This window comes from Mus musculus, chromosome 16, assembly GCF_000001635.26.
Source record: "Mus musculus strain C57BL/6J chromosome 16, GRCm38.p6 C57BL/6J".
Classification (NCBI taxonomy): Eukaryota; Metazoa; Chordata; class Mammalia; order Rodentia; family Muridae; genus Mus; species Mus musculus.
Window position 1 is genome coordinate 52766890 of NC_000082.6, and position 288358 is coordinate 53055247.

At 36.7% G+C, this 288358-nt stretch overlaps 2 long non-coding RNA genes and 1 other non-coding gene across 6 annotated transcripts; 1 reads left to right on the forward strand and 2 right to left on the reverse strand.

The window, feature by feature from the left end:
• Positions 1-32618: 32618 nt before the first annotated feature.
• 4930404A05Rik (RIKEN cDNA 4930404A05 gene) lies at positions 32619-48855 on the reverse strand. The gene is made up of 3 exons (NR_040495.1): positions 48763-48855; positions 42531-42670; positions 32619-33097 (listed from the first exon to the last, which is right to left on the reverse strand). It is a non-coding gene; the product is annotated as an RIKEN cDNA 4930404A05 gene (long non-coding RNA).
• Positions 48856-61923: 13068 nt separating this feature from the next.
• 4930405D01Rik lies at positions 61924-187058 on the forward strand. Of its 4 annotated transcripts, XR_876111.2 has the most exons (6): positions 95059-95115; positions 96578-96724; positions 111262-111367; positions 114319-114396; positions 133773-133895; positions 187020-187058. It is a non-coding gene; the product is annotated as an RIKEN cDNA 4930405D01 gene (long non-coding RNA). The 4 variants fall into 4 exon arrangements; XR_001781883.1 differs by lacking the exons at positions 95059-95115; positions 96578-96724 and adding an exon at positions 61924-62498 and having other exon boundaries at positions 114319-114390; XR_876112.2 differs by lacking the exons at positions 95059-95115; positions 96578-96724 and adding an exon at positions 61930-62498.
• Gm25723 lies at positions 179915-180040 on the reverse strand. Its single transcript, XR_003952018.1, has one exon. It is a non-coding gene; the product is annotated as a small nucleolar RNA SNORA17 (small nucleolar RNA).
• Positions 187059-288358: the final 101300 nt, after the last annotated feature.

Genomic DNA, 288358 nt, shown 5'->3' on the forward strand with positions numbered 1-288358 from the left:
CCTAGAAAGTCCTTGAGCAGACCATGGGCTTGGAATTCAGTAAGAATGTTGCCTATTCAGTGACATTCAGAATTGCCTCTGGTACTACACTATCACTTTGAATAAAAGCTAAGTCACTGCCCTACACAAGAATTTACCATCATCTAGGAAGAAGGAAGTTTCAGACCTAAGGAGAAACCAGAATAGATACTTAGAACTATAGATAGCTGAGTTACACCCATACACACTTATTTAAAATGGCCTAAGGTGAAGGTGGACTATACAATAGACTAAAATAAGAACTATGGCAAGGGCATGAAACCCTTGACCCTGGCTTCTAAGATTAAGTGAATCTTAGGTGGAGCCCTTGTTGATCCCAGTTGTTAACAACGAATTCTATCCCAGGTGGTTCCCGTTAGACCTTTTGTGTTTGCATTCCTCTGTTTTATGTAAGAACCCAGTAACCTTGTTGTACCTTGTGGGTATGTCACCCAACTTCCTTATTGTCTTCTGCATAAATAGTTTGATGCTAGATTTGACAAATTACATTCAGATTCTACACAACCTCTTCTGTGTGCATCTGTCTGTCAATCCATCCGACGCTTTGCCCACCCGTGACAAAGGGGCCCAGAGGGTCTGCAGCAGCTATGTATGTGAGCATGACCTTGACTTACATGCATATCAGGCTGGCCTCTAACTCTGTATGTAAGGATAACCTTAAAGTTGTGATCCTCTGCCTTCAAATCGCAGGACAAGAGCTGTGATAGCTGTCGGGCTTCTCCATTCCAGCTCCATCAGAGTTCTTACATATTCATGGTCAGTAGATTGTTATGCCTTTGTTTCTAAATACTGTAGAATTTATTTTCTTATTTTACTGCGATGGACTACTGTTTTTTGTTCGTTTGTTTGTTTGTTTGTTTGTAGTAAACTTCTTTCTTGCTGGTATCCTTAACAAATCCTTTTTTAATTGGACATTTTTTTTTATTTACATTTCAAATGTTTTCTGCTTTCTTGGTTTCCTCTCCAGAAACCCATTATTCCATCCTTCCATCCCCTGCTTCTATGAGGGTGTTCCCCTACCCACCCATCCACCCACAACTGCCTCCCAACCCTGGAATTCCTCTACTCTGAAGCATGGAGCCTTCCTACCATTCAAGGGCCTCTCTTACCACTGATGTCCAACAAGGCCATCCTTTCTACGTAGGTGGTTGGAGCCATGCATCCCTCCATGTGCACTCCTTGGTTGGTGGATTAGAGCCTGGGAGCTCTCAGGGATCTGGTTGATAGATATTGTTGTTCTTCCTATGGGCTGCAAAGCCCTTCAGGTCCTTCAAAACTTTCTTTAACTCCTCCACTGGGGACCCTGTGCTCTGTCCAATGGTTGGCTGTGAGTATGCAACTCTGTATTTTTCAGGCTGTGGCAGATCCTCTCAGGATACAGCTATATCAGGCACCTGTCAGCATGCATTTCTTGGTATCCACAATAGTGTCTGGTTTGGTGACTGTATATGGGATCAATCCCAGGTGGAGCAGTCTCTGGATGGCCTTTCCTTCAGTTTCTGCTCCACACTTTGTCTCCATCTTTCCTCCGTTGAGTATTTCATTTCACCTTCTAGGACCGAAGCACCCACACTTTGGTATTCCTTCTTCTTGACCTCATGTGGTCTGTGAATTGCCTTGGGTATTCCGTGCTTTTGTACTAATATCTACTTATCAGTGAATGCATACTGTGTGTGTTCTTTTGTGATTGGGGTACCTCACTCAAGATGATATTTTCTCGTTCCATCCATTTGTCTAAGAATTTCATAAATTCACAGTTTTTAATAGCTGCATAGTACTCCATTGTGTAAATGTACCACATTTTCTCTACCCATTCCTCTGTTGAGGGACATCTGGGTTCTTTCCAGCTTCTAGCTATTATAAATAAGGCTGCTATGAACATAGTGGAGCATGTGCCCTTATTACATTTTGGAGCATCTTCTGGGTATATGCCCAAGAGTGGTACCTAGGTGGTACTCAGGTAATACTATGTCAAGTTTTCTGAGAAACCACCAGATTGATTTCCAGAGTGGCTGTACCAGCTTGCATTCCCACCAACAACACACTTTCAATTAGTCAAAATTCTCCTAAAAGTTTCAAGCATTGATTGAAGTCCACACCTGTCCTGGACAGTTGGGTGCATTTGAAAAAGGCAACAGAAGTAGACTTTACCTTTGTGAAGCTTAAGTTCTGTGAAAGAATAATTCAATGGTCTGTCAACATTTTTATTAAGGACATTATGAGATACAGAAGAAAATGAGCAAACATTTAAAAAGAAGTAAATGTTTAGGAAGTGATCAATTGAATGTTGAAAATAAGCCTTCAAATCGACTTTGGGATAAAGAACTCACAAACTCATTGCCAACTCTGACAAAGCAGTGTTTTAAAAAATAATATTTTTAGTGATTATTTGAGAATTTCACATAATGCACCCCTGATTACATTCACTTCTCAGTCTGCTCAGGTCTACTTCCACTCTTGTTTGATGAATTTAAGAAAATCATTTCTTGACTTTGATTGAAATGATAATGAAACGTGATATTTTGGTGACATTATTATAATGTTTCTATCCATGTTCTGACAGAGACTTTCAGGACATAGAGTGATGCTGGTTGGGGTGAAGAGATCAACGTGCATATACATATTCAGTTGCAAACAGTTCTGCAGGAATCACTCAAAGCAAAAGGGAGTGGGGCAATGTTGGAGTAGAATTTTTATGTAGTAGGGAAGGCGTGATCTAAAACACACTACTGAGAGCCTCAAAGTATTATTTGTGCTCTACTTGAGACAACTGGCTTTGCTAAAAGAAATCTGATAATATTATGTAACCACTTAATTCATCCAAGGTCACTGCCAGTTAGTGTGAGGCTGGGTTTGAACCCAGGTGTGATGTCCTCAGTGGAGCCATGTTTGAATATACTTGGCCCATAGGTAGTGATACTATTGGGAGGTGTGGCCTTGTTGGAGGGAGTTTGTCACTGTGAGGGTGGGCTTTGAGACCCTCCTCCTAGCTGTTTGCAAGACAGTCTTTTCCAATTTGCCTTCAGGACAAGTTGTAGCTCCTCTAGTGCCATGCCTACCTGGGCACTGCCATGCTTTCTGCCTTGATAATAATGGACTGAATCTCTGAACCTGTAAGTCAGCCCAATTAAATGTTGTTCTTATGAGAGGTGAACAGCAATTGAAAGCGTAACTAAGATAAGTCACTGAACCTGATAAGTCTCTGGTCTGATGAAGGACTTCATTGTTTATGTTCTACCAAGGGTTCATGCTATCTCTACTTGCCTTTGCTTGTCTAAAGCCAAACCCAAAAAGCTTATGCCAAAAGCAATTGCACAGAGCATTGTATAGATTAGTTTGAATTCTCATAACAAAAGTAAGTTTCTTAGATTTGAGCAGTATATTCTCTAGGATTTCAATTCTCATGCATTATTTATCAAGTGCATTGTCCTGCAGTGTAAGGGTGAATCAATGCATTGACTCTGTGCTCCAAAGCTACACAAAGCAAATCTTGATATTTACTAAACACATTTTAAGAGGCATTGGTTACTTGAAACTCCAATTTTATATACATAGATTTATTGTTAAATTCTCTCATCTCCATATATATGTATATATGTATACACACACACACACACACACACACACACACACACACATATATATATATATATATATATATATATATATATATATATATATTCAACATTTATCTTTTGCAAATTTCATGTTTTCTTCTTCGATTCTTACTACTAATATTTAACCCAACTCTAACAAATTCTCATTAAAATTTTCTATGTTCAGTGTCAGTGTTTAATCTGTAGAGAATGTCCTCTCTTGCCTGATATGAATACACCTTTCAACACTTTATTGCATATTTGATTCAAAGATTGCTTGTATCTCTAGGCAACCTTCCTGAACTCACTTTCCACGCTTCCCCCTAGATTTTTTTTTTTACTTTTATAGTAGATTATTATCTACTGACAAAATGATTTATAGTTGTTCTTTGGATATGTTCAGTTTAAAAAAATATTCTATAAATAAGCTTTAGTTTATTTGGAAGGCAGAATGTTTATTGATTTAAAACCTAACAGGTAAACAAAGAATAAGCATTATTTTCAGAAATTATAGTTGCATAAGGGATATTAATTTTACCTTAAAATATATGGCAATTAGTTAATCATAATTGATGTATATCTCAGTATATGAGAATAAAGATGTTAGGAAAAATCGCAAAATAATTTCCTTGCAAAAGAAGTGACATTAATGTGGTTTTGCAAAAGATGTTTTTTTTCAAAATAGATCTTACTTTTTATTATATACTGCACTTTTTTCTCCCCTTGTCCCTTGTTTCTGAGGAGTTATTTGCAGTTCATAATTGTTGGAGGAAACAGGATTATTTTTTTCTGAGGTGTAGCCTTTTGCATATTCCTCATCTTCATTGTCTATTGATTGACTCAACACACACACACACACACACACACACACACACACACACACACACACACACACACAAACATCAACAGTACTCATTGAGCTTAGAAGGCTATAAAATCATGAAATGAACCTGGCTAGGGCATATTTTGGAAGGGATATGGGGGTATTTGAAGGGGAAATGTGATAATTTTATCATATTTCATTGCATACTTGTATGAGTTACTCTAGAATGAAGAAAACTCTGAACTGCCTCCTGGTGAAGATGCAATTGGAAGTAGTGAGCAACACTGGATGGTAAAGTAGCAGAAAGGGTCTGTAGCAAATGTAACACACGTCAAAATAACTTTAATGAGTCAAGTTGAAACCTGACATTTTAGTGAAGTTTTAAATTACCTACCTCAAAGTGGTGACGGCTGGAATGATTCCATGAAGGCAGGACCCAAAATGAAAAACTACATGTTCAGATAGAGATGTTGTCACGCCTTCACTCATTCAAAGAACCTTCATGTCATCATGCAGACAGTGCTGCAGTTGACACGGGAACTTGTAGAACTTTGTTCCTAATGAACTATGAAAGAATGTTTACTTATCCCTAATAAAAAAAACTGAGTCCAGACAAAAAGGAGGCCCTAAACATCTAACTTAACCAACCAATGAACTTTTATGGGTTTACTTGTAGGAATATGGCTAATGGGTCAAATACAGGAATAGAAATGACTCAGGGAGAACTGCATCACCAAAAGTCCATCCCTGCATTGTCATAGCACATGAAAACAGGAGACCTGGGGTGCATAGTCAGCAGGAAGATCAACTGATTTCATATTGCCCTTGCCAGAAAACTCCTCTGGTCTTCACTTCTTCTAGGCAGCTTGACTCATCCTTCTTTCCTTCTGGGATTTTAGGTGGTCTGAAACATAATGGAGACAACTTAGCTTCTCTGAGAATGTTCTCATCAGTCCTTATTATTTATGTACACTTGGGAAAGGAGGGGCCTAGTGAATCTCCTTAGTTTCAGAGAGTTCCTGAACTTAAAGGAGCTTCCCTGAAGGATGCAATGTTCTATGTTCCTTGAGAACTTCCCGAATCTTCAGGGGGAATATGATGTGGGACAGGAGGGTGGAAATATAACGTTTTACAGACAGGTTGCAGAAAGATGCTAGACATGGGTGAAGACAGAATGAGCCAAGAATGAGAAGGAACCAGAAGATTACGACAGATTACTAGAGATAGTTTGAGGCCCTGCAGAGCAGTTCAGGAGAAGCTGAGAAAAACAGATTGAATCAGTTAGTGTTTAGAGGAGTTTGAGCCACAAGAGCTGAGTTGAGACAGCCAGGCAGAGTTCAGAAAGAACTAGAAAAGATAAGCTTACTCAACAATAAGCTTTTGAGATGATAATGATATCAGGTGAATAAAAGTTACATTTCAACATTCTTATATAGATGTCTTATATAAGCTATGTAACTATAAGATTTTCCCACTTTTTATGATACATGCAATTACTACAACAAGCCTACTTATTTATTACATAATATTAGTCAATATTTTGTTTTGGAGTACCCATCAAATAAATAATAGTAGAATTTTTAGATAAAACACATATGTGTACAACATTGTGATATTGGTTTATTGCTTTCTTAAAGGTTGTGTATTTTTTTTCTCTTTTGATTATTTATGAGAGAATGCCTGGGTTGCTGAGTGGCTCATTTCACCTCTTGCATCATACAGTCCTTGCTTCATTGGAAAAAAACGCTTTCACATATCCTTCTTATAGTTTGGATGGATTTACATCCATGTGACAATGAATTGCATACATTTATGACTGTTAAGTAGTGTGTGTTTGTGTATGCGTGCATGTGTGTGTGTGTGTAATATTTCTGTTAGCATTTCATGGAAGACTGACCTGTAATATTGAGGGTTTTTTTTTTTTTTGGTATCCTTCTGATGACAAGATGGAAAATACAGAACTTGCAAGCACATTTCAAACTTATTTTCTATACTTAGAATCATGTAATATATTGTACATAATAAATTACAGATGATAAAAGCTTGGCTCAGTGGCGCTTTGTTTAGTATTATAATAACTCTAATATCTGACTGAAATCATTCTCTTGTAGTTATCAGAATTGCTGGATAATGTCATTGATTTGAATTACTTCTGTGTTCTTAAAGTATTAACAAAAATGAGCAACATTTTTTAAAAACAACTCCGAGAATGAAAGTTCTGAGTCAGGGTGTTTTGATAAAGAATTTGATAATCAAGTATGTATTTTAAAGTGATCTTTCCAGTGATTGTTTTCAGCACATTAATAACAACAAATAATTGAACCTGGTCTCATTGACAACATATTTTGTGTAAGTTTTCTTTATAAATACTGTTGGCCATAATGATAAATAGCCATAATGTTCTTCTGTCTCCAGGCCTAAGTACTTCTGTATAGCTCTGCCTATTTAGTTATTATATATCACCCTGCATCTCTGCTCTGAAGCACTTTGTGGATGGACCACACTCAATCAAATGAAGGCTAGACAAAGCAGCTCTGTCGAATAAGCTGATTCTGGAATTTCCCTCTAGGGCACACAGCCTTCAAACATAACCTGAAACAACATTCTGCTACTTAATTCATCAGCAGAAAAGTAGTTACGCTGAGATGACAGAAAGGTAGAGCTGCTTAAGTTAACATGGCTATGCTGTGCTGTTTCTAGTGAAGAGTTTGAGATGCTCAAATGTCTTCCAAATGAGGAAACAAAGAGCTAGTGTTGCAAATAAAAATGATGTTTAGATCTGATGCCCAACCAATCATTTGTGAAAACAAAGAGAGCAATACAGGAAGCTAGACCTAGGTTCTAATAACTTCCATAATATTTTAAAAATTCTGGAAGCTTCTCAGGATAGCTCAGGTAATTTGTTAGTTATGCCATCTATTCCCAAGTGATTGGTGCTTAATTTAGTTATATAGAGAAGGTAGTTTAATAATTAGTATCAACTGAATCAGTACTGTACTTCAAACACATTTTTCTTAATTTTTCTGACTATATTATTATTAAGCTTTATACTTTACAATCAAGTTGTTTGTTTTGTTTCCACTTTAGTAGTATGGAGTAGAGAGAGAGAGAGAGAGAGAGAGACATCCTGTGTTCTAAATTTCAAGACATAGATTTTTAATCATTTAAGGTACTATCAGTATCTGGGGATAGAAAGGGCCCTACAGTTTAATAGATAGAATTTCTTTACCCTGCCTTTCTATTTTGCTATAAATAAGTGTTTTAAGAAATAGTATTCTTTATTCTAGACTTTCATGCTTGAACAAAGTAGGTTACAGAATATAGAGTTGGAAACTTGATAGAGAATATTTTACTGCTCCCACAAAGATGATTACTATATACACAGATGAATACCTATATGCATATAGGTCTGTGTTTATGAAAAAGAAATCATTAATAAAATGGTAGAATTAAAACATCTGGAGTTTTTCCAAGTATAATAGAAACTTCTTGACTCCTTATGCAAGCCCATTCAGTTACAAAAAATGAGGTCACTCTCTAATTTTGGTTCTGGTTGCTTTGTTGCTTATTCATTTTGCAGTTCAAGAATGATTAGGGAATAATATTTGAAATGTAAATAAAGAAAATAGCCAATAAAAAAGAATGACTATAAATTAAGGGATCCCATGTAAGCCCTCTTAATACTGTTGGTCGCAAGGCAGACGTTTGAAATCTATTAAGAGAAGTTACTATGGGTAATTTCAATGGGAATCTCACCTTCTTTTCATGGCTGAGTGGTTTTCTTGCTCCTATACATTCTCTGACTCCGATGATTAGTTGATGTCATTACTAGAACTCTAAAACTGTGTCCCACCTATGGCACATGACACAATTCTGGGGATCTTACTCCTGGACCTGCAGTTTTTATTCTATTCCCACTGTTTGCCTTTCTATCAATTTGAGAATAAACAAATTATGACATGTGATGTAATCTTGAAGTTTGATAATTAGATCAGAAAGAAACACATTTTAAGCTCAAGAGAATCTAAAATCCCATTAGGAAACTTTATTTTGTCTGACTAATGATGTATATAAGAACAGTGAGAGTTATGGGTGAAGGCTCCTCTTGGATAAAATCAATTACTGTATCTTGCATTCTTACCCTCTGAGAACAGGTTGGATAGCAACAAAATTCCTATTGGCATAACACCTTGAAATTTTCCTCCTGGTTTGGATAACATTTAAAAATGTTTCACATTTGAGAAAGATCTCCTGTTTATAGATTTCCTTTCCTATTTCCTTTAATGGCTTACAAAAGCAAAATAAATTATGCTGGATTAATATGATTCTTTTGTACACTCTGCATTGATTGATTGACTGTAAAACAAATACCTTTGCTGATTCTGTTTTACAATATAATATAATGATTGGTACTAACTTAAAATTTTGTTTCTGTTGAATTTCACGAATGGTTGACGAAGAAAAGGTGACAATGCATTAGTGCTTCTGATTCTTTGTTGTTTCAGGAGACAGATCATTGTTCCTCTGTAGACTAGACTGTACTCAGAAGTTATAATTCTTTTGAATTGGAAAATCATAAGTAATGTAATGATAATTTTGTCATAAGAAATCCTAAACCAATATTGGAATGCTCTTTCAAGGTTTTCTTACTGTGTATAACCATTGGATGCATGTCCAATTCAAGCAAGCTATCAAGTGATCAATGAAGCTTAACCCTGACCTTAAATATATGTCAGTTCACAAAAACTTATGTTTCTCTAAGTCCATGTTAGTTCTAAGTTTTACATTTTATGCTAATGAAGAAAGAAATTTTGTACTGTTCAAAAGATTTCTGGAGATTAAGTAAACTGGGAACTACTTTGCTGAATAAAGCCATGCAAGTTCAGTCACCATAAATGTTGATTCTCGTTTTGTTTTGTTTTGTTTTGTTTTGTTTTGTTTTGTTTTGTTTTGTTTTGTTTTGTTTTGTTTTGTTGTGTTGTGTTGTGTTGTGTTTTGTTTTCTTTTGTTTTTCAAGACAGGGTTTCTCTGTATAGCCCTGGCTGTCCTGGAACTCACTTTGTAGACCAGTCCGGCCTCAAATTCAGAAATCCACCTGCCTCTGCCTCCTGAGTGCTGGGATTAAAGGAGTGCGTCACCATGCCTGGCTGTGGATTCTCTTGAAAACCAGTTTAAAACATTTATGAAATAGAAAGATACTTGTTTAATATGTTCAGACTGCTACTGTAGAATGTTTTAGACTGAGTGATTTGTAAACAATAGAATTTTTTGTCTCATGGTTATAAGGATTGAGCAGTTCAACTTGTTATCAATATTTAAGTATGATTAGGGTCCCCTTTCTAATTCAAGCCATGTTTTTGATGAATCCTCACACATGGGAAGAAGTAAGGGAGCTCTCTCTGTTTTACTTTCTATCCCATCTATTTATCCATTTACCATTCTTGCTTTCTACTCTATGTCTTTATCTATCTATCTATCTATCTATCTATCTATCTATCTATCTATCTAACTATCTGTCTATCATCTATCTATCTATCTATCTATCTATCTATCTATCTATCTATCTATCTACCTTTGCTTATCTTCCTGTAATCAGACTGTTGGCACATATTTTCTGAGAAAGAATCCTGTTACAGATTCTCTTGGGGAACTAATCTTTCATGGATTCACTTGTTCTGGAGAAACTGCATACCCATAATCTCTTTGTGAATTCGTAATATACATCAATACATTGAAGAAGTAGGTCATTATTTCTTTATTTCATAGATGATTAAGGAACATATAGTGAACAAAGAGGAGAAAAATTGTTGCTATATATTTTTAAATGTTATTACATTATATATTTTACAACACATAGCATTAATGTAGCAGCTCACTTATTTGCTTTTACATGACCACATCTAAATCAATTAGAGGCATGTTCTCAGAGTTTTTATTGATGAAATGTGTGAAGAGGAAAAAAAATTGACTTTTCATTAAAGGATCTTAGAAGTTTTCCAGTAAGGCATTACTTTGAACTTGTTTCAGCATGGGTGAGTCTCTGTGTATGTATGTATCATCAATTATGATCCAATAAAACACTTTGTGAAATACTCTTTGAGAAGCCAGAGACTTACTTTCCAGACAATCTGCTTTCATTTACTGGATGTGCTACAGGAGGATGGTAATGACTTAAAATGTAGATCATGATTTGAAAATTTAGTTATTCCTGGAAAGTTTTGACCAAAGATTATAGATATAAAGCAAATGATCAAGAAGGGACATGTGCCTTATTTTCAAATTAAGAAATTAGGCATCTTTGCTTTGATGGATGCTGATCTGTTGGAACATAAAAATTTCTGGGATATAAATGGATGACGGTCTGGGTGGCAGCCAGATATCAGCCTTCATTGGCAGTTCCATAGACTTAGTTCCTACAGAGAAACATTTAAGAAAGATTTGCGACCAAAAGACACTGAGAACTGTATCAAAATGATCTTTGAGAGTCTGCATTCTTAAAAAAAAAAAAAAACAAAACAAAACATGGAGCATGCTCTTCTTTTGACTCTGAGAACACTGTTAAGTCAGTCCAAAAGGAACACTACCTCTGCTACAGTCTAGATATAGATCTCTTACAAAAATCAATTCACAAACTGTGCCTTCACCATCAAATTAAATACTATATCCTGTAGTACATTTGGTAGCATTCTTTACAGTTGACACATCATATAGTTTTTTTTTTCAAAAACAATTTTTATTAGATACTTTCTTCATTTCTATTTGAAATGCTACCCCAAAAGTCCCTTATATCCCCTCCCTGCCCTGTTCCCCAACCCACCTATTCCCAGTTCTTGGCCCTGGATTTCCCCTTTACTGGGGCATATAATCTTTGCAAGACCATGGGGCCTCTCTTCCCATTGATGGCCAAGTAGGCCATCTTCTGCTACATATGCATCTAGAGACAAGAGCTCTGGGGGTACTGGTTAGTTCATATTGTTGTTCCTACTATACAGTTGCAGACCCCTTCAGCTCCTTGGGCACTTTCTCTAGCTCCTCCATTGGGGGCCCTGTGTTCCATCCAATATATGATTATGAGCATCCACTTCTGTATTTGCCATTCTGGTCATCTTTCACATACTGTTTATGAACTAGTATTATTGGTCTAAATGGTACATGTAGGTAAATCTTTTCTCCATCCCAACTCACATGGTCTAACACAAGCTAAAGCACCCAAACTTCTTGCTAGCAAACGACTCTTGGCTGTTCTTTCTTGTTGTTACACTTCTACACTATGAAAACACTTGGAGGAAACAACACACATATGCACACATACTCACACACCCACTCACACACACATATACACACACACCCCACATATACATAATAAAGGAGCTCCACTAATAAAATACATATCATGATATATAAATATATAAGAGAACACATTACTTGAAATATGCCTGTGAGTTTCCAAACTTATCCCATATTACTCTCAGAATGTTTCAGACACACTAGCTTTCTTCCTGTTCTTTCAAGCCATTTTATGGAGAAAGCTCACTTAGAAAACTGCCTTATAGTTAAAATTTTATATAAAATATAGAATACAATAAAAGTTAAATATGTTATTCACTCGTCTTTCTTTTAGATATGTTTTGTTTCTAGTACCAGCACATTAAATTCCTACCATGCTATTATTTGAGAATTATACTATCTTCCTTTTGAAAAATACCACAAATTTCTATGACACACATACTTTAGTATTTAATAGACTATTTTAAGTTGTTTATCTCATTCCCTTTGGAGAAACACTTGTTACTTTAATGTTGTGGTTTTGTTGTTTCCATTAGACTATTAGTGTAATTGATTAGCAGAATCATGGCTGTGAGGAACCATATAGCTTAATGGAACTTGTGAGGGCCAGGAATTAAAAATTGTCCTGACTTTACATTTCCACTATTTTCAGTCTTGTACACTTATTCCTTTGTGAAATAGTGTAGGTACAATCTCTGTTATTGGGAATGTGAACTTTTATGAAACTGGGAATGTATGGATTTATCTTCTAGGTGAAGCAAAGATACAGCGTCAAAGTTGGATTCAAATGTCAACTTGACACATCTGGGAAGAAAGAACCCCAGTTAAAGGATTGCCTTCATTTGGCTGGCGAAGTGAAATCCATCAAGAACATATATATATATATATATATATATATATATTCTTCAATGTTGTAGTAGTGCTCAGTCAACTGTGACTGGCATATCCATAGGCAGGTGGGTCAAGCTGTGTTACAAAGTGAGCTGACTCAACCAGAGAAGGCAAGTCAGTAAACATCATTCTTTTGTGGTCCCTACTTCCAGGTTTCTTTTTGTTTGCCATTGAGGGTAGACTGTAAGCTAAACATGACGTGAATGATTTCTCGTCCCAAGTTGCCATAGTTTATTTTCCCGCACACCAACAGAAAATGACTAGGGTAGAGAGTGAATAGGAAAAAGTCAAAGCTCCCAAATTGTCACAGTTACAACAATTCCTTTACATTTGTGAGATTCTATTGTGAAAACATTTTTGGTCCCCGTGAAAATGCAAAAGAGGTTTGTGCATGCAGCCCTGGGTTTTAAATATTCCTACAAGGTGAAGTAGGGATGTGATTCCTGAGAGTTGTACTTTGAACATACATGTTCTATGTGACATACTTGTATCTAAAGAGATAGAAAGACAGAGACAGACAGAGAATGAGAGAGGGAGGAGGAGAGAAAGGAATGAAGGAAAGAAGAAAGGAAGGAAGGGAGGAAGGGAGGGAGGGAGGGAGGGAGGAAGGAAGGAAGGAAGGAAGGAAGGAGACTTATTTCTGATATATAGATTAGAATGTCATTTGAAGGACCATTCAGTTATGTCAACAAAAATCATCAAATTCTGCACTGACTTATTGTTGCTTTTGAGCACCAAAACACTAATGAACTTTAAAGCATGGATAGAAAGCAGAATAGTGAATTTTAGAGCATGAAACATTTCTGAAGTTGGTGGAGCCTGTTACACTTAACAGGAACGCATGGTGCATAACGGGATTTTTATTTTTCCATCTATTCTACTTGGTTTCTTCTAAGATACAGAAGAAATCCATTCAAGTTCAAATGACATGCACCTTGTAGAACATTTCAAAATTGCTCAGCTTTGAAGTTACATGAATAGAGTGTTCTTTTACTGTCTAATTCTTAACTTGCCCATTGTTTCCAAAATCGTACAAATTTAAAGATGGTAAATTTGTCAGTATACTGATTATGTTTTCATATCAAGCTAAAAATATGAATGGAAGGATTCATGTAGGAAATTTAGTTAAAGAATTTAAAATTGCATATAATAATTTATTCTCTTCTTGAATAATGTTAAGAAAGTTAAGAATCTATAAAAGAGTTTATATTTAACTTCTCTTAACTTGAACACAAAAAAGCAAATAAAAGAAATCTGGAGAAAATTTCTTTTGTAATGTGAATATCTTTAAAGAAGTAGGTAGTGATGGTTAAATATATAGAGGGTTATACAGTGTGTAAAAAGAGGTAACAAGACAATGCCTTGTGATCACTTCATCATATGATTTGTTTATTATTGTTTATTATTACCAATAGGGAAAATAACACTTAAATATAACAACATGGTAACTTATGTCATAAAAAAAATTCTAGACTCAACTAATAGTATGTAGTATTTTTTTACTCTATGCTTTAGCGATTATTTACTCCTTTTTCCAGAATTTAAAACTCAGAACAATGATATTTAGATCAATTGCTGTAGCTAATGAGCAAACATTTGTTTACCCAGATATCTTATACTTTGGCAGGTCTTGAGATTAGAATGATCAGTGGCAGACATAGACTAAGTCTTGGCACTCACTCATATTTTCACTTACTTAATTTTGAATGCAGAATAAGATAGTATGACTCATTTTAAAGATTATAAAACTAGCTGAGTATGACGAACGATACCTTCAGTCTAAGCTCTTGCGGAGGCACAGGCAGAATGTCACTCAAAATTGGGGCCATGCTGTTCTCCATAGTTCATTCCAAAGAAACTTGATGAGATATTGTTAAACAATAAGAAGAAGCAGTAAATATATACTGTTAAAATTAATAACAAAATAAAATAAAGATAAGAAACTGTGAAGTGTCAAAATACTCAACATTAGTAAACACTGTCACATTTTAATACTTTTCATCACCTTTGACTATGTGTATAATAATCATATCTGCAATATTTATTCCATGCTTTTTCTAGTCTCATTTTTGATATATCCTTAATATGTAATTGAAAATTGTGATTCATGAGGCAATTTTTTTGAAAACAAAATCCTGTTGACACATAGGCCAGAATACTACTCCTCTGAATTAGACCTTTTATACCTAGCTGAAGTAATTTTACATATGGGAAAATTTTTAGTTGGACAATATGGCTGCTCTGGTAAGAGATCATATCCAAAGACCTTCTAGGTCCGTGTGATCCTGTTGGCATGCAGACCCACCACATACCTTTAATCCCTCTGGCTAGAATACACACAGACACTTAGAAAACACTTTTTTTAAATTGGGTATTTTCTTTATTTACATTTCAAATGTATCCCCATTCCTAGTTCCCCCCCACCCCCACCTAGGAAATCCAGATCCACTCCCCACTCACTCTGCTTCTATGGAGGTGTTCTCCCACCCACCCAACAACTCCCACATCCCTGCCCTCACATTTCCCTACACTGGGGCAACTAGCTTTCACAGGACCAAGGGCCTCTCCTACTATTGATGCCCAACAAGTCCATCCTCTGATACATATGCAGCTGAAGGCATGGCTCCCTCTATGTGTACTCTTTGGTTAGTAGTTTAGTCCCTAGGAACTCTGAGGAGTCTGGATGGTTGACATTGTTCTTCCTATGGGTTGCAAAGAACTTCAGCTCCTTCGTCTTTTTTCTAATTCTTTCATTGGGGACCCCATGCTTAGTCAAATGGTTGGCATCTGCCTCTGTATTTGTCAAGCTCTGGCAGAGCATCTTAGGAGACAGCTATATCAGGCTCCTGTTACTATGCACTTCTTGGCATCCACAATAGTGTCTGGGTTTGATAACTGTATCTAGTATAGATTCCCAGGTGGCCTGTCTCTGCCTTTCCTTCAGTTTCTGTTCCACACTTTGTCTCCATATTTCCTTCTGTGAATATTTTGTTCCTCCTTCTAAGAAGGGTCAAAGCACACACACACTTTGGTCTTCCTCCTTCTTGAGATTCTGTGGTCTGTGCATTGTATCTTGGGTATTCTGAGCTTTTGGGCTAATATCCACTTATCAGTGATTACATACTGTGTGTGTTCTTTTGCAATTGGGTTATCTCACTCAGGATGATATTTTCTAGTTCCATCTACTTGCCTAAGAATTTCATGAAGTCATTGTTTTTAATTGGTGAGTAGTACTCTATTGGGTAAATGCACCACATTTTCTGTATGCACTCCTCTGTTGGAGGACATCTGGGTTCTTTCCATCTTCTGGCTATTATAAATAAGACTGCTATGAACATAGTGGAACATATGTCCTTGTTATCTGTTGGAGTATCTTCTGGGTATATGCCAGGGGTGGTATAGCTGGGTCCTCAGGTAATACTATCCCCAATTTTCTGAGAAACCACCAGACTGATTTACAGAGTGGTTGTACCAGCTTGCAATCCCACCAGCAATAGAAGAATGTTCCTCTTTATCCACATCCTTGCCAGCATCTGCTGTCACCTGAGGTTTTGATTTTAGCCATACTGACTTGTGTGAGGTGGAATCTCAGGGTTGTTTTGATTTGCCTTTCCTTGATAACTAAGGATGTTGAAGATTTCTTTAGGTGCTTCTCAGCCCTTCAATATTCCTCAGTTGAAAATTCTTTGTTTAATTCTGTACCCCATTTTATTAGGGTTATTTTATTCTCTGGAGTCTAATTTCTTGAGTTGTGTTTATATATTGGATATTAGCCATCCACTCAGTGTAGGACTGGTAAAGATCTTTTCCCAATCTGTTGGTTTGTCACTTGATATTTGACAAATGTGCCAAAACCATCTAGTGGAAAAAAAGACAGTATTTTCAACAATTGGTGCTGGTTCAACTGGAGGTCAGCATGTAGAAGAATGCAAATAGATCCATTCTTATCTCCCTATACAAAGCTCAAGTTGAAGTGGATCAAGGAACTTCACATAAAACCAGTTACACTGAAAATAACAGAGGATAAAGTGGGGGATAAACTTGAACACATGGGCACAGGGGAAAATTTTCCTGAACAGAACATCAGTGGCTTATGCTCTAAGATCTAGAATCGACAAATGGGACCTCATAAAATTGAAAAGCTTCTGTGGGGCAAAGGACACTGTCAATTGTACACACTTTTAATCCCAAATAATGAAGGTTAAGTGAGTTTGTAAATGGAGCACCCATGTTTGAAAGTGATGAATCAGAGAAGCAGTTGACAGGATGAGTCAGAGATAGGATATACCGAACTCTCATGAGAACAGACAAGAAATGGAGGTTACTTAAGAGCAGAACAGGGAGAGTCAGTCAGTTTGGTTGAGTGGATTTGACTTTGGTGCAGTTCAGCTGAGTGAGTGTAGTTTATTGGAGTCGAGTTTGCTCATGAGTTCATTCACAGGCAGGTGAAGCCAGAGATTAAGAAGGAGCCAGAAGATTAGAACAAATTGGCAGAGGCAATTTGAGGGCAAGCAGAACAATTCAGTGAGAAACTAATAGAAGCCAGATTAAATCAGTTATCTTGGAGAGGAGTTTGAGCCAGAACAGCAGAGCTGAACTAGCCAGCCAGAGGTTAGAAAGTGTTACAAAGGGCGAGCTTATTCAGGAGAAAGTCTCAGAAGCTGAAGTATTCCAGGTTTAAGTTAACAGGCACAGTTTGGAAGATAGTACAGGCACTAGAAGCTTCAGGCCTAGGGATAGTTAGAACAATATGTAGCCCAAGCTACATATTCACAAAGCTTGGTTATGGCTATCATCTCATCCCATACTGAGGAAATAAAAGTAATATTTACATTTACATACTTATGTCGTGCAAATAGCATATTTTAAGAGATGAAACCAATACCACTTATAAATAAGGACATACCATGTTTGTCCTTTCTTGTCTGGGTTACCTCACTAAGGATGATATTTTCTAGTTCCATCCATTTGCCTGCAAAATTCATGGTGTCCTCATTTTTAATAGTTGAATAGTATTCCATTGTGTAAATGAACCACATTTTCTGTATTCATTCTTGTGTTGTGGGACATCTGGGTTGTATCTAGATTCTGGTTATTATGAATGAGGCTGCTATGAACATAGTGGAACATGTGTCCTTGTGATATGGTAAAGTGTCTTTGGGGTATGTGCCCTGGAGTGGTATAGGAAATTTCCTCCCATGTCAATGCATTCAAGGCTCTTTTCCACTTTCTCTTCTATTAGATTCAGTGTGTCTGATTTTGTGTTGAGGTCCTTGATCCACTTGGGCTTGAGCTTTGTACAAGATGATAAATATGGATTTGCATTCTTCTACAAGCACACTGCCAGGTAGACTAGTATCATTTATTGAATAGCTTTCCTTTTCCCACTTTCTATTTTGGCTTCTTTGTTAAAGATCAAGTACATAGGTGTGTGGGTTTATTTCTGGGTCTTTAATTCTATTCCATTGATCAACCTGTCTGTCTCTGTACCAAATTCCTTGTGTGTGTGTGTGTGTGTGTGTGTGTGTGTGTGTGTGTATGTGTGTGTGTGTGTGTGTGTGTGTGTTGATCTTTATTGTTCTGTAGTACACTTTGAGGTTTAGGATGGTGATTTTTCCAGGAGTTCTTTTACTGTTGAGAATTGTTTTTACTATCCTGTTTTTTGTTTGTTTGTTTGTTTTTGTTTTTGTTATTTAATATGGAGTTGAGAATTAATGTTTCCATGTCTGTGAAGAATTGTGTTCAGAGGTGGAGGGGAAAGGTGGGGTAGGATAAGGTATTGGGGAAGACAAGAATGAAGTCAAGAGGGCCAGGAGAATCAATGGAAATATCCAGCTTCAGGTGGGGTAAACATCTAGAAAGTACCAGAGGCTCCCAGGACTCAGTGGGGATGACCCTACCCAAAATACCCAACAGTGTGGAGTTGGGACCTGAAGGGACCACCTCCAGTAGATAGACATGGATCACAGTGGAGGGATGGCGGTCACCAAATTGCCTTCAAAATTTTTGACCCAGAATTTTTCCTGGTGAAACAACATAATGGGACCAAAAAGGAGTAGAGTTTGAAGGAAAGGTCATCCAGTGACTAGGCGAACTTGAGATCCATCCCATGGTGTCTTTTACTGAATCTATTACTGATGTCATGTCGTGCTTGCAGACAGGGGCCTAGCATGGTTGTCCTCTGAGAGGTTCTGTCAGTAGCTGACTGAGACAGATGCAGATATTTACAGCCAACCATTGGCCTGAGGTAGAGCACTCCTATGGAAGAGTTAGGGGAAAGATTGAAGGAGCTAAAGGGAATAGTGACCCCATAGGAAGAACAACAGTATCAACTAACCCAGAACCCTGGAAGCTCCCAGAGACTAAGCCACCAACCAAACAACAAGCAGAGGACTGCCTTGTCTGCCCTCAGTTGGAGAGTATATGCCTAATCCTGTAGAGGCTTGCTCCCCAGGAAAAGGGGATGTGAAGGGGTTGAAGTGGGGTTAGGTGGGTAAGGGGAGTGGGTAAGTGAATGAGGTGGGTGTGGGAGTACCCTCTCAGAGGAAAAGGGGACAAGACAAGTGGTGAAGAACTCTTGGAGGAGGGACCTGGAAGGGAGGCAACATTTGGAATGTAAATAAATAAAAGAATGAGGCCAATATATTTCATAAAATGTAAATGGTCAGCATTGTTTTTCAAAACCTTTCATAAATAAGCCAACGTTTCAAATCTAGGGTGACTTAGACATAAACAAAAGTTACCATGCTCTGAAAATTAAGTGGTGATGTTTATTTAATTCCTAGAATTTGATCAACTTCAATTATTTTTAATTTTTTATGATGAGGGAGCCTTTGAAGAAAGTCACTCATTGAAGTACACTTGAAAAAAAAAAAACATTTTTCCCTACTCTTTTGGTAGAAAACCATCCCATTTTATCCTTTTAAATTCTGCTGCAAAATGAATAAAAATCGGCGAACATTACCAAGTATGTTTTAATAGGTTGGTGTGTTTGCTTTACTTTTAAGGTGCTATTATAATGGAGTCTGCATGTGCGGATCATATTTAAGTCAATTCTTTCCCAGGCGGTGAGTCATGTTATCAGAAATTAGACGTGGGAGATTTTATTTTAGTTGGGCCCTGGATGACAATGATGATTCTTAAAATCAGACAAGATCCAGGTTTTCTATGATCAATAACTATTTGTTTTTGTTAACAGAATATTCAATGAGCACAATGTGCCTATATTCTCAGTGGAATATTGTTGAAACATTTAACATCTGAGCTGGATAGTTTTATTTTAAGTTGACACAAGTTAGAGTCATTTGAGATGAGGGAACTTCAACTGAGAAAAATGCCCTCATACGACTGAGCTTTAGGTAGCCTGTGAGGCACTCTCTTAAGTAATCACCAAGATAGGAGGACTCAGTCTTTTGTGGGTAGTAAAAATCCTGGGAAGTTGGTTCTGGGTTCTATAAGAAAGCAGGCTGAGAAATCTATGAGGAGCAAGCCAGTAAGAAGCACTCCTCTGTAGACTGCATTGGCTCCTGCCTCCAGGTTCCTAGCCTGATTGACTTCAATGATGAACTGTGATGTGGAACTCTAAGAAAAATAAGCTCTTTCTCCTCCAGCTGTTTCTCATATGCTGTTTAATCACAGCAGTAGAAGAACCCTAAGGCCATAGCTTTACTGAAGTTTTCCTGCCCCCTTTTATAGCCATTTAAATATCAGATCAGTGTTCAATCCTTTCTGTGTCTCAAGGATTCATAATGCATGACACTGGTGTGGGTGTTTGCACACATATGCATGTGCACACATGTTCAAATTTCAATCTTGGCAGATTGTATTGCATGATTAGGTAAGGGTAGCTCCCTCTGTCTGTCCAGGTTATATATGTTTTGTATTCCCTCAGTGGTTCAGAATAAAATGTTCCTTTACCCTTAGCTTACTGAACACATTGGAAATATCTATGTCTACTTTTACATATGTCTCCTCATGCTGTTGTTTTATACTTTCTCACACTTACTAATTTTTTATCAGATATTTGTATTCAAATTGGCATGACAATCCCTAATTGAGACTTTTCTTTTCCATTCTTTTTATGTGTCGGATATTTTACCAAAATTGGTGAAAACCTCACCAGTGAAGTAAATTGTTACAGTACTGCTAAGGAGGTTTGCACTGCAAAAGAAATGGTTTGTTGATAGTTTTGCCTTTCCTTGTTCCCTTCTCTCTCCCCTCTTTGTTTGCCTTGTCTCCCCTCTCTCCTTCAGAAAAATGAATTTCAAATAAATGCACTTGATATTTGTGCACAAAATTGGAATAAGCATATACATAATTTCATGTTTCCCACTTATAATTCTATACCACTGAACCTTCCAAATGCTGGGAATATTTTTGACGTAAACTGAAATGTGTTAATTGTAGAGGCAAAGCAGCCATGGGCAAATAGGACCTCAGCAGTCCTACTACCCATAGGACTTTGTTACTATTGACATTTTTTTTCATTTTCTTTTTGATTTTTGCATATATACAAAGAATGCCTAAATGTTAATTGTGGCACCATACTGTGTAAACTACTCTGTAACCAATCTTTTAAATTTTCTATATCTTAAATTGTTTTCTTGTCATTATATGTAAATATCAATTTAAATGTGGGCATGATATCCAATTATTCATTTTTAAGCTTCTTTATCAAAAAAGCCAAGGCACCCAAAAGAACTCTTCCATTCACCCCCTTGCATAGCCCCTTGCAGTTCTCTGCTGTTTGGTTTGCATTGAACGATTTATAAAGTGCAGAAGAAATAAAAGCAAAACTGTGAATAAATCTACATCCTTGTTCCTTTATATGTTCATTGCTCAGTATTTTATCTGAAATTATTATTGTCATGATTTGTATTGAAATACCTATTGAGCCACAAAGATAATTAATTATTGAGTAACTGCTTATATAGATTATCTCTTCGGCTATAAATAGGACTCTTGTACACAGAAGATTGGAGACATTGTGCATATATTCTCTGAGTTGTAAGGGGTATAGAGAGTTTTGTCTTCACAGACCTACAAAAAGCAACATTTGTTCATTAGAAACCAAGCTTTACATTTTGGGTTTATGTTATTTTTCAGGACAACATCATTGAGAATGACTCTCTTGGAGCACTGGTATAGTGAGAAACTTCTCCCTGTCACCTGCCAATCATGAGGCTAAATACCCTCTACTCTACTGAGTATCATGCTGCCACTGCTTTGGGATAAGATATACAATAAATTACATAAAATACTTAAGGCTTTAGCATAAAACAGGCTGTCTCTTAAATCATTTTGCTTATGTATACTCTAATGTAACATCCAACCACAGGCTGATGTGGTCTTAGCACAGTTAAGATAGGGTAGGCTAAGGTATGCTGTGTGTTATGTTAGATGCATTCAATGCAGTTCTCTTCAAGACGTTTTCAGTTTATCCAATAGTAACATTTTGTAAGAAGAGGAGAACTAGAATAAAGGGTGTGAGATTTTATAGACAAAGTGGAACAAATTATAATTCCGTTTGAGTATCTGTGTTGAGTGTAGCTAGAAAGAGTTCTACAATGTCATTCCTGAGCTTTGGATTCAAATGTTTATAATGGTATGAATACGTTAAGGCCATAGGAAGGACATAAATGATAAGAAATACGAAGGGGTGGATTTAGGAGCAGGAGGGGATGAGGTGAGAGGTGGGAAGGGCACAGTACAAACCCAGAGCAGTGCTTCAGGGGTGCAGTGTGAGTTGTTCTAGACCTTAAGGCTGACCTTGGACAGTGCTGTTCCAAGGCTAGCTCTGGATCTTGGGAAGATTGGGCCATTTAATTCTATGTGCCTTCATTAAGAAAAAAATATTATGAAGTTATTATTTTACAATTGGGTAGGAAAATGAACACTTATTTAATCTGCAAAACCATAACAAGTTACAAATTATAAAATGCTAAAATATACAACAATCATAACAACACACAGCATAATCACCTAATACATTCTTTAATTAAAGGCCTGACAGACATCTATAATCATTTTGTCCAACATTTTTGGCAGCATATTCTTTGATTGCTTCTTCCTATGATAAACAATTTTTGCATATCATCTTCTAAAGGGAATATAATGATAATTAAAGTTTTCCTTTAGCAAGGTTGATCTGAGATAGTTCCTTAATATTTATGATTTACAGGAATGTATTTTTGCCACATGATTTATTAGAGATAACATCATGCAATTCTTAAAGATTATGTCAAATTTTAGATGACCTCTTTGAGTTATATTTCAAGTGTGAATAGGCCTTTCAGTATTTCTTTGTGCCAAGACTGAAGTTAGTCACTTCTTGGGTTAATGATCTTTCTGAATGTCCCTACCATTCATGTCATCAATGCCCTCCCATAGACTATCACTGCTGACTTCACTGATGCAAGTGTTCATGTTAAATTTGCTAAAATATTGAAGTCATTTGCATTAGTTTATATTCATAACTTAAATTCATTGGAACAGTCTTAAAGTATATTTATTATTTCTACTTGAATACATAATAAAAGCCAGTCTGGTTTTCCCTACTGACTTTGCCAGTTAGCAATCTGGTAGGCAGTATACTCTGCAACTTTTTGGCATTCATTCCTCGAATTAATCCTTCTTCTTTTCTCTGTGTGTGCATGCAGTTATCCTGCTGGGTTTGGGTCTTTGGAAGACATTGACAAGTATATGTATGCTGATTAGTACACATTGGCTAATCTAGTTTCCTTTGTTAAAAAAGTCTTCCTGACATACTATGACTAGGTGTGAACAAAATTACATTTAGAAGGAATTATCAGCTTAGTAATTCTCTTAATAAAACATGATTTATTTGAATGAATGTATATTATGTCTTGTTGGAGACATCTATACATATTGCATAGATAGATTAAATAAAAGAATTTATTTTGTATCTTTTATTAAGTAATACACAATTAATATTTATAGTTTTGTTACATGACTGCTTTAAATTGTTTATTTAAATTTTGTCAGCATTTTATCCAAAAAATGAAATTTGAATTTTTTGTTTTGTTTTTGTTTTTTGTTTGTTTGTTTTTGTTTTTTTGTTTGTTTGTTTGTTTTTTGAGACAGGGTTTCTCTGTATAGCCCTGGCTGTCCTGGAACTCACTTTGTAGACCAGACTGGCCTCGAACTCAGAAATCCACCTGCCTCTGCCTCCTGAGTGCTGGGATCAAAGGCGTGCACCACCATGCCCGGCTTGAATTTATTTCTTATAAATTTGTTATGTTACTTTTTAGTATGGGGGTATTTTTCACATCTCTTATAATTTTTCAACAGAAATAAAGTTTCACAAGGTACTGATGAGACATTTCCTTCATTCCTTTCCCCATAATGCTGAAATCAAGTTAAGAATATTTTTATCTGGCTCTCTATTATAGAAAACAGTAGTCAGCACTTCATACTTAAGAATGCTCATCATGAGTTTTTTCTCTATGCCATTAATTAAGTCGAAGAAATTTCCTTCTGTTTTTAGATCAGAAGCCATTTTTGACGTTATATCAACACACTGGTTGCCCAAAACAATGAGTTTATGCTATACTTTTTATCGATGTCAATACTGATCTTGGTAGGATGACATTTCTATTCTCATACCTTTTCTTATGTTCCCTCCTCTTTCCCTCTGAATCTCTTCCTCTTCCCAGCTAGCCTCCAGTATAATTCCAGGTCTTTAAAATCAGTCTAGATTCATTCTATCTACAAGAGAAAATAGGTAAAGGTTTTCTTTCTAATTCTGGTTTATTTCAGTTATTATGATGGGTGTTATTTCCATCCATCTTTCTACAAATAAAAGTTTTGTTCCTTCTCACTATGATTAGATGCTGAATGTATCAAGTATCTTACACATTGGATGTAGTTATCATATAGTTTCCTTTTCATGTTTTCTGACACACATTAGTGGGCTAAATGTTCTCTTGGTACATGTGTGACTACTTGGAACCATTGACTACAACCCTATGAACTTAGCTAGAAATTTCATGGTTTAATCAACCCATTTCTATGAGGTCATTTTGGATTATGGTTGATCCCCATCCAGACACTCCTGTCTTCACAACAGCAGATAAATTGTAATCTAAGAGCACATAAAGGAAAGTGTCATGCATAAATGGACGCACAGATGGAGTGATGCTTCTGTGATCTACCAGGTGCCAAGAATCATCAGAAATCATCAGAAATTAGGAGAGAATCATGGCACAGGTGCGTTCTTAGGACCTTTCACTGTTACTAATAATTCCTTTAATTTAAACTTGAAGGAAATACCTACCATACAACCACTGTACCATGTATGAGTTGACCTTTGCCAATGCCATAATGCATGATCTGTGTATAGCACTTCTGAGACCACGGCTTCGACTATCTCAGACACCTAGAGACCCCAGCTTCACTAAGAGGAACAAGTACATGGTGAAGAAATGGAACAGAAGAGAAAGAAAAGGATGAGATCACAATGAAGAGAGGCAGAACTGAAAACTACAGGCTAGTGAGGAATGCTGCCTGATATGAGTAGCTGGTCATGCCACTTGGGACCACAGTGGTGGCCTGGCCTGTGCTGCCAATGGGGCTACATCTTGGTGTATGACCCTGCAGCAGCAGCCAGGCAGGTGGTCCTAGTCTGGGCTGCCCACTAGGGACATGTTGATGTCTCAGGGATGTGCAGAATTTGCCCTACGTTTCACCTGGGCATCATGAGAGAGTTGTCCTGGGGGTCATGAAAGCAGGAGAGGTGACCCTGCCACTCATCAGTTGTAGCAGAGTAGAAATGGCTTTGGTAGCTGTGGGTAATGGTGAGCTGGCCCTGAGGACATGAGAGCAGGAGAGTCAACAGCTTGACCAGTTCAGATACTTCTCAAGCTCAGGTCCAGGACTTTGAATTGGCCCACCCCAACACATACCCTATCGATGAACTGCTAGAGAACATGAAAGGACTTGTTCTACAGATCTAAAACTACAGAATCTTCATAACACAAGGCAACTATATATTATCCTATCCAAGAGTCCCAGTAAATTTCTAGTGTCAGTAGGGTAACATAAGGCAGAAATCTTGTGCAAAACCAAACTAGTCATTGCAGTGAAAGGGGCATGGACAGAGGGTATATTGTTGGACACACTGTGACACACTATAGCTTCCAAAGTATAATTATTTTTTCCTCTGTTGAGGGGGAGGTTGCAGGGGTTGAAGGTAGGTATGAGGGGAGAGGGAGATGAGTGGGATTGGTGTGCATGATATTAAATTCACAAAGAACCAATAAAAAGTTTTTAAAAGAAGAAGAAAAAATTATGTCTCTTGGAAATGTAGGGTTACTCTTTGCTTTAATCATTTTCTGGCAAAAATTATATCAGCTATAGGAAATTAAGACATAATTAGAGCAGTATAAGATTTGAACTAAAACAGATATCTAGTGGTCCAAATATGAGTATAGTAATAAGTCTATTTGTGATTCCACATTTGGTTCACTAGACATCTGTTTTAGTTCAAGTCTTATATTGCTCAAATTATGTCTTAATTTGAACACTGAGGTGATCATTTTTCACATCCAATACATTTTGTATTCTGAATACTTTTGCATGATTATTGGAAGATAGATGTGTAAAGGAGGTTAGATTTTGGTATAAGCAATGTAAAATTAAGAACTTGCTACAAAGTGTTCTTTGGAGTAGTTCACCTTGAGAATTTTTCATGATGCAAAAAGAAATCTGGAATTTTATAATTCTTCATGAAGTTTTTATAACTAACAGCTGAAGGGGTTAGTTGTTCAATGATGATGGGTTGTGGGATTTTTAAAATTGCACTATTACATTCAATGGCATTCCATCCTTGCACTATTTGGCCTTAGCTCTGTGCATTATTTCTGGGAGTGGTTCTCTCAGGATTCTACGGACCCGTTTTCCTAGGAGAATTTCACAAGAACCTTTGAGTGAAATTAATGGGATCCTCTGCAGATGGAGCGTGTGTTCAGACTGCACTTGATACTCGTGGTCCATGGTTTAGTTATTCTTCATCCTGAGTTTCCTTCACTTACATTTTCACATCTGGGACAGAACAATGCAACCCCTATTTCACAAGATTTCCTAGCTCGTTCTTACTGTGCACCTATCAAGTTCCAGGTTTTGCACATGCCATGTATTACTTAAGGTGGTCACAGGAATAAAGATGGAGTGTTTTCTTTGACAACTTAGGTATTGTATATATGACTAATTTCTACCAATGTATAAGAATACTATAATTCATAGAATTGATTGTACTTGTTATTTAGATTTTTTTCATAATGTATACTTATACCAATCTCAGTTGTTCTCTAAGTTTTTTGGCATTCTCTGTACTTCTCTCTCCTGTACCCACTAGCACAATCACTTATTAACAATTTTTTACACCATTTTAGGCTTTATCTAAAATACAAACCACCAATCCTGCTGGCCTCCCCTCTTTCTACTTTCTAAATCCCTACCCCCCACCTCCCTACCCCCCTGATCTATTCATCCTCCACTTCACTACAAAGTAAAGCAAGTCTCCTTGGGATATCAACCAAATGGGGCATAACAACTCTTCAGAGACCCACAGGAAAACATAAGGCAGATCCTATGGAAGAGGAAGAAGAAAAGCAAGAATTGGAGGAGCCAGAGGGTTTGAGGACACCACAAGAACATGGCCCACAGAATCAGCTAAGCATGCCTCATAGGAGATCATTGTGATTGAACAATCAGGTAGCTGATGTGGTTCTGAGCTAGGTCTTTTGTACATATATTATGGTTATTATCTTGATGTTTTTAATCATACTCCTAACAGTAGATGTTGGTGGTGTCTCTCAATCTTTTGCCTGCCTTTGGGGCCCTTTTCCTGCAGCCGAGTTGCCTTGTCCAGCCTTGACATTAGGGGACATGTATTAAAATTTTAACTCCATTCAGCCAACTAAATTCATGGTCAAGGTAGCTTATGAATAACAAAATGTTCAAGTGGTAGGTACATATTTTAGGGCATATTTCTTGATTTTTATGTAGGATTTTTTTTACCAAGTCTTTACATGTACAAATTCTTAGATATGAGGTTTACATATGATGAATGTCAAATTGTGCATATGGTACCAACATTCCTAACAAAATAGTTTCCATTTTTACCTGCTGGAAAAAGAAGGAGTATGTTTAAGGTAATATTTTTTTCTGTTCTTGGGTCTAAAACTGAATATGCTTAATATATAGTGTGATTTTTGTTATCCATTTCCTATCTTATCAGAAATAATCATTACATAAAAGGAAATAAAATGCTATGGGATTTCAAACTTGCTTTTATTCTTTTGAGTTTTAAGAATAGTGTCAAACTGATCTTTATTCCAATTAAGAAGTACTAGTGATAGAATGGGGATCCTGTAGGCTTGTCAACTGGGGAGCAATTATCACTACATGTAGCTAGAAATTTATAAATACTGTAAATTCACCCTAAAGCCACTTTCGATAAAAGGGGTGCACATAGATGTGAATCTATGTGTGCACATCTTCTATGAGCTAAGAGCTGAAAGTTTCATTTTTCTATATGTGAAGAGATAGCAACTGTAACTGACCTTGCTGCTGGACTCACATCCTGTGAATCTCAAAGATTGAGATACTTCATGAATATGCTGAGAAAGTAGGCAGAGGAGACCTATTTACATAAGTACTGCTTGAACAAAAGTACTGCTTTAGTCAAATGGCAAGTGATCACCTCACTCTCAATCAAGCTCTGATCTGTAGGAAATCTGTTTTGATTCCTGTGTGAGCAAGCCAGTGGTGGCTCTTCTCAGGCTGAGCCTCAGGTATGATATACTGTGCTAAATCTGGTCCCCCTTTACAGTGTTATTATCTCCCCTACTGCTTTAATTTATGTATTTAATTTTAGTTTCCAGGGTGCAATATGGATAATTACTGGAGAACTGCAGAACCTTGCAAGAGAAATTTTTGCTTTTATAATTTATGCCCCATCAAGTATAATAATGCACCTTTAATTTCTTCAAAAAGACGATTATATGCTAATAGAATATCTGAATAAAAATTAGTACCTTGCACTGGATTATGTTTTCTGACTACTAATTTGTATTAATACAAGTCAGTGAGGAATTTTTAATGAATCTTTAAGCCACGGGCTGGCAAGTCTGAGTACATCTTCCTGGAGCCATACCATTATTTAACACTGTAGGGAGAAAAGAATATCAGACAGTACTATAGTGCCAGAAATCCTATCAGATAAAATAGCAAAAATTACCTTCTATATATAATGTAAGAAATGGAAAATATGAAAATATGGACATTGATGTAAAGAACAAACTGATTTGAAGGAAATTGTCGTAAAATTTTTATTTTTATAATAGATTTTGTTATGCATGGTGGCCAAATAAGGGTATATGGTTGAGCACTTGTAGCAAGAAGTTTCTTTTTTCTTTTTGTCAATCGCATAGTTTTAAAGGCAAAATCAGCCTGATGATAGATTGCAGATAGCTGTGCTGTGGTTAGGGATACTACAAACAGTGAAGCCAAAGTGTCTTGATATTACTGTTTTCTTTTTAATTCTCTTATTCTACATGATATATTCTATGGTTACCTGTTGTAACCTTTTAGCAAATATATCTAACCACTTAAGGACTTATGAACTAGAATGTGACTTTCAGTGGCAGAACATGTAATTAACACACTTGTGTGGGGAGAGGCAGTATCGGTCACTAGTCATTGCACCATACATCAACACTGTGCACTGTCTTAATTAGACTCCATTGCTGTGTTAATAAGATGATTTGGTTTCTGTTATATGGCTATGTTTGCCTTTCCTTACAGGGCATGGATATCGTAGGATAGAAAGAAATGTTTATTGTACTTTCCTTTCCTGTTTGTCTTTTTCATTTGGAAATGGTGAATGATATTTATCCATGTTGAGTTTACTATGGGCTATGTGTTGTCTATGTGTGGAATCACATGATGGTGGCAGAACTTAAGTATTATCTTCAGAGTTATATATGCATGCATTATCACAGATTTAAGTTATTTATACTATAAACTAATACAACAAACACCGTGATATTGAAAGAATAATAAAATGAATGAATAAGTAAATGAATGAATGAATGAATGAATGAATGAATCCTATTAGTACCACACCTCAGAATTGTAGAGTTGGTTAGGTGTAGACATTTGAGATGTAGAATTAAAGAGACTAAGGTTTCAAGTTATGAGATGTTTCATAAAAATAAAAACTGTGTGGATCCATCTTTAAAGCACATGATCAAGACCATTGCTCTGTCCTGAGACATTTGGAATGTTAAGTTAGCAGAGGTGGTCTCCCATCCAGTGAATTCAGTGCCCTTTTCCTTAAAATTGGCTTATGTGCTCAAGGACTCACTTAAAATTTACATTATAATCTTAATGTGAAACACACTCCAAAGAAACTTTCTCTAGGCTTCAGGCTCACTTGGACTTCAATAAAAATTCTGCATGCTAGAACTGTCAGGAAATTCTGGAACCTTTAGTTCAGTCCTTGTCAGTTAAGCTCACGGGATATCAATTGCTCAGAAGAAAATACACGAATGATTCTCAAATATTGTTTTGAATTTAACCTATGTAAGGATACTATGTCCTTTGAGAGGTAATTGTTCCTTTCTTTGTGTTCTCCTGATACTCTGTTCATGTGTAGAAAAGAGGGGATTAATTAATTTTTTTTTACTTAAACAATTTTTTATTACATATTTTCTTCATTTACAATTCAAATGCTATCCTGAAAGTCCCCTATACCCTCCTCCAGCCCTGCTCCCCAACTCACCCACTCCCGCTTCCTGGCCCTGGCATTCCCCTGTACTGGGGAATATAATCTTAGCTAGACCAAGGGCCTCTCTTCCTAATGAGGCCATCTTCTGCTACATATACAGCTAGAGGCACGAGCTCCAGGGGTACTGGTTAGTTCATATTGCTGTTCCTCCTAAAGGTTACAGACCCCTTCAGCTCCTTGGGTACTTTCTCTAGCTAACTCCAATGGGGGCCCTGTGCTCCATCCAATAGATGACTGTGAGCATCCACTTCTGTATTTGCCAGGCACTGACATAGCCTCACAAGGGAAAGCTATGTCAGGGTCCTGTCAGCAAACTCTTGCTGGCATATGCAATAGTGTCTGTATTTGGCGGTTGATTATAGTATGGATCCCCGAATGGGGCAGTCTCTGCATTTCCTTCCTTCTGTCTCAGCTCCAAACTTTGTCTGTAACTTCTCACTTGGGTATTTTGTCCTCATTCTAAGGAGGGATGAAGTATCCACACTTTGGGAACTGGACTCCAAAATATCAAATAACCCCATTCAAAAAATGGGGCACAGAGCTAAACAAAGAATTCTCAACTGAGGAAAAACGAATGGCTGAGAAACACCTGAAAAATTGTTCAACTTCCTTAATCATAAGGGAAATGCAAGTCATAACAACACTGAGATTCCACCTCACGCCAGTCAAAATGGCTAAGTTCAAAAATTCAGGTGACAGCAGATGCTGGTGAGGATGTGGAGAAAGAGGAACACTGCTCCATTGTTGGTGGGATTGCAAGCTGGTACAAACACTCTGGAAATCAGTCTGGTGATTCCTCAGAAAATTGGACATAGTACTACCAGAAGATCCAGCAATACCTTTCCTGGGCATATATCCAGAAGATGTTCCAACTGGTAATAAGAACACATGCTCCACTATGTTCATGGCAGCCTTATTTATAATAGCCAGAAGCTGGAAATAACCCAGATGTCCCTCAACAGAGAAATGGATATATAAAATGTGGTACATTTACACAATGGAGTACTACTCAGCTATTAAAATCAATAAATTTATGAGATTCTTAGGCAAATGGATGGATCTGGAGGATATCTAGTGAGGTAACCCAGTCACAAAAGAACTCACATGATATGTACTCACTGATAAGTGGATAGAAGCCCAGAAACAAAACACATGAAACTCAAGAAGAAGGAAGGGGATTAACTTCTAATAATCTATTTGTATCATCTGAGTTCCCCTCTTAGATTTGAAACTATGGTGAGCAAATACCTCTATCATTTACAGATTTTATACTAACAGGCACGTGGTGTTATCTCCTGGACTAGAAATGTTTCATGGCAGTAGTTCACATCTGTTGTTTTATAAATGAATATATTATTTCAAATAACTAGGGGGTTTTGAATGTCCTATGCTTGTAGTATTTTTTGTAGTAGGCAATTATTAAAATAAAATTTGCATCTAGACACATCTTTGTACATACAAGAAATTCTTCATGCAGTATGTTAACTGGTCACTTTCAATGAAGTCCTGAATCAATATTTAAGATAAAAAAGTATACCTTTGATCTAGAATCATAATTCTATTATATAGGATTGTGGCTGTATATGAAAGTTTATGCCAATATTAGAAAGAGAGGTGGTTAAAAAAGAATCAGAGCCTCAAGAAAAGGTCAAGAAATATGGCCACAATGAAGCAAAGTTTCTCTATACTACAGAAGAATTTTAAAAAGGATTTTATCTTTTAGGTTCCTGACGATCATTCTCTTAGTGATTTGTACTGCTTTAAAAAAAAAGACTGAGTGAATAGTTAATAGGAGTGTGGTTTTTCTTAGCTTGAAGTAATAGGTAAATACATTTAAACAAACAACAAACAAATAGACAAATAAGTAAATGAATAAATAAATAGTAGAATTATTCTCTTACTGGGAGAAAAATAGCACACACTGAATTTGTACATGTTCAAAGAGGCTAATCTCATTCTTTAAAAAGAATAAGAATGAATGTGAAAACTTCTTATTTCACACAGCCAAACTTCATCTCTATGCATTTAGCTTGAGATTTACAAAATAGTGAAATACGTTTTCAATTTGCCCATTTGCAGTTGAAATACCTTACCTGTACAAATTGGGTAAAATTGCCACTTTTAGCAAGCAAATATTACTCAGCAGAACATTTTGCTCAATTGTGTTTTTGTTTGCTTGCTTGTTTTATTTTTACAGAGGACATCAGAGAATGAAAAACATGTTACACAGGAGAATGGATTTTGATTAGGGATCCAGTCATAGTATTGAAGCGAGGTGGTATTAGGCTGTATCTTCAAAAACTACAGTGTACAGAGCAATAGGCATGGTTTCCAATCATGCTTGCTTTTATCTTCTTTTGTCCAATCCTAATGCATGCCCTCTTATAAGGAGCAACCATTCTAAGCTGTAATTTCCAAAGGCACTGAAGATCAGAAATGCAATTTATTTAACAAATAAATGTTTGCAATTCTGTTTTAGAAGTCACAGTGCTTATTTACAGTAAGACTGTATAGATGTGTCTTCCCTCTGTGAATCTCAGTCCCCTGGGGTGGCGGCTGCCATCTCTGACCTCTCCTAGGATGTGCACGGTAAGATCCATTCATGAACTTCCTGTGGGAGTTAATCCAACTGTGCAGGTGTTCAAAGAACTAAAAGAAAAAAGAAAGAAAGAAAAAATGTTTTGCCCCTAAATGTAAGTTCAAAGTCCCTATTATTTAGCTCTAGGGCACTGATCTCTTTTCTAACGTTCTCAGAGATTGTGAATAGCTTCTTTACTCCATCTGTATTGTTCAGTTGGAGTTATAGATGTGATCTTGTATGTGGCAGTCCTAGCTTTCCTGTGGCTTCCTACAGAGATCTGTTGCCCACTCAGTCTTCCCTTACACTTTGTCACTTACCCTTCCTACTCACATTCCTCTTTTCATTAAACCATACGAACTTGCCAACCACACAGTTTCTTTTGATAGTCATGGCAGGACTAGGTGGCCCCTGACATTCATCAGTCACAAAGTTCTCTTATGTAGTCCTTACATTATGCCTGTGAGCTGTGTGGTTTTCTTTCTCCGATGCTAGTGGTATTTGCAAGATAGTTAAAGTGCCCAAAATCATATTCTAAAGCCACTCTGATTGTGGCTTTTCATAAATTAAACCTCATTGATTTCTGCCTTTCCATGCCAAGTATCGGCAGGGCCTGGATACCGCATGAAGTACAGGAAAAGAGTCGTCAATTAAGGAAAAATTCATGCATCCCAGCACTGTCTCTTTTACACTATTATGCATTCTGAATTCAAAGAAAATATTTGTGAAATCGATTGTAAATAGTTTGGTATGTGTGGTATTGGCTGAAATACTGTAACAAATTATTAACAGAAATGTTGTTTTTCACTATTTCCAGGAGTCAAAATTTATTTTGGATAATTGACGCATATCTGTCCCTCTTGTGAACTATGAAGCATGGAATTTCTTTGTTTTGAGGATAATGGACTTGATGGACAAAAGCCCACTAAACTATTAGAGCTTATCAAATCTTGAAGTCACCACACAATTGATAGATATAAACAAATTACATGTTTTTGTTTTTGTTTTTCAGGTCTATAAAGCTGAATATGCGAGCAGGATACATTTCACAATGGTGTTGCATGGCTTTAATAAGATCACCAAAATGAATGCTTCCAAACATATGTGTTTTCTGTATTTATTATGTGGTTATGCAAACAACACTATTTTGGTTGGCCTGTACTTATGGATCCTTTTGATGTGGTAAAGATATGAAAGCAAGTTACTATTAATATATTTGATCAAGTGAATAAAATATTTGAAGTTCTTTGAAATATATGTTACTTGAAAAAATGGTGACTATAACCACAATACACTTTAATGGTATAACCACAATACACTTTAATGGGAGCATTAACCTTAGGTCTAATTTGCTACAAAGGCCCAAAATCTTGGGGGGAAAGAATGGAGAAATAATTGTGTTGCTCATCTTTGGAAGTTACCTCACTGTTTAATGGTACTAACTCAGTGAACATTTCTATTTCAAAAGTTAGTATAGTAACAATAGGACGATGGCCCAGCATAATTTAATATACAATCCTAACAGAAAAGTTGAATGGAGCTTGGATTCTTGCCTTAATCTATCTCTTCTCTGCCTTAGCATTCATCAAATTCAAAAAGAAATCACATCATACTAGAGAATACACATAAATAAATGAAGTGATTATTAAAATTCAAAACATCTCATTCATTCCCAAAACCAACCCAAGAATAAAGGAGTGTCACCCAACATTTTAAAGCACACTATATGCCCAGTGATAGCTATGAATGTGTTTCAACACATTTGTATTTTTTAGTGTTAGTTTTAAATATCAAATATGTTGACACTTCATATTGGATAGAGTGGTAAATAAAATTGATAATGTCAATCATATGTATATGATTTTAGGGATTACCATTTGATATTGAATGCTAATATGTGGAGCATATCTTACTGGCCTATAGTTTTTCTTATAGGAGTTAGTCCTCAACAGTATAAAGATTTTGGGACTATGGGATGTGGTGTGATGTGATGTGGTGTGTGTGTGTGTGTGTGTGTGTGTGTGTGTGTGTGTGTGTGTGTGTGTGTAGCAACAATTAAAAAAAGAGGTGAGCAGTTTGAGAGAGAAGGGTTGAATGGGGAAATGAAAACAGAGAAATGATGTAATTATGCTTATTTAAAATAGACAAAATTAAAAAAAAAAAAAAATTTAAAAAGGTAGATAAAATGGATATTGATGTCTATAGGAATACTGAACAGTTCTTGGAGTCAAATTTTGTGGGTATCAGCACAGGCATGCAGCTAAGAAATACAATACTTGAATACATCCTCATTTAATAAAATATTAAGTGGGAAGTGGGGTGTTTTGTTTTGTTTTGCTTTGTTTTCTTGGAATTTTTCATCCTTGAACAGGAACAAATGACAACTGAGTTTTAAATTTTCTCCTATGACTGTTTTGACTGTGTTAAATTTTAGTATAATTACACTTTTAAATTATAAAAAAGAAACAAAACCTACAACAAAATGTCATAAATAAACTGATAAGCATTTATACATCATTAATATGAATATTTGAAATGTATTATTATTATTTTTTTGTTTTGTTTTTTTGAGAAAGGGTTTCTCTGTATAGCCCTGGGTGTCTTGGAACTCACTTTGTAGACCAGGCTGGCGAACTCAAAAATCCGCCTAACTCTGCCTTCCTAGTATGGTGATTAAAGGCGTGTGCCACCATGCCCAGCTTGAAATGTATTCTTTTAGAAATTTTCAACCCTTATTTTGGAAGCTCTGAAATTGATCCTCCAGTTGCATAAATTGGCAAATTCTAAGGTTCACCACATCCATTGGTTGATGAGGCCAAAGGAGATTGCCCTATTTAGCCCAAGACAGTACAACTCTGATGCTATAGTGCAACTACAGAGTTTTTGATAAATATGGCTGAGGTTCAAAGCTTGACTGCTTTGAAGCTTGGCAGACTTATCATGCTCCCTGCACCACAATTTTACAAGAGCTCATCTAAAAGGTGCTTGCTAAAATACCTCATCACTAACATCAGTGTGATATTTGCTTGCTGGAAAAGCCAACTTCTAATAGCATGATTTTACTATAGAATATGCTTTCCCCCATTTGGACCCTCTCTTTGTTCACTAACTGATTATAAGAGGTGATATATAATAGAACGTAAAAAGGCAGTTATTTAGCTTTTGGGCTTACATTTCCATAAGTTAATTTTGAATTAACAGGTGATCTAATAAATTTTACATCTTTTAAATTTATAGTTGAGTGTGAACACTCAATAGGTATTTTACTTTAAAAGCATATATGGACCTGAAGAGGCAAACTTTTATAGTTAGACAGGTCTGCCAGTGGAGGCATAAGGACATCAACCCATCCACAAAAATGTCAACCCAAAATTGTCCTGCCTTAAAGAAATTTAGGGAAAAAGATAGAACAGAGACTGAGGAAATAGCTACCCAGTAACCAGCTCAGCGTGACATTCCATGGACAAGCACCAATCCCTGACACTATTAATTATCTCTGTTATGCTTGCAGACAGGAACCTAGACAACTGTCCTCTGAGGGGCTCTGCACAGAATCTGACCCTAACAGATACAGATAGTCATAGCCAAACTTTGGATGGAGGTTAGGCACTCTTATGGAAGAGCTGGGGAAAGAATTGAAGGCCCGAAGGGGATGTGAATGCCATAGGAATATCCATAGTGTCAACTAACCCTTAGGAACTCTCAGAGACTCAGCCAACACCTAAAGAGCATACATGGGCTGGACAGAGTTCTCCCCCCATCCCCCAGTTCTAGCACATATGAGGCAGATGTGCAACTCAGTATCCAAGTGGGTCCCCCCAACTGGAGTAGGGACTGTCTCTACTGTCTCTAAAGCAATTTCCCGATTGTGGAATCCATTCCCCAACAGGACTGCTTCAAAGGGAGAGGATATGCCTAATCCTGCAGAAAGGTGATATGCCACAGTTGGGTGATATCTCAGGGAAACTCACTCAATCAGAGGAGAAGCGTAGGGGGTTGAGGGGAACCTTGTTTGGAGAGAAGAGGGGACAGTGATTAGGAGGTAAAAATAAATTAACAAATAAATAAATTAATTTTAAAAAGTTTCAGTGTGACCAGATTTTCCCCATGTAAATGTAACCATATTTAGATGGTTTGGTATGATTCATGGATATTTTAACTCATTTTATTTGTGTGTATGAGTGTCTATAATGTATATAAGGCTGTGTTGCAAGTGCCTGCTTGGTGCCTATGTGTGGAAAAAAAGAGAACATCAGATCTCCTTGGAACTGGAGTTTCAGACTACTGGGAATTGAACTTGAGTCCTCTATGAAGAGAAGCCATGGCTTTTAATTATGGAGCCATCTGTGTTACTTTGATTTACAAACACTTTGACAGTAGGTCTACAAAGCTCTTTTTCTTTGCTGTAAGACACACATACATTTACATTCTCTTAGCTCCTTGGTTCCCGAAATAGCATACTTCATATCTTGTCCTTTAGGGCTTTTGCAATTTACTGACTATTTTATTCTTTATTTCTAATTGGTCCTTAGGAATTTGTTTTTAGCATTAAAGCATTTTTATTCCACCTAGCCCTTGTATGCAGGAGTTACTGAAATGTAAACAATTAAAATAGCTAGTAGGTATTTACAGCAACCCTGCAGTGAACCATTTGTACTGTGGATAATCACTTCCTAATTTATGTGTTTTTTTAAACTCAGATTTATCCATTGGAATGTAGTTCTTATGCCAGGAGTAAGTGACTTTTTATAATATGTCACTTTTAAAAATATAAGTTCAAAGGTAAAATGTGGTACCATATTGTCACTCTGTGATATATTAACATCCCTAAACAATAAAATTTCTCCTTTTCCGATAAGGTGATGAGCTTTGTGCCTAAGAATAGTTTTTATTTGGCTAGAATCATTGGGAGTTCAGAGTTGTCTTCTAAGACAGTTAGTGTCAGATGATTTTAAGAAGACATAAGGCATTTTAATACCCTCCAAGAACACAGAGGAACATAGAGGTCTTATTTTATTGCTCTGAGGAAAATGTACATTGCACTTTGTTTTTCCAAATGAAACGATGTAAAATTATTTCTTTTTCCATCTTATATTGCAAATATTTATTCTATCTACTAACGGTAGGCTCAAGATAAATATCAGAAGTGATGATGCATTTCAAAATAAGGAAATTTTAAAAATTACTTTTATTTTTTTATAGTTCAGCTATTGCCCCCCTCCCAGTTCCCTCTCCCACAGTTCCTCAACCCATTCCTTTTCCCACTGTCTCCAAGAGGTTGTTCCCCACTCCCCTCTCTGCCAGGCCTCTCTAATCACTGGGGCCTCAAGAATAAGGTGCCCCTTCCTCAACTGAGGCCAGACAAGGCAGTCATCTATGGATGTGTCAGTGCCTCAGACAATGTTCTGTATGCTGTCTGGTTCATGACTCAGTGTCTGAGAGATCTCAGAGGTCCAGATAAGTTGAGACTGCTGGTCTTCCTATGGGGTGGCCCTCCTCCTCAGCTTCTTCCAACCTTTCCCTTATTCAACCCTAAGAGTCCCTGACTTCAGTCCAGTGGTTGGGTCTAAGTATCTGCATCTGTCTCAGTCAGCTGCTTGTTTGGCTTCTCAGAGGACAATCATGCTAGTCTCTGTAAGCACACCATAGCCTCAGTAATAGTGTCAAAACTCAGAGCCTCCCCTTGAGATGGATCCCATGTAGGGCCAGTCACTACATGGACTTCCTTTCCCTCAGTCTCCTCTCCATTTTTGTCCCTGCAGTTCTTTTAGACAGAAACAATTCTGGGTCAGAGTTTTTGAATATGGGATGGCTGTTCATGAGTTCGCTTGATGCCCTGTCTTTTTACTGGAGATGGACTCCACCAGTTCCCTCACCCCAATGTTGGGCATTTCCTCTGAGGTCCCTTTCTTTGAGTACTGACACAGTCTCTCACCTCCCAGGACTCTGGTGTTTTCTAGAGGATCACCTAACCTCCTCTCCCCTGCCCCCCCCACCCCCCCGAAGTTGCATATTTCCATTCATTCTTCTGGCCCTCAGGGTTTCTCTACTGTCTCCCCTCACCCAATAACTGATCATGTCCCCTCTCCTCCTCCCCCTCCCATCTCCCACCCAGATCCCTCTATCCCTCTGCATCCCTGGATTATTTTCTTCTCCTTCCCAAACAGGATTGAGGCATCCTCACTTGGGCCTTTATACATGTTAACCTTGAGTTCTGTGGATGGTATCCTAGGTATTTTGTACTCTTTGGCTACTATCCACTTATTAGTGAGGACATACCATATATTGTATGTCTTTTGGGGTCTGAGTTACTTCACAGGGGATATTTTCCAGTTCCATCCATTTGCCTGCAAAAATCATGATGTCCTTGTTCTTAATTACTGAATAATATTCTATTGTGTAAATGAAGCACATTTTCTGTGTATATTCTTCATTTGTGGGACATCTGGGTTGTTTCCAGTTTCTGGCTATTACAAATAAGGCCACTAATAACATAATAGAGAACGTGTCCCTGTGGCATGGTGTGGCATCTTTTGGGTATATAAGCACAGGAGTAGAATAGCTGAATTTTCAGGTAGATTTATTTCCAATGTTTTGAGGAAACTCCATGTTCACTTCCAGCATGGTTGCTCCAGTTTGAAATCCCACCAACAATGGAGAAGTATTCCTCATTCTCCACATCCTTGCCAACATGTGCTGTCATCTAAGATTTTGATCTTAGCCATTTGGATTGGTGTAAGGTAGAATCTCAGAGTCATTTAAATTTGCATTTTCCTGATGACTAAGTACTTTGAACGTTTCTTTGAGTGATCTTGGCCATTCAAGATTTCTTTCTTGAGAATTCTGTTTAGTTCTCTACCTTATTTTTTTCATTGGGATGTTTGGTTTTCTGGATGTTAGCTTGCTTCTTGAGTTCTTTATATATTTTGGATATTACCCCTCTATAGAATGTGGGGTTAGTGAGGATTTCTTTCCAAACCTGAAGGCTGCTGATTTGTCCTATTAACTGTCTTTTGCCTTACAGACGCTTTTCAGTTTCTTGAGGTCCCATTTATCAATTCTTGATCTTAGAGTCTGATCCATTGGAGTTCTCTTTAGGAAATTCTCCTGTGCCAATAAGATTGAGCCTAGTTCCCACTTTTTCTTCTACTAGATTCAGTGCATCTGGTTTTAGGTTGAGGTTCTTGATCCACTTGGACTTGAGCTTGTGCAAGGTGACAACTATGGATCTATTTTCATTTTTCTACATAGAAACTGCCACTTAGACCAGCATGATTTATTGAAGATGCTTTCTTTTACCCATTGTATATTTTTGGCTTCTTTGTCAAAGATCAAGTATCTATAACTGTGTGGGTTTATTTCTGGGTCTTCAGTTCTATTCCAGCCTAACTGTCATGTACCAGTACTATGCAGTTTTTACTGCTATTGCTTTGTAGTGCAGCTTGAGGTCAAGGATGGTGATTCCCCCAGAAGTTCTTTTATTATTAAGAATTATTTTTGCTATCCTTGGTTTGTTGCTTTTCCCTATGAATGTGCAAATTGCTCTTTCCATTCTGTGAAAATTTGTGTTGGAATTTTGATGGCGATTTTGTTAAATTTGTAGATTGCTTTCGGTAGGATGGCCATTTTTACTATGTTATTCCTACCAATTTACAAGTATGGGAGATCTTTCCATTTTCTGAGGTCTTCTTTGATTTCTTTCTTGAGAGACTTGAAGTTCTTGTCATATAGATCTTTCACTTGTTTGATTGGAGTTGCACCAGGATATTTTACATTATTTGTGACTACTATGAATGGTGTTGTTTCCCTATTTTCTTTCTCAGCCCATTTATTTATCCTTTGAGTAGAGGAGGGGTATTGATTTGTTTGAGTTAATTTTATATTATATTCACTGAAGTTGTTTATCAGGTTTAGGAGTACCCTGGTGGAATTTGGGGGGGGTTCACTTGTGTATACTGTTATATCATCTGCAGCCATGATACCTTGACTTGGTATTTGCCAATTTATATCTCCTTGATCTCCATTTGTTGCCTTATTGCTCTACCTGGATCTTTGAGAAATATACTGAACAGATATGGGAAGAATGGGTATTCTTGTTTTGTTCCCGATTTTATTGGGATTGCTTCAAGGTTTTTTCCTTTTAATTTGATATTGGCTGTTGGTATATTGATTTTATTGTATTTAGGTATGGGCCTTGAATTCCTGATCTCTCTAATACCTTTAACATGAAGGGGTGTTATAGTCAAAAGCTTTTTCAGCATCTAACGAAAAGAAATATATAGCAATGGAAGATGGGGAACTTGGGGTAGCAACTAGAAAGTCCCAGATGCCAGGGAAGCATGAGGTTCCCAGGACTCATTGGGTATGAAATTAGCCTAAATATCTGGGAGATAGAACTTGTCAAGACCATCTCCAGTACATAGGCACGGCCCAAGATGAGACATGGGGCCACCCACTCATCTCAAAAAACTTTACCCAGAATTGTTCCTATCTAAAGGAAATGCAAAGACAAAAAACTGGAGCAGAGATGAAAGGAAAGGCCATCCAGAGACCGGCCCACCTATGGATCCATCTCACCTGTAGACATCAAACCCTATTGCTGATACCAAGAAGTACATGCTGACAGGAGCCTGATATAGCTGTTTCCTGAGAGGCTCTGCCAACATGTGACCAATACAGATGCAGATACTCACAGCCAACCATTGTACTGAGCCCTGGGAACTCAATGGAAGAGTGAAGGGAAGGACTGAAGGTGCTGGAGGAGATTGCAATCCCATAGGAAGAACAATGATCCCCCCGAGTTCCCAGGGACTAAACCACCAGCCAAAGAGTACACACTGAGACACCCATGGCTTCAGCTATATATGTAGCAGAAGATTGTCTTATCTGGCATCAGTGGCAGCTTGATATCCCCGCATAAAGGGGTGCTAGAATGGTAAGGTGGGAATGGGGGGGTGGGTAGGGGAGCACCCTACTAGAGACAAAGGGGAGGAGTGATGGGATGGGGAGTTGCAGAGGGGAAACCGGGAGGGGGACAACATTTGAAATGTAAATAAATAAAATAACAGAGAGAGAGAGAGAGAGACAGAGACAGAGACAGAGAGACAGAGAGAGATACAGAGAGAGACAGAGACACAGAGACAGAGAGACACAGATAAATGTAGAGACAGAGACACAGAGAGATATGGAGACAGAGATACAGAGACACAGAGAGAGACAGAGAGAGAGAGAGAGAGAGAGAGAGAGAGAGAGAGAGAGAGAGAGAGAAGAAAAACTTGAAGCACATATGGACTCAGAGGGAAAGGCCAGACAGGAGGACTGTTAAAAGTTTCTGGCCAGCCTGGACAACATAGTGAGTTCTGGATTAGCCTAAACTACAGAGTGAGAATCTATCTAAAACAACAATATGCAGCCCCCGTGAAAGTGCTTTTCAACCCCAAAGTAGTCGTGACCCAGAAAGAACTGCTACTCTAGAAGACCCAATCTCTGATGGTAGGAACTTACCTATTTGAACTATGAGGGAATAAATCTCTTCAACTTTTACCCAATACTTCGGAAAAGCCCAGGACCTCATCCATCTGAGTCAAACTTCAGCATCACTGTTGTTTCAACTTGAAGGTCTGTGACACAGTAGTGTTGCAGCCCTAAGAAATGGGTAAAACCTTACAAGATCAGTATTTTCTCTGTATTTAATACTTTACAATATTCCAAGATATGAATACTATATAAAATATGATGTACAAATGAGAGGGAATTACAGAAAGGGCTTCTTCTATTACCCTTGTACTGCATATGCCTATGAGTCTAAAACTCAAATGATGCTTTAAGCTAACTCCTTTTAGCTCTTCCTATACCCTTACATGTGGGACTGTAAATATCATGGATGGACTAGAGGACTAACAGGATTCAAATTTAGGTTTTTTTGTTCTCACAGAAATGACATATTTTATTTTTCTTAAATCTAAAATGAATGTATATTAAATGCTCCATAAGAATGGAAATTGGCATCTATATAAAATATTTAAACCAAGGAGGCGCCTTTACAAACTCTGCCACTTACCACAACTCCAACTGAGAAATAGGGTGGTAGCTGGCATCTGTGGCTTTATAGTGCTTCAGTGTACTGAGAGGGATAACAAATAAAAGCTACATCTGATTTTGTTTATAAGAAAAGGATTCGATTTCTACATCCTTGGCCTGGGAAGTAATTCAAAATGATTTTTGGAACCTTTTATAGTAGGGCACAGTGAGCAATCAAGGAAGCCAGGCTTAATGCACAGCATAACTAGAGAGTTCTTAAGCTTGAGACCGGCTTTGCAGGGAAAAGCGTGTGAAGAATTAGGTAATATTTATATATACCATTTTTTTTCTCTACTCATTTTTTACCCTACTTTTGTTGCCCAACCTTAACACCCTGGAACTTAAATGTTGGGCTTGTTAAGCTTCCTTAAATCATTAAAATTTCATAAATCCTGCTCAACAGAAATAAAAAAAAAGCCATATACGTCAACTTAAATGTGCTTATGCTTTTTGAGATCTAATATGTCATGCACTTTATTATTGTTGTTATTATTACAATATAACCAATACTATTTATTTTTAAAGAGAGAGTATTTTAAGTTTTCATTACACATATTTTTGTGCTACTTTTCTAATTACTTTGTACATGCTCTGACAAGGTGGACACCATATTGTGAAGTTTTATAAAATTGATGGTATGTTTGGAGGATAACTGGGGTATTATTTGCTAGTGAGATAGCTCAGTGGGTAAAGGTAATTTGGCACCAAGCACAATGACCAGATCCAATGTAATGGAAGCAATTAACTTACTTCTGCCAGTTTTTCTCAGACTTCCCCACACATCCCACACACAAATAAATACAAGTATCAAAAGTTATAAACACTCACTTTCTTATCTTGCTATGGATCATTGATAAGATCATTACATTGAAATTTTATGCTCAATTCTGGTGTGTACATGCTAGGTATTCCATGAAGTAGCTCTATACCTGTGAACCTTTCCTCACAGAAATAGTCAGCTAAGTGGTCTTAAGAACTACTATATGAAAATAAGAAAGATCAGTATCTTCAGTCAATGTCTTAGAGCATTAAATTTATCTTTTCAAATCCTAAAAACCAAAAATAAAACTAACAAAAGCATAAGACACATGGAAATATATGTAACATAGTACAGGAGTTTAATTTCATTTGCAAAGACTTTTTCCATATTCTGAGATTCAAGGTAAAAATGTCATATGGCTGGTTCTACAAGAAGTGTAACATAATTTAATTTACAAATATCTTTGACAGCAGGATTTCAAAAGATTTAGAGTATTTTAAGCTGATGTTTCTGGTGAAAAAGAATGAAAAGTAAGCTGAAGGCACAGCTCAGTGTCTTAACTGTGAAAGCATAACTGTGGGTGAAATAAAGAAATACAGACCAGATGTAATAATACAGGCATGGAGTTTGGGCCTAGAGTAATCGAAATTCACCATATGTGTTAGATGAATTCTCTCAAATTTCAGAGAGAACATATGGTACACGTCAATCAACTGCCTGCTGAATTTTTTGGCATTGGTCTACAGTGAATTGGTTAAGAGACAGATCATTTATTCAGAGAGGTAGATTTTAGAAGGACAACATTACCGTGCTACAAAATCTGCAGAGATGTGAGCAATATATGTACCCAAACAGAAAGAAACTTTTCAAAAATAAATGCTATTTTTTTACTTAGACATTTAAAAAGTCATTCAGTGTGTGTGTAAGATCCAAATTCAGGGATTTTAAACTGCCTTAAATTATTAAGAATTCATCACTCCAAAAGTATGAAATATTTAATTTTTATGAAAGAAGATAGGTGTGAGTCTGTCAATATATTTTAGTCACTATATTATCTAGTTAGCAAGTACCAAATAGTTAATATAGATAATGCAGGTTTATCAAGATGTTTTGTGTCAGTAATCATTTTGTGAGGGCCATATTTAGTTAATTATAAGATGATGTCCTTTCAACATGAACTTCTGTCTTTTTTCTCTTGAAGTTAAATGTGTATTCAATTGATCTAGTAGCCTAACCAGCTACCACATCCAGGAATCTATTCACTTCATGTTCTATTCTGAGATTTGGATGTGGTATCATTGCTTTTCCTATGTCACTCACAACCACAGCAAAAGAAGCTGTATTGCTTGGAATCAGGCTCCCACCTGAATATGCCTTGAATAGAATGTTTCAAAATTCCATAAATAGCATCATTTTTATATTTAGCTTATCTTCAAAATTTTATAAAATATTTTCATTAAAATATTTATTGAATGGGTTTGTGTCTGTAAAAATATTCTATCTGAATAACACCTGAATATAAATGAAACTTTATATATATTAAATCTTTTTTGAAAGAGCATTGTTAGAATATACCTTTTAAAAGACCTATAAAGCTGTATTATTATAACTATCAAAGACCCCTGCAACAATGGTAATCAAAAAACTATCACACTGTAAATTCTGATAATTATAATGTGTACAAATATCATTAGATAATGTTTAGTCAGTATATTATCTCTGTAAAATTCAAATAAATATGAGTGTACAATGGTTAGAAGATGTAAAGTTAGATTAAAGTAAGTTATATGAACCTTGCAAAACCCACTTGAGAATATATAATACTTGTGAAGTAACATATATTAGTTACATATATAGAGTAAGAAAGATTGGATGTGTTTTTTTGTAAAATGAAAATATGAATATTTTTCTGAAAAAATTTATGTATCAGAGAGGTAAATGAAACAAAAGTATTGACAAATTACTACTTCCCAAATATTCATAAAAATTAATCTTTTCTATCGCTGTCTGGAGCAATACATCCTGAGCGTATGTGACATTCTAATACCTTAATTTTCAAAACATGTAAGGGCTCATTTATGTTGGAATCTTACGTGAGTGTCAATAACCCAAACTCAAGGATATATGGTGTCCTTAATTTTGTAATTTTGTGTCTTAACATGGTAATAGTTTCATGAATTTTCCATAGAAACAAAAGAAAAAACTCACAAATCTATACAATGCTACTTCCAAAAATTCTCATTTATTACTCTCTGCTGTGTGGATGGTACCAGATAGAGGACACCACTTGGATTTTCACCCAGGTGCACAGATACACTCCGTCCTCAAAACAGAGGCAAAAGCTGCTTGGTAGATCAAGCAACAGTCTGAAAGCTGTTGATTTACACAGTAAGAAATACCTTGGGGCTGGCTCCCATCCATTTTTCTCAAAGATAAGCAAATTTGAGTGAATGAAGGAGTCATTCAGCTTCTATAGTTGAAAGTGTCTTTGGGAAAAACTTCAAGCAATTCCACTAAAATCAGGAACAAGGCAAGGCTATACACTCTCTTCATATCACTTCAATATAACACTTGAAATTCTAGCCAGAGCAATAAGACAACTAAAAGGGATCACATTCATACAAATTGGAAAGGAAGAATTAAAAGCATCACTATCACCAGATAAGATAGTATACATAAGTGACCCCCAAAACTCTACTAATGAAATCTTACAGCTGATAAATACTTTTATCAAAGTAGCTGAATATAAAATTAACTTAAAAATAAGTAGCTCTCCTTTATACAAACAATAAATGGACTGATAAAGTAATCAGGAAAACAACACCCTTCACAAGAGCCACAAATAATATACAATATCATGCTGTAACTCTAACCAAGCAAGTGAAAGACCTGTATGAAAAGTTCTTTACCTCTCTAAAGAAAGAAATTGAAGAAGATATTAGAAGATGGAAAGATCTCTCATGTGTATGGATTGGGGGAATAACCACCATAAAAATGGCCATCTTACCAAAGGCAATCTCTAGATTCAATGCAATTCACATCAAAATTCCAACACAATACTTTACAAACCTTGACAGAGCAGTTCTTAATTTCATATGAAAAACCAAGAAATCCCAGGAGAGCTGAAACAATTCTGTACAATGAATGCACTTCTGGATGTATTACCATCCTTGATTTAAAGCTGTACTACAGAGCATCACTAATAAAAACTGCATGATATTAGTATAGAAACAGACAGGTTAAACAATGGAATTTAATCAAAGACTCAGAAATAAACACACACACCTATGAAGAGTTGATTTTTGAAAAAGAAGCCTAAACCATCCAGTGAAAAAAACAAAGCATCTTCAATGAAAATAGATCCATATTTATCAGTCAGCGCAAAACTCAACTCCAAGTGGATAAAGACCACAACATAAAATCAGATAAACTAGATATAATGGAATAGAAGGTGAAAAATAGATTTGATCTCATTGGTTTAGGTGACAACTTCCTGACCAATGGCTCAGACACTGAGATCAACAGTAATAAAGGAATGAATTGAAACTGAAAAGTCTCTGTACACTGTCAACAGAACAACATTGCATCCTACAGATTGGGAAAAAGATCTTCCCAAATCCCACGTCTGACAGAGGGCTAATATCCAAAACTTATAAGGATCTCAATAAGTTAGACACTAACACCACCATCCAATTAAAAAATTGGATACACAGTTAAACAGAATTTTCAACAGATAAATCTCAAATGGCTGAGAAACACTTAATGATATGTTCAATGTCCTTAGTCGTTATAGAAACGCAAATCAAAATGACCCTGAGATTTCATTTTGTACTCATAGAATTGATACGATCAAAAACTCAAGCAATAGCACATGCTGGCAAGATGTGGAACACGGGAGACACTCTTCCATTGTTATTGAGAGTGCAAACTTGTACAACCACTCTGTAAATCAAGCTGGCAGTTTCTCAGAAATTTGGAAACAGTTCTCCTTGAAGACCCAACTATACCACTCCTGTGCATATACTCAAAATATGTTCCACCATACCACAAGGACACACACTCCACAATGTTCATAGCAGCTTTATTCATAACAGCTAGAAACTGGGGGGGGGGAACAGATATCCATCACCTTCAGAATGGATAAAAGAAATGAGGTTCATTTATACAATAGAATACTACTCAGCTATTAAAATCAAGGGCATCAAGAAATTTTCAGGCAAATGGATGACACCAGGAAATACCATTCTCAGTGAGGTAATTGAGACCCAAAAGGACATGAATGGTATGCACTCACTTATAAATAAATATTAGCCATAATGTACATAAAGGATAACCAAGCTACACTCCACACACTCAAAGAAGCTGAACAATAAAACCCACAGACCATAGGAAGAAAGACCTTGGATGGAGTATGGAAGGAGTATGGTTGCTTCAGTCCTGCATTGAGGGGAGACCAGGATGGTCTCGAGAGATAGAGTGAGGAGGGGTCTGGGAGGGAGAGAGAAAGGGAGGAAATAAGGGGGTCAGTATTAGGCACTGAAGGGGTGGGGAGATAGGTATAGAAGGTCAGAAAATCAAAAAAAAATATGTAGCAGTGGTGCATGAGGAATGGGGGGCAGCCACTGGAGGGTCCCAGATGCCAGGAAAATGAGAGGCTCCCAGGACACTACAGAGATAACTTTAGCCAAAATGTGCAGCGAAGGGGAGAAAGAACCTGTAAAGACTACCTCCAGTAAATAGACATGGTCCACAGTTGAGGGATGGGGCCACCTACCCATCTCAAAATTTTTAACCTATAAATGTTCCTGTCCAAAGGATAGACGGACAAATACATGGAGCAGAGACTGTAGGAAGGGAGCAGAGACTGTAGGAAGGGCTATCCAGGGACTGCCCGACCTGGGGATCCATCCTGTCTGTAGACACCAAACCTGATACTACTGCCTTTGCCAAGAGGAGCTTGCTAACAGGAACCGGGTGTGGCTGTTTGTTAGGAGGTTCGGTCAGCAACTGCCTGATGCAGATGTGGATTCTTAGAACCAACCATTAGAGTGAGCTCGAGGGTGGGTGAGCTAGTAGAAGGACTGGAGCAGAAGAGGGGGTTTGCAACCCCATAGGAAGAACAACATCTGCTGGCAGGACCACCCAATGCTCCCAGGGACTAGACAACCAAGAAGTGCATAAGGAGGGGAAAATGGCTCTAGATTCATATGTTGCAGAGGATGACCTTGTCTGACATCAATGGGAGGGTCGGCCCTTGGTCCTGTGGAAATTTGATGACCCAGTGGAGGGAAATGCTAGAGCTGTAGATTGGAAAGTGAGAGAGCAACCTCATAGAGGAAAAGGGGAGGGAAGAGAGGGAGGATGTGGCATGGGGGTTTTGTGGAGGGGTAACCAGGAAGTGAGATATCATTTGAACTCTAAATGGGCAGAACTATTAATGAAAGAAGGAGGAGGAGGAGGAGGAGGAGGAGGAGGAGGAGGAGGAGGAGGAGGAGGAAGGCCCAAAGGCCCAAGTGATGATGCTTGAATCTCACTAGTCATAAGAGGCAGACAGAGGGAAAGATCTGGGTGGCAGAGGGGAAGTGGAGAGGAGTGAGTGTAGTTTAGGTCAGGTGTAGGAAGAGACAGGAGAGAGGGCCAGAGGAGCAGGAGATTGAATCAGAATTTGCAGCAGGTGGGGGTGCAAGGTCAGGTAGGCATCTCTAGGAAGTTTCAGAGACCTGGGATAGGGGAGGCTCTCAGGAGTCTATGGGGGTTACTTAATGTGAGACTCCTAGCAGTGGGGATGTGGACCATGATGTGGCCATCTCCTGTAGCCAGGAAAGACCCACTGGGGGAGGGATAAAGACATCAATCTATCCACAAAGTTTTTCACCCAAAATTTGTCCTATCTAAAAGAAATGCAGGGACAAAAATGATTCAGAGACCTAGGGAATGGCCAACCAATAACCGGCCCAACTTGAAATCCATTCCATGGGCAAGCACCAATACCTGACACTATTAATCATACTCTATTATGCTTGCAGCCAAGAGTCTTGAATAACTGCCCTCTAAAAAGCTCCACCCAGAAGCTGACCAAAACAGATGCAGAGACCCAAAGCCAAATAGTAGACAGAGCTTGTGGCATCCTGTGAAGAGTTGGGGGAAGGATTGAGGGCCCCTGGTGGAGATAGACTCCACAGGAAAATGAACAGAGTAAACCCTTGGAAGAAGGTATTCTTTTTTTTTTTTCATGTGTTAAGAAGTTATCAACTGGAGATTATTATTGGATTAAGGAGGAGGCCACGTATCCACTATTCCTTTAGCTCTAGGATCCATTTGGTGTAGACCTGTGCATGTCCTGTGCATGCAGGTTCAGTGTCTGTGAGTTCATTTATACATTGACCTCCAGTGCATGAGCCCATGGTGTCCTCACTCCTCTCTGGCTCTTAAACTGTTTAGACATCCTCTTCTTTTGGGATTCTTGAGTCCCAAGGAGAGAGATTTGATGAAGACTTTATTTTAGGGATGAATGATGCAAAGTCTCTGACTATAAAATATCTGTCTCAGGGTGTCTGAATTTTTCCCACCTGCTGCAGGAGGAAGCTTTTCTGATGATGCCTGAACAAGACACTGTTAGAGTGAGTATAGTAGAATATCATTACAAGTCATTCTGTGGCTCATTTTTTTCTTATTGTTATTGTTGGTTTTTAGACCTGTTGTATTTGGTTTTATGCTAGGTCTAACTAGTCTCCAGGTCTTGGTCACCCAAGCAATCTCACGGAATTGGCGTTAAGTCAAATCATATTGGGTAGTAACCCCCACAAGTTTTGTGCCATCATTGCCCTAGAATATCTTGTAGGCAGTACACAATTGTAGATAGAAAAGTTTGTTTTTTACATTTCTCTTTTAGTAGCTTGCAGAGTACGTGCCTATACCCGAAAATGGTGAAGGCTCTATGTAGATACCAGTTCAACATCACCATATTCAATAAATTGTGTTAGTGTTGCCTTCAACATATGGTTCTGATGTAAATTTGTGGAGAACAAACTATAAGGGGACCAAACCCTTTGGCCAATAATTCAGTTAAATGTACTCTAATCTTCATACTGGCAGCTTCATTTGGTGACAAGAGATGGCCATGTGGGACTCAGTCTGCCCTAATACTTGGCAATTGCATTCAGATTGCCTTTATAGATCTATATATTTTAGGAAGCATCTATTGCATCAGGTTTTCATACTAACCCTCAAATAACTTTTAATTTTATCTGCCATACATTACATTTCTTTCCTTGTTCCATCTTTCATCTTCCCTTCTCCACTTGATTTTCCTGTGTCAGCCTCTTCTTCAGTGCTCCATGATTCCATAATTATTCTATTTCTCTTTCATAGAAAGCCTATTTGTTCCTGTACTTAATCTCTTTGGTTCTAGAGACTGCAGCTTGGTTATCTTGACTTCAAGGCTAATCACCATATATAAGCAAACTACAGACCATATTTGTCTTTCTGATTTGAGACACCTCACTCATTATGTTCTAATTCTATATATTTGCCTGCAAATTTCATTAAATATTTTTTAACAGCTAAGAAATTCTCCATTGTGTAAATGTACCACGTTTTCTTTATCAATCCTTTCATTGAGGGATACCTAGGCTGTTTCCAATGTCTGGCTATTATGAAAAGAGTAGCCATGAACATGGCTGAGTATGCATCTCTGTATATCCTTTGGATATATACTCAAGAATGGTACCGACAAACTTTGAGGTAGATTGATTCCCATCTCTCAGAGGAAGCAGAACACTATTTCTATTGTAGGTTATTGCGCTTTCACGCTCCCCAGCAATATATGAATGCATATCTTACTCCAGACCCTTTGCTGCATGAGCTATGACTTCTTTTGTTGATCCTGGGAATTCTAACACGTGTCAGATAAAAACTCAGAGTAATTTTTTGATTTTCATATTCCTAGTAGCTATGGGTGTTGATCATTTCATTAAGTGTTTCTCAGCCACTTGAGTTTACTTTATTTAAAATTTTCTGTTTAGGTCTGTATCCCATTTGCCTGAGTAACACACCATTGCGCAATTGTACCAAATTTTCATTATTCATCTTATTTCTGTGGAGGGGCATCTAGATTGTTTCCAATTTATGTCTATTAGGAATAGAGGAACAGTGAAGATAGGGACCCTTAATAGTTGTCAGTGGTATTTGGAAAACAGTGTTTGCATCTCTTATTTGGCAGTTGTGAAAGTGCACAGAAGTTCCAACACTTATGATATGGTCTTAATGAAGACTTCATTGTCTGGTTACTGTAACATCAGAAGCTTCATGTCTGCATGCACTTGGTCTTCAGAGCACTGCACAGGAATGAATAGACCTTATGTGGACCCTGTTAGGGCAGAGGTTAAAATTCCATTCCAAACACATGCCCCTGCTGATTCACTAACAAGAGCGAAGGCACCAGCAGGAGCTCTGTGGTACAGTGCTGATGAGCCTAATTGGCAGCAGATGCTCTAGTCCCTGAAAACAAAGAATGGAAGGAAATGAAAGAGAGGAAAATGAAGACTTCAAAGTATATCACATTCCCAATGTACCTTAGTGTTGGAGAAAATCCAAGTATGTGCTATTAAAAGATCAAATTGATAGTAAAGATTTGTGAGGACTCCATAACCACTAACATTTAGATAGTTCTCCAAGGAAAACAATTTGTAATAGATTCTCTATGTGTTTTCTACTAATTTCATCAATTACTCTTGAAAATTGGGTGGAAGTTTAAATTCTCCAGTTGGACAATGCTTGTTTATTACTTTTTTTTTTGAAGAAAGGATGACATAATTGTCATACAGTTAGAGGGATCAACGAGGTAAGGAATTGACTCCATATATGTCTTGATTATAGTGCTCCATTTTCTTCATTTATTTAGTTAATGCATTCAACTTTCAAGAAAGTTGTGCAATCATTTAATGCTTGTCATATTCTATACAACACTATTACCTTGCAGTTACAATAGAAAATGTTAGAAAATATATTTACATGTTATATAAATGAACATTCTTTACAGAGGAGATGCAAAATATTATAATAATTTCTTTAAATATACCTTCCATGTTGACATCTTTAAGGTATATAGTCTTTTATGTTCATGCTTTAATTCTACTCCATTGATCTATACTTAAATTCACATCTGAAAATCTTATAAATGTTTTCTACATTGGTGACTTTCCTATTGAACATGTCTATTGATGACAGCCATTATCTCATCTGTCCTAAGTATAAAATAGTGTTCATTACTAACTTGAACACATTCATGTAAGTCATAGAAGCTGGAAACACAATATTGCCTCTTATCAATCCTCTTTTTCGTTTCCAAAATCTAGAAGAGAAAACACTATTGCTGAAAATACTGCCCACATTGGTTATAAAATACAGAGAAAACCATCTGGTATTAAACTGAAACTTCCTTCCTGTTCAATAGTTGTCAAAGGGACAGAAAAGAGTGATGGAGACAGATAGCAAGAAAAGGCAATAAGGGTCTTTTACCAAGCATAAGCCCTAAAAAGCAAATATGGGTCAATGTGTGCCTATGTGTATAAAATAGTGCTAGAGTGGTTGTTGGCTAATCAACTGTCTTGTGTTTCATTTTGTGGTCCATCTATCCATAGCAAGAAATGTATACCAGGCTCTGAAAACCTGATTAACAAGCTATGACTAGAGACATTATAGGCATATTTGAAATACGTGCTATTATTGCTTGGCTAAATTTATATACTCAAATTACTTTATACAATATATATTACACACACACACACACAAACAAAGTGTGTGTATATATGAAACTATCAAAAAATGAACTCATTTATTAAAAACTGGAGACTAAAAGGATGGCAAAACCTGAAATAAATGAATTCTGAATGTAGAAGATACGAGAGTGAGGTGTTACTCAAAAAGTATGGCAGCTTTGGAAACAGACCTTTTGCAGATTCATAATATATTTAAGTTCCATTGATAACAGTGGTTTTCAATTTCTTTTGTTTTAATTAGACATTTTCTATATTTACATTTCAAATGTTATCTCTTTTCCTAATTTCTCCTCTGAAAATCTCCACCTGCTTCTCCCTCCCCCTGCTCCCCAACCCACCCACTCCTATTTCCTGGCCCAGGCATTCTCCTATACTGGGGCATAGAACCTTCACAGGACCAAGGGCCTCTCCTGCCATTGATGACAGAGTAGGCCATCCTCAGCTACAAATGCAGCTAGTGCATGAGTCTCCCTGTGTTTTTTTTTGAGTAGTGGTTTAGTCCCAGGGAGCTCTGAGGTTACAGGTTAGTTCTTATTGTTGTTCCTCCTATGGGACTGCAAATCCCTTCAGATCCTTGGGTCATTTCTGTAGTTCCTTTGTAGTCAGTCTCCTGGATGACTGTGAGCCTCCACTTCCGTATTAGTCAGGCACTGGCAGAGCCTCTCAGGAGACAGCTATATCAGTTTCCTGTTTGCAAGCTCTTGTTGGCATCTGCAATAGTGTTTGGGTTTGGTGGTTGTTTCTGGGATGGATCCCCAGGTAGGGCAGTCTCTGGATGGCCTTTCCTTCAGTCTCTGCTCCACACTTTGTCTCCATATTTCCTCCCTTGAGTATTTTGTTCCCCCTCCTAAGAAGGACTGAAACATCCCACTTTGGTCTTTCTTCTTGAGCTTAATATGGTCTGATAATTGTATCTTAGGTATTCTGAGCTTCTAGTCTAATATCCACTTATCACTGAGTGCATATCCTGTGTGTTCTTTTGTGACTGGGTTACCTCACTTAGGATGATATCAATTTCTTATTTGGCAAGTTTCAAATAAAATTGAAATAGTTTACTTTTACAAATATTTTTCTAGGATGCTAGTACTTTGTAACTAATAAAGTTATGGAAGGCATAGTATGTATTTACCTATTTCCTTTGCTTTGAAGTAAACATCAAAATCCTTCAAGCAAACTTCTTGTATTTAATATATAGATGAAGAGATGACTCCTGCAACATTATTTATTATTTATGTTATGTGTTTTCAATTTAGAAATAACAATTAAAACAAGACATCCATGAAAGTAGACAAGTAATTTAGAGATATCTACCATTAATATTTTGATGTTTTTTCTTACTGGTTTAATAATTTTTCTTGGTAATCATGTGCTGTTGTTGGGAAAAGTATATGGCTAAGATAGTATCACATTTATGGATAAACACAGTATATACATTGATAGTGAATTACTCTTAAGCTCTGCTGAAGAAATGTGGAGAGCCATGCTGCGAGCAATCGCCATTATAAGATGGTGCTGGCCTCCGCTGTGCCTAACTAGTAAACAAGCCTTGTACGCAGGAGCGAGAGTGAACTCACGCCTAGTCACTGCCCATCTTGGGGCGTAGTAATGGGGTGATGGGCGAGCAACGAATCAGGAGCTGACACGCCACATCAGGTGCTGAAACGCCATGGCTGAGGGCTATATAAGCAACGCCATTTTCCGGGGTCGGGGTCTTCCCTCCTAAAGAAGCAATAAATCTTGCCGCAGAAGAACTGGTGGTTGCGTCTTTCTTGGCGGTCGAGTGGGACGCGACAAAGAAAGGCTGTCAAATCCCCTTGGAGAACAGGTATAACCCCACATGAAATGCTAGTGGAAATGAAGCAATACTTGTGAAAGAAATCCCCAAAGAAAATAATGCTTTCACCCATTTCCTTTGTCATTTCTGCTTTCTGACCTCTGTGCTCATTACAAGAACAATTGCATACATAGACAAAAACATTCTAAAACTTCATATTTTAAAAAGTTGCTGACACATGGTATACCTTGGTAGTACCCATTCAGGTGGTAAATTTGTAATTTTTTGTTAACTCTTAAAATAAAATCAAACACATCAGATAGGAATTAGACTGAAATAAAATCAGCTATATACAAGCAAAGTTAAATATTAAGATGGTAAGAAATAGACACCACAATATTCTGTGAATAAACATGCCATATAATGTAGGATTTAGACAAGCTAATGTAAATTATTTCAGAATCATAGAGATTGCAATACTTTAAGAAGATACTTTGTTGGTCGTAAGTGTGTAAATTAGCAAGACATTCATTGTCATTTTATCAATTCAAACCATAAAATTAGTTTTGATGTTTGAGATACAGTTTTATCATCACTAATCATTAGGATTTTGAAACAAAGAGCTTCAGGGTTGAAAAGGCAACTGCCATGCCTTCCTGTGAGTCTATTTTGTATTCATTGCTTCATATTTCTGTGAGAGGCTGGGATGAAAGCAGCAATCTAACCAGGATGAAGGCAGCTTTCTGACCTCCTGAGGCTCTCTGGTCTCCTGCACTCATCATATGGAGCTTAAACCACAGGGAAGGGCTAATGTCACATTAAAGTGCCAACTAAAGTACTCATAAGGGATGGCATGTGATGACTTGTAATGTTAGCTCTACTTCCCTTGCCCTATTCTTAAAGGATTGCGTGAACTGTAAATAATTACTGACATTTGCAAAGTCCGCTTTTCCTTTCTCCATAGGTGTGATAACATTTTTGTACTCTAAATGGACTTCAAGGTGGTAAAACTAAAACCTCAGGAAAGAAGATGTTAAATAAGTCTTGTGCTTAACTTAGTATTTATCTGAAACATGTTTATATTTATATTTGACCTGAACAGAGCTGTTATTTTAGCCTCTTCATAGTATAATTCTTCAGGCAAAAAATATTAGTTATTTGGTAGAAAAATAATTCCCTACATAATTTTGAACGATGAGCAAATTACAATATTTTTAATACCTTAAAATATCTCATTTCAATTGTTTTTAATTCTCAGTATTTTATTTATTTTGAATTGTATTAGAATTACGTATGTGGGGAGACAGAACCAAGAAGAGACTGAATGCAAGGCCATCATCCTCCACTATATGGCAAGTTTGAAGCCTACTTGGGCTACATGAAGCCATTTTCAACAAAGAAAGTAGTATGCTTATATTGTACTGTATAAAATTTGGTGCACATAAACATTGTGTGATAATCAAATATGGCTAATTAGTATTTTGCATTCTTGAATACTGACCATTTCTTGATACTGGAAAACTTTGAACTGTTTTATTCTATTCACAGTGAACCAAATAAACCACAGTTACCTTGTTAAGCCCCAGAATGGGAACTCACTCCTTCTACTTGAATATATATTTGAAGCTTTCTCTCCAGTACCCATCTGTCTGCCCTAGCAACTATCGTAACTAATACTCTGCTCTTTACTAACATGAAAACCCACATTCTTGGCTTCATATATGTATAAAAACAAGTTACCATTAAGAAATGAATTCCAATTTTGAGACATAATATTTTGGTTTAAACACATTTTAACTAGTGGATTACTTATAGATTGTTCATACATACTAAATATATTATAGGCTATGCCATTTTCATACATGCATATTAAGTTCTTTGTAAAGAATTTTGATTATCTTCACCCTCATAACTCATTTATCTAGGTTTTCACTTCTCTTGGTCCTTGTCCTGAATAATTTAACACCTTGGTTTGTGATTTATTTTATAGATTATAGGCATGAGAGAAAACACATGGTGCTTGTCTTTCTTCTTATTCAGTTAACATGATGATCTCCACTTCTTTGTATGGGGCACATTTTGGATTCTGCATGTTGACTACAGTGACTAGGACTATACTCCACAGTAACTATAGATATCTGATTGATTCAGTGGTTTCCTTTTTTATTAATCATTTTATTCACTTCTACTTCAAATAATACCCCTTTTCTAGTTACACTTCCACAAACACCCTATCCCATTCCTTCCTGTCTCTCCTCTGATTTGCCTCTATGAGGGTGATCCTTCACTCACTCACCCACTCCTGCCTCTCTGCTCTAGCATCCCCCTATGCTGGAGCTTCAAGCCTCCATAGGACCAAGGGCCTCCCCTCCCATTGATGTCAGATAAGGCCACCCTCTGCTACATATGCATTTGGATCCATGACTCCTTCCATGCATACTCTTTGGTCAGTGGTTTAGTCCCTGGGAAAGTCCAGTTAGTTCATTTTGTTCTGTCTGTGGGGTTGCAATTCCCTTCAGCTCCTTCAGTCCTTCCCCTTGCTCTCCCATTGGGGTACCTGAGCTCAGTCTGATGGTTGGCTGTTAGTGTCTGCATCTGTTTTGGTCAGGTGCTGGTAGAACCTCTCAGGGAACAGCCATACCAGGATCCTGTAATAAAGTGCTTCTTGGCATCAGCAATAGTGTCTGGGATTGATGTCTGCAGATGGGATGGATCCATAGGTTGGGCAGTCCTTAGGTGGCCCTTCCTTTAGTCTCTGTTCCGTTTTTTTGGTCCCTGTCTATCTTTGGACAGGAATATTTCTGGGTTAAAAATTTTGAGATGGGTTGGTGGCCCCATCCCTCAACTGGGGCCCATGCCTATCTGCTGGATGTGGTCTCTATAGTTCTTATCTCCCATTTCTTGTTTATTTTGGCTGAAGTCGTCCCCATTGGGTCCTGGGAGCCTCTCACTTCCCTGGCGTCTAGGCATTTCCTCTCTATATAACCAGGAGAATAACTGGATCATGGGCTATTTCCAGCTTTAGATTTTTGAGAAGAACTCATGTTGTTTGTTATGACTTTCCTAACCACCATTTCCACTAAGAGTTTGTAAAATCTTCTCTAGTCTCTGCTTCTGCATTTAATGAAGCTCATTGTTGGTTTCTGGTTTTCACTTTTGCCTTTTTAGTTCTAGCCATAATAGAAACAAAATTATATTTCATTATGATTTGGGTTTGCATTTCTTTGGTCATCAGTGACATATCTATTAGACATCTGTTTATCCTTTCTTAAGAAATATCTATTTAGGAGCTAGAGAATTGACTCAGTGGTTAAGAGCACTGGTTGATGTTCAAAAAGACTTAATTCAATTCTCAGTTCTTACATAGTGGCTCAATCTGCTTGTAGCTACAGATTCAGCAGGCCTTACATCCTTTTCTGGCTTCCCTGGGTACCAGGCCTTCTTGTGATTCAGACATTTATAGAGACAAACATACTTACATGTGGAATAATAAAATAAAGTTTAAAAAGTCATTTGAAAAGTGTATATTTTGAGTTAAGAATTTTTTTTTCTGTTTTATGCTTTTTAAAATATTTTTTAATATTACATATTTTCCTCAATTACATTTAGAATGCTACCCAAAAAGTCCCCCATACCGTCCCCCACACTCCCCTACCCACCCATTCCCATTTTCTGGCCCTGGCATTCCCCTGTACTGGGGCATATAAAGTATGCATGTCCAATGGGCCTCTCTTTCCAGTGATGGCCGACTAGGCCATCTTTTGATACATATGCAGCTAGAGCCAAGAGCTCTGGGGTACTGGTTAGTTCATAATGTTGTTGCACCTACAGGGTTGCAGATCTCTTTAGCTCCTTGGATACTTTCTCTAGCTCCCCTCCATTGTGGGCCCTGTGTTCAGAATGTTTTAACTACATTTTTGAGTACCTTGCACATTTTGGGATTTTATCTTTTACCTGATGAATAGCTTATCTACAAGCAATTTATGTCCTTATACTGGAGGCCTTGCTTTCATTCTGACATTGTTTCCTTTTCTGTTCAGAACCTCCCTATTTTCATGCAACCTAATTTTATAATTTTTAAAACTTTTATTTTATTATAAAATGTTTTACTACATCTATCTATTGTGATGGAATGTTTTCCTGGGTATCAAAGTCTTGGCTAACGTGTGGTCCATGAGAGTCCGTAGAACATCTGTTTAGGCCATTCTACCTTTAGAATCAGTGATATTCTAATAGGACTGTGTTTATGTGTTACTTTGTATTTTCCCCTTGCAGTTTTTGATATTCTTTCTTTGTTCTGGATGTATAATGTTTTGATTATTATCTGCCAAGGGGACTTTTTCTCCTACCAATTCAGTCTATTTGGTGTTCTGTATGCTTCTTATAACTTGACACTTTCATTTTCATCTTAGAAAAATTATCTTCTATGATTTTGTTGAAAATATATTCTGTGCCTTCAAGCTGAGTTTATTCTTCTTCATCTATTCACATTTTTTTATAGATTTGGTCTTTTCATAGTGTCCAGATACTGGTACCCAGAGAAGCCAGAAGAGAATATAAGGCCTCCTGAATCTGTAGTTACAAGCAGATTGAGCATGCAAGAACTGAGAATTGTCTTGTGGAATATTAACTAGTGCTCTTAAACATTGAAGCAATTCTCTAACTTCTAAATATATATTTCTTTTTTTTAATTAGGTATTTTCATCATTTACATTTCCAATGCTATCCCAAAAAGTCACCCATACCCTCCCCTCCAACTCCCCTACCCAGCCACTCCCACTTCTTGGCCCTGGTGTTACCCTGTATTGAGGCATGTAAAGTTTGCAAGACCAATGGGCCTCTCTTTCCAATGATGGCCGACTAGGCCATCTTCTGCTACATATGCAGCTAGAGACACAAGCTCTGGGGGTACTGGTTAGTTCATATTGTTGTTCCACCTATAGGGTTGCAAATCCCTTTAGCTCCTTGGGTACTTTCTCTAGCTCCTCCATTGGGGGCCCTGTGATCCATCCAATAGCTGACTGTTTGCTAGGCCCCGGCTTAGCCTCACAAGAGACAGCTATATTAGGGTCCTTTCAGCAAAATCTTACTAGTGTATTGTACTGGCTAGTTTTGTGTCAACTTGACACAGCTGGAGTTATCACAGAGAAAGGAGCTTCAGTTGAGGAAATGCCTCCATGAGATCCAACTGCATTTTCTCAATTAGTGATCAAGGGGGAAAGACCCGTGTGGGTGGGATCATCTCAGGGCTGGTAGTCTTGGTTCTATAAGAAAGCAGGCTGAGCAAGCCAGGGGAAGCAAGCCAGTAAAGAACATCCCTCCATGGCCTCTGTATCAGCTCCTGCTTCCTGACCTGTTTGAGTTCCAGTCCTGACTTCCTTTGGTGATAAACAGCAGCATGGAAGTGTAAGCCGAATAAACCCTTTCCTCCCCAACTTGCATCTTGGTCATGATGTTTGTGCAGGAATAGAAACCCTGACTAAGACATGTATGCAATGGTGTCAGCGTTTGGAGGCTGATTATGGGATAGATCCCTGGGTATGGCTGTCTCTAGATGCTCCATCCTTTCATCTCAGCTCCAAACTTTGTCTCTGTAACTACTTCCATGGGTGTTTTGTTCCCAATTCTAAGAAGGGGCAAAGTGTCCACACTTTGGTCTTCGTTCTTCTTGGGTTTCATGTATTTTGCAAATTGTATCTTGTATCTTGGGTATTCTAAGTTTCTGGGCTAATATCCACTTATCAGTGAGTACATATCATATGAGTTCCTTTGTGCCTGGGTTACCTCACTCAGGATGATGCCCTCCAGGTCTATCCATTTGCCTAGGAATTTCATAAATTCATTGTTTTTAATAGCTGAGTAGTACTCCATTGTGTAAATGTACCACATTTTCTGTATCCATTCCTCTGTTGAGGGGCATCTGGGTTCTTTCCAGCTTCTGGCTATTATAAATAAGGCTGCTATGAACATAGTGAAGCTTAAGAAAGGATACTTAGCTGTATAATCTGGATTCGACAGATTTCCTGGATATTTTGTGTCAGTTTTCTAGAGTTAATATTTTCTTTGACAAGAATATTAATTTCTTCTTTTGTGTCTTTAGTTCCTTAGATTCTCTCTTGCATCTTTTGTATTCTGTTGGTATCTTGCTACTGATGTTCCTGTTCAAGTTCCTAAACTTTTCATTTTCAGGTTTCTCTTGGTTTGGATTCTATTTTCCTTATGGATTCTATGTTCTTTATGGAGTCTATTTTCATTTTCTGGTCTTTGCCAATTTTCATTCATTTCATGCCACTGTTTGATTGTCTTTTCATAGATTTCTTTAAGGGACTTCTTCATTTCCCTTTAAGGACATCTATCATATTCATAAAGGGCATTTTATGGTCTTCGTCTTGAGCTTCAGAAATGTTGTAGTTCTCAGGGCCTGTTGTTAAAGGAATGCTGAGTGCTAGTGGAGACATATTATCCTGGGTGTTGTTAATTGTGCTTTTATGCTGTTGTCTAAGTATCTGGGATTGGGAAGACTGTAATTTTAGGTGCTGATATTGGTCTTGACATTGTTGGGAGGGTGTTTTTGTTTTTGTTTTTCAGTTGCTTTGTAATGCTCGCTCTGGTTCTTAGTGGGGTGTGGTTGCTGTGTGTTTTCTGAAAGGAAATTTTTCTGGGATCTTTATCAGTTTGGTCTGTAAGGTTTCCAGATGAAATATGTTTCTAAGTATTGGAAACTGGCACTTGGGAGTAGGATGGATTCGACTTGGGGTCTGAATGATCCAAGGAGTGAGGAAATCAAGGTGTTCCACTGTGATCTCATCACCTGGAATGTTGGCCAATAGAGAGAGGAGATGCCACAATGGATAGCCTGCTGCAGTGCTGGGGATGGGACTAGAGGACTGGATTTGGAGGAGAAGAGGGAGAATCAAGCTCTGAAGTTCACCTATTTGCTTGCCTAGCCTACTTGCTTCTTCGACAGGCTTGCCTGGAGGGTTTCTAAAGAATATCTGCTGGAGTCAGAGAACTGGATAATAGAATGTGTGAGGAGGCTGGTTGGAGGAGAATATCTTCTTGATCTGTTGGAGATGCAGGTATTGAAGAGGGGCATTCAATATGAGGAGGTCTACTACACATATGGGATTGAGACTGAGGGGTTTGACTTTGAAGAGAGAAAAGGAGGTGAGGATCTGTAATTAGACTACATGCTTTCTTGGCCTGACTGTTTAGCATGATCCCAGGAAATACCTGGTGGATTTATTATAAAGTAAAGATCTGAAAAAGGAATGTTGGAGAGAAATGTCTAAATGATCCATCCATTGATATCTGCAGTTAGCAAAGATCTGCAGTTAGTCTATCTGCCTCTTTGTCTGGAATGTCCTGCACATTCCATGCGGGTATTGGCATCCTTGTTTGTTTGTTTGTTTGTTTGTTTGTTTGAATAATTTTATATTACTTTGAAAACTATTGTCTATATCCTGATTCAGATTATATTAATCCGCTGGTTTCCTTTAGGTAGCATGGCCACCTTAACTAAACTGATTCTCACAATCAATGAATCTAGAGTACCTTTCTATTTTTTAAATATTTTCATTAGTTTCTTTCATTAGTTTTTTTTTCCATTTTTTATTAGGTATTTAGCTCATTTACATTTCCAATGCTATACCAAAAGTCCCCCATACCCCCCACCCCCACTCCCCTACCCACCCACTCCCCCTTTTTGGCCCTGGCGTTACCCTGTACTGGGGCATATAAAGTTTGCGTGTCCAATGGGCCTCTCTTTCCAGTGATGGCCGACTAGGCCATCTTTTGATACATATGCAGCTAGAGTCAAGAGCTCCAGGCATTAGTTTTTTTAAACCTTGTTTAGAGAGGTCAACCATTCTCTTGCATGACAAAATGCATTTCTAGCTTTTCTCCCTTCTTTGTCCTTGTTTCTTTTCTTTTTTAATGAATACCAATTTCTTTCCCAGATTATTTAAATAAAATGTAAATAAACTGTTAAATAAAATGTTACTGGTTTTTATGCTGGCTTAGCATCCTACAATTTACTGAATTTACTTTTCAGTTTTAAGACTCTTGTGGGAACTTATTAATTAAAATGGACTAAATTTATGAGGTAGAGATATGGTTCTCTGCATAAGACCATCTTCTGCTCTTACATTATTGTTGGAATGATTACTAGATTATGAGAGTACTACTATCATCAAAGAACCAGTCCACTGATCAATTCATAGTTGAATGGGATATAAAGATGCATGCCATATTTGGAGGAAATGTAGGACTGAAACTCACAAGTACCTCTTAATCTATTTTTTCCTCTCTTCTGTTTCATTTTTCTTTTCTTTTTGGCGCAATATCATAAACATCTTTTTCATTAACTTTGCTTTTCTGTAATAATGTTTCAGATTTCACAAAGGCCTAGAAGCAATGGAGGTAGATGACCTTGTACTGAACTTGTAAAACTGTGAGCCAAAATAGGTCTTTCTTTCACTGAAGCTATTTCCTAGGGTGTTTTGTGACAACAACAACAACAACAACAACAACAACAACAAAAAAAAAAAAAACACAGACAGTTCTACATGGACAATGTTTTACATACTGAAAAGAGAACTTTTCTATTCTGTAGTTGATAGATGAAATCTATCATTTTTGTATTTGGATTCTTCATCTCATACAATCTTTTATTTTGTGTGTGTATGCATATGTGTGTTTGTGTGTTTGTGTGTGTATGTTATCTATTAATGAAAGTGAGTTGTTGAGTTTTATATTATTGATTTGGATTCTAACTTCTTTCTCTTTATACCTGATAAGATTTACCAAGTTGAATGTTCTAATTTTAGTTTGATATAAACATGTATATTAGCAATAACTTTCTTTTCTTGAGCTGTTCTCGTTATAAAATAATCTCCTTTCTTTGCCTTCCTAATTTTGGGCATAACATCTAGTTGAGTTTCATTAAAATAATAATTTTAATACTTTTGAATACTTTGCTTTGAACCTATTTATCTGTTTGCCTTTGTGTTTCTGCTGCTGAGATAATTATGTTCCTTTGAAGTTATCATTGAAAATCCTTTTTCATGATTCTTGTATCCCTGCATTGAAACTTGTACAACTGGTAGTTGAGTGTCCAGAATAACTTTCTCAGTAACTTACTCAGTAAATCCATTTCTTGTGAGGATGTGTCTTAGAATCTTTATGCTTATTGGATTCTGGACTCCTTGTCTCCAAGTGGGTAAAATAATGTAGTGTATGTGCATCTTATTTAGGTATCATAACTATCATGCCAGAGGTCTAGCTGGGGTCGAAGTTTCTGGGGCTTCCAGGATTGCTCTTCTACTTCACCCTTCCCATTTGTTGGGACAATTTTTTTCACCAATTCTTCACATGGTATACCTATGTAAGGACATGACAAACCTGCCAGGTTCTGTTTGCCTTATTCAAGCCATTTTTCTGCTTGTTTGCTAACAAAGATAGTGTGTCCTATCAGTTTCAAAAAATTCATGCCTGGCCAAGGTCACACTACTGTGTGCCAATAGACATGGCACAGAATGTAATCTTTGTCTTCTAAGGATTATACATAGGCCTTTGGGAGAATTGGGAGCTAATCTGCTCTGTGTGGCCTGTTTATCTTTTTCATGTAGTGGAGATAGGGGAACTGGCATATTTCTGGGTAGCTTCTGCCAGGCTATTTTTATTTCCACAGAGGTTTTATTCATGAGAGAGATTGGAAGGGCCATGCCACTAATTTGTGAGAGTGGGCTCTCAAACGCAGGCAGGTCATGTCTCAGCTAGACGATACTAAGTGTGCAGTGGCTCAACATAATACTTGGGCCCTGGGATCCTGGCAAGGATAAGTGGGACATAGAGCAGCTCCTTTGTCAGGAGTAGTCTTGCTTTCCCAGCAGGATCTCAAATGGGCTGAGTCATAATATTTGGATGGATCCTATGCAGCAAATACTTCAGAGTTCTGGTGGGGACTCTTACCAACTTATTGTTTTGGATCTTGACCAAGATAATAGGTGCACATTTAGTTCATTGTTTTTTATAAGGGCATTTCATGCTTATGCATTCCTCATGGTCATGGTCATATCTCTAATGTAATTTTATACTCTGTTACAAATACACCATAGCAACAGCAACTGATTTCCCTTCCTTTCTATATTATGTTTCAGAGGAAAATATGTCAAACATCTCTAGTCAACTATGTTGTTGATATTGTTCCCCTTGTAAAATTAATTTATAAAATTATGTTTGAAGAAAGAGTTTTATAAAGGAATTTTAACAAAGCATGAGCTATACATATTTCTTAACACATCTTTCTCTTATCATAGTCTAGTGTCTACAAATATTAATGTATATTCTGTGATATTTTTAAAGATTGTGGTTACATTTTTCTTCTTTAAATTGTCTGCAGTACAATCATAGTTCATGCCAGTAATATCTTACTCACACCAGTAATCCAGACTGTATGAAATCAAATTGGAAGAGCAGCTCCTAAAAATGGAAATATATCTATACTCCTTAGTTGAGTTACTTGAAAAACTATATAATTTACTTGTTTCTGTCCATAAGGATTAGTCAGATTTGATGAATATAATATTGCTCTCCTTTTGACAACTGACCCAAATTTATTATCATAATTAGCATCATATTTATTTAATAATTTGAATTCTAGCTTTTGCATAGCCAAAATTTAATGTGATAAAACTCCATCTTTCCCCCTAACATCAGTGTCATGCTGGAGCTTATACATAGGCATGGGATAAAGAGAAGAAAATAATCCATGTTTCACCGAAATAATAACAGTTGTGTGGTAAAAGTTAACTCTAGGTAGAATGCTCATTTAAGGCAAACTATTCTGACTGTACTTCCCTCTTAACTGCCAGAGTTGCTAAGAGTTGTTGTGGAATTTTCAACAGCAATATGATTCGAGCTGAGAGTTGAGATAGATAATAATAGTAGTGGTATGTCTCATGTGATAGTCTATGTTAAACATTAGCCAGGAAAAAAAAAAAAACAACTGGGCACCTTGAAATCCAGCAGCATTATAAATAGAATGTGATGAGGAAGCCGTTACAGCAGTAATTTCCAATCAGGGACAAATGCTGGAAAGTTTTAACTTTATAAACAAAAAGTAGCATTAAGAAAAAACCTTGATTATGTCACACTTACATTAAGACATGAAAGACTATAGCCATTCTTGCCAATAAAAAATTGTTTATATCTTTTCTAGAAGAAAAGAGCAAATTTCTTTATTGTTTTTGTTGTGTGTATGTATTTAAAACTTAGCACTGACATATCCAATTAATAGGAATACAGTAAATAAAACTTTATTTTATAAAATATCTATAAATAGATAATTGAATAATAGATTCATGATGTTCTATGATTTCTTTATATTCAAATGTTTATTTCTTGAATAGTTATTGCCAACATTTTTATAAATTTTAAGAGTTCTTTGGCATTACCTTTGTGATTAAATAATGCTGTTTATTATTTGATACCTCTGCCTCAGAGTAGTTTCAAAAATTTAAAACACATTCTTTTTCTCTGATAGCTGTCTGTTGATACTGGGCATGGATACCAGATGTCTCTAAAATTTCAAAACTGAAACTCTCTCAGTGCCAATGATGTTTCTATAATGAATAACTCCAATATTGCCACCTATACTGCTGCCTTGTAGATATGGAAGTACCTTGCTTGACTCAAGTATCCTCAGTGCCAGGGGAACTAAATGCTGACTCTTGGACTTCAACCACCTATGTTTTACGGTCACTGCTGAGATATGGGAAGCAGAACAAGCTTTATTTTTACTGCTCAGTGGGAGCTTGGACAGCATGATCAAATGGGCTTCTGTTTCTCAGAGCACCATGCTGTATTTTTCTCAGTCGCTTTCACAGTCAGTCAGGTATATACACTATAATCTCAATTTTACACTAATGCACCTCTAAGACACAATGTTTTTGTCTTTATGATCCAACATCCTAACAATGATACGGTGCAATTTTGCAGAATCCCTGTAGAGTTAGTTCTGGTAAAGGATGAATTCAGGTACTTTTCGCTGACAGTAGAATACACTTCCATTTGACCAGTGGCTCTGAACTTGTGGGTCATAAGCCCTTTCAAGTTTGCATGTTACATATCCTTCATATCAGATATTTACATTATGCTTTATAACAGAAGCAAAATTACAGTTAAAAAGTAACAACAAAGCTAGGCATGGTGGCGCACGCCTTTAATCCCAGCACTTGGGAGGCAGAGGCAGGCGGATTTCTGAGTTCGAGGCCAGCCTGGTCTACAAAGTGAGTTCCGGGACATCTAGGGCTATATAGAGAAACCCTGTCTCAAAAAAAAAAAAAAAAAAAGTAACAACAAAAATAATTCTATGGTTGGGGTCACCACAATGTGAACAACTGTATTAAAGGGGTCTCAGCATCAGTAAGCTTGACTCACTGCCTTAGATGGACATGGAATGTTAGCAAATAGGCCATGCATTAAAGGCCTAGAATCTGTAAGATACTCATAGGAAATGCTGGATACTATTTGGGAAGTACCTAGGGAAAAATCTTGTCATATGATTGCATCTTTGAAGTAGATTACAGGACTATTTCTTCTTCCTCCTCTCCATCCCGACTTTCAGATCATGGGAATCTTCATTCAAGTGTGTGCTCACTGGCTCCCTTCCATGCTGTGCTGACCTGTCCTAGGCACAGTGGCGATGTGGCCAATTTGTCATGGATCAAAAATGACGAAATCCTGAGCTAAAATAAGCCATACTCCTCTAGGCGATCATCATGGTTAATATTTTACATTGAAAAATCATCACAGCATGTCTGGGACTGAAGGTTTGACCTCTTTGAACTGCATTTATAATATAAAGGCATGCTTTGGTTCTCCTTTCCTTTTCTTTTTCTCTCCTGTTTATTCTTCTCTCATAAATAATCCTGACTGTTGTTCCCCATCCCTCACTTCCTCCAATCTTTCCCTCCCCTCTTTCCTCCCCAGATCTATTGCTTCTCTATTAGCCTTCAGAAAATAGCAGGGCTCCCAGGGATAACAAATGAGCTCAACATAGAAAGATACATAAGACTAGAAATATACCCCCATATCAAGGCTGGGTAACACAGCCCAATATAAAGAAAATGGTCCTCAGAACTGGCAAAAGAGGTTGAGGTAACCCCTACTCCAACTCTTAGGGGCCCAGTAAAAACCACAAGCTACATAACCACAGAATGTATGCAGATGAACCCATATAGGCCCCAATGGTTGCTACTTCATTTTCTGTCTGCCTTATAAGCCCTGTTTAGTGGATTGTATGGGCTGTGTTTTGTTGGTGTCTTCAACCCCTCTGGCTCCTATAGTCTTTCCTCCCCTTCTCCTGAATACCCTCCTCCCCACGGAATCTCAGCCTAATGTTTAGCTGTGTGTCTTTGTTACTGCTTCCATCAGTTCCAGAAGGAAGCCTCTCTGATGACAATTGGGCTAGACACCGATCCTAGGAATATATCCATATATCATTAGGAATCATTTCACATTTTATAGACATTTTACCAGTATTTTTTGGTCCTATCCTATGTATTAGACCTAACCAGGCTTCCGGATCCTGTCTAAAGAGACATTTGTGGGCCTGGGATTCCTTTCATGATATGAGACTCAGGTTAGACCAGTCATTGGTTGTCCACTCCCACATACTCTGAGGCACCCATTGCTCCAGTGCATCTTGTAGGCAGGAGAAGTTATAGGTCATAGATTTTGTGGCTATGACTCTGTGTCTCATTCTCTCTACTGTGTGTCTATCAGAAGATGGTTGTTTCTGTCTTCATATATTTTATTACTGGGAGTTCTCACTAGGGGTCCCAGGAAGTTTGCAGTGCATAGATTTCCACATTGCACCTTAAATATCTAACTATTTCATATATCTCTCCCTGTGTTCTCTCCCTCCATCTCTCCTACATTACCCCTCCTGTTCCCATCCCGGTCCATCTCTGTCCAACCTCAAAATAGAATCTTTGTCTCAAAACCAAGATTTCCCAAGGGTTGCAAATCATACAGTGTGAATTTCCACAAGGGTGGTTTGATGTTGGTGTAGAACTCTTGTTTGCAGGCTTAAGTGTTACATAGTGGTCTCAGTCATCATCGGTGTATTCTTTTAAAGTGTCTTTCCCAAGAATTGGGATTATCTTCATATAAATAACACATTTAAGCCAACATTTAAGTAAATTCAGGAGGTAATATAATACAGTGGGGAGGTAGAGTTCTTGTGGAGTCAGCCAAGAATGGGTATCATCTGGAAGCAGCCTCCTCAGTGATAATGGAAAGAATTGTTACTGACCTGAAAAATTAACTCCACAAAACTGCATACTGCATCCATGCCGTAGCCTAGTCAAGATATTCATTTATAATGAAAGGAAGGAAGGAACAATGAATGATGGATCTATCACTTATTAGCATGGTGGCACCAAATGAGATCAGCAGACCATGAAGAGCCAACATTAAGAGAAAAATGCTATGATATCAAAATAAAATAATGTACCCTGCAATATCTAAATGAGTGAAAGGTGATAGAAGATAATGCAGGCATAATTTGTTTGCTAATTACATTTGCAAGCACGGATTCAATGTCTCTACTTAACAAGCACAGTAAAATTGTATAATTTTCAATTGATTCAGTATTTTATTTATGTTTTTAAGATAGGAACTTTTATCAAAAGAAATTCAATTATAACCACATACAAATGCTGTTGTTTGTTCTGAACAGCAAGAAAAACGTAAAACCAGACAGCATTCGCAGAAGTTGTTTTAAACAATATGTTATATTTGACATGCCCAATTTAGCACACGTCTTTTTATGTGGGGCCACATTCCCCATCCAATAAATATTTCACAAGTACTTGTTTTGTGTAGAGCTTTGTTCTAGAAGCTATAGATAGAGCCATGAATCAAGCTGCATCCCCCTTTCACAGAGTTTATGTGCTAGTGAGCAAGGCATGTCAAGTACTAAGTGCTATAAAGAATAATAAAGCTATGTAAGAGGAAGCAGAATTTCCATGGGAAAGTTCTTGGGGAAAGCATATCAATCAGAGTATGCTATCGCAGCAAACAAACCTTCAGAATTTACTGGCTTTAAAGAAAGCTTGCTACTACCCAAGCAGTGTATGCACTATGGGCTGGCACTAAGCTCTGCTTATGTCTCTGGGGAATCAGAATAAAGGAATAGGCACCTTTTTTTTTTTTTTTGATGTTGGTGGACTTTGTTCATAAGGGATAAAGTGATTTGCAGGTTCTTAGATATTTCTGGATTTGTGTGTGTGTGCGTGTGTGCGTGTGTGTGTGTGTGTGTGTGTGTGTGTGTGTGGTGTGCTGAAGGGACAAAAGAATATTTAGGGAATTAATACATCCCACTTCCACTCATAACACACTGGACACCACAATTACACAGGAGCTAGGAAGAGGGAGATTTAGAATATGCGCCCAGGCATGTCTAACATGTACACTGAAGGCTACATGCAGCCAAAGATAGCTACAAACATGACTCCAAACAAGATTAAAGTTTACAAAGAATAATAGGAGATTTTTTTTTAAAAAAACACTACTTTTTACAAGTAACAAGCATGAACTTCACAGATGACAATGTCATTCGACAATGTCAAAAGGTTGGGCATACCTGAATACTCCTAACCTCTAAAGAAAGCATTGCCAGTACTGTTTAGAGTCATGCAAATTGAGAGATGAAGGCAATGATTATACAACAGCTGAGACATGCAGTATGTTTGATAAAAGAGTAAGAAATTAAAGTATGATAGATTTGTTTGAAAGTAGAAGCACATTTTAAAATAAAAAGTAATTGCTAAAAGCCAATTATATAAATATTGATGTTGAAGTAGACATAAATAACTGTAAATATGTATCTAATTAAAAGAAATGTGCATATGATATACAATGCAAGAATGTGAATAATAAGATAAACAGTGTAATTTTCAAAAATATGATGGCATATTTGAGACATTTAAAATACACGAAGAATAACCAAAAAGTATAAACGTTTTAATGTGCCTAATCATTAGAGAAGTACAACATCAATAATTGCAAGAAAGCAGGCAAAAATCATGAGAATAGCTATGATAAAAGTAATTGGCGATTGAAGGATGTGAAAAATTGGACCCTTAACATTGGGTGAAATTCTTTTTTCTTTTCTTTTCCTTTAATTAAAAATGGATTTTTTCATATAATACATCTTGGTTATGGTTTCCCCTTTCTTTTTTCCCCCAGGTTCTCCTCCACCTCCCCTCCCATCCAGATCCACTTTCTTTCTGACTCTGATTGGTCAGAGCTTTAACCCCAGCACTTGGGAGGGAGATGCAGGCAGATTTCTGAGTTCAAGGCCATCCTGGTCTACAGAGTCAGTTCCAGGACAGCCAGGGCTACACAGAGAAAGCCTGTCTCAAAAACCAAAAAAAAAAAAAAGGCAAACAGGAGTGCCTTAAGAGTAAATAGTATGGAGGTTTGCAAAATGGTATAAATTCACAAAAGTACAATAAAATTAACAACAAAATAAAATGTACATTTGTAATAATTGTAGTTTGTGGTATGTGACCTATGCTTCAACAAAGGAGCCTTGAAAAGTCAAAATAAAATAAAAGAAGAATATACCTATGTCGTTCTTGCATACTAAATATGGGGCCACTGTGGGTGTTCAGCAGTGTACCAATGCCTTCACCACACTTTTGTGGATGGCATGGACTTGTCTATGTTTAGGGAATGTCAGAGAACCCTTTTGATTATTGGCAAAATGGTGTTAATTAAGGCATTCAACACTTATTCTATGTCGACTTGATATGGGACATAGTTTAAACTAAGAATGTATTAAAGTGTTTCAGACAAGAAAATATGTCTAGTAACAGTCTCTGAGTGGGGTTGAAAGTAGATAATGCATTATTGTCTATGAGCTATTAGGGTCACTATCATTCTGACATTCCATTGAAAAACAAAAGTAATCGAAGACTGTGTTTTTCCCACTCTTATGCTCTGGCTCAACACTTCACAAGTTGTGGTGCCAGTGTTTCAGTCTGACTTAAGGCTCATGGTTCAAACAACACATGAAAACAACACTGTGGATCAAAAGGAGCTTGACTGAAAACAAAGGCAAAAGCACTTTTTGGTTTTCACATGTTTATCTTTAAAAATATCAGTCAATGCTGTATTTAAATGACTGCGTAAATCTACTATTCATCCACAGTGTACTCTTTGGAAAGCCTCCCTGATAACCACACAAAAGTGCTAAGCAGAATTAGGCCAATGGGCTCTGATTTTTATCATCTGTCTTGTCTAATTTGGATTACTGGTTTGATTCTCAAATAAATCAATTATAAGCTGTATATACTTCAGAGTTCAATTTTCTCTTTCTCAAAATTGAAGTGTGATTTTCTATTATAATAATGCATTTTATTTTTGAAGAATGATTTCAGAGTAATTTTAAGTAATTAAATATACTGAACAGTAATTTTGAAAATTGCCCATGTGAAGGAAATAGGTATAGCAATTTATTGTTTCTTTTTATAGGCTGAATTTAAAGAACTCAGCATAAAATGTTTAAAATTTGAAGGTACAAAGAATTTGGTGAGAAATTATAAATCTAACCTCAAGTATTTTTGCATCACAGTTTTACAACTTCTTCTATTAGACATTTAAAATTCTAGTAGAGCTCATATTATATGTAAAGAATTTCTTAATTTTTGATGTTTTACAAACAGTTTAAATTAAAATCTCTGAGCAGTTGTTTAGAGGCTAACAAACCAACACTGCCTGGAAGCTTAAACTTTACGACTATTCAAAGGCTCCCTCTCATTTTTCCTTCTGAAACTCTGTACTAACTGAAACAAAGTCATTTTTCTTGTATCATATTTGTAATTATTTTGATTTTCTATAGGCATTTTACTAATTATAATTTCTCTCTAGCAAATACAGTTTTATATTAATACAAAACAAATAGTTAAACCACCCACTCTCTGAAGGAACAGGTAAATTATAACATATTACTGACAGGAGTTAATGAAAGTCTGTTTATAACTTAAATGTAAGTGCCATGGTAGATATTAACAATGGCTTAAGAGGCTCTTCCTTCTATCTATAACATACTCCACATATAACTTTCTCTGTACTTCTCTGGAATAAACTGGTGAATGGGAAAGATCTTGAAGGTCAATAAGAAAGTTTACTGGGTCAGACTGGGAATGCATACACATCGTTATGTTTCTTTCTTGTCCATTTGGTTGTGATTTTACTCTTTAAAAAGATGACCCATCTCTCTGTCTTTTTTTTTAACTATTTATTTATTCAGTAAATGGTATGAACTCACTCAGAACGCCAGAAACAATAACAAAACAACAGCAATGTTAACATTTTTCTCCATTATCAGAATGGAGGGTTCTATTACTGAAAAGCTGACAGTCTCTGTCACAAGCATAAAGGAACATTGAAATCTTCAACTGTCTAAAGAAGGAACCCACACTATTTGTTTGACACATAAGACAGGATGGGATGTTTGCATCATATAACTTCTTTCTATTGTGTTTTTTGGTCTGTAAAGTCTTTTTGTTGTATGCCTCATATCCAACGAAGCTTACTCTTCTATCGTATTCATTCCTCTAGAACATTTGTATTTTCATAAGGCTACAAACTCACTACTATTATCTAATTTTAAAAAGTTACATGAGTCTTTAGGAAACTCATGTCAAGAGTTCAAGAACAGCTGTGATTTCATCTTCTAGATTGTTATCAACTGCTGGAAATCACCAACTCAAGTTCTGTCATAGAGTAGTGTGTGATTTCTGTTTTTGGACATACCATACTACCTGTGGTTTTTTGATGTGAGATTCCTTTTATTACCTTTGAATACTTAATTTACTTGACCCCATTTTTCAATTTGAGATATAATTTCCCATATATTTCTATAGGTAATAACTTTCACTAGTCAAAACTCATTTTGTTACAAATAGCAAATTTATTTCTATGTTAAAAAAATAAATTTATTGGTTCATGTAATTGTGATATTGGTAGCATGACCATGACTTTGCCAGACAGTAAAAAATAAAATTAAATGATAAGAAGCTATTTTTAAATTCATATGATCATAGGTAAACTATTTCCAAGCTTCAACAGTAAGTTGTTATTTTTCAGAATAAGTGTTTCCCTACCCCTCCTAGTTGTTAAAGTTTGGGTTATCTGCCAATCTCTTAATCAATGAGTATAGCCAGAGGATTAGTGAAATTTAATTGGCCAAGTTTGAACCATATCATTTTAATTATTTTTACAAAGTATGTTCAGTTTTTATTTAGGACCTGAAGGCATAATTCTTCCTAGAAAAACTCTATAACCAAGAAAACAGAAAGACAAAAAAATGGGTGATTATAGTGCATTGGAAATAAAGCATTGGGTTTTAAGTTTTATTTTTCAGTCGTGTGTGTGTGTGTGTGTGTGTGTGTGTGTGTGTGTGTGTTTGTGGTATGTATCACAAATCATCACTATTATTGCTGATATTGTCTAGAAAATCTAACAGAATAATGACGAATAATGAAGTCCAACTTCCTGGAAGGATAGACTGTGACTGTATCAGATCGTTTGAAGAAAACAAGGAGCAAACAAGACAAATGCGACACAGCACACAAGCAATAGTAAACACCAAGGTTCAACAAAAGTAGCCACATTCTGTTGGGAGCTCACGACCTTGGAGACGTGGAGGCTGGGAGCATTATATGTAAGAAAAGAAAGAAACCCACCTCCAGTCAATTCTTCACAATAAAGGAAAAGGTTGCTCAATGAGAAAATTAATTCACCCAAAAGTGGGAAAACAATGAGTGTGGTAAATCCCTGAGTTATGCCACACTCACCAAACTGTAACTCTTTTTTCACCACTCTCCTTCCACACAGTCAAAAATGAGAAGCATTGAAAGCTTAATAATCTTGGCTTAATTATCATCTTGACATTTATACTAATTTTATGGATAAATATTTTATCCGAGTTTAACATATTTTTTGGCCTCCCTTTGAATCAATGTCCAATTTCCATTGGTCCTATTAAATTTAGCTTGGGTCTCAATTATCTACCTCCACGTCTACATTGGGACAACTACTCTGTTCTACTCCAGGACTTGAGAGAGCCCTGGTGTGAGTCAAGCTCCTGAGAGCTATGCACTGACATGAATGGGGCCTCTTCCATTTTTAAAAGGAGAATATTCCTATGCCAAAGGGAGCCCAACATCATGTGAAAAACAAAATGCATGATGACAATTTGCCAAAAAAATATTTATAATAAAGGAACATTTTGTTCTGCCATTTGCCTGAAGGGCTCCCACATTCTCACTTTTCTTTGAGGCTCTGTCTATATAATATGAACATGAATCAAATCTAAGTAACACAAAAAATGTGATATTTTCTTTTTAGTCTTTATTAAAAATAAAAAAGTGCCTATTAAAAAACTAAAATTAGAATGTTGTTCTATGTTTAGTACTGAAAAACAAAGTAACTTGCATACTGAGGAAATTGATACAAATATTCCCAGAGTGACTGCCCTGTGTATGCGCATGAACAAAGGTGAGCCAGAGTTATGTTTATTTTCCAGGAAGACATGTGTTCCTGGAAGATTGCAAACGTAATTTCTTAAACCTAAATTTTTGATAAGACATAACTTCAAGCTTTGCAGTTCCATAGGTAGAAGGTTGAGGAGGAGGGTCATACTTAGTGAGAAACTCCTATATTCTTCTCTGAAGTTTAGAGAAGCAAGGCCAAGAAAGCTTGTGTGTGAATGGGGTGTGGGTATCCTGGAACAAAAAGACTATAAGAATTCACACGGTCTTAACTCATTCTATCCATATGTGACCGAAAACTAAAATGTTCATGTCTAGTCAAAAAAAGTCTCCACTTCTCCAAACCAGTGATCTCCCACCAGAATGTGGCTACTTCTTTTGACCCTTGATGTTTACCATTTCTTGTAGACTGTCTTGTTTGCTCCTTGTTTTCTTCAAACTATCTGATACAGGAAAGCCTATCCTTCCAGGAAGGTGGACTTCATTATTCTTCATTATAGCTAAAGCCTGTAAAATGGCTCAGGTGAAGATGGCACTTGTCAGAGAGCACTGGTTGTTCCTCCAGAGGACCCAGGTTTAATTCCCAACAACCACTAAAAAAATAGTTTAATACATTGATTCGTTGGTTGGATGATTTATGGTGTGTGTGTGTGTGTGTGTGTGTGTGTGTGTGTGAGAGAGAGACAGAGAGAGAGAGACAGAGACAGAGAGAGAGACAGAGACAGAGAGACAGAGAGACAGAGAGGGAATGAGAGCAACACAGAATATAAGTTACTTCAGTTCTTGCAACAGATGTTGGGGAAAGGAGAACCATTCCAGCAAGTTCTTATTGTTCTTTGACATTCATAGAGTGCTGTGTTCTCTCTCTCTCTCTCTCTCTCTCTCTCTCTCTCTCTCTCTCTCTCTCTCAAACACACACACACACACACACACACACACACACACACACACACACACACACACCATAAATCAACCAACCAACCAATGAATCAATATATTAAACTACCTTTTAGTGGTTGCTGGGAGTTGACCCTGGGTCCTCTAGAGGAACAACCAGTACTCATAACCTCTGAGCAATCCTCTCCAGCCGCAACGTCATAAACTTGATAGGGCCAGCTAAAAACATTGCCAGATCTAAGTAAGAATTTTATACAACTAAAGAATTTAATTAAATCTTGAGTTAAAAGAATTATCAGTAACTCCAAAAGTAATAAAATGTATTTATTGTAGTAAAAAACCAAAATCTTGGATTTTAGTAATTTTCCATTGGCCATGTTTAGGATAAAGTTCAAAATGGTCTGGTTTAAATACAAAATCATAAAATACAAAGACAAAAATGAACAAACAAATGGTATGCATTTCAAAATCAAGGACATGAAAAAATATTAAGCAATGTAAAATAAATATCTGAAATGTCTGAAGTAGAAGATAAAAATTTCAAAGAAGTCATTATCATCAGCACATAAGTCCCTCATAAAACAAAAAGCAAAATGGTAAACCTATAATCAACTCAAGCAATTGCTCTATAATTGATTGCACAGTGCAATTGACAGAGAGTTTCTGAGTGAAAAATGAGTACACAAACAACAGAGGTTAAAACACCTTTACACCTAAAGACAACATAGGATGAACTGAATAGAAGGGGAAGACAGGTTATGCAGAATAATCATGCAAAGGCTGAAAGGACTATATTACTGTCAAGTATAAGACACTTCAACCTATAATTTATTCAGACATAAAAGAAAATATTGTATGATGAGAAAAGTAAATACAATAAGAAAATACCTATTTTCAGTAAGAGTTTCAGACCACGTGAAACTATTTTTGACAAATTAAGGAGAAAAATAAGCAGTTAGACAACAACTGTTGTTTTTCCTAATATTAACCACACTAGGAGGATACGATATTAAATAGGGTATATCTCACTCATACTTGCTTTTCTTTTAAAATCTTCATATGTTATTAAGAGGATCAAACATGCATTCAACATATTTAGAACACATTTATTCCCTACTCCTCTCTCAAATTCTCCCAGATCACATCCAAACCCTTTCCAACTTCATACTCTCCTTTTGCTTTCATTAAGCCACTGACTTCAATTTGAGCTGTCTATCTAATGAGCCAGAGATCATTCACGTCACTAACGAAAACTGACTTTATTCCCCTTAGCAGCCACAAGGGCTTATTACATTTTCAGCTAGGGTTAGCGAGATGTGAAATTCTCTACTCCAGTCAAGATAGTTGGGTGGCTTGCTCTTGTGCAGGTCTTCTGAAGGCAGCCACAGCTGCTTTGCAATTTGGTTTCTGTCCAGAAATTATTGTTTCTTTCCGGTCATCCCTCAACCTTTATCTCTTAGTCTTTCTGCCCCTTGTTTTGTTACGTTCCCTGAGTATGTAGGGCAGAAGTATGATGTGGATTCTGTATTGATGGCTCAGCATGACAAAAACACTTATTTTTTGTAACTTGGCCAGTTCTGAGTATCTGCATTGGCTGCTATTCACTTGACAAAGAAACTTCTCTGGTGTGCTCTAGGAGCATCACTCATCTATGGCAATAGAGATACATAGAGGAGAGTGTAATTTTTTTCAAACATTTAGATAAACGATAGTAGCAACTTTACTCTGGGTCCTATGAAACCCCCAGCTACTGACTCTTTACTAGACTTACAGTACCTAGAATGTGATTCCTCCTGCATCATAGACCTAAAATCCAGTCAGAACTCAGTTGTTAACACCCATAACATTCATGCCACTATGGCACAGATGGACACATTTGCCTGAATAATTGTTATAATAGTGTATATGGCCCTGTGTTGGCTAGGAATCCTATTGATTGTTCTTTCCCAGGAGCTCACAAAACATCTTTCAGTATTGGGAAAGCTAGTCAGCAAGGAAAAAGCTTTTCAAGTGTCTATCAGTTTAATTTACTGTTCTATAACAGAAGTATATAGTGGCTAAAAAGGGAAATAGATTTTACTTTCTATCATCTGGCTAATGGATAAAGAAAATGTGTCCCACATACAACATGGAATTTAATACAAAAATAAAGAAAACATAAATTATAAAATTTGTAGTAAATACATGGCACTGAAAAAAATTACATGCTGAGTGATATAACCCAGGTGCTATAAAACATTGTATATTCCTTTTTTAAAAATATTTTTAATTTTTTTATTATGTATTTTCTTCAATTACATTTCCACTGCTATCCCAAAAGCCCCCCCCCCCACTCCCCTACCCACCCATTCCCATTTTTGGCCCTGGCATTCCCCTGTACTGGGGCATATAACGTTTGCCTGACCAATGGGCCTCTCTTTCCAGTGATGGCCGACTAGGTCATCTTTTGATACATATGCAGCTAGAGTCAAGAGCTCTGGGGTACTGGTTAGTTCATAATGTTGTTCCTCCGATATTTTTTTTTATTTCAGTTTAATCCATTCTTTTTTTCTTTTTTATTAGATATTTTCTTCATTTACATTTCAAATGCTATCTCAAAAATACCTCCCCAAGCCCTGATCCCAAACCCACCCACTCCTGCTTCCTGTTTCTTACTCCTGTATCTATCCACATGTCAAAATTTTAGATATGCATCTTTTTGGCTTGGAGTAGCTATATAAGCCAGAAAATGAGAGGCATAAAAGTGGTGATAGTACAGGGACATGCATGGTGGGTGTCAGTCTTGGCAACTAGTAAAACACACATGATGTAAAGGGGAAAGTGAATAACGGTTAGAAATGTTTAAGGGAAAAAGATATGTGTGGAAGGGAAAGGCACAGGTGGCAAGGAAATATGAGAAGAAATAAATAACACTAGTATGTTTGAAAAATCCATATGGAAATCCACTTAATGTGCTTTAAACACATTATGCGCACACGTACACACACATACACATGCACATGTATACATACCACACCAATAATGGAGTTTAACTACAGTTACTTGAAACATGGAATAATGATCCTGCAAGAACTAAGAGACTGCCCATCACACTTCCCAGTAGCAGTTATCTGATATGATATGTCTCTACTCAAATTGTTAGTCAGAGGTGTTCTAGAGACCCACCACACAATAATGCCCATTTGGTCCACCACAACTGGTTGAATGACACTGACACTGTTGGTTGAAGGTGCACACATACATTCACACACACACACACACACACACACACACACACACACACACACATATATATATACACACACACATATATATATACACACACACATATATATACATTTACACAACATATATATGTGTGTGTGTGTTTACACATATATGTGTTTTTAAACTAAAAATAACAGAATTCACTTTATAGTTAAGCTGACACCATGTTTGCTAATGAAACACTAACATCAGCTACTTATAGAAAATTTCAAAGCTTACAATCATAGAAGAATGATTATTGTCCTGGGGGGTTGAATCATGGATAAGGGCACTTGTTCTTTCTAGTGGTCTAGGTTTCATTCATAGCACCCAAATGGAGGCTCACCATCTCCTCAGGCACCAGGCATGTATTTGTTTTACAGATGAACATGCAGACAAAGCATTTACATTCATAAACTAAAAAAAAAATAAGTATAAAACAATCTAAAAGTTACTTTACAGAATGAGATTTCATAGAAACAATAATAAAAAGATAAGAGAAAATATTGAAAATAATTAGGAATGAAACATCTTTTGTTAGTAGTTTACAGGAAAATAAAGAAACTACAACTTTTGTTTTAAAAGAACCTATTTAGCCTGAAACACTTTTAATATTATAAAATGTGTAATACTGAAAACACCTGTAAGTTGTATAGATCAAATAGAGCAGGACTTTGGCAAAAGCTGTTGCTTCTGGCAAAATGCCAACACCACGAAAAAGACATAAAGGTCAATACCATCTATTGTAAGACACTGAAATTAAAACAGAAATTAAATTAACACTGAAATTATAGCACAAATAAACAAGTAAAATTACGTATGACAGGGTGAAGCAAAAACTAATTTAAGAGTTAAAAGAATGCATTAGAAGAAAAGAGAGTCTCAAATCATATCCAATACTAAAACAAGAGGAAAAAATCACTTTCTGCCTCTTGATCTATACCCAATCACAAAAGAACAACATGACATGCACTCACTGATCAATGGATACTAGCCCAAAAGCACGGAACATCCAAGGTACAATTCATAGACCACATGAGGTCAAGAAGAAGGAAGACCAAAGTGTGGGTGCTTCAGTCCTTCTTAGAAGTTGGAACAAAAAGAAAAACTAACCAGAATTTAAACATACACACACGCACGCACATATGCACGCACATGCAAAACTACATAGGACATGCATACAAACTAAATCCATAAAACTATAAATCAGAAACTATTACCAACAAGATAAAGACGAGTATGACAAAATAACTCAAACAAAACATCTACAAAAATACTATTCAGTGCATTTTGTGTTGGTCATCTACTGCTGAACATGGGCCTACCTTTAAGTGTTCTTTGTATATCTAGTGGGACTCTCTTAGAGAAAACTAAATTGTTTTTTGCAAATAGATGACAATTAGAGATAGCTTCTTGGATAGAATTTGGGCCCCATGTCCACTTTCTTTCTTAGCACTAAATCCCATCTGACTTGAACTTGGTTGGGACACAGTCCTCTTGCTGCAGCCTCTGTGAATGACCCCCCCAATATCTTATCTCAAATTATGCTACAGAATAACTTATTCATTTACTTTTTCTCATTTTTCCCAAAGATTTTCTTGTTTCTCTGTTATTCTCTCGCCAAACCTTAGTAATGGTATTTAATTGACCTGCTCTCAGCTGGGCAACGTTCAGCTGACTTTAAAGGCAGACCTGAAGCAAGGATAGAAAACAGCTGGAGCTTGCAAAGTCTATAATTATAATAAAAAACAAATCATGAATCACCCAGCAAAAGGGTAGTATATTATTGGAAAAATATTATAAGATTTATGGCAAAAATAAGGACAGAAATGCATGAAAACCAATGATTCCAGCATGAATAAATTTACTGTATAGTATTTTTAGATGAGATGAAAAAAATATTTAGTACTAATGCACTGCAGTTTCCATCATCGGCTCATTTGAAGATTTTTATTATCTTTTATTTCAAGATCATTTAAAATTCAAAGACATATCTCTATCTTTCATTTGGTATATTTTGACATATGATAGTACAGTCACCGAATAAGTCATTTTGATTTGAAAGTCATAACTTTTATCTCCTCCTTTTTAATTTGAAGAGCCATACTTTAGTGCCACTTTTTTATTGTACAGCAGAATAAAGAAATTAATTCCCTACAGATTGAAATGAGCATGAAGCTCACAGGCAGAAAACATAGCTGAAAATGGGTTTCATTTTATTCATGAAGTTGTTACATAAAGACACTGTTTTTTTTTTTTTTATAGGTGTTCATGAATTCCCATGGTCTAAATACCCTTGCAATTTACCTGCTTATGCAAAAGTCAAGTTGCCTTTTGGTGAAACAAAGTGAGAGGAAGGGAATTCTCTTATACTGAGTACTATACTCAGGCGAATTACCATTAGGACCATTGAAAAGGTTCCTTGCTCTCGCTATCCCCATGAAGGAGGACTGCTGAGGCCTTGCTGTCTACTCTTGAGTGTGCTCAAGATTTGTGGAGACGGATTTGCTCCTTTCTCTTTTCCAAGAAGCAGCGTCCACACAAAGTTTTGTACATTTGTGCTATTCAGTTTTGTTTTGTAGTCTTCAAGTCCCCTTCCAAGACTATCACTCTAGGTAGGGAAGATTCTCTTGGCTTTCTTGGATCTGTTAAGTGAGGAGATCTGGGAAGTGTCATGCCATAATCTACCTCATTTTCACCTCAAGAAGGGCATAAAGGTGGATGCATGCTTTATAACATTCTCAGCTCATTTGTTCCACTTGGAGCTTGCTGCCTTTCTGGCCCCATTCCTGTGGAGAGAGACAGATGAGATGAAGTCCAACGCTCCCCCATGTCAGTATGACAAAACGTAAACTATCTCGTTGGAAAGAGGCCCTAGACTACTTTTTCCACCAGGTCAGAAGTTTAAAGGAAACTAATTAGACACAGCCCTGAAAGGGAGACTGTGCTTTAGCTCAATTTGGCTAGGTTTTGTTCCCACCCCAATTAATAATGAACTAGCAAATAGAGAATTTGTGGAGGAGTTTGAAGTAAAGAAAGGAACCTTGGAAATAATTGTCTTGTTTTCTACATTCCTGAGTCAATGGAATGATAGAATGTCAAAATAGAATTTTAACAAATATCGTATCTATCCCATTTTAAAATTTCCTAATTGTTTAGATTCCTTGTAACAGGATGTTCTAATTTCTGTGGGCAGTCAAAAGATTTATCCTTCAACTTGCAGATTTGGGAAACTAGCCACATGGCAAGGGCAAATCCTGAAATACATGATGCAGAGTCTTGGGCTCTAAAGTTAGAATATATATAAAGAGAGAAATTCCTCCTCATCGACGAAAGACTAATGGCTGTTGGTCTCAAAGTTACAGCAGGCAAAGCAGGGAAATCAAGATAAAACAATACAGCACTGCGTCTGTAAATAAATAAACCAATAATACAACACTCTTTCTTCAATAAACCCACTCGTCTTCCTGACAACCTGCCTAATCAGCGCTGGGATCAATTGTACCTAACTTCTGGAACTCCAGGCTAGTGCTGGATGAGAAAGGATCCTGTGTCTTTGCTTTAGCCACATTTGAAAGATTTTGGAATGAATTGGTTCTCTTTCGAAGTTTCTGTTGTGTGACTAGTTTATGGGCCATCAAGCAAATCAGTGTGGAAGCCCAAATCTTGCAAAGTTGGCCAAAGCCCTACTCTCTTTCCAGCAGGTAACAGAATCTCTCCACAGATCATCTGAATGCCAGTTACTCCCTCCCAACTCTAGGAGAATTTTCTAGGAATGTTGAGCATAAAACGCTAGAATTCCACTTTTCCCCCTTCAAGCTTCCAAGGTAACATGTCCCTATCACCTGGTTCACAGAGAAGAGAGGAATGAAGTTTCTGGGTGACACCATGGCCAGACATTTAATGAATTTTGGAACTCCATAATTATAGAAACAAGTGCCATATTTTTAGAAATGTTGTTCATGGAAATAATTTTTGTTGTTATTTTTGAGACAGGGTTTCTATGTATAGCCCTGGCTGTCCTGGAACTCACTTTGTAGACCAGGCTGGCCTCGAACTCAGAAATCCACCTGCCTCTGCCTCCCGTGTGCCACCACGCCAGGCAGAAATAAAATTTTAAAGTTACTACTTAAGTGTTCTGGTTAGTTTTTGTCAACTTGACAGAAGCGAGGATTATCTGGGAAGACACTAACTCAATTGAAAAGATACCTTCTTCAATTTGACCTGTAAACAAGACTTTAGAGCATGCTCTTGAATAATGATTTGTGTGGAAAGCCCCAGAGTCACTGTTGGTGGAAGCGATGAGTAACAACAGAAAGGCAGCATATTTAAATGATCTGTTTTATGCTAATTACTGTATTACATTCATAGTACCAGGGAAGGTCTAGAAGAACTGAGGGAGTTGGAAGTAATAGGGAGAAAAGGATCTGGGTTCAGACTGACTGAGTTCAAGCCCAGCTCCATCACTCCTATTGTTGGGTACAAGAGTGAGTTTTGTAGTCTCTGAAATGAACTTATTATGGCTAAAATTTGACAGTCTTATCACTACCTTCAGTGGGAGTATGTGGTACTAAGAATAATCTTAATTCATAATAGGTAATACATAATGCCTAATTAATAGAAACTAAAACAAATTGGACTTTCCAAACAGAATCAAGAAAGAGCACAGTAAATTGGCATTCATGGCCTTTTATATCAGTTCTGTGACAATACAGGTGACTCAATTTCAGTCTTTATAATGAATCCAAATACTTACTGACAGTAACTTGAAAAGTCATTTGTGTTTTTAATTTTCATTCTTGTACTTTCAAAGTCGTCTTCTATTTTGTTTCTCTGTGTTAGAACAAAAAATATCAAAGAAATCAGAGGGTTCACTTTGAAGTTTTGATACATTTAATGATAAAATAAAGAACAATAATTCCTTTTGTTAGTCAGCTCCCAAGATCAGAGCTGTCCTCCAGGCTCTCTGTACATCACAGAACCGGGGAAGCATTTAAATACTGTCTAATTTTGAGAGGAAGTGTTTTTTTGTTAGATAAATGTAACAATAAATAATTTTTTCCATCGCGCAGAAGACAGAGCCATTACCCCGTGCTCATATCTCATCACAAAAGTGCTCCCAGAGCCTGTAAATTAAAACACAGCCAAATACTGTGTATTATCTATTACCTTGACAGGTCTTTGTATTTGCCAATTATAACAAAGGCTTATGAATTCCTTTTGTTAATAGTGAAAATAAATGGGGTAATAAATACATGAAAGACGTTTGTTGTAAAATAATTTCTGAATTTTGCAGTTTAAATTTGAGAAGTCAAGAGACGATGTCTTAATATTCTATATTATTTCTTTCTTTCACATGACACATGAACATATGGACACATAATCTAAGATGGCTGTGAAAGTAAGCCTATGCTTAGCTAATGACAAATTTGAAGAAGTCTCTGAATACATTATCCCATAATTAATTGAGCAATTTATTATTTCTTAGGTCCTTTGAATGGATAAATGCCTTAATCTCTGTTGGTGTTTCATGGGTTGTGCTATAATGCAGGTTAGTTGTCACAATTCAGAATCGTATATACACCTTCAGGGGAAGTGAGACAAATGTAATTATATCCAACCTCAGCAATCTGTCCCTTACTAGAGATGATGTACATAATTATACCTATTCAAGGCTCAGTCAATGGTTTGAAGATTTGTATTACTTTGACTTCAAACAACATGGCTCTATTTGCTTAAACTGTTATTGTGTCTAAAATGCATACACTAGCTAAGAGTAGACAAGAGGGAAGATGAGCTTTTGTAAGAAATGGAATCAGGAATAAAGCCCTGAGGGTCAGCAGAAAGAATGGACACAGGCTACCTCGGGAGGTTGCAGGTGGGGGACCCTCTAGAATGTACCAGAGACCTGGCAGGTGAGAGATGCTAAGGACTCAAAGAGAGGGACCTTAGATGAAATTCCCAATAGTAGAGAGAGGGAACTTGTGGAGTCCATCTCCAGTAGAAAGACAGAGCATCAAGTGGAGGGATGGGGTTGCCATACCACAGCCAAGAGCTCTGATCCAGAATTGCTCCTGTCTAAAAGAATTGCAGGGGCAGAGATAGAGAGGAGATTGAAGAGAGGTTCAGTGACAGACCCAAATTGGGATCCAGCTTGGGGGAGGCTCTGAGGCCTGACACTATTACTGATGCTGTGGTGTGCTTACAGACAGGAGCCAGGCATGGCTGCCCTCTGAGAGGCCCCACAGACAGCTGAAAGGGTCGAGTCAGATGTAGATACTTACTCCTTACTAATGGACAGAAGCCATGGACTCCTGTGGTTGAATTGGGAAGTGGATGGAAGAAGCTGAGGAGGAGGGTGACCTCATGGGAGGAGCAGCAGTCTCAATTAACCTGGACCCCTGAGATCTCTCAGACACTCGGCCACCAACCAAGCATCAGACACTAGCTGATATGAGGCCCTGACACATATACAGCAGAGGACTCCCTGGTCTGGCACCAGTGAGAGAAGATAACAATTAATCCTCAAGAGACTTGGAACCTCAGGGAGAGGGAAGGTCTGATGGAATGGGAATGGGGGATGGGATTATCCTCTTGGAGACAGGGGAAGGAGAGGGGTCAGAGGGCAGACCAGGAAGAGGATGTTGGCTGGACTGTGAAAAAAAAAATAATTATAATAATAAAAAGATGTAAATGAGCTAAATACCTAATAAAAAATGGAAAAAAAATTACAGACATGCTTCACCAAACCAAAAAAAAAAAAAGAAAGAAATGGAAGCTTTGGCTTACTCTTCTTCAGCTAACTGCATAGCTAACCTACAATTTTGATTAAGACATCCCAACCTAAACTATGTCTCCTCTAGACCTTCTCTTCAGAGAGGAAAACAAATTCCATGTATAGATTATTATTTACTAATGGGATTAATTTAGAAAAAATAGTTGTCCAATGTAGTCAATACAGCACATTAAATATTAAAAATATTTGATTGACATACATATTTTTAGAAACTTAATTCCATTCACTAGAAAAGACTCATTGAAAGTATAGTAGAACCTTTTTTTTTTTTAATTTAGACACATGGAAATAAAACTATTTAGAGGTTCACTTTATTATAGCATCTTGGAGATTAACACAAAATTCTCCATGGTCATGTCTTTGAAGTGAAATAAATATATGAGTACTAAAATTAAGTAAACAAAGTGTTATTGCATGTCAGTTGCTTTGAGTTCTATGAGTAACTATCATGAGTGAGAATTCATGTGAAAAAAAATTGAATTCTTTTCAACATTGATACTTTGCCATCAATGATAGACCACATTGGGTTCATATTTTCCTAGTCTTTTTGTAACTCATCACCCCATACATAATAATATTTCAAACAGTCTTTATGTCACCTAGCCTTTTTTCAGATGCAACAATATCTGGAGCATTAATTCATTTTGATGCCATTGGCTTTTAATGGTGTATTTATTTAGTTTATCATACCCAATTATCATGCAACACATAGTCAATATAGATTATTAAAGAAACAATGCACGTTTATATTCTTTTATTGAATCTGTAGTATATTTTAGGTTGGTGAACAGGTAGAGTTGTTTTATGCACTCTCTGTGTGTATGTGTATATATGTGTGTTTTGTGTGTATGTGTGTATATGTGTGTTTGTGTATGTATGTGTGTTTGTGTGTATATGTTTGTATGTGTGTGTATGTGTGCTTATGTGTATATATGTGTATGTTTATGTGCATATATGCTTGTGAATAGGTGTGTGTGTGTGTGTGTATGTGTGTGTGTGTGTGTGTGTTTGTGTGTGTGTTTGTGAATGCATTCAGATTGGGGATATGAGAGTCCCAAACTGGTGCTTTGCTTCCTTCTTAACTTATTTTGTACCTTACGTTTGTAGCCCACCAATTCACCCAGACTTGTTGGACAGCAAACACTGACATCTGTCTGTCTGTCTATGCTTTCCTAGCACAGGCATCGCAGGCACTTGGTGCTGCACCAATACGCTTCTGTGTTTGCAGGGATTCTGAACATAGCCCTTCAGGCTTGAGCCATCTCCCTAGCCCCAGGGCTTATGGACATTTCTGTACTGTCTTTCAAGAGTGATAGTGATGTATTTTCTAGAGTGACACACAATGAAGTGTTCCTTTTATGTTCTTCCTGCTTATATTGCAAACGTATTTTAGAGTGGGAGCTCACAGGGGTGAAGAAGCATTCTACTTCCATCATTTCAAGGGTACATAACAGAACCACAGTATTTCTGTGGAGGCACACTTCATTCTTATGCACTGAAAGGTATCTCCCTCATTGTTCCTTTCTGTATTTTTCTTTCTTTTTGGAAAGTAGTTACAATTTATGTATTGCCCACACATAGGGTTCAGGAATCTTAGTGTGCAGAAAGCAGTAAGCAAAGCTTAGGTTCAGATGTTTAAGTTCATTCTTCTTTAAAAAATTACGTTTTCTTGTCCACCAGCTTGTTTGTTTATTACATATATAAAATATTTCAAATGAAAATGTAGTTTTTGCTTTGTTCTAACCCAATACTTTCTGACTCTCTCTCTCTCTCTCTCTCTCTCTCTCTCTCTCTCTCTCTTTGCCCAAGGTTTCAACTTTTGAGATTTGAAACTCTTTCAGTGACTCCCATTCCCTTTGTCAAACATTACAACACCTTTGTTTTTATCCACCATATTTTCCCTAGCACTTTTGTGTTTTCTGGCACTAGAGTGGATGTTCAAGCCCTGTTCTTGTGCTTTTTTTCTTTCTGCCTCACTTCTACCATCCACCATTCTGCAAGGTGCCCAGTTTTCCCTTGATTGACAACATAAGGAAAGCATCGAGGAAAGCGTCCAAGTAGTAGGTAGAGTCTTGTTACTCACCACTGAGCCATACCAGCTGGCAAACAAGGGAGCACATAGATATACTGTTGCAGGTGGACAGGTGCCTATGCACACTTCCATGTTCACCCATATTACTGTGTTAAATCAGCATAAATGCATGCTGTTTCCATTGCCCATGGTTTCCAATATTAAGCTACTCTTTATTCTGTCCTCTTTGCTTATTCGCAACCATTTCTCTGAGCAATCACAGTGTATATGTGTAGTACTTTCAAAATAGCTCGTCTGTTCCATAGGCTTTGACAAAAGTAAAATGTCACTTATGTGCCACTATGGTACCTACAGAAAAGCTACACTATTCTGAAAATAACCCTCGTTCAACATCTGTTACATAGTACTGAAATTCAAAAAGCACTACTGGCTCTATAGCAGTACAGCTTTGCCTTTTCCAGAATGCAATATAAAAAGATTCATGTGGTACATAACCTTTTCAGCTGGGTTTCTTTATCTTAGCAATATGCCTTAATAATTTATTCACTACAGCTTCTTGGCAGCTGATTACTTTTTATCACTGAGTAATATTCCACAGCATAAAATAACAATAATGTGTTTGTTCATTCACTTATTTAAGGGCAAATTTATTGCTTCCAGATACGGAAAGTTGTGAGTAAAGTTGGTTTTTATATGTGAGTTTTAGTATGTTAAGAATAAAAGATCTGAAATGGACTTAAATTTCAAATCTTCTGTTATGCTTTCACTGGATAAACACAGGAAATGATGTATCAATGTTTCTCTAACATTTTCTTTAATAACTGACTCATCTATAACTTGCAAAGTATTCTAGTGTCTTTTCAGCATTTAATATTATGTAATTTTTACTAAAGTCTAAATTGCAATTGCTATAATGATATCTAAGATTATACACTTGCATTTATCACTAAGAGAAAGGTAATTTCAATGAGAAAATTTAGTTTCACAATCATGTCAGATAAGTTTGAAATTCAGTAGTTGTGTACATGTAAGCTGTTACCAAAATATTTAATGTGATTTCCCTTTACCAGTGGTATTTTAATTGTACAATAATGAATTCAGACTAGTTCTTATCAACAAATGTGAACTGTGAGAAGTTTCACTCAGCTATGCCCCAATTATTTCTATCACTAAATTAAGAAGAACTAGATTTTTCAATATGGGTAATATGATGAATGCTAAAATGACAAAAATGTGATTCCTGTCTTTCCTGTTTTAGGTAAAACCCTGCATATGATTATATTTAATTAACATCATGACAAAGATTATAATAGAAAGGTGAGAATATTAGGATATGGCAGAGTCAGTAGAAAGTTCTTGCTGTATGAGCAAAAGGACTGACGTTGGACCCTCAGCTTCTGTAGAGATGCCACTCACAGTATCTTTACCAGAGTGTTCAAAAGCAGAGACACAAAGGTCCTGGGAAAGGTGAACCACCCATCCTAACCAAAATGGAAGAACATGCCTCAGTGAACAGGGTGGATAGTTATGAAGGAAGACACTTGACATCAATCTTCCATCTGTAGATGCTCACCAACTGAGAGGTATACGTGCAGACACAGGATATACACACAAAATAAAAACAGAAAAACAGAATATGTGGAACATGTCATCAGAGGACATAAAAATTAACCTGCATTGGAAAGCATCTTAAAATCATATTACCATTATGAAGCATATGAGGCCAGAAAATCAGACAGAAGTGTGTGGGTGAATAGTCAAGGCAGTCTAAATAGAAGAAACAAAACCTTAACCTAAGTGACTATTTAGCAATTATTTGTCGGACATGTATGAAATTCAGTATGACAAAAATAAAATAAAATAAGAGAAGAAAATGAAACAAAATATCCTGTCAAACAGTCTTCAAATAGACCAAGTGTTAGTTTTCACCTCTAACATACGTAATGCTTAACCAATTAATTGCAAACTTTATATGCCCCAGTACAGGGGAATGCCAGGGCGAAGAAGTGGGAGTGGGTGGGGAGAGGAGCAGGGCGGGGGAGGGTATAGGGAACTTTCGGGATAGCATTTCAAATGGACGTGAAGAAAATATCTAATAAAGAAAAGGAAGAAGCTAATGTAGAGAAAGAATAAATTAAGAAAAAACAGAGAAAGGGAAACAATCCAGATGACCACAATTTCAATTCTTAATTTTCTGTGTTTCTGTTTCCAGTAAAAGCCCAATTTCAAAATGAAAGTAGACAATGGAAACATGACTGAATGTTCAAACGTTCATGTGGAAATAGAGAATATATATATATGTACATATATATATGTATATATATATTCATATATATATATATATATATATATATATATATATAAGAATTCTGTTTATTTGTTTTTCTATACTTGTTTGAACCTGCCCCACTTTACGTCTTTTATGTACCTTATCCCCTGGTATCTCTCTCCAAACTGCATGAGACTTACCTTTCACGTGGAAATAACGCTCACTCCTGTACCAGTGTTATTGAATGTGCCATTGTTTCTGGTTTCAGCATCCTGGAAAAGGACAAGCCTTTGTGGTTAGATTACAAAGAACACATTAATCCATGGGTCATGGCTTCTTTATTAATAGAATACCAGACAAGGTATTTGACTTTTCTCAGTGATTTTTGAATCAGTTGATCGTGGTCCTTGCATAGTTACTTTGCCTTTGTCATTGTCAATTAAAATCTGTGACACCATAATGACTTTCCCATTTTACATGAAGAGAGAGTGGGAGGTAAAGGAGAAACAGCCATCAAATAAATGCTCCCCTGGTATTTGTTCTATCAGCAGAATAAAGTTCCAACATTTTACCCTTCGGCTTGATGTCCTGTTTCCCAAGGGAGGGAGTGGCTGCCTCCTTGCTGAGAACATTCCTTGGGCTTGGCCTCAGATGAACAGTAGGGAAGAAACCAGTTCCAGAAATGTTGTTTGCTTTGTTATATAAACGGGGAAGGTGAAGGGAGAACTTCAGAACAAAGGATGCTTTACAAAACACTCAGGCCACAGTGTAAGGAAGGAGCACAGGATGGTTACTCATGGAGGAAGCCTTGCTTTTCTTGTAGCGGAAACACTCTTAGGGCTGATGAAGTATGCCTTGCAAAGTGGATGGCTTTGTTTCGTAGGGAGATAAGTGTTTCTCGTCTTTGAGTGACAAGTGTTAAAAACGACTCCTGAAACTGCTGAGTTGTGCATTTGGAACAATTTAAGTTCTGTAAATATTTTTTCTCCCCGAAGGATGAGAACAGGCCCTCAAGCCCAACCACCAAAAGCCATGTGTGTGGCACCCAAAAGCATAAATAATCCAAGTGTGAAAAGTAAATCCCTTCTCTCTCAGGACATTATTATTAATAATTGAAACTACACTGCTTCCCTGCGGGTATTATTACAACTTACTTACGAGACACATGTGGAACAATGTTTGCAGAGGAGAAGTGAGAAGCAGTGAGTGGCAGTCAAAGCTAACTTATGCTTGGTGGAGCCTGTGGCCACACTGCTCAGTCTACTTCTGACACAGAATGGCCACAAAAAACGGCACAAACAAAAACAATATACTGTTGGTTTCTGAACTATCAAATGGCTAAAATATTCTATAAAGGATGTGCTTTTATTGTAAAAACAGAGTTCTGGAAGAGAAAACATTTGAGATTCTAATGACCTAATAGAATTATAGGGATGATACATTTTAAGGAACAAATTGTGTCAAGCAGTGGTGCCACACACCTTTAATCCCAGCATTCAGGAGGCATAAGTAGGCAGATCTCCGTGAGTTTGAGGGCAGCCTGGTGTCCAAAGTGAGTCACAGGATAGCCAGGGATATACACTGAAACTCTGTCTCAGAAAACAAAAACAAATGAACAGAACAAATTACAGTAGGAAAAGTAGTTGATACATAAAGATCTTTAATACGGGAAAAGTCTTGTTTATGATCAGAAATCCTGGTGTGGAGTCAGTTCACTACAATATATTATTCTGACATTAGTTTCTTTTTCTTAATTGTCATAAATGTCTGAGGATACACATTGAGTATATATGCTCTTCTTTCTTTCTTGCTGATATTGCTGGTAAATATTGAGCTACACTCCATTTCGAGGTACCACATATTGAGGTACAGTCCAATGGTGGGGGTTAAGTATGCGAAACTGCTTTTGTTATGATTTCAGAATATCAAGGAAAAAATTTAAAATATTTATATCAAAACACAAATAATTGATGAGAATACTGTAAGGGTATACATACAATGCATATAAAATCAATCACAAGAGATCTTTCTATCAAATCTCTCATCTACCCTTTTGATTCACAAAAGCATTCTCAGACAAAATTATACTTCTATGCTAATTCTAACAATGATTAATAGAAAAGCACACATTTTTAACTCAAAGGGGATAAGGGATAATTCATTCTGGAAAGTCAAATATGAATAACTACAGCCTGGGAACACACATTCAGGTCATCTCAAATTCTGTGATCCAATCAGCAACAGCTTTATGAAGTCTTTATAGTAGCATAATAAAGAACATCATAAATAAAAGCACTCTCCAAGTACACTGATGGCAACATCTGGTAGAGGTGAGCTACAGAAAAGGTGGAAATGCTCTCTGGCAGGCTTCTGATACACTGTAATCTGGTGACACTTTTAGCCTTTTCAGTTGGTGACAGCAAACTATTAATATATCCCAAACAATAGTCACCTGTTAGTGATGTGGACGTTAGGTAAGGAAGACACAGATGAAATCAAAGGATGGCTAGTGATGCTGCTAAAGATAACTGGAGATAAATTATTAGTAGGATCTGGACCTGGAATATTCCAGCATTTCCACAATCACTGACGTTCGAGTTAGCTAAGGAGCTTGGCAGAAGTTTAGTAGAAAGTGTAGTTCTTTGCGGGAATGTTCACATTTTCTAAGTATAGAGCTACTTGTGAGAATGTAAAACACTTTACATATTAAAAATTCTCCTGATATGTTTGAAAATATGACAATAATGATAGAAGGAGACTGAGATGGGCATGCCTGGTACAGTGCACATGCTCAGCATTGTCAAATGTTTCATCCCGAACACACACAAAGTGCCCATCAGGTCTCATTGGACAGTTTATTTTGTGTGTAAAAGGACCTCATTTTTAAGTCACCCCTGACTCCACCTCTGTAATCCCATGACCCTCAGACATCTATTTTATGGTTTTACAAGGATTTAAAAAAATTGATTAATGTCCCCTTTACCTTGACTCTAAGGCTACTATTGACCTTAAAATGCAGCAATGTTTTTCATGGAAGTCTAACTTTGTTTTGTTTTGTTTTCCTTTCAAAAGTATTGCAGCATCCTTCACAGAGCTTGGGAACACTGCAGAAGAAGGGGAGGAAGCAGAGGCAGGACATAGAGGGGTAGAGGACACCAAGAGGATGCAACCCACAGAATCAGCTAAGCTAAACTCTTTGGGGCACAGAGGCTGAAGCAAGCAGCACTCACTGAGCCTTGCGCGAGCCTCCTCCTGAACTGTGCATATATATCATGCTTGTTAGTTTCATAGTTTCGTGCGTGGGATTCCTAACAGTGGGTATGGGATGTCTCATACTATGTTTCCCGCTTTGGGGATGCACTTCCTCTTACTGGGTTACCTGATCCAGCCTTAAAATGAAGGTGTGCCTAGATTTATTGTATCTTGTTACACCATGTTCAGTTGATACCCCTAGGAGGCCTGCCCTTTTCTGGAGGGAAATGGAGAAGCAGAGAATATGAGGGACAGAGGAGGTCGAGGGGGCACTGGGGGGAGTGGAGGGAGGGAAGCCTACAGTCTGGATATATCATATAAGGGAAGAATAAATTAAAATAAACGTTGTAAGCATTGTTTTAAAGATGAAATTATTCTCGTAGGTAGTTCAGTGGCTCTTCACTACCTAAAGTAAGTCTATCACTCTAAGTTTAAAACTGTTGCACTTAACTAAATAAATCAAATAAATTATCCAGCTAGATGAACTTCTTCGCAAAAACTAAAAATGAGGATGAAATTCTAATTGTTTGTGTACAGAATCATGAGTCTAAATTTAATGAATGCTCACTGCGGCATAATTACTTCTAATTTCTTTCAAAGGGCAAGATATTCCATGAAAGCTGCAATCGTCGAGGTAATTTTCCCCTTTTCATTCATTAAAATTCTCAATTTATTTCCAAGGTATTTTCGTAGCTGTTAAAGAATCACATAAAATCTCAAAAAATAAAAGCAATGTATATACATATACATATAATGATTATAAAATTCACACATGTATGAATTGTTCCCGGTCTCATGGCTTTCCAGCTCTACAGGAAGCCATTGCTAAGTTTATAGGGTGTATAGATATTTATAGCTAGTCCTTTAGAAGTGACCTTCAAGCGGCTGCTTTACATTTATATGTAAAGACATAAATAAAGATGTCTGTTTGTCTATGCATAAACACACTGGGTAATTTACATATGAATACAGAAAACTTTACTACTACACTAAGACAAAGGAGTGAATTTGGATATAAGATTGAATGACTCCTGGTAGGGCTGAAAGGTTCTTAGGAAAGAGGAAGATGGGGTGCTTTTGTTGAGAGGCTGGCTTTCAGATGGAATTGAAAAGGCACATTAAACTTTGAAAAGCAGAGAAGATTACGTATTGTCCAAAAAAAAAGAAAAAAAAAAGAAAAAGAAAAAGAAAAAAAAAGCTGATGTGTTGGACTTTTGCAAGTGAGAATACACAAAACAGAAACATGACAAAGCATGAGATACTAGTTTATTTTCTACTAGGTCGTCTGTGTTTCTAAGAGGTGAGGACCCTCAAGTAGAGGTAGGCAACGGTGCCTGCAGTGGGAAAGGAAGACCCATTCCTTCACAGGTCCTAAAAAAGAAGCCACATTTGGTCCAGGCAGATACAGGGCCACACTTATGTAGATGGTCTATGAACTCAGCCTGCGAAGATGCTGAGGGACTCAGTGCTCTGGGGGCTGTCTGGTGAACGAGTCAACAATATAATTTTAGACCTGCATTAACCATGATTCCTTAGAGGAGCAGAAACAATAAACTTCCTCATATTCACAAAGGGGATTTACTGGCTTACATGATAGAGACCCAGCCGACTAACAATGGCCATCATTTGTATGGTCAAGTTCAGAACTAAGTAGCTTCCCAGTCGGCAAGGCAGACTGCTTCAGTAGTACGAGTTGGCACTGAAGGTCTATTAAGTTTCTGCTGTCTTCAGTCCTATTGAAAGTGTTGGTATTCTGTCTAAACTCCACCCCCACAGTTCCTGGCAGCAGTCACTTATGCTCCTCCTCACAGTTACCTGGCAATGGCCAGGTAGGCCTGTCCCTATACAAGAGGATGCTTGTCCCCACCTCGCAGTCACGCCTCTCTCTTGCCCTCTTGCTCCCTATTCCCTTCTTCCTTCATCCCTCTTAACTCCCTCCCCATACCCTAAATAAACTCTATGCTATACTATCCAGGTGTGTGTCTGGTCTCTCAGGGGAAAGGGATGGCTTGGCATGGGCCTGCAGAGGCATCCCCTTCCCCCACACCCGCCAGAGCACATTCTTATAGCTCTTTGTCTTTTTATGATCACAACAGAAAGGCTGAAGAAGCTAGGTTGCTATGTCAGAGAAGCGTGCCAGCAGTGAGAACAACAGGGTAGAGGAATTCATCAACAAGGAAGGAAGGCAGCCAAGCAATCTACTTTGCTCTTCCTGAGAACTGCTGATATCTGGTCTACCCTAGGTAGGTGCCACCCACACCAGGGGAAGGTTTTCATTAGGCAGCTAACCCTTCCTGGAATTTCCCCCATAAATCCATCCAATGTGTTATCTCTTACTTGATCCTGGATTCAATCAAAATGACAGTTAAGACTAACTCTCACCCTCCTCCACAGGAATGATTATGTGGTAGCCAGAAGTAGCTGAGCTTATCCTACTGTTGCTCCGTGATATCTGTTTCTTCTCTTCAATCCATCATACAGAAACTAGGCTGAACTCATTCTTATCCACCCTACTGTATATTCTGAATGGATCTTTTATCTGAGTATTATTTTATGAGATCAAAAGTAATCATTTGGAGTATAGTGCTACATGGATGGTGGATATCTTAAAAAATGACTTTCCTGGAACACAGTAACAGAAAGAAAGCATTTGGTAAAGTCACTACTGACCAAATACTTAGGTGAGCTTTCACAAACTGCTGAGCTCAGGGTGGTCAATAAAAATAAAATTCCAATTTTCTTTTACAGCTTGAATTTCATTAGTAACAATAGAGAATTGTTTTCTCGATAAAGTAGAAACATTTCAAAAACTCCCAACACTATGCTCATCCCACCATCACTTTGTCTCAGTACTTAGTTCAACCAAAATCTGTGGTCCACAAAAAACGATTCCTATATGGTTATAATCATTTTGTCGCAAAGCTTTTTCTTTTTCTTTTTTTAATTTTTTTTCTGAAGTACTGATGATTGAACATAGGCCTTGAACATTCTCTGTCACTGAACAGTGTCCTTAATTCTGTGTATGCTTGTACTTTGAGAGAATGATCTTGCTAAATTGACCAGGCTAGCCTTGAACTTACCCTGTAGGCCAAGTTAGTCTTGGACTTACCCTGTAACTCTGTCTAGCCTTGAACTTGTCTTTCATGTTGCCTTGGCTTCCTGAGTAGCTGGAATTACAGGCTTGGGTGTCACATGGGAAGCAAACTTTCTTTTTAAACATATTTAATAGTTAGGATATAACCTACTAATTCTTCAGTGTCATGAAGAATATTATTAACAGAACTAGCTTTTTTTTTTTCTCCCATTACTATGTGGTAATGAACCATACTTTCACAGCCTGCTATGTTTTCCTTAATTGCAGTAAATTCAAAAGACTTTTATTGGTCATGGTATAAGTACTATCTGTAAACATAATATTGTTATAAAAGTAGTTTATACCTAATGGAGTGTTAGAGACTCCAAAAGTTGCTATAAAACTTCTGCTTCAGAAGTGGTGGTGTGCGCCTAGACATCCATTGCTTGAGACGATGCAGAATTGGTCACAGATCCAAGCTACATAGAAATTTTGAGACTAACGGGTTTTGGGTTTGTTTGCTTTTACTTTATGCCTTTTAAAACTTCCATGTGCATTAATTGAAAATGTAAAACAATTTCAAACAGCCAATTCAAAAATGTGCCGTTGACAATAGTTGCAATTCTCATTAACTCTAAACTTCTTAAACTGGTATTCAAGGCTCTGTGAATATTTTCTTTGTAATGTTTTTATATTACACATTTAGGTTATTAAGTAAATTTTAAAAGTTTTAAATACATTGATGCATTCTTTCCATAATATGTTGTTGATGAGAGTAGTATGCTTTCCCTGTTTTATGTAACTTCTCTTGTTATTATTTTCTAGTGTAAGATAACAAATTTTAAGAAACCAGAATACCGCTATTATATCTCTGACCGCATGGAAAAAAAACATGCATATTTAATATTTTAATCTGAATTATTCTTCATCTTTCACATAATTAAGTAGGATAATTATCAATCAGAACTCTGTTTTAAAAAATTAAAATCTTCCTTAATGTTTAAATTATAAGTGAATATGTAGGATACACTTTAAATATATGTTATATTAGTAATGTAATTTCTCTTATTCCAAGTATTTGTTTAAGGATATGGTGTTTATAAAATTGTATTGAGATTGTATATAAAGAAATCAATGATATTTATCTCTGTTATTATCTCCTGTTTTGTAGCATAGTTCTTGAATTTTTTCCTCTTGCTTTGAGGTACAGGAAATTCACTTTACATAGACATATCATTAAAAAAAGGGTAACTCATAAGTTTTCTTCAGTGGATAATTTCTGGATCTGACTGTATTATCTCGAGGTAATGATGCATTTTATAAGTAACTCAAGTATAACATTTTTCAAAACTTGTTGATTAGTATTAAGAGATTGCTGCAAAGTCTTTTAAAAGCTCTGTGTGCACTTGGCCTCTGCTAAAATGTCCTGAAAACAATGCTCATCAATCATTCTAGCTCTTCATGATCACTGACACGTTTTACTAAGATATCAATCTTTTCTTTCTATTAATTGTCCTTCATCTCCCCTTCCTTATCTCCATCCCAAATCCTTCCAGGTTGTGATAGCCCATTTATATGCCAGTGGGTTATTTTTTGCATGGTATGGGCAAATAGACAGAAAGAAATGACAAAGAGTAGAAATATAGAGACAGAAAGATAGAATAGAATAATAAACAGAAAAAAGGAGAGAAAGAGATGGACATGGTTTCTGCAGACCTGAATTTGGTGGCCCAGGAGATTATATGGCCTTAACACCTGGAAGATGGGACCTCTGTAGTACGTATCTTCATCACCTCTCATAAATTCTGTCTCCTTTCTAGTGGGATCTGATTGAAGATAGAACTGTTGGTAGGATTTCTTTTGTCTGCCTCTCCTCCTGCCTTTGGAGACTCTGCAGGAAAGTTGAGAGGATTAGAATATTTGCCCTCAATGCTGCTTAGTGACCAGAACTATGAGCAAAAAGAACTGAGATGCATAAAACACATTGTTATTCAGTCCAATATATTTGTGCTTTAATTTTACCCAAGAAAAGAGTTGAAGTGGACCCCAAAAAGGCTCTGGCTAAAGAACTGATTCTTAATTTTAAGATTAAACATCTCTGCGTTTGGAGACAAAGAGTCATGTGCTCATCTCAGCCTTGTAATGGAGAAACATTTTGACAACACTTAAGAGAAAAACCAATAGAAATTGAAACAAACACTCTAGTCTTTTAAAAACAGGATAAAGTGGGTTATGAATATATAAATATATTATCATTGGCTACAAAGAAATGCTTAAAACTGACATGGACTTTCCTGGAAGTCACAAGTCCATGGACTCGTTTTGGAATGTGTCAGAAGCATGGTTAGCCTCTTCATAACCAAGTGTTAGAATGTGATTCCACTGAAATATTGATTTAATGTGACCTGAATTTCAACCTCACCTTTTTCACAAATGTGGGTGCATTATTTAGTCATGGGAGTTTTACTTTATCTCTTGTGGTATGTGTTTACATTTTTATGACATCTGAATGTTGGGTGAAAGATGAATAGTCTTTGTTGAATTTTTGAATGATTCTCTGTGCATTTCTAGATCTGTGCCTTCCTTCCAATTTTAAACATTCACTTTCGTCCATGGTTTGCAACCTAGTGATGTCTAACTTCTTTGGCAATGCTCCTAAATGTGGCATTAGTTAAAAACATAAAATGGTGGCCACAGGGGATTTGTTTTTTTAACTAGAGTATGTTGGAAAATATAGGTTATTGCTAGTTATGTTTTTGTGCTTCAATTTATAGCACAATTTTCTTTGATGGAAATGTGATACATTTGTAAGAAAAGGATAGGTCTTACACACAGGAAGAATCCCTCAGCATTAGTGGTTCATGTCACTGGTGAGGCATTTTGAATCCATTAAACATCAGACTAAACTATAGCTGTCCATGAGCATTATTTGATATGACACACTTAAAGCCTGCCCTTTTAAAAACACTATCTTAGATGCCCCAGTACAGGGGAACACCAGGGCCAAGAAGTGGGAGTGGGTGCATAGGGGAGCAGGGCAGGGTATAGGGGAATTTTTGGGATAGTATTTGAAATGTAAATGAAGAAAATATCTCATAAAAACTTGGAAAAAATAAGCATAGTTGAGGCAGAGAGATCAAACACTGAAGGAAATCCTGGGTTGCATAGGGAATTTGAAGGATTCATAAAACCCTATATCAATAAAGAAAACAAATAAGATCTAAATATAAAATTATAAATTAAAATATTTCAAAAAAATAATAGTAAACCATAAAATCTAGCAGATCCTCATAAAGGTAGTTTTGGAAGTCCTAAGCTTTACAGCAAACTGGTCTTTTGTGGTATACTTAGGGGCAAGGTTTGGCTGTCTGTGGTCATTAGAAGCTTAAGGAAGATCATAAGACGTCTCGGCATGAAGGAGATCAGCCTGCATCATGGGAAACAGGACGACTGTGCCTGTGATTGTTACTTTCTCTCCCTTTTGTGTGTGCTTTACAGCAGTTGTCTCTGCCCTCGTCCACATTACAGCAGCTTTCTCATGTGCTACCCTGTTCCTGCTCTTGCCCAGCTTATGTGTTTCGCAATACTTTCTTCTTACACCTTCCTGAATGTTCTTTTGAAACTACAATAAGGTACTGTTAGAGAATGCAGGGGTGGCTCTCATGTACCAGGGAACACATGTGGCCACTCTGTCCGTGCTCTCTGTCCTACTGTTGTCCCCAATGCACTGTCTGTACTAGATATCTTGGGTCCCTTTGTTTTTCAGAAGGAGAATGTCTTTGTGTGCCTGTTACTAGCAAGTGCTGTCACAGTTGCCTGGATTACCCTTTCTGACTCTTCTTTTTCTTCCACATGAATGTTTTAGTAATTTACAATTTATTGCTAAGTTTTCTACTTATGAGATTCTGTGCATTCATGAAATTGAACAATCAAATCTTTTCCATCTCATGGTTTTTAATATAATGCAACCTATTTATTGCTGTACTTTATTAAAAATGCAACTAATGTTAAATAGCTTATATTAAATTGGTCCAACTCTTGACTACATTCTTGATTCTTTGGAGAAAACCCTGAATTTGGAAGTAATATACAGAAAATTTATTGGAGGATGCTTCTGAATGCAAACTGTAGAGAATGAGAAGGGAGGATTGTGTTGAGAAAGAAAAGGATGCATTGTGATGTCATTACAAGCAAGTTTCTAACTCATGGAGTTTGATGTACTTTTATGAATACTCAGAGATGTCTCAAATTGAAAGCAAGGGGACGAACCACATATGTTAACCATTTGATGACAAATATTTGAAAAAAATAGACTCAATTCTGAGTAAGATAGTATTCTTATTAAAAGGGCAACTCCTCAAGGGGTCTCAGCTGTCACCTCTCACTGACAGTGTTTAATGAGACAGGGGAATGCCTCCATTAGAAATCACAGATCTTGGTAGTATACCACATCACAAGCACCTCTGTGGTTTTAAAGATTTTAATTAATTGCTATTTTGACAAGTTGTTTACTTAGGCTTCTGTCTCTAATGAGGATGGTATTTTAGCATGCAGGACAGCTTGTCTCTATAAAGTTTCTTCTTCTTCTTCTTCTTCTTCTTCTTCTTCTTCTTCTTCTTCTTCTTCTTCTCCTTCTCCTTCTCCTTCTCCTTCTCCTTCTCCTTCTCCTTCTCCTTCTCCTTCTCCTTCTCCTTCTCCTTCTCCTTCTCCTTCTCCTTCTCCTTCTCCTTCTCCTTCTCCTTCTCCTTCTCCTCCTCCTCCTCCTCCTCCTCCTCCTCCTCCTCCTCCTCCTCCTCCTCCTCCTTCTTCTTCTTCTTCTTCTTCTTCTTCTGTCCTTCCAACAGTAAAGTTCTGTGTTTTTAGAAATATACTCTTTTCCTCTTCTGTGCTGTAGTTACGGGCTTTATCTTACTTTTATGAGCAGCAACATCATAGAAATAATTGGAAAAGGTAATCATTTAGAGCCACACTGAAACACATAGCTCACAAATAAGCACAATTAAACCATTTCATTTATTTATGGGGCTGCAGTTAAGATAATTACAGAGAAAAAGGAATACGGTGTTTAGACAGAAACAGTAGGAGGAAGGTTTTGGGCTTGTAGAACAAATTAAGCCACAAGAATATGCTTTACAGAAAAATACGACTGTTATCATCTTATGCTTTTACTTAACTACAGTGACTAAAGCAGTTTGCAATGTTAGTAACTCCTTCAGCCCCTTATATCTACCACTATCTTGCTCTCCCTACAACAATTTTAATAAACAGACTGTTCAATGATGACTTTAAGAAAATATCATATGAAAGCCAGGGAGAACTGAGAAAAGCCAAGGTGAAAGAAATCACTCCAAAGTGACGAAAATTATGAGCTCTGGAGTATAATTTATTCAAAGTGGTACATTTGGGGCATCGGGAGTTTTTCACACGAAGGGTCAGATTGGTTGCCAGAGAAACATAAAAGGGCAAAAAGTCTCAAATGAATACTCCCCCTTTTCAAAAAGTAAAGAGGTAACTTAAGGGTAAATTTCATGTCATGGGAGCTAGATTCTTTTAAATGACTTATTTTACTTGTTTTCATGAGATATTGTTTGTTCTATATAACCCTTATGTTTCAAAGAAAACTCTGGGCTTCCAGAGTTGAACTTGGATAGAAGATAATAATAGTTCTCCGTGAATTAAAGCATGATGGTGCCTCTTACACTGTGGATTCAAATTGAGTAATTTTCTCATTTCTGACTCAATGACCTTTCACCATTGCCCAATTCTCTCTATCTCTGTGTGTGTGTATTTATGTACTAGAATAAAATTTAAATATTACTTTGTAAATATATATTTTTATCTACATAGTCTTATGGCCTGTTCCAAACAAATTTTATGAATCAAAAGTATCTATAATTCAAAAATTAAAAGTGTGTGATACAACATAAGGCATGTAAGCCATGCCTTCAACAATAGATTAAAATTAGGGACAGTCTTGGCCTGATACGTTACAGTATCTTAATTTATCCCTATTTGACTAAGATTTAATTTTTCCAGGATGCTGCTCCTTCCAGGAGATGTCAATCTCCCTTTGCTGATGTCTTCCCTATTGTAGTCCTGATGAATTTTTCCATCTCCATTCTTAGATTCTCATGCTATACAATTCAGCTTAGCCTTTTTATTCAGGATACCTGCTAATGAAGCAGGTGTCACTGCCAAATGAGTGCACAGAACAGTGTTTCTGCTATCTAAATGCCACCATTTTAGTTTCTGTGTCACTTAGTTTTGCCTGTCATTATATTTTCCAGTTTTACACTAATTAGATATCAAAGAGAAAGGTCAGTCAATGAGAATTGCACTTTCAAAGGATTCATTAGAGAGGTAGCATGAGAAGGTATCTAACTGCTTCAATGTGTTAGGATAATGCAGAGGTAGATTTCTAAGAAGGTGTCTATGCTAATCATATCTAAAAGCAGATACATGGGTCACAGCCTTCCCAGTTACAACCATGCCCCTCATTCATTTTACTTCCTCAAGAACTTTCTTGAACTGATTAGGTCAAATGTAGATCACAGAATATTCACATATGTTTTGAAATATTTTTGGCTGTATTAGAATATACATATGTGGTCTTATCTGACTTTGCCTTCTCCTTGGCTTAAGTATATCTTGTTTCTCTCTTCATTCGTCTTGAAATTCGTTTCATTGTTTTTCATCTCAGAAGTTCTTTATTGTTAGTCAACCAGAGTAGGGGTTAATGAGACTGCAAAGAGTTGACGAACAGGAAATAAATAATACTAGAGGCACTGAAGGATGTCCCCAAACTTATCCTTGCATTTTAAAATATAGAATTAATTTGTCTTACAAAATGAAGCTCCAGTCAAAAGATTTAATTGAACATTTATGAAAAAAGGGGCAATGATTCTAGGTGAAGAAAATGTATGTGATATGATTTGTATGAGATGTAATAGTGTTGAATAAAGTACTGGGTCAAGACAAAGAACCATGGCATACATCTTTCATTGGAACAGCAACAGTGTTCATGAGTGTATGTTAAAGACATAAAAATTCATATCACCATAACAGAATAAACCTTCACAACAGATTAATCTCAAATGCACCAAATATGGTGAGATGGGGAAAAGACACAACTCACAGATAATCCAACACTGTTGGCCTTAGCATGTATTTGTAGGGAATACATCCTCTTGTCTCTTACCTTTTAAATCATGCATAGTTGTAATGACAGGAATTTTACAATTATGTTCATATTTAAAATGATTTTTGTATTCCAGTACTGAGAGAACTAGCCTCCTCCTTTCAAATGTTATATGTACTTATAGCTAGAAAGAACTTACAAAGGAATAGTTGCTTCCATTTCACCCTGTTCCCTCACAGCCTGACATTAATTCCTCCTCACTCCTCTGGCACTTTGCTGTAAGATAGGATCAAAAGCCTTTTCCTTTATAGCTCTTGGCATCTGGAGGAAACTTCTTGCATTTCTCTGCCTCATTGACGCTATCTCTTCTTTTCTCATATGCGTCTTGAAAGTCTCCTCTCTTGCCTAAAGCTCTCTTAATTTTCTTCTCTCTTTGTGGTTATTTAACTGTGTAATTGTATTATTTAACTTTATAAATCATTTTGGGATTCTGTGTATGTAAGACACGGTGTGAATAATGTACTCCCTGAATCTGCTCCGTGAGTTCAATGGAAATTGCTTAAGCAGCAACTGCAGCAAGTTGAATTCTTTTTCCCTCTTTGCCTTTTGCAACTCAAACAGTATGCCGGAAGAAGGGAACATGCTGCCACATCATCAACATAAGTTGCTCTGTTTTGTGTATGTAGTTAATTCTTCACCTACTAACTGCTAGTGTCCCCACTTTAGTGAATTTTTCATATATAAAGAAGGACTAAATTTAGCACTTATGCTCTTATCCTAGGGTATATAGTCTCACAGTAAGGAGGAGTAAAAAAATAGAGATAGGCAATGTCACACTGTTGACTTGGAGCTATCACTAATTCTGGATTACCTATACAAAGTTTCCTTGATACATAAGAGAAATACATGAGACATTAAAATTATTCTTTTACTCAACCAGTATGTTTCAGTTGCATATATCTATATTAAAACTAATACTATTAATTCTCAAGGTTAGAGTTGGCTAAGGGTCCCTCTGTTATTGTGCCATATATGATGCAGTGATTACTAACTAAATACAGTCCTAGGAGCCTCCTATTGGCTCTCTACAACCAGTGCAGCCTATGGCTGACTGAGCTACTTGCTTTAGGAGACTGTCCTCTGCTCCTGTGGTGGCTTTTATTAGACAGATTTATCATTGCAGATTTGACTTTGCTCAGTTTGTTTATGTTGCCTGGGAAACAAACACTGAGCTGCAAATTTGCTTAGAGAAGTTGTAGGATTGTGGCCTTCATGGTGAAAACTTGTGGACTAAAGGAATGTTGGAGGTTTGGTCTATGACATACTGAATAAAAAGGCCCCATAGGAAGAACAACATCAACTAACTGGACCACCCAGAACTCCCAGAGACTAAACCATTAACCAAAGAGTATACATGGAGGAACCCATGGCTCCAGATGTATATGTAGTAGAGGATGCCCTTGTCTGACATCAATGGCAGGGAGATGATTGGTCCTAAGGAGGTTGATTCCCCAGAATAGGGGGCATGCTGGAACGGTGAGGCAGGAGTAAGTGAGTGGGTGGAGGAGCACCCTCATAGAGGCAAAGCGGAGGGGGGAAAGGGTGGATGGGATGGGGAGGTTGTGGAGGGGTAACCAGTAAGAGGGATATCATTTAAAATTTAAACAAATAAAATGATTAATAGTAATTTAGACAGGCCTTAGGCAATCACAAGTAGGTTCTATTGCTAAGATAACTCACTGGAACAAGATGACTGGATTATGACACTTTCTGTCCCCAAACAACCAAGTTTGGTTTTTGAGCTTTTCCTAGGAAAATCTTTATCTCCCACAATTCTGAGTTTTAGGGTGCCAAACACTTGCTAACCAATCCCATAAAATCCAAATGAATTATTCCTGAATATAAGCTGCCACTGTTGGCATAACAAGGCTCTATCCTAATTTCTCTTCAAGGAAGTGCTGTTTGCCTGCTGAAAATGTTATCAGCAGACCATCACTGGGCTAACCTCCTCAGTCAGGACTTGTTTCTAGGTGGAATTCTCTTGGCTCAGCTTGTAGCATCCCACAGGGCTTTGTCCATCTACCTATGCTTTTGTAGGATGAAGGCACATCTGTATCAGCCAGAAGCCTGAGAACTGCTGGGGTTCCCTACTTCCCATACTTCTTGTGGCATTGGTTGCAGTTGCTCAGGCCTGCTGCCCACTCTTATATTTTTTTCTTGCCTAATTCTATTTGCTCCTTCTCCATTCCAGAATTCTTGATTCTAAAGCCTAAATAATGTCCTATGCACTAAATTCAGTATTGGAATATGTATCAATAAGAGCAAAACCTGCAAATGAACTTGTTTTTTAAACCAAGAATAATTTTTCCACAATTCTCCCTCACTGCAACAAAGTGATACTACATTAGTAGTTTGAAATTACCATAATTAGAATAATTACATAAGGCATTCATTCACCATAGTTCAATCTTGGGGGCTGAGTATTATGGAGGGTCCATTTGCATCATATACTACATCCTGAAGGCAGTAGCTAGAGTCTTACTTAATTTTCTTCATTGTAGAAACTTACTGGGGAGAAATTGGAGCTCCATTTGTATAAACTGTTTAATAAGACAAGAGTTAATCTTATCTTTTCCGTCTTACAGAAAGCATTCTCTAGTATTCTTATCTATCATTTCTGCTGGGCAAGGTTGCTACGTAGGTGATCCTGATACATGGTATATGTGCTGTCAAATTTGTTCATTTTAAAAATAAATGAGGGTTTGGATGTAACTCTGTGATAAAGAGTTTGCTGAGGCCCTGTACTATCCTTGCATTGCAGAAGTAATCAAGTAATTACTCTGGAATTTACCTATTTCTACGTTATAAATATAGTCACCATGGCTATGTTGGCTAGTTTTCTGCTAACCTGACACAGTCATTGTAGAATCAGGAACCTCAATTGAGAAAATGCCTCCATTAGATTTGGCTCTAGGTAGATATATAAGGCCTTTTAAAATTAGTCATTGATGGGAGAGGGCCCAGACCAACACAAGTGGGCCCAGACCTAGGTTGGTGGTCCAGGGTGCTATAAAGCATGCTGAGCAAGCCAAGAACAAGCCAGTAAGCTGCATTCCTCCATGGCCTCTGCATTAGCCTTGGCTCTGTGGTTCTGGCTTGCTTTGAATTCATGTCATGGATTTGCCATAGCTGTCTCACTTGCCAATTTATCTTCAGAATTAGGTAAGAAAATACCTAAGCTCGTGTCAGTGAACCAGAGAGATGTACACACAACCTTCTTCAACCTTCTCTTCAACAGCAGCTTGGTTTTCTTCTGATGACTAAAGCCAAATCCCGTTGACGGAATGGTGATGTGTTCCTTTCCTTGACTTCTTCTACCAAAATGAAGGCCAGCAATTTGGATTGACATAATAGTAAAAGTTTAATAAAATTATTTTTATTTCCTGGAATAATATCATGCTAATATATTTGTTAGCCAGGCCTCTTGCAGAGTGGGGTGGTAGAATAAGAAGGATATATACTCTACATAATAAATGGAAAAAGAATTCAAAGTTATTGCTAAACACACCTCTTACTTCCTAAGGCTGTTTCCCCTGTTGGGAAAGGTTTCCATGATGATGCCACTTGACTCCTTTCTAATTTTTACTTAAAAATACTTCTTAAATTCTTTGAGAATTTTATATACTGTATTTTTAACATAACCATAATTTCTCCCACATCCTTTCTTACTGCCTGTCTGTGCCTGCTTCTCTCTCTCTCTCTCTCTCTCTCTCTCTCTCTCTCTCTCTCTCTCTCTCTCTCCCTCTCCCCCTCTCTCTCTCCCTCTCTCTCTCTCTCTCCCTCTCTCTCTCTCTTTCTCTCTCTCTCTCTCTCTCTCTCTCTCTCTCTGTCTCTCTCTCTCATTCATGGGTGTGAATGTTTGTGTATGTAGGTGCATGTGCATGTGAGTGTGCTTGTAGGGGTGCATGTGAGTGTGTGTGTGTGTGTGTGTGTGTGTGTGTGTGTGTGTCTTCTTTCTGAGACAGAATCTCATATGTCTAATCTGGATTCTCTATGTTAAACCAGGCAGGTCTTAACTGTGCAAACTCCCCAAATCCTGATTCTCAGGTTATAGATGACACTAAAAATATAACTTTCCCATCTTTGAAGACTTGGTGCCTTGGGTACTCTAGTTTCAGCAGGAAGGCAGTGGTTTCTTACTGGGCGAATTCAATATTACGATTTTTTTAAAGGCTATTTTTGGTGTGAGCATAACCTTTAATGGCTGAGCGGTCTCTCTAGTCCTGTATTTTTCTCATAGACAGAATCCTACCAAGGCTGTCCTCTGAGAGGTTCTACAAGCAGCTGACTGAGATAGATGCAGATGCTCACAGTCAAGCATTGGATAGAGGTCAGGGAACCTTGTGGAAGCGATGCTGGGGAGGGACAGGTATTGAAGAAACTGAGGAGGATGGCAACCTCATAGGAAGACCTACACAGCCACTAACCAAAGTGCATTCATGGTCTGGTCTGATGCCCCTAGCTCATATGTAGCAGAGGACTGCATTTTGTGGCATCATGGAGAGAGGATGAGACTAATTCTGTAGAGACATGATACCCCAAGGTTGGAGGATACCTGAAGGGGCACTCTCTTAGAAGCAAAGGCTAGGAAGTATCTGGGAACAATTCTGTGAGGAGGACATGGGAGTGGGGCAACATTTGGAATATAAATAAATAAAATAATTTATCAATGAAGAAAGATTATCATGGTTTATTAGTAAAAGTTTGAAATAGTTATTTGCTACTTTATTTAGATAACAGAACATGTGAAGATTAACCTTAAAATTTGATTTGTTGTTTCCCATACCAATCCATTTCTTCCTACACTCATTATTTCAGCTCATACTTATTAAGTGTTTAAACATGTGCTAGGTATTACGAAGCACATTAAAGGAAATGAATTCTCTTAATGGAGTATATATTTAGCATTCTCATTTTGTTAAGGAAATAACAAGTGCTGTCTTTTCATTTCCATGGCCTGACATGTAAAGGCAGCATGAGACTTTGTGTTATCTCATGTCCTTCGAGCTTCTACTAGCCACTTTAATGATAGTCTTTCTTGTTCTACAATGAATCACATTAGCTGGATAAGAAAAAAGTAATGCTATTTTTTGTAGTAACTACTCTTAACTTCTTGCTCAATTTTTATTGTATTTGGAGTTGAGTGCCGACTAGAGATTAGAGCCATCCATAATAGACAATGAATTATTTAAAATAAAAATTTTCATTTGGAACCCTTGGATACAGCAAATAGTGATAGAGTATATAAACAATATTTTTTTTCTTTTTAAGTCTGAGAAATAAAAGATTTTGTCACTTGTTGCTTTCCATGCCATGGCTAAACATTTTAAATATTTACAACCAGAGAAATTGTGGGGTTGTGTCCCCCTGTATCTGTTGGAGACAACAGCCTGCACATTGTCCTTCACAGTGCCAACTGGCTTGAAGTAAAATTATATGATAACCTCCATTAAATATCTTAGTTTCATGCGATGTATCTTGCATCCTAACTGGGTGAAACTATGTGCACTGCCCATCTACTCAAATGCAAAAATTATTTCAGAGCTTTTTTCTCTCTTCTATTGCACAGCAAAGTTCTCACTTTCAGTGCACAGGTAACCTATGAGTTCCTTCTAGAAGATTTTTGCTAGAATTGATTCAGTTAAAGATCAGAAGAGCTATGGCTGCTTTCAGCATAACTTATCAAGACTATCTGTGCTTCTCAAAGGTGCTGAAATAGTAACTACCCATTAGTTTAATTCATTGACATACACAATTGGATTAAAGGATTTAGTCTGCCCAAATGTGTGAGAGCTTTCTCTGTCTCTCCCTTCTTCCCTCCCTCACTCCCTCCCTCCTTCTATCCCTGCATTCCTTTTTCTCTCCCACCTTTCCTTACCTACGTGTGTGTGTGTGCATGCACACATGTGCATCTCTATGTGTGTGTGCGTGTGAGCACACAGTGGGTGGACATGTGTGTCTCCCAGATCACTGGAGAACGTATCATAGAACTAAGATGATCTTCAGTTTCTAGTGTTTTCTAATTCCAGCAAAATGACATACCTGTTTAAACTTGTGAATAACTGATGATTAAAATTAACATTAAAGTTATTACACTTGGCCTTAAGCCTCCCTTCCCTCACTGATCTTCTCATACAGGATTTGTTATGTATTGAAGTTATAAACTGGGGACTTTGGGGAGCCCGTAATTTTAGCTGCTACAAAGATTCTGGAAACTTGTCTCTAATAATGATGCAATAAACAAGGTGAAGCATTTGTTTTTATTAAATTATTAGAGGAAATAGGAAAGTCAAATATGATTGTCCTTGTTAATCCTAGGTCATATGAACTATTTTCATTTTTGAACTCTTCCCTCTTTTTCTGAAATTAGCTTCAACGGTCCAAGTTTGAACATTTACATCACATTTCCTTTTCTGTTTATGTAAGTTATTAATCTGAATTAATTATTCTTAAGTTCAAATATGCACAAGACATGAAACTTATGTGCCACTTTGCTGTATTTGCTCCAGGGCAGAACTGCAGTAGCTATGTTTTTACCATGTTCTGATGAAACTAACTCTGTCTCTGAACAAACTTGGATAGCAGCAGCAGCAACAACAACAACAAAGCAAAATGGTAATCATAAATTTATATAAACTAAACAAACAGAACTAAGAATTTCTACATCCACTATTTGGAACCTTACAAATGGTAATCCTGTTTGTAAACTACACACACACACACACACACACACACACACACACACATACAAGAATCCTTATTATGCATGCATACTCCCCCATATAATGCCTGGTTAATAATATAAAGGTCCTGCATTTGCAACGTATTTAGCATGTTTCTACCTTTGTTAGTCAGCTTTTTTTCCACTGTGACAAAATACATGAAGTAATCAACTTAACAGTACAAATATTTATATAGCTTTACTATTTCAGAAATTTCTAACCATGATTGCCTTGCTTTGCTGTTTGGGGCTCTTTGTTAGAAAAGTTAAGGTAGAACAAAGTTTTTGCCTTCACGGCAACCAAGAAAGAAAAGAGAGGAAGGAAGAAGGGACAAAAATAACTTCCTTCGATTATACTGTGTCTACTGAAGTTTACACCACATCCCCAAAGTGTCACTTGTCCAAAACCAACAATACATTGGAGATTACACAGTCAATGGAGGACACAAGGTATGGAATAAATGTACCTTTAGATGGCAAGTTGGTATTAGGTGAGAAGGCTGGATAGAGTTACTCATAAAATTCTGCTTACTGGTGGGTGATGAATTAAATTTCTACTCCTAGTTCAATTTTGAGAATGATTCAAAGTGAGATTAAAGTATTTGGACATAAGACTATAGTAATTTTCACACAATGATGGATTAGAAATATAAAATGATAGATAATATAAATCATAGCTAAATATATAATAATGTTACAATATAATACATATTTATGCACACATTTTATATACATATATATGCATATGTATATGTAATATATTTAAGCAAAGGCCTACATATAATGATTCAAATGCTCATCTAGACTATAACAAACATGTTATTTGATAAATCCAATAATATCTTTATAATAATTTTTCTTAGTTAGAAATCTAGTTGCATATGTAACAGAAGATAGCCTAGTTTTGCAAAGATCATATGCTCCAGTACAGGGGAATGCCAGGGCCAGGAAGTAGGAGTGGGTGGGTTGGGGAGCCGGTGTGGGGAGGGTATAGGGAACTTTTGGGATAGGATTTCAAATTTAAATGAAGAACATATATAATAAAAAAAAAGAAATTACTTTATTTTAAATTGAATGGTGTTACTTTTTGAAAATATTTTTCGATTAAAGAAACTTGACATTTAAAAATATAAAGCAAAAGATTATAATACATGAAATCATTTCATAGAAAGTAATTATCCCATCAAGTAAGCATTTAATCCCCAAGGTTTCTGATGCCAAAACAGGACTAAGTAGGTGGCAAGTGTGACTCTGATGCCAGAGAACAAATACACGTTTCAGTTTCAGTTTTGCTAAAGCAGAAATTCTGTGACAGTAAAATAATGGAAACTTATCCTGTGGTTTTCTTCATGAATAATAGAGCAATATTCTAGCTTGTTCGTTAGCTTGCACCTATACATATTGTTTCCAACACCAGTTTTAATATAAACTGAGTAGAACTCAATTTGAGGTTGAACTCTGTGATGAATGTTAATTTGTCTACATCATTTCCTCACTTAGAAATATCTGTAAAACTACTCTTTGGCAAGAATCCACCCTTGGCAGAAGCACTTGGGGAACCATATGTGGAACATTCGTTGACAATCTTTCACACAAACTGCTGTACACAGTTCTTTTCCAGGCTAAGGTGTAGTGAATCAGTGACCAAAAAAATGTCAGATTTTTTTTTTTTGTTTTGAATTTATAGGCTAGATACAATTAACCATTACTTATTTATACTTAATTTATCAAACTGTCTATCTGTAGAAGTTGAAGAAGCTGGACCAAATTAGGGGAGCAGAGAAAACTATTAGCAGGAAAGGCACAGATTTCTCACTCCTTGATTTCTGAGATTCATACATGTAAATGGATGTCCAACTGTGGTGCTGGCTGTCATCGTTCTTTCTACTGAATTCCAAGGTCAGAGTTTCTGAGGCTGGTCTAAGTAAAAGTGAACTCAATAGTTATCTGGGAATTCTCCTTCTTAAAACTGAAATGGGGAAGTTGGTGAACTATGAACTGATAATTTATTCACTTGGTCTGAAGATAGTTCATCAGATGAACCAGAGTGGCACATGCCTTTAATCCCAGCATTTCGGAGGCAGAGACAGGTGGATTTCTGAGTTCGAGGCCAGCCTGGTCTACAAAGTTAGTTCCAGGACAGCCAGGACTATACAGAGAAACCCTGTCTCAAAAAAATAACCAAACCAACCAACCAAACAAACAAACAAAAAGGTAGGACAGCCACTTGAAAGGAAAGAGAGTATATTAGAAAGAGACATATATATTTTTTCAAACCAAACCATATGTGTGTGTATAATTTATATATATGTGTGTGTGTTTGTGTGTGTGTGTGTGTGTTACATAAATGCTATATATGTATATGTGACATAACTAATAGATCAGCAAATTACTAGAGTTTCTATAAGCTGCCAGATTCATTTCTCTACATCATATAGAATAGAGGCACATAAACAATGTAAAGGAAATTTCATCACACACAAGTGTGCATTCTATCATGTTCATTTGACCCACAAGGACAAAAGTAAAGACTTCAACTCAAAAGCTAAGCTAATTTATTTTTTCTTTTGCCCATGGTTGGGTTAGCTTATGTGCATAGGCATTAGTGCAGTCTAGATGGTACAGAGATATGCCCTATCCTCAGGACATTTTCAGGCTGTAGATGAATTATAGTGGCCTTGTCCAACTGGACCTTCTTTGCTGTGCTGATGCCAGAGGAGGGATATGCTACATCTGTTTCCATGGCACATTTCCTTCTATTTAATCAGAGAAAGATAATGGACATTTGGTGTACAGAATAGTGTAGCTGCAGACACTAAGGTATGATGCTGTTTTTTCCTTCTAGGTTACCCTGTCCTAAATCCTATACATGCATTCCAAGATCCCCTACAACTAGGACACCTTTGATCATCCTCAGGTAAAAGTAAGTTTGGACCTTGTTCAAAGTATGTAGATTCATATTCTATGTTATGATTTTACCACTATAAAATAATAATTATTTTATTTACTTATTGTTGTTAATTATAATTTATTAAATGTATTATTTCTTCATTGTAACAACTGTAGAATCTATATGAAAGAAATCACAATCAGATTGATTATTTTGATATGTTTTAAGTCACTCAACTTAATATTAGTAGAGTGAATCTAGGAATCAATACATAGATAGGATAAAACTTTTTCTAGTTTATTTTTAATGAATAAGACCTGGCATTTTTGATGGAAATGGGCTTTCTTCTGAAAATGAAGTTGTTTATTTACTTAAAGTCATTTTTAAAATATTAACTAATAACTCAACTTCATAAGTTACACTGAAGTTTTTCTGTTGAACCATAGATGTAATATACATTCATTTGATGTTGATTTCTTCAAAATTTTCACCTCCAATTTAGGACCCAGTTACTCATCTCCTAAATCAACTAGTACACAGCTTCATTTTCATAAATATTATTCTGATTCTGACAATTAAGGGTGAACAGATTCAGTAGATCTAGAGTCAGCTAGAATTTTCAATACAGAAAACTTTTTAAAATATTTACTTCTTTTATGAATTATTTAAGTTTGAATAAATAGCAACATTTCTTTTAAAATATTTTTAAATGTTTTTGAACAAAACCTATAATTTCACCTTCTCCTCCATTTGTTTTCTACTGTTCATTACTTCCTTAATTTATTCTCAAGTTCATAGTATCTTTTTCTATCTTTTTTTATAACGAGTTATTTAATTTTATTATCTTTTTAACATTATCTTTTGTTCAAAATAGATTATGTTCTCATCCAATATACCCTGATTGTAGTCTACCCTCCCTCTACTCCTCTAAGTTCCTCCCAATCTCATTTCCTTTCTAGATCTATTTATTACTTTTCTGTTTTTCTTTAGAACACAGCAGGCTTCTAAGAAATAATAACCAAACATGGCAAAATAAAATATAATAATATTATACTTATTACAATAATATAATAAGATTAAGCAACGACTATCATACCAAAGTTAGACACAGAAAACCAAGAGAAAGAAAAATGCCCAAAAGAAGGAACTAGAAATCCCCTCATTCACACATTTAGGTGTCTCGGAAAAAAATTCTCTGGGACTATGAGTACTAGATCTAGGGGAAGAGGCTTTGGGACCAGGATCAGATGAGATCCCGCAATGCGTTTCACAGTACTATCTTTATACACGTTTCATTATAAATTGTTGTCATTTGTTTTTCTTTTCTACTATTACCTCTTTTTGCCTCTCCCCTTCTCTAACTCATTCTTTTCATTTACTAATATTCACTAAATGTTGTGAACCTGGGAGATGGAAGTATAAGGAAGATAGAGTATTGAAAGGGCTGAAAAGGAAATGAGGAGGATGGTTGAAGAAAAACTAGAATGCATTATAAACATGTGTGAAAATGCAAAGAACTGACTTCATAAACCACAAACATAAGGCAAAACCAAAACGAAACAAAATAGTCTCAGAACAAAAGCACTATAAATGAAGAAGTATATTTCCCCTGGAATGACAAGATTCAATTTTAAAATAATTTTATGTCCAAAATTTGTCTTAAATCATAATTATTATTACAGTATTCATCAAATTAATACTGTGCTTGTTAGAAATTACTTTTACTTTAAAAATTATTGCTATCATAGTATAACAATAAAAACACACAATTTTCCAGTACTAGTTTGTTTCTACCAAAACTAATTCTCTCATATTTTAGTGATTTCCTTTCTCAATAATGTTAGGAATTTTTCTCTACTTCAGAATCAAGAACAGACAGAAAATAGAAAAGATTGCTGATCAAAACTGCTTGACAGTAGCCCTGGGATGTTTCCACTACTTTTTCCCCTTCAGTGAATTTTAATTTGTTGATTTAAAATGATCTAATATGACCTCATATTCCATTAAACTCAGAGAACTCTGAGAAAGCTATTCAGGTGCTGTCATTGTTAATTTCTTATGAAGTTTATTATCACATGTCGCAGTAGTTTTCAAGAAAAAAAATTGTTAGTATCAACCTTCGACTGATTGATGTGCTCTGCATTAAGAGAATGGTGCAAAGAGATAAAATAATTGCTTACTGTTCTCTGAAATTTAATATTATGAAAAGTGTTATAGTAAATAACATGGATTTTTTTTCCTAAAACTTAAAGTATGGACAGAACATGCAATAAAAACTAATGCCCCCTGGAGCTACAATACATTTCAATATTCTTTATAGGTTATGAGTTCACCAAAGTCAGGAATAATAATACCCTAATATCTAAAATTTACTTAGGGATATGCCATTTCTTATAGTAACAATTTTTATATAAATTAAAATATACAAACAAAAGTCATAATATTTGTTTCACAAGCATTTTAGGGTCAGTAGGTTGCTAGATTCATTAAAGGTGAAGAATATGGAAATGATACACACAGAGAAGAGAGTGACAGAAATAGAGAGAGAAAAGAAGAGAGAAAGAGAGAGAACTGATGTGATGTAATTATGAAAACTAGCCCCCTTTCCCATGGGCTACTTGAAATTGTTTGAAATGTTCCATTCAGTCTTTACTCAAGCCATTAAAATGAAACATTAACCTCTCACTGGGAGATCAGAGATGGAGCCAAAGGAACCAGATTTCATGATGCATACATTGATCAGGGTGAGGAGATATCAGGAGAGAATGGCACTTCCCATCAAGAGGACAGTATGATGGAGAAGTGGGGCTGCTGCTGAAAGACTAATGTTAATCACATTAAAGACCTCCACCCGACCACTTATCCACACTCAGCCACACATCTTTATTCAAGTGCACACCATAATTCTGTATCGTATTTACAACTGGACTCTTTTCTATATTTGGAATGTGATGCTTCAGTACCTTTCTTAACTGTTTCCAACCATCATTCCAACCATCATTTTAGCTCTGCTAAAAACTGAATTTCCATTTTCTTCATATAATCCGTACTTTTTATATAAAAATAAGGATTTTTTGAAAGTGATGACATTTTTTATTTGTATCTAAAGAGTATGCAATACAGACCATTGAATATATATATATATATATAATATATTGAATATATATGCGTCTGAATGTGTATGAATTTATATGTATCTATATCTCTAAATATTGTCTATGCTCTAAGTGCTCCAGTTTATATTTATTTCAATAAAAGGTTTCCATATCTCATAGGGTATTTATTAAGTTATTTAATATTGACCTAAGTAATTTGAATCCATCTCTGAGAGTAAGTTTTCTCTCTCTCTCTCTCTCTCTCTCTCTCTCTCTCTCTGTGTGTGTGTGTATGTGTGTGTCTTTCTGTCTCTCTCTCTTTCTCTTTCTCTCCTTCCCTCCCTCCTGTCCTTTCTTTCTCCCTCCCTCCCTCCCTCCCTCTATCACTCTCTTCATCTCCCTTCCCCCTTCTCTCTTTACTCACATAGTACTTAATCCAGTATGCTAATTCCTAATTTTTCTTTTCCTCTATCTTGCTTAAATTTAAATAATTATTCAGCTTGAATAGTTTGCCAACTACATAATGTAACAGTGCTTGCAATAAAACAAGCCTTTTGGTTTCATTGTTTCAGTCCTGAAGTTAAAGTGTTGAAAACAAAACAAATTTAAATAAACATAAAGAAAAACAGTTATTATATGTAAAAGATGGTTTATGTTTTTCTTCTACTTTTATTGTTGGATTTATTAGTCAGAACTAAACTTATTTTTTAACTTATAAGATACAAGTCATTTTACCCTAGCAAGATTTTATCGAAAGGACCCAGATGTAGCTATCTCTTGTGAGACTATGCCGGGGCCTAGCAAACACAGAAGTGGATGCTCACAGCCAGCTAATGGATGGATCACAGGGCTCCCAATGGAGGAGCTAGAGAAAGAACCCAAGGAGCTAAAGGGATTTGCAACCCTATAGGTGGAACAACATTATGAACTAACCAGTACCCCGGAGCTCTTGACTCTAGCTGCATATGTATCAAAAGATGGCCTAGTCGGCCATCACTGGAAAGAGAGGCCCATTGGAAACGCAAACTTTGTATGCCCCAGTACAGGGGAACGCCAGGGCCAAAAAGGGGGAGTGGGGTTGGGTGTGTATGGGGGACTTTTGGTATAGCATTGGAAATGTAAATGAGCTAAATACCTAATAAAAAATGGGAAAAAAAGATACAAGTCATTTTTTAATACTTTTGGAGCTTAATTATGATTTCCATGTACAGATGCAATTTATTCCATTCAATAAATTTACTTGTGACTTTTACTCCCTTTTGGCGGGAGACACCTATTTTAAAATTATCTAATGAAAATGTTAATTTAGTATTAGTGAAAACTTGGAGGGCATCGGGTTATGAATAATCTATACTTGACTAAACTTCCTTATCTCAGTCTTCATATTCTTTCTTGATGTTTGTCATGACCAGGTGAGAAACCTCCATGTAAAACTTATGTTGGATCTTCCTAGAGATTTTACAGTTATTTTGGGATATAGTGTTCTGAATGTGTTTAATGTCACAGAGTACAAGTTAGTCTAAGCTAATTAAAATGAAGTGCCATGTCTTTGTTTAGCCAACATGAACATAATTTGCTTTGTCCCTTGCTTGATAATATAACATAGTGATCTACTAATGTCAAGCATTGGCCTATTTTATGTTCAACTCTTCAGAGATCAACTGTCTCTAGCCTGAGTGGAGAGTTGACCTTTCTAGTAAGAGCAGTATCCACTTCAACAGAAAAGCCTTTAAAATGATGGATTTTCTGGTTTAATTGATGCTCTGAATGGGAACCTAAGCAGTCAAATGCCGTGTGAAGCCTATGGACGTTAGATATTCTGTGTGGAGTCACAGAAACTTTAGTGACTATGCCTTTAAGATCTCTTTCCAATGTGATGACAGTTTCTATAAAAGAAGACTACATATTTTTTTTTTTTAGATATTTTCTTTATTTACATTTCAAATGCTATCCCGAAAGCTCCCTATACCCTCCACCCACCCTGTTCCCCTACCCACCCACTCCCATTTCTTGGCCCTGGCGTTCCCCTGTACTAGGGCATATAAAGTTTGCAAGACCAAGGGTCCTCTCTTCCCAATGATGGCCGACTAGGCCATCTTCTGTTACTTATGCAGCTAGAGACACGAGCTCTGGGGGTACTGGTTAGTTCATGTTGTTGTTCCACCTATAGGGTTGAAGACCCCTTCAGCTCCTTGGGTACTTTCTCTAGCTCCTCCTTTGGGTGCCCTGTTTTCCATCCAATAGAAGACTGTGAGCATCCACTTCTGTATTTGCCAAGCACTGGCATTGCCTCACTGGAGTAAACTATATCAGGGTCCTTTTAGCAAAATCTTGCTGGCATATGCAATGGTGTCTGGGTTTGGTGGCTGATTATGGGATGGATCCCCGGGTGGGGTAGTCTCTGGATACTCCATCCTTTCGTCTTAGCTCCAAGCTTTGTCTCTGTAACTCCTTCCATGGGTGTTTTGTTCCTTATTCTAAGGAGGATTGAAGTATCCACAGTTTGGTCTTCATTCTTCTTGATTTTCTTGTGTTTTGCAAATTGTATCTTGAGTATTCTAAGTTTCTTGGCTAATATCCACTTACCAGTGAGTGTATATCAAGTGACTTCTTTTACCTCACTAAGGATTATATCCTCCAGATACATCCATTTGCCCAAGAATTTCATCAATTCATTGTTTTTTAAAAAAAAGAAGACTAGATATTCTTATAACTTAGCATGACATTTCTAGTTGATATGAATGAAGATAAATGATGAAGAAACAGACAAAGTATTATAATTATTTAATTTGCTAAATTGAATTTCCTTATTCTATGAAAAGTTTAAACTTTTTCTTATAGAATTTTAATTTATATTTTAATTATTTGTATTTGTACTTTATACAGCAGTATAATTGATGCCATGACAAAGAAGAGTTTCAAACGTCATGATAAAAACATCAGCTCACTTTTACAGTCCTTTGTTTTTGATCCCAAAGTTCAGATCTGTCAGCAATTATGCAGTGTTTCCTCCTTATGTTTTTTCCAGCCACTGGAAGACTCTGCCAAGGAAGTTTCCACTTCTTCCCTCTTTTTCTACTTACTTTTATGATGAAATGCATAGCTCTAGCCATTTACCTTACTGACTCTAAAAGACTCTGGTATAGGGAGGATAAACACACTAGATGATGTTTTCTATCTATGATCATCCGATATAAATGTCTTAGCTTTTCCATTATTAATTACAAATAATGAAATGAATAGTCTTGAACATACTTTTCTCTGGGTGAGGTTCAGAAATTATAAACTTTAAAACGTTTGAAAAGCAATGGTTGCTGTAATCCCACATGTACATACTGCAGAGTTATTGACATATGAAAATATGAAACAATTTCTACTTCAACTGGTAGTACATGACAACTTGCATTTTCCATTCTTTTATGATATTTGATGTTACTAGTTTAATTAAATTTGACCATCTAATTAGTGGTAAAACATGTTTTCTGGTCGTTTGAGTTTCTGCTTTCATAATATTGGGCATATTTTCTCATATGTGTTAGACAAGGGGTTTCCCTTTAATGAGTTAGGATATTTGCTTTTTCTTTGTTAATTAATTAAAGTTTTAATTGTATTCTTTATATTTTATTGATGACAACCTTTTGTTACTTTGTTGAATTGGTTTCCTTCAACCTGGCTTCACAATTTCTACCACTATTATCATCTTCTATCACATACAATGATTTAGGTAAAATATTCATTATTTGGTTTTTGATTTGTACCATGCATTTTTTTCAATTTTAATTGAAGAAATTTATTTTCTATCTTTAAATCCTAAATAACAACTTTATTTAGTTTTAAATTTGAAGAGTTGCTCATTGACTTTAGGATCTTTGTGCAACTGGGATTAATTTTTGTATTTGCAATGAAGTAATATTGTTACTTTCTTCAATACAGATGCCCTACTGCCTCACCTGACTCTGAACTAAGTGAACTCTTGTGACCACACTAAGATTCCTTCAGTTGTCCCTAACACCTTCCTTATACTTTATTGAGTTCTCCAAATTCTCCTAGAGACCATGGAATTTGTACCTTCACCTGGAACTGTGGTTTCTATGTAAATAATGACTCATGTACAGGAGACTGCATTTTTATTTTAGCCATGAGTAATAGCAATAGGCTCAGATAGGCAGATACCAGACCTCTTATGTGAGATGTAGTTCATCATAGTACATAAATAAGGTCTGTCATCTCTCTAAGCATAACTTTTATGATTCTTAAATATAACTGAGCTGTTGGAGATTTATTATTTGGTCATATAAAATCTAAGCATATCAAGTTCAAGTAACTGGAAAGTCATTGTTCTATTGTAATCATAGAGTGGACACTTGCAAAAATTACATATGATTTCAGAAGCCATATAAAAGCAATTTAACGTGATGTCAAACATCTTTTCCCCATTTTGTCTTTATGTTATCCAGACTTTTTATTACTGTGGCAAATACGTGAGAGAAATAAATTAAAGTTGTAAAGATATACTCTGGTTCGTGATTATTGGTGTTGGTCCATAATACTTTGGCTGCATTGTTGCAGCTGGGCCATGAGCCTGATTTTTGTTTTGTTTTTGTTTTGTTTTGTTTTGTTTTGTTTTGGTTTGTTTTGGTTTGGTTTTGGTTTTTGGTTTTGTTTTTTGCTTTTTTTTTTTTTTTTTTTTTTCTTTCCCAGCAAGTGAGCACATGCTCCCACACAGCAGCCTGTCTTCCAACAGAGAGACACACACAAGCACACACAGCGCCTGGGGTTATGGCACATCATTTGCATCATGTTCCAGTGAGGAATTTATTCTTCCTCCAATTAGTTCTCACCTGTACTTTTTCTCATAGTGTTGGGGTATGAATTCATCAAGGGACTGATCCATTTATTAGGTAGGAATCACATAAGATCCATTCACTTCACAAAGCTGCTTTGCGCTGGCAACCAGTTCTTCTCTATGTGAGCCTTCTAGGGGCATCTCAGATGTTCAGAACACAAACCATTTCACCCTTCATCTTCAAAGGCTCATCTATATCCTCCAGACTAAAATATCGTTAACCCATTTTCAGAGTTTCCAGTTTCAACAGTTCCAGCATTTCTCTTAATTCTAAACTTAAATTTGCATCTGAGTTTCAAAAAAAATCTTACTGTAAGCACTTATAACTGCCCCAAATATTTCATAATGCATGATTTCAATGCCAGCGTCAGATGGTCCCCTGGCAGTAGTTTTACCTCTCTGGATAATGGCTGCAGTTGTCTCGCAGCGTCTTTTATTCATCGGGGAAACAATTCCGTAAGCAAACTTAGTAGTATTTTCTTCTTCAAAAGAAAGCATTTAAATACATTTATTATTTTATAGCTTTGGTGGCTTTAATAAGAACACACCCAGAGCATCATATATATGCATGCTATGTTCCCATACTGTTTGGAAAAAATAGAAGATATGGCCTTGTTGGTGTATGTATGGTCTTTTTGGAAACCTTTTGTCACTGGGAGTGAGTTTTGGGATTTTAAAAGTCCACACCAGGTCCAGAGTCCTGCTGTCTGTCTGTTGTCTGAATGCACATAAAGATGTAAAGCTCTAGGCTGTTCCTCTAGCACTATTCTTGGCTGCTTCCTGAATGAAGAAAATGGACTTTGAGACGCCCTCAAGTAAATGGTTTCATTCCGAAGAGTCACCTTGCTCACTTGGCTCTTCACAGGAATAGAACGCCCTGCAACTGGTGGTCATCAAGACTTATTAATATCTACAAGGTTCTCATTTCATATTTTCCTAGTGAAGAGTACTCGGCTTCTTTTACTACCCTAAACTCTGTAACAACAAAACTTTGCTGGCTCCCAGCTTAAATTGTATTTCCTTTCCAACCAAACTGCAAACACACACACACACACACAAACACACACATCTATTCCTATTTTTCATGACAACATTTTTTTCTATAAATCTGGGTAAAGGTCATCAGGAAAACCCTTGCCAAGGACTGTTTTGAAATCCATGCTTCTCAAGGCACTGAAAAACATAGATACATTCTTTGCCACCATATAAACGTAGGATTTCCGCACAATTCCTGATGTAGTACTTTTTTTTTTTTGTGAAACTTTGAGAGAACTGCTTTTATTCTCCTCTTTCCTCTCTGCATTCCCTTCTCACGAGGTCACACTGAAAAGCGTCCTCTATGTCTGTTTATAGCATTCTAGGCTTTCTTTAGCTCATTTCTTCCACAGATCATCATCTAAGGATGGTAAGCCACGTTATCAAGCTCATATGATGATACCTCTTCACTGGCACCAGTGTTTTGTATTGGTCAGTTTCTTGTTCTGGAACAAAATATCCGAGGTAAACAACTCACAGGAGGAAGGATTTACTCTTGACTAGCAATTTTACAAGTTTCTGCCTCTGATCAGGTTTCTTCATATGAGTTTATAGTGAAGTTGGGCATCAATGCAGACAGTATATACTGGAACAAAGGCCTTAACTTCATTGCAGAGACAGCCAGAGAAGAAAAGTGAGTAAGCCAGTGTCAAGAAATAACCATCAAAGCAATATTCCCCAGTGTTTTTCTTCCCCCATCTGAGACCCAGCCTCCATTCTCCATGGCTTCACAGTAGTCATCCTATTATGAGGCCATCAAAGAATTAATCCATCAATGCGGTCACAGCCCTTAGAATACAATCACTTCCAAAATCATACGTAGGCAACCAAGCCCATAGACCATGCCTTCAAGCAAACATCTCAGCTTTACCTAACAGCACTCCTTATTTTTTAAGGCTATCTATCCCCATGTAGTTTCAAGCATGGCAAGAACAAAGTCATCTGGATAGCTTGGAAAAAGTGTTAGCATCTGTGATTGGTTCAGCAATGCAAGTCTATAGGGTGAGGATATTTGAGATTTACAATTAGGAAATAAAAAATAAATCATGAGATCATTCTCTGTCTCTCTGTCTTTCTGTCTCTCTGTCTTTCTGTCTCTCTGTCTCTCTGTCTCTCTGTCTCTCTGTCTTTCTGTCTCTCTGTCTCTCTGTCTCTCTGTCTCTGTCTCTCTGTCTCTCTCTGTCTCTCTCTCTCTCTCTCTCTCTCTCTCTCTCTCTCTCTCACACACACACACACACACACACACACACACACACACACACACACACAAACTGTAAGTCATTGATTACAAGCACTGTGGCTTTCTACATTTTCTTTGTTAACTTCTTTTCAAAAAGGATAAAAAAAATACCCATAAGGAGTCAAACTTAAAACGCTAATCTTTCTTTCTCTTTATTGCGATTCACAGCTTATGAATTCTATTTGTTTCCATTGTCTCTGCAATTATACCGAATAACAAAGATTTTATATTTGTCACAGACTTCTCGCTACTTACCTAGTGAAACAAGAAAGCAGCTGTTCATGACTTTCTTTTAAAAAATACAGTTCATAGTTTGTCCCTTCGTCGAGACACACAAAAGTCTCTGAGCAGGTCTACCAATCACAAACGGGCCTCTGGTTCGTTCAGACCTGTGAAATTCTACTTTGTAACATGGCACCCTTCCCTGTTTACATCCCCACCTTTTATAAAATACCTTGCAGAGCTCTGAGAATTTATTGTAGTAAATAACTCAAGTAAGTTTTATCTTATAGTGCTGGTTGAACGGGATGAGGACATGATTCATTTCCTTTAAAAAAAAAAAAAAACTAGTCTGGTGTATTAGAGAAGAAAGATTAGAAAGAGACCACTTGTTTGTCTCCTCATCAGTTTCCTGACTTAGCATTTAAATTATAGTTCAAGAGGCCATCGGCTGGCTGAGGAGTGATGAGTAGTTTACTTTGTGACCTAATCAAGCATCAGAGGAATCTGTGTATTCTGCTAAGGTCCTGAATGCTTTTGCCTTGGCAGGATGGGGTGAGTGTCCCTAGGGACAGAAATAAAACTCAGGTGCAGGCACTTCTGCAGAGAGAGGAAACTCCAGGGGGAAAGGTGAAGTCTTTTTTTTTTTTTTTTAACTTTTAATTAATTGGATATTTTCTTTATTTACCTTTCACATGCTATCCCCCAGAAACATTCTATCACATCCTCCCTCCCCCTGCTTCTATGAGGATGTGCCTCCACCCACCCACCCACCCCCTCCCACCTCTGGGCCCTCGATTCCCCTACACTGGGGCACTTATGGAGCCTTCGCAGGACCAAGGACCTCTCCTTCCATTGAAGTCTTATTCACAGCCGATGTGAAAATAGGCGCCCCAATTTTAACTTTACTTGCTCAGGTCCGGGACCTGCCTCTTCGTTCACAGGAACAGCGCATGGGCCGCCCTCTCCACTCTTCTGGCTCTCTCTGGAGAGGGTAATGACGCACGAAATGATAGTATGATTCCTGATCTTTAATCCTAATTCCTGACTCATCGATGGTTCTTTCTCATTGCCTTTGTTTTTGAATGCCAAGAACAGTGTAAAGGGGGACATCTGTGTGGGAAAAAAAACAAAAAAACAAAAAAACAAAAAACAAAATAAAACACAGAGCCTTTGAAGGGCTAAATGAAGCACATTCTTTTTGGCTGGCCCTCCTTCCAGGACTGCTCCTTCACCAGGCAGGTGGGTAGGGGGCGCCTCATCTCATGTTCCGCTTCATAGAAGGCTGTCTATTCGTCCCTCCCTTCTGCTCAGTCAGACATATCAGCAGAGACAATGGCTGAACAGATGCTGAGCTTCAGCCTGGATCAGCCTATGTTGATTTTATGTTTATTAGTCTGAGTTATTCACAGCCAGCTGGTTGCTGTTTGCCTTGACTGAACAGTAGAAATGCACACAACTGTGATATCCTCTTGTGTATATACTCCCTGGTGATGTCTGCCACACCAGCAATGTTGTCCATACAATAAGACTTATATTTAGAAACACAAACACACATACACACACCCATTCTCTCCCTTTCCCTCCTCCCCTCTCTCTCATTTTCAAATCATAGGGTTTATATATGAGGGAGGACTCAGAGTTTAGTTAGTATGACAAATATATTTTAAAAGACTCTGTATTGAATAGAGTGGGGTCTGAAGAATCTAAGGCATAGTTCTTCTTGCTTATTCCTTTTCTCCTAATAGCCATAAGAAGCCAGTAGAGTTTTCTAAAGACCCATAAGGAAGCTGCCTTCCAGGTACAGCTGGTAAAATATTTCCTGGGCAGCCAGGTATCATGCTGTTTAGTACTTCAATATTCACAAATTACTCTACATTGGTCCCAGGAGAGAGATGTTTTGAACTGGTCAGTAAGCACTCCATGCTTGCTGTGACCTGCTCCACTTTGGAGTGAGGAAGCTGTTGTGGACTTTGTACATTGACCTATCTAATATCAAGGAGAATTGGGAAGACCTGATTAGAGTTTCAGTTTAGGTCTTTGGTCTAGCTGATGTTGTTGTGGCCATGTATAAAACAATTTTAGCATTTTGAAGCTTTTATTGTTTAATATTTTATATACGTGTGTGCCTAAGTGTGGATGTGTTTTGTATTGTATGTGCCTCTTTGTGTGTGTGTGTGTATGTGTGTGTGTGTGTGTATGTGTGTGTGTGTGTGTGTGTGTGAGAGAGAGAGAGAGAGAGAGAGACAGAGAGAGACAGACAGAGAGAGACAGACAGAGAGAGAGACAGAGAGAGACAGAGAGAGACAGAGAGAGACAGAGAGAGACAGAGAGAGAGAACAGAGTATGTGTACACATATTGAATGAACTGGTATGTGTTCTCGCAGAATTCAGGTACCTGCTTCTATCCCTCTTTGCTTTGTTCCCTTGAAAGGGGATATTTCAACGAACCTGAAGCTTAGCATTTTGGATAACTTGTCTGGCCAGAAAGTTCATTTGATATATTTAATTTTTCTTCCAACCAATATGGTTATGAGTACTCACTGTCATGCCCAAATATTCGTGAGCCTGGAGATTTAAATTTAGGTCCCCCTGTTCCCCCCACCTCTCTCAGGCATGTGAGATCTTCTCCATATGCATACATCAGTCTTGATTGCTTTTACCTAGGCTAAAGGTTGAGCCCTATGTAATTTGTCCCACACCATCTGAGAAGTCAGTTTATGACGACACTGTTCAGGTCTTCTTCTAGCAATCACTTTATTGAGATTTTGTGGATACAGCATGCTTGCCATGTATAGAAGGCACTATATGTAGATACTCTGGCTCTCTGGTTTTTACAATCTTATGTGTCCTTCTTTTTATTTTTCCTGAGCCTTAGGTTCAGTGGGTTTGCTGAACATTTATTCACTCAGACTGAACCCCCTATAATCACTTGTTTGCACTATTAGTATTTGTGTATCTCTGTAATAATGTCTATCCATTACAAAACCAAGATACTTCATTTGATGAGAAATGAGAGTTAAACTTATCTATGGATATAAAGAAAAGTATTCATGATATAGGTAGAAAGCATATTGTTTTAGAACAATGGAAGTGTTAGGATATCTTCTGGAGTCTGTGATATGCCAACCTATAAGCAGCTGGGTTTACACTAGTAGGTATGAGTTCCCTTGAACCGAGTGGCATGTGTACCTTAACAGCTATTAGCTCTTAGTTACCTACAAAATAAAAAAGCCCCAGTTGCATTGTTGGCGTTATCTTGCTGGAAACATTTTTTGTGGTTCCTAAACTTTAGAGCTGGATGTAACTTATTGATTGCGTTTCTTCCTTAGAAGCTTGCAAAGCACCTTCTGATAGTGTGAGATGCAGTCCTTAGGGGATACGCTTTCAGGTTAGTTCCAGCTTGATTCCTCCAAGTCCTCTGTCTGAAGTTCACAGGGTCTTCTCAAACGTTCTGAGAGGTAATCAAGGGCGAAGGCAACAGTCTTTATTTTGTGGTAATTTTTGGATGCCCTAATTAGCAACTCAGTATCAGCCTTTCTTGCCTACCACTATTTCCTGGTCTATGATTCTTAGGCAAAATATCATCATCCCATGAGACATAACTGTTTCAACTCTTCCTGCTTCTCTGATTTCTGTGTTTGTCTCTCCTTATCCCTGACCCATGCATGTGTGGTTGTGTTTATTTGTAAGTAAACTTACTTTATATGCTTCACTATAGCCTTTTCAAACATGCTTAATGTTACTTACCTCTCCTTCCTCACTCCTACTGTGTAATGCCTTCTCTTTTCTTTCCTGTTAGAACCCATTCCATTTTTTTCTATTTCATAACACCCATACCCTAATATTGCACTCTGTAGAGTTCTTTGTCCCTGGCTTCTTCTAGAGTTGGTTTTCCTCCTTTTAGCTTCTGTAGTTAATTCATCTTACATTCTTAAATTTAAGGACTTGGAGTTAGAATCTCACGAATAATCGAGTACCCGTGGCATTTGTCATTCTGAGATTAGGTCATGTTATTCAATATAATATTTTCCAGTTTCAATAAGTCACATATTTTATGTTTTCATTTTCCTTTACAGATGAATCTGTAAGTTTCCACTGTATATGTATAATGCATTTTTATTATCTATTCGTTAGTTGAAAAACATTTAGGTTTCTTTCAATCCTTAATTATTGTGAGTAAAATGGTAATGAACATGCCTGTTCAAGCATGTCTGTAGTAAGATATTGGGTCTTTAGAGTATATACAAAGAAGTAGTATAGCTTCCTCATGTATCTCTTTTAGCATTGAAAAAAATTTTTTTCACAATGGTTTTTATAGTGGCTGTACCAGCTTATAGTCACATTAACAGTGAGTAAAGTTTCTCCTTTCCCTGATTCCTTGACAGCATTTGTTGCCAGACAACTTGATCTTAGCCATTCCTAAATAGTCTACCAGAACCATAACATAGCTCCCCAGTACCTCTATCAGTTATTATTAACGTTCACATTTTCATCCATATTTTAGGCAATGAAATATGCACTCTTCCCTACTTCTACCTTTCTTTATTGTTTATAAATTTTAGGTCAAGCAATACAGTTTTTGTTTCTGGTTGAAGCCTCTCATAAAGTCATATCATTGAATTTTGAAGGAATTTGGAAAGGCCAAACATATGACTTGTTTATTTTACTCTTTGTTTATTAGACTTTTTCCTTAGTTGCTATTAGACATAATTGAATAACATGAAACAATATTTCTTGCTTTACTCAGATTCATTATTTCTAACTCAACAAAGATAAATGTGAAAATACTTAGCTTCAGAAAGGTCAATTTCTTGGTTTCACTGGTCACACTTCAAGTTCCTTTGTCTAAGAAGATATATGTAAGTCATAGAAATGTATCCCAAGGAGTCCAGACATAATTTAAAAATTTGTCAACCAGGTGACTGGCAATTAATTTTGATACTATAATTAAAATACTGATCTGTAGAGTTTGAATTTAAGAGCATGATGCTGGCCAATATGTGCTTGAAAAATCACCTATGTGACATAGTAAAGCTGTTTCTCTTCTCTGTCCTTAGTTACTACTTAAAAATTGTAAAAAAATAGAATTGTTCTATTTGACATATGAAGTTCTTTGTGACTCAGAGATAGTATATGAATTTGTAAGCCAAAATATGAAAACATTAAACTGCATTTTAAAACAATTTATGCTATCTTAAGCTAAATTATATTGAGAAGGTAAGAATTATAATAAGATATAAAATGCTTGCCTATGTACATTTACTACTACTATACGGTTTCCTAAACATTACATTAAAAGAATATTATTATTGAGTTGGAGTTATGCAGCTGAAGGAAGATTGAATGGAAAACATTATCAATGACTATTATGTGAAGTCCTGATTGTTTGTTCAGAAAGAAAGTAAAAGACAATATCATATGGTATTAGTAAGTGGCTCCTGGGTCACAGAAAAACCAGACTTCTTTTAAACATGTAATGATACTGGCTGGTGTGTTCAACATGTAGAATTATTTCTCTTTTTAAGAAGTACTCATTAGGTAGTTCCTCATTGACAGTTCCTCAGCTGTTAAAGGTGTTTGCGGTCAGGCCTGATGACATGTGTTTGATCCCCAGAAATCTTATAAGACAAAGAGCAAATAGATGCTCACCAAGTCTGCTCTGTGCCCACCACCACCACACACACTGTAGCGTGCATCCCCCCTATCACCACAAACACATACACAAAGTAAATAATTACATGTGATGAAAATGATTCAGTAGAGTATCACACTCTCTGTTGAGCTATAAGCTACCCTCTTGATAATGGATTAAGAAACCTGGCATATAAACTACAGGTAGGACTGGAGATATGGCTAGGCTCACCAGAAAAATAAATGGCAGACCAGACATTTTCCCCAGGTACTTTATTCAGTGAATATTCTTCTTAAGCCAATGAACTAGATATATCCATGACAAACATCCTCAAGTTGAATAACTTGTGTTTTAGATAAATTGAGCAGTTTATCCAAAGCTGAATAAGTAGGCTAAATTGTGCATGATTAACAAATTGCAAGATACTACCTTACCTCAAACCAGAAACAATGTTGCTAATTATCAATATACACTGCTAATCAATAGGTTCCTTGTGAGCATACATCTTCAAAAGATATTAAAGAAGAAGAGACATTGACATAGATAATCTAAGATATTTACTTATATGTGGGTAAATATTGAAATGAAATTATGCATATTTTATCATTGTGTTTTATGATCACACAGAGATTGAATTTTAAAAATTTTATCAGATCTTATCATATATAGAGAGCAAGCAGATTGGATGTGACTTTGCAGTGCCTGTTCTCTCAAAGACATAAAGGAACTGTTCATTATTAAAAACCACAGAAAGTGTATAAAACGAGAAAAGCAATATATGCACAAAATTATAAGTTATACAATAGGACATCTTATATCATCAAAAGAAGCCTTTGGTTCCTGGAACAGGTTACATCTATTCGAATTGTTGGCTCATGGTAATCTCAAAACTACTCAAGCTATGGCCAATGCTATTGGTTGTTCTCTATGAACTTATAGTAAGACCTTAGAGCGGCAGATAATATTTATACAACTCAGAGAACGTGAAAAAATCATGCTGATGCCGACCTCGGCTGTTCATTACTAGAGCCTAGTGTTCACGGTACTAAAAGCTGCTCTACATGGCACTGGAGGAGAAAGGTAAATACCAACACAGTTACATCCCTATTATCTACAATGTTGCCTGCATGAAAGATCTAGTAGTACAATACTGTCTCAAAGCTTGTGTGACTAATCAAGCAATATCTGGTTGGATTTCAGACCCATTCCATGACAATGCTTGGATAGTCAAGAATCTGAGACAAGATAGGCTAAGGACCTAGGGAAAAGCTGAGTATTATGGTTCTGCTAAAGGAACAGAGCAACAACACGGCTCTTAATGACATCCAGCTATATTCACATATTCGTAACTTGGTCAGTCATCATAGGAGAAGTTTCTTCTTATGGTAGATGGGAGGAAATACAGAGACTCACAGCTGCACAATGCAAAGGAGAGTGAGAGACATTCCTTACTCAGTCCATAAAGGGATGTCTTCACCAATCCTCCCCTCAGAGCTTAGAAAACTCTGCAAAAATGGTGGCAGAAAAGTTGTAAGAGTCAGAGGGGATAGGGCCAAGAAAAAAAGGACTTCTAAATATATCAGGATGAATCCACATATGACTCACAGAGGCTGTGGCAGCACACACAGAGTCTGCACAGATCTGGGCCAGATCGAGCCCCAGCACTGATACCCCAAGTCCTAACCCAAAACCTATATCCAATTGATAGCCACTCAAAAATATAAAAATAAATTATAATAGGAGTAGTAATGATAATACTGATAGTAGTATTAATAATGATAATAATAATGATAATAATAACCATAAAATTGGGAGGGAAATGTGATAATATAGATTATCAAATAATTGTACATGGGAGAGGACAATGGTTATCTTTAGTATTGGTTATAGCTCAGTTTGTTCAAAATTATTAACAGAAAAATGACAATTTCTGAGGTCTAAGTTGAGCAATTAAAGACATTAAGCTAGGCTATAATTACTGCAGTGCTGCTATAGGTGTGTGTGTGTGTATGTGTGTGTGTGTATGTGTGTTTTCTGTCAAGTTTTAAAACTTATATTGAACATTCTTTGTCAACCACAGAAGCTTTAATATTGAAATAAACATCCAGAAAACTTGTAACTATTCTACTATTTTTCATTGAAGTTTAAGTAATTAGAATAAATCAGGTAGCATTTTACAGAGTATAGTAAAGTTATGAACACACAGAAGATGCATAAAATTAGGACACTGATATGCTTAGAGTTGGTATTGTCTATGTATAGCAAATAGACTACACAAAGAAATACTTTTTCTATTTAAACAAATCAACAAGCTACAACCATTGTTCTAAATTTAATCAATAAACCATCCCCAAAGTGTCATTTTTCTTGAGACTTGTTATCATAAAAGAACTTTCATCAGAAATAAACAAAGTACGGTTTATTTTTTAACAACACTTTAAGAATGATAACTGCTTGCAAATGAAGAATCAGTTATCTCCAATGGACTTTCACTGGTGTACAAATCACATTTAAGGGCAGGCCCCATGGCCAACACTAGATGACCAACACAAAACCAAGACTGTCTCACAACAATTTGTCAGGGATTTTTTTTGTTGGTGTTTTGTTGTTTTCTTTTTCTTTTTCTTTTTCTTTTTTCCATATAGGTCTTTGAATATATATTATGGGTTTTGGTTTTGTCTTTATAGGCTATTTATATATGTATGGATGTGTGTGTCTCTGCATCTGAGAGTGTTTTCTTTGCTTCTACATTGGCTCTTTCTCTTCTCTTTGTTTTAAATTATTTTAATTTGTTAGTTTTTATTTTATAGTAATGATGGTTATTATTATTAAGTATTAGTATCATTATCATTACAATTAGTTCCCTCTCAGGTGTCATGTTTTGGCATATCCATCGATACTGTCTTTAAGTCTTGTTTAGAGAGTCATTTCTAGGATACCTAGTCACACAACAGACTTCCTGCTTCTTTGCAAATTGTTCTGTCTACTCTTGTATAATGTTCCCCTAGTCCTATGAAAGGAGTTATGTTGTAGATGTACTCCTTATGTTTGAGCTCTCATGATCTGTTGATCTCTGCTCTATGTTTAGTTGTGGTTTTCTATAATGGTCTAGATTTTTTTTTCTCGTAATTTTGCTAGGCATGATCAGAGCTTGATTCCAAAGATGATGATCCTATTTGCAAGAATTTAAACATTTTATGAATTTAGGCATAAAAATTATGACTATCTCATAGTCTTTGTAGTTATGTTTTAGTTTAAAAATGTTCTCTTTAAATACAATACGAGGAAAGATACAAAGAAAATGATATTTAATATTGTTTTACCATTCCTTTCTCTCAGCAATATTACAGGCCAATGTTATTATTAAAACCCATACATCAATGAGCTTTACTCTGTTTTGACTAAGAAGAAACCACACATCCTTCACCTTTTATTGATTCATTGCCAGGAAAGGAAATGCTGGTAAGATGCACATAATAGAAATAATAAATTATACATAGTAATTTGTGAGCAAAAGACAATTGGATGAATATGTGCAGTGCATGTGTGTATGTGTGTGGGTACAACATGCATATGGAGATCTTAAAATTATGAGAACAGCAGAATCAGAAAGAATTGCAAGGCAAGGTAAACATTTTTTTTTAAAATAGTGTACAATAGTTTGCTCTTCTGTTGGAAACTCAGGAGAACCACTTTTATATTTATCAGTAGAGGCAGACAAAGCAGCTTGACAAATGATGCTTTGGGCTTTAGCTTCATCCACAGAGGTCACGGCAGCTTATTGATGATCTAGGAGGGATAAAGGGGTTGAGTGAAAGAATTATAGCCTCAGTAGTGACAAACACAATCCGATTACAAAACTTAAATCTTCATTATTTTCCAACTCACATCCAGAAATATAGCTATAATGATTTTAGTTATTACTATTAGTTAATGACAGATATAATATAAAATACAATGGAATGCACAAATTTCTTCAATATGCAAGATGGAGAATCAACAAAGAAACTATTACTTTCATGAATGGATCTTCCATAAAAGCCAGAAGTTCTTTGAACAGCTGTTTTTATCCTTGAGCTACCTGATCACCAAGTTCCAGACAGTTCAAAGGAATCTGTGAGGTGTTCTATATCCAAAGAATGATGAGGTGCCAAACTTTTACATAAAAAAAATCAGAAAAGCCAATTCATTATTTCTATACATTCCTTTTATGTTCATTAGTGTTTCTTTTCTAGGGAATTACCAGTTACTCATAGACACTTAAATTATAAATATATGCAAAAATCAGAATAATGGATTTTAATTTTTTAACAGTATAGGTTCTATTGCACAGTGTAGAAAGAGTTTGTTCATTTTTATGGTAAAGAATATATTGTTTTTTTTTTTTCAACAACTTGCTTAATTTATTCTCAAAATTAGTATATGTATTAATTTATATCAATATTTAATCTTTTCCAAAGCCTGGATGTCCTATGCGAGCTAACAAAAATCATCAAGCAGGAGAAATGTATACAAGGCATTTAATAACTTTGCCAACAAACACTCACAATTTAAAATGCTTAAAGTGTTTTCTGCAAATATACTAATAAAACAAAAGTGTAAGTAGGAGAATAGAGAAATATGTTACTAAATACTCTGTTTATATATATCAAGTTCTATATTCTAGCCATGATGAATTATATTGATGGTATACATTATGTTTTAAATACATTTAGATATTGTAATTTGATGTTTGCAATCAAGATCAAACATATCTGTTATGGAAATGATCATACCAACTCTGCTATAATTTTTACATTTTTAGAATCCACTTTAAGCTCTTGCAACAGTTTTCTATCTCTGCCTTGGCTTCTTTTACACAACACTGTGTTTGCTGGGTTCTTCAACATTTCTTTATAAATGTCAAAGGATTTTTATTGTGTATACATGTATGATATATCCCTTATCTATTAAGTTGCCTGAAGACAATTCATGTGCACAGAGGACTGTAGATATAGGTTTCCCATGCTGGCTTCATTTCCTTTGGAAATACAGCAAGAAGAAAGATTGCCATCTTGTGAATTCCATATATGACCATTTTATTTACTTTATTAGTTCTAGATATCTTTGGTTGACTAAAGTTTTCTATGCTAATATTACTCACCTACAGTCAGCCATTATTTATCTGAAAGATTCTGGTATTTTTTCCTTGCATAATCCATTTTGTTAGAATGTCTAACACTATGAAAGGGGCATATATATTTTGGACTTGTTCTTAAATTGGAATAAATAGGATCTTTCTTCTTATTTTTTTTTCACTGACCAGTATGGTATTATTTGAAGTATTTCTTATGTAGTGTTTTATATGTGACCATTAGTAGGCTGAGATACCTTTAATTTTTTTTTCTTCTTCTTTTTTTTTTTTTTTTTTTTTTTTTTTTTTTTTTCGAGACAGGGTTTCTCTGTATAGCCCTGGCTGTCCTGGAACTCACTTTGTAGACCAGGCTGACCTCGAACTCAGAAATCTGCCTGCCTCTGCCTCCTGGAGATACCTTTCTTGTACCCTTAGATTGTTGACAGATTTATCATCACAGATTGCTTGATTTTATCAGATTCCTTTTATGTATCCATTGAAATGTGTTGATGGCCAGCTTCAAAAACACATGGTAAAATGAGGCAAGAATGTAGAGTTGATGATTGGTAAATGAGCAGATGTTTTTCTGGGGGATAAAGCATAAAGCTTGATATATTGGGGCCAGTACTCCATGTGACCAAAAAGAAACTCTTTGAACACGTTGGTGGATGATGAGAAGAAAAGCAAAGTGGAGAATCTACACATGCACACAGATGCACACATGCAAACACATATATGTGCACACTGGACAGATGAAGCAACTTCAATGAGCTCTGACAACTTCACATATACAAACATGCATACATTCATACATACATGTAGATACTTTACACACTGGGCAGATGGAGGAAAGATCTAACAAACTTTTAATGCATACATATATTTATAGATACATAGATACAGACATATATAGATACATAGATAGATACAAAGATATGTAGATAAGTAGATACATAGACACACAGGGACACACAGAGACACATACACTTAGACACACACACACACACACACACACATGTATATATATCACAATATTTAGGAACTCGGACTCAACCTAGAATCAGTGTTTTCCTATATCATTAACTTGTTTCAAGCCATTTTCCTCTTCCAAGTACAGTGACATGTCATGGTGCATGAAATCTCCCTTTTCCAACCTGTGAAGCTTAAACTCTTCTACAATGGAGGGGGCATATTTTATTCTTAATTCTAACTTTATTATATTGTTTTTCAAAACAATTTTAACCCTCTCTTTAAAATTTCTATCAACTACCCTAACTTCCTAAAACTATTTAAATTCAACCAGGAATTCTGTAAAATCATTGCGCTCATCTTAAAATATTATTTTATGAAAATTCATCTTCATATTGTCCTTCAGGAATATTTCCCAATAGAACGGGCTGTCTCCCAAGGGACAATCACACAGTGAAAGTCTCCCTATGCCCAATCACACCATGTTAAATATATGAGCAGTAACAAACAAGTAAAGGCACAGCAGAAGCAAGAAGCAATCAGGAGACTAAGCCTCTGGCACTGTGCCTCTCTGAGACACATCTATTACAGCTGTGCAAAATGGTAGACTATCTCCAGGAAGCTTACCTGTCCACTTTCTATGTGGCATCTGCCAGTAATAGCTACATGATTTTTATCTTGATTCTTCTTCTTTTTTTTCTTTTTAATTAGGTATTTTCTTCATCTACATTCCAAATGCTATCCCGAAAATCCCCTATACCCTGCCCCCCCCTGCTCCCCTACCCACCCACTCCCACTTCTTGGCCCTGGTGTTCCCCTGTACTGAGGCATATAAAGTTTGCAAGACCAAGGGGCCTCTCTTCCCAATGATGGCCAACTAGGCCATCTTCTGATTCATATGCAGCTAGAGACATGAGCTCTGGGGGTACTGGTTAGTTCATATTGTTGTTCCACCTATAGGATTGCAGACCCTTTCAGCTCCTTGAATACTTTCTCTAGCCCCGTTATTGGGGACCCTGTGTTCCATCCAATAGCTGACTGTGAGCATCCACTTCAATTTTTGCCAGGCACTGGCATAACCTCACAAGAGACAGCTATATCTGGGTCCTTTCAACAAAATCTTGCTGGCATACGCAATAGTGTCTATGTTTGGTGGCTGATTATGGGATGGATCCCCGGGTGCGGCAGTCTCTGGATGGTCCATTCTTCTTAATCATTTCTTCCTTAATAAATTTATTAATTTATTCCTATTATGGAAGGCACTTCACAGTTAGGATGGATGATGATTCAAGCCAGAACCAACCTGAAAGCTTCCTGAGGTCCAGCTTTCATGGTAGCAGAATGTACTTTGCAAGCCCCCAAAGAGGGAAGCACTCAATAGTCCTATCCAACTTTGATGCCTATGAACCACAACACTGACCAGAATAGAAAGACATCCATGAAGGGAGAGTAGTGGCACTCATATATAGCCACAAGATATCTTAGTGAATTTCAGGACTGTCCAATAAGAGGAAAATGATATGTGTTAGTAGAAAGCTAGCCAACCACTATGTCTAATGAGTCATTAATCTTAAGAAGAGAACATACTACTGTTACTTTATTAGACCAGCATCATTTTTTAGTACATTCCAAAACCTACCATTGTACTTATAATAATTTATTATGAGCATTCTACTAACATTTTCTTTTTTAATGTTTTTTATTAGGTATTTTCTTCATTTACATTTCCAGTGCTATCCCAAAAGTCCCCCATACACCCCCACACTCCCCTACCCACCCACTCCCACTTCTTGGCCCTGGCGTTCCCCTGTACTGAGGCATATAAAGTTTGCATGACCAATGGGCCTCTCTTTCCAGAGATGGCTGACTAGGCCATCTTCTGATACATATGCAACTAGAGACGTGAGCTCCTGGGAGTACTAATTAGTTCATATTGCTGTTCCACCTATAGGGTTGCAAATCCCTTTAGCTCCTTGAGTACTTTCTCTAGTTCCTCCATCGTGGGCCCTGTGATCCATCCAATAGTTGACTGTGAGCATCTACTTCTGTGTTTGCTAGGCCCCGACAAAGTCTCACAAGAGACAGCTATATCAGGGTCCTTTCTGCAAAATCTTGCTAGTGTATGCAATGGTATCAGCGTTTGGAGGCTGATTATGAAATGGATCTCCGGACATGGCAGTCTCTAGATGGAAGGTAAATACATGGGTTCTCCTTAGTTGAAACAGAATAAAGCTAGTTTATATATGGATCTTGATAAAATTGACCTGTAACAGAGATGAGGGGTACAAACAATATAAAATATCACTGCTGAAGAATCTTTATTACATCTTTTTGTGAAAAAGGATATTATTTGATAACTAAAACATAATTAAAATGATTGTGATTCCCGATATAATCATACTTTGTCTAACAAAATTCATGAAACATTTAGATCTTTGAAGTCAGGATCACCTTATTCATAGCCAAGTCCCTCTGCCATGGCTTGCAAAGTCAGCGGTATCTCATAAATGCTCAGTAATTGAGTGAAATAGTTGAATGAGTAACTGAGTTTATTAAAAGTCAAAGCATAGATGTCACTATTCCTACCTGGAAGGCAATAGATATTATTATGCCTACAAAGTGCAGATAATATCATGGTTTGCTACATTTTTGAGCTGAAAAAGATTTTGGGTGTTGGTTCATGCCTTTAAGTTTTTGGGAGAAAAAACAAAAGTACATAGACCTCTGTGAGTTTGAGGCCAGCTTGGTTGATACAATGAGTTCAAAACAAATCAAAGTTGCAGAGTGACAACCTGCCTGAAAAAACAATTGAAGGTTTATATTACCATACTGATTGGGTAAACATACTTACACAGCAATAAAATGTATAGCAAACAATCTTTCTAACCTGTATAATTATTTGGGATTTTATCTTGATTTCAGTCACCAGTTATTTTTATCATTGAGCCATATTAGAAGTTCTTTCTAGAAATGATTTGATTCATCCTTGTATTTAAATGATAGAGTGCTATTTAAAGAATCTTAATTGCATGAGTTATGCATATATAAATGCACATTCACTGTCTGTATGTTCCATATCTCTGGAATCCATAAATGGTCCTCTGGAACTAGACCTATAGATGGTATTGAGTTGTTATATGATTGCTGAGAACCAAACTCAGATTTATTCCTGGAGAAGCAAGTGTTCTTAACCACTGGGCACTTTAGCTCAATGATTACATAGTTTTATAGTGTAACTTCTCTCTCTTTTTTTTTTTTTAAGGATAATGCAGAGACTGTTAAAAGATTCAGATTCTCAATACCAAGCATCATAATGGATAAATATTCATTCTACCTTAGAGTCCACCATGTTCTTTTTATTGTAGGTGAAGAAATGGTAGTTCATAAGGATCAAATCCATGTCTAGATTATGACAATAAGACAGAGATATGACCTTAGTACAAGGAGATAGTAATGGATCGGTTCGCATTCTTCTATATGATAACCGCCAGCTGTGCCAGCGCCATTTGTTGAAAATGCTGTCTTTTTTCCACTGGATGGTTTTTGCTCCCTTGTCAAATATCAAGTGACCATAGGTGTGTGGGTTCATTTGTGGGTCTTCAATTCTATTCCATTGGTCTACTTGTCTGTCACTATACCAGTACCATGCAGTTTTTATCACAATTGCTCTGTAGTACAGCTTTAAGTCAGGCATGGTGATTCCACCAGAGGTTCTTTTATCATTGAGAAGCTATGCCTGGGACTGGCAGACACAGAAGTGGATGCTCACAGTCAGCTATTGGATGGAACACAGGGCCTCCAATGGAGGAGCTAGAGAAAGTACCCAAGGAGCTAAAGGGGTCTATAACCCTATAGGTGGAACAACAATATGAACTACCCAGTACTCCCCAGAGTTCGTGCCTCTAGCTGCATATGTAGCAGAAGATGGCCTAGCTGGCCATCATTGGGAAGAGAGGCCCCTTGGTCTTGCAAACTTTATATGCCTCAGTACAGGGGAACGCCAGGGCCAAGAAGTGGGAGTGGGAGCTAGGGGAGTGGGGGGAGTAGGATCTGGGGGACTTTTGGGATAGCATTTAAAATGTAAATGAAGGAAATACCTCATTAAAAATAATAAATTAAAAAAAGACAGAGATAAATATTAGTTTCTTGAAACCAGGATTATTATTGATATTTTGAATTTGCATGATTCTCCTTGTGAAATTCAACCACTAGTCTTCCATTTCAAAATATTATTGTCTTACTTTCTTGTTTTTACATTTCTATGATAAGAGTCTCTACAAAATTTAAGAGGGATATATTTATATAGCTCTGTCTTTCAAGTTATATATAATTCCATTGTAGAATGGAAGTCATAGTAGCAGGAGCTTGAGACACCTGGTCTTATTATATGCACAGCCAAGAGTAGATGATAATATATCATGCAGACATGCTTGTGCTCACCTTTTGTCCTTCACTCGTGCATAGTTCAGAAATCCCTGGCCCAGGGAATCATGCCTTGCACAGTAGGCAGTCTTTTCTGCTTTTGCTGGCCTCAGTCAAGACAATCCTCCATGAACTACAGGTAACATTGGTTTAGATGATCTCTCACTTAGAACCAAAAGGTGGTTACTTTGAAACTTCTTGGAAGGGGGAACAAAATACTCATGAAAGGAGTTACAGAGACAAAGTGTGGAGCAGAGACTCAAGAAATTATCATCCAGAGTCTGCCCCACCTAGGGATCCATCCCATATACAATCACCAAACCCAGACACTATTGTGAATGCCAGCAAGTACTTGCTGGCAGGAGTCTGGTATAATTGTCTCCTGAGAGGCTCTGTCAGTGCCTGACAAATATAGAAGTAGATGCTCACAGCCACCCATGGTACTGACCACAGGGTCCCCAATGAAGAAGCTATAGAAAAGACTCAAGAAGTTGAAGAGGTTTGCAGTCCCATAGGAGGAACAACAATATGAACCACCCAGTACCTGCAAAGCTCTCAGGGACTAAACCACCAGCCAAAGGATACACATGGTGGGACTCATGGCTCCAGCTATATATGTAGCAGAGGAAGACCTAGTCGGTCATCAGTGGGAGGAGAGGCCCTTGATCCTGTGAAGTCTCTATGTTCCAGTGTAGGGGAATGCCAGAGTCAGGAAGCAGGAGTGGGTAGAATGGTGACCAGGAGGAGCTGAGGAGGAGCTGGGGAGTTTTCGGAGGGGAAACCAGGAAAGAGGATAACACTTGAAATGTAAATAAAGAAAATATCTAATTAAAAAAAAACAGTATTTTTTGAAGTGCAGGTTTAAGGTCATGGTAACATCAAGATTCTGGTGGGTAAGTGAAGAAGAAATTAAACAATTCATTAAAAAATTCCAGGTGGAAAGTAAACATCTGTTAACATGAAGCATCTATACAGTAATCAAACCCATCCAAATTAAAGCAATAAAAAGGTACATTTAAAACCTTTTAAATTAACAAACATAATAGCCAATGCTAATGAGTTTGGGGTAAAGCTGGCACCTACTTAACTAGTAGTAATAGAATTTGGTGCAAAGCTTTTGAAATGTAATGTCACAATAGACTTTAAAAAATTGTTCTTATACAATGAGTTCTAAAGCCTAAATTTTGAATCATTTGAAAAGTACAAATGGAGTTCAGGATTTCCATTGCTAAGATATTATGTAAAGTTGGCATTTTAAAATAGCGATAAAACAATGAATAATGTCACAAATGATTCAAGATCTTATAATTTAATATGGTATAAGGCAGCAGAATCCTAAACCTTGGGAATATTTTGCATGTTTAGAATCAAACACTGAAGCATAACAAAATATAAAAGTAATTATTGGCCTATTGTTTGGGAATTATTCAGCTGATTTTATTTTCAAAATCCTCTTTTCTTGTATGGTTTTAATAATAGTTTGTGTAAGGATTTTTATAATATAAAATCATATTACAGTTACAGCTTTCCTTATTGATTTATTAAGTTTAGAGAAATTAAAGTCATGTTCCTTTTAGTACCCAGAGAGGTTGGCTTTAAGGGAAAATGTAATTCAGAGATTTAAAGATCTCAGGAAAGAACCAAAGTGTCCATTAACCAGATTCAGACTTCGTCTGCCTTATTGTTTGGTGTAAGAGAGGTCAAATCACAAGCACTAATGATCTTTAAAATGGTATTACATTTTCTGCCAGAACAAATTCCATCTACTCACAATTTAAGATCAAATATGTGGAAGATAAAGATTGGTAGGAAAGCAATCAACTTTGCTGAAGAGTTTGCACTTTGAGAGATTCACCATTACCTAGGCTCCAATTTTGTTTTCAGGGTTACTAGTGCAGGCTTATATAGTTCCAAGTGTACAGAAAGATAATAAGTTAAGGGCCTGTCTGAGCTGGAGAGTAAGCTCAGGTCAGCATGGGCTACAAAGTAGAAAGTTAAAACAAGTTGAGAGTACAGCACCAGGATGGAGTGCTACCCAGTATGTGAATGATCCTGACCTTAATTCCAAGGAAAGAAAACAGGGAAGCAAAATAGGCAACACATTAAACTCTTCTATGGGTATTTCAATGGGCCAAGAAGTTTGGGATTCTTATTTATTTTGTTTGTTTGCCTGCTTTTCTGTGCTGGGTATTCATTTTTATATCATGCACCCCACATTTTTCTATCCTTCCCCTCGATGGACCTTTCTGAGTAACCTTGATCCTCTGAAATTAGTTCAAACAGATTGCTTTTCTATAAGTTAGGCAGTCACAGAAAACTGCATGGTTTCTACTGGGTGATGAACAGATCCCAGGAGTAAGGAGGGCTATCACACAATTCTATTGTCTCAAGTTCATGGATTAGTCTGTATTTTCTAAATGCAAATCAAAGTTGTTATTTAATAATGGCTTAGTCATTCAAGTGCAACTTTTCTATAAGCTTTAGAATGTAAGATAGAAATTATAACAAACTCTAGGACAAACACCGTTGCCAAGTAAGTGAAAATTCATCTTCTTGAGTTATCTATGTTTTATCTACTCAGCAGTTGTCTCATATCTCCTCTTTTATCTATTTTAATTTATATGATTTTAGTGTAAATTATGATATTACCTTATTTAATATGCAATACCAAGTGCAGGAATTTTAGATATTTTCAACTGATTACTATTTTAGGCTTGCTTTGTGTTTTCTAACTCATCTTTTTATGGTTTTATATATATTCATTTCTCATCAACTGTCTTGTGATGAACATTGTTTAGTTGATGCTGTAATTTCTAGTGTCCACCTCTAGCATGAATTATCTTTTCTTGCCACTTATCTCTGTATATCACTTGAAATGACTGAGCAAGGTAACAGCTTAGATGAGGTCCAGATGTTTTATGAAAGGCATGTTCATATTTCTTGCCAATAAATATAATAGAAATAAATGGTATTTGGTTTTCTTCAACCTCTAAATTGTGATTAAAATCTATGAGATACTAAAGACTGGTAATGTAAAGTAAGTTATGTTCTGAAATAAAAGTCTACAGCATTGTTTCAGGAACCTTCTTTTTCTATAAAGTGAACAGGTAATTTAGATGATATTTTTTCTTATTTTCAATAGTAATATTTATTGTTCCTCTTCTTGCCAGAATACTGTAGACAACAAGGTAAAAAGAAATGTGTGTCCTTGTGGAACTATTTACCTTGTAGACAGTAAACAAAATAAATAATTTGCTGTTTGACCTTTTCTTTCTACCTAGTTCCACAATATCTTTACAACTAGAGAAATAATAGCCCTTTCTTCAATAACTATTAATAGTCTTTAACTCCCCAGGAAGGGATTTGTATGAAAGATACTCCCTTTATATATAATGGAAAGTTGGGGGCCAAAACCTCCTACAGGTCTGTTTCTCTGATGTGTGTATATCTTTACAATACCACATACAGACGGCTTCATTTCCTGACATTTTTTACCTCCTCTCACTCATTTTTTTCCCCAAACTACTGTGAAATAGTTTCCATGAATTTTTACCTTTCTTCCGAAGATTTGCATAAACTGGTTTTAGTCATTCATCATTTTGTTTTTGCTTTTGTTTTTATTTACTATGAGAATCCTTGAAAGGCAGAATCAGTAGTAAGATAATCATAATAAAGAAAAGCATCTGCTCTCTTTATTAAGTAAATATAATTGATAATATCACAGGTAAGCTAATGCATATTTACTCATTATTATTGGAAATGCATGTGAGTCTGTTTCTCCTACTAGAAAAAAATTTATTGTTATATATTATATTGTTACAATAGATAATATTTATTGTATATACTACATTATATATAATATTTATTATTCATGTAACGACAATATATAATTAACATATAATAATTATGTTAATATTTTATAATATAATTAATTATATTAAATATCAGTATGTTTATAATCTAATTATGATTTTAATGTATGTTATATTAATATCTATTAAAATATATTAAAATACAGTGTTATATAATGATATAGTTAATAATTATTTAATAAAATTTATATATGTGTGTGTATATATATATATATAATTTAGTTCCAACTACTTAGACAGTTCAAGCTGGAAGATAGTAAGTTTAAGGCTAACCTAGGCAACAGAGTGAGACCTTGTCTCCAATAAAAAATAAAATAAAAGCTGAGGATAGCTTGCCGGTTGAGTATTCATAGGTGATTGCCAGGTTCTGAGTATAAACCTGAGTAAAGAATGTAGTCAAGCAGCTGGGCATTGTTTTTTTTTTGTTTTTTTTTTTTTCCATTTTTTATTAGGTATTTCGCTCATTTACATTTGCAATGCTATACCAAAAGTCCCCCATAGCCACCCACCCCCTCTCCCCTACCCACCCACTCCCCTTTTATGGCCCTGGCGTTCCCCTGTACTGGGGCATATAAAGTTTGCGTGTCCAATGGGCCTCTCTTTCCAGTGATGGCCGACTAGGCCATCTTTTGATGCATATGCAGCTAGAGTCAAGAGCTCCGGGGTACTGGTTAGTTCATAATGTTGTTCCACCTATAGGGTTGCAGATCCCTTTAGCTTCTTTGGTACTTTCTCTAGCTCCTTCATTGGGGGCCATGTGATCCATCCAATAGCCTCTGAAGAAAGAAATTAAAGAAGATCTCAGAAGATGGAAAGATCTCCCATGCTCATGGATTGGCAGGATCAACATTGTAAAAATGGCTATCTTGCCAAAAGCAATCTACAGATTCAATGCAATCCCCATCAAAATTCCAACTCAATTCTTCAACGAATTAGAAGGAGCAATTTGCACATTCATCTGGAAAAACAAAAAACCTAGGATAGCAAAAACTCTTCTCAAGGATAAAAGAACCTCTGGTGGAATCACCATGCCTGACCTAAAGCTTTACTACAGGGCAATTGTGATAAAAACTGCATGGTACTGGTATAGAGACAGACAAGTAGACCAATGGAATAGAATTGAAGACCCAGAAATGAACCCACACACCTATGGTCACTTGATCTTCGACAAGGGAGCTAAAACCATCCAGTGGAAGAAAGACAGCATTTTCAACAATTGGTGCTGGCACAACTGGTTGTTATCATGTAGAAGAATGCGAATCGATCCATACTTATCTCCTTGTACTAAGGTCAAATCTAAGTGGATCAAGGAACTTCACATAAAACCAGAGACACTGAAACTTATAGAGGAGAAAGTGGGGAAAAGCCTTGAAGATATGGGTACAGGGGAAAAATTCCTGAACAGAACAGCAATGGCTTGCTCTGTAAGATCGAGAATTGACAAATGGGACCTAATGAAACTCCAAAGTTTCTGCAAGGCAAAAGACACCGTCAATAAGACAAAAAGACCACCAACAGATTGGGAAAGGATCTTTACCTATCATAAATCAGATAGGGGACTAATATCCAACATATATAAAGAACTCAAGAAGGTGGACTTCAGAAAATCAAATAACCCCATTAAAAAATGGGGCTCAGAACTGAACAAAGAATTCTCACCTGAGGAATACCGAATGGCAGAGAAGCACCTGAAAAAATGCTCAACATCCTTAATCATCAGGGAAATGCAAATCAAAACAACCCTGAGATTCCACCTCACACCAGTCAGAATGGCTAAGATCAAAAATTCAGGTGACAGCAGATGCTGGCGTGGATGTGGAGAAAGAGGAACACTCCTCCATTGTTGGTGGGATTGCAGGCTTGTACAACCACTATGGAAATCAGTCTGGCGGTTCCTCAGAAAACTGGATATAGTACTACCGGAGGATCCAGCAATACCTCTCCTGGGCATATATCCAGAAGAAGCCCCAACTGGTAAGAAGGACACATGCTCCACTATGTTCATAGCAGCCTTATTTATAATAGCCAGAAGCTGGAAGGAACCCAGATGCCCCTCAACAGAGGAATGGATACAGAAAATGTGGTACATCTACACAATGGAGTACTACTCAGCTATTAAAAAGAATGAATTTATGAAATTCCTAGCCAAATGGATCGACCTGGAGGGCATCATCCTGAGTGAGGTAACACATTCACAAAGGAACTCACACAATATGTACTCACTGATAAGTGGATATTAGCCCAAAACCTAAGATACCCAAGATATAAGATACAATTTCCTAAACACATGAAACTCAAGAAAAATGAAGACTGAAGTGTGAACACTATGCCCCTCCTTAGAAGAGGGAACAAAACACCCTTGGAAGGAGTTACAGAGACAAAGTTTGGAGCTGAGATAAAAGGATGGACCATGTAGACACTAGCATATCCGGGGATCCATCCCATAATTAGCTTCCAAATGCTGACACCATTGCATACACTAGCAAGATTATGCTGAAAGGACCCTGATATAGCTGTCTCTTGTCAGAGTATGCCTGGGCCTAGCAAACATAGAAGTGGATGCTCACAGTCGGCTATTGGATGGATCACATGGCAGCTGGGCATTGTGGCGCACACCTTTAATCCCAGAACTCAGGAGGCAGAGGCAGGCAGATTTCTGAGTTCAAGGCCAGCCTGGTCTACAAAGTGAGTTCCAGGACAGCCAGGGCTACACAGAGAAATCCTGTCTCGAAAAACAAAAACAAAAACAAACAAACAAAAGAATGTAGTCAAGCAAAATACACACCTGACAAATTACAACTCCACAATAGGCAATTTAGGGGCCAGGCGCTGTTCCTTGGCTTCTCTGCTTTCTGGGTTGAGTTGTCATTACTCTTAGAATGAGCTAACTTGCTATTGGTAATTTCAATTTCATGTAAGACTGTGCCTCCTCCTAGGAAAGGGAATTTTGGTTCTGTGATGGAATAGCTTTTGTACAAATGCTAAACATAGTAACTTGGGATAGTCAGGTTTGAATACATGAATGTTTATTTTTTTTCTTTATAACTAGTTCTTCACACTACTTAAGCAGTTTCACAAAACTATAAGAGAAGAAAGAAAATGATATATATGATGTCACACTTGTACAATAATGCAGCCTATTCTTAAGACTCATGTAGCCTCTCCCTTGGGCCATTCCTCTTTTCTGTCTGCAGCTCTGCTTGCTGAGTATCTCCATGTTTTGATATCTCCAGCATCCTGAACTCTAGCAACTTGTGTTTTGTCTTAACAGCTTTACACAATCACAGCTCTCCACACTTCCTGTCAGAGAATTCAGCCCGGCCACAGTGTTTTGCTATAAATGCTTTCTGAAACAGTAGCTCAAGTCTCTATGACTCCCTACAGGTTCCTCCATCTAGGACCCTGTCTTGGTTTGAATAGGAATGGCCCCAATAGATTTGTGTGTTTGAGTGCTTGACACTATAAGTAGGTGTGGCCTTTTGCATTCTTCATTTTTCAAAAGCCAGTACCATGTGGATGCTAGAGCCAACTTATGCTACTAGCATGAAACACAAACAGGCTATTATAGCTGTAGTGGCTTCTGCTTACCTCTGGGAAATAATTGTCTGTGTGTTTGTTTTCGGTTGAAGAGTCCCTTCAGTGTCATTGTAAGTTGAGATCCTCTTTTACAAATAATTTCCATTTGCACAATTGTAACCTTTTGATGAATGGGGTCTTGTCAAGACATCTCTATTACACAAGTTGTGAATTTCAGACAGTTTTCATTAATCTTGTTATATTTTAAAAGAATTACATACAGTTCTGTTAACTGTAACCTTGGCACCTGCAACTTTAGCTCATATTTCTTTCCTAGTCAAAGTGCACATTTTAAAAAATACTTCTTTTCTCTGTGTTTTTGACTAAGCTGTGACCACACCTGTATGTTGTTCCTTTTCCAGCAATAACTGAGTTTATTATTTTAAAATTCTTTTTAATTGATTGCTAACAGCCCCATTTTGACTTAATGTTATAGGAATGAACTATAGCCCAGTTCTGTACAAACTCCTTTTTCCCCCTGACAGTTCATCAGGACATTGATCTCTTTCTTTATCAACATTCTAATTTTCATCAGTCAAAAAGAGTGGCTCAATAAGACTTGCTCCTAGGATTTCCCTCCCCCCCCCCAGCTCTAAAAATTTTCATGTCAACCCTCAAACTGGTTCCAAACTCTTACAAACCTATGGTCAGGTGCCTTAGCCAGGGTTTCTATTCCTGCACAAACCTCATGACCAAGAAGCAAGTTGGGGAGGAAAGGGTTTATTCGGCTTACACTTCCATACTGCTGTTTATCACCAAAGAAGTCAGGACTGGAACTCAAGCAGGTCAGGAAGCAGGAGCTGATGCAGAGGCCATGGAGGGATGTTCTTTACTGGCTTGCTTCCCCTGGCTGGCTCAGCATGCTCTCTTATGGAACCAAGACTACCAGCCCAGAGGTGGTCCCACCCACAAGGGGCCTTTCCCCCTTGATCATTAATTGAGAAAATGCCTTACAGTTGTATCTCATGGAGGCATCTCCCCAACTGAAGCTCCTTTCTCTGTGATAACTCCAGCTGTGTCAAGTTGACACAAAACCAGCCAGTACATCAGGTATGTCAGCATGATATGCAAGGTCCTGGTACTAACTATTTCTTTTGGTTACAGTTCAAAAACAATACCAAACCAAACCAAACAAAACAAATGAAGAACAACAAAACAAAACTAAAACTAAAAATTGATGTGAAACTATGTCTTCTAAAAAAACAAAAACAAAAACAAAAACAAAACAAAAAAAAAAACCCCAAAAAACCAAAGACGTTGCATCCTTGATGTTTCATCAATACGGCTATCTAGAGAGAACCTAAGAAGAAAAATATCACTGGATATGGAAACATGGAAGAGGATGTGCAAAGAAACTTTTAATACTAGACAACTAACTATAGGCAGCCAAAGAACACTAGGACTAGAGGAAATAGTCTCCGTGAAAGAACACCCAATTGGTTATCCAAAAGTGAATGCAGTTACACAACAAAAGCAACACAATATAGATTGTACATGATGTATTAATATATTTAGAAAAACACACATATGGGTCTGTGTACGGATTTTTTAAAAAGAGGTCGTTAATGAGAGAGAGAGAGAGAGAGGGAGAGAGAGAGAGAGGGAGAGAGAGAGAGAGAGAGAGAGAGAGAGAGAGAGAGAGAGAGAGAGAGAGAGAGAGAGAATGAGAATAGGGGTGCATGGGAAGGCTCCATGGAAGCAAGGGAATGAGAAAATGGTATAGTTATATTTTAATTTCAAAACCTCCTTTTAAGCAAATTAAAGGAGAAAAGATTAATTTTGTCTAACAACCTTGAGATATAATCTACAATCATATGGAGAAGGCAGTACAAAGGGATCTGTCTATCTATAGTAGCAGGGTCTTAAGGTACCTCATCACTCTGTATGATTTGTCTGGAAGCAAAAAGAGACAAATACTGATACTTAGCTCATTTTATCCTTGTTCCTCCATCTAGAACCCTGTCTTTGTTGAAAAGGAATGGCTCCAGTATATTTGTGTGTTTGAGTGCGTGACAATAGAGAGCAGCACTATAAGCAGGTGTGGCCTTGTTGGAGGAAGTATGTCACTATGGAGACAGGGTTTGAGGTTTTATATTCTCAAGCTATGCCGTATGTGAGACACAGTATCCTTATATTACTTTAGGATCAAAATGTAGAACTCTCATGCCGGGTGTGGTGGCACATGCTTTAATCCCAGCACTTGGGAGGCAGACGCAGGTGAATTTCTGAGTTCAAGGCCACCCTTGTCTACAGAGTGAGATCCAGGACAGCCAGGGATACACAGAGAAACCTTGTCTCAACCCCGCCCCCAAAACAAAACAAAACAGACAAACAAACAAAAACCCCAAGATATAGAACTCTCAGCTCCATCTCCAGCACCATATATGCTTGTACTTGCCATGATTCTTGCCATAACAATAACGAATTAAACTCCTGACACTGTAAGCCAGTCTCAATTAAATGTTTTTTCTTTATACGATTCATTACAGTGTCTCTTTATAGTGATAGAAACATTAACTAAGACTCCAAACAACAGCATGGTTCCACTCATATTCAGTGTATATTCTCCACTTAGTTAATCTTTATGTAAATGTCCACACAAACATAACCCAACGGAAGACATACCTCCTAAAGAGTTATATACCCAGTTAAGCTGGCAGTGCAGATGAACTGAATTCAGAGTATATTCTGAGTAAACTAGATTAAGCTGGCTTATGAGGTGGGATGATAAAACTGACTAAAATTGGGGAAGAAAGAAAGCCTTGTTGGCTATCTTTATATACATTAGTTTTGAACTATAATTTTAACATAAGATTTTTAATGGTTGCTAAAGCTAAAATGAACCTTGAAGGTGAACTCTTACACTACAGATGAATGACCCATGTCTTTCATAGGCTATGTGATCTAAACAAAGTCATATTGCTTGTCGGTTGCAGGGTGTCACTGAACATAGGTTTCCAGAGTAGACTGCTTCTTTCAATTATCTTTTTTTTTTATTAGTTATAGTACAAACTCTCCAGTTTGCAATTTTAACACTCAGTGGGATTTTTCTATAAGCTAAATTCTTCAGATAGAGATATGTGATCATCTAAAATCAATAAAAGTTTTCTGGGTACATTTCCCCGCTATCCAATATTTAAATTACTACTATATAATACTTAGGACCAACACACACATGTGCACATGAACACACACACGCACGCACGCATGCACACACACACAGCATATCAGAGAAAGATGATTTCATATCCTTCATGATCCCCTGTAATACTCACTCATTCCTGTCATGATTAAGATATCTGCATAGTGAGTTTTAGTGCCCATTTTTTTTTTACATAAGATATTATATTCCTCTCTGAAATACCTTCCCAAAGCCATTGCTACACCAGTATGGTGAAATATGTTCATCTGTATACTTATAGGAATTTTAATATATTTTAATTATTGGATACCCCTTTTCTTACTTAGAATTTTCCACCTTTCAAGGATATGTCCTTCTATGTTGTACATTTTATCTTATAGTCTTCGATTTGACCTGTTATTTTTCTTGACATCACATATCTGGGAAAAAGAACACTGTGCACACTTATTTTGAACACTCATACATTTCACTGTATTTAAGATATGATTTCAAAATTGAAGTCAGTTCTAGTTCAAAACCCAACTACTTTTTTCCTTTATTAAATAGCCAAGTGTTTGTATGCCACAGATGCTTATATTTAAGTTGGGGCTAATAATAGAGTTTATCTCATTAATTTTTTTTTGTTTTGTCTTGAAAAGTATTTTTTTTAAATTAAAAAAAATTTAATTTATTTTTTGCATTCCATATTCCATTCCTCACTCTCTTAATCCACCCTTCAACTGTTCCACATCTCACACCTCCTTCCCACCCCACCCGGTCTCCACATGGATGCCCTCACTCCCCACCACTCCTGACCTCTAAACTCCCTGGGGCCTCCAGTCTCTTGACGGTTAGTTACAACAATCTGATTTAACACAGACCCAGAAGTCCTCTACTGTATATGTGTTGGGGGGGCCTCAGATCAGCTGGTATATGGTGTCTGTTTGGTGGTCCAGAGTTTGAGAGATCTCGGGGGTCCAGATTAATTGAGACTGCTAGTCCTCCTACAGGGTCACCATCCTCCTCAACTTCTTTCAGCCTTCCCTAATTCAACCACAGGGGTCAGCTGCTTTTTTCCTTTGGTTGAGTGCAAACATCTGCCTCATTAAATTTTTGAAATGATGAAGTGAGTTACTTGAAGAGAAGCGCTTAGATTCAAATGCAACACACAGTAAATTGCTCAGCAAGCTGTTATGTGTTTATATTGAATTCTTATCATCTATGCAAAGGCTGAACACCATTTTCAACTGTATGTCTACTAGTTTGTTTGCACTGTTAACCCTTTCTCATGAGTACAGGTGAATGCCTGTTGTGTAAAATCCATTGTGTTCTCATCCTTTAGTCTAGATAAGATGCCATCTTGGACACCATCTGTCTGCTTCTTTTAGATCTCATATCATTTTGACTATGAATATCCTGATACCTTGAGTCTTCCTATGATGTCCTACCATTCCTATCACCCTCTTTTTAAAAATGTCTTTTATTGGTTATTTTATTTCTTTACATTTCAAATGTTGTCACACTTCCTGGATTTCCCTCTGAAAACCCCCTATCCTATCCCTCCCCCTGCTTCCAAGAGGGTGCTCCTCCACCCCCAACCCACTCCCACCTACCTTACTGTCCTGGCATTCCCTTATTCTGGGGCATCAAGCCCTCTTAAATTAACAGAAGACTGTAGATTTATGTTTCATTGGGATTAGACTCATCTTTATCTTTGAATTGCAATCTATCTTGCTTTTTCCTTCCATTTACTGACTTCTTTTTTTATATTAAAAAATGTTCTGTTTATCAAAGTCTACCTCCTTCATTTATTAACCATTTTGGGGCTCATGTACAATTGAACGCAAGTATGTGTCTACATATTTGAAGATAAGAGGTTGACACTGGGTCTCTTTCTTCTCCTAACCCTTCCATGTCTCCCCGTCCTAAATACATGGTTTCTTTTTCTTATATAAATACATAAATAAATAACATTATATATACATATGTTTATATAAAATGTATACATACACACAGATAAAACCTGCAAAGTTCATTTCATGTTAATTACCCATATGACTTTTATTACTAAGTATTTGATATTCCATAATAATTTAGGGAGACCATCCCATGGGAAGTCTAAAAATGTATCCTTCTCTTAACAGTTTCAATTGCCTGTAGATCTTCATCTGGGTCTAAGGCCCCATGATATTTCACACATCTGATTTGGCTGGTCAACTTTCAGCTTATTTTTTGAGACTTAGTCTCACACTGAAACTGGAGCTCAGTGTTTTACTTAGAATAACTAACTAGTCAGCAATCTTTCCTCAATCCCTTCATGGACATTGCTACAACTGACTTTTTACCTGGAGACTGAGAATTCTTTTTTTTTTTTTTTTTTTTTTTGATTCTTTAAACATTTTTTTTAATTTTTAAATTTTTTATTAGGTATTTTCCTCGTTTACATTTTCAATGCTATCCCAAAGGTCCCCCATACCTACCCCCCAATCCCCTACCCACCCACTCCCCCTTTTTGGCCCTGGCGTTCCCCTGTACTGGGGCATATAAAGTTTGCAAGTCCAATGGGCCTCTTTTTGCAGTGATGGCCGACTAGGCCATCTTTTGATACATATGCAGCTAGAGACAAGAGCTCCCAGGTACTGGTTAGTTCATATTGTTGTTCCACCTATAGGGATGCAGTTCCCATTAGCTCCTTGGGTAATTTCTCTAGCTCCTCCATTGGGGGCCGTGTGACCCATGCAATAGCTGACTGTGATCATCCACTTCTGTGTTTGCTAGGCCCCAGCATAGTCTCACAAGAGAGAGCTATATCTGGGTCCTTTCAGCAAAATCTTGCTAGTGTATGCAATGGTGTCAGCATTTGGAAGCTGATTATGGGATGGATCCCTGCATATGGCAATCACTAGGTGGTCCATCCTTTTGTCACAGCTCCAAATTTTGTCTCTGTAACTCCTTCCATGGGTGTTTTGTTCCCATTTCTAAGACAGGGTAAAGTGTCCACACTTTGGTCTTCGTTCTTCTTGAATTTCATGCGTTTGGCAAGTTGTATCTTATATCTTGGGTATCCTAAGTTTCTGGACTAATATCCACTTATCAGTGAGTACATATTGTGCGAGTTCCTTTGTGATTGGTGAATTCTAAACTAAGCTATTATTGCATATACTAAAAGTACCTTAAGGAGTAAATCACTTCCCTTCCCCTGTACCCACCTTCTTATACTCATTTCCCCATTATTTCTAAGATTTAAGACATGGACACCCTGATTTTCATCTTTCAGTCCTCTCATCTTGAATGGATGCTTTATGTTTTCTTCAGGAAAATACAACTTTTTTTTTTCTTAAGTTAGGCATTTTCCCTTACTACTCTTCCTTTTTCCTTCTGTCTACTAGGGCTAGCCTTTCTCACCTACTTACCTCTGAAACTGTCTTTCTTTCTTTCTTTCTTTCTTTCTTTCTTTCTTTCTTTCTTTCTTTCTTTCTTTCTTCCTTCCTTCCTTCCTTCCTTCCTTCCTTTCTTTCTTTCTTTCTTTCTTTCTTTCTTTCTTTCTTTCTTTCTTCCTTTCTCTCTCTCTTTCTTTTCCTTCCTTCCTTCCTTCCTTCCTTCCTTCCTTCCTTCCTTCCTTTCTTTCTTTCTTTCTTTCTTTCTTTCTTTCTTTCTTTCTTTCTTTCTTTCTTTCTTTCTTTTTCTTCCTTTCTCTCTTTCTTTCTTTCTTTCTTTCTTTCTTTCTTTCTTTCTTTCTTTCTTTCTTTCTTTCTTTCCTTCTTTCTTATTAGATTTTTCTTTATTTACATTTCATATGTTCTCTGCTTTCCTAGTTTCCCCTCCAAAAATCCCCTATTCCTTCCCCCCACAAACCTGTTCACCAACCCACCCACTCCAACTTCCTTGACCAGGCAGTCCCCTGTACTGGGGCATAGATCCTTTGCTGGACCAAGGCCCTCTCCTCTCATTGATGACCTACTAGGCCACCTTTTGCTACATTAGCAGCTGGAGACAGGAGTCCCACCATGTGTTTTCTTTGGCTAGTGGTTTATTCCCAGGGAGCTCTAGAGTTACTGGTTAGTTCATATTATTGTTCCTCCTATGGGGCTGCAAACACCTTCTGCTCCTTGGGTACTTTCTCTAGCTCCTTCATTGGGGACCTTGTGATCAGTCTCATGGATGGATGTGAGCATCCACTTCTGTATTTTGTCAGGCACTGGTAGAGCTTCTCAGGAGACAGCTATATCAGGCTCCTGTCAGCAAGCCCTTGTTGGCATCCTTGTTGGTGGTTGTTTATGGGATGAATTCCCAGGTGGGGCAGTCTCTGGATAGTCATTCCTTCAGTCTCAGCTCTACACTTTGTCTCTATAACTCCTTCTATGGGTATTTTGCTCCCCCTTCTAAGAAGGACTGAAGTAACCACACTTTGGTCTTTCTTCTTCTTAAGTTTTATGTGGTTTGTGAATTGTATCTTGGGTATTCTGACCTTCTGGCTAATATCCACTTATCAGTGAGTGCATATCATGTGTGTTCTTTTGTGATTGGGTTAGCTCACTCAGGATGATATCCTCCATATCCATCCATTTGTCTGAGAATTTCATAAATTAATTGTTTTTAATAGCTGAGTACTACTCCATTGTATAAATGTACCACATTTTCTGTATCCATTCCTCTTTGAGAGACATCTGGGTTCTTTTCAGCTTCAGGCTATTATAAATAAGGCTGGTATGAACATAGCGGAGCATGTGTCCTTATTACAAGTTGGAACATCTTGTGGGTATATGCCCAGGAGTGGTATTGCTGGATCCTCCGGTAGTACTATATCCAATTTTCTGAGGAACCACCAAATTGATTTCCAGAGTGGCTGTACCAGCTTGCAATCCCACCAGCAATGGAGGAATGTTCTCTTTCTACACATCCTCGCCAGCATCTGCTGTCACCTGAATTTTTGATCTTAGCCATTCTGACTAGTGTGAGGTGGAATCTCAACGTTGTTTTGATTTGCATTTCCCTGATGATTAAGGATGTTGAACATTTTTTAAAGTGCTGCTCAGCCATGCGGTATTCCTCAGGTGAGAATACATTGTTTAGCTCTGTGCCCCATTTTTTAACAGGGATATTTGATTTTCTGGAGTCTAACTTCTTGAATTCTTTGTATATATTGGATATTAGCCCTCTAATGTATTTAGGATTGGTAAAGATCTTTTCCCAATCTGTTGGTTGCCTTTTCTCAGTCCTCTGTGCACCTTCTCTACCAGAAGAGTGCTTGCCTCTAGGGAGTGCTCTGACCCCAGGACTCAGGGGAGATTGCCATTTTCTCTCTGGTGACTTTCTGAGGCCTGAAATTGTCTTTCAAAGAACCAAGTGCTATCAGTTAAAACAAACAACAAACAAACAAAATAATAACAACAAAACACTCTGTCCACACTTCTCTTAATGTAAAAATGTTCTCCTCATATAATCTAGGTGTCTTACAGTCCATAATCAGCCTGCCTCAACCTCCCAATTGCTAGCATTATAGGTGTGAGCCTGGTATCAGTAGCTCTGAGAATATAGAGATCACTCGCATTGCTCAACTCATCATAAAACAATAAGCCTTAATTTCCAGCCTTGAAGATAACCCTTACTACAACCTAAGCATACTAGCTCCCTGATCATGAATTTTTAAATAATTATTTCATTTAAATTTTGAAGTTATAGTTACAATTATACAAAAATTACGATTCCCTTTCCTGCCTCCAAATTCTCTCATATACTCCTCCTTGTCTTTTGCATATTAACATCCCCTTTTTCATTAATTGTTATTAAACACACACACATTCTACATACACAAATATAAACTAATAACTCTGTATGATGTTACTTTTGCTTTCAGAGTTGATGATTTGGTGTTGTATAACCAAGCCATGTGCTTTTCCCTGTTCAAGACTATTCCTTGCACTCTCAGCACTTCTTCCTTCCTTCCTTCCTTCCTTCCTTCCTTCCTTCCTTCCTTCCTTCCTTCCTTCCTCCCTCCCTACCTCCCTCTTTCTCTTTCTCTTTCTCTTTCTCTTTCTCTTTCTCTTTCTCTTTCTCTTTCTCTTTCTCTTTCTCTTCCTCTTTCTCTTTCTCTTTCTCTCTCACTCTTTCTTTCTTTCTTTCTTTCTTTCTTTCTTTCTTTCTTTCTTTCTTTCTTTCTTTCTATAGATTTATTAATTTTATGTAGGAGTGCTCTATGTACGTGTACACCTAAACATCAGAAGAAAGCATCTGATCATCTAATGGATGGATGGTTGTTAGTCACCATGTTGTTTCTGGGAAATGAACTCAGAACCTCTGGAAGAGTAGCCAGTGCTCTTGACCACTGGGCCAACACTCCAACTCCCAGGCTCAGCATTTCTTAGTTGCCTGTAGTTCTTTGTGTTTGTCTGAGGTCTTCTTTGCTTTCCTTTCTCTACTTTATTATGTATATTGTTTTTATCTTTGTTAAGATCACATTTAGTTAGTCATGGTGAGACTTACTGTGTAGAGCTTCTCACACCCACCTTTTATGATGTTCCTGAGACTTAGGCAGGATGCTTGACTTTTAAATCTATCCTGCATTTTGATTGGTTTTATTTTTCTGTACTTGTCTTTACCTTTTGTTCAAAGAAATTTCTATGTTGAGGGGTAAGAATTACACTTATCATTATGTATAGGACAAATATTTAGAGTGTAATTAGAGATTGTTCTAGTTTACTAAAGTGGTGGTTGTAGATTCTCCACAAAGTTCCATGAATTCATTAGTTCTAGGTAATTAGCTAGGAAAATTTGCCCCGTGAAACTGTGGAAAGTAAGCAGATGTTTTATAATCAAATTGTGGCTTACCAGTCTAAAGTATTTATGAATATATGTATACACACACACACACACATACACACACACACACACACACACACACACACACACACACACACACACATACACACAGAGTGAGAGAGAGAGAGAGATGATAGATAGATAGATAGATAGATAGATAGATAGATAGATAGACAGATAGATGAATAGATAGCTGAATACATTGATAGATTCTTTTATTTTGTTTCTAACCCAATTGTTTTCTTTTCTCTCAAAATCCTCTTGAAACTTATTATGGTATTAGGCAAAAAAACAACATGGTTCCAACTTTCTACTGTCCAGGCATATTGATGGTGTGGCAATAAGGAAGGGCTGATGGTTCATCTTTCTTCCCTTCATTTGGATCTCTCCAATGATACTTACAAGGTTACCTGTAGAGAGAGTGGGTTTTCAGTAATCGTGGAATCCAGCAGTTTCCCTGTACTGGAGTCTCAAGAGGCATGGCTTGAGAACTTGGTAGGAGTTGCAAGTACCTTTTCCCAAGGAAGTTGCTACATGGGCTCACTATGCTTTCCTTGCACAATGACATTGGATTTCACCCCTTGAGGTCCACATATTGAATATTTTCAGAACCATATAGGTACTTCAGTATCTAAGTGTTCTTATATGAATGAATTTGGCTCTGTAGGGCAAACATATTTAGTTATTAACTTGCAGCAGAAGTCAAATTTTTTGAAATAATAGTTAGAAATTAAGAAACTAAAAATTGAATTTTGTCCTGATGATCACTGGCTGAACTTGTGAAAATCTCTTAATTAGTATACTACTCATCATATTCTTCAAAATAAATTGGCAGAGTTCTCAAATATTTTCCATTTTTGTTTGTATCTATGCCCTAGATGATATCATATGATCCTATGGCTTTAAATACCATTTTTAAGCTGGCAACTGTCAAGTGTACAATTCTAACATACAACTTTCCATTTTTCCTTAAATTTATCACTAAACTAATATTTTATCTAGAAACTGTGAAACTTATGTAAGGAATATAATATTGCCTATTTCATTTCCTTCCAGAGAAAGGATGCAATATTGTACATTAATTATTCTTGTACCAATTATCAAAATCAGCAATGCCTACACAAAGGTAGACTTATTTATGAAGGATGTACTAAACAATAAAAAATTTAAAATATTGCAAGACATGATCATAGAGCACACCACTATTCCTGATAAGGTAAGGACTGGGAAAGATGATGGCTGCAACGGAGATAAAAACAAAGCAACATAACTCTAGACTTCTGTAATCTCCAAGAAAGAAAAGTGTATCTTTGTCTTTTTACTTTACTATCATAAATGGTAAGGCTAATTCATTAGATATAATAATATCATAAGGGAACTTGTTATTTTGTACAAGTAAGAATAACTAGCAAAATTTTAGGATGGATGCACATGTATGTGCTGAGACACGGTAATATTTAGGTGCTTTAACATACTCTGTCTGCTTTGATGTGGCATTTATGAGTATTGGACAGTGTTGTGTCTAACATTGTTAGACTTCTTGATACTTTTCAGAGTTTGTTGTCATTAATTTTATTATTTTATTTTCCACCATTTTATCATTGCTTAGAATGCTAAGATTGAGGGTAAGTAAGTAGGGGCCAGGTAGGAGCACATTTCTGGATGGTAGTGTATGGAATTCATTAATGAAAGTCTGGCAATAAATATGAGAAATGGGCTCTAAGTGAAGTACCACTAAGAAGTAGATTGTCATGAAGCCATCCTAATCCAACAAAAGGTTAAGAAGATGATTAACTTGAATTGCCTTTGAAAGTATTTCCTTAGAAGTGCTATCGAGCCAATAAGATGAGAAATGTTTGGGAAATAAATACTGTTGTCTATCATGGTTGACATTTTATGGCATTTAAGAATTTGGAGGACACGTTTATAACTCAAATAAATTACTGTATGACATATATGAGATATCAAATCAGAAATTTCAAGGATATTGAACACTGATGCTAACACTTGGAGGAAAATCTAAAGTACCATATGGCTTAGTTGAATGCTCATGAAAGCACTGTTGTCATGAGTATTTAAGCATTGACTGTAAAATCATTAAAGATATATTATTCATCTCCCTTGATCCATTATTGGCAATAAGTATTATAGTAGCTTAAACTTTTTGAGTATTTACAATGTGCAAAATACTATGCCAAGAATTTCATAAGCATATCTTATTTATTTATATTAATTGGCCTAGAAAATGTTCTCCTTTTGCAAATGAAACTAGATTTATAAAAGTTAACACACCTAAGGTCACAGAGATGTTTCAGAGCTTAAATTCAAATGACAGTTAGTTTAAATACAAAAATTCAAATCCTAATTATATCATCATGTATCTTTTTTTTCTGCTTGTTTTTATGAGACAAGGTTTCTCTGTGTAGCCTTGGCTGTCCTGGAACTCACTCTGTAGACCAGGCTGACCTCGAACTCAGAGATCCTCCTGCCTCTGCCTCCCGAGTGCTGAGATTAAAGGCATGTGCCACCACGCCCGGATTCATCATGTATCTTGATGGTCTGCTTATAAGTGAATAAGAATACTTTCTTCCCAACAATTGTTTATATCATCAAGATATGAATATACTGGCAAAGTATATTTTCGATTTTGACTTAAAAGGCTAGCTTACCTTGGATCATCATTTGTAGAGCTTAATGTCATTGTATGTGTCTTTATTAGGGAATTTGGAGGGTTAGTGTCAGTTGGAAACATTTAAAGGTGTTATGCTGCTGGTTTAAGATGGACAAAAGATTACAGGATGAAGAACGTTCTTGGCCTGATCAAAACTGTTTTGTGTGTGTGTGTGTGTGTGTGTGTGTGTGTGTGTGTGTGTGTGTGTGTCTTACCTTATATATGTTTATATTATCGTAAAACTATTGCAATTTCCTGATCACCAAAATTACAAGAAAATATAATTATGTTGCTTAAGTCATTAGTTTGCCCTCATCTTGTACACTGTCATCGTGTATGCATAGCTTGCTTTGAATGCTTCAATCAAGGCAGAGGTGATGAACATAGAAGCTCATGAGAAAACATGTGTTTGGTCATTGGAGACTATTCTGCAGAGATACATTTTGAAGCATATAAAATGTTTCTTCTTTTATTGGACATTTTCTTTATTTACATTTCAAGTATTATCTCCTTTCCTGGTCCTCCCCGGAAACCCCCATCCCATCCTCCCTCCCCTTCCTTCTATGGGGGTATTCTTTCACCCACCCACCCTCTTCTACCTCCCTGCCCTCAGTTTTCCTACACTGGGGCATCTATTGAGCCTTCATAGGACTGTTGAAGGCTATTTTGCAGAGATACACTCTGAAGCACATAAAATGTTTCTATTGGACATGCAGACAGATACTTTCCTATGCTAAATGACAGAGAATCTGCAGATACAGATGAAAAATGATGAAGAAATAAGCATTTCAATAAAGCAATTTTCTCCATGAAAGCTGCTTAATTAATAAAAAATATGTTATGAAAAGTGGTGTGTATTTATAGTCACTAGAAATATTTATAGTAGAACCTTTATAAAGTATAGAAAACCTAAGTGGGAGAAAAAACAGTTTATTCATCAGTTGCCACATCGAAACAACCATCCATCATGATCAAAAGGTCTTCTTTCCAGGGATGCAGTGATGGTTTAATATACGGAAATCCATCAATGTAATCCACTATATAAACAAACACAAAGTAAAAAACCACATGATCATATAGGTAGATGCTGAGAAAGCATTTGACAAAATCCAACACCAATTCATGATAAAAGTCTTGGAAAGATCGGGAATTAAAGGTCCATACATAAACATAATAAAAGCAATATACAGCAAACCAGTAGCCATAATCAAAGTAAATGGAGAGAAGCTGGAAGCAATCCCACTAAAATCAGGGACTAGACAAGGCTGCCCACTCTCTCCCTACTCAAAGTACTAGCCAGAGCAATTAGACAACAAAAGGAGGTCAAGGGGATACAAATTGAAAAGGAAGAAGTAAATTATCCCTATTTGCAGATGATATGATAGCATATCTAAGTGACCCTAAAAATTCCATCAGAGAACTCCTAAACCTGATAAACAGCTTCAGTGCAGTAGCTGGATATAAAATTAACTCATAATCAGTAGCCTTTCTCTACACAAAGGATAAACAGGCTGAGAAAGAAATTAGGGAAACAACACCCTTGACAATAGTCACAGATAATATAAAATACCTTGGTGTGACTCTAACTAAGGGAGTGAAAGATCTGTATGATAAGAACTTCAAGTCTCTGAAGAAAGAAATCAAAGAAGATCTCAGAAGATGGAAATATCTCCCATGCTCATGGATTGGCAGGATCAATATAGTAAAAATGGCTATATTGCTGAAAGCGATCTACAGATTCAATGCAATCCCCATCAAAATTCCAACTAATTCTTCACTGAGTTAGAAAGGACAATTTACAAATTTATCTGGAATAACAAAAAAAAAAATCCTAGGATAGCAAAAACTATTTTCAACAATGAAAGAACCTATGATGGAATCACCATGCCTGACCTCAAGCTGTACTACAGAGCAATTGTGATAAAAACTGCATAGTACTTGTACAGTGACAGACAGGTAGATCAATTGAATAGAATTGAAGACCCAGAAATGAACCCTCACACCTATGGTCACTTGATCTTTGACAAAGGAGCTAAAATCATCCAGTGGAAAAAAGACAGCATTTTCAACAAATGGTGCTGGCTCATCTGGTGGTTAGCATGTAGAAAAATGAGAATTGATCCCTTCTCATCTCCTTGTACGAATTTTTAAAAATCTACAAAAGAAAAATTCCATCACATTTTTGTAAAAAGCTCTATTATTTTGAATTAAATGTCTTCCATTCTCTGTGATGTCTGGATTTCACTGGGCAGGAACTCATCGTAAATTGCCTTAAATTGCTTTTACAGGAAAGGCTGTCTCCACAGCAGAATGTCCAGGTCAAGTTCACATGTTTACTTCAAAAAGTAAAAGCAACGTATCAGTGAACTTGCTTCATGTGCAAAGTGGACATGCTTAGAAATGATAAAATTGTGAGCTTATCTTTAGCCTGACGTGAAGATCGATGATAGGGCACGCATCTTGCTCTGCTCTCTCCCTTTCCACGACATATGGAAACTAATGGGTGTTTATATGTGAACTGGACAGTAGGATAAGTCGTGAAGGAGATGAAGAGCAGAGGGATATTAAAAATTCAGCATTTTAAATGGACAAATGGAACTTCCTTTACTATAAAACGGCAAAGAGCCAAGCTACTGTAAAGTGATCTGTAAAGTGTCAGATTCTCTTTGTGATTGGGATATTGGATATGAATAAATGTTTCTAATACATAAAGCACTATTTTAAATTCTACCATTATTTTAAACATAATGGAAGAGATTATTATTTAAATGTTCTCAACATACTCTTGATAAATATATGAAACACTTAAAGGCAAAATGAACATCCTATATTTTTTATACTTGAAATTAATGTATGCTAATTAGGTAAAGTTTGGTCTTTTTAAAGTAAGCAGCCATACACTTGTATTTTAGTAGCTTTCATATTTTGAGTAATGACAATGATTTTGCTTGTCACTTCTCTCCTATAGTGATGCATGTCTTCATTATTTGATGGTATATACATAAAATAGACATAAAGACTGCATTGCAAGGTCACCCACTGAGAAGGGAAGGTGAAGCTCCAAGCTTCCTCTGCTTCATTAGGCACCGCTTTTCAGCAGACCACTGATGGACCAAATGCCTATGGTTTATCCTCTTCACAGGTCATAAATTACTAAGTATTTCTCACCCACTCGAGTCTAGATTTGCATCCCATGCTCTGAAGAAGATGATTGCAGAATGCTCCTCTGCCAGTGAATAATTGCTCCTAAAAGACTTCTGAGATTTCACAGAATTCTTAAAATGTATCTTTACTGATAAACAGTATTTCCAGACTCCTCCAGTATGGAATCTCAAATGTTAGACATTGTCAAGCTAAAGATAAAAGTTTACTATGAAGAAGGGTTGATCAAATTGAAGATATAATGAGTTATTGAGAAAATCATATTTCAGAAGAATCTGTTTTTAAAAGAGCTGTAATTTCAAAGAATCATAGTCTCTTAAAAACAGCTACCAGAAAAGTCTTATTTTAAAATTGCAAGGTCACTATATATTTTTTTGTTTTCTGCCTGAATTATTGTTATTCCTGATATAAGCTGAACTCCAAAGGTCTTCCTTATGACCTGTTGTCCTTCAGGGATGGGAAAAGTGCTCTCACTTCCTTTACTATGCTATGAACTCTAAACCATTACTACAGAGAACCAAGAAATTAATGTTTCATAGTGATAGTGTAGAAAAACTTTTCCATACATCCCCACTTGCTGACCTGTGGCCTGATTTGCATCTCTGTTAGTTAAACACACAAAAATGGATGTTGTAGGAGTTCAGCTATTTATTGATCTCACCATTCACACTCCTAAAGCAAGGTATCATCTGAGTCAATCAAATGTTATGGAGCACAGCAAGGACCTAGCTTGGCATTTTCCAAATCAGGAAAGATTTTCACACAGTAAAGGAACCTAAGAGTAAGGAATGAAGGTGTTGCTTATTTAACACCAGGAATCTATTGCAAAGGCTACTTTCACAGGCTTCAAGAATCTCAAAGGTTTTGGTAGATTGAGGATTTGGATTCCTAGTAAACAAAGATATATTATTTTTCTATGTGAAATCCTGAAATGGACCAGAGATTCAAAAATGTGAATTCAAGTGATATTCTACATGATACAGTGCAGAAACACAAAAGTGATCAGCAGAGACGCTGGCAGCTTACTCAAGGAAGTCATTTTTACAGTTGTTTGCTTCATTTCTCATTTCAGCCCTGAAGAAGCTTGACCTACTTCTACAAAATGAGGAAGAGAGAAATATTCTACACTAAGCACTTCCCTTCTCTGATTCAAAAACTGGAATGATCTGGTTGAGGAAAGCTTCCGTTGAGTTTGAAACAGAGAATTTTGAAATGAGCAGGGTGGTTTACAGTCAGGTTGTTCCTGACAATATGGAATAAATGTAAATTTATTGAACAGAGTTACACTTTCCTTCAGACAATTTCTACCCACCGGAGAGAATGATTCATGGTATTGTATTTGGAGGCAGTGATCAATAAAGCTTTTAGAAAATAGTTATTGGTTGTAAGCCAGTAAGTGAGAAATCTTCAATAAATTGGATGAGCTAAAATTGTAAACTGGATGGCAGCACAAATCTTAGAAAGGAACTCTGTTTTGCAACATTGCACAAGTATGCTTTTTCTTTAACTCTTCTGCCTGCTTTTTTGTTTGCTTGTAACCCTTGAACCCATCATCTCTGCATACATTTGGCAACAAAGAAAATCTGGTCTCTGGAAATATTTCACAACTAGAGTATAATTTTTCTCATCCTCTTCAGAAAGAATTCTGCAAGGATGATCCTTGACTGTTTCTTCTAAACTACAAAGATTGGGCTCTTTCCTGTGCCAGCATTACCAAACCTTAAAATTCTAAATATTTCATTACTATAATTTCAAAGTAGAAAAATATTAAATTTATTACAAATTATCAATTATACTTAAGGGAATATTTCATGATGTAGATAGCAGTGAATGACAGAAGCTTCCTGTTTTATTTAGAGTTGGTCATTCAAGGAAAGGGGATAAAGAAAAACGGCGGTACATAATTTTATTATGAAGCAAACATTAGGCAGGGTACTATTTATGCTACTACTGAAAGAAATGAAAAGGAGACAATAAATATCATAATCTATATTATATAGAACCTTCTTTCTCTATTGTATGAATGTTTCAAGTTGCCAAGAGGCCAATGTCTACTGAATGTGTTCATTCTCTAGTTTCTTAGAAATACTGGCCATCTTCAATGGCAGAAGGAGGACAATCCAAAAGTGTAACTTTCTTTTTATTATTTAAAGACCATCGTGGTTACCATTTAATAAAGTAGAAGAGGAGAAGAGAAAATATGCCAGACTTTTAGGTTCAAATTTTTCTATAAAGAAATGTAACACATTAAACATGAATGACTATTGTGCATGCATCACAGGACTAAAGTTACAAGGAACATGCTAGTCTTACTTCTAGAAAAATGAGTAAATCCTGGGAGTCAAAGCCCATGTGTATAGGTAGAAGGCTTTGCAGACAGAATGTTGTTGACTTACATAAATGCAGCTCTGACGGTCACTAGAGGCTGTGGATTAGTCTGTGGGAGAAAAATCCTCAGAACCACAGTTTGTGATGGAAAGTCTGTATTTCCAATAATTTTATCCTTAAGAAAATAGCCAGGATCAAATTGTGAATATTCAATAATCTTCTGTATTTTCATTTTCTCAAGAATATTACCCGTGGTCTACATCTATGCTTCCAGGGGCTCAGCCTTTTCTTCAGGGAATTGAAGTGAAAGGACAAGCAAATTGCAAAAGTAGCAAAGAATCTTAACTTAAAAGCAGATTGATTGTATCACTCAGAACTCACTGTCAGAAGGGACAACTGGACACAGAAATGAGAAAGTATTCACGAGCCCCAGCTTTTTCTTCAGCCTCCCTTTTGTACAATATACGATTAAGAATCTTTTAATTTCTAAGGAGCATAGAAAGTCTGACTTTTTGTTTTGATTGGCAGGAGGCATAGATTAAATAAGCTTTTGTTCATTGCCCATGTTCCTCCCCACAGAACACATGATTTCAACAATCTACATGTCCAATTATGAATAGGCACAAGATTGTTAATAGATTTATTTTTTTCTAAAAGTTTCCTCGGAGGTCATGACTAGCCTTATTTCTGCACATATACCCAAACATTTTCAGGCCTGATCATCTTATTGATTAGAAAAATCAGATGCATGCCAGGGTGTGCTCAAGTGAATATGGGGGCATATTTATAATCATAAATGATTTATATATGATTCATAATCATACGATGTTAAGAGAGAACTTCTCATTCCATTGTTTGAAAAGGGGCGTCTATTCAGCGTCTGTGGTATGCCAAGCTGCCAAGTGCATTGTTACAACAGGGGTATACATATAGTTCAAACCAAGTGGAATCTCAATTTGTTAAGTTATTTGCCATACTCCCTTGCCTCACCTGTAAGAGAAACATAGTCACTGAAAACTTTACCAAATATATTCTCTTTAAGCAAGGAATGATTTCTGTACATACAAATGAATTTACCAGACCCTTTTCTAGCTGGAGTAAAACCTTGTTCCTAGTCTAGTGTCTTATAGTCTTTCACCTGCATGTTTCATACAAAAGAGAAAAAAAAGTTTTACATCACTTAAAATATGCATGTGACATTTGCAAGCCAGAAACACAGACTGTATATGGGACTGATTAGCACAGCAAGAGCATTCCAATGTGACCATTGCAGCAGAAAGAGCTGAAAGGTATAACAATCCTTTGAGAAGTACTAAGGGTAACGTGAAGTCAAGAGTGGAGACAAAGAGAAGAACACTAGAAAAGTCTCAAAACATTGGTACCTGTAAATAGTGAAAACACATAAACACTAAACACAGCCATGCTGCCAGCTAGGTTAACTCAAAACCCGAACACTATAGGTCTATTTAGCTCAGTTCCCATTACTGAAAATAACATGTCTAGCTCTCAACAAAAATTACAAGTTGTTGCAGAGTCTGGCACCAGGCCAAAATTCTGTGTGATTTTTCTTTGAGGACCAGCTATAGAGAGTTAGCAAGCTCAGCTTATAGGTTTTGGTGGTAATTAGGGTCTGGGGAGGTGTTAAGAAGAAGGGGAGGGGGTGAGATTAAGGAGGTTTTCTCAGAGGGGAAATGAGGAAAGGAGACTTGAAATGTTAATAAAGAAAATAATAAAAGAAAAAGGAAAAAAGAAGAAGAAGAAAAGAGGTTTCTCTTTTCATAACAGACTTAAAGCATGGCCATAGCATTGCAGATCTTTTGAAAGAGCTGTAGGCCACACTCAACCTAGAGGCCAGCCATATCTTTGTTTTAAGTCCTTGTGTTTGCCTTTTAGAAACTTCCTTACTGAAGGATGCACATGTATTTATCCTTCTCTCAATGAGGCTGCTCCTACTTCTACTTGTTCTATGTCTCTCTCTTGGTCCTGTGAAGGTTCTGTGCCCCAGTATAGGGAAATGCCAGGACCAGGAATTAGAGTGGGTGGGCTGGGGAGCAGGGGGAGGGAGGATGGTCTAGGGGATTTTCAGAGGGGAAACTAGGAAAGGGAATAACATTTGAAATGTAAATAAAGAAAATAAAAAAATACATCATTTTCTTAATAAAAAAAATAAATCTTACTCCATAGAAAACGTCTGGAGACCCCTTGACAGGGAGGTGAATCCCTCTGCCTAAGTTCAATGTCTCCTGTCCCATTCTTCACATGAAAGTAAATCAAAGACTATGAGAAAATCTGACCATAAGATGGGTTTCGTGGGATACATTGGCATTTGCTCAGATTTAAAAGGGTGAGGGTTGTTAAGTATGGCCTAGAATTTTTCTAATTCTTCAATCTTAACCTAGTGAATATAAATTATTATTATTATGATCAAATCAACAAAAGTTAAAGTAAACTCTGTGGATGGGTTCCGCAAAGACAGAGATAAGCATCTGAGAAGAGCAACAGAATGTGTCTTCAGCTGTCCTGTAAGGAAGTAACAATGAACATATCACTGAAGATGCTGAACCTGAGAGGGCAAAAGTCAAGGTACTGCTGACTGTGTTGGTACCCAACCACCCACAGACATCAGAGGAAGGCTACTGATCAAGATCAGAACGGCAACTCCAGATGTAAAATCCCTAGATGTAAAAGTCAGATTTAAAAACAAAGGTGATAGGGATGATTTTAAGTGTTAAAAATGGCATAGAAATACATTTTCATTGTTGGTGTTCTTATTCTCATTAAGTTAGAGGCTCAAGAATTCTCTAGAGCTCCTCACAATCAACATAACAAAATCCTTGCTTAGAGACCATGTAAGCACCCAATTGCATGAAAACTGTGATATGCTCAGCGTCCTTCTTATTTGGATGTGTTACATTCTCACTGTCACTGTGAATTCTTGCTACTTTCTCCCTTTCTTTGAACAAACAGTTGCAGCAAAATAATGTACAAGCTCTTTGGGAACTTTCGATCAAAACAGAGTTAGTGAGTAGCCAGTAAGGAAGACATAATCCATTAACCCCAGCATTAAGGTGGCTGAGGCAAGAGGTCAGGTAATCAAGAAGTTCAAGACCTGATTGAGCTACACAGCAAGTTTCTCAAAAACAAAGGTCTGTTACCGAAACAAGACCTGAACAAAGACAACTATAGACCTGCTAAGAGGGCAAGGGAAAAGCACATGGGACATGAACCTCAGACAAAGAATCACAAGAAATTAAGGACCATTCAGAAAAAAGAAATAATTATCTTCATGAAAACCACCCTCAGTTTCCTATCCAGTACCAAGTACTCATCTCTGAAGCCATATATATTCTAACAAAATTAGATAAACTGAGCAGCTTGTATGTGTATTTCAGAGTGTGTAGATAGATAGATAGATATAGATAGATATAGATATATACACACACAGAGACAGAGACAGACAGACAGACAGACAGATAGACAGAGTTTATATATGTGTGTATGTGTTTACACATATATACATATGTGTGTATGCATACTTATATGCACACAGAGGGGCATATGTATGTTTATATGCCAATAATTAGAGAAGTATAAGCCTTAAATTTTAGAGAGAGTGGAAGGGAGGTACATGGAAAAGCATACAAAATAAAGGGGAAAATGTTGCAATAATGCTTCAATTAAAAAATCATATTAAGTGGAAACAAACAAAAAGATGGGGACTTAGGTCACTGGTAGGGAAATTGCTTAACATATGTTAAGCCCTGACTCAAAATACAGAGGATAAAACAAAAAAATTATTTAGGAGGCCCTTTCTTGGGTAGAAAAATGTTGCATAAATAATTAAAGAAACATTAATATCAAGGCTATCATGTTAAAATATAACATAATTGGAGTATTCATTTTTATATTTGAATAAATATTAAATTCTACTTTCTTATGTAACATTTAATTTCTATTGGAGCTGTTTTCTCTACTTCTACAAAAATGCAATGCAAGAAGGAATAACACTTCCAAAAAGGAAGCTGATTCCCATGGAAAAGATGTCAGCATATTAATCTAAACTTTAACAGTCCTGAGACAATCACTGTTGGGAACAATATAGAATTCAGTGAGATTGGAAGGGACTGCACTTTTACATGGTCTTAGCAGCCAAGAACTATTTATCATTTCTGGTCATTTTTAAAATAGAATTTAACTTTTTTTCTGAGTGAATGAAAAGATTGATTCTTCTTCTCTCTTTCTGAGGTAAGAAAAAGCTAGATATTTTTTATGAGAGAACCAAATAATTCAAATTAATTTTAATGAAGTGTCAGACACTATGGGTGACATAAAATACATGCTCAGGAAAGAAAAAATAGTTATTCTTTGTGTCATCAATTTACTCATTTGGATATGTAAACTACCATATCAAATAATCCATGGAGAAACATGCAAAAATCCAGGAGCACTCTATTGTCTTAAAACAGCTAACAGATATCACATCTTATTATTTTATCATCATCATCATCATCATTATTATTATAAGAATGTACATTTATTTATAGTTTACTGCCATTCTTTGTAATGCTGCACATCCATTTTCTATAAAATCTTGATTCATAATTTGAAGAGTAATTTCATCCAATAAAAAACACCTTCCCTGTGCATATCTCTGTGCATACTGTTAGGCATAGGATTGACTTGACTTCTCTCAGAATACATTTTATAATTTGCACTCTCAAAGAGGAGATACTGAATTTATACAAAGTACGCCTATTTAAAGCTGTCTTTCTGTTTGGATTTGAGTCCTCTGGTGTTCTGTGAATGAGATCTACGTAGTCTGTCGGTAGGTGCGCAACTGTCTAATTACCAACTCAGCTCTACTCCGTGATGGATGCAGTAACAATCATTTTATAACTCAAACATTTTAAAATGCTCTTCAAGTATACTATATATGCATAAATGTACCTATTATACATACATATTTATTTATATGTTTGAGCATTTATAAATACGTAAATACTAATAGATGATGTGTAAAGAGACTAGGAGTTTACTGAATTAATCTTGAAGTGTCAAATGCAGTATATTATGTTTCAAGTATTATTACATTATTGTACTTGTATGCTTTCTATCATTTCTATCCATACCGAAATGAAGAATGAAAATGAACTGAATTAGATAAAATAAGTCCACAGAAATGAAAGTTACAGGGTATGCTCCTTAAATATTTGTTTACAATACCTCAAATATTTCTCTCACAGTGTTCTTGAAGAACAGTTACTAAGAAAAAACACTACCATTATTTCAAATCTTAAAAAAGTATGTAATAACCCCTAAATTTGAATAATAATTTGAAAATATGTAAAAAAAATCACTGTAATTTAATAATGCATCAAATGCATACACTAGATTACTTGACAGTTTTTCAGGCTCCCTCTACTTATTTGTAGTACATCTTTAAGTACTCTTTTGTGTAACAGAGAAAATTTCTTAGGTTATCTCAGTATTCTGTGAAAAAAATTGTAACAAACAAGTTTTTAGTTTTAAATAATGGAAAATTCTCATTATAAGATAATATATATTGAGATGATGGCACAACATAGCTCCAACCTAGAGCTGATTCAGACTTCTTGGAAACAGAACATATGAGGTAGAAACAAGATGGCTGACTGGTGATATCCAGTGTCAACTATTCAAAAAACAAGAATCAGTATTACAAGCTCATCTCTGTATTTTTAGGTGAATTATCATGGTAAAGCTAATAATAATAATCCATGAAAAGACTGAAAAAATAAAGTTAGCGACCTAGGAAAATAGCCCAGGAAAAGCAATGTGTGTGTGTGTGTGAGTATGTATATGCATACAATTTCTGCACAGAGTTTCATAGCTACAGAGGGAGTCTCCTTTGCAGGAGTAAGTTTGAAGAAGTTTAAGCCAGCTAGAAGAAGTGCTGATGATCCCACCCATTGAAAGTTCCAGAATCCATAGAAGTTTGCAGCCAATTCATTTAAGTAATGGGAAGCTGGCATAATCTCCTGACTTTGGGAAGAGTCTTTTATCTTTACATGAACCCCCAAAGCCCTGTATCTTGGAATAATAGTTAAAATTGGAGCTGTTATGTGAATTGAGGTTGTTCTCTAAATCAGAGACTCCTTCATGTTGTTAATTCTAGCACCCCATAAGACTTCTAATATACTGACTTAGCAGACAAGAATTTCACAAACATAATTTATCCCCTGAAAATAATGCTGGACTCTAGTCCTTCAAAGCCGCCTGACATGTAGAGATCACACTACTGACCATGTGTTATCATGATGAGGTACTACATGATAACATTTTCAGAAAGTCATCGTATCTTTATTGTATGGAGATCATGCCAGAAAAAGTGGGGCTGGCATAACATGAAATCTGACAATATATTCATCAATTTTAACAGATAAGAAAAAGAAGTGCAAGGAATAAAATGTATATTCAGGTGTGCACCTTTTCCTATGACTACATTCTATCATATGAAAAATCTAAGCCCCCCACAACACACACATACACACCCATCATGCTATTGCCAAGGTATTATAATATGCTTTATTCAAACAGAAAATGCTATGCATATTAATCCTGCTTATACTTGGGATATTGAATCACACATGGGAAATGCATGAGAAATCAACAATCATACATCTTTCTTTGTACTGTTTATTATCTTTAAAATCAATTTGCCTCTAAAACTATAATGATGACTGACTGCTTTGTGACATTCTATGTGAACGATAGGGAAGAGAGGACAGGTTCCAGGTCCCTAGCTTGGAGTTGGGCAACACTTTCTGCCAGGAGAGTTTTTCCTCTCATTACTGCTGTGGCATTAATTGGGATTTGGCACAAGTGATTGACTCCCTCTTGTGAATCCTTCATTCTGCGAAGAGAGCTCTGCGAAGAAAAGATAGCACCTGGTGAGGTGAGGATGACACGGGAATATTAACCACACATCTTCTTTTTCAAAGACAATTCTTAGTCCTGATCTATATGCAATTAGATCTCATACTCGGTAGTAGCTAAAACTGCAAGAAACGTGTAAATATTGTGATGCTGTGCATAACAGGGCTAAAGAGAAAGCATTACCTAAACAGCAAACAAATAAAAGAGTCTTTTTGCAAGGTTGGAAAAAATAAAACATTTGAGCAAATAGCTGCTTCAAAGGAAATAAAACATCCTTTCAGATGCTTCAGACACAAGGGTTAGTCATGGAAACAAACTCAGAGTGGCAAGGAGACTCTGAGGGAGGTTTCAGCACTCTGGTACTTGGAATGGCTCTCATTTTATTTATGGTAGGGATCTTTCTCACAATTGCATTTGTAGAATGCATTACACAGAATTAAAAATTTATAGTAACCTATTTTACTGGCTCCATTTTAAAAACAAGGAAACTAGGCCCTGGTTAATGTTCTGCTTATTATACTGTTTTGTATTTATAACCTAAGTTGTCTCTTCTGTGTTGTTTTCTAATAGAAATCATGGAGGAAGTTATTAATTTTTATTATGTCATTTGCTATGCTTATTTAGCAAGGACAATAGGTTTGAATCCTTTGAGGATCCTGACTTCATGACCATTATATGAGTTCTTTTAAATAAAAAAGTAATACATATTCATGCCAATACTAAAAATTCAAATATTAAAAAGTAAAATGATGCAATTGTTCTCTTTCTTCCATATTTTTGAACAATTTTCAAGATTCAATCATTTATAGCATAGTTGTAAGTATGACTAGAGATTTTTACATACAGTTGTAAGTCCATGCATGCATATGTATAGATTTTTTATCAATATGAACACAGTTTTAAACACATCCAATGAATACTTTAGCAATTCTCATTTTTAAATCACACAATGTAATTTTTTTCCAATTATTTTCCATTTAAGCTAAAAAGAAGATTAAAATGTGATCTCAAGAATCCCATGGTTGTTCGTCATTCACAAAGACTCTTCTTTTGTTTTACAATTGTTTAATTGTTTAGTGTGAAGATCCTGCCCTTATTATTCTTGCTAGCTTTAACCTAATAGACTCCATTTTGTACCTAGACATCATCTTGTGTTTAATTTGCTTGTAGTTTGTTTGAACTCAGTTAAAGAAAAACCCTAACTTGTTCCAGGAACCATTGTACCAGTATCTCCCTAGTAAGAGCCTGTCCACCCTAGGAACAAACAATTGGAATCAAGAAAGTCAGGCTATGACCTTTAAATGTCAAACAATCATACATGTTAACTTGCAAAGCTTCTCACCCTGCTTGTAACTATGATAAAAAATCCAGGCCTTTACAGCTTCGACCTTCCATACCCATCCACTGAGTCAGAGAAGTTTAGAGGACCAAGCTGGAGCTTGAATAAAGACTTTTTGCTTTTGCATACAAGTTGGACTCTTGGTGGTCTCTAGTGGTCTTTGGGGATCTCATGATCTGTGCATAGCATGAGGAGCAAAATAAAAAGACCAAATCACTCAGAAAATACACATAATAAAAAGGTACATTTATAGCATTTCAAGTTTCAAATTTACAAATATCTAATTTGTCTACTAGGTTTGAAATATAACTCCCTGGAAAGTATAACTGATTTAGAGTAAGAGATTTTGATTATTTGAGGCAGTGGCGATAAGGAAATATGTTACAACCAATTCTGAAGAGCTCTGAGATAATCCACCAGGCCCCTAGACTCTAAAAGCAGTGTGTTCTGAAACTGTGGATAGACACAAATGTGTTTATCAAAGTTTCTGCCATAGCACATTCATAACTATAAACATATTTTTCTGTCATAAAAGGTTATAGCACATAATATTTGTGAACCATTTTTACTATCATGGACTATGAACTATCATTTTATCATTTGTTTTTAAAATTATTATTATGGCATTTGCCCTTTCCTTTCCTCAATTCAATGCCTCCCAACCTTCCCCGGCCCAACACTTCCCATTTCTCTCTACTAATCAATACTCACAGTGGTAAACTCTTTCCCTTTAATTATTGTTTTAATATACATAGATAAATGCATAAAGAGACTAAAGTTTCTTTAATGTGACTCAGAGTCGAATTATCTTAATTCCATTTATAGGATGTAAATAAATTTAGTTGAAAGTATAGATATCTATATGCAGAACATAAATGCCCAATTTATAAAAATGAATCAATATTTACTCACAAATATACTGATAAAATAGAAGTTATTAAAATGCTTTGTAAGGGTTTAATGTTTTAAACATAAGCATATATTATATACATAAAATTCAAAGTTTCTCCCCTCCAAATAATTAAAGTATCTTAGATAATATTTGAAAATTGAGAAAGTATGGGGAAGCAGGATTCGACATCAGGCTAATGTCACTCGTTGATACACATTTTTGTAGAATTGATCTGTTGTCAAAAAATCAGGCAACAACTTGGTCTTATGATGAATTGCTTCTGGTAAATCGCTTTTCCGCAAATTGAGCATGGGGCCTGGAGTTCCCACCCACCTCTACCTGATGATGCTCAGAGAACATTCTCACCACAAAATATTGCAGGTAGCACTCAGAGATATATAGAGTAAGTTGTGTGAATTATTTGGCTTGGAGGGTGACACATCATACAGAGAAGTCTCAACTCTGTATGCAAGAGCATTATAGACAATTTAGTAATAAATATAGGATAGTTTTGAAAAACATAATAGCAGAATTATTAATAAGGGTAAAATCATCCACTTGAAAGTTGAAATCTGGTTCAAGATATTTTTTCCCTAGATACTTCTGTAATTTTCTGTTGAATATTTGTACTCCAAGTCATTTTCCCTATCTTTGTGCTTACAAGACAGTGTAAAAATTACCTAAGAAATTTCACATTAGCATTAGATTGAGGGAAAAAAGAATTATGGTGAGACTCCACATGATATAAATACAACAATTCCTTAAAGACATATCATGAGATAAAAATATTGGTATATATTCATACAATTTAAAAACATATAAATATATTTCTATTAATATATTCAAGATAAATATACAATTAGAATATATTTTGATATATTATATCATATAATATTTATTATATTTTAATGTTGAATTATAATATGTTATATATTTAAAATAAATTCTTATTTAAAAATATATATTTATATTTTTTATATATTTATATATATATATTTTTTTAAAATATATAAAATTTCACAGTGGGTTACAGAGACTGAAGCAGCAGTTACAGAACCTGCATGGATCTGCACTGGATCCTCTGTGTACATGCTGTTGTATTTTAGCTTGGGGTTTTCATGGGGTTCCTAACAGTGGGAATGGGGTCTCTGACTCTTTTGCCTGCTTATGGGATCTCTTTCCTCCTACTGGCTTTCAGAGTCCAGTCTTGCTATGAGGGTTGATGCCTAGTCCTACTTCATTGTATTCCTTTGTTCTTTTCTAAAGGGGAATGAAGGAGCAATAGATCTGGGGTAAAGAGGAGATAGGAAGAGTCACCTGGAAGGAGGGGAGAGAGCAGAGGCTGCAGTTGGGATATATTGTATGAGTGAAGAATAAATAAGAAGAAAAATGCCATGTTCCATATTTATGCATGTGCTTCCATTAACTGAGCACTGGGACGGTCCCGGAAATAGGCTGCTGTTCCATGAGTTTGTATTTTTCATATGACTTTTCACTTTGGGTTTTCTTCTTTCCTCAGAAAGCCATGAAGTGCATTTCTTTGACATCTTTGTGACTGTGCTGTTTGAGTTACAAGACAAGCCCTCCAGAATTTCTTGACCTATGATACTGTGAACTTGTGTATCTTTTACTCTTTTACCATCGGCTCTCTGACTCTGGCTTCCTGGTACCCACTTTGTAATGTATGCATACTATTCTTTATCAGAAACACAACTTCCCCCCTGCAGCTGCCTTCCTGCTCATTTTCTTTTGGCTTGACTTTCTGTTGTTTTCATTAATGTCTTCCTTTGGTTCTCCTTTTCTTTCTCATATTTACACTTTCTACAAAAACCATGTGCTCAAAAAATAAACACTGGCCCTTGCTCACATTGTCAGAGCTATCTTCCTCCCACTGTCTCCTTGCTGCCTCTCTTATTTACCTCACAGCTTCCCTTCGCACCTTTCATCCTTCCTTACCACACAATCTATCCTGGAAACACAAGCTTCACCTCCCTTTCTAGCCCCTAAAGTCTTCGCTATAGACAATAGGATCTGAGAAAGGATCCTATCCTTTCCATGATCCAATTGAGCAATCTACTCTTTACCTGCTTTGCCTTGTTAAGAAATACTATATTGAAGTCTGTAACTGTATGCTTTTAATCACACTGGTTGTGTGCATTTTGAATTTTAAATGGATCTGAAGAACATTCATTTTGAGAACAAGTTCTGTCACTTCCAGATTTTGAAGGAATTTCAGGGTATTGTTGCTGTTGTTGTTTTAGTTTGTATTATTTGAGTTTATTGTAATATCAATATTTCCATGTGTATATGTATAAGTTAATACCTGTAAAATACTCTATTGAATGTCTGTCAATTTAATGATTAGTAAAAATTCCAGTTAGTAATTACTTGTTTGATATATTTTTGTTCTGTGATTCACATACTCTAATTGCATACTAAGTGAAGATGGGGTTTAATGTTCTTGGCCTCAGGCTGATCAGTATTTAGGCACACTTTCTAATTATACTTTCCTCTAACTGAGTGCAAAGGTATTATTATAAGGTAGCTCACCCTTTACTTGCTGAGAACTGTTTTCTAACTCTATCACCTAGTACAAGTCCCCAACCATATGCTAATTTAACCATAATTGTTCATTTACTCCAATTTGCCCTAACTAGGCCACCATCTCTCCTGTGTTCACTGTCTCATTATAAAAGAGAAATAACAAATTTTGGGCTTGACCTACTAAGTAGTTGAATCTCATCAATATTAAATTCTCTTGAATGCTAAAATGTTCAATTTTGTTTGTTGCTCTCTAACATAAACCTTTCATCCAAAGGCTATATAGTAGCAAATTTGGGTAATTAAAATGTGACAAATAGTTCTGTTACAATGCATTATTTCTTTCTGGAAAGTTATGTGTTGTGTTAAGAAGTGCCTCTCTCAGTGCATAAGTCTTTCAGGCATTCTCCTTTGTTGCAGGGGTACTTCTGTCGTTCAGTTTTGTGTGTCCCTCTGTATAAATCTCATTTGTTTTGGCCTTTAAGAAAGACAACTGACTGCTAACATTTAATAGCTCTGGTCTATAGTACTAGAAATCAGGAAACTAAGGCAAAAGGAATTTGATCCTTAGGCATAGCTTGTGCTACAGGTGAAACTTTATGAAAGAAAGGGAAGATGGAAAGAAGAAAGAAAAGAATGAATGAAAGAAAGAAGGCAGGGAGGGAAGTAGAGCAAGGCAGGAAGTATAACAAAGAAGGAATGAAGGCAGAGAAAACTGCCATCTCTACTTTTGCCTCCATCTCATTCTTTCATTTTCCCTAGATTCAGCTTCTCTTCCTTCTATTGTTCATAATTTTGCTTTATTTCTTCTTAGTAGTAGATGATTATTAATCCTTCTCCACCTTTATTTGGGTAAGAATAGAAACCGGAATGTATTTGATGGCCTTATTGTTCTTCCTGGTAGTCTTCTGGAAGATTTCAAACATGCATGAACCATGGCTCCTTTTTGCATTACAACTTAGCTGTTCCACTCCCATGGCTGCTGAACATGGCCTTGGATGCTATACTAGGATCTTGACTTTTTGGCAATAACTACCCTGATCAAGGACAACACTTAGAGTCATAACCATTTTATTTTAAGGTAATTTTGGATGTATAGATATTTATTACAAAACCAAAAGTAGCAGTCAGCAGAGTTGTCTTCTGTTTAACATCACTTTTTTTTAATGTTTAGTAGTTCTTTGTGAATTGAACATCATGTAGCCCAATCCCACACTTTTCCTCTTCCTTTCATCCCATCTCTCTACTTTTCAAATGTCTGCCCAACAAATAAAGTGCTAGTGAGTCACAGTATGTCTCACAGTATATCCCTTTTCCCTACTTTTTTTTTTTTGCTTATAAATATTCATTGCAATTATTCTTGGTTGGGTACAAAGCCTCTGGCTTATGCATAACTATCAATACAGAAACCTCTCTGGAACCCCTCTAAGATATCCTGTTGTTGTCCTTTGTCATGAAGATCCTGCAGTCCTGGTTCTATAGGACCAGGCCCTTCTCACACTCCAGCAGTTCATTCATGGGATAGATGTATCAGTGGGCCAATTCAAAGTCCTGGATCTGGAAATAAGGGGAATCTGGACTTACAGCATTGGTTTGAGGTCATACTGGGCATGGTCTTACCCCCCACCCCAAACACAAAGGCTTATGCAGCATGGACCGATGGTAGTTTTAGGCTATCTTTTTTTTTTCAGAGAGTATTAGGCTACTATACTATTGACTGTGACTATGACTATTGTCTATGACTAATAGACTAATGATTATTCAGATGTTCATAGATCAAAACACTGAACATAGCCTCTCTGCCCCCTGCCACCTACCGATACACATATGACATAGCAGCCACACCTGCAATGCCCCCAGGGGCTTTCTCTTTTAGATTATTTCAAAAATTTTTATATGTGTATAATGCATCTTCATTGCATTCACCTTCACTTCCTCACTCTACTGCCACTCCTATACACCATGCTCATCTGTTCATGTTCTCTTTTATTCTTTTATATCCCACTGAGTCCAGTAAATGCTCCCAAAATGTGAATGGCTTTGGGTTCAATCCCTATGGCGTAGGCCATCAGAGGCCAGCCCGGCAAAGAAAATTGACTCCTCCTCCCTCAGCAGCAACTGATTGTCACTATAGGCAAGCTGATGCCCTTGGAAAAAATGACAACATAATTTTTATCTTCTTGTAGTCATAATTTTATAATGAATAATCATTCCAAAATAGGTACATGAAACATTCCACATAGAGACATGACATAGAGATATTTTGCTGGGGGCGGGTTAGACTGGCTTGTTGCTATTTTGTTTGTTTGGGCTGAGCAGCTTTAATGTTTCTGAAAGTTAATTTGGACACCCTTAAGGGAACAGTTCTGAGAAATAGTTAATCTGTGCTCATAAAACTTTTAATGTAGGAACAAGTGCCAAGAATGGTGGCAGGGTGTGGTCACCTTGATTGTGAGACACATGCAGTCAGAGGTTTTCATGATTAATGATTCTTATTAAAAAGTCACTGGGAACATGATAAGCCCTGGTGACTCAGCAAAGGTCTCCCCCTTAGCAACCTTGGTTCTGTAGAATAAGTATATCCATTAGTTTCAAGAGAGCTAACATCACATTCTAGAAAAATCTCCCTAACCCATCTTTGCTTTTTTTTTTAAAGGCTGGTCACATTCTCCCACAGGCTTTGTCTAAACACATTGCAGATTCCTTTAGAATGTAAGTTACAACATAGTTTTCAGTGTTGTATGCCCCGACCTCATCTGACACACACTAGGCTGACAGTTGAGAGCCCATTCACAAAACAGCATGAGGAAGCACAGGCCTCTCAGAGCCCCAGTGCACTTCTCAATGTGGCAAATTGCAATCCACAGGCGATGACAGCATCTCAAGAGAAGCTGTCCATTGTGAGACTCGGGAGAGAAAAATCAAGAGCTTCACAATGGAGAATCCTTTTATTTTTGTCCTTGACCGTGAAAAACAAAATCTATAATGAGTGTTTCTGCAGTCACTGCTAAGATATTAAAAGACCTTTGGGGTATTATAATCTTATCTTGATTTTAGAAACTCTTGGGAAGTTATATTTCTTGGAGTTTTATGCTGTATAGTTTTTAATAGATGTCATGTGTAGAGGCTATGTCATGACGAGCGGGTGGACTGGTGAAATGTCCTGTCTTGTAGATATACCTTAGCTATGTTGTGACAATCAGAGGCAATGGTGGAATGGCTTGTCTACTATATATACCTTATAAACAAAAAGCTCCTGAAAATGACAGAGCAGATGAATTAAAGCCTCACTGATGACATTGGAGAGAAAAAAGGGTGGCAATTCTTTATAACTGTAAAAAAACAAAACAAAACAAAACAAAAAATACAAAAAAACAAATAGAAAGCCCCAAATGAGAAGAGAGGGTTAGAAATATAGGTGACAGTTGTAAGCAATTTGTGACATGTAGGGTTTAATTTTCCTACCAAAAATTACGGAGATGTCTAAAACCATTTCTACAATACCCAAAGAAATATTCAAAGAACTCACAGTGTAGGAGTAGTTCTGTTGAAAGGCTTCTCAAGCGATGTTTGCCAGTTTACCTTCTCTCTTGTGACTGAGAAAGAGCATAGTGTGACTGTGACAGCTGAAGAGCAGATATGATAGATAAGTTCAGCTAGGACTTTTATTTTACAGACTGGTCCTTCACATGACTCAGATATAGGCAACGATTATGTACTATATTGAACGTACTGGTGTTCTTCAAAGAAAGAATGGTCTGGTTTTGTCCAGAACATGAAAATATATACAAACGTAGACAGAGTAGAGTAAGATTAAAAACAGAATTTGTAGACAAGGGAAGTCCATAGGTTCTCATTCAACACATATAACTAATTGTTTGCAACCCACTTCAAAAAAAGTACTTTTAAAATCTCTTGTGAGACTATGCCTGGGCCTAGCAAACACAGAAGTGGATGCTCACAGTCAGCTAATGGATGGATCACAGGGCTCCCAATGGAGGAGCTAGAGAAAGTACCCAAGGAGCTAAAGAGATCTGCAACCCTATAGGTGGAACAACATTATGAACTAACTAGTACCCCGGAGCTCTTGACTCTAGCTGCATATGTATCAAAAGATGGCCTAGTCGGCCATCACTGGAAAGAGAGGCCCATTGGACACACAAAATTTATATGCCCCAGTACAGGGGAACGCCAGGGCCAAAAAGGGGGAGTGGGTGGGTAGGGGAGTGGGGGTGGGTGGGTATGGGGGACTTTTGGTATAGCATTGGAAATGTAAATGAGCTAAATACCTAATAAAAAATTTAAAAAAAAAGATTATATCATATTAATCTATAGAGTACGGAAATATTTACTTAAATACATTTATTTGTTGATTAGAGTATAATGATGTCATTTTCCTCTTCCCTTTGCTCCCTGCAAACTCTCCCATGTACCTATTTCATTCTATTTCAAATTCATTGCTTTTTTAATTGTTTGTTTTTAAAATCTCTTCATTTCAATATGAATTTGCTTATTTAGAATTAAACTTATACATATTTTGTTCGAAGTTTGTAAATTAGAATTATGGCTTAGAAAGTACGATGCAGAGTTATCTGAGGAAGTAGGATCTTACAATTCAAACAACATGTTTTAGAGAAAGATAACATGAAAATAAGACAATAACCTTGTATTTTTTTTAGTGTATGGTCCTGGAAAAACCTAAATCTGTCTGGATGGTCCAACCATTGTGCACTGAATTCCCTCAGATTTTGTGTTCAGGAATTAGGCTAGATTGTTACTAAATTATAATATCATTAAAGTAAAAGGTAGGAAAACAATTTTATAACATTGAATTTATAATTAGATTATTTGGGACTCATTGTTTCTATACAGATCTCTTTAATATTTTACATATTTTAATGTTCCATATGATGTTTCATAAACAAGTAACTTACGTTGGTGTGCCATTTAAAATTCTGTGACTGTCAAAAACTCTCTGATAAAGAATTCTGATGCCCTCTTTCTGGTTAAGCATAGAAGTAATCTATATGTACAACTAAATGTTTGCAGAGGGGTAGCCCCTGGCATGTGAGTGCCATGAGTGCTTGTCTTTTGCAGTCTTCCAGTTGTATGGCAGTTGCTGAAGATTCTGGTGTATAAACGTCAAGTCTGGATTCTCAAGATTACTCCATGAAGCAATGCTTTTCTAACTCTTCTCAAACCCACATGGATTATGATATAGGCCAGAAACCAAAATGCTTCTGAATGTGCACTTAGGCTATTGAATCAGTTACTTAATCCTGAGGAGTGTGTCATGCCTTAATGCTTAATGACACAATGATCTATTCTGGAATTGAAGTGAAATAGTCTTCCCAATTGCTTGCTACATTTGTTATTTAATACACTTCAGATGTGTGCAGTATATTATTAACTGAATTTGTTATCCTAATTGACAAGTCCTATATGTGGTATTTTTAAATTTGTTTCACATCCCTATTCTTAACCTTTGAATACTCTCTAATTTTTCTCCTATTTGACAGTGTCTTCAGAGCTCAATTACCCAAACAGTTTATGGCTGTAGAAAGCCGGAAGATATTCAGTATCAAGTAACAGGAGTGTGCCATTTGTGAACATGAAATACTTTAATGCTTCCTGTAAAGAGCTCTAACACTTAATTTGCAAACACATTTTTTTCTAAAATGAATAACTAAAGCTCTTCTAACCCAACATCTCTGCATTTAAATAAGCTAAAAGCACAACATACCAGGCAGTCATTCAGGGATGCTGGCCCTTCTCTACACCCTTACAGCATTCAGATATTTAAATGAGCAAAGCAGACAAGACTTACTTTGCATCATAATTCAATGATGGATCACCCACCCACATGAAAAAAGTTGTAACACATACAAATAAAATCTGTATATAAAAGTGGGAGCATAGACCAGATGTGTTTTGTAGTAATTTAGCAAGTTAATGTGAGACAGAATTATTATCTCACTACTTTGATGGGTCAGGAGGCTATTACTGATCAAATGTTGTTTTTTTTTGTTTTGTTTTGTTTTGTTTTCTTTTGTTTTGTTTTTCTGTTTAGCTCTCAGTCTAAAATTGAAGTATCAACCAGGGATTCACTGATCTCAGGAATCTTGCAGGTCTCTTCCAGATCTACTACTCATTAGAGACGTGTTCCTTTTTGTGTGTTTATGAGACTGGGGTTCCTATTTTATTTCATGCTATCAATTCAGGGTCAATCTCAACTTTTTATGTTACTACTCACTATCATCTGTTCACAAAGTTACTCTTCAGTAAAGAATTTCCCTCGAATTCAGCTTTTACCTTCTTTTGCTGCATCTGTTTATTTTATGTTTAGCTGAATAAAAGTGTCTTATTTTACGTGTTCATATGACTACCTTGCTCCCATATGGATAACTCTAGACAATCTTAATGTTTATAGATGTATAGAATCAACTGTGTCCAGAAACTTCTCTTGTCTTTGTTTTGCTTGTTTTCATTTTGTATTTTCTTTTAGCCTTCTATCCTAATGGATAATTGATTATTTGATAAAAGCTTTGACATTTGCCAGTTGTATGTTTGTACAAGAATCACGATTTGCTTTTAAAAGAATAGACAATCAAAGTTCTGAAGGAAGCTAATGTTTCTTTGTTACATACTCAAGTATAATCTTTAGTGAGGAGGGTATTGTGAAAATAATGTCTATGTGAAGCCTTTCTTGTGGTATGGAATGTCCCTCAGAGCTACCTATTCCAATTATGATATTATTATTTTGTTACTGTAATTTCTACACACTTTCAATCTAATTTACCTTTGAAGATTGAATGTCTATAATTGAAAAGTTCCTGTTTAGGTGGCCTAGTCAAAACTTGTTGTTTGATCAAAGATGGCTGCCATACTAGAACCATGACAACTTCCAATTTCATTATAATCCTGTCTATAGGCTAAATCATACTCACAGAACATCATGACAATTGAGAATTGCAGTTATTAAGACATGACTGAACCATAAGATGAGTGAAGAAATGGTTTTCAAATTCCTACAGATCTCTGTATGCTTCCAGAAAAGACAAGAAATTTTTGTTCCCTTTAATATCTTATTTTTATTAATTTCTTTTACCATGTATTTGTAACTCTTGTTATCTAATGGATTACAGAATATATGTTCAAGTCTCTTTTCCAATTCTATTGTTAGCTAAGAGAATATCCTTCGATAGCCAGTTGGAGCTTAGTGTTCTTGTGCATTTCACAATTGCCATGGATAAAAGGATTAAGTTTAGCATCAAAAATGGAAACACTAGATCATAGTTAGAAAATGAAGGCAAATATCAGTGATCTCTAAATGGAAGCTACAGTGAGACCGACAATATTTTTAGATGTCAGATTTTAAATGTGAAATTAAATGAATGATATATAAATTAATGAATATAACTGAATATATCCAAAATGTCTTTGACTTAAATAATTACTAAGATCTATTTATTATTTTATACTACTTACTAAAACTCTGGCACCTTTTAACATGTGATATATATATATATATATATATATATATATATATATATATATATATATATATATATATATTTGTGTGTGTATACACACACATATATTCACATATTTTGACAAAAAAAAAAGGAAAAATCTAAAAGGATTTTTAAAAAATAGTTGGTTCCTGTGATCAAGGAAACTGAAAGCTAAAGTTCTGCAGTCAGCCTGTTGGTGAACCAGGAGAGCAGATATGTAATTCCAATCCCATTAATGAACCCAGAAGAGCTGATGGTGCTAATTACTGTGTGAAACTGCCATTCCCAGGAAGGGAAGTAGTGATATTTTGTATTATTCTAAATGTTGGAAATAACACAGCTGCAGTTCAAGCAGTAGGGTAGAAAATTCTGTCTCTTTAGTCTTCTAGTTCTATTAAGAAATACAACTGGTTAGATTATACCTATCCAAATGTGGAAAAATAACACACTCTACAAAGGTGACTGATTCAAAAATTAGCATCCAACAAAAGTGCTTGTAGAAAGCATCAGATGAATATTTTAAGAAATTTCCTCCAACTTGTCTGATATCTCTCATTATTGTTTTGCCCATTGTTTGATTTGTTAATTTATGTTGTTAGGTTTTTGTATGGTATTTCTTAGTAGCTCATCTTCTTTTGATGGGGGTTCCCTAAAAACATTCACTCTCCAATTTCTTCTTTAAGTCTCACCTTCCCCAATTGTTGGGATAAAGAGAAGCTCCACTGCACTAATAATTGCTAAATTTCTCTTTAGGTTCACAGAAGGCAGATGATTTTGCAACACTGGTACATAGAAACTAGCATAAGAAATTCAAATCAATTGTGGTACCCTAGAGACATCCCATCATAGATGGAAACTTTGGTGGTTTGAGTAAGAATAGCTCAAATAAGCACATAATTCTGAATGCTTGGTAATTAGGGTGTAGCACAAATTGACTGGGAATAGGAATTGTGGCCTTCTTGGAGGAGGTGTAGCTTTGATAAAGGAAGTGTGTCACTGGAGGTATGCTTTGGGGTGTCAAAGGTAGGCCTAGTGTCTCTTTCTCTTTCCTGTTTCCTGAAGACCCAACATAGACCTCTCAGCTATCTACCTCTATGCCTGCCAATATGATTCCATGCTTTTTTTTATTTATTTATTTATTTATTTATTTATTTATTTATTTGCCATGATGATAATGGGCTAAACTTCAAAAACCGTAATCCAGATCCAATTAAATGTTTTCCTTTATAAGAGTTGCCAAGATCATGGTATCTCTTCATAGTAATAGAACTTTGACTGAGACAGAGACACTGCCCATCTTAAATGCTCACTGCTTTCTTCTCTTTCCATGAGCCGTTGAGCCCTACAAGGAAGATCTTTGAAGAACCGGGACCCTCAGAGTCATTTATGAATCAACTTTTATCATTCATTCAATATATTTATGTATGAAAAATCGATTGGTGGGCAGCTGGACACTTGATTCTGGTTACATCCTTCTGTGCATATTCTTAAAAGAAGAGCCAAGAAACTATTATGATAAAAACCAGTGGTATGATACAGGTAAAGAAGAACAAAGGAATTCCTGAATATGTTGTCATGGTTGACAGTCTAGATAATGATAAATTTGACCTACACAGACCAAACTGAATTTTTATCACTTTATAATGTATTGGTATGACAAAATCTTCATACAGAAATATTATATATATATATATATATCCACATTGTTTAAAATGGTACATATCTTCTTCTAAAAAAGCATGAATATTAAAAAATTAGTCTTAGAAAAATCCTACAGATACAAATACATCTGGTAAAGGTGAAATACGTCTATCTGGAGATAGGTTATGCTATATTCTGCCTATAGAAAGAAAATCTATTGTGCTATTTTCTGTAGTAGGTTTTTTTTTTTTTCTGTGTCTCTTCTATACCTTCTTCATTCTTAGCCCAATTTTGTATATTCTGCAAAAATACTTAATTAGTGGATATTTGTATTTGATGATAGGACTCAGATGATCATTTTATTTATCTTTGAATTTGATCATATAAAACACACACACACACACACACACACAGAGAGAGAGAGAGAGAGAGAGAGAGAGAGAGAGAGAGAGAGAGAGAGAGAACTTAGCAATCATATAATAAAAAGCTTCCTACAAGCAACTACTTTGAATCTTCAGGAATAAAATTCAATGGTGCAAGAAATTCAATGAGATAGCACACAGTGCCAATCAAGCTGGGAGTCTGTAGATACAATAAGTGTCAAAATTAGTGTCAAGGGGCCAAGATGAACCTAATGGTTATATTTAAAGGACTGTACATTTTCAATCTTATGTGAACATATGATTTCCTAAAAGAGAAAACTAAATAGAAATGAAATTAAGGAATTTCGAAGGACAGAATATTTATCTCCTTTGCCTGAAATGTTTTGGAAATGCAGTTTGTTTTATACTTACCCATGTTAGAATAAGTTTGCTTAGTCTACAAGACTTGAGTCGTCTTAAAAGTTAAAAGTTAATGGAAATGTATAAATTTTTTTTGATCTGATGAACTCATTTCTGCCTTGTAGGTTTATTCATGTAAATTCATATTTATATTACTACAATAAATATTTTGTGAATTTTTTTGTTTCCTTTAATATAGCTTTTCTTTTTTAAGTATCACTAAATAAGGATTAATTATTATATTTGTCAAATAACTGACAAAAATTTGCTTGCTGAAATACATTTGTTGACTTTGTTGAAATATTCTCTTCTTGACACACATCCATAAGTAGTTCTATCATTGAACAACAAACCAATTGCATTTTTCACAACTCTAAATTATAGTGAGCTGACAAAGTGTCTTTAGTTTTATAGAATGCAGAAATTCTGATGATCTCCTGAAACATGAGTAAAGGTAATGTTCTTCCATATTTGTTTTTATTGTTGTTGGTCAAAATATATAAATCATGTAAGTTGGTATGCTGTTTAACTAACATAGGACTAGCTTGTTTGTTTAAAGAAAATGTAGGGCCTGCCCTATAAGATTAAGGTCAATTACAATACTTCTGCCAGAAAAAGGAGACAGATAGTGTAGGTAGGGAAGATTATACCCAATACCTAGATTTTTCTGCAGTTTGTCCTGCTATTCCTCTTTCTTGTTTGTATTAAATACTTTGGAGTAGCCTGTTTTACTTAAAATCATTCTTTTACTAGGCATGAAAATGGCACACTCAATCTTTTGAGAATGTCATCCCTTTTCTTCCACTCAACTCTTATCTCTTGTATGTTGATATTCAAGCATTTGGAGAAGGACATGAGTCTCATAACCATTTATATTTATAGTAAAACAGTATTTATTTTGAAAAACATACATATATAATATACACGAATCTACTAAAGTGAAAGAAAAACAATTAAAATGCTTTTAATATTGAGTCCATTATAAATGTTGGTTTCCTTTCATCAAATAAAGTACCATGGATTATGAATATAATAAGCATTTATCTACGAAGCATTGACTCCTCTCTTGGGCTCACCAGATGACTAAAGGCCTGAAGGCATCCTGACATTCCTGGTATCAATTTGCATCCTTTTTCTTTACTTTTGCCACTCACTAACTTTGTCTCTACATGTGGATGTGCCCATGATTCTAGGAGTATCTACACTAACTGAAAACCAGCCCCACCCACTTTCATATGTGGGAACACAAATACAAGAGTACGGATGTTATTCAGCTGCTAGATTTGTACAATGGTTTAATCCAAGATCTTTAAAAGTACTTGATGTAGGTTGAGTATAAAATAGTCTCCATGATCTCATTCATTTGAATATTTGGTTTTCAGCTGGAGGTGCTATTTGGGAAAGTTATAGAAGGTTTAGAAGGTAGGTTCATGTTGGAGGAAGGATGTTACTGGGTAGAGGCTCTGAGCTGTGATTTTTCTGACTGACTTGTTCTTTTTCTGGTTTCTGAATGTAGGTGTCATGACTAACACTCTTTCCTATCCCACCTTCATGCTGTCCCTGATTCTTGCCATCTTGCTGCCTTCTCCACCAAGGTAGATGCTAATCCTTTATGACTGTAAGTCAAAATAAAGCCTTCAACCTCAATGTGTTTTGTCAGGGTTTTGTTTTTGCTTCAGGGGATTATGTGTTTGCTTTTATCATGACAACAGAAAATAAATGAATATGGGCATCTAAAGGTCCCTAATAAAGGTCCCTCACATGCTGTCACCTTATCCCTCACAGGACACATACCTCCTCAAATGAAAGTAAGATTGCACTGAAACATGTAAGTAATCTCTGCCTGAAAAATAACTTGCCTCCTAACAAGCTTGATTTATTCCAACCAACTTGAGTAACCAGAACTGAGACAATGCTAGAGGAGACCACACTTAATTCTTGGGTGTCTAATTATACATCCCTATAACCTCTCTGCCTCAGCTCTCCTTCTTTATAGAACTAAAATTCATGTTAGTGCTGCACAATGATCTTGGGTTCCCTATATCACATTATCTGTTTCTCTTCTTAGTTTTCCTCTAATTAAATCTGTTCTTTTCACTTTTTTTTATTTATTTTTTGCCTGTCCTGAGCTCTTGAACCCAAATATTGAATGGATAGCTAAGACCAAGTGATTTGTGATTCCTGAGTCTGGGGCTTTTCCCTACAGCGCTGGTTAAATAAAATTCATCAAGAGTTATCTGCTTTAGTAAAAGTCAAATTAGCATAACTATTCTGTTATCTTAGCCAGATTTAAAGTTTTATTCATATGAAAATTAAGATCATAATTAGTCAAGAAGAAAATATGAAAAAGATAATATAAATAATGGTTGAATTAAGTTTTTCCTAAGAAATGAGCGTTATAGTCAGGAATTGTTAGGTTAAATCAAATAATGCATATATACTCAGTTCTTTAAATTATCTGGATGAACTAAATTTCATTTACCTTTCAGATTACTGCATTTCGCATCGTATTGATAGACCCACTAAGAAGCCATATCCACATTTTTGATTTCTGATCTTCCTCTGATTTCTTTTCTTTTGTTTTTTTTTTTTTTTTTCCCACTGAATACAACCTGCCTTCTTAAAGAAAGAAAGCTTTTTTTTTTTTTTCATTATTGGTAGCCAATCTTCTTTTTTTTTTTCTTTCCATTTTTTATTAGGTATTTAGCTCATTTACATTTCCAATGCTATACCAAAAGTCCCCCATACCCACCCACCCCCACTCCCCTACCCGCCCACTCCCCCTTTTTGGCCCTGGCGTTCCCCTGTTCATGGGCATATAAAGTTTGTGTGTCCAATGGGCCTCTCTTTCCAGTGATGGCCGACTAGGCCATCTTTTGATACATATGCAGCTAGAGTCAAGAGCTCCGGGGTACTGGTTAGTTCATAATGTTGATCCACCTATAGGGTTGCAGATCCCTTTAGCTCCTTGGGTACTTTCTCTAGCTCCTCCATTGGGAGCCCTGTGATCCATCCATTAGCTGACTGTGGGCATCCACTTCTGTGTTTGCTAGGCCCCGGCATAGTCTCACAGGAGACAGCTACATCTGGGTCCTTTCGATAAAATCTTGCTAGTGTATGCAATGGTGTCAGCGTTTGGATGCTGATTATGGGGTGGATCCCTGGATATGGCAGTTTCTACATGGTCCATCCTTTCATCTCAGCTCCAAACTTTGTCTCTGTAACTCCTTCCAAGGGTGTTTTGTTCCCACTTCTAAGGAGGGGCATAGTGTCCACACTTCAGTCTTCATTCTTCTTGAGTTTCATGTGTTTAGCAAATTGTATCTTATATCTTGGGTATCCTAGGTTTTGGGCTAATATCCACTTATCAGTGAGTACATATTGTGTGAGTTCCTTTGTGAATGTGTTACCTCACTCAGGATGATGCCCTTCAGGTCCATCCATTTGGCTAGGAATTTCATAAATTCATTCTTTTTAATAGCTGAGAAGTACTCCATTGTAGATGTACCATATTTTCTGTATCCATTCCTCTGTTGAGGGGCATCTGGGTTCTTTCCAGCTTCTGGCTATTATAAATAAGGCTGCTATGAACATAGTGGAGCATGCGTCCTTCTTACCAGTTGGGGCATCTTCTGGATATATGCCCAGGAGAGGTATTGGTGGATCCTCCGGTAGTACTATGTCCAATTTTCTGAGGAACCGCCAGACGGATTTCCAGAGTGGTTGTACAAGCCTGCAATCCCACCAACAATGGAGGAGTGTTCCTCTTTCTCCACATCCTCGCCAGCATCTGCTGTCACTTGAATTTTTGATCTTAGACATTCTGACTGGTGTGAGGTGGAATCTCAGGGTTGTTTTGATTTGCATTTCCCTGATGATTAAGGATGTTGAACATTTTTTCAGGTGTTTCTCTGCCATTCGGTATTCCTCAGGTGAGAATTCTTTGTTCAGTTCTGAGCCCCATTTTTTAATGGGGTTATTTGATTTTCTGAAGTCCACCTTCTTGAGTTCTTTATATATGTTGGATATTAGTCCCCTATCTGATTTAGGATAGGTAAAGATCCTTTCCCAATCTTTTGGTGGTCTCTTTGTCTTATTGATGGTGTCTTTTGCCTTGCAGAAACTTTGGAGTTTCATTAGGTCCCATTTGTCAATTCTCGATCTTACAGCACAAGCCATTGCTGTTCTGTTCAGGAATTTTTCCCCTGTGCCCATATCTTCAAGGCTTTTCCCCACTTTCTCCTCTATAAGTTTCAGTGTCTCTGGTTTTATGTGAAGTTCTTTGATCCATTTAGATTTGACCTTAGTACAAGGAGATAAGTATGGATCGATTCGCATTCTTCTACATGATAACAACCAGTTGTGCCAGCACCAATTGTTGAAAATGCTGTCTTTCTTCCACTGGATGGTTTTAGCTCCCTTGTCGAAGATCAAGTGACCATATGTGTGTGGGTTCATTTCTGGGTCTTCAATTCTATTCCATTGGTCTACTTGTCTGTCTCTATACCAGTACCATGCAGTTTTTACCACAATTGCTCTGTAGTAAAGCTTTAGGTCAGGCATGGTGATTCCACCAGAGGTTCTTTTATCCTTGAGAAGAGTTTTTGCTATCGTAGGTTTTTTGTTTTTCCAGATGAATTTGCAAATTGCTCCTTCTAATTCGTTGAAGAATTGAGTTGGAATTTTGATGGGGATTGCATTGAATCTGTAGATTGCTTTTGGCAAGATAGCCATTTTTACAATGTTGATCCTGCCAATCCATGAGCATGGGAGATCTTTCCATCTTCTGAGATCTTCTTTAATTTCTTTCTTAAGAGATTTGAAGTTTTTATCATATAGATCTTTCACTTCCTTAGTTAGAGTCACGCCAAGATATTTTATATTATTTGTGACTATTGAGAAGGGTGTTGTTTCCCTAATTTCTTTCTCAGCCTGTTTATTCTTTGTATAGAGAAAGTCCATTGACTTGTTTGAGTTTATTTTATATCCAGCTACTTCACCAAAGCTGTTTATCAGGTTGAGGAGTTCTCTGGTGGAATTTTTAGGGTCACTTATATATACTATCATATCATCTGCAAAAAGTGATATTTTGACTTCCTCCTTTCCAATTTGTATCCCCTTGATCTCCTTTTGTTGTCGAATTGCTCTGGCTAATACTTCAAGTACTATGTTGAAGAGGTAGGGAGAAAGTGGGCAGCCTTGTCTAGTCCCTGATTTTAGTGGGATTGCTTCCAGCTTCTCTCCATTTACTTTGATGTTGGCTCCTGGTTTGCTGTAGATTGCTTTTATCATGTTTAGGTATGGGCCTTGAATTCCTGATCTTTCCAGAACTTTTATCATGAATGGGTGTTCGATCTTGTCAAATGCTTTTTCTGCATCTAAGGAGATGATCATGTGGTTTTTGTCTTTGAGTTTGTTTATATAGTGGATTACATTGATGGATTTTCGTATATTAAACCATCCCTGCATCCCTGGAATAAAACCTACTTGGTCAGGATGGATGATTGCTTTAATGTGTTCTTGGATTCGGTTAGCGAGAATTTTATTGAGGATTTTTGCATCGATATTCATAAGAGAAATTGGTCTGAAGTTCTCTATCTTTGTTGGATCTTTCTGTGGTTTAGGTATCAGAGTAATAGTGGCTTCATAAAATGAGTTGGGTAGAGTACTTTCTACTTCTATCTTGTGAAAAAGTTTGTGCAGAACTGGAATTAGATCGTCTTTGAAGGTCTGATAGAACTCTGCACTAAACCCGTCTGGTCCTGGGCTTTTTTTGGCTGGGAGACTATTTATAACTGCTTCTATTTCTTTAGGGAATATGGGACTGTTTAGAAGGTCAACTTGATCCTGATTCAACTTTGGTACCTGGTATCTGTCCAGAAATTTGTCCATTTCGTCCAGGTTTTCCAGTTTTGTTTAGTATAGCCTTTTGTAGAAGGATCTGATGGTGTTTTGGATTTCTTCAGGATCTGTTGTTATGTCTCCCTTTTCAGTTCTGATTTTGTTAATTAGGATTTTGTCTCTGTGCCCTCTAGTGAGTCTAGCTAAGGGTTTATCTATCTTGTTGATTTCTCAAAGAACCAACTCCTCGTTTGGTTAATTCTTTGAATAGTTCTTCTTGTTTCCACTTGGTTGATTTCACCCCTGAGTTTGATTATTTCCTGCCGTCTACTCCTCTTGGGTGAATTTTCTTCCTTTTTTTCTAGAGCTTTTAGATGTGTTGTCAAGCTGCTAGTATGTGCTCTCTCCCGTTTCTTCATGGAGGCACTCAGAGCTATGAGTTTCCCTCTTAGAAATGCTTTCATTGTGTCCCAAAGGTTTGGGTACGTTGTGGCTTCATTTTCATTAAACTCTAAAAAGTCTTTAATTTCTTTCTTTATTCCTTCCTTGACCAAGGTATCTTTGAGAAGAGTGTTGTTCAGTTTCCACGTGAGTGTTGGCTTTCGTTATTTTTTTTTGTTATTGAAGATCAGCCTTAGTGCATGGTGATCTGATAGGATACATGGGACAATTTCAATATTTTTGAATCTGTTGAGGCCTGTTTTGTGACCTATTATGTGGTCAATTTTGGAGAAGGTACCATGAGTTGCTGAGAAGAAGGTATATCCTTTTGTTTTAGGATAAAATGTTCTGTAGATATCTGTCAGATCCATTTGTTTCATCACTTCTGTTAGTTTCAGTGTGTCCCTGTTTAGTTTCTGTTTCCATGATCTGTCCATTGGTGAAAGTGGTGTGTTGAAGTCTCCCACTATTATTGTGTGAGGTGCAATGTGTGCTTTGAGCTTTACTAAAGTTTCTTTAATGAATGTGGCTGCCCTTGTATTTGGAGCATAGATATTCAGAATTGAGAGTTCCTCTTGGAGGATTTTACCTTTGATGAGAACGAAGTGCCCCTCCTTGTCTTTTTTGATGACTTTGGGTTGGAAGTCAATCTTATCAGATATTAGGATGGCTACTCCAGCTTGTTTCTTCATACCATTTGCTTGGAAAATTGTTTTCCAGCCTTTTATTCTGAGGTAGTGTCTATCTTTTATCTGAGATGTGTCTCCTGTAAACAGCAAAATGTTGGGTCTTGTTTGTGTAGCCAACACAAACTGTCTGTTAGTCTATGTCTTTTTATTGGGGAGTTGAGACCATTGATGTTAAGAGATATTAAGGAAAAGTAATTGTTGCTTCTTGTTATTTTTGTTGTTAAAGTTGGCATTCTGTTCTTGTGGCTGTCTTCTTTTAGGTATGTTGAGGGATTACCTTCTTGTTTTTTCTAGGGCATTGTTCCCGTTCTTGTATTGGTTTTTTTCTGTTATTAACCTTTGAAGGGCTGGATTCGTGGAGAGATAATGTGTGAATTTGGTTTTGTCGTGGAATACTTTGGTTTCTCCATCTATGGTAATTGAGAGTTTGGCTGGGAATAGTAGCCTGGACTGGAATTTGTGTTCTCTTAGTGTCTGTATAACATCTGTCCAGGCTCTTCTGGCTTTCATAGTCTCTGGTGAAAAATCTGGTGTAATTCTGATAGGCTTGCCTTTGTATGTTACTTGACCTTTTTCCCTTACTGCTTTTAGTATTCTATCTTTATTTAGTGCATTTGTTGTTCTGATTATTATGTGTCGGGAGGAATTTCTTTTCTGGTCCAGTCTATTTGGCGTTCTGTAGGCTTCTTGTATGTTCATAGGTATCTCTTTCTTTATATTTGGGAAGTTTTCTTCAATAATTTTGTTGAAGATGTTTGCTGGTCCTTTGAGTTGAAAATCTTCATTCTCATCCACTCCTATTATCTGTAGGTTTGGTCTTCTCATTGTGTCCTGGATTTCCTGGATATTTTGAGTTAGGATCTTTTTGCATTTTCCATTTTCTTTGATTGTTGTGCTGATGTTCTCTATGGAATCTTCTGCACCTGAGATTCTCTCTTCCATCTCTTGTATTCTGTTGCTGATGCTCAAATCTATGGTTCCAGATTTCTTTCCTAGGGTTTCTATCTCCAGTGTTGCCTCACTTTGAGTTTCCTTTATTGTGTCTACTTCCCTTTTTAGGTCTAGTATGGTTTTGTTCATTTCCATCACCTGTTTGTATGTTTTTTCCTCTTTTTCTGTAAGGACTTCTACCTGTTTGATTGTGTTTTCCTGTTTTTCTTTAAGGACTTGTAACTCTTTAGCAGTGTTCTCCTGTATTTCTTTAAGTGATTTATTAAAGTCCTTCTTGATGTCCTCTACCATCATCATGAGATATGCTTTTAAATCTAGGTCTTTGTTTTCGGGTGTGTTGGGGTGCCCTGGACTGGGCGAAGTGGGAGTGCTGGGTTCTGATGATGGTGAGTGGTCTTGGTTCCTGTTAGTAGGATTCCTACGTTTACCTTTCGCCATCTGGTAATCTCTGGAGTTAGTAGTTATAGTTGACTCTGTTTAGAGATTGTTCTTCTGGTGATTCTGTTACCGTCTCTCAGCAGACCTGGGAGACAGATTCTCTCCTCTGAGTTTCAGTGCTCAGAGCACTCTCTGCTGGCAAGCTCTCTTACAGGGAAGGTGCGCAGATATCTTGTTTGTGGACCTCCTCCTGGTCGAAGAAGAAGGCCCAAAATAGGGCCTCTCTCAGAAGCTGTGTTGCTTTGGCAGTTCCCAGAAGCTGTCAGCTTCTGTGGTGCAGACTCTCACCTGTGCAGACTAAATTCCTAAGTTCCAGGGAGTCCTGGAACCAAGATGGCGACCGCTGCTGCTGAGGCTGAGGCCGCCTCCCGAGCCAGGCGGACACCTGTCCTCTGGTCTGGATGGTGGCCGGCTGTCTGCAGCCTGCAAAGGGTACTGCCTCAGCGGCTCTGTGCTTCTGCCTGTCCCAGAAGCTGTCCAGTTCTCTGGTGCACCCTCTAACCTGTTCAGACTAATTTCCTAAGTTCTGCTGAGTCCCGGAACCAAGATGGCGACCGCTGCTGCTGAGGCTGAGGCCGCCCTGATTTCTTTTCTGATTTAGAATATTATAGACTGTCTTTAATGTCCTCCAATTTAAAATGACATTTGGTTCATTTGGAATGTGTACATTCTTCTAATTTAAAAAATATTTATCTGTAAATTTACATATTTTAAACATTCACTATGAATATAACATTTGTTTCAAGTTAAATTTTTAATGGTTAACACTAATATTATCCTCACAAATATGTAAACTTGGATGCCATCTTATGCAATATTTCATTTAAACAAATAATTTTGAGTATGAGAAATACAAATTTTTATTTCATTGAGAAACTACAAGCAGGCCTGACCATATGTAGAAATATGCTCAGTTTCCTATCTATTCTTGTATTAGTTACTTTCTTCACTGTGATAAAATACAGTGAGCAAGGCAACTATCAGAAGAAAGGATTCATTTTGGACTCTCAGTAGCACTGAGATAAGAGGCCGCCACCACCACCACCACCACCACCACCACCACCACCAACAACAACAACAACACCACCACCACCACCATCATCATCATGGTGTGGAAGCATGAAAGCAAGAAAACATGGTGGCTCTATCACCTGAGATGTGATAAAATATTGCAGTTGTGATGTACATAAAGGGGTCTGCACTGAATGAATTACTTTTAAAAAATGTTCCAATAATTATTGCTCATAAGTAATGAGCTAGTGGAAGTGACAAAAAGCAATAGATTTTACAAAATTCAAATGTCCTCACTTCATGTTTACTAGGATACAGGAAACAACATGTTTTATAAGTAATATTGACTAACTTTATTTTTATTATTTCTAGAACTATAGAGTCATAAGTGTTTCATTTCATATCATCAAGGAGAACTGCAGGCATTGGATGAAGTCAGATCAAGGCTCTATCTGTGAGGACAATTTCTACTGTATAAATTTAAGTAGGAACACAAGTCCACTGTGGGTAACGTCATCTTGAGATGAGTCCCTTGTCTGTGTAACTGAAGAAAGGGAAATGAGAGACACACATTCACTTTTTCTGTTTCTTTTTTGTTAGTGTACTGGGACTAGCTATTTCAAGCTACTGCTGCCTTGAATTTTTTCCCATGATATATCAACTTCACACTTGAACTGGAATCTAGAAAATTATATTGCCAGGAAAGTAGAGACTGGAGAAAGCTCCATTATGATTAACCAATGGAGAAAGTCCACTGTCAAGGAAATGCTGAAAATCTTTATTCATTTGAACTTCACACAACACATGGAACACACTAGGGCCACTTCACTGATGAAGGCTGCAAGTTCATCTTTGCTTGAACTTCAGGTAATGAGTAAGGAATAAGACAGAAAATCCTGAAATATACAAACTAGAGAGGATGATTTATGTATAGACACTTAAAGGAAAACCACAGTCCTCGTGATCCAGAGCTTCTGGGGATTCTTATTCAGTTCTCTTCTCTTAAATATTATACATTCTTAGAAATTTTCAAATCTATAGGTTCTCTATTTTATACACTGGACTATGGAATTCCATGTATTGCTTTACATAGAACTATTCTGTATTTCAATTTCTAGAGATATTAACTACAATTTGAAGTACAAGGACTATGACAACTCAGAGTGCTTTGTGTTTTGCTTCATATTCTTTATCAATATGTCATTATCTATATATGCTCTTTGTAGTACCATTTCATTTGTACCATTTCAACTGTAGACTTTTTTCCCATGAAGAATGACATTGAAATATGAATGCTGCTTATATTACTTTGAAGACTGCCTTGAATGAGATGGATATTTCAAAAATTGTATATATTTCATTCTATGATTTTGAAATACTTTTTATTCTTTTCTATTATTTTGAAGTTCTACTAAAGGAGCCAGTGTTTTCTCTTCTAACAATGTAGCATTTTTTTAAAAAAATATTCAGGTCTTATTGGAAGATCTAAAAATGGACTAGTGTAGGAAGCAGCTTCTCTCTGAACTTTATGCTCTGTTCCTCTTCCTTCTAGCCCTCCTCATTAACTTGAAATCATCAACCAAAGATTGCACAGACGTTAGTGCATAGACTATATCATGGTGTTCTTGATGTTTTTATCTTAAAACAGTTGTAGGGTTTATTTTACATTTTTTCAAAAGTAAATCATATTAAGTTTTTATTTTTGGCCAAAGTGATGGAAAGAGTTTAGTTCACAATATCTTAGTGGGTATTCAGTAGATATACATTCAACTGATGAATTAAAATATCTATATCTTTAACTTGGGTTAAATCATAAATGATTCTATAAAATCTTACCATTTATTTTCAGGAAATTTTGTTATTAAGAGTAGTTTTAAGAATTTATTTTCAGTCAATCATTTCAATTCCTCTTTGAAGATTAATAAAATTATTGTGTAATCCAAAATGAAAAACATTAAAGGCCCTTGTAAAGAATGAATAGTATGAATAAGATAATATTGCTGATTTGGTTCATATTTTCTATATGTAATCATGTTACATGAATGCATGTAAATTATTTCATGAAACAGAATGCCTGTTTTTCCTTCTGTTTTGTAATTTGAAGACTGTGTGATGAATGAGCTTCTACATTAAAGTACCTGTGACCACTGTGCTCTGATTATTGGGATCATACCAATCACTTCACTTTCTTAGGGATTTCTGTATATCAGATGTCTACAACTTAATAATAATGAATAAAATATAAATGTTCATACTTTAGAAAAGTAAATGTACAAAAGTGACAGGTGATTTTATTTGAAATTAGTTCATGTTGTTATAGAAGTCTATACAGTGAATGTTAATACTCAAGAGTAGGGAACAAAGCAGTAATAATTTTTAAAATGGATAAGTTAAACTGATGGTTCACATTTCAGGGCTCGGGTGGGTGGGTGTAATAATCTCATCTGACTTGTGTCAGTTTGAATAGAACATTGAGAAGATTATAGGGAAATTATGTAATGAAAAAAATGGTTTTCTTAAAATGAATGACTGTTTAATAGACGTGCATCACTATACTTTTATACTTCCTACATTTGAAAAGTTTTCTGTTGTATTCTCACAGTCATCATATATAACAGAGATAACTGACATTTGCTGAAATTTTGGGGTCATACCGGTGTATTTTGCTTCTACTGCTGGCTAGTTGTGTCCCTCCTTTCATATAACTATAGTTATATGAAAGGAGGGAACGTCAATTGAAAACTGCCTCCATAAGATCCTGCAGCAGGGCATTTTCATAATTAGCGATTGGTGGAGGAATGCCTAGTTCATTGTGTGTGAAACCATCCCTGAGTTAGTGGTTCTGGGTTCTATAAAAATCAGGTTGAGCAAGCCAAGTAAAATAAGACAGGAGGCCGTACTCCTTAATGAGCTCTGCATCAGTCCCTACCTCCAGGTTCCTGCCTTACTTGAGTTTCTTTCCAGACTTCCTTCAGTGATGAACACTGATGTGTATGAGTAAGCCAAATAAACCCTTTCCTTCCCAAGTTGCTTTGGCCAGGGCATTTCATGACATCCATATTACCCCTAACTAAGACAGGTCTACTCTGCTTTTGCTCCTTAACACTAGGATTTTATTACTCTTTTCTTCTAACATTTGAGAAAGTATCTATTTTTGTGGTACAATAACCTAACTCTGGAGTTCTCACATTTAAAAGATGTCCACATTATACACTGATGTGTCTCCCCCAAAGCTTAGTCACAGTGCTGTTACATAAAGTTTACAAATCAGGCAAGTCAGTAGAAAGATTAGATCGAGAAGTTTTGGTACTGTGGGATAATTCTTGTCATTTTAAATTCATTACTGCACTATAGAGACATCTGGGCTATTTAAAGCTTAGTGGACATTGTAAAATATATATTTGCATAAAATAAAGGACTCATGAAGCTAAAACTACACTTTATTAATTAGAAAAAACATAAAATTCATTATTATTGCTTTAAATCTCATTCATATTACATATTTCACCTATGGTAGTTTTAAAAATATGATAGTAAGATAATTATGCATAAGCCTTGGTAAGCACATATTCCATGAGCCTCTACATGTTAACCTTCTATTACGAGTAGTGAGTATTATTGGAAAATAATAAATAAAGTCCTAGCATACATAGATTTCCTTTTCTTCTTTTATTATGTTATCGCTCACATTGAAATGTTTTCATGAGTAGCTGTATTAGTAGATGACATAGATATCCTCTGTTTGATATTTTTCCTGAGATAAGACAAATTCCAATTCTTGCTCTGTCAATGGTCACTGCAACAAAATATGCAATATAATTCTTTTACAAGGAAGAATGATTCAATTTTAACCTTAGTACAAAAGGCTCTGTCTGGTCATCTGGTTTCATTGCTTCAGGCCTGGAAAAGATAGAATATCATGGTTGGGAATACCTGGCAATGGGGATTATTTAACTACTTGTAGACACAAAACATAGAGGAGCATAGAAAAGTAAGAGAAAACAAAGGAAAGGGAGAAAAGAGAAAGGGGAAATCAGAAATGAAGGAGAAGAGAAGAAAGGAGAAAAGTTGCCATTACAACATGTATTTCAAGTAGCATGTCTCCATTCATGTAACTTCCTTCCACTAATTTCCACCTAGTAAATGCCACCACTTCCAAATGGTGCTATGACTAGCATCCAAGAGTTTAACATATAGTCTTTGGAAAATAATTAACATTTCTGTTCATATAGCACGTGCCATTCTTCTGTAGTCTTTTTTATTGGAAAGCATATAAAAGACCTTAACAAGTGATGATATTCATTTGCATTTGTTACTTTTTGTTGCTGTGAAGAAACATTATGACCAAGGCCATTAATAGAAGGATGGATTATTTGTGCTTTCAGTTCCTGGGAGATAGGAGTTCATTGTGAAAAGTTATTAGGACAGAAAACAGCAGGCATGCAGTGAGTAGGCAGCTGAGAGCTCACATCCTTTAACTGAAAGCAGGAAGGAGAAAGAACAAGGGGACTGTGGGCTGGGGCTTTTAATCCCATCTCCAGTGACATAGGTTCTCTTGCAAGATGGTGCCACCGTAGTCTCCCCAAATAACTCCATGAATGGGGAGTAAGTGAATAATGCGAGAAATGATGGGGTAAAAATTTCATTCAAATCACAAAACTGATTAGCTTTAATTGAAATTGTTTTTGAGACTGGCTCTCCACATAGCCCTGGATGGTTGGGAATTCACTGTGTAGACAAGATGGGCTTGAACCACAGAAATCTACCTCCCTCTGTTTTCTTGGTACTAAGAAAAAAGGGATAAACCATCACATCAGGACAATTTTAACTTTTTTATCTTTATATAAAATATTTTCTTTTCAGTTTTTTATAAGTAAACATAAGAAAATATCATTTTTCTCTTAAATCCAAATAAGTTTTTTATAAATTGTTATTATAGTAGCTTTTAATGAGGGCCAGAACATGTCTTCTAAGTTCTATTTTTAAAAGATATTTTTGATATTTAAATGATTATTACTCATGTTAATCTAACTTGCAATAGATAAGTGGGTGACAGTCGATATACTCCATGTCTTTGTTTTCTTGTCATTCTCTGGCATGTGACATGTTCTTGATTATAACTTAGAGGTAAGTTTCCTGCAGTCACATCGGCTGAACTAGATTGACATGTTATTTTCTTAAGCTATGCATACCCTGGAGGTGGCTGGTTAATTGTTATGTGAATCATCTGACACATGAAAATCAAACACCATTATGTGACCATAATTTCAAAAGATTCATTTGAAAACCATGGGGAACTCTGGCAGGAATAGAAATGGCTTATATAGAGACATTATCACCTGGAGCAGGTAGACTCAAAAAGTGTGAATGCTTCAGTGCTTCTTAGAAGGGGGAACAAAATATCCACAGGAGGAAGTATGGGGACCAAGTGTGGAGCAGAGACTGAAGGAAAGGCCAGACAGAGAGTGCCCCATCTGCGAATCCATCCCATATACAGTCACCAAAGCTAGATTCTATTGTTGATACCTGGAAGTGCTTGCTGAAAGGAGCCTGAAATGGGTGTCTTCTGAGAGGCTCTGGCAGAACCTGACAGATACAGTGGTGGATGCTCACAGCCAACCATTGGACTGAGTGTGGTTCCCCAATGGAAGAGTTGGAGAAGGGACTGAAGGAGCTTAGGAGATTTGCAGCCCCATGGGGAGGAGCAGCAGTGTCAAGTGGCCAGATACCCTAGAGCTCCCAGGGACTGGACCACCAACCAAAAAGTACACATGGAGGAACCCATGGCTCCAACATCATATGTGGCAGGGGATGGCCTTTTTGGATATCAGTGGGCAGAGCGGCCCTTGAGCTGGAGAGTGTTTTATAATCCCAATGTAAGGGAATGCCAGGGCAGTAAGACTGGAGTGGAAGGGTGGGTGGGGGAGCACCCTCATAGATGCAGGAGGAGGTAATGGGATAGGGGGTTTCTGAAGGGGAGACCTGGAAAGGAAAAAAAAACATTTGAAATGTAAATAAAATATCCAATAAAAAATTTAAAATTTTTTTTTTAAAAAAGAGAAAAGAAAATGATCATAGTGAATCAGGGTCAGATAAGAGGCAAATAGATGATGTTACTATAGCCTTGGCAGCCACTGAAACATTGGACCCAACCTCTTGTTTTCCTAGTAACGCCAGAAAGGTAAAGCTTTGCAGTTCTGCAACTGCTAAGATTTATATTATTGTGTTTAAATATGGAGGCATCTGGAGTTATTGAAGCAACTTAAGGCAAAGGCACTTCTTTGAGGTCAACATCATAGAATCTTAATTTTCCCTATGGATCTGGGTGGACCTGAAATATACTATAGCCTCCTTCTAAGAGAAACCTGTCAAGTCCACTGTCCAGGAAATCAGAGTCACATGAAGATATACCAAGGAAAAGGGATGACTAATAATCCCTCGAATGAAATAATGTCTTTTCCTTTCTTAGAAGCTCCACACTCCAGCAGAAAGACAGGTCAAGTGAGGGATGGAGTTGCCATCCACGGTCAAAAGTCTGACCCATAATTGTCCCTGTTTGAATGAACTGCAGGGACAAAAATCAAGAAGAGACTGAGGAAAAGGAGGTCCAAAGACAGGCCCAAAGTGGGAACCAGCACAAGGGGAGGTCCCAAGGCCTGAAACAGTTACTGAGGCTATGGAACACTCACATAAAGGGATCTATCATGACTGCCATCAGAAAAACCCAAAAAACAGCTGAAAGAGTCATGTGCAGATATTTACACCCAACCAATGGACAGAAGCTGTTAACCACTGTGGTTGAAGTAGGGAAAAGCTGTGAGAAACTGAGGAGGAGAACAACCCTGTAGGAGACCAACAGTCAATTAAACTGGACCCCCTGAGATCTCTCAGACATTGGACCAACAGCCAAGCAGCACACACCAGCTGATATGAACCACCCCCAACCCCCAACACATATACAGCAGAGGACTGCAGGGTCTGGGTTCAGTTAGAGAAGATGTACCTAACCCTCAATAAACAGGAAGCCCAGGGAGTTTTGAGATCTGGTGGGGTTGGAAATGGGAAGTGAGGGGTGGTGACATCCTATTGGAGACAGGGGAGTGGGGAGGAGGTATGGGATGGGGAAACAGTCTGAAGTTGGACCAGGAGGGGGACAAAATCTGGACTGTTAAAAAAAAGGATTAAATTAAAAAAAAAAAAAAAGCTCTGTATGATTTGCTGAATGTCAGCCTTTCCTTTTCCTTATTTTATCACTTTTTTTTTTTCAGGTATTCCCCAAAGCCTGGCTTGGGCATGGTTTCCCAGACATGAGATTCTCTGTATACTCATTTACTGAAGCTCCCTGTTCGGCTGCTTTCTGTACTCACACTGTCTGCTCGGCAAGCACAGAGGCCATTTCTTTATCTCTTTTCTACCTACCTAATCCAAGAAGCTACCAGGATTTACAGCTTTCATTCCCTGTGGCTCTTCTCTTCCAGGCCAATAAAATTGTCCTTTAACTTCCATTCTAAAAATTTTGATTGGCAAGAGAAATGACTCAAAAGAGGTAAGCCCGCTTTCACAAACACATTTCTGGAAAAAGAATTAAACAAAAATTTAATTACAATTATTCTTTTTTTCTAACACATTCTTACTATTTAGAACAGGCTAGCTTTGAACCCATGATTCTTCTGCCTCAGACTCCTGAGTTATACTCAGGGTTATACTCCTGAGCAATTATGCTCTCCTTCACAGTCAATGTTAAATGGAGGGCAATGTAGTAGTATATCATTAAAATTCATGTTTTAGGATATTCTGTGGTGGTTAAAGTCAATGGACCAAAGTTCAAACACCCAAAAGCCACATAAATACAATGTTTTGTGAGTATGGCACTGAGTTCTAAATCTAGCCTTGGAAGCAGAAGCAGAATCCTAAATGCTAGCTGCCTCGAGATTGGCTGTACCACAAACCTCTGGTTGTAACTGACTCTTCTTTAATGAACGTGGTGAAACAACCATCTAGAAAGCTTCAACCTTTTGTATCACATATATGTGTACACAAACATGCAGACAATACTAAACTCAGGTATGTGCCCACACATATATGAACACATACTTACATGCACACGCGCGCGCGCGCACACACACACACACACACACACACACACACACACAGGACAGGTGTACTTGAAAAAGAAAACAATATCAGAAACTCATTAAGATGACATCTTTTCCATTACTAAAATATCAGGAAATATGACCTGGAAATCCATAAATTAATTATCAGTGCTGTATTATCACAATAAAACAGAATAATAGCCTTCACAAGAAAGTTGAGTACAATAACAAATGACAGATAGCTTTTGTGTGAGAAAGAACAATTTAGTGAACATGAGAAACTAATCTGGGTATAATTAGTAACCCAAAGCCATCATAGAAAAATGTCAGCCGAAAAGAAAATCTTTTAATTTGAAACAATTCAGCTACAGCTAAAATATCAAGCATTAGAATCTGTCATATTTAAGACTATGTGAAATATATTATCTCAAAATCTCAAACTACTTTAGTGAATTGCTGGCTGGGAAACTGTCTACAGCTTGAATTGTCATAGCATGACATGACAGAGCTGAAATGGAAATGGAAAAAGTCCAAATCAATGCCGCAGACAGAATGGAGCAAACCATTCTAAGGAGAGTGGTGTGCAGGCGGCTTCTTTAAGTTGTGAAAGCTGAATTCTAGCAGAAAGGTTATAGGTAAATGTGGGAGAAAAATAAGGCAAGCCTGGTAGTCTGAGCAGCTCTTGGTGCTTATGATGAGTTAACATGTCATCAATACTTCCTGAGAAGGCTAGTGATATGGAATATAATATCCCAAAGTGTGGCATTCCCATCTGCCGTACGGCATTAGAAAGGGGCTCACTGTCAAAACGTCTCTGATTTTCCACTCTCAAGCACAAATATGGACTATTTCTGACAGAAAATAAAGCTTCTTCTAAAAGGAAATTAATTGTCTTAATATCATTCTTTGATAATTCCACCAATAACCAGAGAGGATGAAACAGACAATCATGCAACAGACACTTAAAAGCTGCTTTTTGCTAAAAATCATTGACTCTTTACTTGGGTTCACAAGGCAACTAAAAGCAAGAGAAAAGCCTGGTATCCATCTCGTCATTGAAATAAAGCTCCAGAGAATTCTAGGAACAATTGGCCCACTCATAAAACACTGTCAAGAAAGGGTCTCACACAAGTAGTTACTGAGGCCACCTTCCCAAATGAAGACAATTAATGTGTGGTAATGAGATTGTACTGTGGAGTGTAAGGAATCAATCTGGAAAAAATAAGAAACCCTGTCCAAGCAATAAAGAATTTTCTAGGACCCCTTGCAGAATCAGAACTGAGACCATATGAACCATACTCTATGCCCTGACTAAGGGTGCCTAACAATGAACTTTTCTGCTTCCTTCCCGAGTTCTACAATTGTTTAGTTAAATTGTGAGTTCACATCTGTAAACATGGATCTGGAGATCTTTGGACCTCTTATCTGTTCTTGCTTATGTACAACACTGAATACATTGACTCAGTCTCTCTATTTTTCACCACACTCAAGACACGTAGCAGAGTCTGAGCTTTAAGCTATCCCCTGGGCATGGTTGTATATCTTAAACATAATTGCCCATTATTCATGCCCAGGGTTCTCTACTTAGATACTTTTTATTTTATGTATTCTGTCTTTCTTTAATTTTCTTTTAATTTATTTGGTTTTGTGGCAGTCAAGAACTCTCTAGTCTATAGTGGATTCAGTCCTCTTCCCTCAGTTTCTTCCTACATGCTGGAATTACCATCATGTTCAGCGTATTTCTTTTCAACTGTTCTGAAGGCAACTCTAAGAGAATATTTAGAAAGCCACTAACATAGTCCTAAGAGCCCACAGTCTGTGCGTTCTTCCCTTTCACTTCCTTCTTGCTCTTCTCACTACCCACCCACCCCAGCCATGATTCCACCCAGGCTCTATGTCTTAGGACTCTTCGTTCTCCATGTTAATGAGTTTAGTTTCCTTTTCGCTTCTCTTTATATTAATCTTGCTATCAGTTCTTGTTAGCTAACCTTTGTAGTAGAATAGACTCATTCTTTTTACCTGAACAGCATGATTGGATGAAGCTCTGACTGAAAAACAAAACAAAACAAAACAAAAAAAACCCCAAACAAACAACAACAACAACAAAAACCCAACTAGGTAAAATGTTTAGTCATCCACCTACAGTGAGGTAGGAAGGGATAAGTATCTAGGCATTGAGAGTAGAACACCATCATTTCCCTTTTCCCATGCCTAGCATATGACAAAGTCTCTTTACAGGAGCATACATGAGACTGGCTCTTCAGGAGACTCATTGCAATCAGGGCTTCCCTATGAGCTCTCTTTGGCCTGCTTAATTCAGGTGTAGCAACAGAACTAGAAAAACTGGCTTAGTCTGTATTTCTCTACTTGTGATACGTAATTATTCTAGCTTCTTGTAGCAAGGGTGTTATCAGTATTGCTGAAGACTCTTGAACACTGGTGATAACTTTAGAAATCACAATCCTTTGACATCCTCATTCTGTTCATTGTCTATGATCTAATGTATTTGACATTGCCCTACCCACTAAGATTTATATGTTGGGGTCAGGGCTTTTAGTATGGTGATGTGGGAACATGATGTGACCTTTAAGAAGTGGAGTCAAGGGGGCACATAATAAGATCAGTTGGATCATATTTCCATTCATCTCCTGATCCTCTGGGCTTCTATCCTGTCTCCCTCTCTTTCTCTCCTGTCTCCCCATATACCTGTTTCTGCCCCATTTCCCCCCATTCTCCCCTCTTTCACCATGGTTCCTACCTTTCTGTGCCTTCCATGACCATTTTGCTCACTCTTCTAAGTGGGATTGTAGTATCCTTACTGAGGCCTTCCTTCTTGTTAATATACCCCATGAGTGCACACCAAACCCTGACAATATCCTAGTATGGCTGTCCTCTGAGAAACTCTGTCAGCAGGTGATGGAGACAGATACAGACTTATAGCCAGCCATTGTACTGAGATTGGGGCCCCCTATGGAAAAGTTAGGTGAAAGATTAAAGTAGCTGAAGGGGATTGCAACACCATAGGAATACCAACAGTATCAATGAACCTGGACTCCTGGGAGCTCCCAGAGACTAAGCCACCAACCAAAGAGGACTGGTTCATGACCCCTGGTACCTTTGTAGCAGACTTGCCTTGTCTGGCCTTATTGTTTCAGTGGGAGAAGATGTGCCTAATCCTCTAGAGACTTGATGCCCCTGGAAAGAGAAGGCTAGGGAGGGGGTGAGCTGTGAGTAGGTGGGTGGGTGAAGGAAGTGGGTAGATTGGGATTGGGGAGCACCCTCTCAGAGACAAAGGGGTGGGGGATAGAGTGAAGAACATTTGGAGGGGGTGCCAGGAAGGGAGGCAACATTTGGAATGTAAAGAAACAATAAAAAAGAGCAATTAGTGGAGTTTTCATTGGACACTTGGTAGTTCTCATAAGCATATTCATGGGAAAGTAAGATTAGTCCATCTTACCATATACCATCCTTTGTATAATTTCTTCAAGAAGTAGAAAACTGGTCTGACAGATCCTGATTTTAGGGGTTTAAAAACATGGCCTTAGTTTCCTTAACACATTTATTAATTTTGGGTATTTTGTTATAATGATGAAAACCAGACTAATAGAAATAGACTATAGGGAATGCTAACACAAAATACTGTCATTCAAAAGAAAGAAAAGCAAGAAGCTGACTGTCATCTTGCCCTTGTAGTTCTTTTTAAAGTAGGCCATAAATGTATCAATTCAAAAGAGTCCACACAAGTGGAAAGTCACATTTTTATCTATGAATGCAGAAGGAATCAAGGGGCAATCTGAACACAGAGTCCTTTCCAAGACTCCTCTAGTTTGGTAGCATCTGATTATACACTCTTGTCCTTAAATCAAATATTTCTCTACAACAACATATTTTTTACCAAGAATACACATTTACCTCTTCCTTTAGATCATCATTTCTTTTATATGCCATGTAATACGTATATATGGTGTGTATAAATAAAATATATAATATATTTGATATATGACTTTTATATATGAATATGGCTCATTCCTTTTATCTATTCATTCTCTCTTGCAATATTTTGGGAGACATGATCCTTGTAATAGGTACAGAAAAATATATTTTTCCCCTGTTACTACATGATTTAAAATGTTTTTGTTGTATTCAGATTTAAGAACATTTGTATTTCTTCTGTGATCATCCTAACACCAATTAAAATCATCCCAAATGGATGAATATTTTACCTTGCAGTTATTTAAAATATTTTATTTTATGTATAAAGTGCCTATATAAATGTGTTCACATATGTGTATTTATGTGATTGAGTGTATGTATGTATGTATGTACGTATATTCCCCTGAGGACTTCATATTTCTTGGAGCTAGCACTACAAAGAAACTCATTTTGTTATTTGGGTACTGGAATTTTAACTCTGTCCCTTTTGATAATGCAGGAAGCAATTGTGATTGCAGAACCATCTCTCCAGTCCCTTTCTTACACCATGACAAATATTATTTTTTTCTTTAATTCCTCTCCCCTGCTGCTTCTACCAAAGGTGTGAGTTGTAGGTGTGAATTCAGGCAATGGAGTTCTCACAAAGTTTTGAACGTGAATTCATATATATTCATATATCAGTATATCAATTCAACATTTCATACTGAAGATTTAAGTAGTAAATTTCCTCTCTGTATTCACTATGAAAGAATATATTTAATTTTAAGATTTTAGACATAAGAAAAGGTACATACAAAACAAATCAAAATAAAAAGGATGATCACATTGAAGTAGTACCAGGAAATACTTCATGAAGAATTGTGTAGGTGCGAAAAAGAAACATAAATATTAAAGAGATAGAATTTCACAGAGAAATAATTATTTTAAAGCTGACATATTTAGTATTATAATCCAAGTGTAGCATAGAATTAGAGGTATAGTTATATCACATGATAAGTAGACTAGCTCAGTTTCTCTTAGGGGGAAACACTGAATGACTAAGGAATACTCATCTAGCTCAAAGGAGAGTGATGTGAGTAGAGTGCATATGCTGTGACTGTCAAGTACAAATCCAAAAATTGTGACTAGAAATTTCACTTCCATGTAAATCAATTTCCTTATTCATATTAAATTTAAATATTTTGTAAACCACTTGTAGTTTTTATCATGTGATGTGAGGTACTTTCTAAGATGGTAAGTGTTAGTTTGCATGATATTACAAAATTGTCATTATTGTAAAGGAATTCCTGAAGAATTTTGAGACACTGATACCACAATAACAACACTGTTTCAGAAATTTACTCATATTATTGCAATTTTGCTCAAAGAAACAACACTGGAAGATACAATTTATTGTGACATTTGAAACAAGGTGTTAGGAATATGATTAAGAGGCTGTATGACATATAGAGGTAGCAGCCATGGTTTGAATTAAAATGACTGACCATGTAGAAAGCAAAGAACACATACACACACACACAGAGAAGACATACAGAGGTACAGTCTTCAGCTTTGATGATGGTTGCTTCATTGACACAGAGGGGAATCTATGAAAGATAAAAAAGAACTTTGACTTTGAAATCAATGATTAATAGATGACAAGAGTAAAGCATGGGAGAGGGAACTAGAGTAAAGATTTGGGAGGATTTCTTACTAATTTGTTAGCTACAGCTGACCCAAGGGAAATAAATATACACAAGATCTTGAGACGGCATTTGTAGTGTGAAATTGCCTCTTTCAAAAGGAAGTAGTCTTTTTCTGTGGGAAACATGTAGAAACTTTATAGGGGTGTTTAAGCACTTGACATTGTGACATGATGCTATTTGCAAGGCTTATGTTTTAGCACCATACAGGAAACCTACTCCTGAAAAACCAAATATGGAAAAGAGGAGAAAGGTGGGGGGAGACGGGAGGGAGAAAAGGAGGGTTGGATAGAGTTTGATCTTGCATGATGCTCAATTTAAGGAACCATTTCATGGGAATGAGTCTTCATGTCAACTAAATACAAGATATTGTGTTTTAAGAACACAACATGATTGATAATTCAGACAACAGATTTTATGTCTCACCGAATTGCTTGATTTCTGAAAGACAGATGGTCTATATCTTGGGGTATCTTTTACAAATTACTTCAAGTCCATATAAAAAGGGACCATTGGGATAAACTAGTTCACCCCGGAGCTTGGGGAAGGAAGTCTCTCTGTGGAGGTCTGAGGGAAAAGCTCACACCAGGTAGACTTCACACTGGTCATCATCAAGGGTGACCCCAACAAGCCGCAGGGAAAATGTTCTTGTGCAGACCTGCCGGGAGGAGCACAAGAAGAAGCATCCCTACTCGTCAGTCAACTTCGTGGAGTTCTCCAAGAAATGCTCCAAGAGACAGAAGACCATGTCTGAAAAGGAAAAGTCTAACTTGGAAGATTTGGACAAGAGCAACAAAAGTCGTTATAACAGGGAGATGAAGATATAAAGGAAAGAAAAGCATGTGTCCTTATTACCAGTTGGAACATTTTCTGGGTATATGCCCAGGAGAGGTATTGCAGGATCCTCCTGTAGTACTATGTCCAATTTTCTGAGGAACCGCCAGACTGATTTCCAGAGTGGTTGTACAAGCTTGCATTCCCACCAACAATGGAGGAGTGTTCCTCTTTCTCCTCATCCTTGCCAGCATCTGCTGTCACCTGAATTTTTGATCTTAGCCATTCTAACTAGTGTGAGCTGGAATCTCAGGGTTGTTTTGATTTGCATTTCCCTGATGATTAAGGATGCTAAACATTTTTTTTTTCAGGTGTTTCTCAGCCATTCGGTATTCCTCAGGTGAGAATTCTTTGTTTAGCTCTGAGCCCCATTTTTTAATGGGGTTATTTGATTTTCTGGAGTCCACCTTCTTGAGTTCTTTATATATGTTGGATATTAGTCCCCTATCTGATTTAGGATTGGTAAAGATCCTTTCCCAATCTGTTGGTGGCCTTTTTGTCTTATTGACAGTGTCTTTTGCCTTACAGAAGCTTTGCAATTGTATGAGGTCCCATTTGTTGATTCTCGATCTTACAGCACAAGCCATTGCTGTTCTATTCAGGAATTTCCCCCCTGTGCCCATATCTTCGAGGCTTTTCCCCACTTTCTTCTCTATAAGTTTCAGTGTCTCTGGTTTTATGTGGAGTTCCTTGATCCACTTAGATTTGACCTTAGTACAAGGTGATAGGAATGGATCAATTTGCATTCTTCTACATGATAACAACCAGTTGTGCCAGCACCATTTGTTGAAAAATGCTTTCTTTTTTCCACTGGATGATTTTAGCTCCCTTCTCAAAGATCAAGTGACCATAGGTATGTGGGTTCATTTCTGGGTCTTCAATTCTATTCCATTGGTCTACTATAATACCCAGAAGCTGGAAAAAAACCAGATGTCCCTCAACAGAGAAATGGATACAGAAAAGGTGGTACATTTACACAATGGAGTACCACTCACATATTAACAAGAATGAATTTATGAAATTCCTAGGCAAATGGATGGACCTGGAGGATATCATCCTGAGTGAGGTAACACAATCACAAAATATGTACTCATTGATAAGTGGATATTCTCCCAGAAACTTAGAATACCCAAGATACAAAGTACAATTTGTAAAACATATGAAATTAAAGAAGAACGAAGACCAAAGTGTGGGCACTTTGCCCCTTCTTAGAATTGGGAACAAAACACCCATGGAAGGAGTTACAGAGATAAAGTTTGGAGCTGAGACAAAAGGATGGACCATCTAGAGACTGCCGCACCTGGGGATCCATCCCATAATCAGCCTCCAAACACAGACACCATTGTATACACCAGAAAGATTTTGCTGAAAGTACCCTGATATAGCTGTCTCTAATGAGGCTATGCCAGTGCCTGGCAAACACAGAACTGGATGCTCACAGAAAGCTATTGGATGGAACACAGGGCCCCCAATGGAGGAGCTAGAGACAGTACCCAAGGAGCTAAAGGGATCTGCAAGCCTATAGGTGGAACAATAATATGAACTAACCAGTACCTGCGGAACTCGTGTCTCTAGCTGCATATGTAGCAGAAGATGGCCTAGTCGGCCATCATTGGGAAGAAAGGCCCCTTGGTCTTGCACACTTTTTCTGACTCAGTACAGGGGAAACATCAGGTTCAAGAAGTGGGTAGGGAAGTGAGGGGGGAGGATATGGGGAGCTTTTGGGATAGCATTTGAAATGTAAATGAAGAAAATATCTAATTAAAAAAATTTCAAGAGACATAATCTAATTGAAGGAAGTAGGTTACTGGAGGCATTTTATAGGGATTGTATCTTGTCTCAGGCCTTTTTCTCTGCTTATGGTGATTATTTTTAGTTATTGACTTTGGTTCAATGTAGAATAATCTAGGACAAGAGTCCCAATGAAGGATTTTTCTAGATCAGGTTGGCCTACATGCATGTTTGAAAAATTGTTCTGATTACATCAATGGATGTTGGAAAACATAGCCTAAAATTAGGCAGCCTCATTTACTGGCTATGGGTCCTGGTTAGTATAAGAAAGGGGAAAGGTGTTCTTGGCATGAGCAGATATGCATTCATTCTCTTTTGAACATGCTTAGTTCCTTTGAATCCCCGCTACCTTGACTTTCTAGCAATGATTGACTATAACCCAGAATTGTAAGCTTAATAAAATCTTTCTCCTTAAAAAAAAAAATCCAAATACTCTGAAGAGACTCCCATCTGCCTTCTTCCTGTTTTGCTTTGAACATCGCCCAAAGATCAAAAGTGAACACCCAGGCCTGTCTATTAGAGATACTGTGAAGAAACTGGGTGAGATGTCCTCTGAGCAATCTGCCAAAGATAAACAACCATAAGAGCAGAAAGCAGCTAAACTAAAGGAGAAGTATGAAAAGGATATTGCTGCATACCATGCCACAGGCAAAAGTGAAATGAGGTAGGCCAACAGACTCAAAGAAGAAGAATGAACTAGAAGAGGAAGGAGAGGAGGAGGAGAAAGAAGAAGGTGAAGACAAGGAGGAGGAAGATGAGGATGAAGAATAACTGGCTGTCCTAAAGTGTGGAGTATTTGTGCTCATGCAGTTATTTTGCAAAGAATATGAAATTCAAGTGCAGTTCAACATTAGCTTCAGTATAAAAACTGTACAGATTTTTTTTGTATAGCTGATGAGATTCTTTGTAGATAAAATACTTTTCAAAAAGAGCTTGTAGCTTTTTCAGGGGCTACAATGTACAGCTAGATTTAAATCCTTTGATGTTGAATGTTTCTAAATGTTCAATACTTTCTTTAATTCCTTATGGTAGCAAAAAGAGAGAGAGAAAGACACACACACACACACACACACACACACAGAGAGAGAGAGAGAGAGAGAGAGAGAGAGAGACCTTCATAGAAATTTGTATTACCATTAAAAAAATTAGGAAAAAAAATAAAAAGAACCATTGAATAGAAAATATGCACACTGAAAATTTTCCGGGGTTTACAAATTGATCAAAAATTCTATGAGAATTATGACCTTTAGATATAGCCATGCTAATAATTCTTCAACAGATATTTACTACAAAAAGATTTGAGTCAAATTTATGTAAAGTATGACTTAAAGCGTCTAGAGAACACAAGCATATGATGGGAACATACAGAATCTATAAGACACAGGTGAAATTTCTAGAATATATACATACATACATACATACATACATACATACATACATACATACATATATTCAAGATTATATGCTAGAAGAAATATGAAAGAGTGGCCTTGTAGTTTCTTAATTAGCAGGAAACCAGGGGGAAGATGTGTGGCAGTTATATCCTAAAGAAGAGCACATTATTCTATAAGCAAACTAAGAATACTATAATAGATTTAAGTCAAGTTAAATAGTCCATGTATAAGATGACAAAGAAGAGGAGGATGCGCAGTAGCAACAGTAACCTTCGCATTAAAATCCTTTGCAAATATATTAAAACATAGTCAGTCACTGGAAATTTGAACTGTATTACTTCTACGATAATAAATGAGCCTCTTTTATAGTCTCTAGTTTTTCTTTACTTTCCTTAATGCTTATATTTCAATGAATATAGACATTGTAGTTTTATATGTATATTTTTCTAGGAAAAAAATAGATAAACTAGATAAAATGTAACCATGGTATACAGAACACTGCAAATATTTTACAGAATGTGTAAGCACTTAGTATAATTTTAGTTAAATAGCATTCACAAAAATATTTGTTGGTAAAATAAATCTCAGATACTATCAGCACTAAGCATCAGTGAAAGAGGTTAAACATGGGACCTAGAGTGCTAGTTACTCATTTGTGGGATAGCTGTGAGTTGGCTTAAAAGAAGAGTAAAGTTTCTGCCATGAGTTTCCTGCTTGTTAGTGTGTGTAAATTTCAGAGGATATGATGAGTTGAATAAGTCATACATGATCTTATGTCCCAGATCTAGAATATTAGGCAATGGTGTTTCTCTTATGACACAGAATGATCAACTGTGTCATAGTGGAGCTTTGTACCTGTTCACCTGAGGGTGGTTTTGTAACAAAAGTAGTGGCCGTTAACAGGTATCCTACATATTAGCTTTTTACTTTACAATTCATAACAGCAGCAAAATTACAGTTATGAAGTAGCAATGAAATAACTTTATGGTTGAGTGGGGAGATCACCACAACATGAGGAACTACACCAAAGGGCCATAACATTAGGGTGGTGGAGAAGCGTTGCTCTAGAGCCTCACCAGTTGCCTTTATAGTTTGTGACAAAGGCTTTAGGGTATGATCTCAGCAGGAAAATTTCATAATTAGACCATAATATCAATTAAATTTTACCTGAATGAAAAATATTAACAATGACTTGTCATTGAGAGTTTCTTGGCCTTTCTACTTAGAGTTTGGCAAAGTTTACTGCCTGCAGTCTGAAGCATTTTAGGAGTTCATTCAAGTTGAGCCCAGTCAGAAAAATCATCCTCATTATTATCTGTATAAAACTTGGGAGATGGTGATTTTAGAACATATTTCTAACTGTATAAGGCCCTTTAAAGAAATCATTGTTATTTTATCAAAATAACATATATGACAGTATACCAACTTCTCCTAAAGAGCTGAGTCTCTCTGGTAAAGATTTGAAGATTCTTTTTGTTGTTGTTGTTGTTGTTGTTGTTTTTAGGTATTTTCTTCATTTACATTTCCAATGCTATCCCAAAATTCCCCCAGATTTGAAGATTCTAAGGAAGTTTAAGTTAAGAGCTTCTAACTGATTTTTTTTTCAAAGAGTGGATCGAAAGTGGGTCAGCAATATAAAGGGTTCGAGGTGCCTCATTTAATCTAGTTATCTAACTATCACAGAGAAATGCATGAGGAGATCTTTAAAGTATTTTCTCATCTAGGATGTTGCTTACCTTTTTACGTAAGATTAATCCTGTGGTTCATGTGATTTTTTTTTTCCTTTTTGCATGATCTCTTTCATAGCTAAAGGACAGACGTTAACTTCTCCCTCCTTTTTACAACCTTTAACTTTGTCACATAAAACTTTTACATGTATATGTTAATATTATTTTTATGTGCATGAAATTATTGCAAGTTCTGGTTTAATTGACATACCTCATCCACCCACCCCTCCGAGTAAAAGTCTCAGCCATCTGTATACTTGGTTTGTAGTTATTTGTGCTATTTGGGAAGTTTAGAAAGTATGACACTGCTGGAGAACTTCTGTTATTTGGTGCAACCTACGTGGTTTTAAAAGAAACACTCCATCCCCAGAACGCTCTCTGTTTTCTGTTTGCCTTTTTAGCTGTGAGCTCTCAGCTTCTGCTTCATCTGCCTACCATGTACCTATGTTTCACCATCATAGGCTATTATCCCTCAGAGAACTGTAAGCCAAAGAAACCCTTTGTTCTATAAGTTGCCTGAGTCATGGCACCTTATCACTGCAACAGAAAAGGAACTAAGTCACCAGTCATCAGGCAATTTTAAGTTCAGGAAACTATGACACTTTCTTAAGAACTTATGCCAGTCATTGCTAAAAGATGTGGCTCAACATCATTATGCCTTTCTGATCTGCTCTCTAGGATGACGTGTGTGCTCACAGGCTCTTCTATAGTCATCAATATGCAGCATGAGAAGTCTCTCCACTTTCACTTGCACAGGCTTTTTGAGTGAGGTCTACCAGGCTGCATGCTAATGAAGGTTTGCTGCAACACTCTCTGGTTTCAAATGTCAGGATATTGCTAATAGTAACCAGTCTGGGAGAGTTAGCTTGTAGTTCTTTAGGTGTTAGGATCTCAGCTAAGAGCATGTCAGAATAAATTCCTTTTAGCTAAATTAAGTAAATTGTGATATCTTGAAAAGCATATGTTTACTGATGCTACTTACTAGCTTGATCTGCATTTGATCGTCAATTATTTATTACTGAAAAAAAAACACTAGCGTTATTGCAGAATCATATAAACACTCTCTTAATTTCAAGAAGTTTAAGTATGTAAAGTTAAGAATTGTAAATTACGCAAGTCGTTTTGTGAAAAGAATTATTTTACACTGTAACCGAATCCTATTGCTAGATTATTTTCTTGGATATGCTTTCAGTTACATATATGCTTGATGTATCACAATGTTTACCAAAAAAGTTTGTATTTTATTACAAGATTTGTTTCAAGGTGCTGTACTTATTTACTTCACATGTTGAGTGCCCTAGTAGTTAAGTAGTATTTTCGTTCTCCTCCAGTCCACAAAAGTTTGGAAATTTTTCTCATACTGTGCATTAAAACAAACAAACACCACATTATCTTCCTATTTTCTTCTCATATTTTTGAAACTTCCTTTCTTCTTCTTTTGATGTTTTCTTTGAGTGCAGGTTCTAGGATAATTTCTTTTTTATAGCTAATTTGATTTTTAACTTTAAATTAACTTGAAAAGCAAAGTAACCAACCTAGAACTAGGACGTAGTCTTAACAGTAGTAAAATTCTCTTCTTTTGTCCATGTTTTGGAGCAATTTTCATATTTTTATAGACCATGTTTAAAATAATAGTCACAGAGCACATAGTATGAGTTGAAAGCTATGGAAAAAAGAACTTATAAGTTACATAAGATGCCCCAGAAACCAGTTCTCCTTCCCGTTTGAATAAAACTTTTCCCTCCGGAACATCTAAGAAATTTGAAAAACATATTGTACTTATTAGAATAAAAGACATTATCTTAAGAATAAAAGATTGGAATAAGAAAGATTATAATGTACCAGTAAAACGTTGATAGACCTGGAGTTATTGATGGAACAGTAGCTAACAAAAGAGATAATGAAAATCATTGGGAATAGATTAGTTCAGTGGTCAAAATCAAATTGAGTATGACTCAAAGAAAGGGAAAAAAGCATAATAATAGCTTCTATTATGATTTAAATTCCCCAACCATGATTCCTCATATGACTTTCAGATGAACTAAGAGAAGGAATAGGCTTAATATCTATAGTTACATAAAAGGAAGAAGAGTTACATTCAAAGACTCCTGTACAGCCTTAGACTAGGAATACATATGAGTCTATTTAGGAAAAGAATTAAACAGACTCATGACTTATTTAGGTAATCATTTCATAATTCAAAGCGTAATTCAACACCAATTCCAAACCGTCTTCAGATATGAAGGTAAATTTGTAGCACTTTTTTTCTCACCAGTGAGCTTGGATGTTAACATTTTTTTTCACTTTCAATCACTCTTAGGTGCTCTAATTTTATACTCAGTACCACATAAAAGTCTTACACACCAAATAGGTAATCTAATGCCTAAATTAAATTTTCTTCTATCATTTTCCATATGAAATGTGCATTTATATAACCAAATTCATTCTGAGAAAACAGATAGGTTGAGTTTGCTTTAAGTGTTATTGGAAAAATTTTTGTTTTGGTTAAATTATTTAAATAAATATCTTAAGTGACAGCTATCTAGCCTCTTGCAACTTGTCTAATGGCTTTGGGTTTTATGAACTCTTTTTGAGATTTTTTAAAAATTGATAGATGGTATCAGCACCTTTTGAAAATTAGAACGAAAGTAGAGACACATTGAAGATAATGAAGTGATGGAATATTATGGGCAAAAGTACGTGACCTTTGGGTAAAAACTGCTCCAAAGGAGGGGAAAGGTCCCTTTAAAAAGAAGACAGAGTATGTTTAATGGGTTGTCAAAATAGAAATTTAAGAGAATAAATTAGAAAGTTGGATAACATGACTTTATTTGGGTTTATAAAGACTTGTGATTATATTCCTATTTCCTCATAATATTTTCTCTATGGAATTCAAGATATTGAAGGAAAAAAATACAATTGAAAATTGCTATTTAACAAAGTATCAAAAGAGATGGGATGGATTAAGGACCATAAAATGGGTACAGGGTCAGAGAGTAGGGGAAAAAATGCAGTAGATTGTTATGTTGAATATCCCTAAAAACTTTTTTTGAAGTGTATTTTTTATATATATTATCAAATTCTACTTCAAAGATCTAACATCCTGATAAGGATTGTTATTTCTTGGCAGTTCCTTTTCTTTCATTTTGGTTCAGAGATGTTTTTGTATTTACGAAGCTTGCATTAGATTTTCAACTTTCATTAGGAAGTGAATGTCATGTTAGTATTTGAGGTGGGCGTATGTTTCATCTGGACACAGTATAGTGATATTGTGAGATTACAGAGATTATTGAATATTTCTGTAACATTGTTCTACTGGAAATTGATATTTCTTTGGCTATATGATTCTATTAATATAAGTGTCAGTTCTTACCTTATCTGAAAAAGAGAACACTTTGGACTATATTTGTTCATGAGTATCATTTGATTTTGTTGTATCTGTCTTTTTGCCAAACTCTTATTCTTGGTTTGATAATTTTTGGGGAGATTGTACAATCAGGCTTGGAAAAGGACAATACTCTACTCTGATACCTAATTCAATAGACATCAACATTTTCAACTGGCTTTGATTTCTAAGGAAAGATGAAAAACCTCTAAATAAATAACTATTTTGTACATCCCTTTATCACGATTCTTGTATTTTTAAGTATCACTGTCTAATTGCTTGGTATTTATGCTTAACTGAATAGTTTTGAATAGTTTTTTATCTATAAGGACTTTCATAAATGTACGAAATGAAATATTCAAATCCATAACTTTTTTCACTCCAACTCCTGTATATTTGTTCAGGATGTCTCTCTCCCCATCCCGTGTCTTTTCTTTTTGTGATTTTGATAACCCACTAAGTTAGCTTGGAGACTTGGATTCAGTTTTTAGCTTGTTCCAAAACTCACCATCTGTGACCCACATGAAGTCTATTAACATTTATTACTGAGGATGACCTATATAGGAGGATCCTCAAGAAACTCTCCGTCTTAACTTTCCCAGCTTTGGGGTTAAATTGGTGTGCCACCATGCCTAGATTTTTATGTGGGCATGAAGATCAAACTTACATCTCATGCTTGCACAACTAGTACTTTTTCCACTCTGAATGAACATGAACATACTTTTTTTTTGCTGTCTGTACATTCTTCATTTTTGTTTTGAATATTCTATTAGTAGAAGTGATCTTAATATTGGTAGTATTTCTCTTGTTACTCTGCCTGTTATAACCTGTTTTTTTTCTTTGCATTTTATGAAAGATTAACTAGGCTCTCTCTCTCTCTCTCTTTCTCTCTCTCTCTCTCTCTCCATACATACATACACTATATGTATATAAATACATACACTATACACATAATATATATGTGTGTGTGTGTGTGTATATATATATATATATATATATATATATATATATATATATATATATGTGTGTGTGTGTGTGTGTGTGTGTGTGTGTGTGTGTGTGTGTGTATTTCCCTGGACTCTTGGTTCCACCACAGACTTTTTAAAGAAAAGCTGACTTCTTTTTTTATAATCCAAAGGCAGAAAACTTGTTCAGACATGCCCTTCACATTGGGGCTACACAATAGCATGTTTAATGTTAAGACAAATTCCATCCAAATTCCATCTTATGGTAACATTATTCTTTTTGAAATACAATTAATAAAAAGACATGCTATTCTCACATCTCATATAAATTACTCTCCTCCATTCTTGACATTCCCTTGAAAACACAGACACTCAGAAACATGTAAATTCCTTTTGTTCTGACATCAAAGATAAAACCAGAGGTACATGTGTCATTTGTTGAAAATAAAACATAAAGGTTTTATTCAGTCCTGAGATTACCAATTTAACCTTAAGGGGTTGCCATCAAAATAATCAACACCTTCCAAAAGAGACACTTTCTTGTCATAGAATGATCAGAATATATGTCATCAAGTGACATTGGACACTTGGATCATTATTGGCTGAATAATCTTTAGGGAAGATGCTTGTGACACATTATAATTAAGGAACCATATGTGAGAGGCTATGAATTTAACAGGAGCAGTGTTTCTCCTTCAGCTTTTCAGATGAAGAACACATGTAGTTTTGAAACTTCAGCCTTGCTATTTCAAAAACCCTCTGAGCATCTGTTAAGGATTGTGTGATTTAATCTCTAACACAGCACATGCAGCCAGCCTTTCAGCATGTCACACTATTACTAGGTAAAGAGCCAGAGAATGAGCAGGCAGGTCACTTTTCACCTCATTAGCACTGCAGGAGTGGTTCTGGAAAAAGAGATGCTAGCAGAAGCCATGGGGCTTGCTAGTATCCATTCTACAAAACAGAGGGAGGACCAGCTGTGTACCTCTTCTACCTCCACACTACTGTTCATTCCCACACAACCCCTTCTCTATTTTCTGACCTTTCATCATTTTGACCCCTGTAGTGTTCATAAACCACCACTAAGTCTTAGCTGTGGGACATGTAGTTTATTCTCATTTTCTTTCATGGTAGCTCTTGGCCTTAACCCAATTATATTCAACATGATACGATACTGTCTTTAATGTCTTTGGCAGTGTTTAAACATGATATCCTTGCAAATACTATGTGGGTAGCCTTGATAAAGGAGGGTATGTTCTCTTCTGAGTTACTTCTTGCATAGTTAAAAAATACATTTTGTTTCTGTCCTCTGTCATCTGTTTTCTATTTCCATCACCTCTGCTTTTCTTTCATCACCTTATTACACTGTTGGAACTCCTCCATCAATTCTTACTCCTGAGTGACTCAACTGATAAACATCTTCCTGACAAATCTCAGCTAAAAACAAAACAAAATAAAACAAAACAGAACAACAAACAACCCCAAAAACATAGCTTCCTATTGTAATCAATTTACATCAGACTCATTTTTAATACAGCATAATGGTTCTGAATTATATAAATGCTAAGATAGTTGGGCACAGACACAAGAGTAGACTCTTGTTAAATGTTTTCTCACTGTTAAATTTTATAACCATATTGGTAGAATTCAGTATTCTCATTCCAGTTCTAGCATGATAAAACTGGCTCATGTACATTTTGATGCCATTGGGATGAATTAATTTCAATTTTGTTTTATGTCCCTTTCTAGATGTCCTGCAGAATATAATTAGAGAAGGATATAAATGGATTGGACAAAGAAGTCACACCATGCCTTGTGTGAAACAGAACTCTGTGCTCCTTACTCTTTGGTGTTCATTGTGAGTGCAATTATATATTCCCTGGTGCAAGCACCACTCACAGCCTTTTAGCTAGAATACAGATAGACCAATATCATCTGTTGGTGTCAGATATTGTAATGTAATATAATGTAACATAAAGTAATGCAACAGAATGTATTGTATTCCTAACCCAGAGTCAATGAGACAATGAGAAGTTCGCTTTCTCTTTCTTTTCCTGCACTGTTACAGAAATTTCTGAGATGCATTAATAAGTCCCATAGGTAGAAATCAGCTTGATAAGGACTTTAAGTTAGTATCTCTAACCTTATCTTTACTCAGATCATTCTACCTGCCTCCCTTAGGTCAGATTATAAATCAAGATACTGGCATAAAAGCTTTGTCTCAGACACGGTAGTAGACAGAACCAAGACTAACCCAGAGACCAACTAGTCCAAGGATATATAGCATCACTGACATTGAAGACAGTTAAAGATAAAGGTAAAAGACACATCCGTAACCACAAAGAAGCTGGAACTTTAGTATGTGTTTTGTTTGTTCCGCCAGTATCTCCTCTTGGAATCAATAAAGTTACTTGGCATGATGATGGCTTTTGCCAATGTGCTGATTAATGGGTGTCATAGTTTGTGGGGAGTTGGATTTTTGAGTGAACACTTTCTCCTTTCTTCATGCAAGCCTTCATGTAATTATTTGAAGAACATGTACATATTAGTCTACATTTTGATTTTTAATTTTGTTTAAGGTTCTCACATAGCTATAATGTTGCAGAAATGTTCTAAAAATTATTGTAAGGAATTCCAAACATGAATTTTGAAAACTCTTTATAGTACTTAACAGATAACATATTTTACAAATTTTTACTAATAAATAGGAAAAATTTATATTGACCTATATTCTAGAGCAGAAGAATCCTATATGTCATTGAAATTTTCTATGGGTCTTTTTAAAAGAAAACATATAAAATAGTCATAATTTTCCAAGGATTTATTTGAGCCAATATATACATGATACCAAAACATTGATGCTTCAAACTATAATTAATGTCAGTATTCTAGTGAGATATCAATATGGACTTATCAATAAGTCCATGAAAGAACATATATTTGGACTCAGATTTCTTCATGTCAAACATGCTTATTAGTCATAAATGATCAGTGGCTACAGGAAGGAGAGCCATTTCTAGAGAACTGTATTTTTGCCTTTAACCTATTTTTTTTAACTTTTTAAAGTTTGATTTTACTAAGTTCCTGCTTTTTTATTCTTTTTAAAACAATTTTATTAGATATTTTCTTCATTTACATTTCAAATGCTATCCTGAAAGTCCCCTGTACACTCCCCCCTGCCCTGCTTCCTAACCCACTCCCTGGCACTGGCATTCCCCTGTACTGTGGCATATGATCTTCCCAATACCAAGGGCCTCTCCTCCCAATGATGGCTGACTCGGCCATCTTCTGCTACATATGCAGCTAAAGATATGAGCTCTGGGGGTATTGGTAAGTTCAGATTGTTGTTCCCCCTATAGGGTTGCAGATCCCTTCAGCTCCTTGGGTACTTTCTCGAGCTCCTCCATTGGGGGCCCTATGTTCTATCCAATAGATGACTGTGAGCATCCACTTCTGCATTTGCCATAACCTAATATTTTTAGTTACAATTCATCTTAGCTTATTGCATAAGAAAAAGACATTTTTTCATTGACACTGGATATACCTAAAATGGAAACACAATATTAAAAGCCAATTTTGCATTTTCTCTGCTTTTGATTATTTATAAAAAACAGCTTAGTAAGACATATTGGAGAAGGATGGGAAATGTTAGATGGAGAAATAAGACCTTCCATCAATCATTATCCAATAGAAAGATCAATTTGGACATCTGTACATGTGTAAAAAATCCATTTGAAAAACTGAAGAAGTCAGCCTGAAGATCACTGTACCTCATTATGGAATAACAATGTTAAATGCATTAAAGATGTGGACAATGGAGTTAAACGTTAACCAACCACAAGCAGGACACCTTGTGAACAATTACCATCCATTTGAGGAATAAAGAATGTGAACCTATGACTTTGTCCCTAACAGTGTATTGATCACAATAAATCCAGTATTTTCTAGCCTCTTCTCATCAGTTGAACTGTATAGAGTCATGACAGATTAGACAGGGGCATATGGGACTTATAAGGTAGGATCACTGACAAACTCACAGTGCTTCTGGCTAACTTAATTGGCATTGGATTATGGTTAAACATCAGTAATAGGTGAGTCACAAAGGCATTGGGTTCAGATGCCCACGGTGCTTTGGAAGCCCATGTAGTAAAAGTAACACATGAAACATCTTAATATCTTATCACCTAATTGGAAGCTAGAATTAATGCCAGGTGATCAAAGTTAAAGTGTGGATAGTCTCAGACACACAAAATAATTCTACCAAGATTTGTCATGGAAAAGGAAAAAAAATTAAATAAATCAATTATCTGAAAAAGAAATAATTATAATATGTCACAAAAATATTTCAGACACTGGTGGCATAATTGCAGTAATCTCCTTTAAGATCTGCGCCAATCATTGAAGAAAACGAGTACCAATTGTTTTCAAGTTACACTAAAAGCTTAGCAGAGGATACAATAAGAGAAAAGAATACTACCAGTCATGTCTATTTAAGCAGAATGAACATGAAAAATGATTAAAGTCTTAAATGTAAAATGCCAGTGTTTGAAACTTTAGAAGACAACAAGGGGCATCCACTGTGCCTTAAGGAGTTTTCCTCTAGTCTGAAACCACAGGCAATCAAAGTACAAATAGACATGTAGATTTCATCACAGTAAAAGATTTTCCATATCCAAGAAAACAGTCATCAAGGAGAAGGAGCAACATGAACAGTAGATGAACGTTGTACAATGTCAATGTTTTTACGTGAAATTAAAAACTAAAAGACAATGACATGAAATATATCAAAAGCCAAAAGCCACCCCCCTAAAAAAATCCAACAAAGTTAAGAAGCAAATGACCTAAATGTATAGCTCTTAAATAATATATAAAAGTGACCAGCCAGCATTTGGAACAACACTTAACTTCACTAACTATCAAAGACAAGCTAATTTTAATCAGAATTGGAACCTCACTATGCTTAAGGTGTATATTTTTGCAAAGATTAATGATTTTAAGTCTGTAAAGATGACAATTTGAGGCTGCAGTATTTACTGTATTGAATTGCTTATCTGTTAGAGTTGAGATTATCAGCAGTATTAGCTATGTATGTGATATTCTTTTAAGGACAATTTCTCTCTAGAGGGTCACTAGAAAAATGGTTGTAAAAAGGAAGAAAATATGTGGCCACTTTGAATTTTAGATTTCAGTGTGTATATTAAGTATTTTCTATAAATTAAAATGCTACATACTCATCTTGACAAAAGCAATAAACTGCCTATTACTTACAAATGGTATTAATGGTAAAGATGAAGAGAAAATGTTATTGATTGAGACCTAAAGTATTACAGCCATTACGGGAAGAAAATGAAGGTTCCTTAAATTACTAAAAGAATTTTGAAAGTAGACCTACCGTGCGAGCTGTCAATTTGCCAGCATGAGAGAGAGAGTGTGTGTCTGCGTGTGTGTGTGTGTGTGTGTGTGTGTGTGTGTAAGCGTCTGTGTTTCTGTGTGTGTGTGTATCTGTGTCTGTGTGTGTGTCTGTGTGTGTGTAAATCCACTGGTAATGGATCCTGTATGCTAAAGGTAAATTAATTTTCTTCTAACACAATTTTTGCAACATACAATCTGTGGAATCTCGTTAAGAAACCATCAAAAAATGGTCAGATAACAAAAATGTTCGTATGTATTCTGAAATTATCTATAAAATACATTCAAATTATGATGATTATATTTACAATGTTTTACACATTCAAATGATACAAAAGAAACATGAATTCAATTGAAATCACACTTGAAATTAAGGCCATTACACAGGCTAGTGCTGGGTGGTTTGATACACACTTCTGATAGTGAGATAAAACAGTATCTTATTGCTTGCAGGCAGCTATGACAGTGGGACATTAACACAACACAGGAGACAGTGTCCCTAATCCATGATGCTTTGGTAAATTACCCGAATTCAGTAAAGTCCTAATTATGACATTTTAAAATTAAAGTGCTTTACTAGTGAGCTACTTCATCATATGAATATCTGTCAGTACGCTATGGACTGCCAGGAGAAATAATTTTATATGGCTGTCTAATGTCCTAAAGCACACATTTGAGAAAAATGCATTTTGGGGAGTCAGCAGGAATCTTTGGCGAAATCTTCTAACAACACTACTTTCCTTGTTAGCTCCGTGTAGCAATATCTCTTCATTTTCCTTTTCAGTTCCATGATGTAGAAAAAAGTAATGATACAGTGAATATTGTAGTATAAGTAGTACACTCCATTTTTGCTATAGTCAGAGAACCCCTGATATTTTACAGGAGTATCTGCTACAAGCAGATGTTCAAGGTGATAGATATACATTCCTATCCAATGTCCTGAAGGAGGTCACATGTAATAATAATTATGTTAAACTATTACTTTAAAAATAATAAACATATCAGTTTGACACTTAGTAATTAATGTGTCAAATGCTTTTAACCAGTCTACATTGTACATTATCTATCATTGGGCATACGACTGTCTACAACTTAAGAATCTAAGTGTTCATGATTCGCTGAAGAATGATACCCTAGATCCAAAAAGTATGTAAAAGCAGTGTTTTATGTTGCAGAAATCCAGCATTCTGGGGTCTCCCATTACAAGAATAGGGAGAAACCCAAGTGAGCTTGCAGGACTGATTTAAAGCAAATTAGGGAAATCTGGGGTAGGTGATACCTATGTTAATCTGTTGACTCTATCTCTACAGACATCCCATTATCACAGTGTGGAGGCTGGAACCTTGCTTGAAGAGGTCTGGAAACTGCTGCTAATCCATTGTCCTTGCCTCAGGCCTGGTGCCAGGCAGCTTCTGAGGTCTGGACTTGACTGGGATTGCCCAGTTTTTGGAAACAGAGATTTAAGCCCAGTCTTTTTAACTGCCAGTTTGAAACCTGTCATGAAATCAACCTAGCCTTCTGAGGAATGCTACAGTTATCAGCTCATATGTAGCCATTTATCTGTAAATCTGACATACAAACAAGCCTGCAATAAATATTAGCCTCCAGAATCACAAAAATAAAAGTGTTTTAGCAAAATGTATATTTTCTTGAAAAATTACTATAAAAATCCAATGGGTATGGTATGTATATATCAGATTATGTATGGAAACATACATGGATAAACAAGTATTGGAAAACAGTATACAATTATAATATAGTATAAACCTAAAGCTCATGATTTTCTTTCTAGCCACACTTCCAGGTAGGAGAAACATTTTCAAGATTCTGTTCACAGTTTAGTTTTTATTTCAATACATGTCCCTTCTGTGTGTAAACTGAATGTATCTGGGTTATTCCTCTTATTTCCTACTTTGCCCTGGAAGTTGAGTCAGAAAACACTTATATTCTAACAGACTTCATAGGGAGATCTTTGGCTGAGAATTGAGTTAATCATATAACGGAACCTCTCTGGTTAGATAAATAGATCATGTGTGATTTTATGTGCCCATAAATATCAGTGTGCCCTTTAAGGTGGTAGTGAACTGAAGGCAATGTGAGTGGTGTACCAGCCATGCTTGTGAACTATAGGTTATCAGCACGCACAAGAAATGTAGTAACTTTTCTTAAAAGGCAGTAAAGACCCTGGACCTTGACGTATGGCTTGATAGACTAGTTCAGCAATTTGTTGGCCCCATACTTCTTACTATTTCAAATTGCATAGTTGGAGGGTAGGTTAAAAGTTGGCAAACTGGGAAAATGGAGCTTTTATGGTTTGTAGAAAAGATGATTTAATGCCACTCCAAATAAATGGATAGTTGCTTGTGTGCAATTTCAGTACCACAAAGAAAGCAATCATTGTGACACTGGTTGGAAGATACCTTAAACTGTAAACTTACTCACAGCATCCATTATTCAATATTTTTTGAGATGCATTATTTTGTCCAAACTAGTCATTATTCTTGGAATTTTCCCCCAGGTGCTGTGGTGACTTCCTTTAGAATCAATCCACTTGTGAAACACCACTCGGCCCAGTCAATAGAAAGAGGAATATACCTGGGGTCTGGAGAGCTCTCCCAGAGTTAATACAGATGTGCTACAGAGACTACTATGTTAACATGGTCTGCATTAGGAATCTTTTTCTTTCTTAACATTTCTTTGGACTTAGTACTTTGAACATATCTAGTGGTCCTCATACAACTCTGGACCCATATCGTGTGTTTCTGTAAATTCAAATGAATAAATGAACATAAGTAACCACTTGGTATGTGTGTCAGATTGCTTACCAGTTTATAGTGAATTTGACTCCTTCAACATCACAAGACCTTAATATAAAATACTTCTCTACAGATGATCCAGATGCCTGTAGGGCATCAAGAAGGTGTTAGGTGGAAGTAGATGTACTGTACTGCATAGCTACAAATATGTTAATTTCAGGCTCCGGGTTCTAACTCTATTCTCACCAGGAATCTTTACTGATAATGTGTTTTCATTTCCCAAAGTCACTCCATGTTCTGTTGTGTAAGCGAAAGCAAATATAATGGAACATCAGATTATGTTAATAATGGAGCATGAGTAAATAGATTCAAGATCAAGAACAAAAAGATTAAAAGAGAAAACTACCTAAGCAAATAGAAACCAAGCATTTGCCATCTGCTAGGTAGAAGAAAATCAGCTTACATCATGCAACAAAGATCCTTCAACTGGAGGACATCCCTAAAGGAAGATAAAAGGTATGGAGATTTAATAGCCAATTAGAGGATTTAAATATCTTATCTTTTCAATCATCCAGAAGAAAGCCAGGGACATAGCAAATCCCACAAATGATTCAGGCTGCCTTTGCCAAAATATAATGGATTGCACAAGTGATATTTGATTAGCTTTTAGTGTCTGTGTATTGTCATTTGGTTGAATTTCTTTTTAGCATAGACATGACTCTTCTCTTGTTACTGTTAGGCCAGCACCTACCGCTAGAATAAGGATTAGTTACTGATTTGTTGTTTTTTTTTTTTTTCATTTCTTTTGTTTTGTGTTGTGACATGGCCTCTCTATGGACCTCAGGTTGGCCAAACTTGAGCTCTCTCTTTTTGGCTTCTTCAGTGCAGGGTTATAGGCATCAGCCATCATGTCCAGCATCATTACTGCTTTCTAAATAACTGACTAAGAATCTCAGAATCCACAGAAGGAATTCTCCAAGATGGCCTCATAGGATAATGTATATTTGGTCTCAAGCTGGTAATATTGTTCTGGAATGTTGTGTGGGATATTTAGAAATTTCTAAATCTGCCAGATTCTTTCAGCTTATGTGTGTGTGTGTGTGTGTGTGTGTGTGTGTGTGTGTGTGTGTGTGTGTGTGTATGTGTGTGTGTAAGTGTATTCAGGGGTGAAAGAGAGAGGGGGGATTCAAAATTAGAAGTAATTACTGTTCATCCAGAAAACCTGAAGTCATGTCCCAGCACATAAGGAAGGCCGCTGATAACTCTGATAGAGGGGATCTAACTCATTCCTCCTACTTCTGCGGGCACCAGCCCACACATCACACACACACACACACACACACACACACACACACATTCAAAATTTAAAAGGTATCACACAGAACTCCCAAGATGACTCAGTATGTAAAGGGGTTTCCGACAAAGCCCGATGACCTGAGTTCAATCCCTGGGGTTTACCAGGTGAAAGGAGAGAATCCTTTCGTACAAGTGGTCCTTTTGACCTCCCACTCAAGAATTGGGCACATGTGTGTTCTGCCTCATAACAAATAAGTAAAACACTTTCTAAAGTTTAAAAGTATCATTCATAATTTTCTTTAGATTTTTATTTGAGGAAGGGAAATAAACTCTAAATTAACTGACTTGTTTTTATCTGTAAATGTTGTGTGTTTGCATGAACAATCCTTATATATCTGCTAATTTTCTATCAGCTATATTAAATTAAACCCTTCAAGCAAATGCACAGTAAGTCCCGTGTTAAGAAACTGACATGCCATACACCATATATGAATAAATATTACTTAAAGACAGAATAAAATTCTCAGGTTCAGTTTATCTAGAGAAAGATGCTCTGACTGGAAATCAGTTGAATGTTGATAATGTATAATTTTAATATTCTCTTGTAAAATCATATCAGTAGCTAGAATTTAATTGGGAATCTATATATTCCTGTTTATTTGCAATAATAAGATGAACCATAAAATGTTCCTTGCAGTGCAGAGATGTCAGATCAAGCAGTAAAGTGCAATATTGAGTGATTTGGGGATGATAATAATTACTACGATCACCCATAAAAGTTGGAATTTGCATCTGGGAAGTCTCTGTTAATGAGTACTCAATTCTGGGTTAAGTTTTCGGAGTAGAATTTAGTTCACCATAGAGTGGGATTTACTAATAAGAGTTAAGCAGCCGAAATGTTAAGAGTTTGTGGATGATTTACTAAAACAGAGAGGAAGGGCTTTAAGCATAATAACCCACAGCAGAGATTAATGTTCAACCCCTAATTGTAATAAGGCTGCTGAAGGGCCTTTTGCATCTTTGAGCTTGGGATCCCTTATTCTAGTGGTTCTCCTCCTGAGTTGTGACCCCTTTGGCAAACTTCTACCTCCAAAGAATATTTGCATTAAAATCCATAACAGTAGCAAAATTACAGCTATGGAGTAGTATTGAAAATAATCTTATAGCTGGAGGTCACCACAACATGAGAAACTGTATTAAAGTATTGCAACATTAGGAAGGTTGAGAGTCATTTCTATTTTGTTCTGTGTTTGACCTTCTCTAGTGGAAGAGTAGGAGACAAACACAGAATGGAGCTACTGAAAGGGGCTTTCCTCTTGTATTTTGTTTATGTAATTTACTTATTTGTATGTAGTAGTAGTAGAAGTAGTAGTAGTTGTGTGTGTATGTGTGTGTGTGAAGGTATTCATAGAAATCAGAAATAAGTGTCAGATTCTCTGAAGCTGTAGTAAATATGCAGTTGTAGAATGCTTGATGTTGGTACTGGAAACCAATAAAAGAACGTTAGGTTCGTATGAAAGCATACCACATGCTATATAACATTGTGTTATCTCTCCAACCCCTTCTATGTACACTTTAATGATATAGGGTTTCCCCATGTCAAATTATTATTTTATGTGTCATGTACATTGTGGGACAGTCGAAGTTGTTCAAAACAGATAGATGTGATTTGCCCTCCTACATTCGCAATATTCTAGAATTAAAGGTTAAGAATATCACCAGCTCTGGGTCACCTTGGGCGCAAACTTGGCGGACAGTCCTACGATCTACAGAGGACTCTCCACATGACCTTAGGATCACTGATGAGTGGAACACAACATCTGTTCCAAACCTATCATGACGGGCCTGTGCCAGCAGGAGGGAAGCAGAAAACCCTCCTGACTAGGGTCTCAAGTCCCTTCATATCAGCACCAGCTCTGAGTCACCTTGGGCTCCAAAACGGCAGACGGTGTCACGGACCCCAGAGGACTCTGCACACAATCTTAGGATCACTGGTGAGAGGAACACAACATAGGTTCCAATCCAATAGCACCAGGCCTGTGACAGGTCCGAAGAAACAAGCTGGTATAGCCATCCTAATGTTGAATAAAATCAACTTCCAACCCAAAGACATCAAAAAAAAAAAAAAAAAAAAAAAAAAAAAAAAAAAAAAAAGACAAGGAGGGACACTTCATACTCTTCAAAGGTAAAATCATCTAAGATGAACTCTCAATTCTGAATATCTATGCTCCAAATACAAGGGCAGCCACATTCATTAAAGAAACCTTAGTAAAGCTCAAAACACACATTGCACCTCATACAATAATAGTGGGAGACTTTAACACCACACTCTCATCACTGGACAGATCCTGGAAACAGAAACTAAACAGAGACACAGTGAAACTAACAGAAGTTATGAAACAAATGGATTTAACAGATATCTACAGAACATTTTACCCTAAAATAAAAGGATATACCTTCTTCTCAGCACCTCATGGTACCTTCTCCAAAATTGACCATATAATTGTTCATGAAACAAGCCTCAACAGATACAAAAATATTGAAACTATCCCATGCATCCTATCAGATCACCACGAACTAAGGCTGATCTTCAATAACAACATGAATAATAGAAAGCCAAAATTCACGTGGAAGCTCAAGAACACTCTTCTCAATGATACCTTGGTCAAGGAAGAAATAAAGAAAGAAAGTAAAGACATTTTAGAGTTTAATGAAAATGAAGCCACAACATACCCAAACTTATGGGACACAATGAAAGCATTCCTAACAGGAAAACTCATAGTTCTGAGTGCCTCCAAAAAGAAACTGGAGAGAGCACACACTAGCAGCTTGACAACACACCTAAAAGCTCTAGAAAAAAAGGAAGCAAATTCACCCAAGAGGAATAAACCACAGGAATTAATCAAACTCAGGGCTGAAATCAACAAAGTAGAAACAAAATATAAATATACAAATAATCAACCAAACCAGGAGGTGGTATTTTGGGAAAATCAACAAGATAGATAAACCCTCAGCAAGACTAACTAGCTGGCTAGAGACTAACTAGCAGGCACAGGGACAGTATCCTAATTAACAAAATAAGAAATGGAAAGAGAAACATAACAACAGAACCTGAGGAAACCCAAAACATAATCAAAACCTACGACAAAAGGCTATACTCAACAAAACTGGAAAAGCTAGATGAAATGCACAATTTTCTAGACAGATACCAGGTACCAAAGATAATTCAGGATCAGATTAATGATCTAAATAGCCCCATATCACCTAAAGAAATAGAAGTGGTCATTAATAGTCTCCCAACCAAAATAAATAAATAAATAAATAAAATTAAAAAAAAATCCCAGGACCAGATGGGTTTAGTGCAGAGTTCTATCAGACCTTCAAAGAAGACCTAATTCCAATTCTCCTCAAATTATTCCACAAAATAGAAACATAAGGTACTCTACCTAATTCACTGTATGAAACCACAATTACTCTGATACCTAAACCACGCAAAGACCCAACAAAGAAAGAGAACTTCAGACCAATTTCCTTTACGAATATTGAGGCAAAAATACTCAATAAAATTCTCGCAAACTGAATCCAAGAACACATCAACACTGTCATCCATCATGATCAAGTAGGATTCATCCTAGGGATGCAGGAATGGTTTAATATACGGAAATCCATCAATGTAATCCACTATATAAATAAACTCAAAGACAAAAACCACATGATCATCTTGTTAGATGCCGAGAAAGCATTTGGCAAAATCCAATACCCATTCATGATAAAAGTCTTGGAAAGATCAGGAATTCGAGGCCCATACCTAAACATAATAAAAGCAATATATTGCAAACCAGTAGCCAACATCAAACTAAATGGAGAAAAACTTGAAGCAATCCCACTAAAATCAGGGACTAGAGAAGGCTGCCCATTCTCTTCCTACCTATTCAATATAGTACTTGAAGTCCTAACCAGAGCAATTCTATAACAAAAGGATATCAAGGGGATACAAATTGGAAACGAAAAAGTCAAAATATCACTATTTGCAGATGATATGATAGTATATATAAGTGACCCTAAATATTCCATCAGAGAACTCCTAAATCTGATAAACAGCTTCAGTGCAGTAGCTGGATATAAAATTAACTCAAACAAGTCAATGGCCTTTTTGTACACAAAGGATAAACAGGTTGAGAAAGAAATTAAGGAAACAACACCCTTTACAATAGTCACAAATAATATAAAATACCTGGGTGTGACTCTAACTAAGGAAGTAAAAGATCTATATGATAAGAACTTCATGTCTTTGAAGAAAGAAATCAAAGATCTCAGAAGATGGAAAGATCTCCCATGCTCATGGATTGGCAGGATTAATATAGTCAAAATGGCCATCTTGCTGAAAGCAATCTACAGATTCAATGCAATCCCCATCAAAATTCCAACTCAATTCTTCACTGAGTTAGAAAGGGCAATTTGTAAATTCATCTGGAATAACAAAAAACCTAGGATAGCATAAATTATTCTCAACAATAAAAGAACCTCTGGTGGAATCACCATGCCTGACCTCAAGCTGTACTACAGAGTAATTGTGATAAAAACTGCATGGTACTGGTATAGAGACAGACCAGTAGACCAATGGAATAGAATTGAAGACCCAGAAATGAACCCACACACCTATAGTCATTTGATCTTTGACATGGGAGCTAAAACCATCCAGTAGGCTGGCACAACTGGTGGTTATTATGCAGAAAAATGTGAATTGATCCATTTTTATCTCCTTGTTCAAAGCTCAAGTCTATGTTGATCAAGGAACGCCACATAAAACCAGAGACACTGAAACTTATAGAGGAGAAAGTGGGGCATAGCTTCAAAGATATGGGCACAGGGGAAAATTCCTAAACAGAACAGCAATGGCTTGTGCTGTAAGATTGAGAATTGACAAATGGGACTTCATAAAATTGCAAAGCTTCTGTAAGGCAAAAGACACTGTCAATAAGACAAAAAGGCCACCAACAGATTGGGAAAGGATCTTTACCTATCCTAAATCTGATAGGGGACTAATATTCAATATATACAAAGAACTCAAGAAAATGGATTCCAGAAAATCAAATAACCCTATTAGAAATGAGCTACAGAGCTAAACAAAGAATTCTCAACTGAGGAATACCTGAATGTCTGAGAAGAACCTGAAAAAAGGTTTAAAATCCTTAATCATCAAGGAAATTCAAATCAAAGCAACCTTGAGATTCTACCTCTCTCCAGTCAGAATGGCTAAGATGAAAAATTCAGGTGATAGCAGATGCTGGAGAGGATGTGAAGAAAGAGGAACACTCCTCCATTGTTGGTGGGATTGCAAGCTGGCCCAACCACTCTGGAAGTTAGTTTGGTGGTTCCTCAGAAAAGTGGACATAGTACTACCAGAAAATCTAGAAATACCTCTCCAGGGCATATACCCATAACATGTTACAACTTGTAATAAGTACACAAGCTCCAGTCCGTTCAGAGCAGCCTTATTTATAATAGCCAGAAGCAGGAAAGAACCCTGATTGATGTCCCTCAGCTGATGAGTGGATACAGAAAATATGGTACATTTAAACAATGCAGTACTACTCAGCAATTAAAAACAATGAATTTATGAAAATCTTAGGCAAATGGATGTATCTGGAGGATATCATCCTGAGTGAGCTAACCTAATCACAAAAGAACACACATGATATGCACTCACTGATAAGTGGATATTAGCCCAGGTCAGAATACCCAAGATACAATTCACAAACCACATAAAACTTAAGAAGAAGAAAGACCAAAGTGTAGATACTTCTTTCTGTCTTAGAGTGAGAAACAAAGTACCTATGGAAGGAGTTACAGAGACAAAGTTTGGAGCAGAGCCTGAAGGAACGACCATCCAAAGACTGCCCTGCTTGGGGATTCACCCCATAAATAACCACCAAACCCAGATATTAGGCAGATGTCAACAAGAGACTGCCTATGGGAGCCTGATATAGCTGTCTCCTGCAAGGCTCTGCCAGTGCCTGGCAAATATAGAAGTGGATCCTCACAGTCATCCATTGGATGGAGCACAAGGTCCCCAATGAACGTGCCAGAGAAATACCCAGGTAGCTCAAGGGGACTGAATCTCATAGAAGGAACATCAGTATGAACTAACCAGTACCCCCAGAGCTCCTTGGAACTATATCAAAGAAAACACATGGTGGAACTTTTGGCTCTAGCTATATAAGTAGCAGAGGATGGCCTAGTTGGTCATGAATGAGAGGAGATGTCCTTGGTCCTGTGAAGTCTCTATGCCCCAGTATAGGGGAATGTCAGGACCAGGAATGGGAGTGGGTGGATTGGGGAGCAGGGGCAGGGGATAGGGGATATTTGGAGGGGAAACTAAGAAAGGGGATAACATTTGAAATGTAAATAAAGAAAATATCTAATAACAAAAGAGAATATCACTTTATAATACACATTTCACGAAGGTATGAAAATTAGACAATGTCCTTTATAGTCGTAACTGTCAACTCAACATAGCCTAGATTCATTTGAGAAGAAAATCGTCAACTGAGAACTTACTGAGATATGGATGACCTGTGGCATGTCTGTGTAGGATTGTCTTTGTTAATAAATAGTAGGAAGACCTAATCTGCTGTGACTGTATCATTCCTCCAGCAGGTTGTCCTTGGCTGTGTAGGACAGTTAGATGAACACAAGCAGCTTAGGTAGACACATGAGTTAGCAAGCAGCATTCTTTCATGGTTCTTGCCTTTAGGTTCCTCTCCCACATCCTTGGTAGGATTTCTCACAATGAGAGACTGTGATCTAGACCTGCTTGCTAAATAAACTCTTTACTCCTGAAGCTGATTTTCGTCAGAGCGTTTTATATCTGTGCAATTAAACTAGAAAATGTACCCAGTTTCAGAGGGGTTTCTGTGTGTCTGTGTTAGTTAACTTGAAACCATACCCATCACAATATTGATGTTGATATACAGTGTTCTTGCTTAAGTAAAAATACACCTTGTCTGTTATAGAATTTAATTTACATTCCTTATTTTGAGGATTAATCAGAAAATCCTATACAATTAAGAGTGATCACATGATATCATCTATTATTTAATACATTTCAAGACATAATTCCTATTATAAGGGTGATAATATTAAGAAAAATATTTATGATTACTTCAGAGATCATTCTTATTTTAATAAATAATTTTATAGTCATGGCTTAAAGGAAACTCATGAAACTATACAGAAAAGGAAAATCCAGTTCATTGAGCTATGTTTTTTTTATTGAACTTTTAAAAAGGTTTCAAGCTCTTTGGAGTGAGATTGCCCTGCAGCTGTTGTGGATTCAGGTAACCTTCTTGCCAATGGCTGCTTTTAATAAATGTTTTTTGAGGAGCCTTGTACTCTGGGAATTCCCATTTATTTGCAAATGGTGGACTTTCCCTGCAGTACATCCCTAGTCTTCTTAATGTTTTCAGAACTTCTAACTGTGCCCCCGTTTCTCTGTCCTTCTAGAAAGAGGTGTGCTTCTGTATCTTGTCTTTGCCTTTGGCCCTGCTCCACCTGCCCTGCTCCACCTGCTTCTGCGCCTCTGCCCATCTGTGTAGGCCTTTGCCTCCCTCCATTTTGTCTGTTTCCCTGTGAACTAGAGTCCTTCCATTCTGTAGAAAATTCTAGAGATTGTCACTAATATTTTTATACAAGATTTCATAAATTCAAAGATCTACATCTTACACTTTTGATAACTTGACTTCCACAGACTGGCAAGTTCTCTAAACTACTCCTTCACTACAAAATTATGACAACCATTCTTCTTGGGTTCAGTGGATATTAACCTTAATTTAAAAATATAGATGTATTGATTTATTGATTGATTGATAATATGTTTATAATTTTTAGAATGTTATATAAAACATTTCAATCATTCATTCACTTCCTTCAAGAGCTTCTTCTTACCTTACTATATTCCTGCTTCCTGTTTTCACTTTCATTTTTTTTTTTTTTTTTTACCATTGCTGGGTTTTAATCTATAACGTTCAGTTTGTGATGCTCACACTCTCTTAGGTGGTAGGGACTGTGATGAAGACTGTTATACTGCTAAAAGTCACAAAGAAACTAACTTTCTCATTCCCAGCAGCTATCAAATGTTCATAGCTCCTTAGCTCAGATGGGTGGCATCTGTGCCCACATCTTCATACCCATAGTGGGAATTTGTCTGAGCTTGGGTAGATCTCGTACAGCCCATGGCTTCTAATTTTCAGAACTTTGGTCAGCTATGAATCACTGCAATGACCACTATTATTGTAATTGAAATGTAACAGTTGAGAGTTGAAAGAGTCATTGATCTACAGAAGTAAATTAAGAGTAAGTAAATTAAGAGTCGGTTTAATCCTATATCCATTCAGCAGAGTAATAGTCGTAGTTTCTCACTTAGGACTTATACCCTGTCTAGCTGTAAGTTCTTAATGCTATACCAGTGCTAGATATGTGTTTTATCATTTTGAATGTGATTAATCCAATCGAAATTTATTGGTCACTCCTATGATATATTGGGCCACTATTGCACTAGTAGGCCTGCCTTATCAGGTGAGTAGGTACTGTAGCTACTCATTAGAATCTGTTTCCTTTAGACTTTAATTTGACTTGTTTTTCTACCCTTATTTAACTCAAAATTATTTTAAAGTGGGAAACATTTATGTTACAAAAATCAAATATATGTTTTGTTAGAGATCACTATACACAGACCTATTTTTCTTCTTTGTTCCCATCATTTCAGTTATGCCTTTTGATCTTCTGCTCTAACCTTTTAAATTTTCTTCTTTCAATCAAGTTATAAGCCAAAATCATGTTTATGCACACACACTGCACACACACATACATACATACATACATACACACCAACACATAGACACACACACAGAGATATAGACACACACACACACATACACACACACACACACACACAGTACATCAATACATTTGCTTGGGCTTCATTTCATTTAAATATAGTTAAAATTATTAAAAGTGAACTTAAGGTTTAGCTGAAGTGATAAAGTTTTTGTGCTGAAGTACATGTCTGTAAACTCTATACTGAGTAGATGAAGGCAGGAGAAAGAACTTCAGGGTATTCTTCTACACTAGGAAATTCAAGGGGGCCTGAAATACTTGATACCATGTTAGCAAATTCAAGAGAATCTGAAATACTTGAGACATTCTCTGAAAAACAAACAAGTAAAGAATAAAAGTAATAAAGGCCTTAGATCGACTGTGGAAAGGATTTGCAAAACCTCCATTGAAATCAACTTCCAATATTGTTTCATTGTTAATGTAGTTTTTTGAAAATATTTTACACAGGTCTAAAATCTGTCTTTTATGAAGTTAGAGGCTCACTGTTTCTGTTCTCTAAAGTTTCCACTACTTCCCTTTCGAAAATAATTCTTCATCCTCTGCAGAATTCTATTCATGACAGATTTCTTATCACTTCCGATCCTCACACTGATGAAACTGCCACCGAGAAAAGTCAAGAATATATTCAATTCATTACTTTTAGTTGAATAGGACAACCATCTGCGTTGGTTGCAGTTTTCATCAATGTGCATTTATTAAAGGAAAAATGCTCAAATAAATGTATGAATGGTTACAAACATGATTTAGTCAATGAAGAGCCTCATGGAATTTCTCCTTGGTATGCTTACAGAGCAAATAATTCATTCTTCCTATTATTCCAACCAGTAGCTTCTTGTAAACTACTATAATGATGTAACTTCAATATTTTAAACTAAGATTATTGCAATGACAATTTGCTATTAGCTGTATAGTGGATCACCTCATTCAGTTTCTCCCAGCCATATATATATATAATAGTATGACATATAAGGATGCTCCCATTAGACTCTTTGAAATATGTATACAAAGCTGTATATAGAGTTCTTTAACAATCTTATAGTGATATTTCTTTTAGTAATTATTAACTACAGAGCAATAATTTCTTAAAGATACTCTTTTTGATTCTGTAATATAACCATAGCTACAACCTCCTTATTACTAGTGCTTTATGAATTATTATGGGCATCATCTAAACCCATCATCATTTTTTTTCTCAATACAAATTTCTCTACTTTTCCTTAGAGCATAATTTGATATTCTGAATTAGTTTTACTATTGTCTTAGGAAATTATCATTATACTATAATGTGAGTATTTGACATGTGAAAGTTTAATATGAGAAAGGTTCAGGATGCAGCTTAGGAGCAAAATGTTTGCTTTGTGTATGCTAGGGATTTTATTTTCAGAATAAAGACTCCTGAAATTGACATTTTGGCTGTCTTATGTTTTTAGAGTTCCATATCAAATTTAAAGTTGTTTTATTTCAATTTATATAAATATGTGTACTAGGATTTTGATAGGAATTGTGTTGAATCTGCTGATTCCTTATGATTAATCCTAAAACCCAATGATCTTGAAATGCTTTTTTTCCTTTTAATTTCAAGTGCCTGCTTCATCATTCAATAGTATTTCTTTTCAGTTAGAATGGCCAAAGATTAAAAAAAAAAAAGATGTTGGCTTGAATGTGGGAGAATGGTACTATTGATTCCCTGAAAAGTGGAGTCTCTCATGATAAAATTTAAGTTTCCTCACAAAGCTAGAAATTATCTACCACAGGAGCCAGCCTTAGCACTTAGTCCCAGAACACTCTTTATTCCACTATATAGATATCTTTTCATGTTTGCTTCTCTACTCACAACAGCTAAGAAATGAAAGCAGCTTAGATGTATATCATTTGATGAGTGGATAAGGAAAATATGAGGCAATTACACAGTGGAATATTATTCTGTGTTTAAGGAAACAACATTATGAACTCATAGCTAAGTCAATGGAGGTGGAAATAATCATTCTGTGGTAACCCAGACCTAGAATGACCAATGCCATATTTACCTCACTTCTGGATATTTGTTTTAAATAGTTAGATATATTTATTTTTTGTTTAATGTACATAGAGGTCATTTGGGATTCCTGTGGTGAATCTACAATGCAGCAGTATGAAGTATTATAGGAAATATTGGAACTGGAACGGTGAAGTTGAGATAGGGAGTAGGAAGGCAAGATAAACAATAGAATTGAGGAGGGATTAATAAACAAATATTAAAGAGATTTAGAAAAAATATAGAAACCCATTATTTTATAATCTCACACACACATATATATACAAACACACACACACATATATATATATATATATACAAACACACACACACACACATATATATATATATAATGTATATGATATATATTTGAATACATGTGGTATATTGATTATATATATATATCCCCTAGAATACTCAAAATTAAATGTCAGTGCCATGAATAAAGGACCTGTATTGTAGTTGTTTTGAATGCACCAAGAGTAGAAACATAGCATGCTCCCCCAAATTACAAGATTTGCTAATGTTATTGACTGCCCTCCAAAATTTGACAGTAATAGCCTTTCTCTCAAAACACCAAATATTCAAGTCACAGAATAAAAAGAAATCAATCTGGTAGTGATTTAGGAGCTCTATCCCTACTGGCTAGCTTTTATATTGCTGGGTGGTGTTATGCATGTTTCCAGAAGAAAAACATAATCACCGTACTCGGGTATGCCCTCTTTAGTCATAGTGGAGACTAGCTGATTAACACATGCCCACTGCTGCAGCAGTGGCATAATAAGATTCAGCAATGATTTCCTGATTGGATTTAAATCCTGATCCGCATGATGACATTCATACCTGGCATCATTATAGGGCTTGGAACCTAAGGCTACATAGATGTTAGGCTCTATGTTAATACTACCACTATCCTTGTGATAAATAGGCATACTTTTAAACTGATTCTTTATGGCTTTTTTTTTTTTTTCGAGATAGGGTTTCTCTGTGTAGCCCTGGCTGTCCTGGATCTCACTTTGTAGACCAGGCTGGCCTCGAACTCAGGAATTCACCTGTCTCTGCCTCCCGAGTGCTGGGATTAAAGGCGTGCGCCATCATGCCTGGCTCTTTATGGCTCATTTTGATATCCATAAGTTAGTGTATATATCAGCACTCTTCAGAGAAAATTCAGGTTAGAGTTGTGATTTACTCAGTAACTGCCAACTGCTGAAGCTGCAAAGATTAACATATTGTGAAATTCTCGGGTTTAAATGGGGCATCTATATTATACCTCTTTCTCCCAAGAATTATGGACCATTGTGCAGTAGCAGGCAGAAAGAATATGAGAACAAGAGCTGCTGTAAGCCGATAAGGAAACTGTGTCTTCTGAACACAACAGGGTGGCTGGGTAGCTCCATGTCTTAGAAATTATGGGCAATGCAAATTAATTTTGATGGGATTATAAAAAAAAGAGAGAGAGAAGGCAAAGGAGAGAAGCAGGAGCAGACCTAGGAGGAGGTGGCACAGAAGAGGAATATGACCAAAACTCATTGTACAGAATTCCAAAGAACTAATAAAAGACTGTTACTGGTTTGATGTAAAAGTCTATAGGAAATGTTAATGAATAAAGGAAAATAACAGAAGTTAAAGAAAATGTCATCAAAAGTACCATGACCTTTGGATCAACAGAATCACAATCAATAAAGGCATCATCTAATAAATGGCAATAAAAAGTGCTAGATCAGCCAACAAAAACTGTTAATGGGATATATGCAAAAGATAAAATAAGATTTGATAGACCTTTATCATCTCTCTCCCCTACCACCCACCCTTTCTAAATTACCCTTTCTGGAACTAGTGAATGATTAGATTTCTTCCAGGACAAAGATGAGAGCTTGTGCTTAGGTAGTGGATGTAAATTCTTCTATGTGGTATGGTATTTTTCTAGCATTCTGAGGGAAGCTTCTATAAAATCAGAGAACTCTGCAGGAATAATAAGACAAGGATATTGAGTTGACAATGTCAAACTTATGCATAACCCTAACTCTAAACTTTTTTGTCTGTCATACTCCAGAAAGCTTACTTTTACTAGAACACAAGTATAAATCTTCCCAACAAATATGATTATTTTCCATTCTAACTGTAAAGACTGAACAGAGAGAATCAGGGTCAATTTTGTGCCTCTCCAATTTAGGCATTAACACTAGGAACACAGCATACAAGAGGAGCCATACACTGTTCAAATCTGGGATACTATTGTTTTGAAATTCTTCATAATTTTTTGTAAAGGACTTACATGGTACCTCTTCCCTTGATCCTACAAATTATGTCACTGGAATATTAATTACTCAGGGTACTTTTCAAGAAAATCCCTAAGGAAAACAGAAAAAGCAGTAATCTGTAGTTACTGCCATAGCAGGAAAACCTAAAACATATGCAATGCTCTATTGAATGTGAAAGTTATTGAAAAATTACAATAGCACTTAGATGGACTTTTTCTGTTTGTATGTGATTATCTCATTCATATATATATATATATATATATATATATATATACCCCTGCAAGACAAAAGAGAATTGGACAAATTCAAAACTCAAGAAGCATACATCTAAAACAATTGTTAATTATAACTGTTAAGAGAAAGAGAAAATTAAAAAGGTGAGGGTAAAGTGAAGAGAGAAATGAATATATTCATTTCTTCCTAAAAATACTCAATGAAAACAATGGAGAAATGACATACTAGTGTAAGAAGCTATTTACATTATGGAAGGGTTGGGAGGAGCAAAGGGAGGCTAGCCAGGAGGAAGAGAGAGATCAAAGAGAGGAGAAAAAGTGATATAATTCTATTTTAATTTGAAACATTAAATATTAAACTGAGGCCAGCTTTGGTGTGAGGTAACCGTGAAGGGGTGTTGGTTTCATCGCACCACAACATAAGGTACTAATGGCTAACACAACATTGTCTTATTAGCTTCAATCACTGCTTTAAGAGTTACATTACATTACATCCAGTAATTCAATCCTCCCAGCATCTTATGCTATGGGAATAATTATGTATTGGCCATATAACATCTTGATGATATAGAAAGGATTCTAGAGAAAAAGAAAATGAGGAACAAGGTTAAATACTTCATCAACTCTATGGTCGTTTTTAAAAATGTTTGGTTATGACTTAATAGCTATTAATAGAAGCTGAACTTTACTATGGCACACATCTTGGACTGTCAAGCAATGAGTCTTCTTGTAGCTGGAAAATTCGCAGGGTAATTTTTATTTACTCACAATTTAGGGATTCAATTAAATGTTTTCTGATAATGTTTATCAAACTAGTGGAGTCTGGCTATTTTGCTTAGACCCTTGTTGAAGAAAATCTCTTGACATGGACATGGCATGGATTCTTTTAATTTCCTCATGTCCAGCTCTGAGAGAACACTTGCACAGATGGGATTAGTCATTGTCTGGTAGTTCTCTCATGCCCTTTGCCCCCAACTCACCCATCTCCATATTGAGAGAAGCAGGCAAGGCAAAGGTTACAATAATAGCTAGACTTTTAGGCTGTCTTCGGAACTCCCCTCTGCCAATAAGCAGGCTCCAGTCTCCAGGGCTGTGAGTTGAGCAACTTCACAGATGCTACACTTCCTGCAAATTAAGCACATATAGGAAAAATTACAATTACAGCAAATGTCACCCTGCTAATGGTTTTGAGAGGGGCATTAGTGAATTAAATGGGTGTGGGAAACTAAATCTCTTCATTTTACTTCTGTCAGAGTGGCCAATTATCTAGGTTTATAATTTATTTAGTTTTCATATGTACCATAGAAGGCTCTTCCTTTAAATCAATTGACAACGCTGTCTTTTGTTTTCTTCCTTAAAATGATAGACTGTTTCGGTGGCTGTCTGCTTAGCCACTCAGCACTGACCTCTGCTCTGCCCAACTGCTGCAATTAGATGATGGATAATTCAACAGATTTTTATACCTGTCAAGTCAGCTTTGTCCCAACATCTGCCTTGACAATTCAGAGGGAGAGATCAGTGTATGTTTACTCAGGTTCACGTGAAAATGGAAAATTGAAGCGGTACAGGTTAATTGCCCACATTAACAGCCAGGTGTAACAGCTTCACTGAGCGCCTGTCACCTGCCACTTTCTCCGGCCACTAGGCTGCTTTTCCCCCTCTTGGTCCACTTGTCAATTGATGTACAGTGCCATAGCTAAATGAAGAAATCCATCTGTAGCTGCTGGAAGCGGATGCAACACAATAGGCAAAATTATTGAAATAGGTGTCTTCATAAAAAGACGTGCCTTTATTAGTTGTGTCTCACAAAGAATCTCATCAGAAAAATCTCATTGCTTCCTTGAAGATTTATACTTTCCAAAACATTGAATTCATGCCATGTGCTCTTTTATTTGAAATAATTCTGAAAACTCCACTGTAAGCAAAACACTGTAATATAGTAAATCAATATATTCTTCCTTTCCAAAGCTCCTCTAAAGCAACAACCGAAAAGCTCTTTAAACACATTTTTTCTCCATTGCAGGTTATGGCACTGAATTCTTTTCCTGTGTTGTATGTGCAGATTTAGCATTATAACCAAAAGATTACGGGGAAATCCACAGTGAGATGAGTATGCATTTGACTCCCACATGAGGAAACTCTGTTTTCCTCAATCTTGACATCAGAATGGATACGTTCTCAGCATCTAACTTTCTTTCTTTCTTTCTTTCTTTCTTTCTTTCTTTCTTTCTTTCTTTCTTTCTTTCTTTCTTTCTTTCTTCCTTTCATTTATAACAAGCTTACATTTTATTTACTTCTATTTAAGCTCTGAAATACATCTACTGAAATTTCTTTGGCATGTACTTATGTTTTTCATTTTTACACACACACACACACACACACACACACACACACACACACACACACACATATATAATTCCAGATTTTATTCCCCTCCTGGTCTACCCTCAACTGATCCACATCCCACACTGTTATTAGACGCGTTCTCACGACCGGCCAGGAAAGACGCAACAGACCAGAATCTTCTGCGGCAAAGCTTTATTGCTTACATCTTCAGGAGCCAGAGTGCAAGAAGCAAGAGAGAGAGAAAACGAAACCCCGTCCCTATTTTAGGAGAGTTATCCCTCGCCTAGGACGTGTCACTCCCTGATTGGCTGCAGCCCATCGGCCGAGTTGACGTCACGGGGAAGGCAGAGCACATGGAGTGAAGAACCACCCTCGGCACATGCGCAGATTATTTGTTTACCACTTAGAACACAGCTGTCAGCGCCATCTTGTAACGGCGAATGTGGGCGCGGCTCCCAACATCTCCCCCTTTCCTTTTAATAAGAGCAAATAGGCCACCCATATTAATGAGAGTGGAGATAGAGGTCAAATCCCCAGTGTGTAGGTAAAGGAGCCATGTACAGGATTAGCTCTTAGGCTCACAGGCTTTTACCCAGAGCAACCCTGACCTGCTCCCGTGTCGTTTTGCCTGGGGGAAGGGAACTAGGACACTGAACCTTCATGAAAGATGACATGTCTCCCTAGAATAGGCTCATATATGCCGCAGAGCCTTTCCATTGCAGTGCTTAGCCGTGCAACTCTCTCGGGCTGCTGAAGCACACTCACTCTATCCCGTGCAATGAGTCTAGCCTCGTGAGATGTAAGAGCTGAGTGGCCAGCGACCTATTGCCTAAGCATAGATAACCATATATCAGGGGGAGCTCCATGTTCTAGTCCTGCAAGCGCCTGGGCAATAACCACCTTGTCTCTCCTAGTTTGGGCCTTAAGCTTACAGACCAATCAAAGAAGCAACACTAATCCACAGCAGAGTGTATCTCCAAATAATATTAATCCCACCCATTTTTTAAAGAAGGAAAATGCTGAGGAGATCCAATTGGGTAATCCTTTGGTCAGCGACAGGTCCAAGCGCGTGGAGTTGACCTGAAGTCTCAATTCCCGAAGGATCTGTTCAAATTCAGCCATCCAATTCTGTAACATATACTGAAAAAGACTTTTTGACAAATTAGCTGCCCTAGTAAATTTAACATACTGAATGGAAGTAACACACAATCCCGGAAACTTTTGTTCACATCCCAGCTGAGTTATTTGTCATAATACATCTAGTTGTATCTGGACAAGATCTATGAGTTGATTAACCAGCATGAGACCTCTCTGTATCTTGACATTAGCTGAGGCCTGTTCATCTATGACTGTAGTCACTGAGGCTGACAAAGTGTTAATGGTGTCAGTCGTCTGGACCTGTCCAGACAGAGCCAAGGCTGTCTGAATTAAGGCCAAACCCAGTTCCCAGTTAGTGGTAAAAAAGCAGGAGAATACTTGAGCATTATACATCACCGTCATTGGGAGTGGAAATGTCGACATTATCCCCCAACGCTGCTCTCTTTTTATTATTGACGCCCTGGACATCACCAAGACGAGGGACATTAGTATTCCCTTGGTCAGTCTGGATTTTTCGGGTGAGTCTTTCTGGTATCCAAAATTTCATTGGACAAAATAAGGCCCAAATGCTGCATAATATCCCTTCCCCAGAGGTTAACCGGGAGTGGGAGCACATAAGGTATGAATTTCCCTTGCTGCCCTTCAGAGGATTCCCACGTCAAGGCAATGGAGCTTATAGTGGGACATGATTGATAACCTAGGCCCTGTAATGAATGAGATGACTCTGTGGTGGGCCATGCTTTGGGCCACCAATGTGTAGAGATTATACTTTTATCTGCTCCGGTATCAAGGATGCCTTCAAACTCTTTTCCGTTAATCTTAAGGCAGAGCTTAGGTCTATTATTCAAAGATACAACCAAATAGGCAGAATCATTTCCTGAGGAGCCCATTTTCTTTATCTCAGGTCCTGCAGATTTTTCCCTGGTATTATCAGGGAGGAGCAGCAGCTGAGCTATCCTATCTCCTTTACTAATAGAAAAAACGCCTTTAGGGCTTGAGCACAGGACCTGTATTTCAGGGGAATGTTGACAATCCATAATTCCAGGGTGGACTACTAAGCCCTGCAAGGTGAGTGAACCCCGGCCGAGAATAAGGCCCATGGTTCCCAGGGGCAAGGATGGTATAGGCTCCACTGGCACCGGCTGAATACTCATTTGAGGCATTAATAGGAAGTCGGAGGCGGCACGCAGGTCCACCCTTGTGGGTCTTCCTGGGTCGCCTCTCTGACTGCTTCCTGGGTCCTGACAAACCGGTTCCCATATCTTTGAGGGCCCTGGGACCGAGGGCCCGATGACCCGTTTTTTGGCACATCAGTTGATTGACTATCAGGTGGGGGAAGGACTCTGCCCTTTATATCCCTCACAGAGCGACACTGGTCAGCTCTATGATAACCCTTGCCACACTTAGAGCAAAGAGTGAGAGTCCCCCCCTGTTTATCTGGAGCTCTGCAATCTTTCTTAAAATGCCCAGGCTTTCCGCAATTAAAACATGTCCTCTGATCATTTCTGCTCATGGAGCGGTTTTGGGATTGAAGGATGGCAGCCGCTAAGCCTGCATTGGTGAGAGGTCCCCCAAGCTCTCGACAGACCCTGAGCCAGTCTTGTAAGCCTTTGTTCTTTCTTGGGGCTATGGCCGCTCGGCACTCCTTTGTGGCTTGCTCATAGATTAGCTGTTCTATCAGAGGCGCAGCTTGCTCTGACTCTCCAAAAATACGCTCTGCTGCCTCTGTCATTCTGGCCACAAAATCTGAGAAGGATTCCTGAGGTCCCTGGATTATCTTTGTTAACTGACCAGTGGTTTCACCTGCTCGGGAGAGCGCCTTCCAGGCCCTAATAGCCGTGGAAGAAATCTGGGCATAAGCTCCCCAATGGTAGTTTGTCTGATCAGCAGAATAAGCTCCCTGACCCGTTAACAAGTCAAAAGTCCAATCTCTCTGCTCTGGAGTCAAAGCAGCTGCGTTTGCTCGGGCCTGCGCTTGTGCAGCTTCGTGCCAAAGCGCTCTCCATTCCATATATTTGCCCATACTAGGGAGAGCGGCTTTTACAACCGTTTGCCAGTCGGCAGGAGTTAGTGCCATGCCGGCAAGCCTGTCTAACTGCACCAAGGTAAAATTAGCATTGGTTCCGTATTTACGGACCGACTCGGCAATTTCTTTAATTTGTAAGTATTCTACCGGAGCGTGGACACGCCCACCCTCGGCTCCTTCAAAGACTGGAAATGCCTGTTGTATTTTCCTTTGTTCCTCTCTGGGAATGAATGAGTCTGCGCACTGCCTCTCTGCGCATTGCCTCTCTGCGCATTGCTGACGCACTACGCAGGGCGGGGACTCCGCATAGGGCGGACCTTGAAGCCGACTGCCCTGAGGCCAATCAGCAAACTGGCCTTCGCCAGCCGCTTTTGGCTTCCTTAACTGATTAGCTAGCACTTTACCTGGCTGGTACCCTTTTTTCTCATAATGAGCTGCTTCTTCCTCCCAGTCTGTTTCCTCAGAGGAGAATTCTTCATCTGCTTCAGAGCTACTAAGAGCTGGCTTCCTGAGCTCATCTAGTGACGAGTATCTCCTAGAGACCTCCGCTAATCGATCTTTTTTCTTTTCTTTTTTCTTTTCCTTCCTTCTAATCTCTCCCCAGGTATTCTTACCTGACCTAAACTTTTCCTCGGGTTCAAGACCCTTGGAAAGGCCTGTATACTTATTTTGTGTACCATATTTTCTCTTTGCTCCTACTCTCTCTCCCCGCTTTACTTCTGATAGCTTGTCCTGAATTTCATCTAGAATCCGCCCTGCCTTAACCACTTGATAACATGTGAAAAGGAACAAAAGGGCTTCTAACACTAGAAAAAATTCAAGGCCAAACATTTTCCACTTTACTTCTGATAGACTGTCTTGAATTTCCTTAGAAAGTTCAAGACCAGGCTTACCTCGTAAAGCTATACTCACTGGTACTCTCGTTCCCCAGCTGAAAAGTTCTGAATTCATACAGTTGAATCCTTCTTAACAGTCTGCTTTACGGGAACCTTTATTACCGCGACCCGCAGTTCTGGTTCTGGAATGAGGGATCTTCCTTGCGCCAGTCCCGAGTTTTTTCTCGTCCCGGAATTTCTCGTCCCGGAATTCGGCACCAATTGTTATTAGACGCGTTCTCACGACCGGCCAGGAAAGACGCAACAGACCAGAATCTTCTGCGGCAAAGCTTTATTGCTTACATCTTCAGGAGCCAGAGTGCAAGAAGCAAGAGAGAGAGAAAACGAAACCCCGTCCCTATTTTAGGAGAGTTATCCCTCGCCTAGGACGTGTCACTCCCTGATTGGCTGCAGCCCATCGGCCGAGTTGACGTCACGGGGAAGGCAGAGCACATGGAGTGAAGAACCACCCTCGGCACATGCGCAGATTATTTGTTTACCACTTAGAACACAGCTGTCAGCGCCATCTTGTAACGGCGAATGTGGGCGCGGCTCCCAACACCACACAGCCTCCCCACTCCCCTGTCTCCATGAGGATGTCCCCACCCTATCACAGCAGACCTCTAAACTCCCTGGGGCCAACAGTTTCTTGAGGGTTAGCTGCATCTTCCTGACTAAAAAGCCAGACCTGGCAATCCTCTGCTGTATATGTATTGGGGGGGGCGGGGGGAGCTCATATCAGCTGGTGTAGGCTACCTGATTGGTGTTCCAGTATCTGAGAGATTTCAGGGTTCTATGTTAGTTGAGACTGCTGATCCCCCTACAGGGTCGCCTTCCTCCTCAGCTTCTTCCAGCTTTCACCTAATTCAATCATAGGGGTCAGCACTTGCTGTCCATTGGTTGGGTGCAAATCTGACTTTTTTTAGCTTCTTGTTGAGTCTTTGGCGGAAGTCATGATGAGTCTCTTTGAGAAACTCAGCTAGGCATTTTCATGACTCTTCATAATTCTGAGATTCCATTGCTAACTCAGCAGTATAGACAGCAGTGACTAGACAAAGACCACACTTGTACACCTTTGTGTAGGTAATGGAGCTGTTAACTCAAATAACCTTGCTCAAAAGACTGTAAATGACAGCTGTGGGCAGCACATGCTTGTAGTCCAGGCATCTATGACAGTGAGAGAGGCAGCAGGATTACAAGTTTGTGGCAAGTTTTAAACTGTATCAAGAGATTCTGTCCCATAAAACAAAATGAAGGGAAACAGAAGCAAAAATTAAAATAATAAATCTATGGAAAAGTCAAGATAATATGCCTTTTTACAAGTTTCCCATAAGTCCCTAACTCAGGTTCCATGCAAACAGCATGTGCTGCAAGGTCGTGCAATATCCTTATTCTTTCAAGATTACCAGCTACTTTCATAGTCAGCAAAAAAAAAAAAAAAGAAAAAGAAAAAAAAAAGATAAAACCTTGTGAAGCTTCAATCAGAGTCAACTCTGAATCACATTTGTAATCTCAGGTCTTGGCTGAAACAGAATGATCCTTAGTTGGAGGACAACTTGGGCTGTATATATATATATACAGTTATTGTCATGCAGAGTCAGTTGTTGGACTAAAACCGAAGTGACAGATGTCTTTGATGTCTTCAATATTCTGGCAAAGAACTAACTGGAGTGAAATGTCTATTATGTGTCTCCGTTGACTGAACTGAGTTCACTATGCTATTCTCCCTCCATATTAAGCTGCATGCCTGAGCCCACAGGATACCTTGCAGAACATCAGTGACTGGGCTCTGAGAAAAGCACACACAGATGCTGTTCTAGGACAAAATCCCCACACGTGGCTCCACAGCTGGAGCATTGGCTAAAGGTTGGAAATAATAATGAGCTACAGAATACAAATGGTCGATAGCTAAGGCTATAGTAAGGGAGACATGCTGAATGACTATAGTAGAGAGTATTTTAACAAAAACAAATAAGATAGAATGTTCAACTAGCTTAACTGACAATTATCAAACTTGTACCTCAGCAAAATACAACGATGATTTCTTTTCAATTGATTTATATTTTCTTGAATTCGTTCTTCCCTTCAAAGCTAGTTTAAATTTCCCCTCTTTGGTACATGAGGGAAACATTGGAGTACAGTTGAGAAGGGTTATGGATATCATTAATTATTTTGGATTTATCTCAGAAAAGCCAAGGCTTTGACTTTTCAGAGGGCACCAGGGCAAATACTTTTCTGAGTTGGTGGTCCTATTGATTTGAGTGGGACTATTGTGGAGTAGATGCTTTGCTTTTGTATTATCATGTATTAGTGGGGAATCAAATAGAAAAATAGAATGGAAAGGAAGACTGAGAGGCCAGAATAATTTGTTCAGATTTAATCTAACTCAATGTCAGAATAAAAGTGTTAGGAAAAAATGAATATCTGGATGTCTAAGCAACTGAATTGCCTTTCATAAGCCTTGCCAAATTAGTATGGGTTTTTTAAAGAAAGGAATTCTTGGTACCTAAACTTGATTCAAACTTGCCATATGGCTAAGGATAATCTTGCACTTTTGATTCTCCTGTCTCTACCTTCCAAGCACTAGCATTAAGAATTTATGCAAACTTATATTTGGCTCATGTAGTGCTTGTTAATCCTGTATTCATACTCGGCAAGCACTCTAACAATTGAGCTACATTCCTAGACTGACACAATATTTTGAGCTGTTTGCTTTTCCTTTATCAATAGTTGTAAGTACACATATGATTAAATACTATCCAATATTCACATTTTCTTTTGGGTTAACAATATCCTTAACATTTTTGTTCCTAAACCAAATTTTTATGGAGGGCTTTTTGCCTTCACAGAAGAATTCCAAAGAGAGCAAAGGAAATAGCTTACATTTAAAATTGCTCTTTCCCATGCATGTTTCAGACAGTTTGGGATAACTGACTTACTCTACTCTGTCATCAATATTTCAGATAAGACATTAAATGAATAGAGTCAACCTCTGATGATTTTCAGGGAAAACATTATTCAGTGATATTATTATTGTCCAGGTGATTTTAAGGTTCATTCAAACAATCAATCTACCTTTCCCAAAAACTAAATTATGAACAAGTAGCTCCAAAAAAACCATGAAAAGTTAGAGTGTGCCAGTTGAGTAGCTTACTTCCTATTCTCAAACCTTGATAGAATTGTTAATTCTGTATTCATACTTGGCAAGCACTCTAACAATTGAGCTACATTCCTAGCCTGACACAATATTTTGAGCTCTCCTGGGTCAGAGAGCATTGACTCAGGTTTTCCAAAGTAGTGGAACTTAAAAATGTATTAAAATAAAAAATATTAAATATTAAAATTGGGAGAGGTGTTCAGTGGCCTTTTAAAAGAGTTGCAAGAGTCACTGGTCAATGATAGAGAAGGCAAATTTCCTGTGTGGATTCTGTATTTATTGGTTCTTCTCATTTATTAATGGATATATATATAATATATATATATATATATATATATATTATATATACACACACATATATATATATTATTAATTACTGTTTATATTTGAAAACTCATTGTTTTCTTAGTTGTTTATAAATGTTGTTTTCTAGTTAATGATAATAATAAAGTCATGATATAAATATATAATATATTATATCTTTATCTTTCTTATTGGTATATTATCTTGTAGTGATTATCTTGTATAATATATTTTATAATATTATTTTTGCTATTATATTGTGTTATCTAATATTTATTGTTCTCTTATGTAAACTATATATTATATCATTATTCTTTAGTTACTATTACTGTGATTTTTAAAATATATTTTATTTTTATGTTTTCAGGTTGCAATTTTTTTCAGAGGTTTCTGGTTTTCTTCCAAAGTCCATTAAGCATAGAGTTCCAAGTCAAGATTAGTACTTGGTTATCACCTATGAATTATCAAACATTGAAAAGATTGCTAACTGTTCAATGTCACTGATATTTGTTTTGAATTTTTTGAAGATGAGTATTTCACTGATGGTATCTCAGTCCTTCACAGGATACTCAAATTCTAGTTAATTTTCCCTCCATTTTCATTGTGACTGTAATATTAATGTTACAAAAATGCCAAGTCTTTAGGTTTAACTGAGTATACACACAGAACAATAGTATCATAGTTACTATAACAACCATAGAGTGCCAGCAATCATCTGGGGATTTCCTTTCTATCCTTATTTTTAATTTTTATACAACGTACTTTCACTTCTTTGGACAAATATGCTTTTCCTAAAACATACTTTTGAAATTACTATCCCCTCTGCAAAAATTTATATCATCTCAAAACAAATAAATCAACTTAATTTCTATTTTTGTTGCAAATCTTACTACATTTGGTCTTAATTTTTGTATGTAATTACCCCAATAGTAACTAAGTAGCATTGAGGATTCTGCATCAATCATAAATATCTCAGTCACAATATCAGGCTATTAGTTTAACTGTACTGTTTTAATTACTAAAATTGTAACTTTATGAGTTTTCAAATCATATATTATAAATTATTTCAGCACCAAATCATATACTACTTGTTGGCTATCATTCTACACAAGAGCTAATATCATCTACCATGAAGTATAAACTACATAATATGTATAAAATAATATATACACAGCTTCTTATTGTGATAAACTCACAGACGGACATTTGGGACTCTGCAAATTGAAGTGTCTTTCCAATGACCCTCAGTTAGTAATATAAGTAATGAAACCGGTACCCTTTTTGTTTTATGGGCATCCTAGGTATTTTACATTCACTTCATTTATTCTGATTTCTCTGTCACTTTTCATTTTGCTACATTTTAATATGGTAAGTGATAGATAGGAGTAAAACTGTTGTGACTGAAAACCCCATCAAAAATAAGGAGGAAAGTGAAAATGAATTGTCCTTCTTTCCAAAAATTAATATAATTTTTAGAATACCATTTCTAGCCATTAAAATATTTAACATTCCTTTCTTAGGCATGACTTTAAAGTGTTCAATTAAATATCTTTAAAAACTTGTGTATTCTGGGCTGGTGAGATGGCTCAGTGGGTAAGAGCACCCGACTGCTCTTCTGAAGGTCAGGAGTTCAAATCCCAGCAACCACATGGTGGCTCACAACCATCCGTAAAGAGATCTGATTCCCTCTTCTGGAGTGTCTGAGGACAGCTACAGTGTACTTACATATAATAAATAAATTAATAAATCTTAAAAAAAAAAAACTCGTGTGTTTAATCTTGCCTTAATTTTCCTAGGATCTAGCCATGTAGGAAGACTCCTTTGCTGATTTCCTGCCTATCTCAATTTTATTCTGCTTTGTCCTTCTTAATCCTTCCTCTCCCTTTTCTTTTCCTAACCTTTCTTTGTTTCGGCACTTTGCCACTTCCCCAATTTTCCTGCGTGATAATTTATTATGTCTTGATGTTTACCACTCTAGCTGTGGTGGAACTTGGGAGAACAGAGTCTCAAAATGAGATGGACCAAAGTTGCATGCAGTAGCCAAAGTTATTCCAAACATCAGAAAATTTATTCCCTAAGGGTTTGTGGGTTTTCCTTTTCTTTGGAGGTGCAAGAACAAAGAGAGAAGAAGCAGTGAGCAGGGCTTGGACAACCATGGAAACCAATGGACTGCTGCACTGAGACAACTACTTTGTTGTTCTGAAAACAGGACTTAAAAGGCTTTTAGAGGTAAAGGTGGAAAGGTCTAATTGGTCATAGGACCGTACCTCATAGTGCCTAGTACAGTACCTCATTATCATCTGTGCTATAAGCCGGAGCTGGACTTTTGTGAAGAGTTAAGCATCCTTGCACAGTTCGTTCTTCAGGTAAGGCTAGGCATCTGTGTTCAGGGACACTCCAAAGTCAGGCAGAGAAAAGGAAGCCTTGCTGAAAATGTGTGTCCTCCATTTTTCCCCAAGCTTAGAAAATTGGTCATAGGAGACTGTGACCTTAAGAGTAAGGCTCTCTAACAAGGGTTAAGAAAGGTCACCTGAATAAAGTTATCATTAGTTCAAACTGCATACAATCAGAAGGAATAGCTGCACATAGCAAAAACAGGTTTTTCCAAAGCAGAGTGTAAACAATTAACCATATCCAGTATTAATAACTAATGTGGTCACTCCTATCCACTGCATCTGGGAGGGACATAAAAATATATTCTGTGTTTTTGAAGAAACTCAGGTCACAAGACTGTTGCCCTTTTTTTCCTGGAATTTTCTCATAAGTTCTCAGAATTCTCTTAGCACTACTTTTTTGTTTTGTTTTGTTTTGTTTTGGAAACTTTGATATTTCCACTTGGAAATGCAGACTCTAGCATATTGTTTTATATACAGTAGAGATTTGGGGATACCACAATTACTATTCCTCTAAGAATTAAGTCCGTGTTGCCACTGAAAGCCATCTTGATGTCAGTGGTTTGGGATGCTGCCTCAAACCATTGATATCTGGGAGTCATTGATGCTGGAGCCAAATTGAGCTGAGTGGCCTGTCTTGGCAAATGTGTCCATAATGACACCTTGGCCCTGAACTGCAGCTGACTGGCATGTCTGAGTGCATAGTCCTTCTGCAACTAAGGTCTGTGTCAATGTCCATAGCCCAAGTTACCACTAAAGACTGTGCAGGTACCAGTGATCTGGGCTGTCACCTGAGACCATGTGACATCTAGGCCCATGCTACCTCAGAGGGTTATGTCTGGATCATTGGTCCTATGGAAGTCATGGCCAATGTTGATGTCTGAAGACTGTGTTAACAACAAAGGTCATGCATAGGTCCCTAGTCTGGGCTGCAACCTGAGGTCATATTGATGTTTTAGCTGTCCCTGTCCCTCACCTGCGCAGTATGGGAGACCTGTGTTTGGTGGGATTGTTGAGAGAGAGGTGGACCCAATGGTGTCAGTGCTGGAGAGCTGGCTCTCTCTTTCACAGGCTGTGACACTTAGGAAAGCAGGTCTTGTACTTTGCCTGAGCAGCAATGTAGAGCTGGCTCCAGTTGGCATGGGCATGGGTGAGCCAGCCTGGATCTGAGGGCATAAACTAGCCCTACCACTTATCTGCTATGTACTAGCATGGGTTCTGGATAGAGGCCTTTCTTCCTGAAACCCGAGGCAGAAGGTGAGCTTCATCTACAAGGTCAGGAGAGTAGAAGAGCTTTCCTGACCCCTCACTGACTCCAGCACTAGGGAAAGTTGGTCCCAACCCTTGCCTGTTATAGAATTATAGAGCTTGGGAAAGTTGACCTAGCACCTTGCCAGGGGAAAGTTGGTGAGTTGACCCTGGTGACATAAGAGCAAAAGAGCTAGTGAGGGGACCAACTCAGCTTCCACAAAAACTCAGATCTTCAATTTTGAGTTTGTCCAACACAATATCTATCCTATTTATGAATGACTAGAGCAGATGGAAGGAACACACCTGCAGAATCAAAGCTTATGGATTTCCATGGAACAGGACAACAAAAGGATATCTAAGAAGAGTTCCAGTGAGGATTCAGTATTGACAGTATAGCAGAAGCAAGAGGCTTTGAACTAGACCAATGTCTTATTGCAATGAAGTTTTGCAACTGAAGCAATTTGGGCAAAAGGGACACAAGGACACATCACAGTATCCACAATGATTTTTTTTGTTGTTGTTGTTATTGTTAGTTAAGTTGGATAGTTAGTAAGTTTTTGTTTTGTTGTCATAGTTATAGTTCTCTTTTGAGTGGGAAGTTACAAGGGTAGAGAAAGGTTGTGAAGGGATTTTGAGATGAGTGGAATTGGGGTACAGGATGTGAAATTCACAAAGAATCAATAAAAAGTTTTTAAAGTTTTATTAATTAAGTTCCTTCTTGAACGGAAAACCTTTTACAAATTTTCAATAGCATGTTATCTACTACAAATGACATCACATGAAACACTAGGAAAGCTGCTACCCACATTTAGGAAAAACTGACTTAGGAAAATGAGTTCACTGGTTAGGTCTGGGTTTTTTACAAAACATATATTTTATTTTATTTTATTTTATTTTATTTTATTTTTGGCTTTTTTCAAGACAGGAAATCCACCTGCCTCTGCCTCCCAAGTGCTGGGATTAAAGGCATGTGCCACCACGCCTGGCATAAAATATATTTTTAACGGACATTTTCTCTTCATTTTTTTCCATTCTACTTCTTGCAGGATGCTTTTTACTTCTCAGAATTCTTTAGATATTGTCGTTCTTCAGTCTACACTTAGGCCACTGAGGATGCAGCTTGCCCTGCCATGCATATGGGATAAGAACAGAAAAATCTGCAGCAACAAATTGTCAGTGACCTGAAGTGGTTTTCCATGAGGGACTGAGGGATGTAGTCATTGGACAGTGCCCTCTGTAACTGCGTGAAAAGGAGCTGGGTAATAGATTAAAATCACTTAGTCACCACATGCTTTTTTTAAAAAAATGTTCACTCCAGTTCAGAGCCTTCCTGTTCTGCTCAAATCATATTATTTTTTTTTATCGTGATGCCTGAAACTAAAGCTGACGTTGACACAAAGCCAGTTACTCTATTAAGAAAGAAGTACGTTCCCTTTTCAGAAATCGACTTGGCGTTTTGTAGAGAGCTAATGAGCCCATGCACTTCATTGGTAAAAAGAAATATAAACCATTGAATATACAGCACAGAGAGCATGTAACAATAATTTTTCTTGTACAGTTTTTTTTTTTTTTTTTTTTTTTTTTTTACTTCTGGCTTCAAAATTATGTGAGCTAAAAATGAACTTTGAAATCAGAAGTCAGGCTATAACTTTTAGAAGTCCCTTAGGCTAATGTGATAGTAAGCAATTTTATTTTTCATTGCTGTAGTTTATCAACTCAATAACCCAGTATTGCAGCAAGTGAAATTTACCCCTGGGTAATTATTCCACCCCCTGGCTATTAGTCTTCATTATTGACCAAGATAATTACATATAGAAGACAAACTCTATAGAGCCAGCTGTGCCTTTTTCACAATTGGGCTCGAAAATGTTCTAAATAGCCCAACAAAATCCAACTCTACATTCCAAATTTACTACCTTGGAGATCATATTCAGATGGCAAGTTGCCCAAACTGAAATATTTAATACTCTACCCATGAGGAATTACAATAGATATTTTGAACAAACATGTCTCTCAAGGGAAAAGGCAAATGAATTATCAGAATTTATGAGGGGTTTTTGCCTGCTACAGTAGTGAAAGGACTCCCTCAATCCTCTTCTTTTTTATTCTTAGTAGAGTGATGCCTAATAAATATGTCTGCTTGGTTAAAAATTTATTGTCTAGAGTATCAGAATGTTGTTTTTGACTCTGTCTATATTCCATTACTTAAAGTTGAATAATGTTGAAGGTACTATGGGTTAGTAACCATGGCTCTTTGTGTATGTTACTGTAGGAACCTCATGGAGAAGGAGTAACACTGGGTAGAGTGCTAATACCCCTCAATTATTCAGGAACACCCAGCTGTCCTGGTTACATGTATCTGCTGTAACCAGAGATCTCATAAGAATCAACTTCATGGAGTCAAGGATTATCTTGGGCCAGAGTTCAAAGGATATAGTCCATCTTGTCAAGCAAGGCATAGCTGAGCAAGATTTGTCTGATTCCTCTGCCCTCTTTTATTTTTCTGTTCTGTCTGGAATTCTAACCCATGGGGTAGAACCACCCATGACGAGCATTTCTCTTCCACAATATCAGAGACCATTACACCTAGGGATCCATTACATTTGTAGACACCAAATGTCTTAGTCAGGGTTTCTATTCCTGCACAAACATCATGACCAAGAAGCAAGTTGGGGAGGAAACGGTTTATTTGCCTTACACTTTCATACTGCTTTTCATCACCAAGCAAGTCAGGACTGGAACTCAAGCAGGTCAGGAAGCAGGAGCTGATGCAGAGGCCATGGAGGGATGTTCTTTACTAGCTTGCCTCCCCTGGCTTGCTCAGCCTTCTCTCTTATAGAACCAAGACTACCAACCCAGAGATGGTCCCACCCACAAGGGACCTTTCCCCCTTGATCACTAATTGAGAAAATGCCTTACAGTTGGATCTCATGGAGGCATTTCCTCAACTGAAGCTCCTTTCTCTGTGATAACTCCAGCTGTGTCAAGTTTACACAAAACTAGCCAGTACACCAACTTAGTCACTATTGCTGATGCTAAGGAGTAATTGCTGACAGGAGCCTGGTATACTGTTTCCTGAGAGGTTCTACTAGCACCCAACCAATGCTGATGCAGATGCTCACTATTGTGCTTACCCTGGGAATCTCAGTAGAAGTGCTAAAAAGAAGGACTGTAGGAGCTGAAGAAGATTGGAACCCCACAAGAAGAACAACAATATCAACTAGATGGATCATCCAAAACTCTCAGGTACTAAACCACCAACCAAAGACTATACATGAAGGGATCTATGGCTCTAGATGCTTATATAGTAGAGGATGGTCTTATCTGACAACATTGAAGGGGAGGTCCTTGGTCATGTGGAGGCTCGATGTCCCAGAGTAGGGGGATGCTACAGTGGGGTGGCAGGATGTGTGAGTGGGTAGAGAAGCACCCACATAGAGGCAAAGGGAAGGGGGGAGAGAGGGGATGTAATGTGGGGTTTGTGGAGGACTAACCAGGAAGGGGGATATCATTTGATATGTAAACCAATAAAGTTATTAATAAAAATAAATAATAAATGTATGTGTCACTGAAAGCCAGGCATTTGTGTCTAATCTTAACAACAACAAAAAAAAAAAAAAAAAAAAAAAAGAAAAGAAAGAAAAGTAATCACAAGTTAATGCAAATGATCACAAGTCTGAGTGGAGATATCTATAAGTGTAAATATTATCTAGAAAACCATAAACATGATATAACTATACTGCTATACATTTACAAATGCATCCTAAGAACATCATTCTGTCTGTATTCATCATTCTTAGTTAGGATTTCCATTGCTGTGAAGAGACACCATGACTAAGGCAATTCTTATAGAGAATATTACTTAATTGTGGCTGGCTTACAGTTTCAAAGGTTCAGCCCATTGTCATCATGATAGGAATCATGGCAGTGTGCAGGTAGACCTGGTGTTGGAGGAACCAAGAGTTGTACATCTTGATCCACAGGTAGCCAGGAGAGGACTTATTCTTCCACACAAGGTGGAGCTGGATAACTAGGAGTCTCCAAGCCTTCTCCCCATAATGGTACATTTCTTTTTTCTTTCTTTCTTTTTTTTTTTAAGTATTTTCGTCATTTACATTTCCAGTGCTATCCCAAAAGTCCCCCATCCCCTCCCCCACCCACTCCCCTACCCACCCACTCCAACTTCTTGGCCCTGGCATTCCCCTATACTGAGGCATATAAAGTTTGCATGACCAATGGTCCTCTCTTTCCACTGATGGCCGGTACATTTCTTTCAATAAAACCACACCTATTCTACCATGGACAAACCTCTGAATAGTATCATTCCCTGTAGGCCATGCATTCAAACAAGTGAGTCTATGTGAGTAAAACCCACACAAAACACTCCACAGGGCCAAGATAACTTTTAGAAGACTTTTCTATTATAAGGCATAAGAGAGATATGCGATGTGATCTATGTATGGCAGGAAAAGCTGGAAATGAGGTAATGTAGAGGGAGTCTAGAAACTGTACGGCTTTGGGAAACATCCTTGTCCAATACCTAGAGGAATTGAGCATAGTCCTACCAATACCTGTCAAAACCTATTTCATTATTCCAACAGTCCCAAGTGCAAATCAATGTTAAGCCATTAAAATGTGTCAGTTTGTCAAAAACAGAAAGATAGTAATTGTATCAGTAAGTCATTTATTCATTAACAAAGACAATAAGTTGAAACATCTTTAGACAGTCTTCAAATTAGAAACTACTGCAAACATTATTATGTAAATCACTTAAACATCAGTCCATTCAAGAAACAGAAAAATAAATGAAAAGAATGATAATAATGGCCTTTTGTTAAATGCCTTTTATTATATGCCAGGAAAATAATTAATGTTTTATGTACATTATCTAATATAATCTCAGAACAACTGGAATAGGCAGTTATTATGAGTCATATTGCATTATATAGATAAGTGAATTTAGTCTCACTAATGAAATTCACATAACTAGTAATTAGTGAACACATTTTGTTAAGTTATATTTGTTTGGCATGAGCATATTTTCTCACAGATCTCATCCTTCTGCAGACTGTTGAAGTAAACAATGTGAGTGAGAAATCAATGGTGGACCATTGATCCATCTAGACCATTATTAGAGATAGCATATAGCTACCTCTAGGCAACTTCATAAAATTATAGCACATAGGAAAAATAACACAAGACTAAAGTTAAGTCAAGTCAGAGGTATACGTTTAAAATATAGTTAAGTACACTATTTTTATATTTATAATTTAAATTCTTATATTTTAAATATGAAAAATTTAAGTTAGGAAAACCTCAGCAAACTAATAAATTATTTTTCTCTATTGTAAAAGTAAAGACATTCAATTTTTTTGTGTTGAGGGCTCAGTGAAAAATAATCATAGCTATTCCAAATATTGTATTGTCAAATCCTCATATGGGTTTTCCCAAAAGAGATGTCATTAACACGTTGTATTTATTGTAAAGAAAGAAAACAACAATGAAGACTATTAATCAGTATCAAAGACAAGATAAAAAGTAAGAATGAAATAAAGTACATTATTATAATGCTTATAATTGATACTTCAGTTTGACCAAGTGCAATGAACTGTGAGCTCTTTGTTCCCTATCAGAATTGACTATGTAACTCAACAGAGAATTAACTCAACTTGAGGAAAACCTGCCATGACTACATTCCTACTGAATTGACATTCAGAAAAAACATAGGTGAATGCTCACAGTCATCTATTGGATGGAACACAGGGCCCCCAATGGAGAAAGTAACCAAGGAGCTGTAATCCTGTAGGAGGAAGAGCAATATGAACTAACCAGTACCTGCTGAGCTCTTGTCTCTAGCTGCATATGTACAGAAGATGGCCTAGTCAGCCAACATTGGGAGGAGAGGCCCTTGGTCTTACAAAGATCATATGCCCCAGTACAGGGGAATGCCAGGGCTAGGAAACAGGAGTTGGTAGGTTGTGGAGCAGGGGGATGGGGTGGGGTGGGGAGGGAGAGTATACTGGACTTTTGGGATAGCTTTTGAAATGTAAATGAAGAAAATATCTAATAACAAATTTAAAAAAAGTAAATTTTCCCTCCTACACTTAAAACATGCTTCAAATGTCTAGTGAAAGAGCACCATCTGGAAAAGCTAAAATAAAATGACAGCAGAAAAGTTTTACAAAATATTTGCTATGGTCTCAGAAATCAGGAGTAGGCATCCTGCCCTCTCTTATCCTGGTCTGCCATATGACATCACAGAGGCTGAGAGAGTGATTGGCCAGTGTATATCACCTATTTGTACATAGTTAATTTAATCTTCATTCTTTTCCTCCTTAGTTCTGATGACAGACAGGTATTACTGTTCCCAGCTTTAGGTTTTCATATTCTTGAGATTAATGTAAAAGCATAACACACAGGCTTACTTATATATAAGAAAAACACAATATCAGCCCACACTGAGTAGAGATACAACCTGTTATAATGTTCCATTTAGATTAATGATATAAAAGCCACTTTGTGTGTAAAGCAAGGCAGTCAAATAGAATGATTTGCATGTTGTTGATTAAACTTCTCTAAGTTTAACAGATGTTCAAGTTATTTATACTATAATATTCAATACTACTATTCAAACATTGTAATATAGAACAAAACAATGTTTCAGTAATTGAGAATATCCTCTTACTGTGAGATCACTGATGATTCTATCTTGCTGGTGATTGAGTCTGTTTTTCTAGGAACAATGAATTTTTTTTAACAGAGATTATCATTCATTAAGTGTAGAGAAAATGCAGCTAAATTCTGGAAATAGAGAATCATGTAATGATTACAATGTGAGAAACCTTTCAAATGGAAATATACTATTGTATACATTATAAAAATGATGTTTTAAAATAAGATACTGATTCATGACATCATTTTTAAAAATTCATGTAATAATGTCAAAAGCATGCTGCAGTTTGATACTTGTAGCTAAATTATCTTTTAAGTGTATTTTGGGCTTTTCAATAGTGTAATTATGTACATTTTTATGAAGAGATTTACAGTTTTCTGTTAATGATTCTTTTTGGCAGGTTTATCTTCTTTAAACTTTCAATACCATAGATCTCCAAAAATGACTTGAAACCACACTATGAAACTACAGTACCAAATTAAATCAAAATATCTTAGTTACTATCTTTTTGCTGAAGAGAGATGACACAGCCAAACAATCTATTGAAGAAAGCTCAATTGGGGTTTGCTTATAGTTTCAAATGGTTAAGGGATGGCCTAGTAGGAAACATGGCCACAGGTGGTCTTGCATGACCAATAGCAATAGACAGAGAGCTTAGATCCTGATCCATAGAATGAACCTACTGTGGCCTTTTAAAATCTTGAAGTCTACCCTAGTGAAACACCTTCTCTAATAAGGCCACACATGCTAATCCTTCCAAAAGAGACCACCAACTGGGAAAAATCCCATTCAACTATATGAGCCTATGGTGACATTCTTTAAGTCACCACAGTAAGAAGAAAAAAAAACTGAATTAATTGAAAGTTTGATTAATTTATTAAGTTAATTTTTCTACAAATAGTTATCCATTGATAAATTTTTTAATCTCTTAGTTGTAAGCATTACATGCATTTTTAAAATAAAAGCTGAAAGCTATGAATTCAATAATAAGTATATGTGTGTGTGTGTATACTGTACATTTGAATATAATGCATATATTGTGTTATAATATATCAATTATAACACAATACATCATAATACATCAATTCCAGGTAGACAAATATACTTTATTTACTACTGGGTATTGACCTTTTAGTTATCAACAACTTAAAAAGTATAATATCAATCAATAAATAGCATTAATAGGTGGGTTTTGTTCTCAAAAGTGCATGTATTTTCACACTATTTATACACACTTATAAGTAAAATATATGCAAAAAATTGAAAAAAAATAAAAACAAGAAGTACTTTGGACAAATGATTTCTTTGATTACAAATATTTAATCACAGCTATACAATTTTCATAAATATTTTAACTCAAATAGAAATTGGTCATCAAAATTATGACTTGATAGCTTTTTATCATAATAACAAGAAACATATATTCTGAAATTTCAATAAAATTAATATCTATTATATGAGGAACATTATATCTTCTAAAAATTAGTATGCATGAAGCTTTGGATTGAACTATAGGATTGATTAGGAAAGTCCAATATGCAATGTTTCTTCTATGTATTAGAAGACTTGTAAAACTAAGACCAACTTAATATCTCTTAATTATTCATTAAAAAGAAGAAATATGCAAGTCCCTCTCTTGAGCATATTGAATTTCTATGCAGTTTCAATACTTTTGGATGTTCCATAACTAATACCATGAATTCTAAAATTTAACACATCTATATAGTATTTAATAAAATATTACATAAAGGTTAGATTGATATCTTCAATGTGACTCAGCTTGTGCTAGAAGCATGGAATAGTTTAATTGTTAAGAGCATATTTTAGTTTTGGTTTTATTGCTGTGAAAATCATCATGACCATAGCAATTCTCCTAAGAGAAAATATTTAATTGGGCATGGGTTACAGTTTAGAGTTTAGTTCATTATTATCATGGCAGAATTATGGCGGCATGCAGGTGCATATGTTGATGAAGAAGTAGCTGAGAGTTCTAAACCTTGGTCTACAGACAGGAAGGAGTAACTCTATGCCACACTGGACATAGCCTGAGGATATGAGACCTCAAAGCCCACCCCCAAAGTGTCAAACTTCCTCCAGTAAGTCCACATCTCTTAATAGTGCCACTCCCTATGGGTCAAGCATTCAAACTCATGAGTCTATGGAGGCCATACCTATTCAAAGCACCACGGAAACGCTTTCTGAACTTTTCCATTACTCAAATCAAATGCCAGCTGTGCCACTTTCTGGGATCAATGACAAATAACTTCACTATTTTTCCTGTCACCCGTGTAATGGAAATGCTGTGTCAATAACTCTTATCATAGGATGATTCTAAGTCTTAGAAGATTATTAGAAATTCATGTAAGATAGAAGGATGAATAGAAGAATATATGTTTGCTATTTTTTTTATAATTCTATGATTTGTGTTTCTAGGATGAATAAAATTATCTGATGAGTCTTTAAGAAACCAAAGAATTCCTGATCAGCGTTGTTTCTCTATCTTCTGGGGTCATGCACTTCTACTCTTTGAGATGACTCTGGGTCCTGAAGATTGTTCAGTAAGGAGAAAGATCATCGGAAAACAAGCTATAGCTGTAATCTACCTACTCTTACAAAATTTGTTTTATGAAACAAACAAGCAAAAAATGGGTTGTTGGTGCCATTGTAGAAAACAGCTCAATTTAGCAAATTTGAAACCAAATGAAATTCAAATGCCATTCCAATTCAGCTGTAGCAGCTGTTGAAACACTAAGCAAACCCCCTTTGAGAATCAGTTTTATACTTAAAAAGGAAAGAAAATTATTACGTATACTCAGCATTAGGGAGGAAAAAATTGTCTGCTCTGGCTGTGATGAGTTTCTATATAATAGTTCAAAGTGTATATGAAAATCTAGTAAAGGACTATACTTGGCTCTGAATAATAGTAATTTTGCTGAGATATTGCTAAAAAAGTATATAACAAAAACTATAAATAATTTAGAATGGATAATGGAATGCACAGTAGAAATGTAAATATATGCATGCAAATAAAGAGAGCAGCCTGGCTGGAAAAACCCTCCTCACTGATAGACTCCCTGAGAGAACGTCCAGCATCATTGTCCCGTTGTGGTTAGATTAAGCTGTATGAGGGTCATGTCTACTTTGTTTCAGCAAGTACGTCTTGACTGCTTTGCCCAAATGACCCCAGCTTCTCACTATGATTCTGTGTTTCAATAGCAAGCTGTCTAGGCTGAACTGAAAGTACGGAAACATGGCTATGGTTCGGAAAGGGAAAAAATGCTGTTTTCAAGTACTTTGGAAGACCAACTACAGAATATTTTTTAATACTCTGATACAATATCTGAAAGATATCAAAAGATATATAATACAGTACACTCTAACTAGAAGTTACTTAAATGTCTAATGGTAAAAGTGAGTCAAAGGAAGGAATGAAAATCAAGTGTATTCATATACGTATTCCTAAATATAACCTGTTCTGACAGCATCATGCTGTGTGCATTTAGAGCTGAAGGTTTGGACCTGGAAAATCAATGAGAAGTTCTGAATTTCTGTGAGTTCTGGTCTCTATGATCCACTTGGAGAAAGGCACTTCTGGTTTCTACAAGTTACTCTGGGAGGAAGGCAGAGGATGAATCAAGAAGGCAAATGAGACTCTGGATTTGCTTCTGAAGAAACATCCTTAGCCTATTGAGAAAATTTAATTCAAATTGTAGTACCACCGGGTGTATAGTTTGAACTGTTCTTAGCTCTAACACAGAAGTGAGTGGTTTATCATATTTCCCGCCAGGAGTTTACAAACACTAGTGATTTCAAAACTCTACACAGTCTGAAAGATAAACATCTTATAGGAACCTGTAGTGATATTAAATACTTGTGACTGTGTTGATTAAGACATATGAAATGATTGAAACAGATTCATATAAAAAAGTATGTAGAAGAGCAGAACAGAGACTATCCCAAGAGTTGTTGCATGGATGTGGGAGATGTTCTTCTAGCTGGGCTTTAGTGTCTGTCCTCATTAGGTAGGAAGGACCTAGCTTCACAAAGAGTTAATGTTCCAGGGTGGGGAGAAACCAGAAGGTCCCCTATCAATTCAGAGGAGAAGGGGAGGGGGCTGGGGGATGTATTGTGGAAAGAGATGACCAGTAGAGGAACAGTGAGCAGGATGTAAAGTGAATAAGTAAGAAAAAAATTAAAAATGGGGGAAAAAGGTGAAATAAAAAAGGATATGGAGAATAAGATTTTTTCAAGTATAATTTTATACATATATTTATACATTTATATGTATATCATTTTGGAGCCCAGCAGCTGTGTGGTAAGTGTCCTACTACTAAACATTGTGAACAGCAGTTCTGGAAACATTGAGAAGTTTATTGAACATATTTTTGATTGATGGGACATCAAGTAGAGGAAAGGACAGATAAAAGTTTTCATGCTGTCTTCTCTAAGGCATGAATCAGATTAAAATCACTTCAATATAGGAAAAACATGTTTTATTTTGGATAATTCCCTATATAAGTTCTGGGTTTGCATCAGTGGCTCCTCTGTTCCCTCCAACTTCTCATTTATTACCCCACTTCTTTTCAATTATGTGGTCACATATTTTTTAATTTATACATTACATATATCATATAAGTATATATTATATATAAATAATTATAAATAAAACTTGTTGAGTTCATTTAGTTGCTTGTATGTGAGTATGTGTGTGTGTGTGTGTGTGTGTTTAGGAATGCCTGGTTAAGACTAGGTAGAGATATCAATAAACTCTCTCTCTCTCTCTCTCCACCCCCCCCCTCTCTCTCTTGTCTTGTGTGAAGGTATTTTTTCTGAGCACCACATGTGCATGTTGTGCTATCAAAGGCCTAAAAATTGAGTCAGATGCTCTGGGGATGGAATTATGGACAGATGTGAGTGAGCTGCCACTGTTCCAGAATAAACTTGAAGATGTAAAACTTGGGAAACTGGGATGGGAAGGGGGATAACATTTGAAATGTAAATAAATAACCAATGAAAATGAAAAAAAATAGCAAAACAACCAAAAAATACAAATATAAGGAAAAAACTGATTCTATAAAGACTTACTAATAAACTTGCTTAGGAATTATTAAATTATATAATTTAGCTAAAGGTTGTATATAACTGGGATATAAGTAATTTTTTGAAGCCTCCAAAAAATTTTGTATTAGCTCAAACTTCAAAGCAGACATCTACACACTATCTGATCTACACAATATCTACAGATATCTTCTGGATAATTAGCCTATGCTTGGGACCCTTTACTTCCTAGTGGGATGCCTTATCCAGCCTTGATAGGCGGTTTTATGTCTATGGTTATTGGAAAACCTTAGGCCATTTTCAGTGGCTATCGCTGGGAGGCCTGCCCTTTTATTTGAGGGGAAAATGAGAAGTAGATCTGAATGAGAAGGGGGTTGGGGAATGGACTGGGCACAATAGAGGGAGGGGTATGTGCAGTCAGGATATAATGTTTGAGCAAGAAATAAAAAAAGACAATTGTCCAACAGAACTGTGTGCAAATAGGTGTTGTTTGAAGTTATTATTTTGTATTGATTGGCTATTTAGCAATAGATGATTCTTAAAGAGGTTTAGAATATTAACAATCATGAGTGATTATCAGTGAATTATATGATGTCCCATCTACATCCATGTGCCATGTAATCGTAGAGATATTACCTGAGAATTCTGTTGGTTGTATCAGTATATGAGCATCATATGAACATGTACTTTCATGAGCTTACACAGTATGGGTGGAGAACTAATCTAGCCATTTGATATGAGGGGACAATGCAGAAACATGAAGGAACTGCTTCAGGTAGCGTGGGAAAAGATGTTTTATAATAAACTTTTTACAAGTAGACACTTTTTTTCAGATAATGGTCTATATTTTGGTATGTTGGTTTGGTATGCATATTTTGTTAACATAATGAGGCATTAGGAATACTTCTCACTGCATATTTTTTGCTATAGTTGGTGTGAAAAGCAACAGGGTAGATTGCTTTCTGTCATCAAAATTGTTAATTTTGTAGTTTGAACCCTTTATTTAATCAAGAAATTATTAAATATGAATATTACACAGCATTTTAAAAGAATATTTAGAAAATACATTATACACTTCTAACAATGCCTATAGACACAATATTTTATATCTTCCTCAAAGACAAGATGTTGGCAATAATACATACATATAGAAGTAGCTAAGATAAAGAATAGAAAAATATTTATATCATCTATATATTAACAACCCAATGACACATTTTCTTATTTATGCTCAAACGTCATATAATCTCTAATAAAATGTTACTTAAAAATCACATACTTCAGTGAGATAACAGCTCAGTCAACATAGATAATACTTAGAACATAAAATTAGGAGGTAAATTATTCATAAAATGAGGAGGTAAAAATAAATACTGACATTATTTAAGTAAACTGGATTTCAACCCATGTTAGTGAATCTACAAAGTTTTTCTGTGTAACTCCTTATGGACTATATCAATCAATTTTGATTGTTTCTCTCTTATCCTCCTTAAAGTTTTATAAACAATATTTTTTACCACTGATATATTTGTATTTAACAGAGGATTATAACACTGGTTCTTAGGAATTCTAAGGATAGTGACTATCCAAACATATAAGGCTAGAGTAGGCTTTTCTTTTCCAGTAGATAGGTACAGCCCCTGGTTGAGAATGGGACCACCCACTCATTTCAAAAATATTAATCCAGAATTGTTCCCGTCAAAAGGAGATGCAGGGACAAACACTGGAGCAGAGACTGAAGGAAAGTACCTTCAGAGGCTGCCCCACCTAGGGATTCATCACATCTGCAGACACCAACCAAGTCAATAGTTATTGCTGATGCCAGGAAATGCTTGCTGATAGGAGCCTGGTACTGCTGTTCCATGAGAGGCTTTCCAGAGCCTGACAAATACATATGTGGATGCATGCAGCCAACCATCAGACTACGCTCAGGGACCACAATGGAGGAATTAGGGGAAGTACTGAAGGAGCTAAAGGCATTAACAACCCCATAGGAAGAACAACAATATCAACAAAATAGACACCCCAGAGTTCCCAGGGACTAAACCACCAACCAAGGAGTACACATGGAGTGACCTATGATTCCAGCTGCATATGTAGCAGAGGATTACCTTATCTGTTATCAACAGGAGGGAAGCCCCTTGGTTCTATAGAGGCTCTATGACCCAGCAGGCTGGAATGCTAAGATGCTGATGTGGGAACGGTAGGGGAGCACCCTTATAGAGCAGGGTGGGGAAGGGCGGAATGGGGCTTTACCTGAGAAAGGGGATAACATTTGAAATGTAACTAAATAAAATAACCAATAAAAAAGGAAGAAAAAGATATATTGAATAAGAAAACAACCTAAGATCAAGAATTGAAAAATGAGACCTCATAAAACTGGAAAGCCTCTGTAAGGCAAAGGATATACCCAGTAGTACAAATTGACAACCTACAGAGTGAGTAAAAGTCTTCACCAATCCCACATCTGATAGAGGGGTAATATCCAAAATATATAAAGAATTCATGAGGCTAACCATTAAAAAACACAAACGACCCAATAAAAAATATGGGGTTTAGAACTAAACAGAGAAGTCATAACAGTGGAATTTCAGTGGCTGAGAATAACATAAAGAAATGTTCAAGTCCTTAGTCATCAGGCAAATGCAAATTAAAACAACCCTGAGTTCTTTGGAATCTAACTTGAGTTCTTTGTTAGACTCCAGAGAACCAAATAACCCTATTTAAAAATGGGGTAAAGGGACTGGAGAGATGGCTCAAGAGCACTGACTGCTCTTCCAGAGGTCCTGAGTTCATGATCGCTTACAACCATCCATAATGAGATATGATGCCCTCTTCTAGGGTGTCTGAAGAAAGCTACAGTGTACTTATAATAAATAAATAAATAAATAAATAAATAAATAAATAAATAAATAAATAAATCTTTTTAAAAATGGGGTACAGAGCTAAACAAAGAATTCTCAACTGAGGAATACCAAATGGCTGAGAAGCACCTAAAGAAATGTTCAACATCCTTAGTCATTGAGGAAATGAAAATCAAAACAACCCTGAGATTCTACCTCACACCAGTCAGAATGGCTGAGATCAAAACCTCAGGTGAGAGCAGATGCTGGTGAGGATGGGGAGAAAGAGGAACACTCTTCCATTGCTGGTGGGATTGCAAGGTGTTACAACCACTCTGGAAATCATTTTAGGGGTTCCTCAAAAAATTGGACATATTATTATCTGAGGACCCAGCTATACCATTCCTGGGCATATACCCAGAAGATGCTCCAACAAGTAATAAGGATACATGCTCCACTATGTTCTTAGCAGCCTTATTTATAATAGCTAGAAGCTGGAAAGAATCCAGATGTCCCTAAACAGAGGAATTAATACATAAAATGTGGTACATTTACCCAATGGAATACTACTCAGCTATTGAAAACAATGAATTCATGAAATTCTTATGCAAATAGCTGGTACTAGAAAATATCATTCTGGGTGAGTTAACCCAATCACAAAAGAAGACATATGGTATGCTTTTATTGATAAGTTGATATTAGCCCAGAAGTTTGGAATACCCAAGATACAATCCACAGACTACATGAACCTCAAGAAGGAAGACCAAAATGTGGATACTTTGATTCTTCTTAGAAGGGGGATCAAAATACCAATGGGAGGAGATACATAGACAAAGTGGAAAGGCCATCCAGAGACTGTCCCACCTGGGGATCCATCCCATATAGAGTTACAAAACACAGACATTATTGTGGATGCCAACAAGTGCTTGGGGACAGGAGCCTGATATAGCTGTCTCCTGAGAAGTTCTGCCAGTGCCTGACAAGTACAAAAACAGCCTTAAATTGGCCTGAGCACAGGGTCCCCAATGAAGGAGCTAAAGAAAGGACCCAAGGAGCTCAGTAGTTTTGCAGCTCCATAGGTGGAACAACAATATGAACCAAGCAGTACCATCAGAGCTCCCAGGGACTAAACCACCAAACAAAGAGTACATATGGAGGGACCCATGGCTCCAGCCACATATTTAGCAGAGGATGGCCTTGTTGGACATCAGTGAGAGGAGAGGCCCTTTGTCCTGTGAAGGCTCTATGCCCCAGTGTAGGGTAATGCCAGGACAGGGAAGTGGGAATGAGTGGGTTAGTGAGCAAGGGGAAGGAGGAGGGATGGGATAGGGCAATTTTCAGGGGGAAATGAGAAAAGGGAATAACATTTGAAATATAAATAAAGAAAATATCTAATGAATAAATAAATAATAATAAAACAAAAACAAACAAACAAACAAATCCTGAGATTCTACCTCACACCAATCAGAGTGTCTAAGATAAAAAATTCAGGTTACTGCATATGTGGGTGTGGATGTGGAGAAAGAGGAGCACTCCTCTGTTGCTGGTAGAATGGCAAACTCTTAAAACTATATTCAATAAAAGGGAAAATGAGAAGAAAAAAATATTTTAATGTAAACTAGATATAATATATGTTGTAGATTTACTGTAGATTTATAGGTAATATGCAGATGATATTCTATAAATACCTAAAATTTGCATCAGTAAAATCAGGGATTACCCTTATACTTTCTTTCCTATTATTCATATTTTATTATATTATTCATATTTCTGCATCTATCATGTGGAATAGAGATTAATGAGTAGATGCAAAAAATATGAACAATCAGATATGTGATAGAAGGAGAAGGAGAAATGAGATAAGGTGAAAGAAATGAATAGAAATGAGAGGAAACATATTTTAAATCATCAGTCAAGGTAACCAAACATTAGTGTCTAATAAGCTTAGTCTGTCCTAGTTTTTATCACTATTATCTTCAGACTTCTAAGGTTACCTAAAACTGAGATTTGCATACATGCAATGAAGCCTACACTTGAGTAATGAATCAATAAATTCCTTACTTAATTTAAAAATTTAAATTATTCTCATTAGGCTTTTCTGTATTACTTGCAAATAAGAGAAAAATAATGAGAAACATGAGAAATTTAAAGGATTTAAATCATGAACTATCTTTGGCTTTGCCATCTTGAGTGTTCTTGAAATGTATCCTTGACTCTTCTCCCTGAAAGTTATCAAGGGGGACGTTTGTCCTGTATCTTCTTCTTGGTAGTTCTGGACCTCCACATGCCTATTCAGTTTTGCTTCTCTAGCACCATCAGCATACATCTGTGCCTGCAGTATGCAATTAGCTGTTATTAATTACTGTAGCTATTGTTGCTGTTTTGAGTCCCACTAAGGCAACACAGATGGTGGCCTCAACTCTTCTGTAACCTTGAATAACTTGAGAGATTGATCTCATCATGAGGCTGCAAAGTTTTATATTACCTCCTAATGCAGTTGGACTCTCCCATATCTGAAAGGGTCTGCAACCCTATAGGTGGAACAACAATATGAACTAATCAGCACCCCCAGAGCTCGTGTCTCTAGCTGCATATGTAGTAGAAGATGGCCTACTCGGCCACCATTTGGAAGAGAGGCCCCTTGGTCTTGCAAACTTTATATGCCCCAGTACAGGGGAATGCCAGGGCCAAGATGTGGGAGTGGGCGGGTAGGGGAGCAGAGCAGGGGGAGGGTATAGGGAACTTTCGGGATAGCATTTGAAATATAAGTGAAGAAAATGTCTAATTAAAAAAAAGAAAAAAGATATCTATCAAAATATGGAGTGTCTCTACATTTGAGATTGAGAAAAAGGTTGGTTGAAATTTTGAATCAAAATGTAGTTAAACCTATATGTCCCATGAGCCTAGAAGGGATACATCCATGTCTCAACTCACCAGGGTCTCTCTCTGTCTCTCTCTCTCTCTCTATCTCTGTCTCTGCCTCTGTCTCTGTGTTCCCTTCCTCCCTCCCTTTTTTCCTTTCTTTTTCATTCTTTCTTTCTTCTATTTTTATAAATTAATTAAATATTTTATTTATTTGCATGTCAAATACTGCAAATACTGTCCCTCCCAGTACCCTTTGGCTGAGTTCTTTTCCCTTCCCTCACCCATTTCCCTCTAAGAGGGTGCCTCACTCCCAGGTATCCCCCTCATCCTGGGGCATCAAGTCTCTATAGGATTTGGTACATCCTCCTTCACTTAAGCCAGACAATGCATTCCTATGCTACATACTTGCTGGGAGGGGGCAGGGTTGGACCAGCCTCTATGTTCTTTGGTTAGTGGCTCATTATCTGTGATATCACAGAGGTCCAAGTAAGTTGACACTGTTGATCTTCTTGTGGAGTTGCCATCCCCTTCAATACTTACCTAATTCTTCCATACGGGTCCTCGACTTGTCAGTTAGTTGCTGTGTAGATACTCTCAGAGGACAGCCATCTGTCTGCAAACACAAAATACCATCATTAGTATTATCAAGGTTTTGGTGTCTGCTGTTTGGATGGATTCCAAGTTGAGCTGGTCACTGGTGAGCTATTTCTTCAGTATCTGTTCTAGTTTTGTCCCTGCATTTCTTTTAGACAGGAGCAAATTTGGGTCAAAAGTTTTGTAAGTCGGTTGGTGCCCCCATCCCTCTAACTGGAGTCCTCTCTGGCTATAGGAGATGCTCTCTTCAGGTTCTATATTCCCACTGTTGGACGTTTTGGCTAAGGTATCCCACATTGAGGCTTGAGAGTCACCCCCATCCCATGTCTCTGGGACTTCTTAGAGATTCTTCCCACCCCACACCTAGTGGGTGCATATTTCTGTTCATTCTCCTAGCCCTCTGGGCTTCTCTCCTGTCTTCACCCACACCCGATCCTGATCACTATTTCTTCTCCCATCTCCTCTCCTACCAGGGTCCTTCCCTCCCTCTGCCTTCCATGTCTATTTTGTTCCCTCTTCTAAGTGGGATTCAAGCCTCCTTACTTATTCCTTCCTTCTTCTTTAACTTCTTTGGGTCTGTGGAGTGTATCATGGTTATTAAGTACTTTTTGGATAACATATGCTTATCAGTGTGTACATACCATTCATGTCCATTTGGGTATGGGTAATCTCACTCAGGATTATATTTTCTAGTTCTATCTATTTGCCTGCAAAATTCATTATGGCCTTGTTTTAATAGCAGAATGATATTCTATTGTGTAAATGTTTCCATTCTTCTATTGAGGGACATATGGGTTGCTTCCAGTTTCTGGCTGTGAACACAGTAGAGCACATGCCCTTATAATATTGTAGAGCATTTTTAGGCATATACCAAAAGTAGTATAGCTGGGTCTTCAGGTGGAACTATTTCCAGTTTTCTGAGAAATCACCAGATAGATTTCCAGAGTGGTTTTACAAGTTTGGAATCCTATCAGCCATGAAAGAGTGTTTCCCTTTCTCCACATTCTTGTCAGAATGTGCTGTTGCTCAAGTTTTTGATCCTAGCCATTTTTATTAGTATAAGGTGGAAACTCAGGGTCATTTTGATTCAAATCTTCCTGATGAATAAGAATGTTGAATATTTCTTTAAGTGCTTTTCAGCCATTTGAGATTCCTTTGTTGTGGGTCCTCTATTTAGTTCTGTGTCCCGTTTTTTAATTGGGTTAGATGGCTTTTTGGGATTCTAACTTCTTGAGTTCTTTTGGATATATCCAATGTATTTTGGATATTAACCCTCTGTTGGATGTAAAGTTAGTGAAGAACTTTTCTCAATCTGTAGGCTTATGTTTTGCTCTATTGACAGTGTCCTTTGCTTTATAGAAGTCTTTCAGCTTCAAGAGGTGCCATTTATCAATTGCTGGTCTGAGAACCTGAGCCATTGGTGTTCTGTTCAAAGATTTTTCTCCTGTACCAGTGTTTTGAAGGCTGTTTCCCACTTCCACTTCTATTAGTGTCAATGTATCTGATCTTAGGTTGAGATCTTTGATTCACTTGGACTTGAGCTTTGTGTATGTTGATAAATACGGATCAATTTTCAGGTCACCGGTTAGACCAGTATCATCTGTTGAAGATACTTTCTTTTTTCCACTGTGTGGTTTTGGTTTTATAAAAGAACAAGTGTCCATAGGTGTATGGGTTATTTTTGGGTCTTTGATTCTCTCCCATTGATCAAACTTTCGGTTTCTGTACCAGTACCATACTGTTTCTGTTTTGTTTTGTTTTCTTTTGTTTTGTTTTGTTTTGTTTTGTTTGTTTTGTTTTGTTTTGTTTTGTTTTGTTTTGTTTTGTTTTGTTTTTAAATCACTTTTGCTCTATAGTACAGCTTGAGGTCAGGAATGTTGATTGCTCCAGAAGTTATTTTATTCAGAAATTTTATCCATGTAATCCAATATTTAAACAAACAAACAAACACCCAGCACAATGTTACCAGATGTTCCCAGATAATGTTATCATCTCATAGATGCTGAAAAATTATTTGACAAAATCAAATACCCCTTGACGTTAAAAGCTATAGAGACATCTGGTATTCAAGGAACATACCTAAGTATAATAAAAGCAATATATAGCAAGCCACTAGCCAATATCAACTTAAATGGAGAGAAACATCTATTCCACTATAATTGGAGACAAAACACGTATGCTAACTCTTTCCCTATTTATTCAGTATAGGTCTTGAAGTTCTAACTAGAGCAATAAAACCACAAACCAAGGTCAAAGGGATTGAAATTGGAGAGGAAATCAAGATATCACTACTCACAGATGATAGGATAGTGTACATAAGCAACCTTCAAAATTCTACCAGAGAAGTTTTACAGTTTATAATCAAATTCAGCAAAGTGGCTGGATATAAAATTAAAGAATTCAGTATCCCTCTTTTATACAAATTATAAATGGACCTAAAAAGAAACTAGGGAAATAACACCCTTCAAAATAGCCACAAATAATTCAAAATATCTTGGTGTAACTCTAACTAACAAGTGCAATATCTGTATGACAAGAATTTCAAGTCTCTGAAGAAACAAATCAAAGAAGACCTGGGCAGATGGATATATCTTTCATGCTCATGGATCTGTAGGATTCACCTAGGGAAAATGTTCATCTTACCCAAAGCAATCTACCAATTCAATGCAATTCCCATCAAAATTTCAATACCATATTATACAGACCTTGAATAAGCAATTCTCAACTTCACATGGATAAACAAAAACTCAGGATAGAGAAAATTCACCATTTTGTCAAACCAAGCTTTTTCAAACCTCTGTTTAGTTCTTTGAGGTTTCTTTTGCAAGTTCATCCTAAATTTAGTTTCCAAAATTGGTATTCATGTGAAATATACTCATTTACTGATGACTGAATTCAAATTTCAATCATTAGATTTCTAGAGGTATGTTTAGAGATGTGTGTATTCAGATCCTCCCAGACATGTGAAAGACCTTTAAATGTTTAATGGACACAGAGAAACTTCAGTGAACTCTGCCTTTTTTTCTAAATTAAACAGGGATATATGTGAATATGAAATTTGCATTGTCATATTTTAAGGTAATTTATTAATATACCTAGAATTGTTGCTTTTTAAATTCAGTTTTTCTTGTTAAATTGTTTAAATGAATTAGAACAATTCTCAAACAATTTGTTTGATGTATTAAAACGTAAGGACTTGTCACCAGGATTTTTCTCTTTATAATTATGCAAATTATAGTGTCATTTATATCAATTGTTTTGTTTTAAACAAATATCTGAAAATAATATCACTTCTGTCTTTTACACCCCTGATCATTTATATGGAAGTCTTCTTTTGGAATGTTTAAATTTGCCAGAGAAAACAGGCTAAACCACTGCTACAATAAATTATCTTGCTGAAAAAGAGTACATGAGAGCATATATCATGTTCCTATTAAAGTAGAAATCTCAGTTCATCTAGCCACCCAAGAAGTTTTAATACAATTTATTTCCTAAATTTATTATATCTGTCAGAGAGGTTTTATCAGGCATGTTCGCATTATAAATACACAATTTTCCTTACCAAATATAAAGAAATTTGTTTAAATGATAGATCTCTTATAATTCATCTGAATAAAAACATTTGTATATCTAAATAGAAGAAAATATTTTCTCTGTTACACAATAGAATGAGGAAGCATATATCCCCTTATTCTGCTCAGTTGCAGAAATTAGCAACCATATTTATGACACTTGCTGAGATACACTGCCTTGGGCATTCTAAGATCCATCCTAGTTACATCATGTGTTTATTGATTTCTCTTGTGTCATATACACTGAATGTATACTCAGGAACCAATGCTCAGTAACCATACACCAGGAAATGGTGTTGATTACAGGATTTCAATGAAGGATGGTTGGCAAGCATTTTATTTCACTGGTTTTTATGCCATGAGGGCAAACTCCCCCTCTAAAGGCTCTCATAAAGCAAGGTTGACCCACATAAAAACCTTGTGGCCTTCCCCTACACTTCTTTGGTCTTCATCTGGGGAAGACACAAAAGAACAAAAGCTACACTGATTATCAAGCCACAGGGAGAAACAAAGGGAATCTGTTCTCAGAGAAGATGGTTGGCTGAAAGGGAATGCCAGTGTGATCTCTCAGTGTTTTCTATGAGTTCGACCCTTACAACACAAATATCACAAGAAAATGGTCTAAGGAGGCATGTTCAACATAATCTTCATGGATTTGCAGCTTGTTTTAGAGATAACATGTGATAATCCTTTACTCTGTTGATGCTTTCATAGAGATTTTATCATTTTCTGCCCTGTCATCCTGTTTCACAAGGAAAGAATTGTAAAATTGCAAATTCCACCTTCTTTCTTTCTTTCTTTCTTTCTTTCTTTCTTTCTTTCTTTCTGTCTGTCTGTCTGTCTGTCTTTCTTTCTTTCTTTCTTTCTTTCCTCCCTCCATCTCTCCCTCCCTCCCTCCCTCTCTCCCTCCCTCCCTCCCTCCCTCCCTCTCTCCTTCCTTCCTTTCTTTCTTTCTTCCTTCCTTTCTTTCTTTCTTTCTTTCTTTCTTTCTTTCTTTCTTTCTTTCTTTCTTTCTTTCTTTCTTTGTATTTGAATCTTAAGACTGTAAGTTTATAGTCAACAAATTGATGGTGAAATCTTAAGGTTTGTATTCAAGGCAACATGAAAAAAAAAGTATGCCACCTGCATCTAGCTACATGCAACTAGGATTTAGTCCTCCATTATTTATTGGAAAAGTCTAAATTACAAGGCTATAACGAATATTGTAATTATTATCTACTGAAAAGGCCTGTCTAATTAAGGGCAATGATTAATGCTGTATCCTATGTATGACATACTATACCATATTGAAAGTATTTATTTGTGAATACTAAATAAAAATTGATTTTGTCACTGAAACTTCAGAGACTGTATAAATAGCTGTGATAGAGTGTTATTGTAAAGAAAAAAATAAAAATCGTGAATTGGCTGATAAAAGAACTCAGAGTCATCCAACACTAGTGTCTTGTATGCAGAATGTTCATCTTCAGCTGCATGCTATTTATATACTCTATTTGCCCTAGTTCTAAAGAGCCTCTCAGTGACTGACAGTGCTATTATCCAGGACTCCTGCCCCCTCTGTACCCTTACCATGAATTAGTTTATTATACTACTGGATGGTTTCTTAATGAGAGATTTCTTATATAACTATAAACACATACAGATGAATAGACACACGTGTATCTCCACTTTGACAACATACATAGTTTACTAATTTTATGTTCTTCATAACATGTAGCAGAATCTGAATGAGCCAGCCCCCACCTTTTGTATTAGATATCTAAAATTTTATATTCTTACTTGTCCTTCCAACCTACAATTTTTAGTCATTTTTATTAAGCACTTCAAGATTTCAGTTGTGACCTTCCTCAAAAAAATAGTTCCCTTAGGGTGGCATATCAAATTACCACAAATTAAGTGAGATCAAAGAAACTCAGCTTATGATATGGAGACAGACATTTGAAGAGTCCCCAACAGTGTGCCTATCCTACAAAGGCTAGTGGGGAGGCAATGTTATATTCTATTGGCTTTTATTGGCTTATTCATCACTCCCATCTGCTTCTTCATTGTTCGTCTCTTCTGCTGTCACTCCTCTGAGTGTCTATTAAAAAGACATTTATACTTGAATTTATTAAAATGTTTATCTTAGTTACATCTGAAAAGATCTTTCCAAGTAACCGAATTTGCACTCGTTCCATGATTTTCATATAGATGTCCTTCAGGGAGTCTTATATTACTAACCACATCTATATGACACTACTGAATAATGTTTTACTTACCCTGTATCAGTGGAAGAATATTACATTGAAACTGGTTTTGCCTTGTAACAGATCATATTAGTAATCCGGTCTCTTGTCAGAGATAAAACTAGAATGTTGATGAAACAGAAACGGAGAACTAGTATCAAGTTGTGGGGAAGTAACCATCCATGTAGTCTTTTAAATATACAAATGTAAATTATCATAGGTAAAACAGGGATCAGGTAAACACATCGAAACTATCTCGATGAAATCAGAATTGATTTTCTACAAGGTATAAGTGACTCCATGGGGATACAGGATGTAAAATTAAGAAGAGATGAAAATGAAATATGAACATATATGGGGTCTGTCTCCAACAAACAGAGATAGTCAAGTGCACAGGGGAGTCGCCAACAAATGCTTAAGTGTACAGTGAATATGGAGACAGGCATTTGTAAATTACTGACTAACATCACATCACTATGCTCTTCCAAGGTGATATCTGATTTTGTCTGCTACATGTGTCAGAAGTGTCTAACTAATAAAGAGCAATAAATATGAGATAGTTCTCAGTTTTGGAAATTGAATGTTTATTCCCATTTGGTATTATCTAAATCTTAATTATAATAAGAAGCAATATTAGAGAATAAATGAACCTTTGATTCTGGAAGTGCTGTTCTTTGGTAACTTTTTGAAGAAAAATTGCTTTAATGATGGTTTTATACATTTCTGTATTTTTCCCTCAGGGGTGACATAAATTAAACACAAGTAATTTTGTTTCTTAATCTTTCCCTCAGAGATTTTCATTTAACACTAATAACATATTTTCTATATATGTAAAGGTATGTATATATGATTTTACATATATACAGATGTGTGTTTGTGTCTATGTGTATATAACAGATGTAACCCTGTGTAGTACATGTCAGTAATAATTTACTGGACAATTTATTTAAAACAATTTCCTATATACTAAGCCATTCATTATTTTTTTAGATTAGATTTTTTTCTACACATAAAACTTAAGAATAGTGACTGATTAATCTTTTGGCCATGAGAGAAATAAGAATCTTAGAGGGCAATAGAAAGTTATCAAACTGTATTTTCATGGGAGACATGATTTTCAATGTACAGGTTGCATAAGAGCAATCTGTGTTTAAAAACGTTACTAGCTTGATAAGTTATAATTTGATTAAACATGGGGAGGAGATGAGTGGTTCTATATTCTATGACATTTTCATGTAGTTCAGAAGCAAAAAGGGATATTCAGACACCTATTGGTTATGGGAGTGAAGAGTACTTCTATCTTTGTTCGGCTCCTGCTATTACAGGGTTTTCAGAATACTGAAACTCCGCGTGAATGCCTTGGAAAAGTGTTATTTTGGCTTTTCATCCAACAGTTTCAAATAGATAATGTACGGCTGTGAGAATAGCACATTAGTATTCAAATTATCCATCAAATTATTTTTTAATATATCAAGAATTTTAGCTCTGTGAATTATCTTGTATCTTTGGAGTGATGGGCACGTTGATTTTAATGAGTAATTTAAGAACAATCTTCTTGAACGCATCATGGGAGGTAATTTCATCAGCCTCATAGCAGCTCTTATTTGATAAAGATGATTCTGGTCCCTCTGAAAATGACCAATTAAATCAAGGGGATGCTGTTCAATCTCATGTTTATTTTAAGGAATAGCAATGAAATAAGTAGTCTTGAATTTTCAGTCTAAATATTAAATAGTTATTATTTCATTGCTCTGCTATATCCAAAGGCTGTCCCTTTCCTTCTGACCTGCTTCAGATCTGACAGATAAATATGGATAAAATTTCTAGAAAAATGAAAATGATAGCCATATTCTCATGGAGTGATCAGCTCTTTTTCCAAGGTAGCATCGGCAACATCTTGATTATGTTTGTTTTAATATGTCCTTTTGAAGAGTTGAATAAAGAACACTCATATGAGCTACACTAAAACTTGTGGAAAGCTCTAAAGTGTCTTTGAGAAGTTAGCAACCTTCTCAAAGGAAACTAAGTACAGGAATATTTAGCAAAGTTATAGGAACCAATATCCATATGTAGAACCATTTCCTCCAATGGCCAGACACAGCAAGAAGTTACTGAAATAAAGCTCAATTGAGGCTTGTTCTTGTGGTCTTCCACAGACCTCTTGGCATCTTGGAAGGGCTTTTTTTTCATGTAATTTATATGTGCTTGCTTAGAACCTTTTTCTACTGTCACTGCAGAAAGGATTTCTTTCTACCCATACTGTTTGCTGTCTATATTTACTGACCTCTGAGGTTCCTCTGTCCAACATCCCTCCTAGGTTTATTACTGCATTCCACAAAATATTGGCTACATTTTAGTGAACAAGAATTTAGAGCCTTCTAGGCTGTTCCAAGTGGGTTCCTTATTTTTATTTGATTCAAACCTTTTATATACCTTTATTGCATTATAGTTTACCAATCTCTGTATTGTGTTTAGAGACATCAACTGCATAAGTTCACTATTGTGAGGATTAGAAGAAATGTATTCTTGAACTTGTATTTATTGAAGCTGTTATTATTAGCTTTGGATACTAGAAAGTGACAACCCGTTTTAATAGGGGAATAACTATTCATTTTTATTTTCTGTTCTATGATGTGCTTGAAACATATAAATACTTCATTTTATCCCCTGGGTAACTCTGAAGATTAATCACTGCTGGCTCTTGAATTAATTTGCTCTCTCACATTTAACTTTGAATATGAAAAAAGAGAAGAAGAACATCTGAGGACAATAAGGTTTAGTATTTTTGGACAGTGAAAAAGTTTGAACTCTGAAGACACAAGATTTATGCAGAATCAATAGAACAATCATGAGAGAAAGTAAGCACACAAGGAGTCATCGAAAGAGGGCTTGCAACTCTACTCGATTCCCTTTTAAATATTTACTTCATTTTAAATTGTTTGTGTGTTTGTGTTTATGTGTGTGTTTGTGTGAATTTGTGTGTGAGAGTGTGTGTGTGTGTCCAGATACCTAAAAAGTCCATATTTGCCTGAACTCCACTTGTTACAAGCAGTTGTGAGCCACCTGAAATGGGTGTTGAGAATAGAACTTGAACTGGATCTTTTAAACTAGCACAGAATTATTGTGACTCTTTTAGACTTTTCTAGAGTCCTTTCTATCTAGGGTCTCACAGATTACCATAAGTCCAAAAAAAAAACTCATTGTTTTCTTCTTTATGCTTACAACTGGCAATTAAATGTCTTCTAGGAGAGACTTCTGTCAATTTTGCTCCTAATTGATAAACTAGAGTAGTGACATATTCATGTATGTCTTTTTTGTCTTTGTGAGAAATTCTCTATATCTGCCTAGAGGGGTCTAGACATTCAGCCAGGAAGTAATGATGGAAGGTTAGAATTATATGTGTACTTGGGAGGCAGCTTGGGAGAAGTGTAAAAGTAACTGGAGAGTTTCCAGGGAAAATTATGCTATGTGCAATACTGAATTTCCACTTCTGATCTTGTTTTCTCTTAATAACATTTATTTTATCTTATGTGCATCAATATTTTGCCTTCATGTGTATCTTGTGAAGGTGTTGTCCACCTGGAACTGAAGCTACAGACAGTTCTGAGCTGCCATTTGGATCCTGGGTACTGAAGCTAGGTTCTCTGGAAGGACAGCTAGAGTTCTTAACCACTGAGCAATCCTTCCAGCCGCTTCTTTTATTTGTTTCAAAAATAGTATGTGTTCTTGTTTAATAGATCACTGTTGTTTGTACAAATACAGATCCCATGACCTTGCTCATATCTCTGCTCTTTGGGCTATTCTGCTAATCATACAGGACAGAAAACTGATGACCTCAGACTCTTGCAACAGTTTTGACTGTATAGCCACTTCCCATTGGTTGGAAATTAATTAGTGGTAAGTCAAAACTTGTGGAGAGTGATAAGCATAAATCAGAGCATATCATAGGTAATCAATAAGATTGTGTGTGTACCTTTGTGACCAACTCTGACCTCATCTCAAAATTTATAATTTTGGACTCTTAACGATGTAATAATTCCTAATCAGCATACCAGGCTGAGTTCAAATTCAGGATAAAGACATAAAACTCATAATGTCTTTTTTTCTTTCTTTCAGTGTTTTAATGCTGTGACCATTAAGTAAAAGTATTTAATTTTTTCCATGCTCATGCCTTGTGAGTGACATGAATGCCATATGTAATCACTTTTAACTGTGGAGCACACAGCACATCAAACTTTGATCCTTTCCTACTGGATTTGCTGCAATAATAGAATGCTCACAATTTCTTCAAACCTGTGTTGATTGCACTGAAGCTGATGCAACTGAAAAGACCCTGGGAAATGCCTTCCATTACTCCTGTGAGATGTGACAATGACTATTAACATTCTTAATTGCCCCTTTATGAGGAACTCTCACTGTTAGACTCAGCCCACATGCTGCTATTTGTTTCTACACTCTGATTTTTCACCTTATAAACAAGTTGTCCTTTCCGGTGTGTGTGTGTGGAGGGGTCTTATTTAAGAGAAAAAAACCTGTGGAAAATAATTGTCACTTTAAAATTTTTTATCTGATTTATATTGTTGATTTTTCTATATTTCTGCAGATAATAGATGGATAGGAATAGGAGAATAGGATTTTAAACACTAATACAAAAACATGTTACATATCAGCTTCTCCAGGGTGCATTACTTATGTCCTAGGCTGGCATAGGAAGATGAGGAACATTCAGATTTCTAGGAGTCATTTCTATTTGATCCTGGTTTTGTTTGTGTGTTTGTTTCTTTTTTCACTTTTTTGAATGAAATGTCTGAATGGATCACAGATTCCCATTTTTTATTATTATAATTTTATTTCAACCTGCATTCATTGATAGTTTGCAGTGAGAAAAATATGATGCTACCTTCTCTTACATAAACTCTGAGGGACTTACAGAGATATCACAATTAGAAATATTTCCAGTTCTGGCAAAATTAATCAGGAACTAAAGACATTTGTTAAAGTGTCTGGCTACTGAATTCAGTCCCCATGATGCCCAAATTGGAGAGAATAAGCTTCTACAAGGTATCCCCTGCCCTTCCTAAGTACATCATGATGTATACACACACACACACACACACACACACACACACACACACACACACAGAGAGACACACACATACACACACACAAATACACACAGAGATACACACATACACTTTAACTAGATATTGGTAATATATTTTTAAAAATGCTCCAGTGGGTCCTACAAATAAAGAACACATGAAAATAGAAGGTAAACTTCTATAGAAGAAAGACTTCATTGGTGGGGAGCAGAAAATGAAAGAAAAGAATAGAGAGTGGGAACTATTAAAACTCATTATATGAGTTGTGCTTAGCTTTCCTTTTGCTGTGATAAAACAATCTGTCTAAAAGCAGCTTCAGAGAGGAAAAGCATTGTTGCAGCTCACACTTCCAGGTTACAGTCCTTCAGAAGGGAAGGCAGGGTAGGAACTCAGTCATAACTAAAGCCAAACCATGGAGTAGTAGAGCTTGAAGTCTCCTTAACTAGGTCACATTAAGTGAACCTTCTTATTCATCCTTAGAAACCCTGACTAAGGGTGGTGTTGCACACAGTGAGTTTTGCCTTCCCACATAAACTATCAGTCAAAACAATATCTCACAGACATAACTACAAGTCAGTCCCACCCACACAACTTCTCAATTAACATTCTTTATTTTCAGATGACTCTACATTGTATCTATCAAGTTGATAATAAATCTGTCTAGCGCTCTTGTATATGAAAATATCCACAGGTAAAAAAAACAAACAAACAAATAAATAAAGTAGACCTAAAATATTATATAGATAAATGTCATGAAATATGTCAGACTTTGGAGTATAGTAAATTTTTTACTAGTTTACTATGTAGCTATGGTTCGAAAACATAAGAAAGTAAAGGAAGGCAGAACTCATTCTAAAAGTTATTGGTGTAATTAAAGAGCAGATACTCAAAATTAGTTAATAAGCAAATGAGAGATGTTATGAAAATGTGCACAGTTGGTGAAACATGAGCAACTAATGGGAGAACTTGGATCAAATAATGGTTGCTTTCTATTCACAATATCTCCTGATCATTTATTTCTCAAAATATCATTTTGACCTCTTGAACTTATGTTTACTCAGTTGAAATACAGTAAAAGCTCTGTTTGTTTTTTGAAGAAAACTGAGATCGGCATGTCATATGCATGTAAGGGGCACAGGGATTTTTGTGCTTGCAGGTATGCACTAGAAGAACCACAAATGTGAGGAATAAAGGGTTGATTCATCAAGGAAAGAAATGGAAAACATCTTTTCTGTCCAGACTCAGGAGCAGACATGCTTTCTAGCCTGGTGGTCTTTGTGCAATCTGTCTTTCTAGAGACTTTCTAACACAGGATCATTCTTTAGACCTTTCTCATTTGGGGTGGGGGTAGGGGTGTTTGCTTGCTTGTTTTTTTTTTTTTTTTTTTTTTTTTATCAGTTTCCAGAATGCATCTTTAGGGGAGGTTGCAGGTAAATTGCAAAGAGTTTTCTAAGTAATCATGACTTTTTTGTATTTAGCTTACATTGTTCCTTAAAGAGATTTAAGTTTGTTTTGTTTCAATATGCCTAAAATAAACCACCCAGAGTCAGACACCTGTGCTTTGAACCAACACTGGCTATTGAGTCATGTTGGGATGAGTTAACGTCTGTCTCCCACACTCATTGCTATGCTATCTGTGAAGTTGGTTGAGGCCCCAGTACATGTATATATGAATGTAGGTACACCTGTGCATGTGACAACATGCACACACAAGTTGTCTTTATGCTTACATACATAGGTATGGGCATTTCTCCATTTGTAGTAGAATTAAATTCCAGTAAACCCTTCATAAGTCAAGAATATTTTAGTCAAAATATAATGA